This window comes from Adiantum capillus-veneris, chromosome 15 (genome assembly GCF_014529385.1).
Source record: "Adiantum capillus-veneris isolate H3 chromosome 15, ASM1452938v2, whole genome shotgun sequence".
NCBI classification, from domain to species: Eukaryota; Viridiplantae; Streptophyta; class Polypodiopsida; order Polypodiales; family Pteridaceae; genus Adiantum; species Adiantum capillus-veneris.
In genome coordinates this window covers 10,759,479-11,047,836 of record NC_140945.1, presented here as the reverse complement: position 1 = coordinate 11,047,836, position 288,358 = coordinate 10,759,479, and the positions used below count along the sequence as shown (strand labels likewise).

General features: G+C 42.6%; 1 protein-coding gene and 2 pseudogenes across 3 annotated transcripts; 2 read left to right on the top strand and 1 right to left on the bottom strand.

The window, feature by feature from the left end:
- Positions 1 to 44,900: 44,900 nt before the first annotated feature.
- Positions 44,901 to 45,944, top strand: LOC147440266 (uncharacterized; annotated as a pseudogene).
- An 87,807-nt stretch (positions 45,945 to 133,751) lies between these two features.
- Positions 133,752 to 240,325, top strand: CJD1 (Chloroplast J-like domain 1). 3 transcript variants are annotated; one of them, XM_086530048.1, is made up of 10 exons: positions 133,752 to 134,035; positions 173,519 to 173,609; positions 173,763 to 173,867; positions 212,441 to 212,518; positions 238,051 to 238,106; positions 238,935 to 238,992; positions 239,214 to 239,339; positions 239,473 to 239,571; positions 239,735 to 239,806; positions 239,892 to 240,325. In XM_086530048.1, the coding sequence occupies exons 1-10, from the start codon at positions 133,947 to 133,949 to the stop codon at positions 239,952 to 239,954; spliced, it is 837 nt and encodes a 278-aa protein (XP_086386174.1). In that variant the 5' UTR covers positions 133,752 to 133,946; the 3' UTR covers positions 239,955 to 240,325. The 3 variants fall into 3 exon arrangements, with proteins under 3 accessions (XP_086386174.1, XP_086386175.1, XP_086386176.1); XM_086530049.1 differs by having other exon boundaries at positions 133,755 to 134,035; positions 173,552 to 173,609; XM_086530050.1 differs by lacking the exons at positions 133,752 to 134,035; positions 173,519 to 173,609 and having other exon boundaries at positions 173,776 to 173,871.
- On the bottom strand, positions 201,638 to 203,643 carry LOC147440265 (uncharacterized; annotated as a pseudogene).
- Positions 240,326 to 288,358: the final 48,033 nt, after the last annotated feature.

Here is a 288,358-nt window from a genome sequence, read left to right as displayed (position 1 = left end):
GCATTGCTTCAACTTCTTTGGACTCCTCAACCAGCTGTAGGGTTAGGTTATCCCTTTCCCTCTCTGCATCTATCAATGATTTGTTGAGTTGCTTACACTCCTCTTCGACTCCTTGCATTCTTTGGGCTGCTGCCTGATTTTCTTTTTCCATTTCCTGGCATCTTTGCAATGCCTTTGCCAGACTGGCCTGTAGCTCCGCTTCTCTCTCTTTCTGCCTTTGACTTTGTCTTTGTAAAGAGTCTACTTCCAGCTTTATCTTCACTTTAGTGGCCTTGAGAGTTGCCATCTCACTTTCTGAGGCCATGGACTGCGCTCTTAACCCGGTTAACTTTGTCATCACCACATCCCAATCGTTGGAGGGCGGGTGCAGGTCCACTCTATCTATGGCCATCTCCTTTAGTTCTACTAACCTGATGCTTTGCATTTTCTCCTTAGGCCCTGTGCTTTCCAAGTCGAATGCGATTGTGGCAGCCTCTTGTTTTGTGTATCCTGCAGCTAGCAGGTCCAAAAATGTGATGTATGCTTCATGTGGCTTTGGCTTCTCACTCTTGGGTTTAACCTCTTCCCTCTCCTGGCTTTGTTCTTTCTTGGACTCTTCCTGGCCTTCGTGTTTGTCTTCCTTCTCTTTATCTTCTTGTGGAGGACTGCGAGGAGGTGGTGAGGGCGATGGGTTGGACTTAGGGCTGGCCGGTAGAGATGTAGGCTTTTTCTTTAAATCTCGGTCTGCCTTTGTCTTCCTTTCTCTCTCTTGGCCCTCCTGCTCGTCTAGCAGTTTCTGTCGTGCTTGCTCCACTTCCTCTTCTGTAAAAGGTACATGTGGAATATTTTCTGATGTGGCATCAAGAATCTCAAAATTTTTAATGTAATCTTCGAATCTGTCCCTTTGCACCCTTCGGGATGATCCCGACATTGCTTCTAGAGACGGCTTCCAAAGTTCACTCAAATCGCCTTTAAGGGCCCTTTCTGCTCTGAAGCTCTCCATCAGCCGCTCTAGTCTTGCCGCTTTTTGTGACTTTGTCTCTTTTTCCGGCACTTGGACAAATTCTTTCTTTCCCTTCTTTTGCTCTGGCTTCTCTTCTTGAACAGGCTCTAGCCGTCTTTTCAACCTTGTGGCAACCCTTGGTGCTTTGGGTTGTTCCTCCTCCTTGTCTTCTTTGAGCCTCAGTCAGTCATTCTTTGATGGGGGGTCAGGCCATCTTCCTTTTGCATGCAATGCCCCATAAATCACCTTAGTGATTAGTTCTCCTACCACAATATATGTGGGCTTCTTGTTACCCATCTTCACTAGGTTGTCATGTATATATGCTACATAATTGATTAGCTTTGGAGTGCTCTTCATCATTGCCCAAGTGAATGTCGTGGAAATTGCTCCTGGCGGCATTCTGTACTTTTGTGGCCGCTTCGTACACATATGGAAGTATTGGTTGTACAACTGACTCATGATTGCCACTTTTGGGTTGAAAATATCTTCAAAAGTGTAGTTACTTTTCTTCTTAGTGTACACCTTGACATAATCCCTTCTTTTAGTTACACTATCCCCCTTGTTGGAGAGGTCTAGTGCATCTGCTACAACTTTCTCGGTGATGACTATTTCTGTCTCTGGCATGCTGCCTTGCAGATCTGTAACTTTGGCCACGCCATTCTCTTTGATGGTTGTCACAAACTCCCACACTCTTTTTATGTCAATTCCGGCAGGTACAGCTTCAAAATAGTTGTGGAGATCAATCTTCTCCAAGTACCCGGCCATCTTGCTTCTTACGAACTCATTGAGTTCCCGCGGTAGCATTGGTAGCTCGATCACATTCCCTTCAGTGTCTTTGAACACTTCTTGGTAGATCTTTAGGACGTTGGACTCTAGCAGATCTTCTTAGATCCATGTGCTGGTGGGCTTTAGTGTTCCTTCTGGTATGATGAAGGGCTCCACTTCTTCTAGGTAATCCTTAATGGTCATTCTTTCCTTCTTTGCCGGTGACTTCGCGGCTGCCATAGATCCTGTTGCACTCAGTAGTCCGAAGTTAGCGTTTTTTCCATCTTAGCTGAGAAACTGAGTTTTAACTATCCAAATGACTTGAAAATTGAAAATAAAGCTTAAAAGGAACTCTTGAAACTGTGCATGTGCTCATAGTGTAATTCTGGCCAAAATTTTCCATTTAGACATCCTACGCGTAGGATGTCTTTTTCATCAGAACTGGGTGATACTTGACATGCTGGTAGTTCTTGGCCTATGGAACATGGCTATGTGCTTGGATATGGATTTGGGCATCAAAAAGTGGATTTTTTTGGACTGATTCAGGCTTTAGGTCACAAATTGGATAGAAAGTCCATAACAGGTAGCAAGTGATGTCCAAATGGGTTGAAAATTGTTATATGGGCTCATTGCACCATGGTATTGGCTCCCATGATGTCACTCTTTGCACAGAAGGTCTAAATTATGATGAAGACATCCTGCGCGTATGATGTCTATTTCATCAAAATGGCATGGGATTTGTTCTATGGGTAGTCCTTGGCCTATGGAACATGGCCATGCTCTTGGATTTTGATTTGGACAAGAATTGATGCTTGTAAGAGCCTGTGTAGTGTTTTTGGGCTCCAAAAGTGTATCTTGAAGGTGTTGGGATAAAAAATGATTAGAATGGCTTCAAAATTGGTATATGAGCTCTTGAAGATGATGTGATTAGATCTGGAATGGACAAACATCCTCTGCAGGCCAAAAATGTCAAATAGACATCCTACGCGTAGGATGTCTACTTCACCAAATTTTGCAGGTGAGTACACAGATGGATTGGTTATGTGCTTGTGAACGTGTTGTGCAAGTTTCATGTGATTTGGACAACATTTGGTAGGTCTATGGCCCATTATTGCCTCTATGCCCTAACTTTGCGTTTTTTCATGTATATGAGGTCAATGTTGGCCCAAATGGGATGAAGCTTGGTGGCTAGCATATAAAGGCTATTTAGAAAATGTGTATGATGAAAAAAGTTGGGATCTGTGCCCAGAAATCCCCTTGAGACATCCTACGCGTAGGATGTCTCCTGATGATTTTTTTCATGGAATGTGCCACTATGCTTGCCCTTAGTCCCCTTGAGTCCCTTTTAAGCCTAATTTCAACAAAAAAGTCAAATGGATAGAAAGTAACTCCCTGTGTGGACTTCAGAGCCTTCGAGCCATTTTTTGACTTTTGAAGTGCTTTTCGGCGATGAAATTTCTTGATATTGGTATTCATAGCTTCCCAATCCCTTGGGGATCCTTGCCATATGGTTTTTGTCGACTTTGGCTTCACCGGAGCTCCTTTTGGCAATTTGTCGCTCTAGAAGCACCCGTGGTTGCGTTTACATATCTTCGATGATTTGTGGTGGTCTACCACCATAGGAATTGGTTGTTGTGGTATAGGAAAGCCGCTCGTGAAGTTTGGTGGCAAACGGACATGCGGTTTGGCCGCGAGAGCTATTTGACGCTTTGTGTGTCTGATGCCGTTTCTGAAGTTTAGTGCCGCTTCGGGTCACTTTTTGGTCATGTGGGACACATAGACTTGTCGTGCATGTCGAGATGCTCCTACCCATGAATTTTGGTAGCATTTGGGCGCCTTTTCGCCGATTTCCCATTTGGTGGCCTCTTGCAGGATTCTAGGAATTAGGGTTTTTTCCGGTGGTTTTCTACTGCCTTTGGACATCCAAGATTGGTCTCCTATGCTAGTGTAAGCTGCCAATGAAGTCTCGTTGCTTTTGGGTTAGCCATTAGGTGGCTGCTTCTACTTGTAGGTCTCTATCGCCCGCTTTGTGTGTGAACCCTACGCTAGTTTTCACGACAACACGACAAACATGCGCGAAACGCTCAAGGTGGTGAGCCTACCTCTCATGTCTGAAGCCCATCGGATAGTCGTGTGCGTCGTAGAAGCTGCTGGAAGCTCCGCTCGCTCTAGGTGGCAGAAGCTCTCTCTCAAATGTCAATAGTGAAAATGAGCTAAAAATGAGGTGAAAATTTCTTATAATGGAGGTCCCCGAACCATTTTTCATGAAATTTGACATGTGCTCCCAACTTCTTGCGAGATGCGGTTTAGGCTCAAAAATTTCTTGATTTGGACTCCATTTGCTCTGTTTACCAGAAATTTGGCATTTCGGTCAAAACCTGGCTAAAACACGCTTTCTGCTCTAGTCTCATAATTGCACCCCCACTGTACCATAGGTTGTTCTATAGTCACTGATCATCCCCATATATTTTTTTTTCATTACAACCATTTTTCACCTGCTTTTTGTATTTCTGAAGTTTTTCTGCCGAAAATTAGCAAAACTAAAAGGAAAATAGCAAATCAAATCCAGAAAATCCCCAAAAATCATGATAAATCACAAACATCACCGCCAAACATTATATACACTCACATGCAATTTTTATGGCCGGATTTCTCCGTTTTACCAATATTTTGCCCAAAAATTGGCTATTTCTACTTATATACACACACCTAGGGGCTTGATTTGGCGTTTGGCCCCATATACCTATAGATTCATGCTGTATAAGGGCATATGTACTTGGGTTAGTCCGGAAAGTTTCGCAATCAAACAACAACCCTTAAAATAGTCAAAAATCATGCCCTTTTTTGCTTTTTCTGCCATTGAGCCCGCATTTGAGAATGCCTCCCCCCCTCCTAGCCGGAGTCCTCCCGGACGACAAGTTATTGCCGCGGGGTATGTGCCGTGCATGGGTTGAAAAAATTGTGCTAATGCTTGACCGTTTACTATGGCCCTATACAATGCATACTCGGTCAATGCATGGAAAAATTAATGTTGTGCAAGAGAAGGGTATAAGCAAGAGAAGGGTATAAGCAAGATGCTTATTGGCATTCGCCGTTGAGGTTTCCTGTTTGTTGTTGATTTGTTTGGCAGAGTTTCTTTGGCAGCAAGAGTTGTAACTCCACCGCTCTTTGTTTGATCGTCGTGTTCTCAAAAGCCCCTTGTTTTGCTGCTACTGTTGATATAGCCGTAGTTGTTTCTGTGGAGAGGATTGGCTTGGCCGGAATGGCCGTGGACCATATTTCTTTTGCTTTCCATGGATAGCTTGTTTTTGCCGGTTTGTGTAGGTGTTTTGCTACTTCCTTTGTTTCCACTGTGTTGTTGCGGATTGGTATCCACATAAGTCGGTTGTCCTTTTTCAACTGCAGTTGTCTACCTTCCGTTGTTGCTTGTACTGAAGGGAGTTCCTTTTGCTTTTGTTTCGGTATCCAAATGTGAGTAACATTTGGGTTATTGCTTAGCCTTTTCTTTGGGATCCATATCTGTTTTATGCCCTTGGTTTTTGGTTGAACTATCTGCTTCGGTTGAATTCTTTCGTTGCATTGTTTTTGGTTTGCCATGGCATTTTTATCCTTCCGCATCCATACTTGTTTCCCTCATTTAGGTAACCTAGATCTTTGCACTGCAATCAGTGACTTCATATGTATGTAGTTAGCATGGTTGGATTTACCTGTTTGTTAACCTTGGGTATCATGTTGTTCTTTAGTGACACTCGTGCTTTTGGCTCTTTTTCCTGTGATTGCATTGCTGGCACAACTGATTAGTCCGGTATTGCTGAGCAAAGGCTATTACCTGTTGTTCTTGTGCATGCTGAATTTTGACTGCATTTGCGTTCCAATCTATCTGCACATTGTACTCTTTTTGCCAAGGTTGTCCCAACAACATTGGGTGTTGTGTGCATTCATCCTCGACTACATAAAATTTTTGTGGGTAAATATATTGATATACTTGTACATGCAATATAGTCCAGCCCAATGTTTTCAACGAGTGTGATGTACTACTTTCCAGCATTTGAGGAGTAGGATGAAGTTGACCTGTGGATTTGAGTTGTTGGTATAATCTGTAAGAGATTAAATTTGCTTGAGCTCCAGAATCAAGCAATGCCGTCGATTCAACTTTATTGCTCCCTACTTTGACTGCAATTATGGGCTCCAATGTGTCTTCATCCAACGTCGTTAGTCGAATGGCATTGATTCGCAATGGTGCTTCACCCTGTTGTTGTTGTCGTAGAAGTCTTCGTTTTGCAATGCGTTCTTTGGCTTCTGCTTGAGCTTCTTCTCGTACTCTCTGTTTCTCCTTCATTCGTTGTTTTCCTTGATGATTTGTTGAAGAATCTCCTGTGTGAGTGGTAATGATATTTCTTCAATCGACATCCACTAATCCAATTGGGCATTTCTTCACCTGCTAATGTAGCAAGCTGGAAAGCTCCGCTTTGTGATAGATCACTAATCACAAAGGGTCCCATCCCTCGCTTTTTAAGTTTCTTGGCATGTTGCTTCAAAGTATAAACAAGTACATAATCACCTGTTTTGATTCTTTAGTGCGCACATGCTTGTCAAAAAAACTCTTTTTGTCTTCTCTTTTTAGCATAGATTGAAGCTACAGCTCTCAAGCGGAGTTCATCTAGATTTTCAAGATCATCTATTCTTGAAGAGAGCTCATGCCCTGTCCATTCTAAGTGTTTCGCTACTCGTAGAGTTGGAATTAAAAACTCTATGGGTAGTATAGCATTTAGGCCAAACAACATGTTGTACGGTGTTGCTCCTATCGATGTTTTGTAAGCTACCCTGTACGCCCATAGTGTTGAGTGTAGCTGCTGATCCCAATCTATTCTTGACTTTGACACAATTTTAGTGAGAACCGTGCATAGTGGTTTATTTGTGGCCTCGGCTTGTCCATTTGCCTGTGGATGGTATTGAGCAGATTTCCTATGTATGACCATAAATTCCTCTAGCAGATATTCAATGACTTCATTAAGAAAATGTGTCCCATGATCACTGACAATTTCTATTGGTAAACCGTATCGTACAAAAACATTCTCATATAAAAATTGTGTAGTGGTCCATGCATCTGCTTTTTGCGTTGCCTTGGCTTCCGCCCATTTTGTGAGATAGTCCATAGCCACAATGATATATTGGGTATGGGTCCGATATGCAGGGGGTGAAATAGGTCCCACAAAATCAATTCCCCATTTTGCAAATGCCCTTGCTCCCATCATTGGCCGTAGTGGCATCTCATCTCTCTTTATTGGCACCTTTGTTCATTGACAAGCGTCACAACGCTTTACAAACTCGTCAGCATCCATATGCAATGTAGGCCACCATATTCCTGTTAAGACAATTTTTGTCGTCTTATTGCCCGAAAAATGGCCTCCACTTATTCCGCTATGTGCATGTTCTAGAATCAGCAGTTATTCGCTTTCACTTGCACAGATTCTAAGTTGATTGTCCTTTCCTCGCTTATAGAGTTGGTTCCCAATTAACTAAAAGTCGCGAGCTTCCAGCTCTATAGCTTTTTTCCGTGCTCTTGTTATGTTCTCAAGAAATGTCCTGGTGGTTAAGAAATCAATGATATATTGACTCCATGCAGGTGCAATGTTTACCTGAAACAATGTCGCGTGATCCACTGGTCGTTTAGCACTACATATAGTATAATTGGTAACATAAGAATGTGTGTCCGCATACATAGTTGGCCAATAAACCCCTAACTGTTTCAGTCTCTGGTGTGTTTTCATTGTTGAACAATGAAATGCACAATCCTGGACATGTGCTTCTTCAAGGTAACACTCAAATTCTTTCGGATTTATACATAATCGTAGGATTTAGTCCGATCCTAGATGATACAGTTGTCCTACTATCAACTGGAAGTTTTTTGTTTATCGAATTGTTTGTTGTTTGGATTTGTATTCCGTATTATCAAACCTACTTCCATAGGAAAGGATGTTAACAATTTCTTGAGACCATTTGGGTATCATTTCAATATTGAAAAGATATGCATCCGGTATGTCATCATCTACTCCTTCAAGAGCTTCTCCGTTGTGTATCCTTGAAAGATGGTCCGCTCGTAGATGGGTTTTACCCTTTTTGACCACCACTATGAAATCAAATTCTAGCAATATAATAAACCAGCGTACAATTCTCCCTGTATTGCATGGTTTATTTACCAGATACAAAAGAGCTTGATGATCTGTAAAGAACACAAATTTGTTTGCGAGCAAATAATGCCGACATTTCTTCACAGTATAAATCATTCCTAACCCTTCTCGTTCGGTGGTTGTGTAGTTCTTTTCCACACTGTTTAACTCTCGGCTTGCATAACAGACTGGAAAATCCATTGTTCCGTCTCCAGGTTGAGCCAGAATACTACCGATTGCATATGCAGAAGCATCAATGTGAACATGGAATATCTTTTTCCAATCTGGTGCTTTAAGTACAGGTGTTGATATAAGGTTTTCCTTCAGCTTTTGGAATGAAGTTTCACACTCCTCGGTCCAATCGAAATTGACTAACAAACGATACAGAGGTTGTGCGATGACCGCATACATGTATATGAATCTTCGATAATATCCATAGTGTCCCATGAAAGATTGCACTTGTTTCGAATTAGTGGGCCTGGGTAGGTATACTATGAATTTTATTTTGTCTAGGTCAGTGGTTATGCCATTTCTTGAGACAATGTGTCCTAAGATGCGTCCTTGCTTAACCATAAAGATAAATTTTTCGGGTTAAGAGAGATTCGATATGTCCTGTATTTTCCAAAGACCTTTTGCAAATGGTCAATATGTTCCTCTCGTAGTAGAGAGTGTACACAAAGATCATCCATGTATATTTCTAAGAATATTCTCAGGTATTCTTTGAACGCGTGCGTCATTAACCTTTGGAAGGTAGCTGGGGCATTAGTTAAGCCAAACGGCATGACTCGATACACATAAATTCTCCATTCTGTGGCAAACGCTGTTTTGTGTTGATCCTCCCTTGCAATTGCCAGTTGATTGTATCCTGAAAACCCGTCCACAAACGAATAAATCGGTTTTTCGGCTACCCGCTCAAGTACATGTTTTGTGATTGGCAAGGGATAATTATCCCTTATGGTGGCTGCATTTACCTTTTTGAGGTTTACACACACTCGCAGTTTTCCGTTCTTTTTGGGAACTACCACAATGGGTGACACCCAATCTGTATGTTCAATTTCATAGATGAATTCATCTTCCATCAGCTTGTCAATCTCCTCTTTGATTTGTTAAGCAAATGTGTCATTATATGTATAAGGACGTTGTTTGCTAGGTTTTGCATCCGATTTCAAAGGAATTGTATGTTGGCATATCGATGGATCAACTCTTTTGAGGTCTTTATAGGACCATGCAAACACATCTTTATATTTCTTGAGAAGTCGTGTTAGCCGTTCTTCTTCTTCAGGCTCTAAATCGTTTGCTATATAGACCGTATGAGGCTTTTCACCCGGTTCCGCGAGGTCTATCCTTTTTGCATTTTTAGGTCCATCGTAAGATTCTTGGTTGGTTCTTTCCCTGACTGGTGGTGTCATGATGATTTTTCTGTCCTGGATGGTAAGTTTCCAATAGTGTGATGGTACATTCATGTTTCCCTTTTCTGACTCCCCTTTACCATCACTATCTTCTTCAGTAGTCCATATCTCACGTAAAGACCGTTTCAGTTCTTGGTATTTCTGTTTACTCTCCAGTTTGGTCCACTCTTGGACTTTTGTTGTTTCTTTGTTTGATTTTTGAGATTTTTGTGATTTTGTTTCTGTTTTAGCTTTTGTTACTTGTCTTATTTACTCTCATGTTCCTTCCCTTCGAACTTTTGAGAATATCCCTGATATTTGATCTTTTACACAATCCTCTGCTTTTACAAGCATCAGATAGTGAGTTTTACCTTTTATCCTAGGCATCATGCTCTCTCTCTCTCTTTAGTTCCTGCTCGTTTTCTCCTATAGCGTTCTTGGCGTCTAGGGTGCTGATTAGCAAAATCATAGAACTTGATGTTCTCTGTTTTGTCCCCATGCTCAATTGAGTTGTCTGAACACTCATTATCTGCATCGTTATTTACTTCTAGATGTTCAGAGGAGTTATAAAACTCTTCTCCTTCATGTGGTTCTATCGTCTCATCTCTTCCTGGTAAAATGCTTACCATGTAGTAGGGTAGCACATCATAGCCATCCTTATCGCAAAATTTTGTTGTTGGACTATCTGTAATGGTACAGACATCCAATGTTTCTAGTATGTGTTCCCATTCTAGAGGTTCCAAGGCATCTTCAGGAAAAGGTTCCGGAATATACTCCTTGTCCTCAATTTCTCTTTTTAAGACGCATTCCTCCCTTCTTAAGCTTCCACAATGTGAAGCTCCGCACATCCATAGCTCTTTTTGTTGCCCTAACCATGCTGGGAGTTCCGATCCTGCTATACCTGAATCAAACTCTTCCACAGATGTTTGGTTCACATCTTTGTAACTATGTTCTTTTAGGTGTATTTTAGTTGTTGTCTTGCCATGTCTGAGGTATATGTGGTCGTAACCCCAATCTTGGACCATCTTCAATTGTCGCATGAATGGTCTTCCCAAGATGATCTCATAATTGTTCTTTTTGTCGAAATCGACTATTGCAAATGTATGCTCATACTCAATTCCACACGAAGTGACAATCACTTTTTCTAAGAGTCCTAGAGGCTTCTCCATGAATCCATCTGTCAATTGCAATTTTATTCTAGTAGCTCTTAAAGCTGGTTTTTCCCATTTTTTCCAGATTTCCTTGGTGGCAATAGCAACTCCCACTCCACTGTCAAGAATAGCTTTGGAAACTATTCCTTGGAATTCTACTGGTAGCGTGGTGTTTTCATACTCGATTCCACACGAAGTGACAATCACTTTTTCTAAGAGTCGTAGAGGCTTCTCCATGAATCCATCTGCCAATTGCAATTTCATTCTGGTAGCTCTTAAAGCTGGTTTTTCCTATTTTTTTCAGATTTCCTTGGTGGCGATAGCAACTCCCACTCCACTGTCAAGAATAGCTTTGGAAACCATTCCTTGGAATTCTATTGGTAGCGTGGTGTTTCCATCTTCTCCCTCGTAATACTCTCCAACCTTGTTTAATGGTACTGGCCTAGTGTTTAGTTGAGGCGTGCCCAACTCTCTGATCCCTTCATGTAGCCTCAAGGTGGGGTCTTTCACTCAAAATTTTTCTAGGCATTTACCTACTGTGGTCCACATGTTTGGTCGTAACCTTAGGAGTTCGGCTAATGTGATTGTGCATGCCACCGGGGTGGACAATAACTCAATCAATCCTTGTGAATCCATCACTTTGTTAGAAGAAAGTCTTTGAGATGGGATTGTTCTCACTTTAGACTTGGCTTCATACTCTCCTAGGTAAGAGGGTAAAGTTTTCAGCGAGTTTGGTTGGCTGTGCCCCGAACTAATTGATCCCTGGTCTCCCCCTTGTGAATGTATCTCAAAGCCTCAAATTCATCAATAGGAGGTAAGATCACATTCTTCTCTTTTTTCGTGCTATTCATGTGGCTACTCATCCTATTATCCTCGTTGGCCTCACGGATTTGCTTCCACAGATCGTCTAGACCGTTACAGTCCTTACCCATTTCTGTCAATGTTTTAGGCTGGAACCCGTCACTTGCCTCATCTATTGTATTTGGTACTATGATAGGTTCTCCCCTGGACTCATAAGCATTCGCGATTCTTTACTTTGTCTCTACTTGTCCCTCTAAAGTTGGTTTGACAGGGATTGGTGCTGATACTTCATGCCAATTTGCAGGTTTATCAAGCGGGTTTTCTATCAAACATTGAGTTGTTTCAATCATCCTTCTACACATTTCCAACCTCTGTTGTTCTATTTCAGCATATGGATAAGTCATCCATCTTTGCTCTTGGGTTTGGTTCTTTTTTAGTCTGGCTTCATAAGCTTTTAGAAGCGCATCCAACTGCTCATTTACCTTGTCTGCCAGTACAGATCCTCCTGATCCTGCACTTTTGGGTTCTGCTATTTCCTTGGGTGCTATGGTTGCCGTGGTGTGTGAACTTAAGCTAGCTAGATCCTCTAACCGCTCTAATCTATCCTTTGTATGTTTTAACTCCTCGGATAGAGTTGTTTGCTCTCGTTCTTTCTTGGCTTTCATACGCGCCTTTCTAGCTTTCCAAGTGCTTCTCTGATTTTTTGTTTCTGAACTTTGGGCATTGGTTTTTGGCTCTTCCATTATGGGTTCGTTCGTCATTCTTTAAGCTTGGGCTCGTGTCACCGCCTGAATAGGTATGATTGTTTCATTTTCTGAACCTCCACTGGAAGGCACTGCTTCCAGCATATTCAAAGTGGTTTTTGCTCCTTTGCTTGGGTTTTTAGGGCAATCGGGAATCAGATGAGTAACTCCACACTTGGTGCAATATGCGTTGACTCTAATGATTTCATCATGAGGATAGTCTCTTAGCCAATGGTCTCCACCACATTTGTAGCAGGGTCCCTTGGTTTGTTGAGGTGCTCCTTGAGCTCCCCTTTGTTGGTATGCATGTCTTTGTCCGCCCATGCTTCCATTTGCTATGAACAACAATGTTCGTTCATCTAAGCTATATCTTCCTTCTCCTGCTGCCTGTGCAACTGTTGGTGGTCCTGTACTTCCTATCATGCTCCATGGTTCTGGTGTCGAGGGTTCTTCCGGTGGATAATAGGTAGCGTTTTTCGCATATCCATTGGGATCTTCATAATATGCATGCATAGGCACCAAAGCCTTTTCCTCTGATTCGGTTACGGTTGGTGTGTATCTCATACCGACTGGTCGTAATCCTGGTAGGGGTGGTTGTTGCCCCAACACCGGTTGTGGTTTTCTACACCTACATGTCCTAGTAGGTTGCCTGCTTGATACCTAGGCATGGGTGGAACTTGAGAAGACGCTACCTGAGCTTGGGGAGCGTAAGGTCTCTCTCTCACATATCCCTTGTTATAATAACATTCCTCTGTCCCATGGTTTGTCCATTTTTGTTCAATAGCACACCACTTGGGCTGTTTAGCATGGGGTTTGGCGTAGAAGTTAATCTTTTTTAGCACTTCATCTACAAGCAGCTCTTGGTTTACAGCTACTTCTCCTTTTGGTGCTGACTTAGAAGACTTGCTTCCACTTTGTTGTGAAGATGAATCGTCGTCAAGGTCCTTGAACTCCCCCTCTTTGTAGACCGCACAATTGTCCACAAGGAAAAGAGCCTCCTTGGTCAACTCATTCAACGTCGTGCTCCTCTTCATATGTAAGTCTTTCTGGAGATCCGCATTCCTTAGTCCTTGGATGAATATAAGCATAAGTCTGAACTAAGTTGGCAGTTCTTTCACATGACAGAACTTAACATATCTTTTTAGTCTTAGGGCTGCCTTTCGTACAGATTCCCCATCTTTCTGTTTGAATTTATGGATTTGTGAGACGGTATTATGAGCTATCCCCCTTTGTGAGAATTCCTTTATAAACTCGTCAAACACTTCTTCCATAGACTCAAAGTCTCTACTCTCTACAGAGTCAAACCAAGTAGCAGCGTCATCCTCTAGGGTTAGTCCAAACCCTGCAAATTGGGTAGGAAAGTCTAACACCTCTTTGGCTTTAATTACACGCACAAAGGCTGCTACATGATCTCTTGGGTCTCTGTTTCATGTGTATTTCTTGTTTACCCATTTTTGTACTTGAGAAGGTCTAATTGTACGATGGTCTACAAACCTCATCATTGGATCTCCACGTCCTAATCGATATACCTCCTCAAGTCTTCTGTAGTAGGCTGGTTCCTCTCCCAGTGGTGCTCCTAAGCCATAATTTCCAACAGTTCTCGCCAGAGATGGTTCATCTCTTCGAGCTCGTTCCATGGGTGGTCTTCCAGGCTCTGTTGACCCGTCTTTGGCTTACTATCTCCTTGATACCTTGAATAGAGTGGTGGTTCTTGCAAATCCCTTAGCCCTCGTGCGGCTTGATAACCATCTCGATTTTGGTCTTGTTCCAATGTTGCACTCTCTCGAAGACATTCCTGCAATGATGGCTGAGTTGTTGGTTGGTTTTGATTGTTGAACGTCTGCGGTCGGGTAGAATGTTAGGTGGCATCATAATCTTCTGAAAAGGGATTTGTCGACTTGCTGGGGCTGTAGGTGGCTCTTGGCACTTCGTCTGGGGTATATGTTGATGCTCCTGGAACTGTTGCCTTTTCTACCTCCTCTGGTATAATACGTTGGTATTCTCGCCCGTACTTGTCAACAAAAACTATATCCTTCCCCATAGCAGTTTCATAAGAGAATAAGTAAATAACCTTGTCTTTGCTCAATTCGTTTAAGTATGGTTCTTTGCTGCGAAAGTAAGCGACTATACCCTCACTCTCATGCTTGTAGATTCCCACGTTCTCATTATAAGTTGGAACCCTGGTTGTTTTCTTATCATACATAAAAATAGCTCCAAGCCGATCAATGTTTGGTGGCGGTTATTGAGCTTCTGAAACCATTTTCCCTTTCGCCACATTATCTCCATATATGATGTAATCTTCAGGGTTACTGACTATCAGATAGTGGTTCCCCTTTTCGTCTCGGAATCTTTCTCCATCATCATAGACTCCAATTATCTCCAATCTCTGTGCCGATCTCTCTTCGATACAAATGCACTTGCGTCCTCGATAGTCAGAATAGACTAGGGCTCCCCTCGAGTTTATTCCCTCTAAGAAGATCACAATGAGCTTGGAATCAATCAAAGGATTTAGGGAGGTGCTTCCTCCTGGCATTGGTCCGTCATAGGTGAAACCTCCTGGCTGTTGACTACCCATCATGAAGAAAGATTTTTCTGACGAAGTATCAGTATCACTACCTTCCTCAATAATCGGTGCTAGTGGATCTAGCATTGCCTGAATTACACTCTCCTCGGTGGACACTAAGCTACCTTGGTCACCCACCACCTTTTGGTCTCTAAAAATGTATCTTCCTGATCTTTAATTCATCAAACTTATCAATGCAATTTACCACAAATACAACCACTCACCTGGAAAAGGATCAGTCTCCGCACAACTTCTTGCTTTGCTGCTGAATATACTTGTACACAAGCGTTTAATTTCGGCAAACAATCGAATCAAAGCATTTATCTGCTAGAGGTTATCTTAGTAATGATCGGTATAAATGGAGAGTTAATCTCAACCACTACTGTATTTTATACACTGCTGATGTTTTGGATTAGGTCTGCTAATCTGGAATTGTACTTCCCTCGGATGTTGGTCAATTTACGTGAGAAAGTTTGAATTTAGTCTTTGCTACGTCAAGTGGACAAACAAGGTCCAAATTCACTTCTGAAAGAAGTTCTGGAACCCTTAAGCCAAATGGAATCTCACTGTCTAAGCCTAGTCAAATTTTATCTTCCATATGCCCCAATAGACATACTACACGTAGGATGTCTCCTGCTTTGTTTTGCCTCGATTTTGCACTATGGATTCCCCTTGATGTGCTGAGTCAACAGTTGTTTTTACTTTTTGATTTAGACACCTATAAGCTGGTCAATGGATCAGAAATATGTTCCGACAGCCTGTTGTTGCTGATCTTGATCAGTCTAATCAACTCCAATTTGGACCAAAATTGACTAGGAGGCTTGCCTAAGGCTATACAACACCTTGTTATGCCCACAGTCAGTTTCTAGCTTCAATTTCTTGCATTAGACATCCTACGCGTAGGATGTCTTTTTCATCAGAATGGCTTCAAATTCAAAACCTAGGCTCCTCTTGAGTTTCTGATCACTTTGGTATGCTCAAATATGGATTTGGAGTGAAAAATCACACAGAAGACATCCTACGCGTAGGATATCTTTTTGGCCTGTTTGACCCTAGACTTGACCCACAGCTTCCCTTGATGTCAGCAACCCAGTGGTATGCTTGGATTTTGGTTTGGATTTCAAAAGTCCACAATTTTAATTGTTCTTGCCTTTTTCAGTCAAAAGTGCTAAAGTCCGCTTTAAACCCAAATTTTCTCACCCAAATGAGATGAAACCCCTCTCAGTCACTCAATATTTCATGCAAGTCATGCTCATGCAACCATCATATGGTTTTGGTCTTAAAATAATGCTTTGGCACAATTTGGGTAGGATGTCTGGCAATTTCAGTCTATCTGGCCTTATCCTGTCAAGATATGGTCAAATTTTCACTTTCCAGTTGAAAATAGGGTAAACCCCACCTTCTGAACACACTGGTCAACTCAAAATCCCAAAATTCCCACCAGATTAGCCTGTAGACATCCTACGCGTAGGATGTCTTCTGGCTTGAAATTAAATTTTTTCCTGACAGAAATGCTCCTGATGCTCTGCAGCTTTATCAGAAACACTCACAGTAACTTTTGGACTTCACTTCAGCTTTCAAACACACTTTTGCATCTTTTTGCGTCTTTTACAAACTTGTGATGAATTTACCGAGCAAGTATACATGCATGAAGTGCTCTAGATCCTGAATCATGATGTCCTACTTACTCTACTCCTACTCATCATGTGAAATGGTGATAATGGTGTTTTGGTTTCTTTCTAGCCTCTCAAGACTCTCAAGCTCCCCTCTCACCTATTCTACCACTCCAACTCCTACTCAAGAACTCAACTAATACCTAAAACTATCTTAGTCTACCTAAACCTACCTAAGTCTTAGGATCTAGGCCAGACACACGCTCCCTAAACTACCTCTAAGACCTAGAGAGTCCTCCACCCTCTGATCCTATCTAAATGCAAAACAAGACTCTTGGCAAGCCAGAAATCCCTATCCTCAAGGACTAGTCTCGATCACCTACCTAAGGTTTTCGTCCTCGGCAATGGCGCCAATGTTGGACGGATATGCCGCGATAGACGTCAGCACAGCAAGAACTCACCTAATAAGATTTGTCAGCTAATCATGAAGCTCGACCCACAGGCGCGTGGAAGCAAGTATAAGGTGTCAACCTACACTCGATCGACTCCTAACTAACTCCTACAGAGGTCTCTACCCAATGTCTAAGTCACAGCCTTCAAGAGTGCATAAGAGGAAACTTCCTACAACGCTTTCTAGAGCCTAACACCCATCAAACAATCTCAAAACACCACAGAACTTGAAGGAGACCCTACTCACTCCAATAGGTCGCTCTCCCTAAGGTCTATGAACCAAAACTCCAACCCAAAACACCTGGTGCAAAATCACGTAGGATGTCTGGCCGAAATTTGCAAGTCTCCGTTTCCAAAATCTAAAGTGCCCAATGTGTAGCTCTACTCAATGTGAACGCGTGGATATGCTGCAATGCAAAATAGAACAACGTATGCTTGCAAAACCGGACAGTACTCACACAATGTAAGTATTGGTACGTAGCTCTCGTCGCGAGCAACATGTTGCACTTCTCCGCACTCGATTCCGACACAATACGCTCACTCACAGACAGTATATTTTTCAAAATGACAAAAGGTTTTTCATTAAGGTCAAAAAGTGGTATATATACCTTACAATTCTCAAACCCTAAACTTCCAAATTAACCAACTACTCAATCTAACTACCAAAACTCGGATACAATCTGGAAACTTCTATTAAGCCCCAATATTGACAAGGTGAAAAATCGGGTTTCCTCAATAAATGAATAATTACAAAAAATGATAATCTTTCGAGTAGTCAGTTTCCGTGGGGTGTGTCCAGCTTCTAACACATAGGATCAATCATTGTGGATGTGCCACATGGAATATCCTGCAGCTCATACGTACCCGCATTTGTGTTGGGGAGCTCTAGCTTTCTGAAATCACTATACATAGCACCCTATGTCCCAAAGTCCATAGGATGCATATATAGCTCACCATAAAACACGAATAGATAGTACCGTGTGTCATAAATCCAATAGATCTATATATACTCAGCTAGAAACATCAACATATAGCATCATATGGCCATTGGTCTGTAGGATGCTCATATACTCATCATGAAACACCTACATATAGGGCCCTATGGACCTAAGGTCATAGGATGTATATATATAATCATATAAAAACACCTACATATAGCATCCTATGGACCTAATGCCATAGGATGTATACATACTCATCATGAGACACCTATCATTAATCAATTACATACATTTCCCTATGGCATTGAGGCCATAGAATGTATACTTACTATACACAAAACACTTGCATAAAACATCATATGGGCTAAAGGCCATAGGACGTATATATACTCAACACAAGACACCTACATAAAGCATCTTATGGTCCTATGGCCATAGGATGTTGTATACCCATCATGGAACAACTACTGATAGTGCCCTATGGCCTTGAGGCCATAGAATATATATATATATATATATATATATATATATATATATATATATATATATATATATATATATATATATATATATATATATATATATATATATATATATATATATATATATATATATATATATATCCATCATGAAATAACTACATATAGTGCCCTATGGCCTTGAGGCTATAGGATGTATATATACTTGTCATGACACAACCCATGTAGTGTCAGAAACATCGTAAGACCATATGATGTATATTTATTCAACAAAAAGCACCTACATAAAGCATCATATGACCCTAAGTCAAAAGGATGTACACATACTCATTATTATACACCTACATGTTTCCTCATGAACCACCTACATATAGAATCATATGGCCCTGAGTCCATAGGATGTATACAAACTCATTGTGAAACACCTACTTATAGTACCCTATGGCCTTAAGTCCATAGGATGTATACATACTCATATAGCATCTTATGTCCCTAAGGACATAGGATGTATACATACTCATCATGAACCACCTACACATACACATTATGAAACAACTACTTATAGCATCCTATGGTCATAAGGCCACAGGATGCTATATACCCATCCTGAGACAACTACATATAGTGCCCTATGGCCTTAAGGCCATAGATGTATACATACTCATCGTGAAACAACTACATATAGCATCCTATGGCCCTAAGGCCACAAGATGTTATATATCCATCATGAGACATCTACATATAGTGCCCTATGGCCCTCAGCCATAGGATGTATATTTACTTGGCACAAAACACCTGCATAAAACATCATATGGACTAAAGTCCATATGATTTATATATACTCAACACAAAACACCTACATAAAGCATCTTATGGCCCTAAGGCCATAGGACGTATGCATACTCATCGTGAACCACTTACATATAGAATCCTATGACCTAAGATGTGTGCATATGCATCATGAAACACCTACATATAGCACCCTATGTCCCTAAGGCCACAAGATGTTTTATACCCATCATGAAACAACTACATATAGTGCCCTATGGCCCTCAAGCCATAGGATGTATATTTACTCAACACAAAACACCTGCATAAAACATCATACGGACTAAAGGCTATATGATTTATATTTATTCAACACAAAACACCTACATAAATAATCTTATGGACCTAAGGCCATAGGATGAATATGTACTCTCATGAACCACCTGCATATAGCATCTTGTGGCCCTAAGTCCATAGGATTCTATCTACCCATCATGAAACAACCACATATAGTGCCCTATGTACATATATTCATCATGAAACACCTACATATATACTCACAATGAATTGACTTTGTGATGGTTTTCTTAACAAATATCTGATGAAACCTTCTTGCAGGTATGGATTTTAATCAAGGTGATAGAATATGCATGTTTTGCCCTTGGGAGTGTATGTGAGACAAACCCAAATGCATATTGCTCAAGCATGCTTATTGGGGAAGGCAATGTATCGGTGTCAGTTGATTTGTGTTTTCAAAAGAAATCACTCATTCCATTCCCAACAATGGATGCATTGACAGTGGGAGATGCCTTTCACAGTATTGTGAAATGGAGTATTGGGTTGCTACAACATATGAATGAGATACAGTACGAAGGGGTTTCTATGTTTGAGACTCACAAAGGAATGGGAGCAGTGAAGGCACAATCTGATGGAATGAGCTATAAGGAGGTTTGGAAGGATAAAAGGGTTCAACTTTGGGATGAAAGCAAAACACATGTAGTAGCCAAAGGGGTTGTCATGTATGTGTGTCCATTTGATTCCGTAAACTTTGGTAAGCTAGGTGAAGATAACATCGGTATTGGTATTGAAACATCGTATTCTTGTGAGGCTACTATTTTTGCACAATCTGATGTATGCAGCATCAATCTAGTTTGTTGGCCTATCAAGGGAGTGACAACTATGGATGGAAAATCGTTGTTACGATATGAGGATTTACATGCTAGTGATGCATTACAAGATACATGCATTGAATCGGCTTGTTTGGTAGAACCTATTTCAAAAAACAAAAATATTAATTTATAAATAGGAAGCCAAAAATGTCTGTGAACCCTTCTAAGAGATCCAATCAAGCATCCATATCATTTGTCCAACTTGTTGCAACCGTAGATTGTTGTTCTATGAGGTGTTGTCAATATGCCAATAGAGATAAGGTCATGGCTATGTGCAATGAATTTTGGGGACAAAGTTTGCAAAATAGAACCAACTAGGTGTATGATACAATGTTGACTGCTTGGCATGAGAACAAAACAACTACAAAGACTTTCTATGTATTTTCTTTTAAATGGCAATGAGGTCTATAGTAGAGCTTGGTACAAAATTCATCGCATTCCAAAAACTTTGTTTTATCATTACCGTGAACAATTTGAAAATGGGCTTTGACGCTCAGTGCATGGTAATGATGGTGTCATAAGAAAAGGAAGAGACCATATAGAAATGGGAAGGGCATTGATGTGCTCTTTTGTAGATGAAAACTCAGAGATAATGTCACAATAGAGTAGAACTATGGAAGATGGTACCAGGGAAACCTTGCTTGCAATACCAAACACGTACAAGCAAATAGACATCTTACATGATGTCAATAAAACACTCAAGAGTATGAGTCTCAAGCCAATGTCTAGCACTACATTCAATAGAATTTGGAATACAGAGTTTGCTAATGTGACCTTGTCAAAAACAAGCGATTTCTCCAAATGTGTTGTGTGTAGTCAGATAAAGTCTCAACTAGAGTCAACAAAGGATGATGAGCTAATTTCACGTTTGAAGGATGAACGTAGAATTCACATGATGCAACAACAAAGTTGTAGAAGTGTGTACTACACCTAGTGTAAGTTCTCGCAAATGCAAAAGGATAAGTATTTATGCATTATACATGATAAAATGGACCAAAAAAATACTTCAATACATAGATTCTGAGTCAACTTGAAAGACTATGCAAATACATATCAGTTGCTTGTAAGTATCATTAACAGGTATGATAACACATGGGCATGTTCATGGGATGTATGGTCATTTCTCGTTGAATGGTCTATGGCCTTCATATCCGAATGCTACAATTGATTCCCTTGCATTATGCTTACAGAATTTGGAAAGAACATAAAACCATGGCTAGGAGATTTATGCCACACAGCAATGTAACATTGTTCAATGCATTGAATTCAAGGATAGCTCTAGACCACCAAAATAGAATGACAAAAGAGCATGAGAGAAATGCATCAGCAGCAGTAACACCACCGTTGGCTATTGAAGGATGTAATGAATAGATTGCTAACTTGCAATCAGCCTCCTCTCAATGTGTTGTGAATACCATGTCCACTCTTGTGTTTCAAAAATTGCCTGAGAATCTTTTGCTATAGCTAGATAATTGTGCAAGAGAGAATAAGAATTGATATTTATTTGCATACTTATCCTTGCTAGTAGCAAAAGGTGTTTTCAAAACCGTGCATTTGGGATTCTTAATGGTGGGTCATACACATGAGGACATAAATGCAATATTTAGCAAGTTCTCAGAGTGATTGCAGACAAGAATGACATACACTTTTCCACATTTGATGGAACATTTTCAAAAATGTGAAAGCTCAGCTCCAACACCATTTCTGATGATGCAAATTCCTGACTTCAAATCCTTTGTTAAAGGGAACATGTGTGATGGACTAGATGCTCTTGTTGGACACTCTAAGCCAAACATCATTTGTAAGAAGTAGCTAGTCTAGTTGTAGAAGTCGGGGTGCAATGACACTTTCAGATTGTAATTACCGAGCCATTTGACCCCTCAAACTCTATTTTAGGTTTAACCTAAGGTGACCTTAGTATATAAGGTACCTAGGTCATTTTGTAAAGAGAATTTTTATTATAATCAAGTTTTAAGCTGTCTTCTACTATGTGTGAGAGAGGAAGAGAGAGAGTGTGAGCTTCATCCTAGCACTACTCCCCACTCGCTCAACACATTGGAGAACCGACAACACCTTTGTGCTAGCCTCAACAAGAGCTACGGGACAACGCCAAGCATTTCTTGTGAAACTGAGTGAATGCGCTCACGCATCTACCAGCTATTTGTGGCTGTAAGTATATCAAATGATGTCTAATTTTTTCTACCTGCAAGTAGTCCTTAGAATTGTGGTGACATAAGCTACGCATAGGTACTCATAGATTTCAGTTTCAGGCACTTTCAAAATACTGCTATGTCTTTATACGCGTTTTTTGCCGATGGGCTTAGAGCTAGGGTTTTGAGTGTAAAGGCTTAGGAACACATGTATCCTAGTGAGGAGATGGTGTTCCATAAGTTTCATAAAATTCTGACACGATTTCATGAGTTTCCTTCCGTTTGTGTGTATGTGGGTAGGTGGTGTAGTTGAGAGCAGTGAGACTCTAGGTTGTGGTTTAGTTGGCCTTCCAGAGTGTTGTATCTGTAGTATGGTCTCAACATGACAAGATAAAGAGATTTCCTCTGTGTGCCTATCGTGTCATCTGTGTCCTCAATTGACATTATGTTGATCTAGGTTGTCTTGCATGCACTTTTTAGGTGGTGTGATTCGAACCCGCAACATTGGCACCGCTGCCAGGGATACAAGAACTTAAGTAGGTATTCCTACTAACACTCGTGTGATGGTTGCTTTCTTTAGTTTCGGCTAAAGAAAGCATTTTTCTTAAGTGGATCCGGAAGAGGTTATTCGGAGATCAAGTGGATAGCCAGGAAGCGTGTGTCTTACCGAGGGTCTGCGACTAGGTAGATGTAGTTAGGATTTGTAGATTAGAGTAGTTGTTGGTGGTTGAGTGATTTTTGAGGTGATAAAAGTGTTTGCTAGTCTGTGTGTGGCATTGAAGCGTTTTTCTACTCATAGATGCAGAACCCCATATGATTTGTAGGAGTAGCTTTAGGAAAGTGATCTGATTCTAATCTAGATCTATCCATCATCATTGATTTATTTGTTGAAGTGCTTATTTGCATTTAGAATCTCTGAAAAGATTCCTTTTAAGGAAAAATGCAATAAACAACTTTCATGTTGATAATTTTTCATGACTGATTGATGTTGTGTATATAAGAGGGCATGTGAAAGGGTTCTGTGAAGAAAAACTATAATTCTATAAACTAGGACATTATACGCATATAATGTCTCAAAGGGCATCTGGAGACCAAAACTAAAAAATCTAACTGCACCAGTGTGTTCAGAAGGGGGGTTTTACCCTAAGTATACATTGAAACTAGAGTTTTTGACCAACTCTTGACACCCAAAAGACAAAAGACGGAGTGTCTGACATGGAAAAAAGAGAAACTTGAGATTCCGGGCATATTTTTGCATGAAAATTGGTAGAAGTGCTTGGAATATAGTGCTAGAGACTTGGGGATGCTTGTGAATGAATTCTGACAAAAAATTCATCAGTAGACATCATACGTGTATGATGTCTCAAGACTGATTTTGGCAAGAATTTTGAACTTTTGACATTATATGCATCTCCTACATGTTGTGTTGAGTACATATACCAAATTTCATGTCATTTGGACATATACATTGAGAGTTAAGGGGATTTTACTCTTTCAGGGGATCTCCTTGTCAAAAGTGGTGATTTTGAGCAATTTTGACATCCAAAATTTGTTGTGAGCACATATTCTTGATCTACACACTAAGCGGCAGCTCTAATAGAAACGGAACTAAAATATGAGCAGAAGACTTTATATGTGTATAATGTCTTAGAGGCCAGATATGGGGTCAAAAGTTATGTCTGAGTGAACTCTTGTGCTCAAGAGCATTTAGGGAGAATAGGCCAAAAATCATCAAATTTGGATCACTTTTGGACTTGCAAAGACCATAAAATGCATCTAGGCAAGTGAATGCTTGTATTGGCCATAATTTGCTCAAAAAGTGTCAAAATTCAATTACGAAACTTGTTGTGAGTTGCCACTATAGAGAGGAACCTCTGGAGTGAAACTCACTTCATTCTAACAAGTTGGACTTTATACGCGTATAATGTCTAAAGGGCACTTTTAGAGACCAAAATTGACATCTGAGCTTACCAAGGTGTTTAGCACAACAAGACAAGATTACTCACCAAATTTTGTCCAATTCTGAGCACATAGACATCATACGCGTATGATGTCTCAAGGCTAAATTTGAAAGTCAAATTTCACTTTTGACCACATAGGGGGTTGGGAAATGATGTGTTAAGCTTGCTTGCAAAATTTCAACTCATTTGGACACATACTTTTGCATTTAAAGAGAATTTTGCTGATACAAGACTGTAAAGGTGAAAAAGTGGTGATTTTGAGCAATTTTGACATCCAAAATTTGATGTAATCACATATTCTTGTTGTATGAATCAAGGAGTACCTTGGGTAGAAATCTAAGTGAATTCTGAGCAAAAAGAGTTTTATACGTGTATAATGTCTTAGGAGCCAGATGTTGGTCAAATCAGACATTTGAGAGACATTTGAGTATATCTCAATGTCCTAGAGCATAAAAGAAGTCCCTAACCAAAATTTCATAGAATTTGTAGCTCATTTGGGCTTGCAAAGAGGAAAAGACAGAAAATAGCACATCCAGGCTTGTATTGATCTTAACTTGCTCAAAAAATGTCCAAATTGAATTCTGGAACTTGTTGAGAGTTGCTTGAGTGATAAGGAATCAATGGAACAAAAGTCACCTCTTTTTGTCACAAAAGACATTATACACGTATAATATCTCAAGTGTCAAAATAAAGGTCAAATTCACAAACTGGAACTTGCAGTGAGTAGAGGACATCAAGGAGAGCTCACATACCAAATTTTGTCGAATTCTAAACACATAGACATTATATGTGTATAATGTCTCAAGTGCCAAATTAGAGGTCAAAAGCTACATCTGAGCTCACAGATGTGTTTGCCAGCATAAAGTAAGCCTAGTGACCAAGTTTCAACAAATTTGGGTCACATTTGGTCAAATACAAGAAAAAATTCTTGATCTTGAAACTGTTTTGAGTGTTGTTTCAAGTGCAGTTCACCAAAACTGCTCTAACTTTTGATAGACAACTCCAAATTGAGTCAAGTATAGCTAGGAGAAAAGCTTGCGGGCAATAGGACACACCTAGCTTGTGGGCTTGGTTTTAGAGCTGAATTTTTCCAAGTTTCCTAAATCCAAACTTTAAGGGTACCCAGAACTAGTTTCCAGATACCAAAAGAGTCACAAATTCCTTAATTCTGAGAGACCTGATCAAGGGCAAAAAGAGATAAGTTTCACTAAGCCAAGGTGGGCTTGTTAAGGACTATCTTGAGAGTATTGAGTGGGTCTAACATTAAGAAAGCTAAGATCATCAGATGGAAAGCCACTCTACCAATCCTTTTGTATATATGACCAAAGGTATGGCAAGCCAAGCTAAAAGTGCTGAAATGCCAATCTATCCGCATTTTGACACAAACCCACACAATGCACTAGAAAGAGGTGGACATTTGTTCAATGAAGGACCACAAATATCTCCACCAAGCACGATTATTCCAAAAGAGAGCCACCTGGATTCCCTTCTAGAGCGACAACGAGAGATGAAATGATCACAGAGATGGAAGACATGCCTCCTCAAGTGAATTTGCCTAATGGACCATGGCTGTACCCAGATGCAACCATAGAACATGACTTTTATAGAGGTAGAATTACGGCAAGAACATGACCATATGTACCATCACCAGCCCCTATAACTTACTCCTATCCAAATCAGAGCAGAACCTTGAGAAGATATGATATTGAGAGTGACACATCTTCTCAAAGGAGTGATTCACCAAGAATCCAACCCACATTAAAGCCAAAGGTATCTAGTGAGAAAATGAAGCTTATGGAAGGATTAGCTCAGAGACTTGCTCCTCTAGTCAAATCTGACTTCCAAGAACCTCTATGGTGCGAAATTGAGAGAAGATGGACAAACCATACAATGGAAGGGTGTTACTATAATTAGAGCTATGTACAACCTATTCTAGTAGCATGTACTCCACCTAGAGATTATATGGGGAATGTGCCAGGTCCAGTAGGAGTTTCAAGGCCACAGCTTTAGGACAATAACCTCCACTTCTAGGTGCTAGAATGCCTATAGGCATGAGATACATGCCGATGATGGAAGCATCTAACAAACAAGAGCTAGTACCAAATGCAACATATTATAACAATGAAAGTAGGTACTTTCCTTCAAAGCAACAAAAGATGAGAGAAACACATGGCATGGTGAGGCCAATACAACCTCCACCTCCTACATTTCCACCTAAAGAAAGAAGATACGAGATGGACAAAAGGACATTGCAGTTCATTGCTAATAGAGGCTTAGCAAGGTCAGAGCCTGCTTACAGCCTAGAGGAATTGCAAGAAGAGGCTCCTCAACTAGATTGTCACAAAAGCAGTGACAACCACTTGGTCAAACAATGTCCTCAAATGAAGATCACCCAAGTGAATGCCTATTGTCTTGATTGTGGTGTCATTCACTTGATCCCCAACTGTCCAAAAAATCCAAACCAAATCAGAAAGATCATGAAAAATGTCTCAGGAATTGTTCAGCTACCTAGTAGCTCAGAAAGTGAAAACATCGTACCATTTAAAGTCGTTACAAGAGCACAAGCTCAAAAGGAAGCTAATAAGAACCTAGAGACGAAGAAAACAGAAACTGAGGTGAGTCTAGAGACAAGTGATTCAAAGACAGATACACCTAGTCAAAAAACCAAGAGCAAACGGAACAACTGGAAAGCTAGAAAGGCTAGGATGAAAGCACGTAGGGAACAAGAGCATAAATCCCTAGCTGAAAAGCTTACCCAAGCTGAAAAGAAGATAAGACGACGTGAGGAAAGGGTTGCACCTTGTCTTACACAGACAATTCAACCTCTAGAAGAACCATCCACAGATGAGAAACCAAAAAGTGCTAGTTCAAGAGGATCAGTGTTGGTAGAAAAGGTTAATGAGCCATTAGAAGCCCTCCTCAAATCCTATGAAACAAGGTTCAAAAACAACCAAACCCAAGAACAAAGGTGGATGACAAATCCATATGCGGAACTAGAAAAGGACACGCTTGAAATGTGCCAAAAAAATGATTCAAAAAGCCAGAGATGTACTAGAACTGCAAGTTGGAAAACCTGAGGGTGTGAATCCTGTCCCACCTACACCAACAGTCCCACCAAACCACGAATGAAAAGAGATAGATTCCAATCATGAGTACGGACAAAAGATGAAGGACCCCGCATTAGAGCCAAGGGAAGTATTGAATACCATGGAAAAATCTTCCGAGGGATTTCACATAGCTATACCCGGCAACTATAAAGAAATAGATGGTCTTGACAAATTGTGGAAACCAGTTAGAGAGGCCAATGAAGCAAGTGGGCTAAGCAGACAAGTAAACCAAACGGACGATGGAAGAGGAGTATTTCCTCCACCAATAGAGGAAATTGAGGTTGGATCTCAAATGAATCTAGAAGTGGAATCGTATTGGGGAGACAAAGGATTTGTACAATTTATGGACAGTCAACCCCATTCATTAAGAACACTGCCATACTATACGAGAGAGTACGAGGCCAAGTTAGAGGTTGTTGCAACCCATCATAGAGACTATCTCCCAATAAGGTCATAGATTTGAAAGAGCTGATAGACATTTTGTCGACACCAATCAGTTGTACGATAACGTCAGTCGAGTTGCTCAAAATACGATCAAACATGTGGGCTACTATGGAAAAATGCCTAGAGAAATTTGGTGTTAAAAAACCAATGAATCAGATCGAGGAAGGGATCAAAGAGCTTGAAAGTCCTTAGCTAAACACTCGGCCAGAACCACTAAACAAGGTACGTAAGTACTATGAGGGAGAAGATGGGAACACCGCTCTTTTGGTGGAATTCGAAGGTGTAAAAACCATGGCAATCCTTGATAGTGGAGCCGATGTTTCCATCGCAACAAAAGAGGTCTGGAAAACATGGGGAAAACCAGTAGTGAGGGATACAAGGATGAAGCTGGAGCTTGCTCACGGACATAGAGAAAGGCCCATGGGACTGTTAGAAAAAGTAGTTGTTACTTCTTGTGGAATTGAATACGAGCAAACCTTTGCTATTGTTGACTTTGGCAAGAAAAAAAATATGACTTCATTCTAGGAAGACCATTCATGAGACAACTGAAAGTGGTCCAAGATTGGGGATATGACCATATCTACCTGAGACATATGAAAACCACGACAAGGATAAACTTGAAGGACCATAGTTACAGGGATGTGATGAGAACATCTATGGAGGAGTTTGATTCCGCTACTGTAGCAGGATTAGAACTTCTAACATGGTTGGGTAAGCCTAAAGAACTGTGGATGTGTGGAGCTTCGCAATGCGGAAGCTTAATGCGAGAGGAAGGCATCCTAGAAAGGGCAATTGAAGATACAAAGTACATCCTAGAACCCTTTCCTGAGGAAGAATTAGAGACACTTGAATGGGAACACATCTTGGCTACTTTTGGTGTGTGCGCTATTCAAATCGATCCAACAACAAAGTTTTGTGATGAGAATGGCTATGATGTCGTTCCTTACTTTACAATGAGTGTGATCCAAGAAAATGAAGGCAAAGAAGAAGACGAGTTCTACGACTCTGTAGAACAATTGGAGCTTCAAGAAGATGTAAACAACAAAAATCCGGACAACCCAGCATGTGACATGAATAACACTTTAACAAATGCATGGTTTTATGATTGTCCATATCAAAGACCCAAGAAACAATGTCATTGCTACAAGAATAAAGTGCATCAAAAGTGGATTCCAAAATCCTCGATGGAAATGTAACTGCAACAAGAATCCTCATGTGTGGCTCCATATATGAAGAAAAGACTCAACCTAAAATCACACAGCCATGTCAACGAGCTACCAACGCTCTAATCAAGTGGATACCAAAGTCATCCCAAAAACAACAACCCAAGAGCAAACGGACAGTAACTTTCCATAACCAGTCAAACCACAAAGGCAAAGTGCTAGAATGCAACCTTGTTGAGAATAGCAGTGATAGTAATGATTCTTATGACATTCCCTACCAGGAACTTAGGTCATCATTATCACTAGCAACTTCAAAAACAACCAAAGAAGGCCAAAAGAAAATAATGAGTCAGAACCAAAAAGTTCAACAAATCTGGATACCAAAGAGCCAGATTGGCCAAAAGCAGGTATGGATCAAGAAGATGGAGATCTTTGATCAAAAATCACAAGATCCAATGCCAGTAGAAAAACAGTCGAAGCCTGCAAGAACATCTCAAAAAATCCCAAAGTCGCAATCTTCCACAACTTAGATTTGGGTTTCAAAGAAGTTGATTCAAGCACAAAGAGGTCAGGAATTCATTTGGATTCCAAAACAGTTAGAGCATCAACTCTCAAAGTCTAAATCTCGTCCTCAACCAAGAGTACAAGAGCTAAAGCAAAGACCGCTGAAGACTCACACAAAGACAAGGTGGATCCCAAATAAGTCTCTTCAAACACAAACAAAGCAAGGAGAAGTATGGGTTCCCAAACAAGCAGCATCAATGAAACAACCAATAATCACAAATAAGTGAGTCCCAAAGGTGTCCAATAAAACTATTGTCATTGCACCACCGCTTGAATTCTTTCAATTCCCCCTACGGTTACAATACAATTAGCAGAGAACCCACTCTAAGGAACAATGCCAAATACGACAACCAACCATAAGGCAATACTTCCAAAGAAGCATCAAACAGATAAGTAAGCCTTCAAAACAGCTCTACAACCTTCGATCAAGCAAATGACACAGGAGCTTCAAAGAACATCACATTCCTTAGAATAGGAAGCTTCGCTAGCAAATGCCAATAAGCAAATTTCTTATACCCACATCTTGCACAACATAAGTCTTTTCCATGCATTGAGTGTGTATGCATAATTGGGCACAGTTTTTTATTGCCCAAGCACAACGCATACCCTTGGTGATACCCTGTCGCCAAGGAGGACTCCAAATAGGGGGGGGGGGGGGGGGGGGGGGGGGGGGGGGGGGGGGGGGTGGAGGCATTCTAAATGCGGACCTAGTATTATGAATATTAGAGGGCAATGTTTTGTGAATTGCATTGAATTCTTGCGTTTGTTTGAGACATTTTTGACAAAATTCAGAGTATATGCCCTCATAATAGTGTTACAAGAGGATTACGGGGACAAACAACAACCATAATCCAGATGAAGAAAAGACTAAAGAGATGTTGAGCAGTACAAAGAGAAGCAGATACAGAAAAATGATGATACTTCACGAGGGGGGGATATTTCTAGACGAACACTTTTTGGTGAGCGCTTTTTAGGAATCAGGTGAGCAGATTCCTAAAAAGATTCTCTCTTCCTCTTTGTGGACTATCTCTATCTCTCTCTTTGAGAGAACGATAGAGAGAGAGAGAGAGAGTGCCACATAGAGAGAGAGAGAGAGAGAGAGTTGAGACACAGTCAAAGATATGGAAGCTAGACAAATTGTTTCAAAGACAATATAGACAAGGGTACTTAAAACAAGAACTCTCCTTAATAATAAAAAAGTTACATTTTATTAAACTTGCATTACATAAACAAGAAGTGTTCATCTTCTGGAAGGCCCGGTTTTAGTAGTTGATGTGCTCCCTTCAATTGGCATATTAAGATTCACCACGTTGCTTAGCTGCTGCCTCATTTCCTCCTCTGTGTGATGAGCCCAATCTTCTTCCAGCAAGAGAAAGCTAATTGTCCCATCTCGTTCAAATTGATTAAGCTCCGTATATTGAGTTCCTTGCGGCATTGATAGAGGCGATACACGTTGATGGTTGCCTTGAGAGCCTGACGAAACCAGTCGGCTCCATACAATGCCTCTCCGTTTGGAATGGCTTCCATGGCATCCCACGCAGACTTTATTTACTCTCAAGATCGTCGGACATCGTGAAAGAAGGAGAGGTGTGCTAGGAAGCTAGTGGACGCTTTCACAAAAATAACTCAAGCTATGGCAATTTATAGCCACTGTGGTAATATTATATTATTTTATACACGATTTGACACATAAACAACCAGTACTCAAATATGAAAAAAAGTTGCAAATGAATGTATCCAAATGTGACCATCCTAAGATAAAATTAGAAAGTAGTACAATTGTTTAGATAAAGCATACTAAGAAAAAGTGAGCATTGTCAAATGCTATGCATCCATGCCTGGATGATCGACTCAGTGTCCTAAAGATATCAACATCTGCCAGGATTGGTTGTTTGATGGATAAACATGTTCTCATTTTGGCTTAGCCCTAGCACACGCAGATAAATAAAATACAAATGTTTACATGCAAGATATGGTTTTTGCTTTGACACCTGTTCCATGAAGTCCGGGCATGTGCACGATGGCTGGTTGCTTGTCATCACACTGAAATTTAAAAAATTCATAAATTGATGTTGGAATTTGAAGATTTTGACACCACCAATGCGTCCTAAATGTTCAAAAAACTTAAAAACACCTATCTGCTTCCCTCAATCTAACACCCAGAGAGGAAGAAATTGCCAAAAAAAACCCCTAAAAAGGGGATTTTGGATCAAGGCGCGTGGGGGACCGTTTGGAGAATTCTAGATGACTACGCGTCGTGATTCAACTTTTTTATTTTTTGCCTCACGGCACTCGGAGGGCCTTTTGGAATTTTCCAGTTGCCCCCCCGCGTGCCGTGAAGCAAAATCTTCTTTTTAGGGGTATTTTGACAATTTCTCCCTCTCTGGCTATCAGATTGAGGCAAGTAGATAGACGTTTTTTAAGTTTTTGGTCATTTTGGACGCATAGGCGGTATCAAAAACTTCAAATTCTAACACCAACTGATAATTTTGTGATTTTTTTAAATTTCAATGATGACAAAATCTATATTGAATGAGCGTCGTGTACTTCTGAAAACGACACACGCATTGAATGAAAAAGTGACCATTTTTCAAGGATTTTTGAAAAGTTAGGTTCACTTTTCAGAGTGTTCAGCTTTCCTTTTGGACGTATGCAACAAGTGTAAGTATATTTTAAGAACATTTTCTAGAGAGAGAAATAGAATTTCTTAGAAGGCCCTCCAAATGACTCCGAAATCTCCTAATGGGGTATGTAGAAACCATGCAAGAACAAGAAACATAACTCAGAAGTCAGGATAAACCATCAACTCAGAAGCTCTTCAAACAAGTAAGAAACCCTTGAGACACAAATTAGGATCTAACTAAAAGATTAAAAATTGAGGATGAGTGAGTGGGCAGGTGAATGACACTGTGTGTGTGTGTGTGTGTGTGTGTGTGTGTGTGTGTGTGTGTGTGTGTGTGTGTGTGTGTGTGTGTGTGGAGTTGACATAAAACATTGTAGAAGCTCCTCACATAAGGAACTTTGTTCTGGAGATATCAAAAAAGTAGCATTAATTTACACACACCAAAACACAGAGAGAAGGTCCTCGCGGACCGTGGGTATGGAGAATTCAAGAAGTAAAACTTTTGGCACAAAGTCATAGATAGAGAGAGAGAGAGAGAGAGAGAGAGAGAGAGAGAGAGGAGAGAGAGAGAGAAAGAGAGAGAGAGAGAGAGAGGAATATATATATATTTATTTATGTATATTTATATATATATATATATTTATATATATATATATATATATATATATATATATATAATATATATATATATATATATTTTTATATGTATATATATATATATCACATACAAACACACACATATATATACACGTATATATATACATATATATATATATATATATATATATATATATATATTATATATATATATATTGATAGCCATTTTTCGGCTCTCCGTAATTGCCATAGTGGGTTACCCCACCCTACCAAAATCACCTAAACACTGTGGCTATTCTTACCTTTTCATTGTACATAGGCGTGTGTGAGTTAGGGGCTTTTCCCATATCTTCTTAAAACCCTCAGCTAGCTAGTCACTGGGTTAGTTGAGCCAAAAAAATAAATAAAACCAAAAAAATGAAATATATATGGCCTATTTGTGTGTAAATATTGCATTGTATATATGGCCTGAATATAGGATTTTTTTATAATTATTTTGATATTTTATTCAAATATTTATACCTAGGTGTGTGTTTTATTAAACTTATGTATGTCTTCTTTCATCCTCTTGCACCATAAGTGTATTTTTTGCCAATGTTTACATACTCTAACCTCATATTTTTTCTTTTATACAAACCACCCCCACATTTTCACCCTCACCCTCGTGAAAACAAAAAAATTGATTTCTACTTTCTTAGTCATGTTTATTATATTATTTTCATTTACTTGCATAACTTTTTCTCTTTCACCCAAAATAATACAAAGAGGGACCATATCATATGATTCCAATATCTTTCCATATCCATAATTCCTCCATATTTTTATTATTATTTTTACTCATTATTCTAACACCATGTGCTTATTGAGCTAAAATCCATGAATAGTCCATACACTAGTCCCACCATTTATATATTGCTTTATTCACCAATAATCCTCCTCCATGCATGTGTAAAGGGCAACTTGGATGCTTTGTATTATGATATGATAAAGGAGTGGCTCACTCTTGGATACATTGTACAAATTCAACAAAGGACCCCGGGGGCCACTAAAAGACTTTTGCAGGCATTAAAAACAGGCTTTTTGGTGAGATTTTTGGCACCCATCTCCACTCCGAATTTGGAGCGGTGGTCAAAAGAGAAAATATGGAACAAAAGCTGAATAATCACCTCAAAAACTTTGGTGATTTTTGGAGCAACCACCGGTGAGCTATGATTTTTTGAGTGGACCCCAGTCTGCCCAATTTTCTCACAAGTAGCCCTTAGTCTTCTCTCACCTCTTTCCACACTTCTACACACACACACACTCCTCCCTCTCCTTCCCACTCCCAAACCTGTAACTCCCATGTCCTAATTCACCCTCTTCACCATTGCCACTTCTCTCACACCTCCATAGCCTTCATCCTCCATTTCTACACCCCTAGGTGCTCCCCTTTCTCTCTACATATATGTCCATATTACCATACTCTCTTCAGCTTTGTAAAGAACTTCAAAAAATCAGCAAAAATCCAAGGTTAACCTCTGCAAGTGAAGGCTTTTATCATGAATTTTCCAAGGTTTGAGGATAACATATCTTCATCGACATGCGCTACTTCGCCATGCTGATCGCTTCTTCTTCCGGTGCTGTAAAGAGGTGAATGTCAACTTCTCCAAAGCTTCAACCTCTCTTTACAATCTCATCCCTTCTCTAAATTTTCTCATCATATATCTCACCATTTGGTGAATGATTTTGTAAATATTTTGTAGTGATAATTACTAACCACTAACCTTATTGTAAAATGCAACCCCTACTAGAGTAGGCACTCCCAAATTATTCACTCAATCCCTCTCTCCATTCATCCTCAATAATTCTCTTCCCTTGAGCCCACATCCATGTGATTCAAAGGACAAGAGAGACCCACCCTCATTTAAAAAAATAAAAATATGCATAATCTTTGATTTCTTCAAATAAACTTGATTAGGTCTAATCCTAATCGGGGCTTCTAAAACCTATAAATAGAGCCCTTCTCTCCCTTGTAAATTATCACATGATCACACTACACCACACCATTCTCAACATAACACACCACTCTTCAAGCCTAGTTGTGTAGAGTGTGTGCATTGTGAGTGCTCTATTCCATCACTACACATAGGTGCATGGAGAAGCTTGAAGTTAGTTATGCCATCTAGAGGAGTGGAGTGATACCATACTCTACATCACACTTGTAGCCTACTCTTGTCCAATAAATAAGATTCATAGTTTTGGATGCAATTGTATGCTGCAACTACGACTCTTCTCTCCAAATTCACTTGATAAGTTGGCTCATCAGGTGGTTGAAGGTATATTGTCCTTGAAGTTTGTTGTGCCATTTCATGCTTGGGTGTTTGAGGGCTTGTTGAATTGTTTGCCTAAAAGGTCAATTGTAAAAGGGTGCTCGGTGAGATGGCTCCCGTGACCCTAAGACAATTTTTGTATTGGCAACAAAGTCAAGTTTTGTGTTGTCTCTCTATTTCTCATCAAGCTTTGTGTGCATCTAGTCTTTAAGGCTAAAACTGAGTTGCTCAATTTGATTTGTGCTCTTTACCTCTCTCTGGCATGGTAAATGTTTGTGTTTGGTGTGTGTGGCTATTTTGCATTCCCCTCTCTTTGTGCGTTTGAGTACAAGGAGATATCACGTGCGTCCTAGTTCGCATCTACAAACTAGGTGGTGCCCCTTTTCTTGTTTGGTTTCTGGTTGTGGGTTTGTTTTTGTTATCTCTCATTGTGCTTGCCCCAGCCCCATTTGAGCAGCACGGGAGCCTCGAAGGGTGTTTAGAGGCCGCTCTTCTTGTTGCCCGCCCCGGACCGCTTCAAATTGGTGCCCCCACTGAGGAATGACTTTGTGCTTATTGTTGTTGTATTGCATGAATGCTTGAATTTTAGCATAATCAAGTAGATTATATGAATCATGAAAACTTGTATGACCGAGTTTAATTTCAAGGCAACAAAAATTGATCTAGAATATGGTTTGGATTAGCATAACATAAGAAAGGAAAAAAACATTTTCACATAAGAGTCTAGAATTCATGTTGAAAGACCTTTCAAAACTTTGTGTAGTTAGTTGATGTCATGAGAGAAAATGATTGTTTGGAACAAATCTTTGTGTGGTTCTAGCATTGAGAGACTATGACACGCTATACCTTTGATGATATCCCAATCTTCTTCGGAAATCTAGAAGAAGATGTTGATGATTTTCTTGCTGATTTTAGAATGGTTTGTCATATCCTTGGTAAAAGGGATGACATTGAAAAAGGGGATTTTCTATTGCTATGCCTTAGAGGCAACGCTGAGAAATGGTTTTGGAGTATGTCTTCTCAGATTGAAGATGGATATACCCAAATTTCCAAATCTTTGAAGACCAGATTCTCTAAATTTCCAACAACAGAGACAGCATGGGCTTTATTAGGGAAACTTCAACAACATGGTGAAGACTACTATGCTTATGAGGATTTTTTTTCTCGTCAATGGGGAGGATGTGGGTTTAGCTCTACATTTGCAGATTATGTAAAAATGGAGCAATTTATTTCGGGTTTGTCTCCTTTCCTAAAGACTAAGGTTACTTGTAGTGGACCCTCTACCTTTGAAGAAGCGGTCACTATTGCCCGAAGGAAGTTTCACAAGTACTTCTACATCAAAAATGGTTTCCATCATGCTGGAAGAACCAACCATCATGAAAGTGTTTCTATCAAGAAGTCATCGCCTTTGCCCTACTTGTCTCCTTCTACTCCGACAAATGTTGAAGAAGTTACTTACATGCCAACTGATTATTCAAGTGCTAAAGTGTGTGGCCAAGATTCAAATGTGGAATCTCTTTCTTCTACCTTTATCACAAGCATGCAAAAATCAACACAAGATATCTCAAATGGCATTGATGATTCAAAAATGGATACATCCAACCTTTTGGCGGAGGATCAATTTCTAGTCCGAGCAGACGAAGCTTGTGTGCAACATGACTCTATGGAGAATGAATACCTTGAAGGTAACCTTGATCTTATGGAATGTTCTGAGAGTGTATCTTGTCTAAAAGAAGAGAGTGAAGAAGAAGATGAAATCATAGGTGGGGAGATCATGGACCACATTGATCATAAAGAGATGATTGTGTACATGGAATGCCAACTCCAAAACAAAGTAGAAGAGTGTGAGTTGAATCCATGTGAGGATAATCTTCAAGAAGTTTTTGAGGATGTTGAAAAGCATTGGTATGACCCATGTATGTTAAGCATGGAGGAACCTATCATATAAGAAGCCAAAATTTTCACAAAATCAAACAGTAATCCGTCAACCTTTAAGGTGGTACAATGTGAGGAGATACAACCTTGCCAAAGGGGGGGCTTAGAAGGGGATGAAGAACATGGGAGAGTAGTAAAAAATAAAATCATAAAAGGAAACTATCACAAGGGTATCATTCTCTCCAATGGTGTTTTAGTGGGTGGATCTTCATTCATGGGACAATCTCTTAGCAAGAAAATCCAAGCTTTTAAAGCCCCAATCATCTTCACATTGGGTTTCACCTCTTCAAAGTCAACTTCTCCTCTCTTCACATATACCTTTCATCAGGGGCACCATACCTTCTTAAGTGAGGACGACATGAATACTTGGTGATGAACGAATTTTTCCAAACCTTCTTCATTTCGTTCTTTGGTGTATGGAGGTCGCACATTGTGATGCTTCTGGTCTTCATCCTCAGTACCAAAATCTGTTCTCTTCCAATGTGTTGGAAGCAATAGAAACCTTCATCTATTATCTACTTATGTGGTAAACTATTTGCAATATCTTCCAATAGCAGCTGGAAGCATGGATCAAGCTTTCCTAAATCATGAAGGTCATAGAATTTTTGACTTGATGAGCCTACCCAGGTTGAATGAATTTTATGAGCTACAGTTCAGGAATTTGCTCATACAAGCTCTTGAAGATCGTAGTAGATACATCAACTTTACACAAGAGGAAGAGCAACCAATCTTTTATATCACATTCATAGTGATAGATGCAATGATAGAAAACAATAAAATCTACAAGTTTCTTCAACCAATATCAGTAAGTGTTTCCATACCATACATCTCTCTTTCGGAAAGATATTTCAAGATCTTTGATCCTGGGGGGTGCTTATTTAAACTTTCTCAATGGAGGAGGTTTACTCAGTCACTTCATTACATCCTGCTATTGGCTCTGAGAACCTTTCATATCACACAAGGTTTTTTAATCATACAACAAAGGTTCTTCAAAGATGAGAGCAGACAAAGACAGACGTTACACAATCTACATGTTGTATGATCGGATAGATGGTACATGAATGTACCATTATCTAAGGGGGGGCTATTGATAGCCGTTTTTCGGCTCTCCATAATTGCCATAGTGAGTTACCCCACCATACCAAAATCACCTCAGCATTGTGGCTATTCTTACCTTTTCATTGTACATAGGCGTGTGTGAGCTAGGGGCTTTTCCCATATCTTCTTCAAACCCTCAGCTAGCTAGTCACTGGGCTAGTTGAGCCAAAAAAATAAATAAAATCAAAAAAATAAAATATATTATGGCCTATTTGTGTGTAAATATTGCATTGTATATATGGCCTGAATATAGTATTTTTTTATAATTATTTTGATATTTTATTTAAATATTTATACTTAGGTGTGTGTTTTATTAAACTTATGTATGCCTTCTTTCATCCTCTTGCACCACAAGTGTATTTTTTGCCAATGTTTACATACTCTAACCTCATATTTTTTCTTTTATACAAACCACCCCCACATTTTCACCCTCACCCTCGTGAAAACAAAAAAATTGATTTCTACTTTCTTAGTCATGTTTATTATATTATTTTCATTTACTTGCATACCTTTTCCTCTTTCACCCAAAATAATACAAAGAGGGACCATATCAAATGATTCCAATATCTTTCCATATCCATAATTCCTCCATATTTTTATTATTACTATTACTCATTATTCTAACACCATGCGCTTATTGAGCTAAAATCCATGAATAGTCCATACACTAGTCCCACCATGTATATATTTCTTTATTCACCAATAATCCTCCTCCATGCATGTGTAAAGGGCAACTTGGATGCTTTGTATTATGATATGACAAAGGAGGGGCTCACTCTTGGATACATTGTACAAATTCAACAAAGGAGGGGGCCACTAAAAGACTTTTGCAGGCATTAAAAACAGGCTTTTTGGTGAGATTTTTGGCACCCATTTCCACTCCGAATTTGGAGTGGTGGTCAAAAGAGAAAATATGGAACAAAAGCTGAATAATCACCTCAAAAACTTTGGTGATTTTTGGAGCAACCACCGGTGAGCTATGATTTTCTGAGTGGACCCTAGTCTGCCCACTTTTCTCACAAGTAGCCCTTAGTCTTCTCTCACCTCTTTCCACACTTCTACACACACACACACTCCTCCCTCTCCTTCCCACTCCCAAATCTGCAACTCCCATGTCCTAATTCACCCTCTTCACCATTGCCACTTCTCTCACACCTCCATAGCCTTCATCCTCCATTTCTACACCCCTAGGTGCTCCCCTTTCTCTCGACATATATGTCCATATTACCATACTCTCTTCAGCTTTGTAAAGAACTTCAAAAAATCAGAAAAAATCCAAGGTTAACCTCTGCAAATGAAGGCTTTTATCATGAATTTTCCAAGGTTTGAGGATAACATATCTTCATCGACACGCGCTACTTCGCCATGTTGTTCGCTTCTTCTTTGGGTGTTGTAAAGAGGTGAATGTCAACTTCTCCATAGCTTCAACCTCTCTTTACAAGCTCATCCCTTCTCTAACTTTTCTCATCATATATCTCACCATTTGGTGAATGATTTTGTAAATATTTTGTAGTGATAATTACTAACTACTAACCACTAACCTTATTGTAAAATGCACCCCCTACTAGAGTAGGCACTCCCAAATTATTCACTCAATCCCTCTCTCTCCTTTCATCCTCAATAATTCTCTTCCCTTGAGCCCATATCCATGTGACTCAAAGGACAAGACCCACCCTCATTTAAAAAAATAAAAATATGCATAATCTTTTATTTCTTCAAATAAACTTGATTAGGTCTAATCCTAATCGGGGTTTCTAAAACCTATAAATAGAGCCCTTCTCTCCCTTGTAAATTATCACCTGATCACACTACACCACACCATTCTCAACATAGCACACCACTCTTCAAGCCTAGTTGTGTAGAGTGTGTGCATTGTGAGTGCTCTATTCCATCACTACACATAGGTGCATGGAGAAGCTTGAAGTTAGTTATGCCATCTAGAGGAGTGGAGTGATACCATACTCTACATCACACTTGTAGCCTACTCTTGTCCAATAAATAAGATTCATAGTTTTGGGTGCAATTGTATGCTGCAACTACGACTCTTCTCTCCAAATTGACTTGATAAGTTGGCTCATCAGGTGGTTGAAGGTATATTGCCCTTGAAGTTTGTTGTGCCATTTCATGCTTGGTGGTTTGAGGGCTTGTTGAATTGTTTGCCTAAAAGGTCAATTGTAAGAGGGTGCTCAGTGAGAGGGCTCCCGTGACCCTAAGACAATTTGTGTATTGGCAACAAGGTCAAGTTTTGTGTTGTCTCTCTATTTCTCATCAAGCTTTGTGTGCATCTAGTCTTTAAGGCTAAGACTAAATTGCTCAAGTTGATTTGTGCTCTTTACCTCTCTCTGGCGTGGTAAATGTTTGTGTTTGGTGTGTGTGGCTATCTTGCATTCCCCTCTCTTTGTGCGTTTGAGTACAAGGAGATATCACGTGCGTCCTAGTTCGCATCTACAACTAGGTGGTGCCCCTTTTCTTGTTTGGTTTCTGGTTGTGGGTTGTTGTCTCTGATTGTGCTTGCCCCAGCCCCATTTGAGCAGCACGGGAGCCTCGAAGGGTATTTAGAGGCCGCTCTTCTTGTTGCCCGCCCCAGACTGCTTCAATATATATATATATATATATATATATATATATATATATATATATATATATATATATATATAGAGAGAGAGAGAGAGAGAGAGAGAGAGAGAAAGAGAGAGATTAAGAAAAAAAGCTCTCTCTGTAAAGCTCACTTCAAAAACTAATTTTGGAGTAAAGCGAGATTTTTTAAAAAATTGGTTGGTTGAGCAAAAAACTGAAAAAAGCTCCCTCCATTCCCATCCCGCTCTTCTATTAGCTCCTGTTGTAGTAACTTGACATCATTATCTTCTAAACCATTTAGCCATCTAAAGGTTGTTATGCTTGGTTGTCGCCCATGAGCAGTTGATGCCTGATGCTTCTTCAAGATGTTTATCCACTACTCATAGATTTAATCATTATACATGACCATGTGTGCTTCGTTGTTGACAAATGTATATTTTTGAACATGATGTTTTCCACATTTACAAAGGCATTCAAAATAATGAAAAGAAAATTAACTTTATTTCAAGGCATATTTGTAACAAAAAAGAGTATAGGAAAGTGGAACTTACATCTTAGGGTGCTCGACTTGGATGACCGATAGGAACTCCTGACTTGGGTTTTGTTGGTTTAGAATATGCAATCCATTGACTACATCCATGCTTCAAGACCTCCACATAAGGTTGGTGCTTCATTGTTGTTATTCTCTCCATGTTCTCCATTTTGGATATTTGAACAGGGTGTAAGCATGTTAACGTGTTACTAAAAATGTTTTCCGGGACAATGCTAGGTAGTAGTGCTTGTTAGCACATGTTGAAAAGCTTAGACAATGTCCATTTTCAAATAAAAATGTCCAAAAACAATTTTTATCCGTTCATCTTTTTTGGTTACTAAAGTCTTGGGGTCATGGAATTGCTCAGCTCTCTCTCTCTCTCTCTCTCTCTCTCTCTCTCTCTCTCTCTCTCTCTCTCTCTCTCTCTCTCTCTCTCTCTCTCTCTCTCCCCTCTCTCTAGCAAGCATTTTGAACCAGGATTGCACTGTCCAAGATGATGATCTATCCAAGCTCTCTCTCTCTCTCTCTCTCTCTCTCTCTCTCTCTCTCTCTCTCTCTCTCTCTCTCTCTCTCTCTCTCTCTCTCTCTCTCTCTCTCTCTCTCTCTCTCTCAGGCATTTTGAACCAGGATTGCACTGTCCAAGATGATGAGTGTTAGAAGCTGGACACACCCTACGGAAAATGACTGCTCGACAAATTATTATTTCTTGTAATTATTCATTTACTGAGAAAACCTGACATTTCACCTTTGTAAATATTGGGGCTTACAGAATTTTCCAGATTGTATCCCAGTTTTGACACTTAGATTGAGTAGATGGTTAAATTAGAACATTAAGGTTTGAGAATTGTAAGGTATTTATACCACTTTTTGACCTTAATGAAAAAACTTTTTGTCATTTTAAAAATTTTGAAGTCTGTGAGTGAGCGTACTGTGTCCGAGAGAGAATGAGAGCTTCATCTTGACGCTACGCGCGCACCGGTGGTCGAAATCGAGTGCGGAGAAGTGCAACGTGTTGCCCCGACGAGAGCTACGCGCCACTACCTACATTGTGCACGTACGGTCCGCTTTTGCGAGCTCCATCTACGAGCTTCATCTTGTGATTTGGTGAGCATACGTTGTCCGATTTTGCATTTTCAGCATATCCACGTGTTTGCATTGATAGAGCTACACATTAGGCGCTTTAGTTTTCGGAAACGACGACCTGCAAATTTCGGCTAGACATCCTACGTGATTTTGCACCAGGTGTTTTGGGTTGGGATTTTGGTTTGTAGACCTTAGGGAGAGCGACCTATTGGTGTTAGTAGGGTCTCCTTCAAGTTCTGTGGTGTTTTGAGATTTTTTTATGGGACTTCGGCTCTAGAAAGCGTTGTAGGAATTTTTCTCTTATGCACTCCTGAAGGATGTAGCTTAGACATTGGGTAGAGACCTCTTAGGAGTCGGTCGAGTGTAGGTTGACACTCTATGCTTGCTTCCATGCGCCTGCAGGTCGAGCTTCGTCCTCAGCTGACAAATCTTGTTAGGTGAGTTCTCACTGTGCTCACGTCCGTCGCGGCGTATCCGTTCAACATTGGCGTCGCTGCCAGGGACGAAAACCCTAGGTAGGTGACCGAGACTAGTCCTTGAGGATAGGGATTCTTTGGCTTGCCAAGATTCTCGTTTTACATTTAGATAGGATCAGAGGGTGGAGGACTCTCTAGGTCTTAGAGGGAGTCTAGGGACCGTGTGTCTCCCTAGATCCTTCGACTTAGGTAGACTTAGGTAGTTTTAGTTGAGTTGTGGAGTAGAGAGTAGGAGTTGGAGTGGTAGAAGCGGTGAGAGGAGAGCTTGGGAGTACGGAGATGTCGGGAAGCAACCAAAACACCATTATCACCATTTCACATGATGAGTAGGAGTAGAGTAAGTAGGACATCATGATTCAGGATCTAGAGTACTTCATGCATGTATACTTGCTTGTTAGATTCATCACAAAGTTGTAAAAGACGCAAAAGTGTGTTTGAAAGTTGAAGTGAAGTCCAAAAGTTGATGTGAATGTTTCTGATAGAGCTGCAGAGCATCAGGAGCATTTCTGTCAAGAAAAAATTTAATTTTAAGCCAGGATACATCCTACGCGTAGGATGTCTACAGGCTAATCTGGTGGGAATTTTGGAATTTTGAGTTGACCAGTATATCCAGAAGGTAGGTTTTCACCTGGAAAGTGGAAATTTGACCATATCTTGACAGGATAAGGCTAAATAGACATAAATTTCCAGACATCCTACCCAAATTGTGTCAAGGAATTATTTAAGACCAAAACCATAGGATGGCTGCATGAGCATGATCTGCATGATATATTGAGTGACTGTGAGACGTTTCATCTCATTTGGGTGAGAAAATTGGGTTCTAAGCAGACTTTAGCACTTTTTGATTGAAAAAGGCTAGGACAGCTAAAATTGGGGACTTTTGAAATCCAAATCAAAATTTAAGCATACCACTGGGTTGTTGAAATCAAGAGGAAGCTATGGATCAAGTCTGGGATCAAACAGACCACAAAGACAACCTACGCGTAGGATGTCATCTGTGTGGTTTTGCACTCCAAACTCAATTTTGAGCATACCAAAATGATCAGCACCTCAAGAGGAGTCTATGTTGTGCATTTGAAGCCATTATAAGCAAAAAGACATGCTACGTGTAGAATGTCTAAAGCAAGAAATTCAAGCCAAAAGCTGACTGTAGGCATAGCAGGGTGTTGTATAGCCTAAGCAAGCCTCCTAGTCAATTTTGGTCAAAATTAGAGTTGATTGGACTGATCAAGACCAACATCAGGTTGTCGGAACAAATTTCTGATCCATTGACTAGCTTATAGGTGTCCAATCAAAAAGTAAAAACAAATGTGGACTCAGCACATCAAGGGGAATCCATAGTGCAAAAATCCAAGCAAAACAGAGCAGGAGACATCCTACGCGTAGGATGACTACTGGGGCTTAGTGAAGAGAAAATTTGATTGAGCTTATGCAGTGAGGTTCCATTTGACTTAAGGGTTCCAGAACTTCTTTCAAAAGTGAATTTGGACCTGGTTTGACCTTTTGACGGAGCAAAGACTGAATTCAGACTTTTCATGTAAATTGACCAACACCCGAGGGAAGTACATTTCCAGATTAGTAGAACTAATCCACAACACCAGAAGTGTATAAAATACAGTAGTGGTTGAGGTTAACTCTCCAGTTATACCAATCATTACTAAAATCACCTCTAGCGTTAGATGCTTTGATTCGATTGCCGAAATTAAACGCTTGTGTACAAGTATATTCAGCATCAAAGCAAGAAGTTGTGCGGAGACTGACCCTTTGCCAGGTGAGTGGTTGGATTTGTAATAAATTGCATTGCTAAATTTGATGAATTTAAGATCAAGAAGATACATTTTTAGAGACCAAAAGGTGGTAGGTGACCAAGGTAGCTTAGTGTCCACCGAGGAGAGTGTAACTCAGGCAAGGCTAGATCCACTAGCACCGATTATTGAGGAGGGTAGTGATACTGACACTTCATCAAAAAAATCATTCTTCATGATGGGTAGTCAACAGCCAGGAGGTTTGACCTATGACAGACCAATGCCAGGAGAAAGCACCTCCCTAAATCCTTTGAATGATTCCAAGTTCACTGTGATCTTCTTAGAAGGAACAAACTCGAGGAGAGCCCCAGTTTATTCTGACTATCGAGGACGCAAGTGTATTTGTATTGAAGAAAGGCCGGCTCAGAGACTGGAGATAATTCGAGTCTATGATGATGGAGATAGATTTCGAGACGAAAAGGGGAACCACTATCTGATAGTTAGTAACCCTGAAGATTACAACAGATATGGAGATAACGTGGCGAAGGGGAAAATGGTTTCAAAAACTCAAGAACCGCCTCCAAACATTGATCGACCTGGAGCAATTTTTATGTATGATAAGAAAACAACCAGGGTCATAACCTATAATGAGAATGTGGGAATTTACAAGCATGAGAGCGAGGGAATAGTCTCTTACTTTCGTTGCAAAGGACCCTATCCAAACGAGTTAAGCAAAGACAAGGTTCTTTACTTATTCTCTTATGAAATTGCTATGGGGAAGGATATCATTTTTTTTTATAAGTACGAGCGAGAATACCAACGTATTCTCCCAGAGGAGGTAGAAAAGGCAACAGTTCCAGGAGCATCAACATATGCCCCCGATGAAGTGCCAAGAGCCACCTACACCCCTAGCAAGTCGACAAATCCCTTTTCAAAGGAGTATGACGCGACCTCACATTCTACCCAACCATAGACATTCAACAACAAAAACGAACCAACAACCCAGCCATCATTGCAGGCATGGCTTCGACAGACTGCAACATTAGAACAAGACCGAAACCGAGATGGTTATGAAGCCGCACGAGGGCTAAGGGATTTACAAGAACCACCACTCTATTCACGGTATCAAGGAGAGCGTAAGCCAAAAACTCAAGGGTCAACAGAGCTTGGAAGACCACCCATAGAACAAGTTCGAAGAGATGAACCATCTCTTGCAAGAACTCTTAGAAATTATGGCTTAGGAGCACCACTGGGAGAGGAACCCGGCCACTACCGAAGGCCAGAGGAGGTATATAGATTGGGACGAGGAGATCCAATGATGAGATTTGTAGACCATCGTAGAATTAGACCTTCTCAAGTGCAAAAATGGGTAAACAAGAAATACACCGGAAACAGGGATCCGAGAGATCATGTAGCAGCCTTTGTGCGTGTAATTAGAGCTGAAGAGGTGTTAGACTTCCCTACCCAATTTGCACTGTTTGGACTAACTCTAGAGGGTGACGTTGCTACTTGGTTCGATTGTGTGAAGCGTAGAGACTTTGAGTCTATGGAGGAGGTGTTTGACGAGTTATCGAGGAATTCTCACAAAGGCGGATAGCTCATAATACAGTCTCACAAATCCATAAATTCAAACAGAAAGATGGGGAGTCTATGCGAAAGGCAGCCCTACGACTAAAAAGATATGTTAAGTTCTGCCCTGTGGAAGAACTGCCAATTCAGTCCAGACTTATGATTATATTTATCCAAGGACTAAGGAATGCAGATCTCGAGGAGGACTTATATATGAAGAGGAGCACGAAGTTAAATGAGTTAACTAAGGAGGCTCTTTACCTTGTAGACAATTGTGCGGTCTACAAAGAGGGTGAGTTCAAGGATCTTGACGACGATTCATCCTCACAACAAAGTGGAAGCAAGTCTTCTAAGACAGCACCGAAAGGAGAAGTAGTTGTAAACTAGGAGCAGCTTGTACTGGAAGTGCTAAAAAAGATTAACTTGTATGTCAAACCCCAAGTGGTGTGCTATTGAACAAAAATGGACAAACCATGGGACGGAGGAATTCTATTATAACAAGGGATATGTGAGAGAGAGACCTTACGCTCCCCAAGCTCAGGTGGCATCTCCTCAAATTCCAGCGATGCCTAGGTATCAAGCAGGCAACCTACCAGGACCTGTAGGTGTAGAAAGACCACAACCAGTGTTGGGGCAACAACCACCCCTACCAGGATTATGACCAATCGGCATAAGATACACACCAACAGTCATCGAATCAGAAGCGAAGGCTTTGGTGCCTATGCATGCATATTATGAAGATCCCAATGGATATGCTGCAAATCTTGTCTATTATCCACTGGAAGAACCCTCAACACCAGAACCATGGAGCATGATAGGAGGTGCAGAACCACCAACAGCTGCGCAGGCAGCGGGAGAAGGAAGATATAGCTTGGATGAACGAACATTGTTATTCATAGCCAACGGAGGCATGGGCGGGCAGAGACATGCATACCAACAAAGAGGAGCTCAAGGAGTACCTCAACAACTTAAAGGACCTTGCTACAAGTGTGGCAGAGACCATTGGCTAAGAGACTGTCCTCATGATGAAATCATTAGAGTCAACACATATTGCACCGAGTGTGGAGTTCCTCATTTGATTCCTGATTGCCCTAAGAATCCGAGCAAAGGAGCAAAAACTACCTTGAACATGCTGCAAGCAGTGCCTTCCAGTGGAGGGTCATAAAACGAAACAATAATACCTATTCAAGCAGTGACGCGAGCCCAAGCTCAAAGAATGACGAACAAACCTATAATTGAAGAGCCAAAAACCGATGCCCAAAGTTCAGAAACAAAAAATTAGAGAAGCACTTGGAAAGTTAGAAAGGCGCGTATGAAAGCCAGGAGAGAACGAGAGCAAACGGCTCTATCCGAGGAGTTAAAACACACAAAGGATAGATTAGAGCGGTTAGAGGACCTAGCTAGCCTAAGCGCACACACTACGGCAACCATAGCACCCAAGGAAATAGCAGAACCCAAAAGTGCAGGATCAAGAGGATCAATACTGGAAGACAAGGTAAATGAGCAGTTAGATGCAATTTTAAAAGCTTACGAAGCCAGACTCAAAAGAACCAAACCCAAGAGCAAAGATGGATGACTTATCCATATGCTAAAATAGAAAAATAGAGGTTGGAAATGTGTAGAAATATGATTGAAACAGCTCAATCTTTGATAGAAAACCCGCTTGGTAAACCTGCAAATTGGCATGAAGTACCGGCTCCCACCCCTATCAAACCAACTTTAGAGAAACAAGTAGAAACGAAGGAAAGACTCACGAATGCCTTTGAGTCTAGGGGAGAACCTATCATAGCGCCAAACACAACAGATGAGACAAGTGACGGGTTCCAGCCTAAAACATTGGTAGAAATGGGTAAGGACTGTAACGGTCTAGATGATCTGTGGAAGAAAATCCGTGAGGCCAACGAAGCTAACAGGGTGAGTTACCACATGAACATCACGAGAAAAGAGAAAAATGAAATCTTACCTCCTATTAAAGAATTTGAGGCAAGATCACAAATGAACTTTGATATACATTCACAAGAGGGAGACCAAGGATCAATTAGTTCGCAGCACATCCAACCAGACTCGTTGAAAACTCTACCCTCTTACCTAGGAGAGTATGAAACCAAGTCTGAGGTGAGAGCAATCCCATCTCAAAGACTTTCTTCTAACAAAGTGATGGATTCACAAGGGTTGATTGAGTTATTGTCCACACCGGTGGCATGCACAATCACATTAGCCAAACTCCTAAGGTTACGACCAAACATGTGGACCACAGTAGGCAAATGCCTAGAAAAATTTGGAGTGAAGGACCCCACCTCGAAGCTTCAAGAAGGGATCAGAGAATTGAACAGTTCTCAACTAAACACTAGGCCAGTACCTTTAAACAAGGTTGGAGAGTATTGTGAGGGAGAAGATGGAAACACCATGCTACCAGTAGAATTCCAAGGAGTAGTTTCCAAAGCTATTCTTGACAATGGAGCAGGAGTCGCTATCGCCACCAAGGATATCTGAAAAAAAGGGAAAAACCAGCTTTGAGAGCTACCAGAATGAAATTGCAATTGGCAGATGGGTGTATGGAAAAGCCTCTAGGACTCTTAGAAAAAGTGATTGTCACCTCATGCGGAATCGAGTATGAGCACACATTTGCAATAGTCGATTTCGACAAAAAGAACAATTACGAGATCATCTTGGGAAGACCATTAATGAGAAAATTAAAGATGGTCCAGGATTGGGGTTACGACCACATATACCTCAGACATGGCGAGACAACAACCAAAATACACCTAAAAGACCATAGTTACAAGGATGTGAACCAGACACCAATGGAAGAGTTTGATTCAGCTACATTAGCAGGGTCGGAACTCCTAGCATGGTTAGGTCAACAAAAAAAGCTATGGATGTGCGGAGCTTCACATTGTGGGAGCTTTAAAAAAGAGGAATGCATCTTAGAAAGAGCGATTGGGGACAAGGATTATATTCTGGAACCTTTTCCTAAAATTGCCTTAGAACCTCTGGAATGGGAACACATACTAGCAACATTGGATGTCTGTACCATTACAGATAGTCCAACAACAAAATTTTGCAATAAGGATGGCTATTATGTGCTACCAATTACATGGTAAGCCCTATACCAGGAGGAGATGAGATGGTAGAACCACCAGAACAAGAAGAGTTTTATAACTCGGCTGAGCACCTGGAGGTAAATAACGATGCAGATTATGAGTGTTCAGACAGCTCAAGTGAGCATGGGGAGAAAACAGAGAATATCAAGTTTTATGATTTTTCTAATCATCACCCTAGACGCCAGGAACGCTATAGGAGAAAACGAGCAGGAAACAAAGCGAGAGAGAACCTGATGCCCAGGATCAAAGATAAAACTCACTATCTAATCCTTGTCAAAGCAGAGTATTGTGTAAAAGATCAAATATCAGGAAGATTCTCAAAAGCTCGAAGGGAAAGAACGCGAGAGGAAATAAGACAAGTACGGAAAGCTGAAACAGAAACGTAATCACAAAATCTCAAAAATAAAAAAAAAGAAACAACAAAAGACCCAGAGTGGACCAAACTGGAGCGTAAACAGAAATACCAAAAACTAAAACGGTCTTTACGAGAGGTATGGACTACTGAGGAGATAGTGATGGTAAGGGGGAGTCATAAAAAGGAAACATGAATGTACCATCACACTATCGGAAATTCACCATCCAGGATAGAAAAATCATAATGACACCACCAGTCAGGGAAAGAACAAACTAGGAATCTTACGATGGGCCAGAAAATGCAAAAAGGATAGCCCTCGCTGAACCAGGTGAGAAGCCTCAGCCGGTCTATATCGCAACCGATTTAGAGCCTGAAGAAGAAGAACTGCTAACACAACTTCTCAAGAAGTATAAAGATGTTTTTGCATGGTCCTACAAAGACCTCAAAGGAGTTGATCCATCGATATGCCAACATACAATTCCTTTGAAATCAGATGCCAAACTTAGCAAACAGCGTCCTTATACATATAATGACACATTTGCTAAACGAATCAAAGAGGAGATTTCCAAGCTAATGGATGTTGAATTCATCTATGAAATCAAACATACAGATTGGGTGTCACCCATTGTGGTTGTCCCCAAAAAGAACGGAAAACTGCGAGTGTGTAAACCTCAAGAAGATAAATGCAGCCACCATAAGGGACAATTATCCCTTACCGATCATAGAACATGTACTTGAGAGGGTGGCCGGGAAACGGGCTTATTCCTTTCTAGATGGGTTTTCAGGATACAACCCACTGGCAATTGCAATAGAGGATCAACATAAAACAATGTTTGCCACAGAATGGGGAATTTATGCGTATCGAGTTATGCCTTTTGGCTTAACTAATGCCCCATCTACTTTTCAAAGGATAATGACGCATGCGTTCAAAGAATACGTGAGAATATTCTTAGAAATATACCTGGATGATCTTTGTGTACACTCTCTTCTACGAGAGGAACATATTGATCATTTGCAAAAGGTATTTGAAAAATGCAGAACATATCGAATTTGTCTTAACCCGAAAAAGTGCATTTTCATGGTTAGGCAAGGCTGCATCTTAGGACACATTGTCTCAAGAAATGGCATAACCACAAATCTAGACAAAATGAAAGTCATAGTAGACCTTCCCAAGCCTACTAATGTGAAACAAGTGCAATCCTTTATGGGACACTGCGGATATTATCGAAGATTCATATATATGTATGCAGTCATCGCACAACCTCTGTATCGTTTGTTAGTCAATTTTGATTGGACTGAGGAGTGTGAAACTTCATTCCAAAAGCTGAAGGAAAACCTTGTATCCGCACCTGTACTTAAAGCACCGGATTGGAAAAAGATATTCCATGTTCACATTGATGCATCTGCATATGCAATCAGGAGTATTCTGGCTCAACTTGGAGACGGAACAATGGATTTTCCAATTTGTTATGCAAGCCGACAGTTAAATAGTGCGGAAAGGAAATACACAACCACCGAAAGAGAGGGGTTAGGAATGATTTATGCTGTAAAGAAATTTCGGTATTATTTGCTCGCAAACAAGTTTGTGTTCTTCACAGATCATCAAGCTCTTTTGTATCTGGTTAATAAACCATGCAATACTGGGAGAATTGTACGATGGTTTATTATATTGCTAGAGTTTGATTTCACAGTGGTGGTTAAAAAGGGTAAAACTCATCTACGGGCGGATCATCTTTCAAGGCTACACAACCGGGAAGCTCTTGAAGGAGTAGATGATGACATACCAGATGCTTATCTTTTCAATATTGAAATGATACCCAAATGGTCTCAGGAAATTATTAGCATTCTTTCCTTTGGAGATAGGTTTGATAACACGGAAGACAGATCCAAACAACAAGCAATTCGACAAACAAAAAACTTCCAGTTGATTCCAGGACGGCTGTATCATCTAGGATCAGACCAGATTCTACAATTATGTATAAATCTAAAGGAATTCGAGTGTTATCTTGAAGAAGCACATGTCCAGGATTGTGCATTTCATTATTCAACAGTGAAAACACACCAGAGACTGAAACAATTGGGGTTTATTGGCCAACTATGTACGCGGACACACATGCTTATGTTAACAATTGTACTATATGTAGTGCCAAACGACCAGTGGATCACGCGACATTGTTTCAGGTAAACATTGCACCTGCATGGAGTCAATATATCATTGATTTCTTAACCACAAGGAAGTTTCCTGAAAACATAACAAGAGCACGGAAAAGGGCTATAGAGCTGGAGGCTCGCGACTATAATTTAATTGGGAACCAACTCTATAAGAGAGGAAAGGACAATCAACTTAGAATCTGTGCAAGTGAAAGTGAATACCTGCTGATTCTAGAACACGCACATGGAGGAATAAGTGGAGGCCATTATTCAGGCGATAAGACGGCAAAAATTGTCTTAACCGCAGGAATATGTTGGCCTAATTGCATATGGATGCTGACAACGCATGTCAGCCCACCAAGGTGCCGATAAAGAGAGATGAGATACCACTATGGCCAATGATGGGAGCAAGGGCATTTGCAAAATGGGGCATTGATTTTGTGGGACCTATTTCACCCCCTGCGTATCGCACCCATACCCAATATATCATTGTGGCTATGGACTATCTCACGAAATGGGCGGAAGCCAAGGCAACACAAAAAGCAGATGCACGAACCACTGCACAATTTTTGTATGAGAATGTTTTTGTATGATACGGTTTACCAATAGAAATTGTCAGTGATCGAGGAACACATTTTCTTAATGAAGTCATTGAATATCTGCTAGAGGAATTCATGGTTATACATAGAAAATCTGCTCCATATCATCCACAGGCAAATGGACAAGCTGAGGCCACAAATAAAACACTATGCACGGTTCTCACTAAAATTGTATCAGAGTCAAGAACAGATTGGGATCAGCAGGTACACTCAACACTATGGGCATACAGGGTACCTTACAAAACATCGATAGGAACGACATCGTACAACATGGTGTTTGGCCTAAATGCTATATTACCCATAGAGTTTTTAATTCCAACTCTATGAGTAGCGAAACGCTTAGAATGGACAGGGCATGAGCTCTCTTCAAGAATAGATGATCTTGAAAAGCTAGATGAACTTCGCTTGAGAGTTGTAGCTTCAATCTATGCTAAAAAGAGAAGACAAAAGGAGTTTTTTGAAAAGCATGTGTGCACGAAAGAGTTCAAAACAGGTGATTATGTACTTTTTTATACCTTGAAGCAACATGCCAAGAAACTTAAAAAGCGAGGGATGGGACCCTTTGTGATTAGTGACCTATCACAAAACGGAGCTGTCAAGATTGCTACATTAGCAGGAGAAGAAATGCCAAATTGGATTAGTGGGTGTCGATTAAAGAAATATCATTTACCACTAACACAGGATATGCTTCAACAAATCCATCAAGAAGAATAGAGGGTACGAGAAGAAGCCCAAGCAGAAGCAAAAGAACGCATTGCAAAAAGAAGGCTTCTACAACAACAACAATAATGTGGATCACCATTGCGAATAAATGCTATTTGACTAGTGAATTTTGATGAAGACATAGTGGAGCCAATAATTGCAGTCAAAATGGGTAGCAATCCAGTTGAATCGACGGCATTTCTTGATTCTGGAGCTCAAGCAAATTTGATCTCTTACAGATTATACAAACAGCTCAAGCCCACAGGTCAACTTCATCCTACTCCACAAGTGCTGGAAAGTAGTACATCACATTCACTAAAAACATTGGGCTGGACTATATTGCATGTACAATTACATCAATATATTTACCCACACAAATTTTATGTGGTCGAGGATGAAAGCACACAACACCCCATGTTGTTGGGACAACCTTGGCAAAAAGAGTACAATGTGCAGATAGATTGGAATGCGAATGCAGTAAAAATTCAGCATGCACAAGAACAACAGGAGGTAGCCTTTGCTCAGCAACCCCGGAATAATCAGCTGCCAGCAATGCAATCACTAGATAAAGAGCCAAAAGGAAGGGTGCCACTAAAGAACAACATGATACCCATGGTAAACAAACAAGTAACTGCCAACATTGTTCACTACAAGTATAAAAAGTCACCGACCGCAGTGAAGAGATCAGAGTTAGCAACACGAGAACAACAAGTATGGGTGCGGAAGGATAGAAGTGACATGGCAGACAAACCACAATACAACAGAAGAATTCAATAGAAATAGATAGTTCAACCAAAAACCAAGGGAATAAAACAGATATGGATCCTAAAGAAAATGCTTAGCAACAACTCAAATACGACTCGCATCTGGATCCCGAAACAGAAGCAAAAGGAACTCCCTTCAGTACGAGCAACATCGGAAGGCAGACAACTGCATATGAAACAAACAAACCGACTTATGTGGATGCCCATCAGCAACAAAACAATGACAACTGTGGAAGTAGCAATAAATCTACAAAAACCGGCAAGGCAAAGCTACACATGGAAAGCAAAAGAGACAAGGTCTATGGCCAATTCCGCTACGAAAATTCTCTCCAAGGAGACAACTATGGCCATATCAACAGTAGCGGCAAAGCAAGCGTCTTTCGCAAGAAAGACAATCAAACAAAGAGTAGTAGAGTTACAAATTTTACTTGCAAAGAAAACAGGAAACCTCAATGGCGAATGCCAATAAGCATCTTACTTATACCCTTCTCTTGCATAACATTAATTTTTCCATGCATTGACCGAGTATGCATTATATAGACCCACATTACACGGCCAAGCATTAGCATAATTTTTTCAACCCATGCACGCCACATACACCGAGGCGATACCTTGTCGTCCGGGAGGACTCCAACTAGGAGGGAGGGAGGCATTCTCAAATGCGGACCCAATGGCAGAAAGATCAAAAAAGGGCATGTTTTTTGACTATTTTTAAGGGTTGTTGTTTGATTGTGAAATTTTCTGGACTAACCCAAGTACATATGCCCTTATACAGCATGAATCTACAAGTATATGGGGCCAAACGCCAAATCAAGCCCCAAGTGTGTGTATATAAGTAAAAATAGCCATTTTTCTGGTAAAATATTGGTAAAACGGAAAAAACCGGCCATAAAAATTGCATGTGAGTGTATATAATGTTTTGCGGTGATGTTTTTGATTTATTATGATTTTTGGGGATTTTTTGGGTTTAATTTGCTATTTTCCTTCTAATTTTACTAATTTTTGGCAGAAAAACTTCAAAAATACAAAAAGCAGGTGGAAAATGATCGTAATGAAAAAAAAAATATGGGGATGATCAGTGACTGTAGGACAACCTATGGTACAATGGGGGTGCAATTATGAGACTGGAGCGGAAAGCGTGTTTTGGTCAGATTTTGACCGAAACGTCAAATTTCTCGGAAACTGGGCAAATGGAGTCCAAATCAAGAAATTTTTGAGCCTAAACCCCATCTCACAAGAAGTTGGGAGCACATGTCAAATTTCATGAAAAGTGGTTCGGGGACCCCCATTATAAGAATTTTTCACTTCATTTTAAGTTCATTTCCACTATTGACTTTTGAGAGAGAGCTTCTGCCACCTAGAGCGAACGGAACTTCCAGTAGCTTCTACAACGCGCACGACTACCCGCCAACGGGCTCCAGACATGAGAGGTAGGCTCACCACCTTGAGCTTTTCGCGCATGTTTGTGATTTTGTCGCGAAAACTAGCGTAGGGTTCACACAAAAAGCGGGCAGTAGAGACCTACAAGTAGAAGTGGCCACCTAACGGCTAACCCAAAAGCAATGAGACTTAATTGGCAGCTTACCCTAGCATAGGAGACCAGTCTTGGATGCCAAAGGCAGTAGAAAACCATCGGGAAAAACCCTAATTCCTAAAGCCCCGCAAGAGGCCACCAAATGGGAAATCGGCGGAGAGGCGCCTAAATGCTACCAAAATTCATGGGTAGGAGCATCTTGACATGCTCGACAAGTCTATGTAGCCCACATGACCAAAAGGTGACCCGAAGCGGCACTAAACTTCAGAAACGGCATCAGAGACACAAATTGTCAAATAGCTCTCGCAGCCAAACCGCATGTCCGTTTGCCACCAAACTTCACGAGCGGCTTTCCTAGACCATCAACAACCAAGTTCTACGGTGGTATAGCACCACAAGTCATCAAAGACATGTAAACGCAACCACGGGTGCTTCTAGAGCGACAAATTGCCAAACGGAGCTTCGGTGAAGCCAAAGTCAACAAAAACCATACGGCAAGGATCCCCAAGGGATCGGGAAGCTATGGAGACCAACAGCAAGAAATTTCATCGCCGAACAGCACTCCAAAAGTCAGAAAACGGCTCGGAGGCTTTGAAATCCACACGGGGAGTTTTTTTCTATCTATTTGACTTTTTTGTTGAAATAAGGCTTAAAAGGGACTGAGGGGGACTAAGGGCAGGCACCAGTAGCATCTTCAGTAAAAATTTCATCAAGAGACATCCTACGCATAGGATGTCTCAAGGCCATTTCTGGGCACAAACCCGAACATTTCTCATTGCACAAAGTTTCTAGATAGCCTTTACATGCTAGCCACCAAGTTTCATCACATTTGGACAAAAATTGACCTCATAGGCATGAAAAAACTCAAAGTTAGGGCCTAGAGGAAATAATGGGCCATAGACCTGCCAAAACTTGTCCAGATCACATGAAACTTGCACAATACATTCATGAGCACATTGCCAACCAATCTGTGTGGTCACCTGCAAAAAATGATGAAGTAGACATCCTACGTGTAGGATGTCTAAATGACATTTTTGGCCCACAGATGATGTTTTTCAATTCCAGATCTATTCATATCACCTTTAAGAGCTCATATATCAACTTTCAAGCCATTCTAATCATTTTTGACCCCCAACACCTCCAAGATACACTTTTTGAGCCCAAAAACACTACACATGGTCTTACCAACACCAATTCTTGTCCAAATCAAAATCCAAGAGCATGGCCATAGTCCACAGGCCAAGAGCTACCTACTGAACAAATCTCAAGCTATTTTCATGAAAAAGACATCCTACGCGTAGGATGTCTCTAGCTCTAATTTGACCTTCTGTGCAAAAAATGACATCATGGGAGCCATTACCATGGTGCAAGGAGCCCATATATCAATTTTCAACCCATTTGGATATCATTTGCCACCTGTTGTGGACATCCTACCCAATTTGTGAGCCTAAAAGCCTGAATCTGCCCAAAAATGCACTTTTGGATGCCCAAACCCAATTCCAATCACATAGCCATGTTGCACAGGCCAAGGAACACCAGCATGTCAAGTTTCACCAAAAACTGATGAAAAAGACATCCTACGCGTAGGATGTCTAAATGATAAATTTTGGCCAGAATTATACTGTGAGCACATGCAGGGTATCCCAAGTTTCTTTTAAGTTTTATTTTCAATTTTCAAGTCATTGGATAGTTAAAACTTAGTTTTCCAGCTGATATGGAAAAAACGCTAACTTCGGACTACTGAGTGCAACAGGATCTATGGCAGTCACAAAATCATCGACAAAGAAGAAGAGGATGACCATAAAAGACTATTTGGAAGAGGTGGAGCCGTTTGTCATCCCAGAAGGTACTCTGAAGCCAACCAGCACATGGATTCAAGAGGACTTGCTAGAGTCTAATGATCTGAAGATCTACCAAAGCGTGTTCAAAGACACTGAAGGAAATGTAATAGAGCTACCCATGCTACCGCGGGAGCTCAATGAGTTTGTCAAAAGCAAGATGGCAGAGTACTTGGAGAAAATAGATCTCCATAACTATTTTGAAGCTGTGCCAGCTGGAATTGACATAAAAAGAGTATGGGAATTTATGACTACAATCAAAGAAGATGGAGTGGCCAGACTTACGGATCTGCAGGGCAAGCCGGACACTGTGATTGTAATCACAGAGAGAGTGGTGGCAGCCGCACTAGACCTCGCCAACAAAGGGGATAGTGTGACAAAGCACCAAGATGAAGTCAAGGTGTACACAGAAAAGAAGAGCAACTACACCTTTGAAGACATTGCAAACCCTAAAGTGCCAATCATGAGCCAGCTTTACAACCAGTATTTCCACATGTGTACAAAGAGGCCACCGAAGTACCGAATGCCGCCTGGAGCAATTGCCACAACCTTCACCTGTGCAATGCAGAAGAGCAAGCCGAAGGTGATCAACTATGCTGCTTATATCCATGACAATCTGGTGAAGATGGGCAACAAGAACCCCACCTACATTGTGCCGGGTGAGGTGATCACGAAAGTGGTTTATGGGGCATTGCACGTTAAGGGAAGATGGCCTGACCTCCATCACATAATGACTGGCTAAGGCTCAAGGAAGATAAAGAGGATGAGCCGCCCAAAGCACCCAGGGTAGAAACACGTTTGAAGTGCCGGTTAGAGACCATGCAAGAGGAGCAGCCAGAGTTGAAGAAGGGAAAGAAGGAATTTGTACAAGTGCCGGTCAAAGAGACAAAATCACAGAAAGCGGCACGGCTAGAGCGGCTAATGGAAAGCTTCAGAGCCAGAAGAGCCCTCAAGGGAGATTTGAGCGAATTATGGAAGCTGTCCCTGGAAGCCATGTCGGGATCATCCCGAAGGGTGCACAGAGACAGATTTGAAGATTATATTAAGAATTTTGAGATCCTGGATGCTACAGCAGAAAACATCCCTAACATCCCATTTACAGAAGAAGAAGTGGATGAAGTACGACGCAAACTGCTAGAAGAGCAGGAAGGCCAGGAAAGAGAGCGGAAGACCAAGGTGGACTGGGACTTCAAGAAGAAGCCACCAACTCCACCGTCAAGCCCGGAGTTCAGCCCACCGCCATCACCACCTCCTTGTAGCCCTCCCCAAACCCAACAAAAGGAGGAGGAACAAGAAGATTTTCAGCAAGAAAAGAGCCAAGAGCAAGAGCAGCAAGAAGAAGATGAACAGAAAGAAGAAAAGATGGATCCAGAGGAAAGAAGGTTTAGCACCTTTCAAGATCTACTAGCTGCGGGATATTCAAGGGAAGAGGTAGCCACAGTCGCATTTGACTTGGCAATCAAAGGGCCCAAAGAACAGATGCGGAGCCTGCGGTTAGTGGATCGAAAAGAGATGGCCACTGATACAGTGGACCTGTAGCCACCCACCAATGATTGGGATGTGGTGATGACCAAGCTAACCGGGCTCAGGGCACAATCAATGGCCACAAAAAGTGAGATGGCTAATCTCAAAGCCAATGAAGTTCTGATCAAATCTAAAGTTGACTCTCTCCAAAAACAAAGCCAAGGCCATATAGAGAGAGAAGCAGAGCTACAAGCCAGTCTGGCAAAGGCATTGCAAAGATGCCAGGAGATGGAAAGAGAAAATCAGGCAGGCAGCTCAAAGACTGCAAGGAGCTAAGGACGAATACAGAAAACTCAGCAAGTCATTGACAAATGCAAAAAGGGAAAGGGACAACCTAACCCTACAACTTGCTGAAGAATCCAAGGAAGTGGAAGCCATGTGGAATGCCAAAGAGAAGGCAGAGATAGAGCAGGAGGCTAGCCAGGATGAGGTCATTGAGCTCAAAGACCAGATTAAAGTTAAAGATCAAACCATCCAACGGCTACGGGCATCTCCTGCCAGAGTCAGAGTTCCTAGCTCGACTCACACCACTTCATAGAGTCAGCTTTATGAAGAACAAATGAAAGAGCTCCAAAAGGAGTTAACCTTAGAGAAAAAGCAGAGGCTGATGATGGCCGAGGGGTCAGTGGTCATGCAAACCTGCATGGAAGAAGAGCACAAGGCAATGCAGAATGAGCTAGAAACCATCAAGAGAAAGCTTGAGGAGGCAGAGAAGATAAATGCCGATTTGAACGACCTCCTTGTGAATATGGGAGAGCAAGCTGAAGCAGAAAAGAAGAAATTCCAAATGCAAATAGAAGAGCTGAGACGCCAGCAGCAGAAAGAAGAGCAGTTCAACGTTGGGCCAACAGCCATGGAAGGAATAGACTTAGAGAATGTGGCAAATCCTGTGGACACACCCATGCAAGAGGAAATCCTTGTAGGACCCTCTCAAGAGCCACAAGATCTGACACAAGAAGAAGAAGAGAACCTGCGAAAGGCCATAGAAGCAAAAATCAGAGGCATGGCCAAAGAAGCCTTGGAATGGGAGCAGAGGGTCTTTAAATCGATGACTATTCAGAAGATAGACGCCAGCAACCTTCGACGTGAATGGCTACAGCCCTCTCTCTCATATCCTCTGCTAAAGTACGAAGCTTCCACAATCAACAAAAGAATCAGAGAGGAGCCAACAATGCCACTGTACAAAGAAGACATCTCCAAGCCTGAAGGGGTAAAGTTGATAGTCGAATCTCAACCCAGGTGGAGAAAGGCATGGTTGACAAGGTATCCACAGTATCTAATCCATCTGGTAGAGGCACCAAAAGTCATCAGAGATAACCTAAGTTTCTGTCCTCTACCAAGGATGCGGACATGGAAGACCCATGAGCTATTGCAAAGAAGCCAACCTACTTGGCTAAATTACCCGAAGCTGCTAGGTTTGAAGGCAGGTGAGAGAATAAGTGTTCAATACATGGTGAAAACCCTAACGGGCGCCATCAAATTGTTCACTGGCTCGCCTGACCTATCTTGCATTATGATGAGAAAGATTTGCAAAACACTTTTGGCAGTCTTCGAGACGTTCAAACAAGGCCAGGCGACAGACAGTATCTTCTTCTTTCAAGATACATACAGATGTGCATACGATCTGTCTCATCAGCCTTCCAAGGAGGTGATACATGCATTGTATCAAAGGATCATGTTTTTGCCATCCTATCATCTCCAGGCCTTTGAAGAAGCTTTCTACACCAGCTTCTTCACAATCAGCACTGACATATCCGGCCCGACACTACTGGCTCAACATGCAAGATATGAGTCACTGCTCAAGATGAGAGAAAGCCTAAGATGAAGAAGCAGCTCAACAGCCATGTCAGGGACGACATGAGCAAGGAGGGGGGGAGTGTTAGAATCTGGACACACCGTACGGAAAATGACTGCTCGGCAGATTATTATTTTTTGTAATTATTCATTTATTGAGAAAACCCGACATTTCACCTTTGTAAATATTGGGGCTTACAGAAGTTTCTAGATTGTATCCCAGTTTTGACACTTAGATTGAGTAGATGGTTAAATTAGAACATTAGGGTTTGAGAATTGTAAGGTATTTATACCACTTTTTGACCTTAATGAAAAAACCTTTTGTCATTTTAAAAAGTTTGAAGTCTGTGAGTGAGCGTACTGTGTAAGAGAGAGAGTGAGAGCTTCATCTTGACGCTACGCGCGCACCAGTGGTCGAAATCGAGTGCGGAGAAGTGCAACGTGTTGCCCCCGACGAGAGCTACGCGCCAATACCTACATTGTGCGCGTACGGTCCGGTTTTGCGAGCTCCATCTACGAGCTTCATATGGTGATTCGGTGAGCATACGTTGTCCGATTTTGCATTTCAGCATATCCACGCGTTCGCATTGAGTAGAGCTACACATTAGGCACTTTAGTTTTTGGAAACAACCTGCAAATTTTGGCCAGACATCCTACGTGATTTTGCACCAGGTGTTTTGGGTTAGGATTTTGATTCATAGACCTTAGGGAGAGCGACCTATTGGTGTTAGTAGGGTCTCCTTCAAGTTCTGTGGTATTTCGAGATTGTTTGATAAGAATTCGGCTCTAGAAAGCGTTGTAGGAAGTTTCCTCTTATACACTCTTGAAGGCTGTAGCTTAGACATTAGGTAGAGACCTCTCTAGGAATTAGTTAGGAGTCGGTCGAGTGTAGGTTGACACCCTATGCTTGCTTCCACGCGCATGTGGGTCGAGCTTCGTCCTTAGCTGACAAATCTTGTTAGGTGAGTTCTCATTGTGCTAACGTTCGTCGCGGCGTATCCATCCAACAATGAGCTATCCAAGCTCTCTCTCTCTCTCTCTCTCTCTCTCTCTCTCTCTCTCTCTCTCTCTCTCTCTCTCTCTCTCTCTCTCTCTCTCTCTCTCTCTCTCTCTCTCTCTCTCTCTCTCTCTCTCTAGCAGACATTCTAAACCAGGACTACGATGTCCAAGCCAATGAGCTATCCAAGCTAAGATCTGTGTGTGTGTGTGAGTGTGCGCGTGCAGCCATAAGGTCGTTTTTCTCTCCCTCTCTCTCAACCCGTCGAACCCAATCCCTACCCTCTGCTCGTCGATACCTTTTAACAGACTTACACAAAACATGGCTTATTGCCTCCAAAAAATTTAAATCAGCATAAGCCCTCGATCTCACATACCACTATGTGCCCAAAAAAGTTTCTTAGCTCAATGTTGTCCTTTGGCACCCCTACTGCATGCAAGAGGTTTCTTGTGGTGGCAGAGGCACCAAGGAAGGACCCCGCCGCCCGCCAAGAAGCACGAATCACAACCCGTGAGGTTCATATTCAAGAACTCATCGAGGAGAATGAAAGACTCAAAGAACGTCTATGCAAGCTTGAAGATGTGAAGGAAGTAGAGAGCCAAGCTTTGCTTGAAAAAGCACACGTAGTCGAAGCCTCACTCACCAAAAATGTCATGGTAGAGCAGAAAGAATCACATGAAGAAACACATAAGAAGATTGACACCAAGATACAGGCGGCCCTACAAGAATGCTGGGTACAAGAATCTCTTGGCCTCAAGGTCAGGATTGGGGGCTACACTCACCGTGGTGTACCACGGAGGACACCCTCGAGGAAGCAATCATCAAACTCAATAACATTCTTCAACCTATCTACATCAAGCGTGAAACTGTTACATGGATCAACGATACACATAGACATGTGCCACCCTGAGCGTTGCATACTCACTTTCAAGGACAAAGATGAGCGCCTGAACCTGCTATGTCAATCTCGACTTCTCAAGGGAAAAAAGATTTGGATTGACGAAGAATTGACCATGAACAACTCAAGAGTAAAGCGAGCAAGCACTAGAAGATGCATGAAGCACGTAAGCAAGGCAAATGGACAGTCTAACGGGGTGGCAAAGTGATCATCCAGGAGTTTCCAAAACCCCAAACTGGCTCTCCCCTCAGTCGACCCTCCTTAGGTTTTTGTTTTCTCTTTTTCTCTACTCTACCCTCTTGATGGACCCTCGGTCCTTAACTGATATGTATCAGCCCTCACTGAGAAGAAATTTTTGTAATGTGTTTTTGGTCCCATGGGTCATATATGACCTCTGTGGATGATAATTCAATCTCTCCGATCTCTCTCTCTCTCTCTCTCTCTCTCTCTCTCTCTCTCTCTCTCTCTCTCTCTCTCTCTCTCTCTCTCTCTCTCTCTCTCTCTCTCTCTCTCTCGTTGGCCTTGACCTACCCTCCTATCTGTTTTTTCCCTTCTCCTCCTGTCTCCATAGAGATATGGAGAACAAAAAAACAATATTTTCACTAGCTCCAATGTTGGATATGCAGAGAACGTGTTCAATGTTGGTGAGTAAATTGCCAATGTTAACTTATGATGCAGGCATATATGACATTTAAGTGATTTCAAGTGATTAATACTTTATGTTTGTTTGCAGTCCTCAAGAGAAACTTGCAGAAAGGATCCATTAGAGGTGACAAATCACAACTCCCAAGAGCCATCTCTTTTTGTGATTAGGATATAAGAGAGAGAAAGAAAGAGGAAATAGAGGGAGCACAAATAAATGCAGGGTGAACGAGGACATCATGCCCTCAATGATGAGGAGAAAAATAAAATCTTCTCTGAGATTGTGATAGCTTTCAAGAGTAGGACTGAAGGTTTTGAGACAGAAGTAAAACGCAAAATCTGGATCTAGTTGCTAAACATCCTGTTGTTCAGGCAATCCAGGAACATTCCTTAGTGGAGGAGACTGTTGTACAGAGCTCAATTCTCTCCAATGTCCGTAACACATTCAAGCAACCGGGTTTTAATGAGGAGTTGTTTTTTAGGAATGCAGCATTGCAGATGATTTTGAATTCAAAGGATAACATGCCTATTGCAAAAATCTCAAGGGTCCTTAAAGTCAATTGTCGCTCCTTGCACAAAACAAAATTATGGGATGAAGCCTGTTATCAATGGTGGATTATTTTCATTGGTTGCATGTCACAAGCAACACCGTCATAGCCCTATCACGGATGAAATCAAGGAATTGGTCCACACATTTTGGAGAGAGGAGACTCATGTATCCCCCAACAAGAAGGATGCTTGTCAAAAGAGAATGGGGAGGAAAAGCTACATAACACACCATGTGCACCTCCTAGATGAGCCTCAGGTGTCCAAGCCAATTGACATGCCATTTAACTTTGGTATTCTATGCATTGTATCTCTAGTGCATAATAACTTCTATCATCTGATAAGTATCATACTATTCTATAGTCTAATAATGGTATCCACATTCTGCATGCTGGTTAGCATACTATGCAAGCAAGTCAGCACATAGTCTATGCTAGTTAGTACCTACCTAGTATGCTTATTAGCGTACTAGTTAGCACACTGAGGATGCTTGTGAACACACTGTGTATGATAGAGCTTTACCATGTCAAGTATGACACTTGGCATACTCACCATGCTAATTAACATACCTAGTTAGCACACATGCTATTTAGTTTAACATACCTCATATGCTAGCTGCCACTTATTATGCTAGTTAGCATACTAGTATGCTAGCTGCCATTGATTATTCTAGCTAGCATACTCATTAAGATAGGAAGCATATTGAGTATGCTAGTAAACACATTATGTCTACTAGTTAGCATTTCTAATATGCTAACTAGCAATTAACACAATGTGTATGCTACTTAGCATACTTACCATGCTAAATAACATACCTAGTTAGCACGCATGATCTTTAGTTTAGCATACCTCACATGCTAGTTAGCATACATAGTATGCTAATAAACATAATGTGTCTGCTAGTTAGCATTTCTAATATGCTAACTAACAATTAACATAATGTGTATGCTACTTAGCATACTCACCATGCTAAATAACATACCTAGTTAGCACACATGCTCTTCAGTTTAGCATACCTCATATGCTAGTTGGTAGTGAGTATGAGTATGCTAGTTAGCATACCTAGTGTGCTAGTAAACACAATGTGTGTGCATTTCTAATATGTTAACTAGCAAAATTAACACAATGTGTATGCTACTTAGCATTCTCACCATGCTAATTAACATACCTAGTTAGCAAATATGATATTCATTTTAGCATACATCATATGCTAGTTGGCATTGAGTATGCTAGTTAAATTCTAACTAGCAATGTGTATGCTACTTAGCATACTCACCATGGTAATTAACATACCTAGCTAGCACACATGCTATTCAATTTAGCATACCTCATATACAAGCCAGCTCTGAGTATGCTAGTTAACATACTTAGTATCCTAAGCACAATGTATCTGCTAGTTAGCATTTCTTATATGCTAACTAGAATAATGAGTGGGGATGGAGGCTAGCACCCTCTATGCTAGTTAGCATACATAATATACTAATTAGTATACTAGTATTCTAGCTAACAAACTGTATGCTAGTGAGCATTCCCGGTATGCTAATTAGCATACCCAGTTTTCTCATTAGCATATTGGGAATGCAAGCTAACACACTTTGTATGCTAGTGATCATTCAAAGATGCTCACTAGCATATTGAGTGTGCTTGTTAACATACCTGGAATGCTACTTAGCATTCTGGGTATACTGGTCAAAGTACTGTATATGCTAGTTAGTACACCTATATGCTAGTTAGCATACCTGGTATGCTAGTTAGCATAGTTTGTATGCTAGTAACTTTTCTTGTTAACACATTGTTAGCATATTGAGTGTGCCACTTAACACACTAATTTTTTTTGAAGAGCATGCTGGATGTACTGGTTGGAATTCTATATATCGTAGCTAGCATTCTGGGAGCATAAGTTGATCATTTATGGATATTGTAGGTTGAGTTGTTTTACAAGCTATAAGAGAAGCATCTAGATTGCAAGATTGGCATGAGAATGTTTGAGATGTTGAAGCCATTCTTTTGTAGATTATGCTACCTCTTGGTATGCTAGACATTATGATAGTTAAGCTAACATGTATATAGGGTATGCTCTAGTTGTGCTAATTAGTATATTGGGTATGCTAGTGAGCATAAAAAATATGCTAATTAGCATACTAGTTAGCACTCCAAGTATTCTACTTAGCATACAAAGTATGCTAATTAGCTACTAGTTAGTGGTCCAAGTATGCTAATATCATATCAGTATACTTGCAAGCATGCTTGGATGGCACACCAGATATGCTAGCTAGTATGTACAATATGCTAACTAGCATACCCAATATATTAGTTAGCATACCTAGTATGCTAGCTAACATGCTAGTTAGCATACCAAGTCTACTAGTTAGCATGCTAATTAGCATATCGAGTATGCTAGCTACCATACCTAAATCATGCTAGGTTGTGACACCAAATATGCTAGACAGTATGTTCAATATGCTAGCTAACATACCCAATATGCTATGTAGCATACTACTACTATTCTCTAAATGCTTATTATAGCTATATGTATGCTAGTTAGCATTAGTTGGCACACCAGATATGCTAGTTAGTATGTTCAATATGCTAACTAGCATACCTTGTATTCTATGTAGCATACTTCTACTCTGCTCAGAATTTTTATTATAATTATATGTATGCTAGCTATCATACCTTGTATGTTAGTTAGCATACACAATATGCTAGCTAACATGCTAGTTATCATACCCAATATTCTAGTTATTATACCCAATATGCTAGTTAGCATATCCAAGATGGTAGCTAGCATATCCAATATGCTAGCACATAGAAACCCCAATTTGCTCACAAAAGAATCAAATACCACAAAAGTTGTTTCTTAACAACTCAAATCTAAGTGAGAACAGCTTTGGACATTGAAATAGTGATCCTGATCCCTCATGATATTACAACATCAAATGACTTGACATAGTTATGAATTTTACAAAGAGTGTGATGTTGCTAACTCCATAAAGTTGCATTACAAAAGAATACACGTAAGGACATTCTATTGTTGAGCCTTTTTGTTGTGCCCAAGGTGCTTGTATTTACGCTTCACTCGTTCTTGCTCCTGCTCAGCCTCTTCTTTCTACATTTTCTTCTCCAATCTTTCCCTGTCTACCCTTTCCCTCTCATGCCGCTCAGCTTCTAGGTCAGCCTCCCCTTTTTTTTATGGAGCTCATCCTTCCACGTGGATTCATCTGTGGCTCTTATTTTTGTTTCTATTTTGTTAATGACTGCATTAGAAAATGAGTCAGGGCCACTATCAAACACGTATTCAAGTGTATAGTTAGCATGATCCTCTAATTGCATCCATAAAAAGAGTCAATCAATCAAAGTGCATCCCAGAAATTGTTGTCACTGCTCAACAATTTGGTGCTCTAACCTGGGACTAATAAGACAAGTTCCTTCATCGTTTTGGCACACTTTGTATGTACTATCATCAATGTTAATAGTGTTTTTGGGCCCAAAATCCGGACTATTCTTCCAAAAGAGCTTTAAATTCTTGAATAACACATGCTTATCCCTAATCTTCCACTTTGGGCTAGTGCAATGGTACTGTGAAAAACACCTGCCAACCTTGACTTCTGCTCTTTGAATACACTATCTAGAATTGCATTCACCTTACCCGGCATGCTGGTGCTCCATATAAAAACATGGAGGCACCAATCCAAAAATATGTGGCTATCTTTGTAACAAAACACTATCCATAATTTTGTACTTAACCATTTCCTCTACATATGCAGGGGGATTTCTGCCATACTGACCCTCTTACAACACTGACCAGTAGGACATTCAAATCAAGTGTGACAGCCCGCTTATCGTCTTCCAGAAGCTTCGGCACCCATATTGGGTTTGATACAGGATACCACTCGGCATATATAACCTCCCTAGAGGGATGAACATAAATCAAGTACTCCTTAATTATCGAGGGTCGTAGACCGTAGTGGTTTAGTTGCCTCTCAATCTCAAGTTTTTCTCTTTTAAGTTGTAGCCTTGGAAATTTTCCTTTTCGTAGCTTTTTGCATTCAAGGGCAAAATTTAAATCATGTAGGTCAACTAACACACCTGATTCTCTTCCCCTACAACAACACAATGCAGGTATCAAATGAGAAAGCATAAAGGACATGAAAAATATATTGGACAGTTGCGCACTTATATTTACTCCAAAAAGACCTTCTTCATTATAAATTTTCAAACAGTTACATGATGCCACAAGAGGTGTAGTAAGCTACATGTGAGGGTATTATCATAATGATGACATGAATGGGCACACTCAGTAAGGGCATAACAATTACTGGCACACTATCTTGCTAGCATTACAGATTTTGGGCAGGGCAAATTAGGTTCAACAAAGTTTCTTGCAAGCTTGTGAGTGGGGGGACTTTCTTTTTACCTTTGGTGCTTTGTGTTATGTCCTCCACAATCCTCTTAGGGCAGAAAACTTGTCCATTGCAGCCTCTCTTGGTATCGCTTTAGCGCCAGCTTTCCTCTTCAACTTTGCAATTTTCACAAAACTCCCTAGAGGGCTGTTGTCACCAATGTCTTGCACATTGCCTAGGCTGTTAGCCCTCACTATTTCCTTTGAAGCACTACCCACTGTTTTCTCTGAGGTGCTCATTGTTTGAAATGCAGCAAGCTTAGCATCTCGATGAAAAACCATGACAAATTCATCCTCCTCCTCTGATGGTTGAGTGTCTACAACACCGCCAAGATTCTTCGCATGCTGTGCTACAACATCCACCCCTTCATTCATGTTGTCCTGCTCATCCAGCTCCTCAATAGAGGGCTTGTCTTGTTCAATATTTTCTTTGCCAAGTTTATTGTCACATGCGTGGTCTATCAAAAGGCTTTGATAGACCTTCAAAAAAGGTACCTTTTATTAAATCCTTTGAGATCACCCAAAATGCTAAAAACTACTTAAGTGCAAGAAAAACAAATTATTTCAAAGAATATATATATGCTAACTAGCCTAGAGAGTATGCTAATGAGCATTATTAGCAATGAAGATGCTAAACATACTAGTGATTGTTAGTACTATGTATCGTAGGTATTTATTTAGTAAATGAAATCCAAAAACCAATATCCTAGTTATCATACTAATTCTGCTAGTTAGCATATTAAGTACGCTTGTTGAGTATGTAATTATCATACATGGCATCCTCGTAAGTATAAAAATGTGCTAGCTAACATACTCAATTTGAGCTTGTCCATTTGCTTGTGGATAATAAGGCGTGGACTTATGGTGGGCTATCCTGAAGTTTGTCGTGAGTTCCTTTATCACTCCATTTATAAAATGAGTACCATTGTCACTAACAATCTCAAAGGGACAAACAAATTGCATAATAATGTTCTCAAAGAGAAACTTGATAGTAGTTGACCTTGCATCAACCTTGCGTGTCACCTTGGCTTCCACCCACTTTGTCACATAGTTAGTGGCAACAATAATATATCAAGATTGAGCGTTACAAGTTGTCGAACTAATTGGGCCTACAAAGTCTAGAGTCTATTTTTCAAATGGTTGAGTCACTTTAACTGGATGTAAGGTCATGTTATCCTTTTGTTGTGTGATCTTGTAACGTTGGGATTCATCACACCCTTTTGCAAAAAGTGATGCATCCTTGAATAAGGTGGGCCACCAATAGCCTGATTGCAATACCTTTCTAGCAGTTAGCTCTCCTGAGAAATGTCCTCCGGCTATACCCATGTGGGCTTCTTGCAATATGTATAAGTACTCATCTTCACGAGCAAAACTTCTAGTAATATCATCCTTCCCTAGTTTGTAGAGAGTTCTTGCAATTAGAGAATAAGGTTCACATTCTTTTAACAATTTTTGAACTACATCTGTACGAAGCTCCTTGGGTGGAAAACCATTAACTAGAAAGTTCAAAATCTTCTCAGTATCGAGCGAGCAATTCATCATCAATTCCAGTAGGGGCTTCACCATTGGGTATGCAAGATAAATGATCCACCATGACATGTCTTTTATTAAGTCTCACCACAACGGTAAAATCAAACTCAAGAAAAATTAACAACCATCATGTAATTCTTACTGTGGAATAAGATTTATTTACTAGATACAACAGTGCTTGATGATCAACATAGAAAACAAACTATTTGGCAAGAAGGTAGTAGCGAAATTTCTTTACTGCATAAATCATAGCTAAACCTTACCACTCTGTAGTGGTGTAGTTCCTCTCAGCATCATTTAATTGATGACTTGCAAAGCTAATGGGGTAGTCCAATTTATGTTCTCCTGGTTGAGCTAGAACACATCCAATAGCAAAGTTCGATGCATCAACATGAACATGGAAAATTACATTCCAATCGGGTACTAGTAGAATGGGAGCAGTGGAACTCAATAAGAAGCTTTTACAAAGGGCGAGCTATCTCGGCAAAGTTTAAAATAAACCGCTTGCAATAACCAACATAGCCCATGAACCTTTGAACTCCTTTATAGTTTGTAGGTGGTAAAATCAACAATGGCTTTAATTTTTCTCTCATCTGTGGAAATCCCATTTTTGGACACTATATGCCCTAAAATGACTCCATGTTTAACCCAAAATTGGCATTTGAAAGGGTTTAAGGAGATGCGATACAATCTGTGTAACATTTAATGGCCTAGTAACTTGTGTGTAGCAAAAAATAGCATGAACATAGTGAGCATTTCATTAGAATAGATTCCTAATGAGCATAACAAGAGTGCTTGGCTGGAGAGAGCAACAAAAAGCATAACACCTAGTTGGATAGGCATGAACAATACTTCAAAAGAGAGAGAAATGAATCTATTGACAACAGTCGAGGACCGGATTTACATGGAGCCGGTACCCTCTCCAAAAGGCTTTGTATTATAGGTTTCCCCCATCAAGAGAGACATTTTACAATACAATTCTTTGTGTTCCGTCAATAACTAGCTAGTGCAATGAAGATGGAAGCTTCAAGCACTAAGCAAAACACTTATAAACCACAACATCAATTTCCTCACGGTCTCAAACCCAAGACCTCACACACCTTCGAAGATGGTGAGAGCTAGCCGGTTATGAGAGTAGATTGAGAAGAAGGAGTAGTCTTATGAGAAAGATGTACATCTCCTCACATAATCACTCATATTAGCATAGCATAGCCTGAGTAACTATCAATAAGAGGAGATGAGCATGCATTGAATCTTGGCTCTTGGTTGGAGTTGCATCACAAAGCCAAGAGTTGTTGGTGTAGGCCTCCCTTCTCACAAGCTTGGAGTAGTTGTTGATAAGCTTTTCATTAAAGCTTGAGAAGGAGAGAGAGAGAGAGAGAGAGAGAGAGAGAGAGAGAGAGAGAGACTCTTCTTGCTTCACACATGAGTTAGTGTGAGTGTGTATGGAATAATGCCTTTGAAAAATCAGCCCCCTCTCTCTCTTGGTCAACCCCTCTTGCTATTTCCTCTTGTTGGCTTCCCATTGGACCCCTCCAGGCTTAGCCAATAGAATTTAAGGAGCATATGTGATAGTCTTCTAACATGTGTCCCCCTTTCCCCTTTTGTGAGAGCTTTAGGTGATTAATTAATGCAACTAAACTCTCATTGGACCCCTTTGTCTCTTGGCCAATAGGAATCAGGCAAGCCATTGGGTTGTTGAATGCTCATTGGACCCCTTGGGAGACTATCCAATAGTCTTCTAGAGAGCTTAATTCTAATTGGTTCTTTTATTAAGTGTTTTTAAATGAATTAAATTGGATTTACTCTAGCCTAATTCTCATTGGTCCACCTCCATGGCCATCCAATAGGATTTGAGTGCACCTTGTGGGTATCTGGGCTAGGGAGTTGACATGTGTCCCTCATTCCCTTCGTGTAAAGGAAGCTTATGAATGTGTGTGTGTGTTTCTCTCTTATCACCTACTTCCAGGGCTCGCCCCCTCCTATGTAGGAATTAAGAAGACTTTTTTGTACTCACAAAGCATCCAAATTTCTTAAGCTTGACCATTGGACACAACCTTTGATATTTGGAACCTTAGCATTTTGGAAGTCTTAATGGGCTAAACCTTAGGGTCTTTCAAGCCCATTGTTGCACATTGCTCTTTTACAGATGGCCCCCCTTTTGATCCCTATTTTCCCTCCTTTGGATCCCTACTATGGTCGGTCTGCCAACTTAACCAATATTCTAGCTTTTCTCCCCTGGTACTTCCCCACATTAAATGATCAGTTTAACATGAGAAAATCATTTAGGAGAATTAGATACTAGTTATTATGACATTACCTCTCTCTTGAAATCATAGTCGTCCTCGACTATGGGGTAGAGAAGATAAATCCTATTCATTAGTCCTTTTTCTAGCGGGTAGAGGATCCCTATGTTACCCTATGACATCATTCCAAAAGGGATGACAAATCCATTTGGCGCTTGAGAGCCTAAGCTACCGCAAGCATGCCTACACATTAGTCCTATCAATCTTCCATAGTAGAGTGACAAGCTCTACTTGGTGTTCGGGAGGCGTCGTCTCCGCAAACTTGATCTAAGCATGCATTCTACCTAACATTTGTGCACAATAAAGAAAAAGAGAGTCTTATAAGACAAAAACTTTGTTCATTTTATACATTTGTACATTTACTTACTCTAGGGAAGCATTGTAAGCATTGACAAGGTTTAGGTTATCCTTTAATTGTATGCCTTGCATCCATCTAGCATCTTCAAAAGGATAATTATTAAACTCAATAAAATATCATCGAATAGTCTTACCGCCTCTTAATACCTTGTCTTCATGTCAGAGAATGGACTCGGGTTGCAACACCTCTTCTTGGTCCTCGATCTCCGGTGGGTCTTCAATAGTTTTCCTTGAGGTGGCTCTCCTTTGTAAGGCTTTAGGAGGCTCACATGGAAAGCATTGTGTATTAGCCAATGGCTAGGCAACTTGAGTTGATAGGCCATCTCATTGATTGGCCTAAGAATCTGGAAGGGACCATAGTACCTTTTTGCTAACTTAGCATAGTACTTTTGGTGTCATGTAGGATTCTTGCCCGTCGTGTGCCTTAATTGAGCCTTGGGAAATTTTAGTAAGATGCAATCATTTGCTTTAAAGGCTTGGGCTCTTCTGTGCTTATCAGCAGCAACCTTATGCCTTTGCTGTGAGATAGAGATAGCATCCTTAATCTTTTGGAAATATTCTTGTAGGTCTCGGCTATACTCATCTGCAGCAAAGATCTTCCTGTGTACCTTAAGTAGCAGGGGACTTTTAGATCTTCCCTCAATTACCTTCAAAGGCGCTTTTCCCGTGGAAGTATGTACAATGTTATTGTAGGCATACTCCACTAAGGGTAAGTACTCCTCCCATTGGGACCTTTAGGCTTTTAGTAGATCAAGAATTGTTAGGTTAGCTATTTCACTTTGGCCATGTGTTTGTGGGTGATAGGCCAAAGAGAAGTTTAGCCTTGTCCCTAAATTCTCAAAGAGACTCTTCCAAAAATTACTGGTCATTCTAGGATCTCTATCCGACACTATGGACATTGGCAAGTCATGGTACTTGAAAATTGTGAAATGAAGAGGGTTGCCATTTGATTGGCTTTGATAGTCTTTTTGACATGTATAAAATGAGCTTGTTTACTGAACCTATCTACTATCGTCCATATTCTCATGTTTCCATGGATAGACTTAGGCAATCCAAAGATAAAATCCATGAATATGCTCTCCCATGGTGAATTAGGGATTGGCAAAGGTTGAAGCAATCCATGTTGCTTCCCTCTATCAAACTTTGTCATTTGGTATAGCACACATTTAGAAACATACTCTTGTATGTTTGCTTTCATGGTAGGCCAATAGAAATATGTTTCAATCCCTTTTAGGGTAGACTGAATCCCTCTATGCCCCACATAAGGAGGAGCATGAGATTCATACATTATTTTCACATAGTGAGTTAGTAACACATAGTCTATTGCCATAGAGAAGATAACCATCTTGTAAAGTAAATGGTTCCACTTTCTTCCCTAGTGCAAGGATTGAAATCACATCTCTAAAATCGGGATCAATAGCATACTCATCTATTATAGAAGATAGATCATTGTGAGTTGCTATGGAAACCCCATTCACTCTGGGCCGTCTTGAGAGTGCATCGGCTACTTGATTATGCTTGCCAGCAATGTGAGCAATATGAAAATGAAATTGTAAAAGGAAATTTTCCCACCTCATTTGTTTGTCAAAGAGCTTGGTCTGCATCATGAAGTACTTAAGACTTTGGTGATTCGTTCACAGAATGAAAGGAGTCCACAATAAATAGTGCTTCCATGAGTCTAAGGCATGTAGAACTGCGCGGAGTTCCTTTTCATATATACCTAGACCTTGCTCAACAAGGTCGAGCTTTCGACTTTCATAGGCTATGGCGTGCCCTTCTTGGAGCAAGACATCTCCAAGGCAATCACCACAAGCGTCACATTGGACCTCAAATGGCTTTGAGAGATCCGGTAGTGTAATCACAAGTTGAGAGATAAGCTTTTCTTTTAAGGTTTTTGAAAGCATTGTTCTCCTTGGCCGACCATGTATACCTAACGTTTTTCTTTGCTAGATCATGTAATGGTCCCGCGATTTGTGAGAACTTTTCTATGAAGCGTCTATAGTATGCACACATACCTATAAAGCTTCTTAGTTCATGAAGATTCCTTCGTTTAGGCCATCCTTTTATTACCTCTAACTTTGATGGATCCATTTGGATGTCATCTTGAGAGATAATGTGACCTAAATATTGAAACTCTTGTAAGAAAAACTCACTTTTCATTTGATTAACATAAAGTTTATTCTCTCTTAAGACTTGAAATATTACTTGAAGGTGTTGCTTCTGTTCATCTAGTGAATTAGAGTAGATGATAATATAATCAAAGAACACTCCAGTAAAGGTTCGGTGAGGCCTGAATAGCTTGTCCATCAAGCAGTTGAATGTGGTTGGCGCATTGGTCAAGCCAAAAGGCATGATAATGTATTAGCAAAGACCAAACGTAGTGTGAAATGTGGTCTTTACAATGTCTTGATCAACTATCCTTATTTGATGATAGCCAGTTTTTAGGTCAATCCTACTAAAGTAGGTGGACCCTTGTAGCTTATCAAATACCCGTGGAACGGGAAACCTACTTTTGATAGTGATCCTATTTAGTTGACACATATATCATATGTGTTGTCTTTCTTTTGCACTAGTAACACGGGTGAGCAAAATGGAGATGAGCTAGGCCTAACCATGCCCTTCTCAACTGACTCATGCACTTGCCGCATTATCTCCTCTTGTTGAGCTTGAGCAACTCTGTAAGGAGGTTTATTAGGTGGTGAACTTCCTGGAAGAAGTTCAATTTCATGGTCGTCATTGCCTTGTTTAGGAGGTAGTTCACAAGGAATGTAGTCAATAAAGACATCTTGAAACCCGTTGAGAAAATTGGATAACTCTAATTCCTTGTGGTTGTTTATATTTTCTTTTGCTAAAGCATTAGGTTCATTTTGAGAATCTTTAACAAAACTCATGTACACAAAAATAGATCTCTTTATTGACTTATTGAAAGCTTGCGTATGTACAATGGGTATGGTGTTACCCATTTCCTTAGCATCTATGTACATATCTTTTTCCCTATACTTAAATTTTCCTTTTAGGGAATTTAACATTGGCAGCCATGCAATCAAACCATGGTGCTCCTAGGATTATATCCTTGTGCTTGAGAGGAGAGATAAAGAAGTCCTCTTTGTCCACATAGCTTTGGACATGGAGCCTCAATTTCCCGATTAAGGGAGGTGACTGAAGCTTCTTGCCCCTTGAAAGCACCATTTGAAGGTAGGACATCTCCCATCTCATAGGCTTGGATGCCTAGCTTGGTGGACAACTTTGTGGATATGAAATTGTGAGTAGAACCAGGGTCAAAGAGAATAAAAGCATCATGTTCTCTTACCTTTCCCCAAGCATGGCATAGAGGAGATCCTTTGTGGTGAGCTTCCTCTTCTTGGATTTCGACCAAGGTAGCTCTAGGAGATTCATGGTGGGTGTTCTTTTGGGGACAAGCACGGTACACATGCCCTTGCTCGCCGCACTTGAAACAGTGGTTATCCTTGCGATAACGCTCAAGCTCTTCAGGAGAGAGTTTATTTTTGCCTTTGTAAACTCCCTTCTCCTTAGCTTTGTTGCTATTGGAATTGCCCTTATGAGACTTTTGGACAATTTCCTTCCCCTTAGGCTTGTTGGAACCCTTGTTTTCTGTGGGCTTAAGATTTCTCTTAGCCCCTGTTTGGAAATTGATTCAAGAAGCCACCATAGTATGGTGTATAACCGCGGATACGGTGCATGGCCTTTGGGAGTTGACATACTCCGCCATTTCTTCAGTTAAGTCCGCACAAAATTGCTTTTTTGCTCTCCAAAATCCATCTTTTTGAAAACGGCTTGGAGATGTAAGTCCCAAACCTTGTCTACATATTTATGAATGGATTTGTAGGGAGAGAGCTTCAAGCTTCACCATTCGGTGAGTACTTTGTCTTCGGCATCGGTGGCCAAAAACTACTTCATAATGGAAGCTCTTAAAGCTTTCCATGTTTGTGGAGCTTCATCGTTGGCTCGTAGGCTAGACCACCATTGCCTGTCGGACTTTTGAAAGTGCATGGCTACATGGTGTAGCTTAGAGGACTCCATGAAGCCGTCATCTCCAAACGCCGCATCGAATTGTTGGATAAAGGCCAAGACTTTGTGTGTAGCACCAAAGGTGCCATCGTAGGTAAGGAAAGAGATGCTCTTTCCTCCCTCTTTGAACTTCTTGAGCTTGGATGACCTCTTCCATGTGGCATAGGATTTCCTATGGCCTCTTCTTTTTTATGGTTCAAAGGTTGCACCATCGCTTTCTTCAGAAGATGAAGAATTTGAGGAAGATGGAGAAGAGGGTGACCTCTTTCTCGCCTTTTTCTTGCCTTGGTTCTCTTTGTCCGCACCATCACTTTCTTCATAAGAGGAAGAGGATGAAGAAGATGGAGAAAAGGGTGACCTCTTTCTTGCCTTTTTCTTCTCTTGCTATTTGTCATCCCTCTTTGAATCTGGTGTGGAGAAATGTGCAATGGTCTTCTCTATTTAGGAGGTGATGGAGAGCATTTAGCCCACTGTCTTTGTGGAGCCATCTCCGCTGAGGTGGCAGGAGACGCTTTTTTCTTGCTCCTTTGGTGAGAGCTCTTGACTTCTCCTTTGAGAAGGAGATGCATCATCAAGAAGAAAATTTTTGAGCCCTTTGTGTGGATCCTCTTCTTCTTCCCAAATCAGAGAGAGGCCTCTTTTGGAAGTCTCTCAAGGAGGCTTCCTAGGTACTCTCTCGTCATAGTGGGGAGCTTGGAGAATCCCATGAGCACGAAGTTGCCGTTGCACTTCACTTTGGAGGGATGGATTGCCCATGGCTTGTTGAAGCCCGGAAACAAGGTACTTAACAAGCATAGGGGCATCATTAGTAGCCTGCTCATTAGCAAAATCAAAGCTATCAACATTAATTTCACTCTCTTTACTATTGTCAGCCATTTTAACAACTTTTAGGTGTAAACTTATTTTAGGTGTACTTTGGCACTTCAAACCCTAGTTGCTACTCCTCTTTACCCCTTTATAAAATCACTCAAGCTTCTGTACCCGTGGCTCGAATATCATTAATTGCAAGGAATAGAAGAGAGGGTCTTTCAACACCAAAATAGCACCGGCTCCCTGTCAAGCTTCTAATAGCTCAATAGTGGTGAAGCCATAGGCAAGCCCCATACGACTCCATTATTAAGACCATAGCTCTCGATGGTGATGCCTTGTATCTGCACGAAGGCAGGCACACTGCAAGGCTGAAAAATTCCTATTCTACTTACTCAATTGCAATTAATAATAACAACCATTTATAGCTAGCTTGAGGACCTCCCTTCTTGAGCAAGAAAAGAGAAACCTTGTGCTCTAATACTAATGTAACATTTAATGGCCCAGTAACTTGTGTGTAGCGGAAAATAGCATGAACATAGTGAGCATTTCATTAGAATAGATTTCTAATGAGCATAACAAGAGTGCTTGGCTGGAGAGAGCAATAAAAAGCATAACACCTAGTTAGATAGGCATGAACAATACTTCAAAAGAGAGAGAAATTAAGCTATTGACAACAATTGAGGACCAAATTTACATGGAGCCGGTCCCCCCTCCAAAAGACTTTGTACTAAAGGTTTCCCCCATCAAGAGAGACATTTTACAATACAATTATTTGTGTTCCTTTAATAACTAGCTAGTGCAATGAAGATGGAAGCTTCAAGCACTAAGAAAAACACATATAAAACACAACATCAATTTCCTCACGGTCTCAGACCCAGACCTCACACACCTTCAAAGATGGTGAGAGCTAGCGGGGTATGAGAGTAGATTGAGAGGAAGGAGGAGTAGTCTTACAAGTAGGTGATAAGATTTCCATGAAATCTTGAGAAGGGGAGAGAGAGAGAGAGAGAGAGAGAGAGAGAGAGAGAGAGAGAGAGAGAGAGAGAGAGAGAGAGAGAGAGAGCCTTCTTGCTTCACACATGAGCTATTGTGAGTGTGTGGAATAATGCCTTTGAAAAATCAGCCCCCTCTCTCTCTTGGTCGCGACCCCTCTTGCTATTTCCTCTTGCTGGCTTCCATAGTCTTCTGACATGTGTCCCCCTTTCCCCTTTTGTGAGAGCTTTAGGTAATTAATTAATGCAACTAAACTCTCATTGGACCCTTTTGTCCCTTGGACAATAGGAATCAGGCAAGCCATTGGGCTGTTGAATGCTCATTGGACCCCTTGGGAGACTGTGCAATAGTCTTCTAGAGAGCTTAATTCTTATTGGTTCTTGTATTAAGTGTTTTTAAATGAAATAAATTGGATTTACTTTAGCCTAATTCTCATTGGTCCACCTCCATGGCCATCCAATAGGATTTGGGTGCACCTTGTGGGCATCTGGGCTAGGGAGCTGACATGTGTCCCTTATTCCCTTCGTGTAAAGGAAGCTTGTGAATGTGTGTGTGTGTTTCTCTCTCATCACCTACTTCCAGGGCTCACCCCCTCCTGTGTGGGAATTAAGAAGACTTTTTTGTACACACACAAAGCATCCAAATTTCCTAAGCTTGACCATTGGACACAACCTTTGATTTTTGGAACCTTAGCATTTTGGAAGTCTTAATGGGCTGAACCTTAGGATCTTTAAATCCCATTGTTGCACATTGCTCGTTTGCAGATGGCCCCCCTTTTGGATCCCTATTTTTCCTCCTTTGGATCCCTACTGTGGCCGGTCTGTCAGATTAACCAATATTCTAGCCTTTTCTCCCCTGATACTTCCCTACATTAATGATCAGTTTAACATGAGAAAATCATTTAGGAGAATTAGATATTAGTCATTATGACAGTCTGTACTTATCAAACACTTTTCGTAAACATGATAGATTGAAAATAGGTTTGGACTCCTCACCTGGGTCTACTAACTCTATTTCCTTAACTATTTTTGGACCACATAGACTCCATTGATTCCATCGATAGGTTTTCTTTGGACCTTTGTATACACAACCTTACGTTCCTCTGTGGTGTAGGATTTGAAATGATGAAGTGCAGGGTGTAATTATGTGGGGTCTTGTTGCTCGTGGATCGTGATTCGTCATTTACTTCCTTTTGTTGTTGAGCTAACTCTTGATTTTCTTGTCTCCTTACAGTACGGCTCAATTTTGGCTTCTCTGTAGTCTCTAATTGTGCGATGTCAATGGGTTGTGGACTACACCACATGACGCTTTGAAGGTATTCACCCCAATTATCTACCTACATACAATGAGCATCTTATGCCCCTATATAATCATTCCATTCTGAGGTAGATTTCTTTTCATTTATTCTAGCACGCACATTTGCTTGATATCATTGCCTCATATATCTTTCACTCTTCTTGTCTAATTTTTTATTATGGCCGATCTCCAATGAAGAGTCACTAGATGAATCACTACTCGTGTCTTCTTCTCTCTCGGAAAAATTATCATCTAGGGTACCCCTGGACCCTGAATGGTTTGTCCCCACATTTGCACCAAGGTTTAACTCAAATTATTCATCTTCAAAGTCAACTCCAATTGATGATTCTAACTCCAAATTGTGTGGGCTATAGTCTTGTGAGACGCTATTGGTTCCAATGTCAATCAAGCCTTCATTTGGTAGGTCATCAAAGGCTATATGCATTGCTTCTATCATATTTAAAGGTACGAGTAGTGGCATTTCATCCCCCTCAGGTGTTACCCAAGTCCTCCCCCTATTTCCCCAAGTGTCTATGGTTGCTGCTAGCTGGACCCAATCCACATTGTCAGACTCATTCATCCCAGGTAGAACATCCATATAAGGGGAATCTTCCCCAACATCAATGTCCATTTCACACGTGTGTCAATACTACAATGGGGCCGAGTGAACTGTGGTGTTAGATTTATGATCAATTATAAATTTTTCTCCTAGAGGATGTGCTCGACCAATTACAAGATCAACTTGAATGACAGAGTCTTGGAACTGCAAATAGACATGGTTTTTAGACCATTCATGCACCACTTTTGCTTCCCTCATAAAAGGATGTCCTAAGATCATCTCAGATGACATAGTGTGCTTGGAAAAATCCATAACAAATGAAGTAGGGAATTTACTGGTACTATGCAGACCATAGCAAGTTGAGCACCATTTTTGCTCCCTTCTTGGATACATATGATTGTTTTGTGGAGCACGATTGTCTCTAAGACTTTCTTGAATGGCCTTGGTGAGATCTGCTAAATTCATCTCGTGTATGTTTGGCTCTTTAGCAATAGGCTTGATGGTCATTGGATCATGCCTCGATGCTTGCGAGCTAGTAGATTTAGGCTCAATAGATACGCTTTCTCCTTGAATCTAAAAGTTGTCCTCCAATTGGATCGCATTGGTGGTGACTGCTTCCCAAGTGGTGGTTCCTTTAATGACTAGGCCATTGTATATATACTCATGTTGTAATCCCCTAATGAATCTATCGAGCAACTGGTTATTATTGAAGCGCTCATTTGGATTACAATGAGAATTCAAATGGTTCAAGTGACTAATAAAGTCTCTCACGGACTCTCCTTCCTCTCATTGGGCTTTCTAGAGCAGAGATGCTATGCCCCAAAGTACTCCCTCTTGTATGTAATCTTTCAGAAACAGTCTCCTAAGAGTAGGGTAAATCGTTTTCTCTTCCATTTTTAGGGTTCTATACCAATCCCCAGCCTTTCCACTTAAGGTCATGCTTAAAGCATTACTCTTATGCAGGTCATTGTGTTCTACTAGGGAATCGCATATTTGTTCAAATACTTCGATATGCTTTCTCACATGACCGCCTCCACTAAATTTTTGTGTGAGCTTGGCTATTTGTATTGCCTTACTTCTAGGCTATCTATCAGGCATGTTACACATATTTTCAGCAATGGATCAACCACCCAATAGCTTGAGCAAATGTTGTCAAGTCACCTAAGTGAGCAAGTATAGTGGGGACATGCGCTCTTGGGGCTGCATGTGGAATAGAGATTGGCATTGGGCTTGGCGTATAGATAGCCCTTGGGTTCCAAGTTGGGTACGATGTTGTGCCATGTGGTGGCCCAAAGTTCATATGTGTGGCCCTAGGCATAGCAGACGTGGGAAGTGACATGCTAATGCTAGCTGGAATGGTTTCGTCAGAATAAGAGCTTGGATGTTGTGGTTGTGGAGCATAGATTATTGAAACAATGGGAGGAGTAGGAGCTATATGAGTACAAGGACCTATAGGTGCATATGATTGATACACACTTGTAGGTACTGTTGCAGGCATTGGGCTACCATGTAGCGGTGCTTTACTAAAAAATGAGGTCCATGGCGTGTTTTTGGTCATGCCCATGACTAGGGTAGCCATGGTAGCCATGGTGTCATCAAGGGAGAGATGAGCTAAACTTGGAAAGGTAAAGATATCACTTGTGGGCTCAGATTGTACTGAGACCCCTGGCAAAATAACATATGGAGGATCCATCGGGCTTAACGAGGGAGTCTCCATTTGTGATAAAGTTGGTTGCCTAGCCTTCTCTGTATCCAAGAATCTCATGAGACCCGTCGAAGGCATGTGGATCCCCTTGTTCCGCCTCTCCAGCTCAATAACCCTATGGATGATATCACAAACTCTTTGTTGTTGATCCTCTACACTAGTAGCACCCGTTGTGGATTGTAGGACATCTAACCAACCCACATGATATGTATGACCTGTGTATTGGTTGGTTAAAGTCTCCGTTTGTAGTTCATCCTCCCAATTTTTTTTTAGAAATGCTCCATCTAGGATTGAGGTGCTAGGGGTGTCCTTTGAACTAGATGCAATGTGGCTCTCTATGGGTTACCCTTAATGGTCGCTAATTCAGGAGCACTCGATTGCTCAACTAGCATGGATGTTGACATAGGGTCCTTTGCCTTAAGCTCTCTCCTTGCTTTGCCTTGTGTAAGCTCTAGATTTCCTTTTCCCTCGTTGCAAAGATATATCTCTCAACCTCTTTCACTTCGGCAAGGCATCTACCATCAGGTAATATAACATCGGAGGAGAATAGCTCTGAAGAGTTAGGTGGTGCAGTGAATGGAGTATTCACATGCACACTCTCCGGGAGAATGGGTTCTAGGTTGGTCATGAATGAATAATTTACTTCCCCACCCCCTTCATTCACATCGCTAGCTCCATGTTCAGAGCGAGTGGCTCCACTAAATGTCTCCTTCAAGCAGCTAAGCACGCGGTTCGGAATGTGGGCCCATGGTATGCATGTCTTGGCTTGAACTATCAGGATTAGGCATTGAGTAACCTTCCATGATGTCATAGTCAGAGGAAGAGTCACTAGACGCAATATGTGGGTCTTGAGTGGTACTACCTTGGGTTCCCGCTGAGGGTCTAGAGCTTAAGGTGGAGGAATAAGGAGTGCCCGCATAAACGAAGACGCTCTCTATGTAATCATCCTATAACACACGACCAGAGTATAGGTGATTGTGGCCTCAACACTCTAGAAGCATTGGTGAGTGCCCGTGAAGGCCGCTCACCTAGGTTTTTAGGTGTTAATAACCCAAAATTTTTGTTATTTTTTGGTCATTTTCTCTAACCAAGCCACAAAATATGGCTTGTGATAACTCAAAACGAACCTCTTGGCTAGAGGGAATGCCATGCTTTACAGCCCCCAATTCGGTTACTACGTAAATCCCTCGGAATCCTAAAAATAGTCTTTTCCTAGGTGGGAAGAGGGCTAGAATTAATAAGTTCAAAGGGTGAGTGTGAAGGGGATGGTGGAGGACTTGAGAAACTTGTCCCACATGCCCTCCCTTCACTTGAGGTCCTAGTCTTTATATATAATGTAGTGTATATAGTATATCATAAGATTAAGGACTGAGGCCTGGGCCTCGAGCTCGGGCTCAGGGCTCAGAAGAATGATCCCGATCACGATCCTTCCTTTTAAGATAAGGTTTTTTTAATTTTGTTTTTGTTTTTGTACCGAGATCACACACACACACAACAACAAAAACTCTGTGTAGCTTTGTCTAACCTCCTTACAACTAACACAGCTAGTTAACACTAATTACCTCTACTCACACATTATCTAACACAATACATTGCACACTCACAGTACAGTCAACCTTCTCACTATATACTCTACTTCTCACCGTCTACACTAACTAACAGATCTACTAACACCTGCACATTACAAATCTTAGCAAATCTAACAAAAATTCTACACATTTCAACACTAACAGATTCTAACAAACCTGCTAAACCTATGCATTACAACCACTGAGAAGATCTACACAAACTCAGACAAAAGCTGAAAACATATGGAAGAAAGGCTTCTAGAGGTAGCACTAAGTGCTCTTGAAGCTTAATGCAAGGCAGTCCCCGACAACGGCGCCAAAAATGTGCGCTTTATCGCACGTGCCAAAGGCTGGGAACTTGCATGTGCACTTTGTGCAAGCCTTAAAAGGCTGCAAGCACACAACTAGACAATCCTAGCAAGCACAAAGAAACAATGGTGTGTCACTCACCGCTCAATGCTTCCATCGTGAAGGATCTTGTGCTACGAAGGAGAAGGAGCTACCGCCGATGCCGCACTCAACCGCCTCGCCGCCGTCGCCGATGCCGTCGTAATGCTCAATTACTCTCTCTCTCTCTCTCTCTCTCTCTCTCTCTCTCTCTCTCTCTCTCAAGCATTCACACACACATACACATACACACGCGAGCACACGAAGGAGAAGGATACAAAGATGGAGCAAGAGCACTTCTTAGCTTGCACCTCAAAGAATGAGGTTTTTTAGGTCAAATGGACCTTTCATAAGAGTTTGACCCATTCACACATGGGCACCCATAGTGGCCAATCGTTGCAAAACTACTGTAAAATTAAGATAAGTGGTGCGCCTCTCATCGGCGTCACCTACACACCTATTGGACCAACAAACCCGGTCCATGACTCAATCAAATAAATAATAAGACATTCGATTAAGGTGATAGGTTGTCCGTGAGGGTTCACACTAAGGGCTGAGATTCCCTCATGGATTACGGTTGTGATTTTATGGTGGAAGCCGGTGTGGCTCGTGGTTTTTTTTTTGGATATGGTTATGCTGTCAAAATGCTGCCAAAACTTTGGCATCCATGCTATGTTCTAAAGTGGTTATGTAGGATTGGTTGTACCTCACCCGAGTTGGATAGAGTGCTCACCCAAGTGAAGTGATTGGATTATGGTTTATGGTTTTGGGATTAGATCATGAAGAGGTCTGGATGGTTTATGGTAGATGTGTAAGGGTAGAGACCCTATACAGTCTAACTGATTGGAAAATATTGTTTGTGCATATGTGTTGAGCCAGCAGAGGATCACACCCACATTTTTGCTCACACTCATCATTTTTGTAACCATTGATTGTAATAAATGTCTTTCCGACATTGATTTTGAATTGAGCCATTCATTAAGTAACGGGACTCCATTGAGTTTCCAGCTTGTAATCCCGAAGTAATTTCACTTGCTGATGTAATTAGTTAGAGATGTTCTCACCTCCAAGGCTGAGGTATATAAGCCAAAGTTTTGTAACCTAAAAGGGGAGATTCAGTTTATTAATCAAAGTGAGTTTTTGAGCGCCGTGACTGTCTGAGAGAGAGTGAGAGAGAGAGAGAGAGAGTCTTATCTACTTGCTACGCGAGCTACGGAGCCGCCATTGGAGAAGCGACACCGCCATTGAGACCAAAACAGAAATTTTGACTTTACCAAAGTGTTCAAAAGGGGGGTTATACCCTAATTTCAACTTAAAACAAGAGCATTAACACTCGAAGAAACCCAAAAAGACAAGTCGGAGCCCAAGAAACGCAAAGAATAGGAAATTTTGGATTCAGATCTTGTTTTTACATTCAAACCTGACAAAAACACTTGAAACTCAATTATAAACATTGGAGAAGGCTTAAAACCAAAAATAGTCAAAATCTGGGACAAAAGACATCATACGCGTATAATGTCTTTTAGCACATCCACTGCTTATTTTTGATATCTGACCTGATAAGATTGTTACAAACACTGTAGAAAGCATAAATATCAAGTCTTGACCCAAATTGATGAAAAAGACATCATACGCGTATGATGTCTTTGACCTAATTTTGGACATATTTTGATACTTTGCCAACACAGATCCATTGTAATAGCTGTCTAGAGGTTATATTTCAAGTTTCATCCCATTTGGATCACAATTGACCCAAAACAAGTCAAAAGCGGAAAATTGCCAAGAAAAGCCTAAATTAGCCATAACTTGCTCAAACAGAGTTCAAACTGAATTTTGTGAGTGGACAGAGCATAAGGGGGCTACTGAGAGTGAGCATAACCAAAATAGTCTAAATCTGTGAAAAAAGACATCATACGCGTATAATGTCCTTTTCAGCATAACTGCAGCAAAATTCTCACTTGATGAAACAGAAGTTGTCCAACTGACAAGATTAAACAATTGACCAAGTATCAATCAGTTTGGATCAATTCTGACCACAAAAACTTGGGAACACAAATTGCCGAGACGGAGAAGTTAAAGTCCTCTAGGGGAATTGATGAATTTGAGATCGGACAGGAATCTCCAGAATAACCAACCAAAACAAGGGGAACAAGCAAGTGTCATATCAACCGAGGGAAGTGTAAACCAAAGTTGGGTGCAACCATTAGAGCCGATCTTTGAAGGAAGTGTTTCTGATACTTCTTCGGAGAGATCTTACGAGATTTTCACCGAACACTTGGAACACTTGAACCTGAACAACAGAGAAAATATGGCAGCAGGATCATCAAACCCTTCTGCCACAATGAAGCTATTGTTCATAAAATACCAGTACGACAATGAGCAAGGTGCCAGGATCTACAAAGATGGAATGGACCGCTATTGTGTAAAGATAGAGGAGAGACCTAGTGAGTTCAAGGACTTAGTGCCTGTGAGCTATAGCGGAGATAGATATCTAGATGACGAGGGTACCATGTACTTGGTAGTCCTAAACCCTAACATTGTGGACAAGTGGGGATTGATGGGCACCAAAGCCAAAGTAGATGAAGAACTCGAGGAGAAAGCACCAATAATGAACTTCCCTGATGCGAGGTTAAGAAGAGAGAATGAAACTACAAGGATCAACACTGATAACATCTATGTGGGGCTATACAAATATAATAATGGGGAGCAAGATCTCTATTATAGATGTGAAGAACCCTACACCGGAGAGTTGACAGAACAAAAAAGACTTTATGTCTTTACCTACACAGAGGGATCGGAAGTGAAAATTGCCGCTTACGACAAGTATGGGAGGCAATACTCAACCATGGGCAAGAAATAATTAGAAGGATATACATACTTTGGGGGACCACTACATTAGTATTATGTTACTTCTAGCTCACAAAGACCAGCACCAACAAATGGAGGGCAAAACCCAATGACGACAGGAGGACAAAGAACTCAGGCTGCTGACTCTTTCAGTCAACCTCAGTACTCGAAGCCCGGACCAATGGGATCATTACATTCCAGAGAGTCAATGGATACGAATCGAGGTAGTGCAGTTCCAATCCCCACATATACCACTCCAGGTCCAAGGTTCGAAGCGGAACCATCACATTTACCTCCTAGTACTAGATTCAGGGCAGGGGAACCGACAAGGGTAACCCATGAAGTCCATGATGCTAGAGAAAGCTTTAGCCGGGACACAGGAGCAATGAGATTGGTAGCAGACCATAGACGTATGAGACCATCTCAAGTAGCGAAGTGTATGCCAAAGAAGTATGGTGGTTCAGGAGATCCGTATGCACATGTGTCACTCTTTAAGCAAGTCTTAAGAGCTGAGCAGATAACAGATTTCCATACACAATACGAGGGATTTGGTCTTACTCTAGAAGGTACGGCATTGACATGGTTTCAACCACTGAACATAGGGGGATTCCATGACATTGACCATTTGCTAAGAGAGTTTGCTGAGGAATTCTCAAAACGAGGGATTAAGCACAATACGGTCTCACAAATATATGCTTTTAAACAGAGAGAACACGAAAAAGTGAAGGAAGCTTCACTTCGCTTCAAACAATACATTGAGAGATGTCCAGTACGTGAACGACCACAAGATGACAAACTATCTGTTTTCTTTATTGAGGGACTGAGAAACGACACTCTCAAGAAGGACTTTCACTTGAAAGCTTGTACAAGTTTCGAGCAAGTAACGAGAGAAGCATTGTACTTAGTGGATAATTGTACGGTTTATGGAGAGGTGTCAGCGGATACAGATTTTGCATCCAGTAGCTCCTCCTCCGTAGCGAGCGAGACTACCACTAAAAAGAATGTTCAAACAACAACCATGCCAAATGTAGAGCAAATGATAGAAGATGCTCTAAAAAGGATGGCACCATACCAAAAACCATTGCCAAAAACACTGAAATGGTGTGCTATTGAACAAAAATGGACAAACCATCCAACAGAGGAGTGCTATTACAACAAAGGTTATGTAAGGGAGCGTCAGTATGCACCTCCTGCTCAATTAGCACCACCTCAAGTACATCCAGTACCTCGATACCCAACGAGAAATGTACCAGGACCTATGGGGATAGAAAGACCGCAACCGGTATTGGGACAACAACCACCTTTACCAGGAGCAAGACCAGTGGGCATTAGATATGCACCAACCTTAGAGAATCAGGAAGAACAAGCCTTAGTGCCTGTTCAAGCCTATTATGAAGAATCTGGTGCACACATGTCTCCAACTGTGTATTACCCACCAGAAGAACCCAAACAACCAGAACTATGGGGCATGATTGGGAATGTTGGAACACCAACAGTTACAAGTGCTTCTGATGAAGAGAGATACAATTTGGACGCAAGAACATTGATGTTCATAGCTCATGGAGGGTTAACAGGACAAAGACCATCCTATCCACAAAGGACGAATCAAATGGGACCAAGACCAGCACTAGGACCCTGTTACAAGTGTGGAGGTGACCAATTGATGAATGTTTGTCCACATACGGAAATCATTAGAATTAACGCTTATTGCACTGAGTGTGGGGTTACTCACTTCATTGAGGATTGTTCAAAGAATCCAAACAAAGTGCAAAAGACGACATTGAATATGCTAGAAACTATTCCTACCAGCAGTGGGTCTGAAAATGAAACTCTGATACCAACGCAAGTTGTTACTAGAGCTCAAGCTAAGAAAACCACTAGAGAACCTGAGAATGGAAAGTTAGCGACTGAAATGGTTAGTCAAGGACCGCGGAGTCAGAAAAACACATGGAAAGCTAGAAAAGCACGCATGAAGTTGAGAAAAGAACGTGAAGACGCTATTCTAGCTGAGGAACTAAAGCGAACTAAAGATAGATTAGAAAAACTTGAGAGTCAAAACGGGAAACGAGAGATGAGCCCGGAAAGAACGAAACAAAAGAGTATCAAAGAAACAACGAGCTTAAGCTCAGGGGGTCAGTGCTAGTCGACAAAGTACACGAACCATTGGACGCACTGATGAAGCTTACGAAGCTAGGTTAAAGAACAACCAAACACAAGAACAGAGGTGGATGACATACCCAAACGCGGAATTGGAAAAGCAGAGACTTGAAATGTGCCAGAGAATGATCGAGACTGCACAAGCCTTATTAGAACCACCAAAAGAAACAATGAATTGTGGAACGAAAACCCAATTCAGCAAGAGACTATCGTTTCACGGGTAGCTGAAAAGACTCCCAGTGCACAAAAGCCTGAAAATACACACAAGGATGACCGCATAGTGTTGAACACAACCGATCAGGAGATAGAGAGTTTTCATCCAGTCATACAGAGGTTTTACGGAAGAGATGAGGATTACAATGAATTTTGGAAACAAGTGAGAGAGGCAAACTTTGCAAACGAGCTAAGTTGCCAAGCTAATCAGACAAATTGGGAAAAGGACATCAGGAATCCTCCCATAGTGGAATTTGAGGCAGGATCTCAAGTGGACTTGGATCTGCAATCTTACTGGGGAGATGAGGGCTCTGTTAGAACAATGGAGAGCAAACCTCACTCACTGAATACCTTACCTTCATACTTAGGAGAGTATGAAGCAAAATCCGAGACTAGAGCACTTCCCTCACGAAGAATTTCATCAGAAAAAGTAATGGACTCGCAAGGATTGATAGAGATCTTGTCAACACCAGTGACATGCACTATCACTCTAGCTGAGCTTTTGAGGCTAAGACCACATATGTGGACCACTGTAGGAAAATGCTTGGAGAAATTCGGGATAAAAGACCCAACATCGAGACTACAAGAGGGTATACAAGAGCTGAGTAAACCACAAAAGAACGCTAAGCCTGTACCCTTAAACAAGGTCGGAGAGTATTGCGAAGGTGAAGAGGGGAATACAACCTTACCAGTTGAATTCCAAGGAGTGAACACAATGGCAATACTAGACAGCGGAGCTGGGGTAGCCATTGCTACAAAAGAAATCTGGAAAAAATGGGGGAAACCACCAATAAGGAAGACTAGGTTGAAACTCCAATTAGCAGATGGACACATGGAGAAACCTATGGGGTTATTAGAGAAAGTCGTAGTGACTTCTTGCGGCATTGAATACGAACATACTTTTGCTATTGTCGATTTTGGCAAGGAGAATAACTATGATATCATATTGGGAAGACCATTCATGAGACAGTTGAAAATGGTCCAAGATTGGGGCTACGATCACATATACCTGAGAAATATGGAAACCACTACACGTGTGAACCTGAAAGACCATAGCTACAAAGATGTGAACCGAACACCGGTGGAGGAGTTTGATTCAGCTACTTTGGCGGGATCCGAATTTCCAGCTTGGTTAGGTAAACCCAAGGAGTTATGGATGTGTGGAGCTTCGAAATGTGGAAGTCTGAAACGAGAAGAATGTGTTTTAGAAAGGGCTATCGAAGACAAAACTTATATAGGAGAACCCTTTCCAGAGGACACACATTCTAGCAACCCTAGATGTTTGTGCAATTCCGGATGGTCCCACAACGAAATTGCGACAAGGACGGGTACGACGTGGTTCCGTACTTCATGCTGAGAACTATACTCAAAAAAGAAACTGAAAAGAACGATACACTGGAAAAGAAAAATGAAGAAGAGGTGTTTCACGACATTCCCGATCATCCAGAGTGGGGAAATGAAGCAGACAACGAGTCAACGGACAATTCAAGCGGAAACGAAGAAACTATAACGGATGTCCGATTTTATGATTTCCCAAACCAAACTAAACAACGCCAGAAAAGCTATAGAGCAAAGAGAAAAACAAAGGGGGTTAGAACCAATCCGATGCCTAGAATAAGAGGAAAAAATCAATTCCTAATGCTAGTAAAGGCGGAAGATTGTGTTAAGGACAAGGTTTCTGGAAGAATGAGAGGCAATGATCAAAAGAGCTTACGAAAAAACAAAAGAGGCTCAAGAAATCGAGTTCAAAGGAATGGAACGAAAACTGAAACTGAAAAATCAGAAAAGAACAAGCGCAACAGAGAACACACGGAGTCCAAGCTAGAACGTAGAAACAAGTACAGAGAGCTCAAGAAAACTCTGAAAGAAGTTTGGACGACAGAAATTGAGAGTGGAGAGGACGAAAACGCCAAAATCAAGGAAAACATGGATGTTCCCTCTCACTATAGGAAATTCACAATAGAGGATAGGAAGGTGGTATTAACCCAACCTATTCGAGAGAGAAGGGAGAACGAATCTTATGACGGACCGGAGGATGCAAAAAAAGTTGATTTAGCAGCTCCAGGTGAGACACCTAGACCGGTGTACATAGCCACAGATTTGTCTCCAGGCGAGGAAGAGAGACTTTTGAGTCTTCTCAGAGAGTATAGGGATGTGTTTGCATGGTCTTATAAGGACTTAAAGGGAGTTGACCCATCGATATGCCAACACACAATCCCACTAAAACAAGACGCAAAGCCTAGCAGACAGAGACCATACACATATAATGATACATTTGCTAAGCGAATCAAAGAAGAGATAGATAAGCTAATGGAAGCTGAATTCATATACGAGATTGAACACACCGATTGGGTATCTCCGATTGTGGTAGTACCCAAGAAGAACGGAAAACTCCGAGTGTGTGTCAACTTAAAGAAAGTGAATGCTGCAACAATCAGGGACAATTATCCCCTGCCGATAACTGATCATGTTCTAGAGCGTGTATCAGGGAAAACAGCATACTCTTTTCTTGATGGTTTTTCAGGATATAACCAGCTAGCCATAGCACTGGAAGATCAACATAAAACAGCTTTTGCAACGGAGTGGGGAATTTATGCTTATCGGGTTATGCCTTTTGGTCTAACCAATGCTCCCGCAACCTTCCAGAGGCTGATGACGCATGCTTTCAAAGAATACTTAAGGTTGTTTCTAGAAATATACATGGATGACTTATGTGTACATTCTCTTCTGAGAGATGAGCATCTAGAACACCTAAGAAAAGTATTTGAGAAATGTAGGACATATCGCATTTGTCTCAATCCTGAGAAATGTGTGTTTATGGTCCGACAGGGCAGAATTCTGGGACATATTGTCTCACAAAACGGAATATCCACGGATTTAGAGAAGATAAAAGTTATAGTGGATATGCCTAGACCAACCAATGCGAAACAAGTACAGAGCTTTATGGGACATTGCGGATATTATAGACGATTCATTTACATGTACGCTATAATAGGCCAACCACTTTACAGGCTAATAGTGAACTTTGAATGGACAGAGGAGTGTGAGGAATCGTTCAAGAAATTGAAAGAGGCACTCATTACTGCTCCAGTCTTGAAATCACCAGATTGGGAGAAGATATTCCATGTGCATATAGATGCTTCGGCATATGCAATAGGATGCATTCTGGCTCAGCCAGAAGAAGGAAACATGGATTTTCCTATCTGTTACGCCAGTCGACAGCTCAACAATGCAGAGAAGAATTACACCACAACAGAGCGAGAAGGATTAGGAATGATATATGCTGTGAAGAAATTTCGGCATTATCTTCTAGCCAACAAGTTTGTGTTTTTTACGGATCACCAAGCCTTGCTCTACCTAGTGAATAAACCATGCAATACCGGGAGAATAGTGAGATGGTTCATTATCTTACTGGAATTCGACTTCACGGTAGTAGTAAAGAAAGGAAAAACACATCTTAGAGCTGATCATCTTTCGCGATTGACGAATGGAGAAGACCCTATAGGAGTAGATGACGACATGCCAGACGCGTACTTGTTCAACATAGAAATGATACCGAAGTGGTCTCAAAATGTCGTTAACCTATTAACCTATGGAGGAGAGTTCGATAGAAGAGAATACAACCAGAAACATATTGCTATTCAGCAATCCAAGAATCTTCAATTGGTTGCAGGAAGGTTGTATCAATTGGAAATGATCATGTTTTACGACTATGCATCAATCCTGAGGAATATAATATATATCTGCGCGAAGCACATGTTCAGGAATGTGCATTTCATTGTTCAAGAAGGAACACATATAGGAATTTGTTACAATTGGGAGTCTATTGGCCAGGAATGAAAGAAAGCGTACATGAATATGTCACTGTATGTATTGTATGTTCATCAAAACCGCCAGCAGAGTATTCGACATTATATCAGATAATGATCGCTCCGAATGGAGTCAGTATATTGTTGAATATCTCACAAATAGAACTTTCCCAGAAGGAACGTCAAAAGCTCGTCAGAAATCTGTAGAGACAGAAGCTAGAGATTACGCTTTAATAGGAGATCAACTCTATAAGAGAGGTAAAGACAACCAGCTTAGGATTTGCGCATCAGAGTCTGAGTATGTGATAATCCTAGAGCAAGCTCATGGAGGAGTAGGTGGAGGCCATTTCTCAGGTGATAAGACAGCAAAACTTGTCTTAGCCGCAGGAATATGGTGGCCAACATTACATATGGACGCTGAGGAATACGTTAAACGGTGTGATGACTGTCAGCGGACCAAAGTACCACTTAAAAGAGATGATATGCCGCTTAGACCAATGATGGGGGCAAGAGCTTTTGCAAAATGGGGGATTGATTATGTCGGACCCATTTCACCTCCTGCATATAAGACTCATGCACAATACATCGTTGTGGCTACAGACTATCTAACAAAGTGGGTCGAAGCAAAGGCAACTCAAAAAGCAGATGCCAGGACCACGGCACAATTTCTATATGAATACGTCTTTGTACGATATGGATTGCCAATAGAAATTGTGAGTGATCGAGGCACACATTTTATAAATGAAGTGATAGAGATCCTTCTAGATGAATTCATGGTAATCCATAGGAAATCAGCCCCGTATCATCCACAAGCAAACGGACAAGCTGAAGCAACAAACAAAACCATATGCACGGTCCTCACGAAGATTGTATCTGAGTCGAGAACTGACTGGGACCAGAAGTTGCATTCAACATTATGGGCATATAGGGTAGCATATAAAACATCAATAGGAACGACCCCATATAACATGGTTTTTGGGCTAAATGCTATCTTACCAATAGAATTCTTGATTTCAACCTTAAGGGTGGCTAAGGATCTAGAGTGGACAGGGCACGAGCTTTCTGATAGAATAGATGACCTGGAAAAGCTAGACGAGCTTCGCCTAAAAGCAGTAGCTTCTATCTACGCTCAAAAAAGGCGACAAAAGGAATTTTTTGATAAGCATGTGCGGACTAAAGAGTTTAAGGTTGGGGACTATGTCCTAGTTTACACTCTGAAACAGCATGCTAAGAAGCTTAAAAAGCGAGGGATGGGACCTCTGGTGATTAAAGATCTATCACCAAGTGGAGCCGTCAAGCTTGCTACATTAGACGGAGAAGAAATGCCCAATTGGATTAGTGGATGCAGAGTGAAAAAGTATCTTTTGCCGCTAACCCAAGACATGCTTCTCAAAATACATCAAGAAAAGCTGCGTGTCCAGAAAAAGAAAAAGATTTGGAGGAAGCGCAAGCCGAGGCGAAGGAAAGAATGGAGAAAAGAAGACTACTACGTCAGAAACGGCGCAATGAAGGAGAAATACGAATAAACGCAGTCAGTATAACAGAAATGGATAATGACAAAGAAGAACCCATCATTGAATGCAAAGTAGGAACCAACCAAATCAAAGCCAGAGCACTATTGGATTCAGGAGCTCAAACTAACCTACTTTCACTCAGTTTGTATAGACAATTGACAAATGACACTAAACTACAAACTGCCAAGCAAGAGTTAAAGAGTTACTCTGAGAATTCAATCAAAACTGTCGGATGCACAGTTTTACATATACAGATTAACCAGTATGTGTATCCTCATATGTTTTACGTGGTTGAAGACCAAGCTACACAACATCCATTATTGCTAGGACAACCATGGCAGAAGCAATACAATGCAATGATTGACGGGAGTTCTAAATCGGTGCTTATCAAATACGAAGGTGAAAGTCAATCAGTTAAGTTCACCAAAGGAGAAGAGCCAACTCCAAAGGACGAATCCAAAGACAAAGGTAAACAACAACCAAAGAAAAAGAAGAAGCAATGGCAACCAAAAGTTTCTATACAACTGGATTGCTCTTCGACGAGGAATTCTCAACAGTGGATAAGGAAGACAAGCAATAATATAACAGCTCAACCTTGGGAAAAAACGGAGTCAAAGTTGGTATGGAGACCAAAAAAGGTTGTGCTAAAGAACACAAAGGTGGAAAACAGAGTCTTCAATACCAGACAACAGAGTCTTCAATACCAGACAACAGAGTGATTCCAGACAATCAAGGACAGTGAAACAGATCTGGATTCCAAAGAAGTTCATGACGGCACAAAGCTATAGCAAGCAAATTTGGATCCCAAAGATTTGTAAACAGGAACTCCCTTCAGTACAATCAACGGAAACTCCTAGGTATTTCAAGTCGAGGAAATCAACACAAAGAACAAAGCAGGTTTGGGTCGCAAGAGTTTGTGGCAAGCACAAGTGAAGCGGAAGCAGATTTGGATTGTAAAAAAGAACAACAAAGTAAAGAAGAATCCATCTACTGATTCTACTACCGAAGTGCCAAAACCAACCCAAAACCCGACCACCAATCCTTCAATCAAACAAAGAGCAGCTTTATTGGAAAGACTGTTGTATCATCGCTCTACAATTGCATTGGGAACTTATGACCAAAACGACTACAATGCTTCGCCCACAGACACTTCATAGTCGTCCAGGAGGACTCAGACTAGGAGGGAGGGAGGTATACAGGTATACAGGAGCTACAAAGCAGCTACAAGCGACAAAAACAAAGAAAAACAAAAATTATTTACAAGGGCAGTGTCTTACATGATTTTGCAATTTTTATGTTTGATTGCGGATATTGATAATATTTATGCCCTTATATACCTTGTTTTGCAACAAGAAGAGATCAAATGATGAATTTGGGTCTCTAGACGTATAAATATCACTAAATAAGAGTGTGTTTGGAGCTAAAAAGTGGAAAAAAGTGGTAATCCAAGTCCAGAAATCACAAATAAGTGTATATTCATATACACAGGGTTACCAGCTATTTATTGTGTATGTTTGGAATTTTTTGGCTTCAATTTGCTATTTTTCTTTATTTTTTATGATTTTGTTAATAAAAATAAAAGAAAAATAAAAAAGCAGGTGAAACGAGATCAGAAAAAAGAAAAGAATAGATGGTGATGATCTTAATGACAAGGGCAACCCATGATAAAAATTGAGTACAATTCGGAAAAAGTTGCGGGAAGCCCGAAATGACAGAATTTTGGCAAAGTGGACAGATTTCTCAAAAACAGGTCAAACGGAGTCCAAATTGAGAAATTTCAAATCCTAAAGTGCATTTCACGACAAGATAGGAGCACATGTCAAATTTGGTAACAAGTGATCTGGGAAGTCCGAAGTTAAGTATTTTTCACTTCACTTTCAAGTTCATTTCCACTATTACCTTCTTGGAGAGAGCAACGAGCACACAGGAGCATCCAACCTTCTACAGCCTTCTACGACTGCTACGAGAGCTCAGAGGACACCAGACATGAGAGGTAGACTCGTTGCCATAAGCTTTTGATGCTTATCATTAACTTTTGTCGCGAAAACTGACCAAAACCAAGAAACAAGAGCAGACGGGGAATGGGGAAGAACGCTAGGTAGGGGCACAACCGCCTAACCAAACCTTGCAAGAACTTAGAGGTGGGTTACCATAACATAGAAGATGGGTTTCTAACACTCAAAGCTCGAGAAAGAACGACTTGAAAAACCCTAGGTCAACAGAGCCTGCAAGAGGCAAACAGGAAAAAGTTGTCGAAACGACACAAAACTTCTCAGGAAGCTTAACAACATCGAGGGCAATGCAACCATGGAGTATCTCCGGGTTTGGATCACCAAAAGTAGGTCGGAACAACCGATTCGGCTGCGGACACACAAAGCGTCATTTTGGCATAACGGCTAAAATTGACGACCAAATGACATGAAACTTCACAAGCAGCTTCAAATATACATGGATGACTTATGTTTGCAAGCAAAACCCAAAAGAAAGCTGATTCACTTACCGATGGTGAAAAAGACGCTTTCGGGCAACCAAATGGAGAAAGATGGAGAACGGGGAGCCAAAGTCAAGTTCAACCAAATAGGTGGCTTCACAACATATCCAATGAGCTGGAAATGCAACTCTCGAGAAGAAAAGTTGAAGAAATTCAACTCCAAGGCAAAAAGACGACTTCGGAGACTGAAATGCCTATAAGGGGGCTTTTTAGCTAAACTGATGACTTTTTAAGTTGAAAACTAGTTAGCAGGGCTTAGGGCACTAGCACAAAGCATTCTTTGCACAAAAAGACCAACATTTCAAGAAAAGACATCATACGCGTATGATGTCTCACAGCATGATTTTCACATCCATTTCAACATTTGAGTGCATAGCCTCATTCCACATGTTAATCACATCCTATGAACCAAGTATCATGAGAATTGGAGTTAGAAAACCCAAGGAAACCAAAAAGACGCAAAGTAGGCCATAAAATTGATTTTTGGTCCTAATTTTGTCAAAATAACTCCAAACTCATTGAAACTTTGTAGGATTGTTGATTAACACATCTATAAGCTATCTGGAACCAAAAAGCACCATTTTGACACAAAAGACATCATACGCGTATGATGTCTATTTGCACTTACAGAGCCAAAACTGCTCATTTGTCATCATACATCCATTATATATATCTAATACATGCTACATATGAAGTTTGGAACCATTTGGTCAAGTGGATCACCCCATTAGCCCAATTGAGGGAAAATCCTTCATCCAAAGCCTATTTTAGCCCAAATTCAACATACTCAAGTCCAAACCAAGATTTGAGTAGGGACAGTCCTTCACTAGTACATGGGGAGTCCACAGAACCAATCCCATGAAAAATTGATGAAAAAGACATCATACGCGTATGATGTCTCCAGAGCCATTTTTAGCCCAAAATCTATCCAAAATTCATAAATCCACTGAATAAGCCTATCTAAAGCCAAATCCAAGCTTATAGAGAAATTTGGTCCAAAAATACACTAAAAGACATCATACGCGTATGATGTCTCACTATGTGATTTGGCACCTCAGGGCTTCAACCACCAAACAGAAGTGATCTACATGCCATTTGAAAGTGAACCACCAAGTTTTATCCAATTTGGATCATAAAATCCAATTCCCTTTCAAAATTTTGCCAAGAGCCGGAACTGGACTAAATTGGCCAAAACTTGACCAAATGGTATCCAAACTCAAATCCAAGCATATGATAATCATGTATACACTATCAGCTACAAGCACAACCAATATGAAGTCATTTTGACACAAAAGACATCATACGCGTATGATGTCTCCAGCATGATTTTGAGCCCAGTTTGCATATTTTTTTCACCTACCCTGCATCCTTAGGCCCTGAATAGCTCATGTTTCAATTTTCAAGTCATTTGAATAGTTAAAAGCTTCATTTCGGCTTTCAGTACTAAAAAGACGCTAACTTCTGAACTTGGAGTTACAGGATCCATGGATTCCGCCAAGTCATCAGCAACAAAGAGAAAAAGACCGACAATCAAAGATGCTCTTGCAGAAGCAGAACCCTTTGACATTCCAGCAGAAACCCTCAAGCCAACCAAAACTTGGGTGGAGGAAGCAGTTTTGGAGAAAGAGGGAAGAAAGATCTACCAGGGGACTTTCAGAGATCCTCAAGGGCAAGCGGTGGATATACCGATGATCCCACAAGAATTGGTGGATTATAGCAGGTCAGAGAACATCAGCAGGTACCTGGAAAGGGCAGACTTTCACAGATTCTTCACCTCGAGACCATCAGGTGTAGATACAAGAAGAGTGTATGAGTTGGCAACCTCCATTCAGAAGGATGGGAAAGCCACATTGACAGCAATAGATGGAGAGAAAGTAGAGGTACAGATCACTCCACAGCTCATTGCAGATGCATTGAAGGTGCACAACAAAGGGAGCTCTGTCAGGGAAAGAAGGGAGGCTATAGAGGTTTATGGGTCCAAGAAACAGAATGCAACTTATGGAGATATGGCAGACCAAAGAGCGGCAACCCTTTGCCGACTGTACAACCAATTTCTCCATATTTGCAGTAAAAGACCGCAAAAGTATACGACACCGCCCCATGCCATTGCAACTACCATCACATGGGCATTGAAGAGCAATATGCCAAAAGAGGTGAATTAGGCTCAACACATCCACGAGCAAGTAATTGCCATGCACAACGAGAAGCCAAAGTATATAGGAGGAGCTGAAGACTTTCTGACAAGAATAGCTTATGAGGCTATTGGAGCCAGAGATCAATGGCCAAAGGTTCCCTCCCAGAATGAGTGGCTTAGAGAAGCCGATGAGGAGGAAGAACAGCCTGAAGTATCCAAGAGGGCGTCCACAAGAGCACGTAGGAAACTAGAAATAGTTTCAGAACCTGAAGAGAATGTGGATGAGCCGCTTATGAAGAAAGCAAAGAAGAAGGTTGCTCCCAAGCAAACCAAAAGTCAGAAAGCGGCAAGAATGGAAAGACTGGTGGAGCAGTTTAGAGCGGAAAGAGCTCTAAAGGGGGACTTTGAAGAAAAGTGGGTGCCAGACCCCACTAAAGTCGGAACTAGCTCAGCCAGGCCACATGTTGATCAATATGATCAATATATTAGAGCTTATGAGGAGTCAGAGGCTATACTGGAGCAGCAACCTGTCGAGCCATACACTGAAGAGGAAGTACAGCTTTTAAAAGCTGAGCTGAAAAAGGACGACAAGGGGAAGAAGAAAGTAAATGAGTCTACTGAACCTCAAGAGAAAGACGGGCAAGCAAACAAAGGGAAAGCCAAGATGACTGAGGACAATCAGCCCTCCTTTACTGATGTACCAAGCCCGAAGAAGACGGAAATCATTGTGGAAGAGACCACAGTAGAGATGGACACGGCTGGAAAGGAAAAGCCGGAGGCCGGGACCAAGGAAAAGGAGATAGATCCAATTCAGCAAAAGAAAAACGATTATGAGGATCTGGTAGCGATAGGGTACACTGAAGAAGAGGCCCTTGAGGCAGTCTATGGGATCCACCTACAAAAACAAGATGATCGGAGAGGGACAGAGGAAAAAATAAAGACTACAAAAGAGAGTGAAGAGAAACTGGACGAGCAGAACGTACTAGAAGAGCCGAAGCCAGTGGAGGTGGTGGCAGAAAAAGCTTTAGAGTTGACAGATGAAGATGAAAAAGACATGCACATGGTGCATGAACTGCTCAACAAGATCAAAGAAAGATCCAAGGCAAAGGAAGTGGAGATTGAGACAGCCAAACAAAGGGAAGCCGAGTTGCAGAGGAAATTAGAGAATGCTATGACTGAATCTGAAAGTCATAAAGCATCACTCTATGACGTGGAAAACGAGAGAGACGGCTTGATACTCCAGCTAGCCGAGGCTTCAAGAGAGGTAACAAGTGCACAGGAAGCAAAGGAGAGGATAGAAGATGAGTTGGAGGCGGCTAAAGATGAGCTCATTGAGCTAAGGGAAAGAGTCGAGCTCCAAGAAAGAACAATCACTAGACTCAGGACTACCCCTAGAGCTAGCAGAGCAGGAACCGAACAAGAGGGAGCTCTTGTACCGGCTATGGAAGACCAGGTCCGAAGCTTACAAAGAGAGCTAAGATTAGAGCAAGTGCAAAGGTTGCACATTGCGGAGCGATCATTGGCAGCAGAGGAGAGGCTCACTTTAGAAAATCAAACACTAAGAACAGAGAAAGAGACCCTCCGCAAACAGCTCCAAGATCTACAAGAGCAACAAAGAAGAGAGACAGAGACACCACAAGAAGAATCAGGTGGAGCAGCCATAGAGCTACCAGAAACTGGAGAGGCAACCACAATTGAAGATCCAGCCCCACTTCACGAGGTGGCCTCGACTTCAGGAATCTCTGAAGAAGAAGAAGAACAAAGGCTCCATGACCAAATAGCAAAGTCAACAGAGGAGAGTGCCAAGGCGGAAATGGAATGGGAGAGGAGACTCCTAATCTCCATTAGACTTCAGGGATTAGACACAAAAGTGCTCCATGAAGAGTGGATGCAACCCAACCTGCCTTTCCCTTTGATGAAGTTTGAAGTGATAAAAACGAAAAAGAGAATAGAGGAGGAGCAGTATGTCGCTCTTTACGAAGGTGACATCACAAAAGAGGAACAATCAAAGAAGATTGTAGATTTGCAGCCTAGATGGAGGAAAGGTTGGCTGAACAAATACCCAGCCTATCTCATCTACTTGGTAGAGGCACCAAAGGAGATTCGGGAGGATGCAACCTTCTGCCCGGTGCCAAGGGTCAGCAGCTGGAAAGAGCATGGCAGGATTGCAGAAAAGAAGCCAAATTGGCTTAATTACCCCAGGATGCCAGGACCAAAGGCAGGAGAGAGAATAGGTAAAGCCTACATGGTGAAAACCCTAACGGGCACCATCAAGCTCTTTACTGGCTCTCCTGACCTTTCGTGTCAGATGCTCAAGAAAATTTGTAGGACTCTCTTAGCTTGCATTGAAGTGTTCGCGCCAGATAAAGCCACGACCTCGAGTCTACTATCGACGGCCGACACAGTGACTGATATGATATATGATCTTTCATTGCAGCCTTCTCCAAAAGTGTTCCACCTCCTATACCAAAGGATTATGTTTTTGCCTAGCTTCCACATGCAAACATTCGAAGAAGCTTTCTACACCGGCTTTTTCACCCACGAAAGCAAAATATTCGGCCCAACCTTGACCATCGGCAACCTACGATACGAATCACATTTGCAGATGCTCAAGACGACAGGACTTTATTGACCAAGCATAAAAGTCATGTCAGGGACGACATGAACGCGGAGGGGGGGAGTGTTGAGCCAGCAGAGGATCACACCCACATTTTTGCTCACACTCATCATTTTTGTAACCATTGATTGTAATAAATGTCTTTCCGACATTGATTTTGAATTGAGCCATTCATTAAGTAACGGGACTCCATTGAGTTTCCAGCTTGTAATCCCGAAGTAATTTCACTTGCTGATGTAATTAGTTAGAGATGTTCTCACCTCCAAGGCTGAGGTATATAAGCCAAAGTTTTGTAACCTAAAAGGGGGGATTCAGTTTATTAATCAAAGTGAGTTTTTGAGCGCCGTGACTGTGTCTGAAAGAGAGTGAGAGAGAGAGAGAGTCTTATCTACTTGCTACGCGAGCTACGGAGCCGCCATTGGAGAAGCGACACCGCCATTGTGTTAGCAACGGCGAGAGCTAGGCACAGATACCAAGAGTGCGCGCTATCGGCTTCTATGTGTGGTAAGTTCCTACGAGCTTCGGTGTGAGTTTTCTTCCAACTTGTGTGTCGGAATGGAGTGTGCAGCATACCTATAGAACCACAACGAGTAGAGCTACGCATTAGTACCATCGGAGTCAAGTTTCGGTCACCTGTATTTTTCGGCCTGTCTTCATACGTGTTTACCGCACGGAGTGATTATAGGTTGATTTTGCAGTTCAAGTCTTTAAGGTGTTGTTCTTACCTAGTGTATAGACTTCCCCTTGAGTTTGAGATCGATTCAATGATTCTAGATCCTGTTTCGTATAGCATTCTTCGTAGTAAGGATTTCAGTCACTTGCGTATTTTAGAACTTAGATTTGATTTCCTTAGTAGTGATTGTCATTAGAAGGTCGAGTAGGTGATTTGACACCCACCTAGTTGTTTCCATGCGCCTGCGGGTCAAGCTCCGTCCTCGTCTGACAAATTCTGTTGTTGGTTGAGTTCTCGCTATTTAGCTTCCGCTAGCGGCGTAACCGCCTTAACAATATGGAAAGTGCTATTGTGATTGGAATCACGTGTTATGTTTCTCATGGCAGCTTTGCTACTACAAGACTAGGATCTCCTACATTGCTTAGCCTTAGACAAAAGAGTCGTTGACCTGAGGCTTTGTTGGATCGGGGGTGTGCCTAGGTCTTCTTTCTTTTTCTTAGTCTCATCTACATGGTTAGTGCATTGGGGGTTGAATGACATACACGGCTAATGTGTCGGGGATTTTGCCTTGGCTTTGCCTAAACACCCGGTGATGGGCATCAAAGAGGCGTGGTGCCTAAACTGGTATGGTTGGTGTTGATACCTTACCACCTATTGGTACTTGGGATCCTTTCAAAGCTTGGGTTCATGGAGGGAGGCAAAGCGTCCTCAGCTTATGTCTGGCTCAGGTAGGTTGGAGGTGTTCTTGCTCGCTCCCGGAGAAGTGAAATTCTCTCTATCCGTAGTAGAGCAAAAGTGGATGGGTGGACCGGTCGATCCCTACACACGGTCCGGTGCTCTGCTAGTTGTTTGTCATAAACTTTTTGATGTTATGGTATACCCAGATTTTGTCATTTAATTAATGGATGGTGCTTGTTTTATTTAGATGGGACCTTTAAAGATTCTCTGTTGTCATTCTCTCATGTCTTTGTTCACTCTATTTCATCCCCCACTATACAATCTCTCTCTCTATCTCTCTATCTCTATCTATCTCTCTCTCTCTCTCTCTCTCTCTCTCTCTCTCTCTCTCTCTCTCTCTCTCTCTCTCTCTCAGACATGGCACATAGTAAACGCAAAGATTGATTTATTAAAAAGTCTCCTTAGGGTTACAAAACTTTGGGTTATATGCATTCCTCTTTAGAGGCACATTCCCATCAACAATAATCTCTTAGATCTATCATAATTAGATATTACAAAAAATAAGTGTTACTCTAGTCAACAAGCAACCCTCCGGTTCTGGCAAATGTTCAGTGCAGACCGAGTAGCAGAGATTATAGATAACTTGAAGGGGATCCCTTAGTTCTTCTCTTTGCACAATCTCATCCTCTGAAGCTACAAACCTAGCACTTTCATACCACTTGTGAGGTGAAATCAATGGCTTTTTGGATCGACATAGCTTGGAGAGAGTGAGCATGCAAGAGAGAGAAGAGAAGGTACATGACCAATAGAAAGAAAAAGAGAGAGATACAATTTTGGTCTACATGAGCCTTTTGAATAGGCTTTACAATGATAATAAAAGGTTCACACACATATTGGCCACCCAAGTTGGGCTTATCCTCAGTACTGATGATTGTCTTATCGATTAGCTCATCAACTAGAAGAATATAAATCTCATATTTCAAGGGATATCTTCAACCATAACATCATTAAAACAGAACGATTGTCCGTACAAAGACTCCTTTTGTATGGCTCCATTTCTTCATTCGTCACCCTAAAATATGTGGTGTAGTTTGTAGCATTTTCCATGGCCCCTATATGTACTAATGCCCTTTTGTGATGACCTATTGAAGAGACAACATGAATTCTTGCATCCATGCCTTCTTGTGTGGAATCAAGAAGGGTAATGCTTTTCGTTATTATTGGATTTTGTTGCATTAGCTATTTGTGTTTTAGAATTTGAAGTCGTGCTCCCTCTTGAGCTTGTTCCAATAAATGTTGCTTCTTGAGCTTCCATGCTTTGGTTGCATGTGTTAAGTATGGAGCCTGATTTACCCCTTGTAATTTTTTGTATTAAAAACGCACAATTGTAAGGCCCCCTTTATGAGGAGAAGCCATCGTCCGTGAAGAAAAATCACTCGCTGGAAACCAAAATTTTCACGCCCAATCTCGAGCCCAAGCTCGAGATTGGCTTCGCCGAAATATCCCTTTTTGCCATAATATTATGGTTGGACGGCCGGCCGAAAAGTGGTCGGAAAATGATCGACCAATTGACCGGTTGGTCGGTGACCGAATTCAATTGCCAGTGGCCAAATTCAAAAGTGGACTTCTCTTCTCAAGGACAGGCACACATTGGCAGATTGGAGGGTCCGATTTGGACTTATCTACACAAGGGCGGCTACACATGGCTGCTTCTCATGAGAGAGGACAATCCTTTTGGCCTATAAAAGGAGGCCATTTCTACACACATTTCATAGTGTGAAGTTGATGCAACAAGGTGGGTGTGAGGTGGTGAGAGTGAAGCAAGGTGGGAGCTCCAAAAGGGAATAATCCCTTTGTAACCTACTTCTTGTTTTGAAGTACTAAAGCCATTGAGTGGCTGCTTTCCCGTGGACATAGCCCACATTGGGTGAACCACGTATTGGCGTGTGTACTCTCTGTGTACTCTCTCTCTCTCTCACTCTATAATATCTTGTGTGTGAAAATTATCTCTCTCCATTAAGTAATCTACTCAATTATCTACTTAGCTATGTCATATTTCTTAACAAACTGGTATCAAAGCAAGGTTTGCTCGTAGCTAAATTATCTCAAGGAAAGGATTCCTTGAATTGAGTGGGAGTAATGGCGGAGGAAGGGAAGCTCAAGATCGAGAAGTTCAACGGAAAAAACTACCAACATTGGAAGATGCAGATTGAAGACTATCTCTACCAGAAGGACCTCTATTTGCCACTAGGCGGTCTTGCAAAGAAGCTCCACAACGATGGAAGATGAAGCATGGATTGTCCTTGATCGAAAGGCACTGAGAACAATCCGGTTAAGCTTGGCGTCAATGGTGGCCTTCAACATTTTGGAGATGAATACCACGAAGGACTTGATGAAGACTTCTACAAGAAACCATCGGCATCCACTAAGGTGTTTCTCATGAAGCGCTTGTTCAATTTAAAGATGGCATAGAATGGTTCAGTTGCAAAACACCTAAATGACTTTAACACCAACATAAGTCAACTTTGATCGGTGAAAATAAATTTCGATGATGAAGTGCGAGCTCTCCTTATACTATCGTCTCTATCGGATAGTTGGGACAGCTTTGTGATGGCTGTAAGTAATTTTATTTATGGCCCAAATACTCTTAAGTTTGATGATGTTGTGGGTGTTCTCCTAAGCGAGGAAATGCAAAGGAGAAGCACAGGAGAATCATCAAGTGTTGCACTATCAGTGAAAACAAGTGAAAGGCCTAAGGAGAGGTTCAAAAACCAAAAGGGTTGTGATCGCTCAAGACGGAGCAAGTCATGCACAAAGTCTGTTCTTGAATGTTGGAACTGCGGTAAGAAGGGCCACGTCAAGAAGGATTGCTGGTCCAAGAAGAAGGAGTCGGAGTCTCAAGACAACAAGCCAACATCAGAGGCCAATGTGGCAGGTAAAGTAGAGCAAGATGCTCTAATTCTCTCATTAGACAATGTGTCTAATTCCTGGATAGTAGATTCCGGGGCTTCATTCCATGCAACACCACACAAGCAACATTTCCAAGATTACACCAAAGGTAATTTTGTGTACGTATACTTGGGAGATGATGAATCTTGTGAAGTTGTGTTCGGCAAAGGTAGAGTTTGTGTAAAGATGTTGGGAATATTCCTTATCTTTGCAAAAAATTGATCTCTGTAGGACAATTGGATGATGAAGGTCACAACATTGCATTCGAAATCAAATGGTGGAAGATCTCAAAGGGATCTTTGGTGGTTGCCAAAGGAGAAAAGGTTGGTACACTTTACTTGTGTATGGTTAGCACGCAACCTTCAGCTTGTGCAACAACTACAGAAGTTGACAGTGCGGAGTGGCACTACCGGCTTGGGCATATGAGTGCCAAAGGAAAAAGGAATAATCCTTCAAACAAAGAAGCTTCTACCAAGTTTGAAAGAAATGCACTTAGAGTTCTGTGAAGATTGTGTTTATCGTAAACAAAAGAGGGTAAAATTTCAAAAATCAATAAATGAAAGAAAATATAAAAAACTTAAGTTGGTTCATCTGATGTTTGGGGTCTTGCAAGTACACCATCACTTGGTGGCTCATTGTAATATGGAACATCCATAGACAGTGCGACTAGGAAAACATGTTTATGTAATGAAGAATAAATCCGATGTGCTTTTCATATTTCAAAGGTGGAAAGCCTTTGTGGAGAATGAAACGGGTACTAAGAATGCCTCAGATTTGAGAATGGAGGCAAATATTGCAGTCAAGCTTTTGAAGGCTTTTGTGCTAGCAATGGCATTTGGAGGCAAAAGACAACCCCAAGGACACCTCAACAAAATGGGATTTTAGAAAGGATGAATAGGACAATCATGGAGCAAGCACGAAGCATGCGGCTACATGGAGGCCTACTGCTTGAGCTTTGGGCGGAAGTTGTAAGTACGTCTATGTACTTAATCAACCGATCACCCTCAACGGCATTGGATGGGGGAGTTCCAGAAGAGGCATGGACAGGTAAACCGGTGAACTATTCATTTCTCAAAGTGTTTGGGTGCGAGGCTTTCATGCACATAGATAGAAGCCTAAGGTCAAAGCTAGATGCAAAGTCCAAAAAGTGTTTCTTCATTGGCTATGGAGAAGGTGATTGGGTATCGCCTATGGAATCCTGAAGATGGTAAAATCTTTAGGAGTAGGGATGTAATTTTTAATGAGCAAAATATGTACAAAGATTACTTGGAAAGAAAACAAACAAAAGAACCAGGTGATGAGTACATGGAGCTTGAGGACGGTGAAGACTCAAGGACACCAAACGGTGACAATGTGCAACGATGCCAACCAAATGAGGAGCCTCAACCTATTCCCCGAAGATCTACAAGAGCAAGTAGGCCTCCAGAAAGGTTCGCTCCTTCCTTCAACCCTCTCTTGATCTCAGATTCTGGAGAGCCGGAATCATACAAAGAAGCTATGCAACACAAATCAAAATTTTACCACCATAACCCATTAGGGGTTCCATCCCACCCAGTGTAGCCCCAAAATAGGCATTATTTAAGTGAAATATATAGCAAAGATGATAGCAGTAAGAGGTAATATAGTTGTTTTAGGAAATAAACAAAAAGATAAGTACTAATGTGTGTGTTTGTGTGTACCTGCCCTATCCCAGGCACCAAAAACAATGGGCCTACTACCTTATTAGAGATATGAGATTATCATGGTTAAAGTGTAACCCAGGCTAGTCATTCTAAGAGAGTGACAGTCTAATTTTATAAATTATGTCACATCTTTTGAAACCATTAAGGCAATACTTGTGTATAAGTAACTTAATATCTTCCCAAGCAAAGAGGTAGTTGGAGGAGGAGTATATAATTAGGTAAAGCAAACTGATACAAGTGCTAAGAGCCGCTTTGTGGGGTCTATTACGGATCCTTTTTATGAATTCAATATGTGGGAGGTTCAGAAGGTCTCTTTTCCAAGAAAACCTTTGGTCATACTCTCCTACACAAGGTACATGAAGAGAAATAGAAAAGTTAAGGAATTGTACAGAAGTGCAAAAAAATCTATTGGATGTAGTGAACCCTTGTGCAAAAGTTGGTTCAATTTTTAAGCAGTGAGGATATATATGATTGATCTTTCTTGAGAAAGACGTATTGTTGAGGCTTAGTATGTCATCCATATACCTATAAGTATGTCTAAATAGTGAAAGTTTATCATATTTATCACCCATGGCTTTGAGAAACCATTTGTATTCGAAAAAGGCTAAGTATATATTACACATAAGACGAGATCTAGAGAAGCCCATGGAGATGTCTAGGCTTTGGTTAAAGCAATGTCCTCCAAAGAGAATGGTGTAGTTATCAAGTAACCATGATATGTTTAAACATACTTCTCTTCATCGAAGTGTAAGGGGTGGGATGAGTGTGTTTTTTTTATCCATCTAGGTTTCCTGGATAGAGAAATGCATAAGAAACCCTTCTTCCTAGCATTAATAAAAGCTAGTTTGATAACCTGATACAGGACATCCTTAAGATCTAGATCCCCTTCTAAGGGAATATTCTCATAGCATTTAGTAATATATGTTGTAAAAAGATGAAAAATCTGTTTAGGGAGGTTAAGAGTAACCTCTGTAGAGTTTTTTGTTATCCAGAAGGGGTTGTAGTGTATCTTTAAAAATTTATAGCATATTTTTCGTTTGGAAGTGCAACTAATTCCAATTCTGCTAGTATAAGGTCAAGACAAAGGGTAATGTCTTTGGTAACATCCATAAAGATGCTATTTGAGGCATCGGATATGCATCTGAATTTATGTTAATGAATTTTATAGGTGGGAAAAAGTACTAGAAGTTTAGTATCCTGAAGAGAATAACCCAAATTTCCTAAGTGTCTTGAGATATCATTGGTAACCTCCTGTAGGGATGTGTTAAGTATTGTGAAATCCTTCCCAGATACTCGAGAATGTGCTGCTCTCCAAGCTAGGTTTTTGCAAATCAAAGTGGGACAATTAGGGCTTTTATCCAGTCCTACTATGAACCAATTTTTTGAAAGTTTCTGAAATTCAAGAGCCAGTTGTGGTGTAATCCAAGAGCCATATGTAGACAACCAGAAAGTTAGACAGCTCAGCCCAGAAGAGGAAAAAAGGGCAAGCTCTTGCTGATATTGTACAGAGAGTATAGGTAGTTGGGCTATGCACTGGGAGATCGTATTAACACCATCTTTGGAATCCTAGTCCAAGGTAGCCAAAAAGTTGACCCAATCATTAAGAGATAACATGTGCAAGATAGACAGCTTTTTGTATGTGGTAAGAGCCGAATCATATATTAGTTAAGAAGCATCCAGGTTGCCAATACATCCGAGGACAAGAGATGTTACCACAGAGAGGGGTTCATAAGATAATTCCAAGCCTTGCCAGAGAGCAAGGGTCTACAATATACAAAATTGTTAGTAAAGCTATGACTACTTATGGTCATAAGGAACACAACATTTGGCCTTTCTTGCCAAGAAAGGTCGAGTTCTAATTGTTAAGGCATTTTTTGGAGTATGGTCTTTCAGGTAAAACTTAATCTGCTCTAGAATCTTTGTATGATTCTCTGGGTTGTATTTTACTCTTATGCTAGTTGTCATTCTAAAGTGTTTGTGATCCTGAAAGGAAATATATAAGCATAAATATAATTAGTGCAGTCCTTAAACCGGCAAAGTCAAAGACTATAATAGCCGTGAGCAGGTAACCAAAAAATTAGTCTATGAGGAACCGCCTAACACCAACCAACCAATCAAGGGATTATAGATTGTGGGTCCAACTTAGAACTAAGATTCAAAACTAGTTTCTAAAGCCAGTGTCCTGGTTTATCCAAAGAGAATGGAAAAACCTTATGTATAGGACGTGTGTGTAGCTATTTTAACTTAAATAATAAGACATAATTGAACTTTAACATTCAAAAGACAATTGGCTTCAAAGAGAGAGTAATGATAAATACAAAAACAACTCAGTCTTAGAATTATCTTTGTACAAAGCTTATAAGAATGAAGCTTCATTCCAGTATACAGATATCAGAAGTACTTCCCCAACAGTAGGTGTAAGTGTAATCACGTGTAGACAATTGCTTTAAGCCAAAAAACTTCCGAGATAAGATAGATTCCTTACCTGCTACATTAGTCTTGGATGTGTTTTACAGGTATCAATGGCAGGTGTTATCCATGTCAATCTTACAACTTTTTTAACTTAAAACCATTGTCCAAAGTGCTCGTCTATTCCAAATTTTATGTAAAAATGTTTTATTATCCCAAATATTATAATTTTTTATTATCCTCATCATCATAATAGCATACATATTATTATGATCAGAAGGCCACTACCCTTTCTGATCCAAGTGTCTTAACCCCTATAACAACTCATCAGTCATTTGAGTATTACTTTTCCAGATTTGTAAAGCTCCACTTCCTCTGCTTTTTAAGTATATGAAGCCATAAAGTAACCAAAACAAAAAAACTTTAGATATCTAGAAAATTCCATTAATAGTTTAAGAGTATCAAACTCATCTCTTTTATCATGACAAATTCTGAATAATATATGCCCATTAGGGTTTATGGAATCCAACCTACCTTAGCTTGTATGCCAAATGGGAAGAAAAAATACACGAATTTCATTCCTCTTAGTTTCTAAAAATTATTGTGCCTTACTAATTAGCATACAAAGTGGCAACCCCCCTAGTATAAACACGGTATCAGCCACATCGACGGTCGAGCCACGAAGCATAAAGAACAGTCGCCCTTTGGGGCTAGTCTCATAGATTATACCCTAACTTGTTAATGCCAAAAGGTGTAATGTGACACCCCATCAAAACAACGTATACAGGCAATGTAGAGCTTTATTGGCAGAATTCTATCAAAAACGCAGTAATAACAAGCATCATAATGCATCATAGTTGCCGACATAAAGCAGGTTTTATCATAAAATTGTTAACATATGGGTCTTTAACATATTAAACCAAGGAGTAATACATTTTTACCACCATGACTTATTAGCCATAGAAACTACATGATATGGTACTCAATTCTGGGAGAGTGAGTTTAACACGCCTCTGCATGACCTGTATCATGTCAGAGGAAACAACACTATGTAGACAACTAGTACCATCAAAAAATCCAAAACAATATGCTTTTGGGGCAAAACCCCCCATCCCCCATTTTTTTAATGAGCAGTATGCGTTCGCGGTAGGACATCTCATCACTTTATGAATCACTAGATTAATGTTTTAATAGGACAGGCGACATCCTTTGTAAAGAAAACCAATCAACACCCATACCCCCAAACCTAAGGTGCCACCTCATTATTATTTTTAAACAATGGACTGCTTAAGCAAATCTCTCAGAACCGAAAACAGCTGCGCGCGGTATCAATAAACCATAGCCTAACCATACCAAGTGTTATACCATTCAACCATTTAATGCCACTTATTGTCAAGCTTAGCCACCCACATAGTGGGCCTCACCAGGCTAAGCCACAAGGTATACCTACCTATAAGCACGGGTGCTTATATATCCTTTAGACCAATATGTACAAAGGAGAGAAAATCAAAATACCAAGCCAGTATACAGTAACCGACCTGTGTAGGTTGCGTTGCAAGCTCCATAATCGGCACAGCAGAGAGTGAATACACACAGTCCACACTTTTAGGTTTACACAAATCAAACACACACAAGGCTAAGTGAGAGGCGGAATGCGCCCTCAGCTCTTTAAATAGAAGAAGGTAGATTACGATCACTCATGGCGTGCGAGCCACAAGGTATACCTACATGTAAGCACGAGTTCTTATATCACCTTTAGATCCCGGGGCGGTCACTTTTTAGAATGTGTATGATATCACGTGAGTTAACCGGAGAGGATTATTAAAAGACCAAAATGTATAAAAATGTATACATACAGAGGGGGGTGGGGGTTTTTTAAATAGGCTCACAGTGTAAGTATAGTATGTATATTGGGGTATTATTAATTACCTCTTGAACGCACGTGATATAGGGGTCTTTTGATAACTGCCCCGGGCTTTAGATCAATATATACAAAGGAGATAAAACCAAAACATCAAGGCCAATATACAGTAATTGACTTGTGTAGGTTGCATTGCAATCTCCATAATCGGCACAGTAGAGAGTGAATACACACAGTCTACACTTTTAGGTTTACACAAATAAAACACACACAAGGCTAAGTGAGAGGCGGAATGCACCCTCACCTCTTTAAATAGAAGAAGGTAGATCACGATCACTCATGGCGTGTAGAAAGAAGTATCCACATCATACCAAGCATTGAGTATGCCAAGTGTCATTCCTACTAGGGAAACAAAACGCAGTCGCCTCTGATGAGGTCCTGTTCTGTAGAGCAGACAGCCCGCGCGCCATTAGCATGATGGGGTAAGTGAGGCACAGTTGTAGAGTAAAAGTTAAACCAAGTTAAAAGCTGCAAGCTAAAAAACTGCCCACGTTTGTGGTTTTGCCATCATAACCCATTAGGGGTTCCATCTCACCCAGTGTAGCCCCAAAATAGGCATTATTTTTAAGTTATAGCTTAAGTGAAAATATATGGCAAAGATGATAGCAGTAAGGGGTAGTATAGTTGTTTTAGAAAATAAACAGAAAAGATAAGTACTAATGTGTGTGTGTGTGTGTGTGTGTGTGTGTGTGTGTGTGTGTGTGTGTGTGCGCGTGAGAGAGAGAGAGAGAGAGAGAGAGAGAGAGAAGAAGAAGAAGAAGAGGAAAAGAGAAAAGAAGATTTAATGTCATAAGAACAATCACAAGAGACCTCAAAGTTCTAGCCAAAGAAGAGAAGAGAGCAAAGAAGAAGCAGAGAAAGTTATAACAATAAGTAAGAGAGAGGTAGACAAAGAGATAGCCTCAACAATAGTGAACACATGCCATCACTACCTTGGAGTAATGGGATTAAAGATTCAAAATTGAAAAGAGAGTTATGGATTAGATCTCAAGTTAAGCAATAATCTTGTAAATGGGGCAAAGGTAACTTGCAATTGAATTTTTGAGCTATTTAACAGAAAGAAAATCATTTATCATGGTCAACTCGGTGTGTTGAAATTGTGAGGTCAACTCCCCTCTTGAGGAACGCAACTATGATTCTCATAGGGTACTCCAAGAAAGCTCTCATGATGCTCAAGATGTAAGCCACTACACCCTATGCTGGCTTTTGTTGTACACAAGCTGTCGCATACTACATGTTTCCCAACTTATGCAAACCCTAATCCATCTCTCAGTATCAAAATATATACTATGTCATCTTGAGTGCATTCTTGCATTCTAACTTGTGTCATGTAGAGGACTCTATCTCTGGAGCCTCTCCCTCCTCTCTTCCCTCACTCACCATTGCTCTGGCATGAGGAGTTGGTAGTTATTTCAAAAACAAAAATCACCCTTGTAGGGCTTAAGCAATAGAAGATATGAAAATATTTGGGGCTTGTGGTTCTAACAAATTTCTGGTTGCATATTAGCTCGATTGTTGTAGGCACCTTATTTTGCTAGCACTTAGTCACAATGTCTACATCCACACATTGGATTCAAAATGCTGAAGTTTATGATTGCATGAAAAAGAAAGTAAAAGATGATGTCTGAATAGCCTGTATAAATGTGAACTATTTTGGATAACCCTTGCATATTCACATAGCTTCTTTAGTGTAGAAGAGAGTTGAAGCTAGATTAATATCCAAAAGTCCAGTTCTCCTTCAATAGCCAACTCAAACATCTGTGACTTTACCTTGAAAGTTTGTGAATTTATCCCAAAAACATTCAAAGAGGGTTGGTCATATAGCCAACATTAACAAAGATTGCCTTGACTCTTATTTTTCTATTCCAAGCTATTACCATATACATGTGGTAGTGATGTGTGTGAACACACTAGGACCGCCGGGGCATTTTTTCCCTCTTTAGGAGGTTTTTTCCCCCATGCATTGTATATACGCCCATCACTCTAGGGCTATCTATCTTTCCATTGCACACTAAGTAACACACTCTCTATTGTGTGCCTTGAGCTTCCTTCGTCTTCTCCAAGCTGTGTGTGTTTCTCTGCAACCCTAATTTCGACAATTGGTATCAGAGCAGGTCACGTCCTCCCGGGCTTAGTCGCCAGCTGCTCTAGCACACGTGCTCCAGCACACGCCTGCTCACTTTCTCCGCTTTCAATGAGCTTTGGCAAGCGTTTGCAGGTTGACAAAATTTTTGGGAATGCTCATAGAGCTCAGTCTGCTCAGAATTTTGATTTGGGCTCATTTCGGCCTCCGTTTCCACTACAGACAGTACTGCACAGGCTATTTCATCATTTTGTGCAAAATTTCTGACAGTGCCGTTTTTTGCATAACAGGTGCCTTATAGTCTTCTACGGTTTGTGCTATATAGCACAGGTTGTTCCCGCTCTGTTTCTCCTATTTTCGGGCAATTTTCACATCAGGTGCAGCATTTACCATGGCTGACAACAACAACACAGATGTGTTCAAGATGTTTTCTGCTGAGGAAAGGTTGGATAGGGACAACTACCCTATGTGGGCTTATATGATGCAACATGTTCTTGTGTCAAAGGGTGTCTAGAACATTGTGCAGGGCATTGATGTACGTCCTGGTTCTGAGGATATAGGCGATGTTGAGGATGTTGCAGTTCTTGCTGCAAGGATTGCAGTTGTTAGAGTTGTTTTGCCTATGGCAGAACAAGCTCATTGGGATGTTAAGGATGCGCAGGCTCATGGATTGATTGCGTTGTCTGTGAAGCGCACCATTGTTCCTCACATTCGTTGAGCAAAATCTGCAAAACAGGCTTGGGATATTCTAGCAGGCCTTTATGCAAGCCGCAATGAGGCTAAAATTGCTTTGCTGCATAAAGAGCTGGAGTCGAAGATTATGCATGAGGAAGATGATATGGACACTTTCCTTGCTAGTGTCAAGGATATCAATGAGCAGCTTATTTCTGCAGGTGAAGTCATTTCAGACAGTTCCCTTGTGCAGACTGTTCTTGATGCCTTGCCAGATTCCTACCAGACTTTTGCTAGTACTTGGAGACTTATGACCCAAGGAAATCCTGAAGTTGTCAATTTTGATGCATTATGCACATTGCTATTGCAAGAGTCACTTTCCAGAAAAAATAGGACTAGGTAGCGTGCAGTTGAACATGCTTTTATTGCTTCTCAAAGAAAGGGTGGTAACAGTAATGCAGCCACTTCTTATGGTTCTGCTACGAGTGGCAAAAATTATGTTCCTAATGCTTCTGCTGGCAGCACTTCGTCTGGCAATTCTGGTGATAAGGGCAAAAAGAAGATGCGTTGCCATTATTGTAAAGCCAATGATCACTTGATCAAGTCGTGTCCTAAGTTGAAGGCCAAAGAGGCTAAGAAGAAAGAGGGTGGTTCCACTGCAAATGCTGGTTCCACTACAAATGCAGCCATTGTTGAGTCTTCTGTGAAAGGAGACTGTAATGCTGCTGTTGATGCAGAATGGGCTTTTAGCGTAGAGTGCACTTACAATCCTGTTGTCCATGATGCATGCTTGTCAGTTGCTGCAAATTCACATGTGTGGTATTTTGACAGTGGTGCTACAAAGCACATTACCTCACATCGTGAATTGTTTACCTCTCTCGAGTCAGTCCCTCATGGGAATTCAGTCACTTGTGCCAACAACACCTCTTATCCAGTTCAAGGAGTTGGAAAGATTGTGCTCACTGCTGCTTATGGCAGTTCCTTCACACTTGTTGATGCACTTTATGTACCTGGGATCAAGAAGAATCTCTTGTCTGTATCCGCACTTGCTAGACTTGGACTTGTAGTCAAATTTGATGGCAGATGTACAGTTCATGATCTCAGTTTTGGTGAAGAAATTGTTGCATCTGGCCTTTTGTGCCGTGGGCTGTATAAGCTCACTTTGTATGACAAGTGTGGACAAAATTTTGCAAATGCTGTTGCAGATTCAAGGGCTATTTCAGATGCAAAACTTTGGCATGCACGTTTTGGTCATCTGAATTTTGCCAGTTTGCTGCGTTTGCAGAAATCTGATATGGTTGCTTCTTTGCCGCCTCTTGAAGCACCTGTCAAACATGTTTGTGAAGGCTGTATTTTGGGTAAGATGCAGCGTTCTAAATTTCCAAAGGATGGTTCAGTTCGGACCACATGCAGGTTGCAGCTTGTGCATAGTGATGTATATGGGCCCATGCAAACTCCATCCTTGGGCAATTACCTGTACTTCATGACTTTCATTGCTGATTACTCTAGACATGCATGGGTATTTCCGCTTAAAGCGAAGTCCGAAGTTTTTATGTGCTTCAAACAATTTCTGGCTATGGCTGAACATGTCTCGAAATGTACTATGGGCACCCTTCGTTCCGATCGAGGGGGGGAGTATATGTCTCATGAATTTAATGCATTTCTGGCTAGTCGTGGGATAAAACACCAATGTACAGTGCCTTATACACCTCAGCAAAATGGTGTTGCTGAGAGGAAAAACAGGTCACTGACGAAAATGGCACGATATATGGTCAAAAGTCAAGCTTTGCCGCATTCTTTTTGGCTTGAGGCCATTATGTGTGCCACTTATGTACTTAACAGGTGTCCTACGAAAGCTTTGCAGTCTATTACTCCATATGAAGCATGGCATGATAGAAAACCTTCTATTGAGCACATGCGTGTTTTTGGCTGTTTGGCATATGCTTTGGTGCCACAAGTGCAACGCAGAAAATTGGATGGTAAGGCTGTCAAATGTATTTTTGTTGGTTATAGTGCTGAAAGAAAAGGTTACATGTTGTATCATCCACAAACAAAACGTATTCTGGTTTCTCATGATGTAGTGTTTGTGGAAGATTCTGTTCAGCCCTTGCTGTCATGTACTAGAGACAGTAATGTAAGCTCACAGGACATTTATGACACTTTGTTGCCTCTTTTCAGCGGTGGAAATATGAATGTAAGTTCCAATGAGGCAAATGTACAGCCTATGGGGGTTTCTAAAAATATTTTAGATCAGCCTATTATTGATGCAGATGTACAGGATGTACTTGATGAGGAAAGGACTGAAAATGAGCAGGCTAGAGGTATGCCAAAATGGCTGGTGCACGCTTTGCGTGACAGTAAATTGGATGCACCTTTGTCTAGTCATACTCGTTCAGGCTCTCATGCATCTTATGCATCAGATTGTTATGCTTTGGCTGTGTCTAGTTTACATGATGTTGAGGAGCCTCTGTCTTTTGATGAAGCACAGAATTCAAAAAATTGGATGGCTGCCATGCAATGAGAATATGATGCACTTATAGAAAATGACACATGGACTTTATGTGATTTGCCTCCTGGCAAAAAGGCCATTGGTACTAAGTGGGTTTACAAGTTGAAACGCAAGCCGGATGGTGAGATCGATTGCCATAAGGCTCGACTAGTTGCAAAGGGTTATGCACAGCAAAAAGGCATAGATTATGAAGAGACTTTTTCTCCCACTTGTCGTATGAGTACTGTGCGTTTTCTATGTGCATTGGCGGCTCATTTTGGTTGGGATGTACATCAATCAAACATTGTTACTGCTTTCTTGAATGGTGACATATTTGAGGAAGTTTATGTAACGCAGTCTCGCGGTTTTGTCATAAAAGGACAAGAGGACAAAGTGTTCAAATGTAACAAGGCTTTGTATGGGTTGAAGCAATCTCCTCGTGCTTGGTATGAGAAATTGTAACAGTCCAACAGAAAGCACATTGTATGTAAAGTGTGAGGGTGATGTACTTCTCATTGTGGTTCTTTATGTAGATGATTTGCTGATCACTGGACCAAATGAGAGACATATTGCTGAATTTAAGGCTAATTTGAATGCTACTTTCAAGATGAAAGATTTGGGGTTGTTGCATCATTACTTGGGTATACAGTTTAAGCAGTGTGATGGTGGTATTGCCTTGTGTCAAAGAAGTTACATAGAGACATTGCTATGTAAGTTTGGACTTGAGGATTGCAAACCTATTGCCACTCCCATGGAAACAGGTTTGAAGTTGAGTCTACATGATGTTGGCGATCCTGCTGATGTCACTCTTTATCAAACTGATGTTGGCTGCCTCATTTATGTATGCAACACGAGGCCGGATATTCAGTTTGTAGTATCACAGGTCAGCAGATTTATGCATAGCCCAGGGTCTAAGCATTGGCAGGCTATCAAGAGGATTTTCCGCTACCTTAGTGGCACTTTACATCTTGGCTTGTTTTATCCCAAGGGGGGATCATTGCCACCAAACTTACATGCTTTTTCAGACTCAGATTGGGCTGGTTGTTTTGACACGAGAGTGTCCACAAGTGGGTTTTGTTTCATGCTTGGCATTTCATGTATATCATGGTTGAGCAAGAAGCAACCTACTGTGGCCACTTCGAGTTGTGAGGCTGAGTACAGGGCAATCTTCACAGCTACGGTTGAGTGTGTATGGCTCAGACGCCTTATGGCTGATTTGGGTGTTGGACAGGACACTGCCAACACTATCTACACTGACAGTCAAAGCGCATTGGTAGTTGCGAGGAACCCAGTTTTTCATGCTCGCACAAAGCACATTGAGGTGCATTACCACTATGTCAGGGAGAGGCTCTCAGCAGAAGAGATCAGCTTGGCTTATGTGCCAACACAGGATAACATTGCAGATCTTTTCACAAAGGCATTGTCTCGTGAGAAGCTTGAAGCTTTCCACAAAGCTTTGGGCTTACTCCCCTTTGTGGACTGATCCTGTCCTCAGGGCATGGCACTTCCCTTTACTCATGTGCCAGCTCTCGTTCACCGCATCACTCTAGGGGGGATTTGTTACCATATACATGCGGTAGTGATGTGTGTCAACACACTAGGACCGCCGGGGCATTTTTTCCCTCTTTAGGAGGTTTTTTCCCCCGTGCATTGTATATACGCCCATCACTCTAGGGATATCTATCTTTCCATTGCACACTAAGTAACACACTCTCTATTGTGTGCCTTGAGCTTCCTTCGTCTTCTCCAAGCTGTGTGTGTTTCTCTGCAACCCTAATTCCAACACAAGCAATTCCATGAAGCTCTTATGAAACTTAATATTTGCAACCTCTTATAAAAACTTAATCTACACAAAAATCTGCACAACAAGTGTTTATTCAATTTCTATCATTTTCAAAAGTAATAGCTGCTAGGTTTGCAATGGACCATCCCAGTTTCAAAGTTGAACTCACCAATTCAAACCGGAGGATTTTCCATCCTTGAAGGTAGATTTGCACTATCGCGTAAAAGGGGCATAGATTTTGTGGGACCCATACAACTTTCAGCATATAGAATCTATGCTCAATGTATCATTATAGCCCTAGATTATCTAATGAAATGGGATGAGGAAAAGGCCACTTGGAAGAATGATGCTAGGACTATGGCTTTATTCTTGTATGAGTATGTATTTACGCGTTAAAGCTTAGCAATAGAAATAGTTAGTGACCGGAATACACATTTTTTTGAATGAAGTGATTGAATAAACACTTTCTAAACAAGTTCATGATCATTCATAACAAATATTCCCTCTATCACCCGCAAACAAGTGGCCAAGATGAACACACAAACAAGATCTTAAGCTCGATCCTACAAAGATCATCACTTTAGGAAGAATGCAATGGGAAACGCAACTACATTTGTTATTATGGGCTTATAGAGTGGCATACAAAACTCTCTTGAACACTACTTCATTCAACTTTATTCTATAGACTTGATGCTAAATTCATCAAAGAGCACCTCAATAAGGGCCGTTTGGGGGGGGGGAGGCGTTTTAAACGTGGACCCAAGCTGGATGAGGATATTTATATGGGCAATGTCTTTTGGAGCTAAAATAACAAAAAAATTCTATTTGAATTTTTCCTCCATTTTCATCTATGCTAGTAAGACTGACTTCATTACAAAGATATGGAGACAAATGACATATATAAGACCTAGCTAGGTGTGTGCAAATATGTAAATAGTTTCTACCTTTTTTTTTTGACCTAAATAGCACAAAAATGGAGCAATCCACCAAAAACTATAGTTTTATATTGATTTTATGTTAGTTTGTAAAGTAAGGTTAGAAATCAATAATAAATGGCTACAAGTGCCTAATCAAAATCTGAGCATACATGGTGGATCTTGACAACAAAGTGGACATGTGCAAAACAATGCATGGAATTTGGAAGACCTTAACAAAAATCATATTTGTCCACGGAGACCTACAATTGTAGAATCTGGGCATACTCATACAAGAATAAACCCGCTTGGAAGAATGATGCTAGCTAGGACTACGACTTTATTCTTGCATGAGCATGTATGAGTATGACAACAAGACCTACAATTGTAGAATTTGGGCTATAAATTTTGAGTTTTTTGGGGAGTACATGATTTAATATGGCCAATGGGTAAGCCAAAACTAGTTTTTCTCAAGCATGATTGCCTTATTGTGAAAATGGTGTGCATTCAAAAAGAAAAGTGGTGTTGTACATTTCACCTCATATTATAGCTTAGGCTCCGTTGAGATTGCTCACAGGCACCACCTGCAACCAAAGCTATTGAAGAGTAGAGCAACCCATACTCTATTTAAGTTAAATTTGATAAAGCATAAACATTGAATCAATTGTGGTAGTGTACACAAGCTTGTAGGGTATCTTAGTGAGAGATACTAAGATCGATGCGTGTCTGCTTCTTATGCCATCAATATATGCAAAAAAAAATTGTTCAATGTTGTAGAGGCCACCAAACATTGTTTGGTGGATCCAAAAAAGTGGAAACCTTTCTTTTGGCAAATGAGTTGATGCCCCTATTGGCCCCACATCTATGTCCATTACGGTTGTCAACACAATCTAAAGCTTTTATCATTGCTGATTTTGAAGACTTTGTAGCATCTCTCCTTGAAGCTTTTCTTGGAAGCTCTATGATCTTGCCACACAATTAGATTTTAAGGTTAATTTAACCATGTCTGAGGAGAAAAATTGTAGATAAAAACGCAAAGAGATGCATTTCGTGCATTGGGATGCTTGTGCCTAGCAAAAAATAGGAAAAAGCATTTGGACAAGTGTCCTCCTTTCCCCCTTTGAGAGAAATATCTTAATTATTGAATCGAATCTAAATTCTCATTGGATTCAGGCACATTATGAGGGCAATATTTCTAGGGGCCTGACGTGTGGCCTTAATGCCTCTTGAGTCTTGGGCTTGCCTTGAGTGTGTGTGTGAGTGTTCTCTCTTATGCCCCTACCTTTAGGGCTCATCTTTGACTTGAACACCTCAAGCACCTTGGTCATCAAGCACAACAAGCACCTGGAGCACCTTATCCATTAAGCATGACAAGCACCTCAAGCACCTAGTCATCAAGCACGACAAGCACCTTAGTCATCAAACATGACAAGCACCTCAAGCTTGCCTAAGGTCTAAAGTACCTAATGGTCCTAGGTCTAAGGACTTTTAACACTAACCTTTGGAGGCTTTAATGAAGCTAACCCTAAGGTCTTTCAAGCTTCATTAGATGCACATTGCTCATTGATAGATTATCTCCTTTTGGACCCCTATTGAGATGTAACAGTCTCTCCTCTTGGTCCCCTATTGAGATAAGTCTAGAAGCACTTATTGCACATTGCTCTTTGGTAGACCATTTCCTTTTGGACCTCTATTGCGATGCAACCATCTCTCCTTTTGGTCCCTTGCTGAGATAGGTCTAGAAGCACATATCTATATCCTAACTCTTGTTCCCCTTTTATCTTCCTATATTAAATGATCAGTTTAATATGAGAAAATCATTTGGTAAAGTTAAATATTAGATTTTATGACAGGTTACAGGCAATCACATGCTTTACGATTTTTTTGCAAATTTTTGTAGGCAAGTTTCTTGTGGGATGTGTTTTGAGGTTGTTTGCTCACTACTTGCATATATGGTTATGTGCTTCACACTCGATTGAGCTGTTTGTCCCAAAGTGTATGCCTGCAGTTTGTAGATTGTGGAGTTGTTTTATGCATACACAAGCATCGGGTTTGATGCGCTTAATCATGGTTTTCATGATTGTGTAGTGGTCGAGTGTTCTCTCACTTTGTTGCCAGTTTGACACGGTCTATGGGTGATATTTTCCTTGAGTTTTTGCTTGGTTTACACGAGAGACTTTGCCACTTTTCTCCCAAGATTTCTCGCCATAGATTTGGTTTCTTGGCATCCAATTAGCAGACATGTGTGACAGTTGAGAATCGACAGTGATGACTCAAGGGAGACGGCAATCTCGTAGTTGCCGATACTTGCGTTGTTGGCATTGTGGTCACACAAGGCACATCATACATCGCTGCTTTAGACATATGAGACATCAATAGATATCTACGCATAATGTAGATGAGTTTTTGACACATGCTAGAGCGATGGCTTCATACGCCAATGATGGTGATGTCATGTTTCTCTTTAGCGTTCCTCCTCCTTATTTGTCTTCTAGAGGTGACACACCTTCCTATTGGTTGCTAGATGAGGATGCATTTTTCCACGTCACATCGCATCATGAGTGGTTTAACACTTTCTCTAGCGGGAGATCTGATTGTGTGCATTTGGCTGATGGTTCAATGTTTGGCATTACAGGTGCAAGAGATGTTTGTTTGTCATTGCCCAGTGGTACATCCTATATGCTGCGACATGTGCGCTATGTTCCTTAGGTGAGATAGAACTTGATCCAGTGAGAGAGTTAGCATATGTGGGTGTCAGATACTGCTTAGAGAGGAGTCTTTCTAGATGCATTGCGGCTCATTAGTGATTGCTAGAGGATTACTCTATGACATATGTGTTATGTTCCTCGACTAAGATAGAGCTTGATCTTAATGAGACTACAGATTGTGGGTGTCAGATACTGCTTAGAGAGGAGTCTTTCCAAATGAATTTTGGTTCATGAGTGAATGCCAGAGGAGCCTGTAGTGGCTTGGTATATCCTATTCATGTATTTGAGGTACGAGACAATATGGTCTTTGTTTTGTTGCTGGCATGCTTTGAGCGAGAGACCAGACGTGTCTCCTTCGTGGGAGAGCTCCACCACACTCATAAGATAGAGCATTTAGCTCTCCAGGACGTGCCGATGGACTCTATAGAGATAGAGGTACAGCCGCAGTGCTTTACTGAGACACAACAGGTGTTGTCAGAGTCTATGCAAGCAGAGGTAGAGCGGGTCCTCTCCCGAGAGACACAAACAGAGATGACAGACATGGAGTTCTTTGATATGCTCATGCTAGAGGCTAATGAGTTGATTCTAGGACACACAGTTCTACCTATGGGTGAGAGGGATGTAGCCATCTCAGTGTCAACGATGACACATCCATACATAATGAATAGTCTTGATGATGTAGTACATGCGGATAACGCAGGGGGAGAACAAACAAATTTGCGCAAATTTTGTCAGTGCTCGAGCATTTCATGTATGACCTACTGGTGTTGAGGCCCGAGCTAGTAGTTGTAGTGGGAGCATTTGTAGTAGGGATTCTCAGTCGTACGGTGCTTGATTTTCCTTTAAGAGAGAGTCTATTGGGGTAAAGGCGTTGTGCCTTTTTCTCGAGTCGGATGTTCAGTGTGTCCGGCCCCCACTAACCTTATTCTTGTACATATGCAGAGAATAAGGGGCAGCTCATATAAAGACTTGCTCCACCCACACGACACCTTGCACTCTCTCCATTGCACACACACATTCCACGCACTGCACTCTTCAGTCCCCTCTTCCTTTTTTACTCTCTCTCTCTCTCTCTCTCTCTCTCTCTCTCTCTCTCTCTCTCTCTCTCTCTCTCTCTCTCTCTCTCTCTCTCTCGCGCGCGCGCGGGCGCACACACACACACACACACACACACAACAACAACAACTTCCATGAAGCAAGTGTGAGCTACTTTGGACACGTGGCCTAGCTAAACTTGGTAAAGAGGGATTATAGTCTACCAAATAAGGAAGGGTAATCTAACTTTAGTATTTTAATTTCCCACGAACTCGAGAAGTAAGTGTGAGCTACTTTGGACATGTGGCCTAGCCAGAATTGGTAAAGAGGGATTAGGGTCTACAAATAAGGAAGGGTTGATCTAACCTTAGGCTTTTAATTTTCCCTATCATTAATTCAAAACTATAGACTTACCTTTGAATTTATTGGCTTGGGTGCAAGACCTTTGCACTATCCTTTGGAGGCTTTATGAAGCGAACTCAGGAAGCAAGTGTGAGCTACTTTGGACATGTGGCCTAGCCAGAATTGGTAAAGAGGGACTAGAGTCTACCAAATAAGGAAGGGTTGATCTAACCTTAGGCTTTTAATTTTCACTATCATTAATTAAAAACCATAGACTTACCATTAAATTTATTGGCTCAGGTGCAAGACCTTTGCACTATCCTTTTAAGGCTTTATGAAGAGAACTCGGGATAGATCCTACCTACTAATTTAGAAGTTGTTAAATTAGGAGGGACTTTGGTAAAGGCTAAACTCACCCTTGGTCTTTAGGACTTACCTCCTGTGCAAAACCTTAGCACAGTGCTTTGGAGGTACCACAAAACTAGTTCCCAAACTTGCTAAATATAAACTAACTTTGGTAAGTTTCAATTTTACCTTAAGGCTTCCCAGGATTCGTACTTGGAGTCTAATGAGTAATTTTAATTACTTGAAATTAATGCAACTAGTTTCTATTAATGAAATTAATGCAACTAGTTTCTATTTTTAGACTCGTATAATTGCTCTACGTAATCTCCTTTGTCATGTGCCTTTGATCAAGGCTTCTTGGGATAGATTCATCTTTCCTTGATGTGTACCTTTGATTGAGATAACTAAACAACAATCATCTATGCTCTTTTATAGACCTCTTTCCTTCGGTCCTCCCACACCTTTGACCGAGCTGGTCTATAAGCACTTTAATCAACATCACTTGTTCTCTTTTATTTTTCCCCGACTTAAATGACCAAATTAAGATGGAAAATACCTTTAGAAAGGTAGAAGCTAATTTTGATGAAATTTGTTTTTATGGATGCAGTTGAAAGTCTTGTCCTTGCTTAAAGATGTATGGGTTTGCTACAACCAGACCTTGAAGATGAAGTCTTAGTTCATCCACAGACTTGCTCTTGTCCTGATGAAAATAATAATTCGAGATATTCTTAATTTTGACTAAATTCTACAAAAGAATATTTGAATAAAAAATCATTTTTGTACAAATATTGTCTTAGTCTCTAGAGTCGCCGGTCACTTGAACACGGTGTTCTTTTGTGCCTATGTAATCTATTTTAAACAGCAACACACACAAAAGCTAAATGCAAGGTCCTCTCAAGCAACTAGGTAATTTGTGCAAAGGTTGAAAGCTCTTAGGTGGATGGGACAAAGACCCTTGATGGGGTTCCTATTCACAGTGGTTGTAGTCCCTTGACTTGACTAGCTTCAAGATATATGAACTTCAATTTCACTTCCTTTTTTAGAATATTATCGAAACTTGATGTCATTTTTCAAGGAAAGACTACATTTATACGGACAACCTAGCGGGTTACAACGTTCATAAAAACATGGTTTAATACTAGCTCACAAAGCCTTAAAACTCCTACTGCAATACAATTTTCACAAAAATATTGTCTACTCTTGGCTCGTAAGCCCGTAAAACTCCTATTGGAGCATAGATCATATAACCTTTGTTTCATCTTATACATGTTTTTGGAGCAACCATGAAATGCTCTCACAAAGATTGTTATCAAAGATAACCACTAGCCTGATATTAGGCTTTACTTACATGCTCACCACATTGATGAGGTAGTGGGCCTATACTCAATGGACCTACTACCTCATTGAGTTTGGTGCATGGTAAGGGTGGGTGCGCGCGCGCACACACACACACATTTTCTTGTACATTTGGTTGTCATTCCCTTTTAGTTTTTTCATATCAAACTCTTAAGGTTTGTACTAAATAGGATAGTAGTTTATCTAATTATGTTTAAGTGCTAACATGGATAACATGATAGGCTCTTTGACTCCTATAATAAGTATCCAAATCTAACAAAATATGTTATCTTGTTTATATGGATACAAGTTAAAGTCCTATCCTTGCTTAAAGAGAGAAGTCGAAATAATTATGGCTTGTCGTTGTCTTATGCTTCCACATGTAAGAAGAGCATGCCATTTGCAAAGCTAGGGGAGAAGAGGGTAAGGATGGCTAGTTGAAAGACTTCCTTTTGATACAAAAGTGTCTTGGCCCTCTCAACTAGGTATGTCTATTAGTACACCATTATTCTTAGTAATGGAAAACTTGTGAGTCGTAGTAGATAACTCTTTTACATACACACTTACTACAAGAACACCTTCTCAACAGGCTGACTTCGTATCAGCATCCACATCATCTTACTGCTCCACAAAAACTTGATCATCTACATGGCTTTGCACACTTTCTTCATCTACTTCCAATTCCTCAACATGCAACTTGATTGCACTCTGCTACCTTCTCATGCAAACACTTCACAAGAACATGCTTTATCTCTTCAAGCTGCTTTGGAAACCTGGCATCTGCTAGCTCTTTTGCACACAGGTTCTCTTCGACAAGGGGCTTATCTTTTGTGCATATTTTGATCCGACCCCTTTTCCAAATGTTTTTTGTCCCTATCTTGAGCTTTTCCCTACTATAGCCAATGAATTCAACATCTTCGTTGATCCTCTCTATGACCAAGGTCGTAACCTTGATGCATTTGCCTCATTTTCCTCCTCTTGTTCAACTTCATTTATGCACGCTTTCTATGCATCTGAATTTGAGTACTTGTACTCACATGTGTGGCGTGTCCTCTCTTGAACATCTTTTTGGCATATATATCCTAGGTGTTCCACTCTTTGTCTACATCTAGCTACCATATGTATTGTTCTATTGAAAACAAGAAAGTAAAAGTGTGTGCATTATGAGACCAAGGCTTTGCATGCTTTCTAGTTAACTCCATGTGTGTGTGTGCTTGTTAAGAGAGTTATGTGTAGTATGAATGGTAAAAAGAATGCATATGTATGTGTGCATATGTGTCTGTGGTTGAGAGGGATAGAGGAGAAGAGGTAAGAGATTGACCCTTCCATGGCTTCTTTCTTTGATATTCTACTCTTCCATTAGGGCTTCTTCTCTATTACCATTATTAGAGAGCTCTCTCACTCTTGTGAGATGCCTTCAAGCCGTAGCTGTGGGTTGCCTAATTCCTTGGATTGCCAATTTAAGGATAATGTTGATCTTATGGTGTTAAGTAGGCTATGATTGCACAATTTTGTTGTACAATATATATAGCTTGTTTGATTTAGCAAAATCATCATAGAAGCTCGAGGGGTCCACTTGTACACGTGTAAACACGGCACTTGAGTTCAATAGAAGTGCCTATTTAGCCCCATTTTTGCACATTTTTAACATACAAAAGAGTATTGATCATAGGGTAGATACACAAATAGAATAGGAAAAGGGAAATCCATATTTATGAGCGATTTATAGATTTGGGGTTTTAAAATTAGGCCTTGAATGCACATGATATACCTGAAGTTGCAACCCCCGAGTTTCACTAAATGTAAATTTTCTAAAGAGAAAATAATCATCTGGTAGATCTTTTATACAAAATAAATATCTTCTATAGAGAAAATAAACCATTTAGTAACCAGGCTTTTATATATATATATATATATATATATATATATATATATATATATATATATATATATATATATATATATATATATATATATATATATATATATATATATATATATATATAGCCCCATCTAAAAATAAGTCTCTATTAAGAGATATGATTCTCATGTCTTCCCAAGTGCTATGGCTAACATAACATTTTTGAAATATGAATCAGTACCATATTCATGATCATTGTAGTAAGCTACGAGTATATCATTATCGTGTGGTCTTTGTGATAGTGCATTGAGTACTCGATTGTACTTGCCTAGTATGCGAGCTATATGAAAATTAGATTGCAAAAGAAAAATTTCTCACCTCTTCTTTTCGTTGTTGACTTGGTTTAGATCATAAAGTACTTGAGACTCTAATGGTTCATCTGTACAATGAAGGGCGATTTAAGAAGATAGTGCTCTTATGTGACCAAGGCTTGTAAGGTAGCTAAAAGCTCTTTTTTTGAGTTTTTGATTTAGAGGGCAGTGTCTAAGCCTTTCACGCATTTTGATTTTTGAAAAATGGGCAAATGTGTTTTGGGATAGACAAGGGCGTGTGATATTGGTTCACTATAATGAATGTAATGTTGTAATTATGTGAGGACACCTTCTCCATGCGTAAGGAACTTACAAATGCAAAAATTTCATGTGCTGCCCAAATGAAATATGACAAACAAACCATGTGTGTGAAAACCTTCTTGAATTTTGACACCTTAGTGTATTTGATGATCTTAGATGGTCATACATAACTATATCTTCTTTCAACATATTAAACTGTATGTGAGAAAGAATTACTTTAAGAGTTCAAACTAGATGTGGACAACAATAAGAGAAAACACCACAAACTCCCACTAGCAACATTTTAAAATGCCAAGAGTAGAGAAACAAAGGTATGACATCGCCAGCTAGGGGGAGAAGTTCTTTACGGGTGCTCTTCACACACCGTCTTGCTCCACCAAGTCTCTTATTCCATGTCAAATTCGATGATGCAAAAGCGTAGAGACCAAGAGGAGAGAGAGAGAGAGAGAGAGAGAGAGAGAGAGAGAGAGAGAGAGAGAGTCATGAACCAATCAACCTTGGCAATGAATAATTGATACTTGTACAATGGGGGCAATGAGTTGCATATATACCCATCTAAGTAAACTTCCCTACCCAGACTTTGACACATAAGTAAAATAAATACCTAAAAACCAAAATAAATAATGGGATCACATTGGGCAGTTCACTTAAGGGCATAACTTCAACAAGTAAATCATGTTTTCATCTCCATGATTACTAGCAACTTGATCCAATGGATGTAAGGTTCATATTTTGTGTGTGTGTGTGTGTGTGGAAATCATGTTATTTCCATTATTACTAAATGATTTTCTCCAATGGACATAAGGTTCATACCTGCTCTCTCTTCCCTATATTGGGTAACTTAAGATCAAAGTGATATCATCACAGGCCTCATCACCAAGTATGTGTCCCCAACATCAGCCCAAAAGTGTCTATCATCAATAAGCACTTTCATGGATTGAACCTTTGTTTTTACTCGTTTTGGTTGCTCTGCTTCCCACTCATAGAAGCCAACACAAACAAATGTCTCCAAAACAACATTTTTATTTTGCAAAAGACTCTCCACAGTGTAGAAGTTAGTGCAAAATTTGGTTTCACATGGAAGCTTCAATATTGTGGACATACGTTGCCAATACATGTCTGGCACACGTCGTCTCTTCAAAATAAACTTCACCACCTTCCTTGCTTGATCCATAATGATTTTGAACCAATCAATGTTGTCTTTCTTATACCAATCCTGCAACACAAGATTCAATCTATGTGCATTGCAACCAAACATGTACAAGCTAGGAAAGCGCTCCTCCAAGAGACGACCCGCTGCTTTGCAATTTTTGGCATTGTCGATTATCACTTGTACTACATTTTGGACACCAACTTGATGAATTGTTTTTGTGATTATATCGGCTATATAGCTCCGTGACTTTATCTCACCCGAGCTATCAACCGATTTAATAAAGCACTCCCCTCGAGGATTGAATAGCATCACATTAATCAACGGCCTACGTTGGACATTTGACCATCCATCACTGACTATAGTGCATCCTTTTTTATTAATTGATTTCAAGATCAATTTATTAACTTCTTTTTGGGTGTCGACAAAGCATTTGTCCAAGACTGTTGTGCGCATTTGATGATATAATGGAGGGGAAAAACCAGCCCCATACTCACCGATCTTCTTCCATGCATGCTTCCATGACTTTCATGTGACCATCAACATAGAACCGCTTGTAAAATAGATGGCTTGTGCAAGAGCAGATTGTGCCTCTTCAAGAGTAGTTGCTCGAAAGCTTTTCTCTAGACTTACTTGCCTCATTCTATGCATTTCAAATTGGTACTCAGGCGATCCATCTTGAGTGCTAGCTCTTTGTGTGTGTGTGTGTGTGTGTGTGTGTGTGTGTGTGTGTGTGTGTTGGTTGGTTGGTATGGGGGGTGCACCACTATTTTGTATGCCTTGTGTTGGACAGCACTGCCTTGGTGCTCTGAAGCATAACGGCTTGGAGTCGATCGGGAGTCGGTATTATAGGTTACCTTGCATTGGTTACACCTCCTAACAACTCTCTCAAGCGTTTCGTAGCACTCTCATGACCTACACCATTACATCTGACTCCATTAGACATATAGTTGTTCCATTCCCTGATCCAAGGAAGCGTTCCCTAATATGAGGTGCACCTCTTGATTTTTATTTGCCACATAATTTGCAACATGAATCTATAAATGATCTTACGTTCTCAATAAATTGCCACTTAGGCCCTGGCACCTTACCACCGATGGCCTTGCGCTTACCTTTATTGGAAGCTCCATTGTTTGATACTTCACCACCAGTTGATGAGTGACTAGAAGTAGCTGCATTGATGTTTTGAGAGCAAGCATTGGCGTCCATGACAAGGTCACAAGCCACCTATACATTCATACAATCATAAAAATATTAAGTTTTTGAAAAACAGAATTTAATTGAACAATTGTCACTAATAAAGTAAAATAATATACATATAAACATAAAGCAAAAACAAGTGAAAATTCGATTTCAGCAATAGAAATGGGCAGACAAGTGTGCCGGTGTAGTGATCAGGAGCACTCCATTCCAACCATAGAAATGAGCCCCATGCACTTGCACCATCTAACCCTTCACAATGATGCTCCCTATCCAAACATGTTTCCATACGGATAGACACCAGGGAAAGGTAACTAAACCTAACAAACAACTACGTCGTGCAGTGATAAGAAGCGTTCCATTCCATCCATAGAAATGAGCTCCAAACACTTGCACCATCTAAACCCTTCATGAGGATGCTCACTACCCAAACCTATTTTCAAGCGGATAGACACCCAGGGGAGGTAACTAAACGTGATGGACAAGTACGTCGGTGTAATGATAAGGAGCGCTCCATTCCAACTATATAAATGAACTCCAAGCACTAGCACCACCTAACCCCTTCACGAGGATGCTTGCAATCCAAACCTATTTCTAGGCGGATAGACACCCAAGGTGGGTAACTATACGTAACAAAACAATACATAGGTGTACTGATAAGGAGCACTCCATTCCAACCATATAAATGAGCCCCAAGCACTTGCACCACCTAAACCCTCCGCAAGAATGCTCCCTACCCAAACCTAATTCTAGACGGATAGACACCCAAGGGGAAGTAAATTGTAATTGTTCGTGATGTTTAAAAATATAGGAGTCAAAGCTACCTAAATGAAAACCAACACCTCAACTAAGCCAAAAAGTGTGCCAAAATGGACGTGCAAGGACGGGACATCGTTTATATAGCCACCTCCAAAAATGGGGAGCAAGAGGAGGATATAACCGAGCTTGCCGGGCATGACAGCTTGCCCATCGGGCTAGACAGAATGCCCGTCGAGCTAACAGGAAAGGCCGGTTCTAGCAGGTGCTTGTGAATTTGATGTTATTAACACTCTCATGGAGTGTTAATAACATTAGTTATTACCACTTCACACTTCACGTGAAGATGTGAATGAAATCCCTAAAAATGACACATGGACTTTATGTGATTTGCCTCTTGGCAAAAAGGCCATTGGTACAAAGTGGGTTACAAGTTGAAATGCAACCCTGATGGTGAGATTGATTGTTATAAGGCTCGACTTGTTGCGAAGGATTATGCACAACAGAAAGGCATAGACTATGAAGAGACTTTTGCTCCCACTTGTCCTATAACTACTTGTGACACGAGCCGAGTTACAAACAAAGTAAAACCATAGTGATTGCAAGCCCATCGAGAAGTGTTAAAAAAAAATCAGTTGAAAACCCACTTATTCACGAAAGACTGTAAAAAGAAATTGTCCATAGTGATCTACAAGAATTATCAATCCACACACTGTGCAAATAGAAATTTGAAATGTCTATTCTAGTTCAGTGGTGGAAGGATCTAACTCCACAATTTTTGGATGTGGCTCAATCAATGATGCTTCCTGTAATGCGCGATCCACCTCCTCAACAAGTTTTCTATCTCGCTCTTGAATCTCTCCCAGTCTCGTTGGGCTTGCATTTCAAGAACAGAGCGCAGTTTGTTGGAGAACTCCTCGTTGCTCTCAAATATTGTCATCATTCGGCCCATCTAGCTCTCCAGTAAAGCCATTGCCCCATACTCACCTCTGTATTGTATGACAACGTTGTTCTCATGTGTATATTGGGCAAGCGGTTGCCAAAGAAACCAATGCCCAGGTTCCATACCTCCTGCACAACAAATGACAGTCAAAGACAATAGAGAAACTTTAATCTAAATAGAGGCCATAGGGGAGGGAGATGTAGAGCAAGGTAATGCAAGGGCAAAGGGAGAGAGGTGGGAGGCACGAGAAGGCAACGGTAAAGGCCATAGGGGAGGGAGATGTAGGGATGGGGTGAGAGTATGGGTGATCAAAGTGAGGAGGTGGGTAGAAGAATGCAGCAGTAGAGGTGGTAGGGAAGGGAGGGGCGTGGTGAGATAAGGGGAGGTAGGAGAGAGGGGGTAGGTGGGAGAAGGTAGTGGTAGAGGTGGTAGGGGAGGGAGAGAGGGAGATGTAGGGGCAGTAGGGACAAGATGAGAGTAGGGGCGGCAAGAGATGGGGTAGGCGAGAGAAGGCAGCAATAGAGGAGGTAGGGGAAGGAGAGAGGGAGGCAGTAGAGGGAGATATAGGGGCGGTAGGGACAGGGTGAGAGTAGGGGAAATAGGAGGTAGGAGATAGAGGGTAGACATTAGAGAGTGGGAGTGAATAGGAGTGAGGGAGCAAGGGGCCAGGAGTGAGGGGTAGGGAGTAGTAATGAGGAGGTAGTGGGCAGGGATGCAATGTGTGCTTGTGTGCGTGTTTTTGTGTGTGGTCTAAGTCCTCATTCATAGTGGATTGTTGTCACACTAAAGTTATGATTGCCGTTACATTCTAGTCCACATGGCCTGCTAGGTGACTATTATGTAACCGTAGTCCATCATGGAAGATGACATGAGGTTAAAAAAAAGAGACATTGTGACAAACACCCTCAGAGACCTTTAAAAGATAGAGGAAGAAGCACATATTTGCAAAAATGTGTGCGACGAAGGCCTTCAAAAAGAAAGGTTTTGCAAGTGAGGGTAGTTAGGGATGCTACAACAAAGGGTGGTGGCAGCTAGGGCACCCACAATAAGCAAAGTCACAAACATTAACTTAGAGGTTGAGCATGTAGGATAGTGTGGAGAGGGGCGTGTCGCCTTGGCACACCGGCACAATTGGCATCACTAGGGAGCCATAGAGAAAAAAACTCGAGAAGCGGAGCGTGTTACAAGGTGGCAAGACTAGGTGTCATATGGCACATGCAATAGTCATTGCAGCTTGGATTGCAGCAAATGACAATGACAATGACGAATAACAATCGTCAGGGCAACAAACTTAGGGAATCATAGGCCGAGCAGTAGTCCTACGGCAACATGCAATTACAATTACTGCAGTTGAGTCCATGCAGCGGCTGCCTACTCTCTCATGCAACAACCTGTTCTCCCTCACCTATGAACCACACAATCAACCACCCCAACCGACGCCAACAATTTATATATATATATATATATGTATGTATGTATATAATAAAAAATTTTCACTGCAGTTTGACGGTTGTGGAGTCAGCGCCAATTGTATATCTCTCTCCCTCTTACGCTCTCTCATCTTTGCATCACCAAGCATGCACATTGGCATAGTGGCATTCGATTGATTTCCTCCCCCCCCGCCCCGCTCTGCACAAAAAGAATGGCCAACTATAGGTCCCTCATGGACCCCCCTCAACACTATCTCACACGGGCATGGGCAGGAGAGGATCAATGGCCAAGCCTTTTTCGGGGAGCGCGGGCATCGTGGGCCGTTGATCTCGCGGCCCCCCCCGAATTTACCAGTTTGTTTGAATTTACTAAAGCTGACCCTTCTCCCAATGCTTTCATGGAGCACGCACAAGTGAGGTGGTTAAGGTGATAGGCTTGCAAAGGTGGCGTCTAGGGTTCAAGTCCGGCGGATGAGAGAGGGATGAGGGCGCTTGAGTTTACCCGTTTTCCCGAATTCACACAAACCGCATTGGGCGGCTCATATTTGCACCTTGCACCTGATCCCCGAATTGGGTGTGGGCCATTGATCCCCTCGTGCCCATGCCCCTGTGAGATAGTGAGGAGGGAGGACCTCTAGCATACACATACAATAATAACATAGCAAGAATAGTCACACTGGCCTGCAGAAGATGACGAAGAGTGTGCCCCCCTATCAAGCTTAATCGCAGGCTCCTAAGACTTCCCGAGTCCTTATATACGAGCCTTCTAAAATTTTAGATACGGGAACCCCAACACACCCCCCCCCCCCTCGGGTTTTATCCAAGCGAGAAAGGTTTAGGAAGTATACTGCCTGCCGTTGCAGGAAACCATGGCATTATTAGCTTCACCCCTCGTCTGCTTCATTACCAATGGTTCCGCTAGCTCTAATTTTTTGCGCCGAGCTCGCCCACTGCCAAGGTATGGACCTCATTTTTGTGTGTGTGTGTGTGAGAGAGAGAGAGAGAGAGAGAGAGAGAGAGAGAGAGAGAGAGAGAGAGAGAGAGAGAATGCCTGAAGCTACGCTATGCAAGAGTGTTGCAGTTTGACTTGAGGTTCTTTCTTTTTGAAGTGGCGCTTGCCACCAATAGGGCTGCAATGAATACAAGTTGTGCTCTTTTTTTGTTTTGTATCGATCTTTTCGGTTGGAATGATTCGTCCTCCTTGGTTGATTCCACTGACAGGCAGGATTCCAACATGATTTCTTTGGCTATTCCAGCCAAAATCATCTCATTGGAGACAACAAGAGAGTGGTGAAGGAGAAAAGCATAATTCTCTACCCTGATGCACTGGCCCCTAAGTCATGCCCCCCCATTGTTGTCAGTCCCTCTCCTGATCCATCTTGCACACACGACACGACACAAGCCATACTCACACATAAACAAGCGAAGAAAGTGGACATCAGGCGCACCTCCTAGCCATAGGGCCAATATAGGCTCACCCTTGAGCCTTGAATCCTTAGCCAATAGGCTAACTTGTGCCACAAGGGCTGCTGTCCCATACCACCAAGCCCACATCAATAGGGGTGTGGGGGTACAGCTACCAAGGGCCTAGAGTGTGGTGATCAGACAAGATGCCTCACAAATGAGAACATAGTCCCATTTATAGGACTCACCTAAGAAGTGACCATGCTCAAACTTAGCCGGACAGAGCTTAGGCACACATCCTTCAGGAAGTGCTATCCTCAACAATATCCTTGGTTATAAAACCGGAAAAATGCGTTAGTGATTCCCAAGTAGCACTCGACTTTGGTCGATGCTTCCACTTGATCAAATAGGCAAGAAGCCTTGCATTTGAAACTTTAATCAAGAACCAATTCAAGTTCAAGTGGAATGTAACGAGTGGTTTCCTTTTAACTCGGGATTTCCTCCAAAGGAATGACCTATTCATCGTGTCCTTCTTGACGTGACTAACATGGAACATGGGATGGATAGTAATGTCGGAAAATAGTTCCAGTTTGTAGGAGACATCACTAATCTTCTTGATAATTTGAAATGCTCCACAATATCGAGAAGATAATTTTGAGCATTGACCAATGTAGATTGATTCAAAATCTTTTGGTATCTTCAGGTACACCCACATACCCGAGCAGAGGTCATGAGGGTGTTGATGGTTGTTAGCATAAAAGTTAGCCTGAAGTTGGGTGCTTCGCTTAGCGATCATGAGCCATTACTCTCTGAGCTACGCAATCCCTCTTGCTCTTGTCACCAAAGCGAGGATCTATCAAGCAACACCCGTTGAGAGAAGCATAGAAGGCATATGAGATTTGAGTCAATGAAAGAGCATTCACCTTTGCGATTTTACTAAGGGCACCTACTAAGGGCATCACCCATTGCATTGGTAGTGCCTTTGCGGTAGCGTGTCTCGAAATTGAACTCCTGTTTGAGTTCTTGGGCCACCTTGCCTTGCGACCTTGAAGACCAGGTTGATCATAGAGATTTCAATGAATTGTCGTCAGTCCATACCACGAAGCGGACACGATAGAAGTAATGATGCCAAATTTTCAAAGCATTGATAACTGCTAGCAGTCTCTTCTCCTCTGTGGAGTAATGGGATTGTGTGAGCTTGTGACCTTCAAATGCTATAGGTCGACCATCTTTATGGAGATCAAATATTATGGCATAATCGTTGGCATCCGTTTCCACCACAAAGGGCTTGTTTGGATCCGCTATCTACAACCTCGATGCATATGTGACTAGTGTCACAAGACGGGCACCACGTGCCAATAGAAAAGAATAGACTGAACAGACTTTTAGCACTTCAATAACAAATGAACTAAGAGAGAGAGAGATGACACGCGACACGGAGTGACGGAATTCCACCCCAAAGAGTATTGGCCCCAAATCTTGGCGCCCCTTTCGGTATTTCTTTTTATTGCATCAACTCAGTACAAGCCGGTACTCGAGACTCTGCATCTTCTCCAGGAATCATGCCATAGAACGAGCCCTTAGCACATATTTAAAGGCCCTTGGCTTATGAAAAGCAGTTTACATGAAAAGCCTTCAAACTCAAAAGCTTCTAGTCCAAAAGCAATGCCAAAAAGCTGCCAACGTAAATCATGGAATTCCGTATAGTAGTCAGCACAAAACGCGAAAATCCGTACAGTCTGCCACATCATCATGTCAGCGCAATTTTTGGATTTTCCGTATAACTGCCACGTCATCAGCTACTACGCAATTCTTTCTCTGTGTGTGTGGGTCTTGCTTTATTTTAATCCTTTATGTCACTTGGGGCCCCATCGGACGGGGTCCCCATAAGTTGGTAGGACTTCTTCTTCTATTACTTGTTCTTCTTAGGGTTTAGGCCCCTCGGTCGACATCTACAAGTTGGCCCCATTCTTCAGGGCTTGACACGTCAGCAATCTGTGACAACTAGTTGCTTCAATGTTTGAAAGCATTGATCGAGCTCATTGGTCCACGTTATAAATGGACTAATACTACGTTCTTGCTTCTAACTTCCTTTAGCAAACAATTAAAGGGTTTAACAATCTTGCCTTAGTCCTTGATAAAAGTTTGAAAAATCGGTGAAATCGAGAAAAGATTTCATTTGCCGTATGGCTCGTAAAATAGGCCCTTCTAGGACGACTCGTACCTTTTCGGGATCAATTGGGATGCCATCTGCCGAGGTGACATGACCGAGGCATAAACGTGCAAATTTTTTTTTTTTTTTTTTTTTAGAGAGAGAGAGAGAGAGAGAGAGAGAGAGAGAGAGAGAGAGAACGCTGGTATGTGGAAGAGGGGGCGATCAACCCCCCATGACTACCAGAAAAGAGACCTGTACAATGATTAGATGATGATTGAATGTGGGTGCCCCCCCTGGCCCCATATATAGGTGCCCAAGGGGAGGTAGGGCAATGCCAGATAAAACCCCGCGACCCAGCTTGAAAAAAATAGGAATATAGAGGGCACCCGGACAAGGTGGACAGCCAACCTAGAAGTGGGCGGCCTGACAATGTAGCCTATATGCATATGCAAAGGGTGGCCAGCCCGGAGGCACAGTAGCCATACATTACATCAGCTGATCTATACCATGGAGTCTAAAGGCAACAAACAGTTGAGACATGACTCTTGATACGAGCTAGGCATCTCACTTGTGTGAATTTCTTGCTCTCTCTATAGCACTACGAGTGTCTACTGCATCACAATTTTGGGGTACGACCCAGCGGGTGCTTACTAAATCACCCCATACACATTGAGGATCACAATTTGATCTTTTATACTTTCAAGGAAAGAATTCCGCAATCTACCACGCGGTAGCGGAAAAAAATCAACTTTTTAAGTTGATTCTCATCATTCTGTACACGGTTAACTAGGTTGGTTACCGTTACCTGCTAGTTGCGCAGTTCTACAAAGGGTCTTACCAAGGCGTTTGACTACGTAGCTTCTACCCAACGGGTTTGGATTGTGAAGGCAACACCCAGGGTTTCTAGTGCAATGTTGCTTGTTTTTTCACACGTGGACGACGTGTTCCTCTGTATTTGAATACGGGTAAGTGAACATTCAGTTCAATCTCCAGGTACACATCTATTGATTTGATGATATTCCAGTTTTTAGTATGCATTGCTTGGTTTTTTCAAGTCGTTTAAATACGCTTGAATATTTCAGGGCCATGCCAAGGGCATGTCAAAGCAAGTATTTTGGGCCATAGTGTCCAATGTACATTATGTTGTTATGAATCCACTTGTAGGATTCGCTTTGGCACATGTTGTCACATGGGATACAACATGGTCTAGGGACTCAAGGAGTTCGGTTTAGCCAATGTGGAGCAATGAATGAGGGTCCCTCTCACTCTTGTCGCAGAGTGTTTAGAGTTACCTCCACACACAAGTACATTCGTACTTGACGGATGTTCTTTTTTTATACATCGTTACATGAGACTATTCCACATGTGGAGAATATGAGTCTCTGGATTCATGCCCTAGACCTGTGAAGCAGCTGAGTGGTGTAAGTCACCCCCTCTCAGCACCGGATACTCAACAACGCATGAAGTGTCACAAGAAGTGCACCAAGTGCCAATAGAAAAGAACAGACTGAACAAACTTTTAGCACTTCAATAACAATTGAACTGAGAGAGAGAGAGAGACGACACGCGACACGGAGTGGCAAAATTCCACCCCAGAGAGTATTGGCCCCAAACCTTGGCGCCCCTTTCGGTATTTCTTTATATTGCATCAACACAGTACAAGCCGGTACTCCAATCTCTGCACCTTCTCCAAGAAGCATGCGAGAGAATGAGCCCTTAGCACATATTTAAAGGCCCTTGGCCTATGAAAAGCACTTTACATGAAAAGCCTTCAAACTCAAAAGATTCTGGTCCAAAAGCATGCCAAAAAGCTGCCAATGTAAATCACGGAATTCTGTACAACTGCTAGCGCAAAACGCGGAAATCCGTACGACTTGCCACGTCAGCACTGTCTGCGTGATTTTCGAAAACTGCCATGTCATCAGCTGCGAGTCCTGCTTTATCTTAATTCTTTATGTCACTTGGGGCCCCATCGAACGGGGTCCCATAAGTTGGTAGGACTTCTTCTGTTACTTGTTCTTCTTAGGGTTTAGCTCCTCGGCCGGCATCTGTAAGTTGGCTCCATTCTTCAGGGCTTTGACACGTCAGCAGTTTGACACCCCCCCTTCTTGAAAGAAAGTAATTGTCCGCAATTACAGCATATCTGCAAAACAACTCAGGTTAGCTCAAAAATTTTCCGAGTTTGCTATTTTATTTTTGTCAAGGAGTTGGCTTCTCCTTTCGACTCTTTTGATCAAGGATTTGGCTTCTCGTTTCGTCTAGTTCGGAACTCTTGATATGCTAGCGTAGCAAAATTAGCCATCACACCCAGATCGCACTGATCTTCCACAGGTGTCTTGATGCACTAAAATTACATACCTACGTAATCTCATCCAGTTAGGAATATTCAGTTAATCTCATCCAGTTAGGAATATTCAGTTAATCTCATCCAGTTAGGAATATTCAGTAGTTGGCTCGTCACAATGCAACACAAATGCTTACATATGCGTGTTACAAGACACAACAAACAGTGCCGCTGAGCACTCCCCTGAGACAAACGGTCTGCGGTATAAAGCTACTCAATGTCTACCTCGTCACTCCCCCCGCAAATAACCTAAAAAGGTCCGGGCCATGAGCTCAAAGGACTGTAGAACCAAACGCTCCCCAGACCGCAATCTGCGCCGCTTGGAGGGTCAAGCATACAACCAAATGCTCCCGAGACATCGGCCTGCGTCGTTCCGAGGTTTTCTAGCATACAATGAAATGCTCCCCAGACATCGGCTTGCGTCGTTTCGAGGTTTTCAAACATACAACGAAACGCTCCCCAGGCATCGGCTTGCGTCGTTCCAAGGTTCAAACAATACCAAAACAGTATTTCTCACTTCTCCACCCGGGAGTAAAATCACCAATCATTGAAACGAGTATTTAAAACCAAAGTCAAACAATTCAAATCGGCACCAAGACAGGTTTAAAACAAATAGCATCCATTTCAAACAAATTTCAAACAATACTTTCTCAAACAATGTTCAAAAGTATCTAACTTAAAAACAACTAGAGAGGTAATTTAGGGCTTTGTTCGGACAACCGAACTTTGAGGACAATTGGCTTGCCCTTCTGCATCACGGTGATGGTTCGGTTCTGGAGCTGGAGAGTTGCATCATTCTTGTCGTGCCAGGGCATGCCCAAGAAAACGTTGCAATTGCCCAACTTCATAATGTGGAAATCGACTGTTCCATGATAATCTTGTATAGCCTAACAGACTTGGACACTCCAAGTCAGGAATCAATCGCGACAGCACCAAATAACCACTTCAAAACAATTCACAGATCACAATAGATTTGCATTGGCCCGATGGAGTTCCGTGCCTAGAGATATTGGCCCCAAAGACTGGCGCCCCTTTCGGTATTTCTTTTTGTATTAATCAGTTCAAAGTACAAGAGAGTGGCTCGGGTTTCACTCTCAGACTCTGTGTCCAGGTGCTCTGAGAAGTGAGGCCCTCACCACCAATTTAAAGGTTATAAGGGATGCCCAAAGCAGAGCCCCAAAAGCTTGAAAGCAAAAGCAAATTCTCTCTCTCTCTCTCTCTCTCTCTCTCTCTCTCTCTCTCTCTCTCTCTCTCTCTCTCTCTCTCGCAATGAGAGTTAAAATAAAGCAATTCAACTCTTTCTCTCATCAAAAATCCTTGCGTAGCAAAAAGTTAGGATTTGCGTCGCTCACTAATTTTAAAAAAAAAAAATAAAAAAATCGCCTCCGCGATTTTCAAAAATTAGGGTTTTTGGCAGAAATTAGGGTTTCTACTGTCCGTAGCCACGTCATCACTTTGTGACATACCCCCCTTTTGAAAGCTTTGTAATCGACCGCAATTACGCCTGTGCAAAATCATCAAAAGCCATAAACCATCTTAGCAGACACTGACTGTTAGTACCTACGTACTAGGAACACACATCTAGCACATGTACAAAATCGACAGTCACATCACAGGAAATCACCATACATCACAGGACATCACATGACATTCAACATTCATTCGGATCTTAGAGCATGATTTATTGGCACTGTAGCTAGCAATCACATCTAGGTCCAATCGGGACCTCATCGATGTCCGATTGACTAACCCCTATTGCAACCATGTCTATTCGAGATCAATCAGACCAAAATGCTCCAGTCATTTCGTCTATCAGTTCCTGCACTCAAAAGAAGTCAAGAACAAATCAGTATCTTCATCAGGAATTCCATTTCATAAAGTCATCCAGCAGAATACTGTCAGCTCTCAGTATCCCTGAAGCTCAAAGAGACATCAGTGACTTTAGTATCAAAATCAAGGCATCTGTTGGCAAAGGAGCGGAGTAACTCCCCTCTTGTGCATCCCACTGCGCCAGATCTTCGGCCAAGCTGAATTTCTTGGTTCCGTTTGGAGTAGACTATGCTAAACCAAAACATCGAGGTAAAGTTTCATAATCCGAGGAGTATCTGCTAGGTCCTCCTCCTCCATCCACTTCGCATCAAATGCAGGAAAGTTCTTGAACTTAACCAAGAACCGCCTTCGGACTTTACCTTTCTTCGTATCCTTATGTGCCAAATCTGTTGAGGAACAAGGATCTCCTCGTTTTCATCCACTTAGGGTTGCTCATTAGGCTTCCCATCATCAGACACATCACCTTTAAAAGGTTTCAAGAGACTCACATGGAATGCATGGTGAATCCTCCAAGTATCTGGCAGTGTCAATCGGAAGAAGACATCATTTATCTTTTCAGTGATCTGGAAAGGTCCGTAGTATCGCATACTAAGCTTTGGAAAAAGCCTCTCCTTTCCCTTTTTCTTTCGTAGGCGTGCCTTCTCAAAACGTAAGAGCACCCAATCATCCTCCTTCAATTTCATGTCGCGACGATGGCGATCCGTTGCCTTTTTCTGTCGTTCTTGAGACTTCTACAAAGTCTCGCGAACCTTGGCAAAAGCCATATCCAAATCTCGCGAATATTCATCCGCTTCAAATATCTAATCTTTCGTGCTCAGGAAGGATTGAACCTTCGCAGCACTTTCAACAATCTCAAATGGCGTCTTCCTCGTCGAAGAGTGTATCTTGTTATTGTAGGCAGATTCCACCAAAGGTAAGTTCTTTTCCCATTGAGTCTTCTGATCCCAGATACAAGACTTCAATAAATCTAAAATCACTGAATTGGCAATCTCACATTGCCCGTCAATCTGCAAGTGGAACGATGACGAGAACTGCAACCGCGTGCCAATGTTCTCCCAAATTGCCTTCCAAACAAACTCATAAATCTGGGGTCTTTGTCGGAGACAATCGTCTCAGACGTGCCATGTAATCGGAAAATCATCGTGATCATTCTGTGTTCTCCGGAGATCAAAACTGAAATCCATTTCAATATTTTCCCCAGGGGCGGGTGGGTATGGGTAAAGGAACTTGACCTTCTGGCATACTGCGCACAAACTCTTCCACATCCTTTTTGAGTCTCGGCCAAAAGAAGTATCTCTTTACCCCTTCATGGTGGTAGCAATGCCACGGTGACCCGTAAAAGGTGGACAATGGCATTCAGTCATAACCTTTTCCCGCAACGGTTGTGTAACGCACAACATAGTCTTTCTCATCAAGTAGCCTTCTCGAAGGGAGTATCCAGCTACTGTCTCCCCATCCCGTATCCGTGTGAAAATATCTGCAAAATCTGTATCTGTGGCATACTGATCGACCATATCCTCGAAGCTCCTATGATGTATCGCGGAAATAGTGAGAACCAACGGCTTCTGAGACAAAGCATCTGCCACCACATTCTTCTGTCCCTGCACATGGACAATTTGGAAGTGAAACTGTGACAAGATGTTCGCCCACCGCATCTGCTTTTCCGAAAGCTGCTTCTGTGACAAGAAGTAGCGCAAACTCTGATGGTCTGTAAAGACAATAAAATCCGCTCCGAGTAGGTAATGCCGCCACTGAGTAAGAGCATGGATAACCACCAAAAGCTCTTTCTTATAAATCTGTGCTGTCATCTCCGGCCTAGAGAACAATCGGCTCTCGTAAGCAATGACATGGCCTTCTTGCATCAAGACCGCACCCAGACTACGACCATAAGCATCACAAAATGCTTCAAATGACTTCTGCAAGTCCGGCAAAGTCAAATCTAGTCCTGTAGTCAATTTCTCTTTCAATGTCTGAAAGGTAGTCACCTCTGTGGATCCCCACGAGAAACGGACTCTTTTCTGTATCAAGAATATGCAAAGGGGAAGCAACCTTTGCATGTTCTTTTCTGTATCAAGAACATGCAAACGGACTCTTTTCTGTATCAAGAACATGCAAAGGGGAAGCAACCTTTGCAAACTTTCGAATGAACCGCCTGTAGTACGAACACAGTCCCAAGAAGCTTTCAACTTCATGGACATTCTTCAAATCAGGCCAATCACGGATAGTGTCTATCTTGGCCGGATCCATTTGCACTCATGTTGCTGAGACAAAGTATCCCAAAAAAGTTTATCTCTGAAGCAGATGATCTCTGTGTTCTACCTCATTCTTGGAGAGAACAATGATATCATCAAAGAAAGTGCCAACAAATAGCCTGTACTCTCGAAAAATCCTGTCCATCATCCGGTTAAATGTCGTAGGAGCATTGATTAAGCCAAAAGGCATCACCAAAAACTCAAATAACCCAAAAGTCGTCCGAAAGACTGTCTTATAGACGTCTTCCGGCGCGATTCAGATCTGATGATATCCACTCTTCAGGTCAATCCTGCTACAGCACGAGGATCCCTGTAACCTGTCGAGTAGATCATCGATCCTAGGAATCGGAAATCTGTTCTTGATGGTGATTTTGTTGAGAGCTCTATAATCGATGCACATTCTCCAAGGTCCGTCTTTCTTCAAATCCAACAACAGTGGAGAGCAATACGATGAATTACTATGTTGGACAAGACCCTTTTCCAAGAGGTCTTTCACTTGGTTCATAATCTTTTTCAGTCTGTACTCGTCTCACACGGTAAGGTGGCCGGTTCGATGGTGTGCTTCAAGGTATCAGATCAATGGTATGATCTTTAGGCCCTCTGAAAAACAATCGGCTCCCAAAAGAATGAGTGAAGAAACTGAAATTTATCAAGTACAATCTCTAAGCCCTTTATTTATGAAAGTCGCTTTCTCGGCCCGGTAGTCAACCACGGCGTAGTTCTTGTGGTACCAAGGGATCCTGAGTAGAACGTCACTCGCGTGCCCTGAACACCCTTGTCATTGCAAACGAAGTTTGCCAATGCTCGGTGTAATGGCAACATCCCATCCGGGTGCCAGTCGAACTACCTCCGCCTGTGGCGTCAGTCTGTCGGGCATAATTCCAAATCGAGCCGCCAATTCCAAGTGAAAAGAAGTTGGCCTTGGCTCCTTCAAAAGAGCTTCCTGATCCTTCACTTTGCCCCAAAAGCGGCAAAGTTTGTACTTTCATTCATTAGATTCGGTGCAGGTCCCACACCATGTGGTACCAGTTCTGCTTTTCTATCTGCCTTTTCTGCCACGTTTCTCAGCTGCTCTCGAACTCTCAGGCCTGCCGTCGTCTTTATCATTTTGTTCTTTCTGTGCCTTTTAGGGCACTTCGTGGAGATATGTCCATGTTCCCCGCATCCAAAGCACTTCCCCTCTGTGATGAAGCGAGCTCTCTCCTCAGGAGTAAGCTTGAGTCGTGCATCCTTTTTCTCTGGGTTGCTCTTTTTCTTTCTACTTTCATTCCCAGAAGTCTGTTCGGCTCGTTGTGTCATGGTCTCATCTGTGGGGTAGGTCAGACTGCTAGAGTGAATGGCAAAGCCCCGCTTCGCATGACTCATCAACTCCTGAATAGAAGCTGACTTCTGTTCCAAGCAGTGATCTCGGATCTCTGTAGGTAGACCCAAGGTGAACCGCTCAATCTGTTCTCTGAACGAGATCTTCTTGAATGAAGAGGCGGGTAGAAAAGAGCTCCAGAATCTTTCACAGTAAGCATTGATTGTATCTTTCTTGGTCATCCGAAGATGGTTCCAAGCACCTCGTATATCTCGTTCATATTCTTGTGTCAACCAAGAAGAAATAAAAAGCTTCTTAAATTTCAGCCATTTAATTGGCGCAGTCTTGTTTTAAAGAAGCGGGACCACCAAGGACGAGCATTCCCCTTTAAGTAAGAGGTAGCTCTCCGAATCTTGGAGTGCTCTGAATAGCGTCCTCCTGCGAAAGCGATGTCAAACTGCTGTATAAAAGACAAAGCCTTCGAAGCATCTGAGTATCCTGAAAAAGTATCAAACTTGATCGAGTGGCCACCTTCCTTAAACTCTCGGACTTTCTTGCTTTTATAATCGAGAAAGTCATACTGGTTGGCTATGTAAAAATTCTTCTTGTTCGCATAGAAGTTTCCTCATCAGAATCTGAGCTGTCTATAGACGACTCCTTAGTAGAACTGTCAGTCTTTGGGCGAGATTTAGCCTTCTTTGCCTTTTTCTTGCCCTTTCCGAAGCTTTGTTTCTTGCTTCGCTTTTTACCTTTTCTGTCTTCTTCGATCAAATCTGAAGAGCTAGAAGAACTATCAGAAGAAGAAGAAGAAGAAGAAGAAGAACTGGGTACTCCTTAAATCAAGCACGCTTTTTCTGTTTCTTTGCCTTATCAAAAGTTGACTGACGACCCAAATATCCCGGGAAGTCAGTGCTTTTCTTCTGCTTTTTGCCGTGCTTTTTGGCTTCTTTTGCACGTCAAAAAGCTGGGCGATCCGTGCATCAACCACCTCTTCTAATTCCTTCTCTGAATATTTCTTGTGAGCAGAAGGTTTCTTGAGAGTGGGTTTCGGGGGTGGTGTAGTGGTTTTCTGCCACCACTGCTCATGCACTTCCTGAAAAGAAGTCTCGCTGATATATTTTGCCAATCTCGGATCCTTCGCAAAACTGAGCATCATCTTTGTTGCATCGCCGATCAATGGCGACGCTCCATCTCTCGCCGCTCCGCCTGAGTAGGCCAAGGCGGGCCATACTCCGCGGGAATCTTCGTTGTGATCCCTGCCCGCATCTCCAGATGCAGAGGGAGTCGATTGATCCTTGCATGAAGCCATAGGTGCCGCGGAAAAAAAGATTGGGGATCGGATTTCCCGTAGAAGAGAAATCGGCCGTGCTCTGATACCACTCAACGGACTTGGATACTCCAAGTCAAGAATCAATCGCGACAGCACCAAATAATCACTTCAAAACGATTCACAGATCACAATAGAATTGCACCGGCCCGGCGGAGTTCCGTGCCTAGAGATATTGGCCCCAAAGACTGGCGCCCCTTTCGGTATTTCTTTTTGTATTAATCAGTTCAAAGTACAAGAGAGTGGCTAGGGTTTCACTCTCAGACTCTGCGTCCAGATGCTCTGAGAAGTGAGGCCCTCACCACCAATTTAAAGGTTACAAGGGATGCCAAAAAGCAGAGCCCCAAAAGCTTGAAAGCAAAAGCACATTCTCTCTCTCTCTCTCAATGAGAGTTAAAATAAAGCAATTCAACTCTTTCTCTCATCCAAAATCCTTGCGTAGCAAAAAGCTAGGATTTGCGTCGCGCATTAAATCGCCTCCGCGATTTTCAAAAATTAGGGTTTTTGACAGAAATTAGGGTTTGCAGGAATTTTAGGGTTTTTGGTAGAAATTAGGGTTTCTGCTGTCCGTAGCCACGTCATCACTTTGTGACATATAGTCACTGGAAGTGCACCAATGAGCGGTACCACTTTCTGAGTTTGCCTCGTGGCTAGCTCAGCTTCAATTCCTCCACCCTCTGCATTATAATCAAAGTGTATCTGCTTCAAGAATTTTGGATGGATGAAGTTCTCCATAGCTCTGGGGTCAAAGAAAATAAGGGCTTTCAAGCCGTTGACTGTTCCATAAGCTCTGCATAATTCATTAAAACTCTCGAGGTGTATACCATAAATATCGGGTACTAGTCCAATAACAGGTCTAGCCTTCTTGGCTGGAGGTGGCCCCGGGGATTTGTCTGACATGGGAGCAGAAGGTTGCACTGAGGATGTTGAGGCTAGCGCAGGACATGTATTGAACGTATGCCCTGTTTGGAAACATTCGAAGTATCGGCCTTCTTGTAACAAGGCGTCTGGTTGACGTTGTGTCAGACGAGGCCGTTGAGGTTGGTTTTCATGGGATTCCCGAGAATTTGTTCGTTGTTGTCGGGAGTTCTGGTTAGTGGCCAGAGGTTCTTCTGTGGTAAACTCCAACTTTCCTTTCTTGAGCTTGTAGCTGACCGCAGCATAGTCCATAAGCTCTTGCATGGTAGAACAATATTCCTGCAATGGTGACGGTAGTCCAATGGTGTAGCGCTCGCACTGGTCCTCCAAGGAAATGAACTTAAAGAAGGACACCGGAAGGTACATGTCGAGAATCCTTTGGTTATAGTCGTCCATGGTTTCGGTGGCAAGCATTTTCAAGTTGCCCCACTTCGCCAAAATCCGGACTTCAAAGATCGAAGTCATGTAACTACGTGCAAAAACTGTCTTGAAAGCTTGCCATGTCCTTGGAGCATGCGGTTGTGTCGCGATTGAACTCCACCATTGCATAGCATTATCTTTAAGAAATCCCATTGCTCGAGAAATCTGTATAGTTCCCCAAAGCATAGATGTTGTCGAATTGCTGTAGGAACTGCAATGCTTTCTTGCGATCTTTCACCTCGGAAAAAGTGAAAAATTTGAGTGTCATGCCGCCATCTTTGAAATCTTTGGGTTGGTTAGGCGCATATCCCGGGTATGGATAATAAGGGTATCCATATGGGCTCCAACCATTGTAGCCTAGTGGCGGCGGCGGTGGAGGTGGGGGCAATGGCGACTGCACTGGATCAGGGTCATATGGTTGCACCATATTCCTGAAGACTCCCCTGTTCGGAACAAACGGCTGAGAAGGTTGCCGGTTGGAAGCTCTTGTACTTTCTAATGCTGGAGGAGGAGGTACCACCTGGGGCATCCGAGGGGGTAACATGTAGTTCAAAAATTGTTGAAAACTTTGCAGCATCGGAAGATTCAGCTGAGGATGCCGCGAAAGAATGTCGTGAAGCTCGTTGAGTAGAAATTGCAAATATTTTGCTGAATCCATGAATTCTATGTCTTGGGCTCTTTATGGCTTATGCTTTGTAAGACAGAGCGATGAAGACGGGAGCGCGCCCGATGCGCGATGAAGTAAGGGTAGGAGTGCCTAATAAGTGCGGGTTCGGGATCCGAAGATACTTCAAGTAAAAATTCCAATAGCTCTGTTTGCTCTTTTGTAGGACCGGTGTGCTTTCAGAAAAGCACATGCCTGGTGCTCTGATACCACTGTCACAAGACGGGCACCACATGCCAATAGAAAAGAACAGACTGAACAAACTTTTAGCACTTCAATAACAACTCAATTGAGAGAGAGACGACACGCGACACGGAGTGGCATAATTCCACCCCAGAGAGTATTGGCCCCAAACCTTGGCGCCCCTTTTTTCATCCGAGTTACAACTAGTTGATATTGTGCTAATTCTTTCTATCTTTTGTGGTGCGTATGCCCTATCAACTACCTCATTTTTGTGCTAATTTTTTCGATTTAATGCTTCTTTTAGTGCTAGGCTTCATTATGACCGAGTCCTGCCCTTGATCTTCGGAGTCATGACAGAAACTCACTACGTTGAACTTTGTGTTGATGTATGCTCATGTGTGTGTGCGTGTGGGGTGTGTTGTGTTGGGGAGCATATGTTAGTACCTAGTTCTACACCCACTATTGGGCACTGACGACGTTAGTGGGGATGTCGTGGTATTTAGTCAATACTATGCATGATGGAGCTGATGGTTATATTGTCTTGTGGGTGACTACCATGGGTCTATACCTTGCACTTTCCTTCAAGGGTGAATCTGGGCTTATCCTGGATTCATCTAGGTATATATATTTCTTTATATTGCATCAACACAGTACAAGCCGGTACTCCAGTCTCTGCACCTTCTCCAGGAAGCATGCCAGAGAATGAGACCTTAGCACACATTTAAAGGCCCTTGGCCTATGAAAAGCAGTTTACATGAAAAGCCTTCAAACTCAAAAGCTTCTGGTCCAAAAGCAATGCCAAAAAGCTGCCTGTGTAAATCACGGAATTTCGTACAACTGCCAACGCAAAATGCGGAAATCCGTACGGCCTGCCACGTTAGCATTGTCCGCGTGATTTCCAAAAACTGCCACGTCATCAGCTGCGGGTCCTGCTTTATTTTAATTCTTTATGTCACTTGGGGCCCCATCGGATGGGGTCCCCATAAGTTGGTAGGACTTCTTCTTCTGTTACTTGTTCTTCTTAGGATCTGGCAGGTCTGCAAAAAACACCGGCAGGTCTGCAGAAAACGCTGGCTGATCTGATCTTCTTGGGAGGAGAGCCTGATGTGGAAGAAGCGCCGGTCCCATGGAGAGCTTGAAGCTGCTGTCACAAAGTGATGACGTGGCGGATAGCAGAAACCCTAATTTCTGCCAAAAACCCTGATTTCCGGAAATCGCGGAGGTTGATTTTTATTTATTTATTTATTTTTTGAATGATGAGCGACGCGAATTTCGCTTTTGAAAAGAATGCTATTTTTTAACAAAAAAAAAGGAGAACTTGAGAGAGAAGAGCTCTTGAACTCTTATGCTTTTTATTTTAAAAGCTTTTGGGGCTTTGCTTTTGGGAATCCCTTGTACCTTTAAATATGTGGAGAGGGCTTCACTTCTCAGAGCATCTGGACGCAGAGTCTGAGAGTGAAACCCTAGCCACACTCTTGTACTTTGATCTGATTAATATAAAAAGAGATACCGAAAGGGGCGCCAGTCTTTGGGGCCAATATCTCTAGGCATGGAACTCGGCCGGGCCAGTGCAAATCTATTGTGATATGTGAATTGTTTTGAAGTGGTTATTTGGTGCTGTCGCGGTCGATTCTTGACTTGGAGTGTCCAAGTCTGTTACAGTGGTATCAGAGCACGACCGATTTCTCTTCTACGGGAAATCCGATCCCCGAATTTTTTTCCACGGCACCTATGGCTTCAGGCAATGATCAGTCGACTCCCTCTGCATCTAGAGATGCGGGCAGGGATCACAACAAAGATTCCGGCAGAGAGTATGGCCCGCCTTGGCCTACTTAGGCGGAGCGGCGAGAGATGGAGCCTCGCCAGTTGATCGGCGATGCAACAAAGATGATGCTCAATTTGGCCAAGGACCCGAAGATGGCAAAATATATGAACCAGACCTCTTTGGAAGAGGTACAGATGGAGTGGCAGAGAACCACAACACCACTCCCGAAACCCGCTCTCAAGAAACCTTCTGTCTCCAAGAAAATATACGGAGAAGGAACTGGAGAACGTGGTTGATGCACGGATTGCTCAGCTTTTTGACGCGCAAAAGAAAGCCAAAAAGCACGGCAAAAAGCAGAAGAAACGCACTGACTTTCCAGGTTATTTGGGTCATTAGTCGACTTTTGACAAGGCAAAGAAATAGAAGAAGCGTGTTCGATTGGAAGGAGTACCCAGTTCTTCTTCTTCCTCTTCTTCTGATAGTTCTTCTAGCTCCTCGGATTCGAGCGAAGAAGACAGAAAAGGTAAAAAGCAAAGCAAGAAACAAAGCTTCGGAAAGGGCAAGAAAAAGGCAAAGAAGGCTACATCTCGCCCAGAGACTGACAGTTCTACTGAGGATCGTCTACAGACAGCTCAGATTCCGATGACGGGAACTTTTATGCGAACAAGAAGAATTTTTACAAAGCCAACCAGTATGACTGTCTCGAAGATAAAAGCAAGAAAGTCCGAGAGTTTAAGGAAGGTGGCCACTCGATCAAGTTTGATACTTTCTCAGGATACTCAGATGCTTCGAAGGCTTTGTCTTTTATACAGCAGTTTGACATCGCTTTCGGGGGAGGACGCTATTCAGAGCACTCCAAGATCCGGAGAGCTGCCTCTTATTTTAAGGGGAATGCTCGCACTTGGTGGTCCACGCTTCTATTAAGCAAGACTGTGCCAGTTACATGGTTGAAATTTAAGAAGCTTTTTATTTCTTCTTGGTTGACGCAAGAATATGAACGAGATGTACGAGTTGCTTGGAACCATCTTCGGATGACCAAGAAAGATACAATCAATGCTTATTGTGAAAGATTCTGGATCTCTTTTCTACCCGCCTCTTCATTCAAGAAGATCTCGTTCAGAGAACAGATTGAGCGGTTTACCTTGGGTCTACCTACAGAGATCCGAGATCACTGCTTGGAACAGAAGTCAGCTTCTATTCAGGAGTTGATGAGTCATGCGAAGCGGGGCTTTGCCATTCACTCTGGCAGTCTGACCTACCCCACAGATGAGGCCATGACACAACGAGCCGAACAGACTTCTGGGAATGAAAGTAGAAAGAAAAAAGAGCAACCCAGAGAAAAATGATGCACGACCCAAGCTTACTCCTGAGGAGAGAGCTCGCTTCATCAGAGAGGGGAAGTGCTTTGGATGCGGGGAAGAGGGACATATCTCCGCGAAGTGCCCTAATAAGGCACAGAAAGAACAGAATGATAAAGACGATGACAGGTCTGAGAGTTCGAGAGCAGCTAAGGAATGTGGCAGAAAAGGCAGATAGAAAAGCAGAACTGGTACCACATGGCATGGGACCTGCATCGAATCTAATGAATGAAAGTACAAACTTTGCCGCTTTTGGGGCAAAGTGAAGGATCAGGAAGCTCTTTTGAAGGAGCCAAGGCCAACTTCTTTTCACTTGGAAATGGCGGCTCGATTTGGAAATTACGCTCGACAGACTGACGCCATAGGCGGAGGTAGTTCTCGACTGGCACCCGGATGGGATGTTGCTATTACACCGAGCATTGGCAAACTTTGTTTGCAATGACAGGGGTGTTCAGGGCACACGAGTGACGTTCTACTCAGGATCTCTTGGTACCACAAGAACTACGCCGTGGTTGACTACTGGGCCGAGAAAGCGACTTTGATAAATGAAGGGCTTAGAGATTGTACTTGATGAACTTCAGTTTCTTACTCATTCTTTTGGGAGAGAACTGAACGATGGATAAAGAACGCCAAGATTTTTCTCCACACTCATGCCGATTGCTTTTCAGAGGGCCTGAGGATCAAACCATTGATTTGATACTTGGAAGCACGCCACCGAATCGGCCACCTTACCGTGGAGCCGAGTACAGAATGAAAAGATTATGAACCCAGTGAAAGACCTCTTGGAAAAAGGGTCTTGTCCAACCTAGTACTTCACCGTATTTCTCTTCAGTGTTGTTGGTTTTGAAGAAAGACGGATCTTGGAGAATGTGCATCGATTATAGCACTCTCAACGAAATCACCATCAAGAACAGATTTCCGATTCCTAGGATCGATGATATACTCGACAGGTTACAGGGATTCTCGTGCTTTAGCAGGATTGACTTGAAGAGTGGATATCATTAGATCAGGATAGCGCCAGGAGATGTCTACAAGACAGCTTTTCGGACGACTTTTGGGTTATTTGAGTTTTTGGTGATGCCTTTTGGCTTAACCAATGCTCCTGCGACATTTAACCGGATGATGGACAAGATTTTTTGAGAGTAGAGGCTATTTGTTGGCACTTTCTTTGACGACATCATTGTTTTCTCCAAGAATGAGGCAGAACACAGAGATCATCTGCTTCAAGTCTTTCAGGCATTACGAGATCACACGTTAGTGATTAATGCAAAGAAAAGTGAATTTTTCGTACCAAAGATACACTTTTTGGGACACATTGTGTCAGCGGCAGGAGTGCAAATGGACCCGGCCAAGATAGAGACTATCCGTGATTGGCCCGATTTGAGGAATGTCCATGAAGTTAGAAGCTTCTTGGGACTGTGTTCGTACTACAGGCAGTTCATACGAAAGTCTGAAGAGGTTGCTTCCCCTTTGCATACCTTGACACAGAAAGGAGTACCTTTTTCGTGGGGACCCACAGAGGTGACTGCCTTTCGGACATTGAAAGAGAAATTGACTACGGGACCGATTTTGACTTTGCCGGACTTGCAGAAGTCATTTGAAGTATATTGTGATGCTTGTGGTCGTAGTCTGGGTGCGGTCTTGATGCAAGAAGGCCATGTCATAGCTTACGAGAGCCGTTTGTTCTCTAGGCCGGAGATGATAGCACAGATCTATGAGAAAGAGCTTTTGGCGGTTATCCATGCTCTTACTGAGTGGCGGCATTACCTACTCGGAGCGGATTTTATTGTCTTTATAGACCTCAGAGTTTGCGCTACTTCTTGTCACAGAAGCAGCTTCCAGAAAAGCAGATGCGGTGGGCGAACATCTTGTCACAATTCCACTTCCAGATTGTCCATGTGCAGGGACAGAAGAATGTGGTGGGAGATGCTTTGTCTCGGAAACCGTTGGTTCTGGCTGTTTCCACGATACATCATAGGAGCTTCGAGGATATGGTCGATCAGTATGCCACAGATACAGATTTTGCAGATATTTTCACACGGAAACGGGATGGGGAGACAGTAGCTGGATACTCCCTTTGGGAAGGCTACTTGATGAAAAAGACTATGTTGTGCGTTACACAGCCGTTGAGGGATAAGGTTATGACTGAATGCCACTGTCCACCTTTTATGGGTCACCGTGGCATTGCTACCACCATGAAGGGGATAGAGAGATACTTCTTTGGGCCGAGACTCAAAAAGGAGATTGGCCTTTACCCATACCCACCCACCCCTGGGAAAGTATTGCAATGGATTTCATTTTTGATCTCTCGAGAACACAGAATGATCACGATGATTTTCCGATTACATGGTACGTCTGAGACGATTGTCTCCGACAGAGACCCCAGATTTATGAGTTTGTTTTGGAAGCCAATTTGGGAGAACATTGGCACGCAGTTGCAGTTCTCGTCATCGTTCCACTTGCAGACTGACGGGCAATTTGAGATTGCCAATTCAGTGATTTTAGATTTATTGAAGTCTTGTATCTGGGATCAGAAGACTCAATGGGAAAAGAACTTACCTTTGGTGGAATTTGCCTACAATAACACGATACTCTCTTCGACGGGGAAGACGCCATGTGAGATTGTTGAAAGTGCTGCGAAGGTTCCATCCTTCCTGAGCACGAAAGATTAGATATTTGAAGCGGATGAATATTCGCGAGATTTGGAGACGGCTTTTGCCAAGGTTCTTGAGACTTTGCAGGAGTCTCAAGAACGACAGAAAAAGGCAACGGAGCGCCATCCTCGCGACTTGAAATTGAAGGAGGATGATTGGGTGCTCCTATGTTTTGAGAAGGCACGCCTACGAAAGAAAAAGGGAAAGGAGAGGCTTTTTCCAAAGCTTAGTATGTGATACTACGGACCTTTCCAGATCACTGAAAAGATAAATGATGTCTCCTTCCGATTGAAACTGCCAGATACTTGGAGGATTCACAATGCATTGCATGTGAGTCTCTTGAAACCTGTTAAGGGTGATGTGTCTGATGATGGGGAGCCTGATGAGCAACCCGAAGTGGAAGAAAATGAGGAGATCCTTGTTCTTGAACAGATTTTGGCACATAATGATATGAAGAAAGGTAAAGTCCGAAGGCGGTTCTTGGTTTAGTTCAAGAACTTTCCTGCATTTGATGCGAAGTGGATGGAGGAGGAGGACCTAGCAGATACTCCTCGGATTATGAAACTTTACCTCGATGTTTTGGTTTAGCATAGTCTACTCCAAACGGAACCCAGAAACTCAGCTTGGCCGAAGATCTGGTGCAGTGGGATGCACAAGAGGGGATTTACTCCACTCCTTTGTCAACAGATGCCTCGATTTTGATACTAAAGTCACTGATGTCTCTTTGAGCTTCAGGGATACTGAGAACTGACAGTATTCTGCTGGATGACTTTATGAAATGGAATTCTTGATAATGATACTGATTTGTTCTTGACTTCTTGTGAGTGCAGGAACTGATAGACGAAATGACTGCAGCATTTTGGTCTGATTGATCTCGAATAGACATGGTTGCAATAGGGGTTAGTCAATCTGACATCGATGAGATCCCGATTGGACCTAGATGTGATTGCTAGCTACATTGCCGATAAATCATGGTCTAAGATCCGAATGAATGTTGAATGTCCTGTGATGTCTGGTGATGTACTGTGATGTCGTGTGATGTGACTGTCGATTTTGTACATGTGCTAGATGTGTGTTCCTAGTACGTAGGTACTAACAGTCAGTGTCTGCTAAGACGGTTTATGGCTTTTGTCGGTTTTGCGGGCGTAATCACGGTCGATTACAATCATTTCAAGAGGGAGGTATGTCACCAAGTGATGACGTGGCGGACAACAAAAACCCTAATTTCTGCCAGAAACCCTAAAATTCTTGCAAACCCAAATTTCTGCCAAAAACCCTAATTTTCGGAAATCGCGGGGGTTGATTTTTTTTTTTGAATGATGAGCGACGCGAATTTCGCTTTTGAAGAGAATGCTTTTTTTTAACAAAAAAAAAGGAGAACTTGAGAGAGAAGAGCTTTTGAACTCTTATGCTTTTTATTTTAAAAGCTTTTGGGGCTCTGCTTTTTGGCATCCCTTGTACCTTTAAATATGTGGAGAGGGCTTCACTTCTCAGAGCATCTGGACGCAGAGTCTGAGAGTGAAACCCTAGCCACACTCTTGTACTTTGATCTGATTAATATAAAAAGAAATACCGAAAGGGGCGCCAGTCTTGGGGGCCAATATCTCTAGGCACGGAACTCCGCCGGGCTAGTGCAAATCTATTGTGATCTGTGAATTGTTTTGAAGTGGTTATTTGGTGCTGTCGTGGTTGATTCTTGACTTGGAGTGTCCAAGTCTGTTACAGTTGCTGATACCATGAGAGAGAGAGAGAGAGAGAGAGAGAGAGAGAGAGAGAGAGAGAGAGAGAGAGAGAGAGAGAGAGAGAGAGAGAGAGAGAGAGAGAGAGAGAGAGAGAGAGAGAGAGAAAACGCTGGTATGTGGAAGAGGGGGCGATGAATCCCTCATGACTACCAGAACAAGAGGCCCGTACAATGATCAGATTATGACTGAATGTGGGTGCCCCCCCTGCCCCTATATATAGGTCCCCAAGGGGAGGTAGGGCAATGCCATATAAAACCCCATGAGCCAGCATGAAAAAATTAGGAATATAGAGGGCGCCCGGACAAGGTGGGTAGCCAACCGAGAAGTGGGCGGTCCGATAATGCAGCCTATATGCATATGCAAAGGGTGGCCAGCCCGGAGGCACACTAGCCGTACATGCATGCCCTAGACTTGTGAAGCAGCAGAGTGGTGTAAGTCTAACAAATAAAAGCCTTCGCAAGATAGGCTTGTAGTTGCCTAGCTATCTCGTCCATAGTTACTGGGGAACGGGTTCCGTAGACCCTGGAACGCCGGAACGTCGTTTCCCTCCCCCCTGGCCAAGCCGGAGCATCTCGGAACGTTTTGCCGTTCCGGGTGACCACCTAATACCGGAACGGCTCCAGAATAGCCTCGGAACGGCCAGCTCTCAAAAATGGGGAGAAATAGACAGTTTTTTGCAAATTTGTAGTGAACATTAGGTGTTTTTTTAAGTGTGCAAGGACTCAAAAATTAAAATGCACCCCCTCACACCCATTCCCTTCTCAAGCAGTATTTGGGTGTTTTTTATGCCTCCCGTTCCGCACCGTTCCTGTTCCGGACCCCTTGCTATTCCCCCGTTCCTCGGGGGTCCCCGTCGTCGTTCCTGTTCCGCATTCCGGGTAACTCTGATCTCGTCTTCCTCTTTTGGGTCAAACTGATAAGGTTGATGAGAGACGGGATGGCTATCGAGGAAAGGTCTATCAGGCCCAGGGGATGATGGAAGCCCAATAGGTAAATTTGATGAAAATATGCGAGCAAACTCTTGTAAAACAGAATCTAAATATCTTTTTACAGTAGTATCATGATAAGACAAAGACACATCATGCTTAGACAAATGTCATCTACATTTGAAGGACAATGAAAAGAAAATTAACATTGGAGTCCTTGACAAAGTAGATTGAGACTTCAACATTAGGATCATGACACCATGTATATGCATCTATCGAATGACAAAGGAAAGAAAAATTAACATTGGAGTCCTTGACAGAGTAGATCGAGACTTCAACATTAGGCTCATGACACCATGTATATGTATCTATTATTGAAATAAGGTTACATCAGAGGACCACATGATACACACTATCAAGCTCAAAAAATATAGAATGAGATGCATAATGTAGTGATAGAGAAGCTGACTTGCTATAGAACTACGACATGCCTAGTGTCACGTGCCCATCTAACCGTATGTGCATGTGGACAAGCTAACTTCTACCTCTAGGGCTTAGGACAACCTAGGAGTGTTCTAGCTCCTTTGTGAGGCTATACACAGGATGTGCATGTCTAGGCACTTTAGTGTAGTTGCATACCCTCTGACTACACATGAGCACAACGAGTGTCTGCTAGGTGTAGGCATTGGGGAGTGTTCGCATAGTGTAGCATCAGTATCCTTGCCTAGATAGTTATTGCATACGAAGCGCATACGAAGCACCCCTTATCAACGATGCTTAATTATTAATAAGTGACATGCTCGATTAGAAGTCGTGGGGTTTTTATTAAGCCTTGCCCGACCCAACATTGCATTACCTATAAAGGTGACCCCCAAGGTCTCCATTTTCATAATCAGACGTTAGTACATCAACACCCCTCATGGAGGCAGAGAAACCCTCTCGCATTTTTAGCTAGCAGCCACCTTGGTATTTCCATATGCACCATCAGCGTTTTGCATTGAGCATTATGTAACAGATTTAGACACCCCAAGTCGGGAATTTGGCAAGACACATGAGAGAATCACTTAAAACACTTAACAAACTTTATCACAGTTAAATAGAGTTGACACGGCCCGACGTAGTTCCGTGCCCAAAGGTATTGGCTTCAAAGTCTGGCGTCCCTTTCGGTATTTATTTTTATATTAATGCTTGAGCAAAGTACAAAGTCCAAGGGTCCTCTCTGCTCAATTGCTCGTTAGTAAGTCTGAGTCCAAGAGGCCCTCTCAATACATATTTGAAGGCCCCAAGGGCTCTCAAAAGCAGTACAAGAAAAAGCTTCAAACTCAAAATCTTTTGGCCCAAAAGTTGTTAGCGAAAAACGCAAAAATCCGTACGTCGCCACGTTAGCACTTGTCAGCGCATTTTGCGGCGTCCGTACAGCTTGCCACATCAACGTAAAATGCGTGGTATTGTATTGTTCTACCACGTCAGCATTTTTGGGACTGCCATGTTAGCATTTCTGAGACTGCAACGTCATCAGTTTGTGACATATCCCCCTTTTGAAAGAATTGTAATCCCCCTCGATTACACCTGCAAGATCAAACATAAGCCATAATCTAGTTCAACAAACACTGACTCTAAGTACCGACACACTAGATGACATAAATCCAACACTTGCACCAAGACGACAATGATTGAAAATTCACATCACATTAAAGTCATATTACATAAAATCCATCGAGATCTAGGACCATAATTCCTGGCAACGTGTTTAGCAATCGCATCTAGATCCAGAGTGGACCTCACTGATGTCGGATTAACTAATTCTTATTGCGATCATGTCCATAGAATCTCAAGACCGAAATGCTGCAGTCATTTCGTCTTTCAAACCTGCACCTCAAACACAATCTCATGAGTGAGCACAAAAATCAGATTCATTTTCGGAAAGTTCAGTTTCAAAGTTCTTCATTCCTTGAACATGCAGTTCACAAATCACACACTTAATTCATACTGAACACACTGTTTCAATCATTCAGTCTAGTCATCTTATCCGTCCAGAATTCTTGATTGCACCTAGATCCCTGTGTAGCCATCTCATCCCTTGGGAACTCTTGATGCGCTCACCACAATATCCAGTCATCTCATTGATGTGGGAATCTTGATGTACTAGAATCATTGATCATCATCATTCATTCAAATTTCAAACAAAATTCATGATTCTTATCTTGAATCGTGATCGGGTTCATTCGCTTCCGATTGCTTTCATATGCAAATTCCTCACCATCTCATCCTCGATTTCACGTACAAAACATGCAAAATTTCATAGGAGATTTCTCACCTCGTTGCAAAAGAGTGGATGTCCAGCTCCATGCTCCCAATGTTTACAAATGTGAGCTCCTCGCTCCTATTATCTGCTATCCGTACACAAGTAACAAGATCTTCCAAAAACATTAATTCCACACATGCTGAAGTTTTTCTGCAAAAACTGTCACCAGCGTGTGACTACTATCTATCCTTTTTGTTGATTTCTTTCTTATTATCTATTTACTTTCACTTTTTGGAAACACCCCTTGGGAAATCTAACTGCCCTGCATTGCATAGCTAGTGTGGAACTGTCCAGAGGGAGTCCAGGCCTGAGGGCAAGAGAGCACTAAGGTTGGACAAGGACTATGGTTAGCCAAGTGGGGTCATTGACTAGCCAAAGTGGAATCCTTTGCTACAGAGGCTACATTTCAGTTTTGGATGTGGCCGCAGTGTACAAAGAGGGTCGGATGACCTAGAAAGATACAATGGCAGCATCTCCTAAAATTTAAGGAACTGCTATTTTGGGACCTGAAAATGTGTTGGCGTCATTACCTCCGGAATGACAAAGGGAACATTTTCTTACTCTGCCGTGAAGTCAACTGGGCAACCGGTTGGGATATTTTTAGGCGGCAACCCCGAAACGGGAAAATGCTTGTAAAAGTGCCAAGTGGCACCTTCTGGTGCACTTGCCTTATGCAACAAGAAGTGGCGCTGAATTTGAAGAGGAGAGAGCCTCATTTTCAGATTTTGTCACAGGTTAAGAGCTATGGAGTGCTTGCTTTCCCTCTTATGCACAGTGCGGTGCCAGGAGTGATGCCCTGCACGCTACGCACTGCCCTCTCTCTCCCCTTTGGCAGTATGTTATGCCCCTCTAGTGGGCTCTTCATTTGACCAATGTACAGTTGTGTGGGTTCATGCGCGATTGCCGAGGCAAGAGCCTCTTGCACAGGTACTGGATTAGCTAGCGGCTAATCCCCCCGCAGGTACAGGTGAATTCGGAGAGGTTTCACGCCAGAAATCTCGTCCGATTCAAAGGGCAAGTAGCCCTACAGGTGCGGGAGCTCGAGGACTTGCTAGGGATGCGACCGGCACGCGAAATGGAGCCCGAAACAGTGAATTACAGCCTGCTGTGTATTTTTGCAGGTTTAGGGTTTTGGCCCTAAACGGACCCTAATACCCCCAGGAGGTTCGGGGACGCAAGGGGACCGCTGTACAGGCGATCTGGCGTATTTTCAGGGCTGAAAACAGAGAATTCAGCGTGCTGCAGATTCTCGCCAGGTTTTGCAAAGTGCCCGTATGCGTCGGGAAAGTCAGTCAATGCGTGGGAATACTGACCGTGAAGGGTTCTAGTACAGTTATGTTGCCGAAATCGGGCTGGAACAGTGGAAATTCAGCCGAGTTTGTGCGGGGCAGCTTGTAGGAACCACAGCGTTTATTCCCTCTTTTGAACAATAAAGAAATACCGAAAGGGGCGCCTAAGTTAGGGGCCAATCTGGTGTCTGTCTACTCATACAGGTGCAATCTAGCAGCCTGTATCCCTCTCCCCTTTGTTGTGTCTTGAAAGTACAGGTAAAATAGACGACTAATAATGGGTGAAAGCTAAATCAAGGTTTAAGGTAAAGTCTACCGCCCTTTTTGGATCAAACAGGCCGGTTACATGGTTCCATCGACGGGATTAAATCACTTTTTTCCATAGAAGTGAGCCTTGGTCAGTTTTGGGCTTGAAGACACAGGGGATCATAGACCAGACACAGGGAATTGCAATTATGGTTGACAGACCAGATGATGTGACTGAAGAGGTTTCCTCTTCACAGAGTCAACACACACATGAAGTGGGTGAGTCCTCAAGACCACCACAGACTGATGATGATATATTCAGGACCCAGTTGGCTACTGCTTTGGCTATGTTCACACAAGTAATGCAGAACCCAAGGTTTTTAGCCTTTCTGCAACCTCCTGTTCCGTCTCAGCAAGTTGGGTCACTGGATCATATTCAAAAGCCTGTTAAGGCTCGAGCACAGGTGATTCATACCGCACAGTCAATGGAAACACCTGTACACTTGACGGAGAACATGCAGTCTCCACAACGTATGCCTAAGGTGCAAGAACAGGTGGCTGAGATGCCAGTTTTTCAAGCTGTACCAATTCAGCCCGCCACCTTTCAACAACCTATAGCTGGTTCTAATGGGCAGGGAAGCAACTTACAGGCTATGCAACAGGTCTTCCCACCACCTTCAGTACACCCTGGCTATTTTGGAGGTGGATCGGTATTCCAGAGCATGGCTGGTCATGCACCTGGAAATCAGTTTTATACGCCAGGAACAGTGTTTGGGGGTGCTCAAACGATGATGCCTAACCCCATGTACAGTGTCATGGGTATGCAACCAGGGTTTCAAAGCACTCAGGGACAATTTGGGATGCCACAAGCAAATTTTGGTATGGCTAGAATTACAAATCAGCAGCCAAATATGGCATTTCCAGGTCAAGTTAATAGCGGCCAAGGAACACAGATGAACCCTATTAGTGTTCCCATGTTTCAGTCACTTCCATATGACAATTTAACGCCGCTGGAGAGGCCAACTCCGTACAAAGAAGGTGGCAAAGGAGTGTCATTCACGACCTTTACAGGGTTTGATGACAGGAAGAAGGCTCTTTCATTCCTCCAGCAGTTTGACAAGGCCTATGCAGGGGGAAACTTTACAGAGGCTTCAAAGGTCCGCAAGGCAACCACTTTCTTGACAGGGAATGCGGGACAATGGTGGACAACTTTATTGCTTCAAGGGCAAGCTCCGTCCACATGGATTTACTTCAAGCAGATTTTTGCAGCAGCATGGTTATCTGATGATTTCGAAGCAGATGTCATGACAGAATGGCACCAGCTTAATGCTGCCACTTGCAGAAATCTGGATGATTACAATCGGAAGTTTTGGAAAGCTCTACTTCCAGTAACTTCCTATAGGTTTGTGCCATTGACAGAACAGATTGAAAAATACTGTTGTGGCCTACCTAAAGGATTGAGAAAGTACTGTACGAAGACAAAAGTCACTACTTTGACGCAGCTCATCGAGGTAGCAAACACTGGCAATGGTTTGCTCAAGGGAGAAGATTGTGAATTTAACACTGGCGTCAAGGCAGGATCAGGCAAGAAAAATTCAGCCAAGAAGCACGTTCCCAATGAGGCTCCTAAAGGGACTCAGGAGTCGGCCAACACAGGGAAAGACAAAGCTACGGCTGAATCAGAAAAAGGACCAGCAAAGAAATGGAAAAGACGTTTTCCTCGCAAGGCAGAAGAGCAAAAGAAGGTCCTGAGGACAGAGAACAAATGCTTTATATGTGAGCAGCCTGGCCACATTGCTTACAATTGTCCTACAAAGAAAAGGCCAGCTGATTCTGAAGACAAGGAAGACAAGAAAGGAAAGAAGCCCATGGCTGGTCTAGTGCCAGATATGGTGGGCGACAAGCCAAATTCAGATGCAAGTGAGCTTTGCAGAGCATGGGGAAAGGTTAGGGATCAAACAGTGCTTATCTTCTTTGATCCAGGTGCCAAAGCCAACTTCATTTCCCCAGAATTGGCTTCAAAGTTGGGAATCAGACCTGAAGAGATGGGGTATACAGCAGAGGCAGGTTTGGCATGTCCTGGCCATACAGAGGCTGTGACACCCATCATTGGAAAGTTGCGTCTACATATCCAGTCCTATGTAGATGCTGAAGAATTTTACATCATGCCACTGGACGGATGTGATGTGTTGTTAGGTATTCCTTGGTTATTTCGTGTACAGGGAATCATGGATGCCTACAACAAAAAGATCACTGTACAGAGCAGGGGAAAGACTCACATTCTGGATGTAAAGCTTAAAGGGGAGTCTATTCCTACTGTATCAGCTTCTGCTATTACTTCTGTAATGAAAAAGCATCTTTCTGCGTACTTGGTTTTTGCACGTGAAGTGTCAGATTGTGATGAATCAAATTTATCTGTGCTAGATAAAGAAAGGTCAATGTTTTTACAACAGTATAGTGACTGTTTTTCCGATTCATTACCGTCTCAATTACCGCCAGAGAGACCCGAGGACCATGCGATAGATTTGGTGCCAGGCTGTAGCCCACCAAATAAGCCTCCGTACAGGGTTAGTGCGGCTCAGCAGAAAGAGATAATGGGCCAAGTACAGGAGTTGTTAGAAAAGGGGCTGATTCAGCCCAGTTCATCTCCATTCTGTTCTCCAGTGTTGTTGGTGCAGAAAAAGGATGGCTCATGGCGTATGTGCATCGACTACCGTGCACTGAACAAGAATACCATCAAGAATAGGTTCCCTATACCTAGAATTGATGATATTATGGACAAATTAGAAGGAGCAGCTATGTTTAGCAGGATAGATCTAAAGAGTGGGTATCATCAGATCCGCATTAGATCAGAGGATGTGCACAAGACTGCTTTTAGAACAACGTTTGGCCTTTACGAATTTTTAGTGATGCCCTTTGGTCTCACAAATGCTCCTGCTACGTTTAATAGGATGATGGACAGAATTTTCCGTCCACACTAGCAGTTTGTTGGTACATTCTTTGATGACATGATAGTCTATTCAAAGAATGAAGAGGCGCATAGGCATCACTTGGCCATTGTGTTCAAAGAGCTACGCAGTCATAGGTTGCTCATCAATGCAAAGAAAAGTGAGTTTTTTCTGGAAGAGATTCACTTTCTGGGACACATTGTCTCAAAGGATGGTGTCAGAATGGATCCTGCAAAAGTTGAAGCGATCAAGTCATGGCCAAATTTGAAGACGATGCATGATGTCCGAAGCTTTTTGGGACTATGCTCCTATTACAGAAGGTTTATCCGAAATTTCGCTGAGATTGCTTCACCTTTACATGCTCTTCAAAAGAAGGCAGTCACCTTCAGATGGACACAGAAAGAGATTTCAGCTTTTAATCTCTTAAAGGAAAAGATGACTTCAGATCCAGTCATTGTGTTGCCAGATCTTAGGAAGTCATTTGTGGTCCAGTGCGACGCCTGCGGTAGTAGCATTGGTGCTGTGCTAATGCAAGATGGCAGGGTAGTAGCCTATGAGAGCAGAATTTTGCAAGGGCCAGAGATGACCATGCAGGTCTATGAGAAAGAGTTACTGGCTGTGATTCATGCGCTCTTAAGTTGGAAACACTACCTGCTAGGTGCAGATTTCGTTGTCCAAACGGATCATTAGACCTTGCGATACTTCTTGACACAAACAAAGTTATCTGAAAAGCATATGCGATGGGCAAATATTTTGTCCATGTTCCATTTTCAGATTGTGCATGTGGAAGGCAAGAAGAACGTTGTGGCTGATGCCTTGTCAAGGAAGCCACGAATTTCAGCTGTGTCGATTCCTTATCATCATGAACTTGATGATATGAGAGAACAGTATGCAAATGATGAAGATTTTGCAAGGGTCTTCGAGCAACTAATGGATGGACAACGTCATGAACACTATCTTCTTATAGACGGGTTCATGATGATGCATGGCAGATTGTGTGTCACAAAGCCATTGCGACGCAAAGTTATGGAAGAGAGTCATGTCCCACCGTATGCAGGGCATCGTGGTATCGATGCTACAGTTAAAGCGGTTGAGACATTCTTCTATTGGCCTACATTGAGAAGGGATGTGGATGCCTTTGTGCGAGAATGCCTAATATGCCAAAAGGTCAAGTTTGACAGGCAAAAGGCACCAGGGTTATTGCAACCACTACCTATTCCATATAAACCATGGGAAAGTATTGCTATGGATTTTATCTTTGATCTTCCAAGAACCCAGACAGGAAATGATGGTATTTGGACCATTATTTGCAGATTCAGCAAACAGGCTCATTTTATTCCTGTCAGGAAGAAGATAAAGCCAGATCAGATGGCACGCTTGTTTATGAGCAATATTTTCAAGTATCATGGCATGCCACAGTCGATTATTAGCGACCGTGATCCACGCATGACTAGTTTGTTCTGGAAAGGCTTGTTTGAGAATATGGGTACCACGCTCAAATTCTCTTCGTCATTTCATCCTCAAACAGATGGGCAGTCAGAAGAGGCAAATTCTACTGTCCTAGATCTGCTGAAGTGCTATGTGTCAGAGCATAAAGGAAAGTGGGAGCAGTATTTGCCATTGGTGGAGTATGCATACAATAATACAGTGCATTCATCAACTGGCAAGGCACCTTTTGAGATAGTTGAAGGTGGCAAGAAAGTTCCTCCCATACTGCATACAAAGGACAAGATATTTGAAGCAGATAAGTATGTTCAAGACATGGATGAAATGTACAAGAAGGTCAAAGTGGCCTTAGAAAGGACTCAGGCAAAGCAAAAGAAAGCAGCTGATCGTCACCGTCGTGAAGTGGTATATTCACTTGGTGATTGGGTGCTTCTACGGTTTGAAAAGGCAAGGTTAAAGAAGATGAAGGGCAAGGAAAGACTCTTTCCAAAGCTCAGCATGCGTTACTATGGGCCTTTTCAAGTATGCGACATAATCAGTGATGTTGCATATAGGCTGAAATTGCCTGACAGTTGGAAGATTCACAATGCGTTTCATGTGAGTCTTCTCAGACCCTACGTGGGTGATGTGCCAGAAGATATACCAGCTGAAGATCAGCCGGAAGTCGAGGAACTTGACGAGATCTTGGTCCCTGAACAGATTTTGGCACACAAAGAAAGGAAAGTGAAAGGCAAGGTTGCTAGGCGTTACTTGGTAAAGTTCACAAACTATCCACCAATGGATGCTAAGTGGATGGAAGAAGGTGAACTTGCAGAGTCACCAACTGTGTTATCACTTTACCTGGAAGCCTTCGATTTGCAACCTACCTTGACCCCTTGAGTTTCAAAGCTAAATGGATTGTCAGTGTGACAATGGCTTTTGAAACAAATGATGTACATGGTATTTAAAATGAGCTCAAATCAAATACCTGTTACATGAATGTTAGAGCTGTACAGATTATCAGTTTGGCAATTGCTCTTATGGAATGTCCAAAAGTTTGGTTAGTGCTATAGAAGTGAGTATTTCTTGTCAGTTTGTCAAGGATACAGTGATTGCTTCTATTGAAGAGTACATGTGTAACTGCATTCTTAAACTGTCGGTTTGGGTATGCTCGAAAGTGTTACGGGATCCAACGTGTACTATAAGACAGTGGCAAAATGTGCAGCTACCATTTTGTCATTGGAAAGTTAGTGACTCAAAGCAATGGCAGAGTGCGAAGCTACCACTATGTCATTGGGACAGGGTTCACACGCAGGCAATACATGAGTCGACGAGGTGTTGAATACACCAGGGTTGACAATGAGCATGTATGTGTCGTATATGTGTCGACAGGTGTTGAATACATCAGTGTTGACAGTAAGCATGTACGACATAGATGCAAACGAGGACGTTTGAGATTTCAGGAGGGGGTATGTCACCAGCGTGTGACTACTATCTATCCTTTTTGTTGATTTCTTTCTTATTATCTATTTACTTTCACTTTTTGGAAACACCCCTCGGGAAATCTAACTGCCCTGCATTGCATAGCTAGTGTGGAACTGTCCAGAGGGAGTCCAGGCCTGAGGGCAAGAGAGCACTAAGGTTGGACAAGGACTATGGTTAGCCAAGTGGGGTCATTGACTAGCCAAAGTGGAATCCTTTGCTACAGAGGCTACATTTCAGTTTTGGATGTGGCCGCAGTGTACAAAGAGGGTCGGATGACCTAGAAAGATACAATGGCAGCATCTCCTAAAATTTAGGGAACTGCTATTTTGGGACCTGAAAATGTGTTGGCGTCATTACCTCCGGAATGACAAAGGGAACATTTTCTTACTCTGCCGTGAAGTCAACTGGGCAACCGGTTGGGATATTTTTAGGCGGCAACCCCGAAACGGGAAAATGCTTGTAAAAGTGCCAAGTGGCACCTTCTGGTGCACTTGCCTTATGCAACAAGAAGTGGCGCTGAATTTGAAGAGGAGAGAGCCTCATTTTCAGATTTTGTCACAGGTTAAGAGCTATGGAGTGCTTGCTTTCCCTCTTATGCACAGTGCGGTGCCAGGAGTGATGCCCTGCACGCTACGCACTGCCCTCTCTCTCCCCTTTGGCAGTATGTTATGCCCCTCTAGTGGGCTCTTCATTTGACCAATGTACAGTTGTGTGGGTTCATGCGCGATTGCCGAGGCAAGAGCCTCTTGCACAGGTACTGGATTAGCTAGCGGCTAATCCCCCCGCAGGTACAGGTGAATTCGGAGAGGTTTCACGCCAGAAATCTCGTTCGATTCAAAGGGCAAGTAGCCCTACAGGTGCGGGAGCTCGAGGACTTGCTAGGGATGCGACCGGCACGCGAAATGGAGCCCGAAACAGTGAATTACAGCCTGCTGTGTATTTTTGCAGGTTTAGGGTTTTGGCCCTAAACGGACCCTAATACCCCCAGGAGGTTCGGGGACGCAAGGGGACCGCTGTACAGGCGATCTGGCGTATTTTCAGGGCTGAAAACAGAGAATTCAGCGTGCTGCAGATTCTCGCCAGGTTTTGCAAAGTGCCCGTATGCGTCGGGAAAGTCAGTCAATGCGTGGGAATACTGACCGTGAAGGGTTCTAGTACAGTTATGTTGCCGAAATCGGGCTGGAACAGTGGAAATTCAGCCGAGTTTGTGCGGGGCAGCTTGTAGGAACCACAGCGTTTATTCCCTCTTTTGAACAATAAAGAAATACCGAAAGGGGTGCCTAAGTTAGGGGCCAATCTGGTGTCTGTCTACTCATACAGGTGCAATCTAGCAGCCTGTATCCCTCTCCCCTTTGTTGTGTCTTGAAAGTACAGGTAAAATAGACGACTAATAATGGGTGAAAGCTAAATCAAGGTTTAAGGTAAAGTCTACCGCCCTTTTTGGATCAAACAAGCCGGTTACAAAAACCCTAATTTTCAAAGTAGTTGGATATAAAATTTGTTCGTGTCAATGCATAGAGCTTGTTGAGAGGATCAACTTTGCCTTCAGTCGTATATCCAAATTCTCAACCGTCGAAGAGATTTAAAAAAAAAGTCTTTGCAACACAGAAAAGCGTCAAAAAGCATGTTTTTAGAGCTTTTTAGGGCAAAAGCGAACTCCTCTTCCTCTTGCAAGTGATCTTGAATTCCTTATGGCTTATGCCTTGTAAGACAAAGCGATGAAGACGGGAGCATGCCCGATGCGCGATGGAGTAAGGGTGGGAGTGGCTAATAAGTCCGAGGTCGAGATATCCAGGGTCGGGAGTCGGGACATGAAGATTCTTCAATAGAATTTCTAGTGAACTTTGGAAGCGCCAAACTGCTCTGTCTGCTCTTTGGTAGGACTCGTATGCTTTAAGAAGAGCACATGCCTGAAGCTCTGATACCACTGCAACAAACTTGGACACCCCAAGTCGGGAATCTGGCATGACACACGAGAGAATCACTTAAAACACTTCACAAACTTTATCACAGTTAAATAGAGTCAACACGGCCCGGCGTAGTTCCGTGCCCAAAGGTATTGACCCCAAAGTTTGGTGTCCCTCTTGGTATTTATTTTTATATTAATGCTTGAGCAAAGTACAAAGTCCGAGGGTCCTCTCTGCTCAGCTGCTCGTTAGCAAGTCTGAGTTGAGGAGGCCCTCTCAATACATATTTAAAGGCCCCAAGGGCTCTCAAAAGCAGTACAAGAAAAAGCTTCAAACTCAAAATCTTCTGGCCCAAAAGCTTCAGTAAAAAACGCAAAAATCCGTACGTTACCACGTTAGCACGTGTCAGTGCATTTTGCGTCGTCCATACAGCCTGCCCAATGCCACATCAACGTAAAATGTGGGGTTCCGTACTGTTTTGGCGAACATTTTCGGGACTGCCACATCATTAGTTTGTGACACATTCAACCATCCTCTAGCGCCAACAATTCAGCATCAGGTCAGCATTAGCATAGCGTGTTTGCCGTAGATCAACATTTGTAGTTTTCAGCCCTCAGATCGATCAACAGGACCAGTGTTTTTCAGTTTTCAGCCATTTTCATCATCATTATGAGTACCCTCAACATTGGCTATAGTAGATCAACCCATTACCTCGTTGCAGTTGCAGCAGTTACCATAGCGTTTTGCATTTTCAGCCCTTAGCCCTTGTAGATCCAAACATCTACCGCAAGATCCCATCAACATCTCCGCATCTAGGACCATTATATCGGCATTTATGCAACCTAAAGCAAATACCTCTCTAGTGATAGAGAGGGAGGCCCTTGGGAGGGGCGTTTGGGACCCCATCCAGTGTTATGTCTTCTTTCGCTCTCTATCACTCATAGAACCTTCACTCAGTCTATCTCTCTCTTAACCCTTTGGTCTATTGCACATCTCTCTCATGAAATAAAAGGAATCTTGAGTACGCACTGAGCACTCGCCGTGAGTTATCACCATAAATCTCTTCTACTATACGTTACATTGGTGTGAGAGCTCTTTGGCAGCGTTAAGTATCATCACTCAAGAATAGAATTTAAAGAATTACTTTTTTTTTTTTGCTTGTTTGAAATTGCGCGTAACCTAAGACCACTTGGGCATGTGGATATCTCTAATCTGTGCTTTTGAAGAGCGGTAGGTAGCCTAGAAAAGAAGGCCTGGTCTAGCCTCCCCTCCGTCCTCTTTTCCACTCATTGTGAGTGGACCTTGCACATTGCGGCAGACCTATCCTTTAAGCGGGATTGCAACTAGTATCAAGTATCCATGTATCCCAAGTACTCCAAGGACGTGAGGTGGGAAAAAGCAACCTTCGTGTGAGCGCAAGGGGTGTACCCACAGAAAGCAGTTGAGCTTGGGTAAGAGAAAAGTACCCAAGAACCCCAAGTACCCACGTACCCAAGTATCCCAATATTTAGTGCATGGTCATCACCAGAGGCGGAATGGATACTTTACATGAAGGTGATGATGAAAATGAAGGTGGAGACGAAGTCCCTACACCAACAGGGCCGGTTCCGGCCTCTCTTCCATCCCCATCTTCACCACGGATTGCACGAGGCTCTATGGAGGCTTTGATGAAATCCATGATAGAGATGATGCTACAACAAGAGGCTTAATGGGCCGTAGTTGAAAGGGAGCGCAAACTCAATGAATAGCTGCTGAAGAAAAGAGGACAACTATGGAGCTAGAGTGTGAGACATAGAGAGACCTCCGCATGCAAGAGTTTGTGGTTCAAGTTCACTCTTCGAAGGGCGAGCCACCCAAAGAGGCCAGTGAGTCATTAGGTAGACTGGTAGAGACGACTGCTCCAACAATCCAGCACTGAAAGTTGACTTTCAATAAGTATGATGGTAATGCATTTCTGATTTACTTTTGGTTGCATCAATTTAACGCTTTCTTTGCTACTACCAAGAAAACCAGTAACAAAAAAGTTTTGACGGCCACTATGTATTTGTCGAGTGATGCCATTAATTGGTATCAAGCCTAACATGAGGCGCTTCTTGGTGTGCATCTTTAGCATGCGGCAGATGGTGAGCCATTGTAAGCAGACATGCAGACTTCACATTGTGAAGTTTTCGTCCGAGTTACGACCATTTGATATTGTATCTTTTGTGGTGCGTATGCCCTATCAACTACCTCATTTTTGTGCTAGTTTTTTCGATTTAATGCTTCTTTAGTGCTAGGCTTCATTATGGCTGACTCTGCCCTTGATCTTCGGAGTCATGACAGAAACTCAGTACGCTGAACTTTGTGTTGATATATGCTCATGTGTGTGTGCGTGTGGTGTGTGTTGTGCTTCGGAGCATATGTTAGTACCTAGTTCTACACCCACTATTGGGCACTGGCGACGTTAGTGGGGATGTCGTGGTATTCAGTCAATACTATGCATGATGGAGCTGATGGTTATATTGTCTTGTGGGTGACTACCATGGGTCTATACCTTGCACTTTCCTTAAGGGTGAATCTGGGCTTATCCTGGATTCATCTAGGTATATTTTTTAGTCGTATAGCGGACATGCAGACTTCACATTGTGAAGTTTTTGTCCGAGTTACGACCAGTTGATATTGTGCTAATTCTTTCTATCTATTGTGGTGCATATGCCCTATGAACTACCTCGTTTTTGTGCTATTTTTTCCGATTTAATGCTTCTATTAGTGCCCGGCTTCATTATGGCTGAGTCTGATCTTGATCTACGGAGTCATGACAAAAACTCAGTACGCTGAACTTTGTGTTGATGTATGCTCATGTGTGGGTGTGTGTGGTGTGTGTTGTGTTTGGGAGCATATGTTAGTACCCAGTTCTACACCCACTATTGGGCACTGACGACGTTAGTGGGGATGTCGTGGTATTTAGTCAATACTATGCATGACGGAGCTGATGGTTATATTGTCTTGTGGGTGACTACCATGGGTCTATGCCTTGCACTTTCCTTTAAGGGTGAATCTGGGCTTATCCTCGATTCATCTAGGTATATCTTCTTCTCGATCTTCCATTACACCTAGAGCACAAAACTCTTCACCTAACAATGATAATAAAGGAAAGGCCAAAATTTAGGGAACCCCTAAGTTGACACTTGATGAAAAATTGCTCAAGGAATAGTAGGAGGTTGGTTAAGTCTTGAAGAAATAACCGAGTCTGGAAAAGAAGGAAGATGTTTAAGTGTCACATTAAAGGTCACATGAAATACAGATTGCTCTAAGAAAGAACCCATATAACCACATCTTCTATTAGTGTCATAATTGAGCCAAGTGTGCACACCAAGTTTCTAATGATCTTATGAGTCTCTCATGAAGTGTTATGGTCATGTGAATGGTCAACGCATTGCGATTTTGTTCGATCGTGGAAGTATGGATAATGTGATTAGTGATTCTCTTGTGAAGAGCGCAAACTTAGAAGCTATTCCAAGGGATTCCATTGCGGTCTTTGAATATTCTCCCCGCATGCACTCTCTAATTATGCATGAATGTCCTGAAGTACAAGTCTCAGTTCAAGACTTAGGTTTTCGTCGTTAGTTTGTTGTGTCGGATAGATCTTTAAGGTCTCTTGGGATAGATTCCTATGACGTTAAAAAAATCTTCTTATTCTTCTCTGGATGTGATATGATTTTTGGCATTAAGTGGTTCTGTGAGATTGATCCACAAGTTAAGAGGTACGATTGCCTGATTTGAAGCTGTCGATGTAGTGAAGCACTTGAACTTTGATGTGGAGGTGCTACTGTGAGAGGTTTCTCCCTGCGCTAGCACTCCCAGATACAGCCGTTGTAGTCCCTTCACAAACCTGTAGATGTCCTCAAGCAATGCAATGGGAATGCGCAATACGTCATTTTGGTACGTTGGCGGCAATCTGAAAAGTTACAGCATTTGCAAAATGACTCTCGGTCTTCCAATGCCTTTGTCTTGGGGACGAGATCCTTGAATTCCTGCGAGTAGGCTTCCAAGGCCTTCTTTCCCATCTCAACTTGAACAGTTTTTTGTAGCATTTGAACTTGTCCACTTGCACGAAGCTAGTGTGAAAGACTGACTGAAAATCTGTCCAAGTCGTCCGTTGAGGTCGCAACCCTGCCCACCAGAATATGCACACATACTAAACATGCTCTCGAAAGATCTTGACCTTCATTCTATTGAACATTGCAAGAGCATGAGCGAGTCGTAACGGCATCACCAAAAACTTGTACAACCCAACGGACGTCCTGAACGCGGTCCTGTATACATCTGTAGGAGGGATCACGATCTGATGATAACCACTTTTGAGGCCGATTCCATTAAAACAAGTAGAACCCTGTACATCTGTAGGAGGGATCCTGATCTGATGATAACCATCGTTGAGGTCGATTCCATTAAAACAAGTAGAACCCTATAATCTTCGAGTATATCATTGACCGGGTATTGGCAACCCGTTCTTGATGGTAATCTTGTTAAGCGCCTTGTACTCTATGCACATCCTCCAAGATTCTTCTTTCTTTTGCACGAGTAGAATTAGTGAACAAAGAGATGAAGAACTTGGTTGGATCAAGGCTCCATTAAATCGTTACTTGGCTCAATATCTCCTCCTTTTGAGCTCTATTCACTTTGTATGGTGGTTGGTTCTGAGGGGTACTCCCTGGTGTCAAGTCAATGGTATGATCTTTGGCCGCTCTAGAGGTAAGTCGCCAGGTAAGCCTCTGAGAAAGAATTTGCACGAGACTGAATGAAACTAAGATGCTCTGACTGTAACTCTAACAAATTCACTCTTAGGTTCGACAAAGATCAAGTACAAAAAAAGATTTTAAACCATTAACTTTGAAATGGTCGAAGCCGATACAACAGGGAGTGATTCATCCTTAAGTTTCACATTCAAAACCACATCCTTGCCTTTGCTATCCTTCAACTAGAGCTTCCTAGTTTGAGAGACCACTCAAGCAATTCCGGCTTCAATGTGCCACCTATCTTTCAACTGGCCTGTCCATGAGCATCGAAATCAGTTTGCACGTGACCCTTGAATTGTGTAGCTGTGTGTATTAATCTAGGATACTCTCTTATCTTTGATGGAGTTGTTATTGAGAGTGTCACAAACGAGCATTTATTTCTTGGTAAGCAGTTCTGTAAATGCACTTGTTTTGATAAGTGTCATCTTTGCCTTCTGTAGTTGATCATTCACCTGTTTGAGGGCAGGAAGGTTTTACCTTAGGTGTCAGAGACGGTACTGTTTTCTAACTGTCAACAAGGCCCATTCTCTTTGTGGACAATTTTTCTTTTTGTGTTCGTGTTGCTGCTCCTGCAAAGCCAAGTATAAGCCTTGGACTTATTGAAGCATTCTGATGCTAGTGCCTGTAGGTGTCCAGTTCTGTTGTCAATGGAGTACAAATTGAAGCACTTTCATCATCCTCCACATGTGAAGACCAGCATACATAAATAGGCATTTGAATAAAAGCATAATATTCTGGAGATTAAGAATTTAGCTCACTTTAAATCCTAAGTCGGGTTTAAAATTTCTGAAAAATTCTTGCGTTCGTGAACTCCAGTCTCAGGCATTCCAGTTTGCCCATAAAATGCAGCTCAGCTAGCTTTTCTGAAGGTGGGCAAGCAGCAGAACCAAATGAAAATCCATACAAAGTAAGGTCTTTAGTGTCATTAATTTTGAGTGCCTTCTTCTGTTTGGTTGTTGTGTGCTTGTGTTATACAACTTGAGATTTGTGCTGTTTGTATCATGTGAAATTCCATTGACATGAATACACCTGAGAAATAATGTTTATTTCGGTTGAATAGGTTCTCGGGGTTAATCCGTTCGAAAGCTTCGACAAAGTGAAAGCTGCTTATGCAAAAAGGCAAAAAGATGCTGAGAAAAGAGGGGATGAGGCTACATTGTCTCGAGTAGGTACATGGTTTGTTCCTCCTCCAAGATATGGTTTCTGAGTTACTGAGAGTAGTATCATTTGGTTTGAGCATATTTAGCTATTTTTGCTTATTTTATTGATGTGCATGCAAAGTAATGCGTGTTCCAAGAGAAGCGAATTTGTCTGTTATGGGGTGAATGCTTGTAGAACTATTTTTATATGTGGTAGAAGAGGATTTACCTGTCCAATATGTGATGTTTGTTGTATGTTTCTTTTCTTTTATATTTTTCCGTTTTCATTTTGATTTAATTATAGTTTAGACTTACTACAGTATGCTTGTAGATAGACAGACCCCGGATACGTAACTTTGGAAATGATAGTTGGCTTTGTCAGTGGCCACCTGTTGGCCCAGCCACTATTTGGCCGAGAGGAGGAGCTAGCTTACTCATTTGTAACCTGTCTTTCGGAAACAATGGTATGGGCTTTACGTCCGTGGTTTTGGGCTGGAGAACTTTGGTTGGGATATTGTTGCACAATGGAGAGCGCAGCAAGCGTCTTCACAAAGATAATGTCCCTCAACGAGGCATTGTAACTAATCTTTGGCTTCCTTTGGTTTATATTAGCTTCAGGTTCTGAGAGGATTGTTGGAGCTGCCCTATTGTTTCATATTGACGTTATTCTGGCATGTTGCAGCTAGCTCTAGGCTGGCCACCCTTAGCATTTGGGTCGTCATTGCTAGATGGCATGCGCAACCTTTCTCGGTCACCTTCTTGCTGCAACCTTGTTTGTCCATGTGCTTGTGGGAGGGGCTTCACATTGTGCATGATGGGGTGGTTGGGGACTCTTGGGTGCTCCTTGACAGTGTGATGGGAAGCTACAAGTAACACCTCTCCCCCCTTGATTTTTCCATCTTCCATAATGTTGTCTTTTGCTTTGTAGCATCTATTGAGGAGGTAGTCGCCCTCCATGCTCGGAGCATTGGCTTTTTTTTAGACCTTTATGTCAACCTGAGATCGTTCTAGGATGGGCATAGTCCTCTATAGAGCATGCTCGTTGTTAGGATGCAACGGACATTGGTTTAGATAGAGATGACACATCGAGAGGTGATCCCAGAGCAGTTGGATAGAGGGATAGGATAGAGCATGAGGACCGGCAATTGGTGAAAGTTCAGGAGCAGCCTGAGTTGCCTCAGGTTAGGCCAGTTCAACAGGCTTTGGATCCCTTGGAGATACAGTTGTAGGTGCCTCTTATGGTAGTGACTATTGAGGGTGAGTCTCCTTAGTTTGCAGAGGAGTTTGACTATTCAGCAGGTTTTGCATCACCAATATATGTCCCATTATCTGAGATCTTACCTGCATAGTTCTTTGCGGTTGCTCCATCTAGATTTTCAGATGTCTCTTTGAGGAGTGGGCCGCTATATGTCGACATGTTTCTCCTGCAGTTGTCAAGAGAAATGCTAGAGTGGATGGGGATGATTTTGGAGGCACAGCCTAGGGGTTTCACAGTCCCTTGGCTTGTGTGAGTTGCTACACGAGGTTTTTACAACGGATGCTTTATATCAATCAGATGCAAAGCACTGGACAATGTGGTTTTTGCTACATCGCTTGAGGTGGACAGAGCTTTGGGCACATTTGTGTAGACTTACCACAAGCAAGATAGCTGCATTTCACTACCTGATTAGAATATCTTTATCTCTAATGTGTTATGGGATTTTTCCCCATGATCTCATTGTATATCTTTCAAGTTTTCCCCATATCTCTTGTATATGGACCTATGGTCGATTTTATGTAATGCAAAGGGTTAAAAGCCCCACTTTTCTCTATATATATACATACTTATGGATAGATAGATAGAATGGGCTCGTCAGACAGATCAACCAATAGCGTTCATGCTTCTTGATTTTGAGAAGGCTTATGATAGAGTAGATTGGGGTTTCTTGGAGGGCACTATTTAGAGGATGGGTTTCCCCTTGTAGTGGATCGAATGTGCATTTGCATTGTACCGTACTGCTTCTAGCGTTGTCAAGATTAGAGGCCACATTGGACGGCGCTTTCCTCTGTCACGTTTAGTCCGACAAGGATGTTCCCTGGCAGCCTACATCTTTTTGTTTTCTGTTGAGGCCATGTCTCATCTTGTGCAGCAGGACACCATAGTTGAGAGGTCTTTCTAAGTTTCTATTCCTTTGGCTGACTCGCCAGATCTGTTGGATCAGGAGTATGTAGATGACACTATGCTCTTTGTACGATACGACCCGCCCACGTTGAATAGTCTACGGGATGCTCTTGCTACTTTTTGCTTGGCCAGTGGTGCTCTCATAAATTGACACAATTGTTTTGGTTTTCTTGTAGGAGTGGATGATGTTTGTCAGTGGGGTGCACATGATAATTTCACTTGGGCTCTCGCCAACTTCATACATTGGAGGAACAACCTATCTGTCTTGTGAAGAGGAACCCTCTTCTTTGGTGTCATTCATTTTGTCAACCATAATGGAATTCCAAGTTTTTGTGCTTTGTGTCTTCGCCGAAAACCGACCAAGGCTCACTTTTTGAGAAAAAGTGATATTGACCCGGAGATGAAACCATGAAACCGGTGAGTAGTTCTCTAAAGGGCGGTAACTTTGGCTTTCACCTGATCTATACGTTGTTTAACTTCGCCTGTACTTCCCGACACAAAGTAACTTCATGAATAAATCTGTGACCGGAATTCACCACTTCAAAACACTGCTCCCAAGTAGACAACGACACCCTATAGGCCCCAAAGACTGGCGCCCCTTTCGGTAATTCTTTATTCTTATTGCAAATAAACGACCTGAACACTTTCACCTAACTCCCACCAAGCTGTCCAAACCTGTCAAGAGCTGTAATTGCAGGTTTTTGACCCGATTCCGGCAGCATAACGGCTCCAAAACCCTTGTAGGTCAAAAGTACATGTCTAGGCCACTTTTCCTTGCATTTTGAAGCTTTCTAATGAGCTCCAGGTCAATTTTAGCATGCTGTAATTCCCTGTTTTGGTCACTGTCAGGTGCCCAAAGCCTTGTATAAGCACCCCAAGGCTTTCCCGAGGCCCCCGGTGTTACCTGCAGTTTAGGTGCGTAACCCTAAACCTGCAATTAAACACAACAGGCTATACTTTTCTGTTTTGGATCGTTTTTGAGCAGAACCAACATGTCTATGCATGTCTCTGGAGCTCCCACACGCAATGAGACAGTTCCCCTTTGAATTGGGCGAGTTTTCACACAAGAAAACTCTCCGTTTTTGCAATCCTTCGCGATGGAACTATGCATACTTGTGGGGGAATAGCAATTAGCTATTGCGGTTCCTATATAGAAGGCCCTTGCCGTGCGTAAAACTCCCCAGAACTATACATGGTCATTTGGGAAGCCCAACTAGTGGGCCATTACCATATGTGCAAAGGGGAGAGAGAGATGTGCAAGAAGGCAAACTTTCCATTGATGCAGAGATCACTTGCACCCACTACTCACACAGACTTCAGTTCACAATGAGCTCCAAAATCACCCCCCACTCAAATTTGGACGCCCCCTCTTGAGATGAGACTTCTGGAGTGTGTGTGTTGGCTTGCAGAAGGCTCTCCTACTACCATGTGTCCACTTTACTCCTTTTGGTTTAATTCCTAGTACCCACCAACTTATGAAGTTCTGCCGAGGGGTCTAAACGACTTTCACTGAGCCTAGCCACCCTTTTACTACTTAGATTTCAGTGCCGATGGGCCCAACCATCTCGTGGTGACCGGGCCTTCATTGCTGTGGGTGAAATTCTCGGCCATTGGCTGTTTCGCACTAGCCATACAATGTCCAGTCATTTGTGACTTCAAAAAGAAATTTAATAAAATCAAGGGAAGGAAACCAATAAATAAAGTTAGTGATTGTCAGAACCTAGTGGTAGCGAGAGCTCGTAAGACACACAGACGTGTTTGCTCCGCTTAAAACGATCCAATACAGAGAATTACAGCGTGCTGTGTTTATTTACAGGTTTAGGGTTTCATACCTAAATTGCAAGATAACACAAGGGAAGCCTCGGAGAAGCCTTGGGGTGGTTATTCAGGAGTTTGGACACTTGTCTGTGTTTTAATAGAAAACTACAGCATGTTGAAATTTACTTACAACTCACAGGATAGCTTCTAAAATGCAAGGGAATGTAATATTTTAGCAATGGCCACATATATATGAAAATGATTTTTGTGTACACAGAATGAATATATGAATTTATGAATCTATTGGTACCAAACAATGATGAACAGGTAAATTTTCCAGCACAATGCACCAACTGGAAATTTATACGTGTTCGGATAGTGTGATAATTAGAATAGTAGCCGGATGCACTGTAGAATAGATCAGAACAAGCACATGAATAAGATGGTGTCCCCAGTTCGCTCAAAAAAGCTATAATTTAATAGTTTTTGCTAAGGCCGTCCATGAAGTGGCCGGCTAGACAGAGTGGAAATACAACCCGGCAGGAGCCGACAGACTGAGTCGAGAGAGATATGATATCGGTCGGCCGGGTTGATAATGCTTCAGATTGGCCAGAAAAATGGGATTTAATGCCCATTTATAAGTGCAAAGTTTAAAAACCTTATAAACTCATTGGTCGGCCAGTTTGAACGCGGCCAGAGGTAATAAACATTAAAAACTCAGCTGCGTGGAAACATTCTCTCTCTCTCTCTCTCTCTCTCTCCTCATGCAGTGTCAGGTGTCCAGTACACTCGCCTAGGCATAAAAAGGAGCTAGCACTACCTCTCTAGAGGAGTTTGTAGCAGTTTCCACCCACCCAGACTCTCCTCTTTGCGCTCTCCATTCAGCCCCCCCCCCCCCTCTCTCTCTCTCTCTCTCTCTCTCTCTCTCTCTCTCTCTCTCTCTCACACACACACACACACACACACACACACACAATTTCCTTACTCTGGGATCTGTGTAGGCCATGCAAAGGCTGTGAAGTCTATGGAAGGCAGCCATAAGAGCTTGTGTGCGTCCTTGCGGGGAAATGTCACATTCAAACAAGCGCAACACCGATTGCTCATGAAAATTTCAGCAATCTAACGGGTTTCAAAAGTAGAATTTAGCTAAGGAGAACTCGTGTGGGCATCTCCTACACGAGCAGATACCAGCAAAAGCCGCTCCTGCGCAGAAAATCTCATGCATTCTTATGCATTAGAATAGTATTTGGGATACGATCAGGGTATGCTGCTTCGGATTTATGTACTTGTAATTGTTTAAGAAGTAATAAGAAAAACTCCTTCAAAAGGGGGGTGGGGGGACCAGCCCATTTTTTGGTCCCTAGTGCTGTGCCCGTCTTCTGCGGCCTATTCTCTTTTTTTTTTGTGTGGAATCTCCTATGAAAAGCTAGACTAATTTTAAAAGTTATAAGTTCTTGCTTTTGTTTTTGGGACAGTGGTCTCAAAGCAAGGTCCTTTCGTTTCCTTTCTTAAGGGGAGACGGTCTCGTCATGGCAGGACAAGCAGAAGAGCTTGAGTGGCTCAGGCAATAGATGACAGAATTGCAAGCTGCTCTTGCTCAACCAGAAGTGGAGAAAGTGCTTAAGACTTTTGAAAAAGGGAAAGCAAAGATGGTGGAAGAGCCATCTCAGAATCCTCTAGTACCAACTTAGGGAATACCTTTGACTGGGGCCCTAACACGGCCTTAGAAGAACCTTGCAGTAGGAACCTCCTGACAACATGAAGAAGAAGAAGAAGAAATCCCTTCACTGGCTTACTCGCCAAATTACTCTATTGTGAAGAACCTGGACAATATCATTTTTTTCTCGAGAAAAAGCTCCTTCTATTAGCTAATGAAACTGCCTACAGGGCTACAACCACCTCTTCGAGAGGGCTACAACAACCATGAAGGGGAGACTCTCCCAATGAAAAAACAACATATGTACAATGGGGATAAATCAAGAAATGGGAGGAGGGAAAAGCCACACAGGTGGATGGTAGTGCCATCTGAGTACTCTCTGGACCATGGTGAAAAAAGGCCCACGACGCCAGAGTCGAAGGAACGCCTCTCTACGCTCCCACATGCGGTCGGAGCTTCCCTGGAGTCTCTCTAGCTGTCCTCTAAGAGTGTGGATCAGCTCTAGCCAAAGATCGCGAACAGTCTCTGCTGGTGTATAGGGCGAGCCTCAAAGATGCGGAAACAGCGGGCCCGCCAGATGAACCAGAGTGTCAGGCCACTGATGAGCTCCCAACACTCCTCTCTCTCACTGCACCACTCCTGTGGAGTAAGCTCTGTGGCAGCTGGAGTGTAGGCCGCCCCCCTGCATCACTATCATCCTGCTGGTGGAAGATAGCTCAAACTGAAGTGCCGGGCCTGTGAGAGTGGACCAAGCCGTTGCCCCCCAAGTGTACTGCCGAGCCGTGGAAAGAGCAGGCATCAGCCGAAGAACACGAAGCCACACTTGCTGTGCCAAAGGGCAGTCCCAAAGACAATGACGCTGACTCTCTACAAGGTGGCCACAAGCTGTACATGCGGCCGAGAGACCACTATGCACCAGCCAATTCCCAACTGCTGTAGCTCTGTGTGCGACCAGCCACTGAAACAAAGTGACTCGCCTCGGCTGTCTGGAGTCCCACAACCACTCCCAAAAAGCTGCCAAAACCTCAGTTGTGAGACCCTCTTCCTGCCAATGAGGTGCTGCAGCGGGGTGAGCCTCTCTTTGTGCTGCCAGTATGTGACGTCCCAGTCGAACAGTGTACTGAAAGAAAGGGACAACTAGGTGGTCTGCAGAAGAGAAAGGGTCCCTCCAGAGCCACTCACCAGGGTCCCACTGTACTCGTGCCAGCGGACAACACTCCTAGGCCCACAGCCTCCAATGTCCAGTCTCAAGAGCTGCTGGGTCAGGATCGATGACACAAGTCCTCCCACAGTTGCCCACCACTCGGATCCTCTGAAAGCAGCACTCTACCACCTGCGGGGCCTCTACTGCAACTCACTTCCCTCCAGTCGCGTGAAGGCTCCCATCCATCTAAGCGCTGCTGACGCGAGAGGCGTGAGCCACTCAGCTGGTACTACCTTTGAAATGTCCTAACACATGCTCTGCACCCCTCCCATGCCCTGTAGAGCTAAAAGCCCCGTAGCTCATTTGACAAGCCTGAAAACTGTAACCAGTAACCTAAAGAGCGTGCTGGACCCGCTGCCATGGAACCCCAGGAAACATGAGGCCGACTACCAACCAAGTGCCCTCTCTGAGTGCTAACCATGGGGTTCCAAACAAGTGGCTGTCGCAGGCGCTCCTCCGTGCAAGTAGGCTGGCGTTGCTCCAGGCCTCGCCGCAAGTGCTCCCAAGATCGAAGCAACCCCTCAACAAAGCGATCTCCAGTCTCCTGCTCAAACCAACTCGACGCATCTCTGTGAAGATCCATCTGGTCGAAGGTTGCTAGGGGCCTCCTGCCTGAGGCACCCTTGCACGAAGCCGCTGTAACAAGAGCTCCTTCCAGGGCTCCTCACTTGGAAGAAGACCTCGGACGATGAACTCCCAAGAAGGGCTCTGCTGTGCTGTGCTGGGTCAATGATCCAAGCCCTCCCTGTGAACAAGGAAGAGTGATGACCTGCCAAGCCACTTTGGCTCGGGCAGTCAAAGTGTCTCGCCTTGACCAAAGCAAATTCTTGATAAGCCGCTCTACCTGGCTGATACAAGAACTCTAGAAGATCCAGCAAGAAGTGATGTACCACATAGTAGCCAACAACACCTGGTTGGCCACTACATGTAAGGTGCAGCGGAATGAATGTTGTAGTTTCTCAAGATTAGTGATGTTTATTGCTCAAGGTTCCTTTTAGTTCTTAGGGAAAGAGAGAGCTTTCCGTCTGTAGAGTGCTGTGGTCATGAACAAAGTGAGTGGATATTGTGCGTGCAAATAAATGAGACTGAGAGAAGGAGAGAGAAGAGATACGGCACCGAGAGGTTTGTAAAACCCTCCTCCGAAGGCCCCACTCTCGTCGGCGAGAGTGGTCTATGTCTTGATTGCACAAAGGTGTACAACGCGTATGCAATGGACTATGCAACTTGGTCTATGCCGATGACGACGATGGTGAGGACGACGACGACGACGGCTGAAATCTGAGATCTTCTAATCGCTGAATTTCGGGACTGTTTCGGTGTTTGAAAATGACTGTTTTGGCTGCGTTTTCTTGGCTGAAAAATGAGGTTTCTTAGGGCTGAAAACTGATGGTCTTTACGGGCTGAATCTGCTACACTTTAGGTGAATAATGCTGGTCTTAATTTGCTGCTGAAATCCAAAAACGCCAGGGGCTGAAATTGGTCCTTCTCTCGCCGGGTTTCTGCAAATGCAAAAACGCTAGGCTGATCTGCTGTGTCGTGATGACGCCGGGGCTGATCTGCTGTGCACAAATCGCCAAGGCTGATCTGATGCAAAAACGCTAGGTCTTCTGTGGAGAAAACGCCAGAGTAGTCGCGGGGGTTGGTCTTGCTGAGAAGTTGCCTGTTGAGCAAGGTGCTCCTGCTGCCTCTTCTTCCATTTAGTGCTAACTTGGGTTTGCTTATATAGAAACTTAGCAAAATTGCCCTACCTACTTTTGTAGGAAAGTCACTTAAAAATAATAAGTGAAAATCCCAATAAATAGGAAAATAGGCTAAATGCACTGGAAAATTCCCCTAATTGATGCTAATGGATTTTGATGGGAATTCCGATGATCATGCTGTGTGCAACCGGAGGATATGCATCTATTGTAAGTGACTGGGCATGCACGGTCTACGAATAGACTCACAAAAGTGCCAGATCACTGCTAATCTAAACTGACTTGATTGACTGAACCTTGTTGTGGTGTAGCTTGTCCACGGACACATAGGGTTGGGATGTGTCACGTGACATCCCCTCCTTTTCAAAGTGAGGTACTGGTACCAAATTGTATGGCGTCGAGGGAGATCGCCAACAGCTTCCGGAATCCTGGAAGGGACTCTTCGCCGGCCCACTCTGATGTGTGGGTTGTGCGGTACTTGAACTTCATAAAGGTCTGCAAAGCTTGCTTCTTTGGGCCGCGCCGAAAGCGACTCAAAGTCTTCTGAATCTCCTTTCTTGCTTCAACTTCGTCTAGAGTCCTGCTTCTTTCGTCTTCAAGAATCTCCATGGCTGAAAATTCCTGAAACAATCTCCAACACAAAACTATGAACATACCCATTCCATGTAAAGTGAAGGAAAAAAAATTTGTCTTCTCTAAAGACTGTGTATACAATGTACATGAACATAGAGACGGAGTGACAACCCGTTCATCAAACACATGCAAACAATGCGCTCGAATCTTTTCTGTTTGATCGAAATCAATCAACTGTGGCAAATCACAATGGAAATGCCCATGCTTGGTGCTCATACTATCATGTGCTCGTTCAGAAACTGTGTCATGCCAAGGAAGAGACATGGACCGCGACTTCCTTACATACAAACTTTTCAGCTTTTCATGAACAATCCGCATACATTCATGCTCATCCATGATATAAATGTGCTCAACATACAATATGTCATGCCTAATAAAAGGGATCACATAACGATGCGAAACCTTCACGAATGAAACACTCGAACAATGCGTGCGTATCAATCATGCGAACATATAATACTTCCTGTGAGGGTTCTTTGGACCAAGGCTCGAGAGCCAAGATCGGTTCTTCCTGAGGGGGTTCTTTGGATCTAGGCTCGAGAGCCACGATCGGTTCTTCGTGATTGATCGAATCTACAACGAGGTTAGCTTCGCTAGAAAAAGCATCAACTAACACATCATCCTTGTGAACAATCACATCTTCTTCATGCAACTCATCATGCTTGTGAGAAATCACATCTGGATCATGCAAATCATCATGCTTGTCATTGTCATCCAAATCATTATGCAAATCATTGGCATCCAAATCATCATGCTTATCATTGTGCTTCAAATCATCATGCAAGTCATTGTCAATCAAATCATCATCATGCTTCACACAATCATGCAAATCCTGTGTATCATGCTTTGGAGAAGAAGAGACTGAGAGAGTCTCCTTTCCCCAAATCTCTTGCATCTGTGCCTGAACTTGAGAATAGAGTCGCCAAAACTCTTTGTTTTGTCGGTCGCTTTGTTCTTGTATTGCTTTTCTTTCTGCTTTGTCTTCTGCATGTCTGCGATCCATTTCTGCTTTTCTTTCTCCGTGTCTGCGTTCCATTTCTGCTTTTCTTTCTTTGCATTCATGATCAAATTCTGTCATTCTTTCTGCATTTCTTGCTTCGCGTTCTAACTTCCTTTCCATAAACATCTGGTTCAAAGCCTCCATAGGAGTTAGTGCAATCCTTGACGTAGATGGGGAAGGGGGAGGGTAGGAAAAACCTCCTGGTGGGGAAAATTCTTCTTCGCCTCTTTCATGCTCATCACCTCCAAGCGAAGTATCCATTCCCCTTCGAGTGATGACCATTCTGAAGTCGTGGGTTCTTAAGTTCACGAGGAACTTGGGTTCTTGGAGATCTTGGGTTCTTAAGTTCACGAGGAACTTGGGTTCTTGAGGTTCTTGAGGTCCTTGATTAGTGAGAATCTAGGGTTCTTGAGGTTTTCTTTCGCTTGCAAATCGCGTTGGAGAAGGATCTTCTCTTCACCCGAGTTCTACCCTTTTCTGCGGGCGCACCGCTTGGCGGCCTTGCGCTCACACCAAGGTTGCTTTTTCCCACTTCACGTCGATTGGCCGGCCGCTAAGTGCACAGTCCGCTCTCAATGAGTGAAAAGAGACACAAGGGGAGGCTGGACAAGCCCTTCTTTCTTGGGATTCCTGTCACTCTTCAACAAAACACGATTAGGAATCGCCACGCCCAAGTAAACTTGGGTTCGTGCGACCTCAACAAGCAAAAAAAATTCTTGTGGTTCTTGTGGTTCTTTCCTTGAGTAATGCAGAACACTTCCAAAGCTCTGATACCAATGTTAGGTGCAACGGAATGAATGTTGTATTTTCTCAAGATTAGTGATCTTTATTGCTCAAGGTTCCTTTTAGTTCTTAGGGAAAGAGAGAGCTTTCCGTCTGTAGAGTGCTGTGGTCACGAACAAAGTGAGTGGATATTGTGCGTGCAAATGAATGAGACTGAGAGGAGGAGAGAGAAGAGATACGACACCGAGAGGTTTGTAAAACCCTCCTCCGAAGGCCCCACTCTCGTCGGCGAGAGTGGTCTATGTCTTGATTGCACAAAGGTGTACAACGCGTATGCAATGGACTATGCAACTTGGTCTATGCCGATGACGACGATGGTGAGGACGACGACGACGACGGCTGAAATCTGAGATCTTCTAATCGCTGAATTTCGGGACTGTTTCGGTGTTTGAAAATGACTGTTTTGGCTGCGTTTTCTTGGCTGAAAAATGAGGTTTCTTAGGGCTGAAAACTGATGGTCTTTACGGGCTGAATCTGCTACACTTTAGGTGAATAATGCTGGTCTTAATTTGCTGCTGAAATCCAAAAACGCCAGGGGCTGAAATTGGTCCTTCTCTCGCTGGGTTCTGCAAATGCAAAAACGCTAGGCTGATCTGCTGTGTCGTGATGACGCCGGGGCTGATCTGCTGTGCACAAATCGCCAAGGCTGATCTGATGCAAAAACGCTAGGTCTTTTGTGGAGAAAACGCCAGAGTAGTCGCGGGGGTTGGTCTTGCTGAGAAGTTGCCTGTTGAGCAAGGTGCTCCTGCTGCCTCTTCTGCCATTTAGTGCTAACTTGGGTTTGCTTATATAGAAACTTAGCAAAATTGCCCTACCTACTTTTGTAGGAAAGTCACTTAAAAATAATAAGTGAAAATCCCAATAAATAGGAAAATAGGCTAAATGCACTGGAAAATTCCCCTAACTGATGCTAATGGAATTCTGATGGGAATTCCGATGATCATGCTGTGTGCAACCGGAGGATATGCATCTATGCTAAGTGACTGGGCATGCACGGTCTACGAATAGACTCACAAAAGTGCCAGAGCACTGCTAATCTAAACTGACTTGACTGACTGAACCTTGTTGTGGTGTAGCTTGTCCACGGACACATAGGGTTGGGATGTGTCACGTGACACTACAACTCTGCCAGCCAAAGACAGACGTGCGGAGCTCCAATGTGACAACTTCCTCCTGATGGATAGGAGGAGGGGAGCAATCTGCTGCTCGGGAGACAAGTCCAAACCAACCTGACAGCCCAAATACCGAACTGGAGTCCCTGGGGGAATCCACCTGAAACCCTCACCAGGCGTCCAGTCGGGAACAGGAGCACTACCAACCGAGAAAGCCACAGTCTTTCTCCAGTTAATCAATGCACTAGATGCACAACAAGAGCCTGCTCACACCTGTGAAGGTTGGCCTCTTGGCCATCTAAGTACAAGGCTGAGTCGTCAGCAAACTCAGCGTCCAGTAGCTCATCTCCCCGAATAGGGAGTGCTAAGTCCCGTAGACCAACCTGCTGCCACACCAAAAACCTGCTCATTGCCTCAGCATAGAACAAAAAGAGGAAGGGGGCAAGAGGACAGCCCTGTCTGACGGAACGTGTGAGCATGAACCGATCACCTCTGCCGCCAAGAGAACCTGACTGTGTGCCTGTTTGTACAAAGCTAACACCCCTCTGTTCCAAGCATCTGAGAAGCCCATCCTGTGTAGCGTGCCCTCTAGAAAGTCCCAATCAACTCTGTCGTATGCCTTCTCAAAATCGAGAAGAAGAATCACCAGGTCCTCACCATGGAGCCGCGCTAGGGCAGAAGCCTCCCAAAAAGTAAAGCTGTTGTCAAGGATACTGCGCTCCTTGACAAAACCTGTCTGAGTCCCATGTATAAGGCTCTCTAGAAGTGGCTGGATCCTCAAACTCAGAGCCTTGACAAGAATTTTGTAGGCTGAGTTGAGGATGGTGATGGGGCGCCACTGTCGAATCTCATCCAAGGAGCCACCCTCCTTGAGAATGAGGTAAATCAGACCCTCACTCATGCTGTCAGGCATCACTCCTGTGTGCAAGATGTACTGAAAAGCACTACAGAGATCTGGGCCAAGCAAGTCCCAGTACTCCAAGAAAAAACTGGGAGTCAATCCATCTGAGAGTCAATCCATCCTCAGCTGGACAGCTACCACGGGGGAGTGTTGAAACCCGCCTGTTCAATCCAAAAAGGGCGGTAGACTTTAGACCTAAACCTTATTTGCTTTCACCCATTTAATTTGTCGCCCACTTTACCTGTACTTTCAAGATACAACAAAGGGGAAAGGGATACAGGCTGCTAGATTGCACCTGTATGGTATGAGAAGACCGACACCAGTCTGGCCCCTAACTTAGGCGCCCCTTTCGGTATTTCTTTATTGTTTAAAAGAGGGAATAAACGCTGTGGTTCCTTACAAGCTGCCCTGTACAAGCTTGGCTGAATTTCAACTGTTCTGGCCTGATTTCGGCAGCATAACTGTACTAGAACCCTTCATGGTCAGTATTTCCACACATTAAATGACTTTCCCGATGCATACGGGCACTTTGCAAGACCTGGCGAGAATCTGCAGCACGCTGAATTCTCTGTTTTCAGCCCTGAAAATGCGCCAGATCACCTGTACAGCGGTCCCCTTGCGTCCCCAAACCTCCTGGGGGTATTAGGGTCCGTTTAGGGCCAAAACCCTAAACCTACAAAAATACACAGCAGGCTGTAATTTACTGTTTCGGGCTCGGTTTCGCATGCCGGTCGCATCCGTAGCAAGTCCTCGAGCTCCCGCACCTGTAGGGCTACTTGCCCTTTGAATCGGACGAGATTTCTGACGTGAAACCTCTCCGAATTCACCTGTACCTGTGGGGGATTAGCCGCTAGCTAATCCAGTACCTGTGCAAGAGGCTCTTGCCTCGGCAATCGCGCATGAACCCACACAACTGTACATTGGTCAAATGAAGAGCCCACTAGTGGGGCATAACATACTGCCATAAGGGAGAGAGAGGGCAGTGCGTAGCGTGCAGGGCATCACTCCTGGCACCGCACTGTGCATAAGAGGGAAAGCAAGCACTCCATAGCTCTTGCACCTGTTGCAATCCACCTGCAGCTGAAAATGGCGCCCTTTTTCTCTTGTAGACTCCCCTCAAAGTGGCAGAAATGCTCACAGAGTGACACCTCGCCCAGTTTCCGATTTTGGCCAACTTGGCTAAAAATATCTCAATTGGTGCGTCAGTTGACTCGATAGCAGAGCAATAAAATGTTCCTCTTGTCATTCCGGAGCTAATGACGCAAACACATTTTCGGGTCCCAAAATAGGAGTTCCCTAAATTTTAGGAGATGCTGCCATTGTATCTTTCTAGGTCATCTGACCCCCTTTGTACACTGCAGCCATACCCAGAACTGAAATGTAGCCTTTGTAGCAAAGGATTCCACTTTGGCTAGTCAATGACTCCACTTGGCTAACCATAGTCCTTGTCCAACCTTAGTGCTCTCTTGCCCTTAGGCCTGGACTCTCTTTGAACAGTTCCACACTAGCTATGCAATGCAGGGCAGTTAGATTTCCCGAGGGGTGTTTCCAAAAAGTGAAAGTAAATAGATAATAAGAAAGAAATCAACAAAAAGGATAGATAGTAGTCACACGCTGGTGACAAGTGCACTAAGAGCCGTGTGCAGCTCCTCAAGCTGAAGTGGCAGCTCAAGCCTCTGACGCATCTCCTCAGTCACAAGGCAAGGCATCTGTGCCCACACCTGCTCCCTGCAAGCATCTTGACGCTTTGACTGAGGCTTGCAGACAGTAACGTAGCAACTGCACGCATGTCCTTTGGCTCAGAAGCAACTGACTCGTCGGGCCTCCTCAATTGACTGACCTTGGCATGCGAATGCCGAGGTCTCACTGCCTCGAAGAAAGCACAAGTCACTCTGTCGCCCACCTGTGTCCACTGAGATGCCTGTCGATGGAAAGCAAACTCATGTCGCCGCTCCTCTATGCTAACAAGCTCCTAGCGAGCCTGCTGTAGTTACTCCTCGAACCAAGGACTATCTGGATGCTGCTCCTGCATCCTCTGCAACGAAGCAATGCCCCGACTGAGACGTTGCTCCTCCTCTCTCGCTGCAGCCAGGCAAGCCAAAGACTCCTGGAGAAAGAAACGACTAATCTGAGCTAGTCTTGAGGCCACTCTATCAGCAAGAGACTCCTGCATGTCCAAGCTCTCTGTCCAAAGAGCCTCAACTCTCTCTTTGAGTGCAGTCCAGCAAGACCCTCTCTGAGATGCGAAGCATCGTGCTCCCCCTCCTTTGCCTGTCTGCCACTGTGAGGATCACTGGTGCATGGTCCGAGAAGGAAGTCCCTGCTAGAATGCCAACTGTCCCACCCAAGTCACTGAAATGGTCACTAGTGTAGAAGCGATCTATCCGCGATAGATTCACTCCTCCCACTGTGCGGTCCGAATGAGAGAAGGCTAGGCTGTCTGGGGGCCTCACAAACTAGAGTGCTGCCACACATCCGATACCCTCAGAGCTATACAAAACCTCTACCAAGCTGCCAGCTCAACTCCATGCACAGTAGCATGGCTACCATTAATCCTGTCAGAAGGGTCCTTCAACATGTTGAAGTCCCCCCCTATGCACCAGTGTTCTGCCTGGGGCAGAGACTCAACTATCTATGACCAAAACTCTGCTCGTGCACTTGCCACATTGGGCGCATAGATGTTCAGGAAGCCCACAAGGCAACCCTGAACCTGCATAGTAATTCACTGAGCCTTGCCTGGCACAATAATCCCTCTGCCCACAATGGCATGCTGCAAAGAGTCTGCAATAGTTATACATACCGCACCCAGGATGCCTCCAGGTCCAAAAGCAGCTGACCAAAAAGTATCATATCGTCCACGCAAGAGTTGACCACAACGTCTAATGCGGCTCTCACACAAATGGTGTTCTTGTAGCATAAGGAGATCAATCTCTCCTCCCACAAGGCAGCGCTGAAGCTCCTAACGCAGTCGGCCCCGCTGACGTTGAAACTGGGGCCCACCAAGTCCCTGCACGTTCCATGAGACGATCCTCATGGGGAGCGAGAGAGAACAGATGCTGCCGAAACAGCTAAATGGGCTATCTTCGAGGTTGGCTTGGATGGGGAGTAATCCGCATCCGAGCGTCCTCTAGATAGGCGTGACTGCAACGAGTGCTTGGCCCAAGCCCAAGTAGAGCAAGCCGTACGTAAAGCAACCTCCTCTGTCCATGATTCCTCATGAATGTGTACATAGCATGGCAAGCACTGTGTATCGGCAAAGAAGTAAACCACAATGTGTCTACATCCTGCTGTATCTGGAGGGGTCACCGCAAACTTGGCCAATGGCCACAAAGTCTCAAGCATGTCTGTAACTCCTAGTTCTCCCATGTGGTGAGAGAACTCTAGGACGTGTGTGTGCAACCACCCAACACTGAGGTGAGAGTCCACTCAGTCTGGTCCCTGCCGCAGAGGGGAAAAGAGAAGCCAACCGCTTGAGTCCAAGGTCTCTGTCCCCCTAGCTGCAAGGAACAGAACATGGATTGTGAAGCAGGCTGCCTCATGGTCTGCTGAGGGGTCGCCGAGAAAACGAGTAAAGTCGTAGTCGAAGAAGTCCCATCGGCGTCGGATGTCGATGCTCGTCAGACCACGAGGGGTAGCTGCAAAGGGAGACGTCTGTACCTGTAGAGGGGGTCGCAAGAAAGGCTGTCCCTCTCTCGCCAAGTGACTCGTGGCAAAGGCGCTTGGCCAAGAGATCTCCTAGCAGCCGGAGATGGCCCTTGCCCCTTGGGTCGACTGTTGAACTGGAGCGGGAGGGAAGGGGGGGGGGGGGGGGGGGGGGGGGTGGGGGAGGGGCTGTCGAGGGTGAAGCTGAGGTGGGGGTGAGGGGGGGGGGGAAGAGGTGGAGAAGAAGGGCTGTGGGGAGCGGCAGGGGTAGAGGGGCGGGGGGAAGAGGCGGCGGGAGCAGGAGGCGGGGGAAGGATGATGAGGAGGGGGGGAACTTTGGGGGGGGAGGGGCTGTCGAGGGTGAAGCTGAGGTGGGGGCTGGAGCAGGGACCTCATCCTGCTCAAGAGGAGTGAAACAGTTCCCCGTGGGAACCCACTGCTGCTGGCCAGGCGCCTGAGGACCACTAAGTGCCAGGCTGTAGTTGTGGGCCCTGCCGTCGTCGACCTCTGACCTGCTGCCATCCCTCCTCCGCTGGAGCCCCAGGCTCAGAGGGTGGCTCTGCATGTGTGCGCTGTGTCTCTGTCTGTGGTTGCTGGCTAGCCCTTGCAGGCTGGGGCTGAGTCTGTCGTGTAGGTCGAGGCCTTCTCCGTGGACAGGCCTTCGCAAGATGGCCCATCTGTCGACAAATGAAGCACTGGTTCGGGAGGCCGGAATACTCCACGCTCTGTATAAACCAACCCCCACTCACCTGAGGCAGAAGAATGACCTTCGGGAGCGTGCGAGTGTCCCTAACCAGAACACGAACCGAGGGAATGCCAGCCGCCTTGGCAGCTACTGAGGCTTCCGTGTGAGGTGTCTCCAGGACAGTCCAATCGCTGAGCCTATCCTGGACAAAAGTGGTAGATACTCCCTTCGCAAACCAGGAAAGCAGACGGAGATGGGGATGCCTGCCTCCTTTACCAGAACATCCGAAGCAGGGTCAAAACCATGTTTCCACTCTCGAAAGTGGGCTCGAGTTGCTCGGATGGTCAATGGACTCATGGCGATGACCTTGGACGACATCTCGGAGGTCTCAAACTCGATCTGATAGTAGCCTTGTCCGAGTATGGACAATATCATTCTTGATGAGGAACTTGAGTTGCCTCCGGACAAGGCTGTAGATCAACCATCAAAAGCAAAAAAGCAAGACAAGGATCATAAAAAGAGCTAGCACACGATTTTGGTGGACAAGGATTTCAAAGCCATCTCCAAGAAGTGGTCTCGACACCACAAGAAGAAGACGTTCAAAGCTGGAGATGAAGATGTTAAATTCTAATGTTATAATGGAAAGAGGATCGATACAAAGGCTCTCGCTTTCATTTGACAATTCGAGGTGGTCTGTGTGGAAAATTTTCAGAGAGCTCAAAACTATGCCATGTTAACATGTATCTGAAAAATACGGCTAGCAACTGGTGGCTTACCACAATTATGGAGAAACGGAAACCCAAAGACTAGGAGGAGTTCAAAAATGAGTTTTATGCTTAGCTCCTTCCTCCCATTTTACCAATGATGTGAAGAAAGAATGGGATTGGTTCTCCCAAAGAGAGCATGAAGCTGTGTTTGACTACGTCGACAAATTTTGGGCAGTCCTTCTTGAAGTTAATTCTTTTATGAAAATTTCTGATGAAGAGAAGATGCACAAGTTTGAAGCTGGACTCCAGCAAGCACTTCAAAAAAGTATGAAGCTCTATCCCCGAAACGCTCTCTCCCCGAAACGCTCTTCAGTAACTTGCATTTGAAAGGAACTCCTTGTAAGTAGGAGTTTAGTGCCTTTCATGCAAAGCAGAAGGCTCTCACTATTGAGACAGAAACCTCCAGACGAAAGCGGCCTTCAGATCAGCCCAAAGGCCCAAAAAAGAAGCTAGAGGGTGCAAAGGAAAGCAAATTCCTCACTCCCTCAGTTAAAGGCGTACATGGAAGAGGGCAAATGTTTCTACTGTGGCGAGAAAGGCCACAAGAAACGAGATTGTCCACAACTTAAGAAATATTCTCCTCCTCTTGCATCAAATTTAGTACCAACCTCCAGACGAAAGCGGCCTTCAGATCAGCCCAAAGGCCCAAAAAAGAAGCTAGAGGGTGCAAAGAAAAGATTCCTCACTCCCTCTCAGTTAAAGGCGTACATGGAAGAGGGCAAATGTTTCTACTGTGGCAAGAAAGGCCACAAGAAACCAGATTGTCCACAACTTAAGAAATATTCTCCTCCTCTTGCATCAAATTTAGTACCTGATGTACAAGCCAACACGAGGAAGGAGAAAGGAAAAAGGACACTACTCAATGGGTGGGGCAGCTTGAATGGGCAAAGAGTATTGATCTTGTTTGATCCAAGCTTCGCCGGCAATTTATCTCATTGGATACGTCTGAATCTCTTGGGCTTACTCTCGAGAGATTGGAAATACCAATCAGTTTAGGATCACCCTTTGAAGGATTGACTACGAATTCTTCAGTGCAGGGGCATTTGAATGTGGAGTAGAGGTATGGAGAGAGCTTTTTATGGAGCTTTTTCTTGATTTTTACTTGCACTAGTAAAAATAAAAAAAAGCTTCCTAAAAAGCTCCCCGTGGAGAGAGCTCCTAAGCTCTCTCTCTCTCCCCCCCCCCCCCCCCCCCCCCCCCCCCCTTCTCTCTCTCTCATATATACACACACACACACACACACATACATATATGTCAAAAAATATATACTCTCTCTCTCTCTCTCTCATGCTTAAGTGAGCCCTAGGAGCATGAGCCCTAGCGCTCACTTGAGCATGAGCTTGAGAGAGAGAGAGAGAGAGAGAGAGAGAGAGAGAGAGAGAGAGAGAGAGAGAGAGAGAGAGTCGACACGGCTCGGGGTAGTTCCGAGCCTAGAAGACTGGCGCCCCTTTTGGTATTTCTTTATCATTAATCATTGCAAAGTACAACTCCTAAGGGACCTCTTCTCTCAGACTCTACGTCCAAATGATCTCGAGAGGGAGGCCCCAAGGGCTCTTATAAATTTACAAGAGATGCCAAAAGCAGAGCCCCAAAAGCAATCAAAAGCAGCCAGCGCTATTTGCGAAAATCCGTACATTGTGCCACGTCAGCACTGTCAGTGCAATTCACGGAATTCTGTATGTTCTGTCATGTTAGCAGCCAGCGCAATTTGCGGTGTCCGTACAGCTAGCAGCCAGTCCTCTTTTTAATGTTCTAGTGTCCTAGGGCCCCATCGGGCGGAACCCTATAAGTTGGAACACCTTATAAATTCTTGGGTCCATTTTAGTATGCCACGTCATCAATTTTTGACATTCCCCCCTCTTGAAAGAAAGGTAATCGCCCTCGATTATGCCTGCAAAATAGATAGAGGCCACAAACCAGTTTAGTAGACATTGACTCTAAGGACCGATGCATTAGACAACACACATCTAACACTTGCACAAAGATGACATAGTTAGTGCACATTCACATCAAATCAATTTTGATTCCAGATCTAAGACCATGATTCCGCGCAATGTATTTAGCAATCGCATCTAGATCATCCTGGATCTCTCTGATATCGGATTCAACTAATTCTTATTGCAATCATGTCCATAGATTCTCAAAGCCATGAGCATGTATTTAGCAATCGCATCTAGATCCATCCCGGATCTCACGGATGTCGGATTCAACTTATTCTTATTGCGATCATGTCATAGTGTCACGAGACCGAAATGCTGCTACCATTCCGTCTTGCAAACCTGCACTCAACACAATCACGTGAGTGAGCAGAGAAATCAAATTCATTCTTGGGAATTCCCATTTCGAAGTACTTCTTTCTTAAAGTCAACATCAGAATATTGTCAGCATAGCAGTATCCCTGAAGTCCAAAAGGAAATTAGTGACTCTATTCAATCCAGGTAATCTGTGACAAAGGAGCGGAGTAACTCCCCTCTCGTGCAGTCCCGTCTGCACTAGAGTCAACCCTGCTGATCCGTGGGAATTTTCGGAGTAGACATAGCTAAACCAAACATCCTTCTTCTGCACTAGGAGCACTGGGGAGCAAAAGGGTGAAGAACTAGGCTGAATCAGCCCCTTCTCTAATAACTCCTCAACCTGGCTCATAATCTCTTTTTGCTGTGCCGCACTAACCCTGTAGGGAGGTCTATTTGGTGGGCTACACCCTGGCACCAAATCTATCCGATGGTCCTCGGGTCTCTCTAGCGGCAATTGCGGCGGTAATGAATCAGAAAAACAGTCACTAAACTTTTGCAAAAATGTTGACCTTTCTTTACCTAAACAGATAAATTTGACTGATCACTATCTGAGACATCACGTGCAAAAATCACGTACACAGAAAGATGATTCTTTATTATAGAAGTGATAGCAGAAGCAGATACAATAGGAACTGACTCTCCTTTAAGCTTTACATCCAATATGTGAGTTTTGCCCCTATGCTCTACAGTGATCTTTTTGTTGTAGGCATCCAAGACTCCATGCACTCGGAACATCCACGGGATCCCCAACAAGGCGTCACAACCTTCCAGCGGCATGATGTAAAACTCTTCTGTGTCCACATACGACGGGGCGGTAGGCGTTGGCTTTCACCCGAAATTCTTTACTTTAGACACACACACAGAGCACTTTGCAAAGGCAACCTGCGACGGGAATTAACACTTAAGCGCACACACGGCTCGGAAGCTAGAATGCCCCAAGCAGACGTCGACAACCTGTAGGCCCGAAAATTGGCGTCCCTTTCGGTATTTCTTTATACTTTGAGAGGGTAAATTTACAAAGTAGAATCCTGGGAATCCTTTGTCTATATCCAACTAGATACCACTTGATTTGGCCAAATTTCGGCAGCATAACAACCCCAAAACTTGCGCGAAACCAATTCCCCTGTTGGAACTCACTTCCAGTGGCATAAACCCTCTGATTTCTGCCCAAAAACAGTAAATTCAGCACGTTGTATTTACTGGTTTTTGCCCTGTTTTCAGCCCCAAACAGTCCCTTAACTGTCCTCTGCCAGTGGGGCACTCTTCCCAATGGTTCTGGCGTCCGTATGGCTGAAAAACAGTCAATTTACAGCGCATGCACAACGTTGAAAACGCACCTGTACGGTGCGGTTATGACCCTCACCGGTGCTTGCTTTGGAGTAGCAGTTAGCTACCCCTGTTCCTGCTCAAGGAGGCTCTTGCCTCAGCACAAAAGCATGAAACCACACAGCTGTACATCAGTCAAATGAAGAGCCCTCTTGTGGGGCATCACATAATTGCATGTAGGGGAGAGAGAGCAGTGTATAGCGTGCAGGGCATCACTCCTAGCACCACACTGTACATGAGAGGAAAAGAAAGCACTCCATAGCTCTTAACCTGTGATAGGTTCTCAATGAAGCATCCCCCCAGCATAAATCGAGCGCCCCCTTTGCTACCCTTGACCTGTAATGCATCTGTGAACAAATAGATGCAAAAAGGGGAAGATTTCCATGGCTGCCAAAACCTGCGTATCGCTGAAAACGCAGCAAAACAGCCTTGTAAACACGCATTTGATGCCTTCCACTGCTGAAAATGAGCTCCTTGGTCCTAGATAAAGTCATGGGAAGCTCAAAAATGGAGAGAAATGGCTGAAAATCACAGTTATCAGCCTCCAAAACTGCTCCGAAAAGTCAGTTACGAGTTATGTTATCCCAAACTTGGTAAAATGGCCAAAAAGTGCCACTTGGCACTCATACATGCAATTTCCCGGCATTGGGCTTCCTGCTTAAAAATCTCTCAACTGGTGCATCAGTTGACTTTGCAGCAGAGTAATAAAATGTTCCCCTGGTCATACTGGAGGTGATGACGCGAACACATTTCGCGGCCGAAAATAGCAGTTTCCTAAATTTTAGGACATGATTCCGTTGGGCTCTCAATGGTCTTCTGACCATCTATCCTCTTTGGGACCGCATCCAAAAGTGCAATGTGGCCCAACTGCCAGATACTTTCTGTTGGTAGTCACACCTTGACTTTAGGCCTTTATTGAGTTCACTTCCTAGTATCCACCAACTTGCTAAGTGCGACGGGGGGACCTATATGATTTTGCTCTGAGCCTAGACATCCTCTTACCATACAAATTCAAGTGCCGACCACTACCCATCTGCGGGCGAAACTACCGTTCACTTTGGCCATACAATGTCCGACCGTTTGCTACTTCAAGAAGAGGGTCTCAAAAATAAAACAAAACCCATTGGAAAGAAACCAACAACTAAAGTTAGCAGTTGCCACGTCCTCGTGACATAGTTAACAGTTGCCACGTCCCTGTGACACCGGCTAGTTTGAATGCGGCCATAATTAATAAACAATAAAAACTCAGCTGTAGCATTTAAAAAACAGCAGACCAGCGTGGAAACATTTACTCTCTCTCTCTCTCTCTCTCTCTCTCTCTCTCTCTCCTCATGCAGCGCTAGGTGTCCATTACACTTGCCCAGGCATAAAAAAGAGCTAGTGCTACCTCTCTGGAAGAGTCTTCAACAGTTTCCACCCACGCAGAGACTCTCTCTCTCTCTCTCTCTCTCTCTCTCTCTCTCTCGATTTCCTTACTCTGGGAGCTATGTAGGCCGTGCAGAGGATGTGAAGTCTACGACGGGGGCAGAAGGTAGTCATAGTAGCTTGTGTGCGTCCCTGCGGGGAAAAGTCGCACTCAGACAATAGCAGCATTGACTGCTCATGAAAATTTCAGCATTCTAACGCGTTCCAAAAATAGAATTTAGCCAAGGGGAAGGCATCTCCTATGCGAGCAGATACCAACAGAAGCCGCTTCCACGCAGAAATTCTCAGTACAAAGCAGAGTTTGTCGATCACGGCTACATGTATGAAAAATTTCAGCCAATAGGCTTATGAATTTCATGCATTCCTATGCATCAGAATAGTATTTGGGATACGAATAGCGTATGCAGTTTCGGATTTATGTGCTTGTATTTGTTCAAGCAGTAATAAGAAAAATTCCTTCAAGGGGGGGGGGGACCAACCTATCATCTGGTCCCTAGTGTTGTATTTGTCTTATACGCCCTATTCTCTTTTTTTTTTGGTGTGGAATCTCCAATGAAAAGGTAGATTAATTTTAAAAGTTATAAGTTCATGCTCGCGTTTCTGTGAGACAGGGAATGTGTCCTAGGCGACTTTTGACCTATAGAGGTTTGGTGCCATTATGCTACCGAAATGGGGTCGAAAACCTGCAATTTCTACCCTTGACAGGTTTGGACAGCTTGGTGAGGGTTTGGTGTTAAAGTGTTTGAGTCGTTTGTTTGCAATTGAATAAAGAAATGCCAAAAGGGGCGTCGGTCTTTGGGGCCTATAGGGTGTTGGTCTTCGTGTGCGCAATGACATTCTAGTCGCTAGACGCATCTGGGCATCCTGAGTCATCACCATCAATCACTTTCGCTGCACATAACAGACACACACCACAAACCCACACCCATACACACATAAACCCACTATAACCGGCCAATACACAATAGAGGGCGGTACTAATTGAATTTACCTGTTAATTTCACACAGAGGATTGAGAAGAAGAGTACACAATGCGTATTCAAGGTTCCTTTTACTTCATAAGAGAGTTCCTTTTACTTCACATGAGAGATGTGCAATAGACTAGAGAGAGAGAGGAGAGTGATACTATGAGTGGAAGTTCTGTGAGTGACAGAGAGAGAAGGAAGATTACCACTGGATGGGGTCCCAAACCTCTCCAAGGCCTCCCCTCTCTATCGCTAAAGAGGTATTTTCTATACATTGCAAAAATGCTGATACAATGGTTGCTGATGGGGTCTTGCTATATATGCTTGGATCTGCGAGGCTAAGGGTTGAAAATGCGAAACGCTAGGGCTCATCTGACTTGGAACTGCAAACCGATGAGGTGATGGGCTGAAATGTGAAATCGTTGGCTGCTCTTGATGGCTGGAAATTGCGGGGTTGATCTGGACCAGAAAATGCTAGGGCTACTGATTTGCTGGCTGAATTTGATGCTATAATCTGAAAATGCTGAGGTTAGATGGCTAGGTCTGGGTGTGCTGAAGGGATAATGCCATGGTGGTGGTCCAGATGAGGGTACTGCTAGCAAAACGCTAGAGGGCTGATGAGGGTGCTGCTCATGGGTATTGATTTATGACATAATGATGACCTTGGAGGTCACCTTTATAGGGAATGCATGCTTGGTTGAGGAGTAATAATGAGGCCTAAAAACCTCACGACTTGCAACTGCTGGCCATAATTCCAATTATTAAAAAGTTAGTGAACCTATTAATAAGAGGAGACTCATGTGTAGATGCTACCTAGGCTTGGTACTAATGCAACTGTATGGGAACACTCCCCAGTGCCTATACCTAGCAGCCACTGGCTGCGCTCATGTGCAATCGGAGGTTATGCAACTTATCTAAAGTGCCTGGGCATGTAGGTCCTGCGTAGAGGCTCACAAGGGTGCAAGAACACTTCGTAGGCTGTCCTAAACTCTAGAAGTAGGAGTTAGCTTGTCCACATGCACATAATGTTAGTGTGTCATCATGCAACATGCCTTGCTTTTCATTTTCCTCGTGTTTTCTTGTTTTCTTCCTCGTATATGGGTTGGATGTGTGTGTGGGTATGTGCTTGTGTGCGAGTTTTGTTTGTAGTTTTTTTCCTACGGCTGTAGTGGGTTCTTCTCTGTGTTGTCTCCCTCCCGACGATGGTAGTTTGATGGGTTTGGTTGGGATGACAACCTCCACTCTTGCCTTTGAAGTGGTGGTTTGCTTTATATTGTTGCACTACTCCTTTTGTCAACCTCGTTGTTCATCCTCTGCTTGGTTGGAACTTGGATTTGACACTGACTTGCTGGATTCCTCTTGTAGTGGTGCCTTTAAGTGGCTACCGGGTGGTTGATCCATAGTCTTTAAGATCTCCTTCATAGCAATTCATTGGTGGGTGTTTTGGCTTTGCTGGTGTTTGTTCTATCGGCTTTCGACATCAATCTTTTAGGACTCCTCTTTTTAGTGGCTACCTGGTGGTTGATCCATAGTCTCGAAGATCTCCTTCATAGCAATTCCTTGGTGGGTGTTTTGGCTTTGCTGGTGTTTGCTCTATCGGCTTTTGACATCAACCTTTTAGGACTCCTTTTTCAGTTTTCCTATGTTTTGGCCTTTGGCCTTGTCATTGCCTACATGCATTTTATGTAATAGTTTTTACTTTCCATTGGGGTAGGCATCATTTTGGGCACTTCGCTCCAAGTGGTTTCAAGTAATAGAATTTCAGCTATACTTTTGGGTGTGTGAGTGTGTGTGTGTGTGAGAGAGAGAGAGAGAGAGAGAGAGAGAGAGAGAGAGAGAGAGGATCTTTTGGACGAGAAGAGGCTGTTTATGATGCCATACAGGAGCACACAAAGGCTGAGGTCAACTACTCTATGGATATCAGACAGTTTGTAGATTTGTTTGAGAGTCAATTTAGTGAGGCCTTTGGGAAGTTGGTTTGGTCAGAGAGATGTGCATCTTGGTACTCTCTTGTTGGCTTTTGAGGTGGACGACAATTTGGTCCCTCCGGTGCCTCTTATAGTATGGTTGTGCCATAGATCTACATATTTTTTTGGGGTATGTCATCGGGTAATGTTAGAGTGGTTGCGGATGATTTTGGAGGCACGGCCTAGGGGTTTCACAGTCCCTTGGATTTTGTGAGTTTCTAGAGGATGTTTTTACCACTTCTTTATATCAGTCGATACACAACATTGGACTTTGTGGTTTTCGCCACATTGCGTGAGGTGGACAGAGCTTTGGGCAGATTTGTATAGGCTTGATCACAATCGATATAGCTACATTTCACTAACGGATTAGAGTATCTTTATCCCTAGATGTATCCTGTGGTTTGTTTTGGGATTTTTCCCCATGATCTCATGGTATATTTTTTAGGGTTTTCCCATATTTCTTGCATATGGACCTATGGTCGATTGTACGTAATGCAAAGGGTCAAAGCCCCACTTTTATTGTGTGTGTGAGAGAGAGAGAGAGAGAGAGAGAGAGAGAGAGAGAGAGAGAGAGAGAGAGAGAGAGAGAGAGAAATGAAATGTTATATTAACGTCTTCAAAAGGCCAAAGTGACCTATGAGACCAGAAAGTTACAATGCGGTGTATCTGATACAAAGTCAGATTAACAAAATAAATTAAACTAGGATAACAAAATATAAATACTGTGGGATCCTAAACTAAGCAGTACAATGTGAAGACAATATGGGAGGGGAGTAGAGATCCATCTTCATCTGCACTCTGGACGACGAAAGAGTATGGCTTGAATCCTTTGCCATAGCCTCCTTCGAAATTGTGTAGCTCCTCTCCTCCCTCGGGGTCGTCTAGATCTCCCTAGCTCCAATGCTCGGTCTATGAGAATGCCAGTAGTGCGGGTAGACCTCTCCACTGTCGCTGGTTGCTCCTCTGTCTGTTCTTCTGGGTGTACAGTATCTAGTGTAAAGAAATCTGTGATCTGTCTCTGGGGATGTCTCTCTTCACCTCTCCTCAGTAAGGTTTCTCTATGCTTGTGTAACTCAAGTAGATAAAGCCCAAGACATCTTTGATCCTCATAACTCATGACCCTAGATAGAGGCCCAAAACCTTCTCTGAATAGACAGTGAAAACGACCTCGTATCTCATAGTACACTGTGCAATGACATATGTAATGTACTTCTGTCTCTGGCTCTAGATGGCATAAGCGGCATATTTTGTTATCTGCTGGTGTCCCCTTGAATCTGCCAGTCTCAATCTCAAGCTGATGTGAGGACGTGCGTATCTGGCCAATGGCACAATGCAAACCATGCGAGAGATGGGTGTCCATATAGCTAGGTCGAATCACAAACCCATCCCCCGTGAGGTGGAGAAGATGCTCTCTATAGAGAGCCATCTTTGTGCCCAACTCTTGTAACGGCTCTATCCATGTCCTCCTCGTGTCCAGCTGGATCAAATCTTGACCGATGAGTCTATTAATCTCTACCCGTGTCAGAGACCTCAAGGGTGCTTGAAGAGAGTATTGAAAAGGAGGCAACCTGTTCATGGTGAAGCCATGTGTCTGAAACCATGATGTCATCTGAGCATACCAGTGTATCCCCGTTAAGAGCTAATTGTCTGGAGGACTCTAGAGCCACCCTGGCATATCTGTCTTTGGTAGTATCCCATAGATTGTGTACAAAGGAGACTGATCTTGTGAGCGCCTCAATCTCCATAGGGGGGGCAGCTAATTCCGCTCAAATGATATCATGCGGTACAGAAACCTTGGCTCTAATCAGCCGAGAGATCATAAATACTAGGGGCTTCTCCATACGCCTCCACGCATCCTGGCCTATAGAAGGTCCCCAAACCTGCACCCCATATAACATAGTAGAGGCAACCAAAGTATCAAAGAGCCATAACTTTGTCCTAGGTTCCTGGAACTGAACCTGTGAACACATCCTCTCCATTCCTCCCAGAGCCACACCGGCTCTAGTTAGTCTAGTCTCTGCTGCTCTTCTCAAAGAAAATCTCGGCCTAGTGAAGACTACCCCCAGGTAAGTGTATGCATCTGTATACTCCACAATCTCCTGACCATTATTTTTTTTTCGAGAAAAAGATCCTTCTATTAGTTAATGAAAACTGCCCATAGGGCTTCAACCACCTCTGCAAGAGAGGGCTACAACAAGCATGATGGGGAGACTCTCCCAATGAAAAAACAGCATATATACAATGAGGCTAAATCAAGAGATGGGAGGAGGGAAGAGCCACACAGGTGGACAGTAGTGCCATCTGAGGACCCCCTGGACTATGGTGTAGAAAGGCCCAGGGTGCTAGAGTCGAAGGAAAGCCTCGCGGCGCTCCCGCATGCGGTCCGAGCTGCCCTGTAGTCCCTCAAGCTGTCCTCTGAGAGTATGGATCGGCTCTAGCCAAAAGTTACGAACAGTCTCTGCTGGTGGCACAGGGCGAGCCTCAAAGATGCGGAAACAGCGGGCCCGCTAGATGAACCAAAGTGTCAGGCCACTGATGAGCTCCCAACACTCCTCTCTCTCACTGCACCACTCCTGTGGAGTAAGCTTTGTAGCAGGTTGGAGTGTAGGCCGCCCCCCCTATATCACTATCATCCTGCTGGTGGAAGATAGCTCAAACTAAAGTGCCGGGCCCGTGAGGGTGGACCAAGCCTCTGCCCTCCAAGTGTACTGTCGAGCCGTGGAGAGAGCAGGCGTCAGCCGAAGAACTCGTAGCCACACCTGCTGGGCCGAGGGACAGTCCCAAAGACAGTGACGTTGACTCTCCACCAAATGGTCACAAGCTGCACATGTGGCCGAGAGACCACTATGCACTAGCCAGCTCCCTTCTGCTGTGGCTCTATGTGCGACCAGCCACCACTGAAACAAGGTGACTCGCCTCGGCTGTCTGGAGTCCCACAACCTCTCACAAAAGTCTTCCAAGAACTCGACTGTGAGACCCTCCTCCTGCCAATGACGTGCTGCAGCGGGGAGGGCCTCTCTCTGTGCTGCTAGTATATGACGTCCCAGTCGAACAGTGTACTGAAAGAACGGAACTCCTGGGTGGTCTGCAGAAGAGAAGGGGTCCCTCCATAGCCACTCACCAGGATCCCACTGTACTCGTGCTAGCGGACAACACTCCCAAGCCCAAAGCCTCTAGTGCCCTGTCTCAAGAACTGCTGGGTTAGGGTCTATGACGCAGGTCCTCCCACAGATGCCCACTACTCGGATCCTCTGAAAACAACACTCTGCTACCTGCGGGGCCTCTACTGCAACTCGTTGTAGTCGTCCCCCACCCTGAAGCTTGAAGAACAGGGTTGAGACAGACTCTGAGCAGGCCCTGACTGAAATGAGAACCTCTAGTCGTGTGAAGGCTCCCATCCACCGGGGTGCTACTGGCTCGAGAGGCGTGAGCCACTCAGCTGGAACTGACTCTGAGATGTCCTGACACATGCTTTGCACCCCTCTCATGCCCTGTAGTTGGAAACCCTGCACCCCCTCTGACAAACCTGTGTACTCTAGCCAGTCACCTAGAGAGCACGCTGGACCTGCTGCCATGGGACCCCAAGAAACATGAGGCTGACTACCAACCAAGTGGCCTCTCTGAGTGCTAACCATGGGGTTCCAGACGAGGGGCTGCCGTAGGCGCTCCTCCGTGCACGTCGGCTGTCTCTGCTCCAGGCCACGCCGTAAGAGCTCCAGATCGAAGCAAACTTACAGCGAAGCGGTCCTCCAGTCTCCTGCTCAAACCAACTCGGCGCAACTCTGTAAAGATCCATTTGGTCGAAGGTTGCCAAGGGCCTCTTGACTGAGGCACCCTGGCACGAAGCCTCTGCAGCAAGAACTCCTTCCAGGGCTCCTCTCCTGGAAGAAGTCCTCTGACTACGAACTTCCCAAGAAGGGCTCTGCTCTGCTGTGCTGGATCAATGATCCCAAGCCCTCCCTTAGAACAAGGAAGTGTGATGACCGACCAAGCCACCTTGGCTCGGGCAATCTGAGTGTCACGACCTGACCCAAGCTGCTAGCTCGACTCCATGCAGAGTAGCATGGCTGCCTCCAATCCTGTCAGAAGGGTCCTCCAACATGTTGAAGTCCCCTCCTACACACCAATGGTCGGCCTACGGAGGGGGAAGGAGAAACCAATTGTTGAGTCCAAGGCCTCTGTCCCCCTAGCGGCGAGAAACAAAGCATGGACCTTGAAGCAGGCTGCCTCGTGGTCTGCTGCGGAATCGCCGAGAAAGGGAGTGAACCCGTAGTCAAAGAAGTCCCAGCGGCGTCGGAGGTCAATGCTCGTTAGACCACGAGGGATAGCTGCAAGGGAGGATGTCTGAATCTGCAGAGGGGGCCGCAAGAAAGGCTGACCCTCTCTCGCTAGGCGACTCGTGGCAAAGGCGCTGCCAAGAGATCTCCTAGCCGCCGGAGAGGGACGAGTCTCTTGAGTCGACTGTGGAACTGGAGCAGGAGGGGAGGGAGAAGGAGCTGGGGGGAGCGGAGGAGAAGAGGAGCGGGGTGGGGCGACAGAGGTAGAGGGGCGAGGTAGAGAGGCGACGGGAGCAGAGGGCGGAGGGGGAGGATGAGGAGGAGGGGAACTCTGAAGGGGGAGCGGCTGTCGAGTGTGAAGCGGAGGCGGAGGCTGGCGTAGGGGACTCCTCCTGCTCAAGAGGACCAAAGCGGTTCCCGGTGGGAACCCACTGCTGCTGAGTAGGCACTTGAGGGCCACTCTGAGTGCCAGGCTGTCGCTGTGGCCCCTGGCGTCGTCGGCCACGGGCCTGCTGCCACCCCTCCTCCGCTGGAGCCCCAGGCTCGGAGGGTGGCTCTGAATCTGTGCGTTGTGCCGTTGACTGTGGCTGCGGCCCAGCCTTGGCAGGCTGGGGCTGAGGCTGAGGTGCAGGTCGTGGCCTCCTCCGTGGACAGGCATTCGCTAGGTGGCCCATCTGGAGAAGGTCTCGCAGCTCTCCTCTGCTAGGTCGGGTGCCGAGAATCTTGCAGATGACCGAAGTCGCCTGCAATCGCTCTACCTCTGCGGCAAGGCTCGCTTGCTATGTCGGCGAGAGAGCAAGTCGAATGGTGGGCTCAGCGGGGTCGGGCGAGGGGGCTTCTGGCGAGTCCCTGTGTGGCGAATCTGGAGCCTCCATCTGTGTCTACTGCTGTGTCGTAAGAAGAGGGCGACAGGTGGGTGTTGCAATCAGGCGCAGGAGGCACTGCCCCAAAAAAAGAAGCAGTGCCGAGGAGGCCGAAATGCAGGGGATGACGGGGAGAAATCGAGGCGGGCGGGAGGACGGGCCGGGGGGGGGGGGCAGCGGGTTGGGGAGGGTGGAGGCGCTGGCGGGCTAGCAGGGGGCGGCAGCGCGGGGCAGGCAGCGGCGGCTCAGGCTGGCAGGCAGCGTGGGGGTGGGCAGCGGGGCAGAAGGGCAGGGAGGGGAGGCAGCGGGCTGAGGTGAGGGGGGGGGGGGGGGGGGGGGGGGGGGGGGGGGGGGGGGGGGGGGGGGGGGGGTATATGGTTCTTGAGGTCATTGACCCCCTTACCTTATCTCCTAACCATATTTGAAAGTAGGTACTGATCTCCTGACCCATTGCGGTGTGGTGTTAAACACCATAACCTTTGTTTTACCTAGGTTGACACCCAGTCCAGTATCCTCTGCAAAACTGTGTAGTGCGTCCAAATCTTGTTGCATACCTTCTAGTGAGTCAGATATCAGTACAATATCATCAGCATAAAGCAACAATGGGATCCACGTCCCTGCCAGCTGGGCACCCCTGTCACCCTTTCTATCAATGTAATCAGACACCTCATCAACATACATACCAAATAGAGTAGGAGACAATGGGCAACCCTGTTTCACTCCAATAGTAGAGTGAACTAAATCAGATACCCCTTCTGGAGTGCGTACATGTCCCACCACTGATCTGTACAAAGCCATTATCCCCCAAATTACCTCTATGGGCACCCCCATCTCTTGCAGTCTGCGCATCAATCGAGCCCTTGGTACCATGTCAAATGCTTTGCGAAAATCCACAAAGCTACAATAGATCCGTCTCCCATGTGCTCTGCCCTCCTCAATGATGGCCCTGAGTGTCAGAATATGATCAAGAGTGGAGAAACCCCTCCTGAAGCCGGCCTGACCCTTTGCTCGTACACCCTCGCCCTCTGCCCAGCTACTCAAGTGTTGCTCCAGAATAGATGCATACAATTGTGCCAATGTGTGTCCAACCATAATAGTGCGGTAATTCCCAGGCTCTGTAGGGTGACCAGCCTTGAAGATGGGCACAATATTAGACAACTTCCAGGTCCCAGGTAATCCCTCACACATGGCACGATTGAACAACACTGCGAGAACCTGCATCAGCATATCCTTGGCATGTATAAAGTGCTCCGCTACTAGACTGTCATGATCATAGGCCCTTCGTACCATCTTAGGTGTAAAGAAAGTGCTCGTAGCTGGGCAAGGCTTGGTAGGGTCTGGAAGGGGTTCCTGTCCCGGAATCGTATATAATGATGTCGCATATTGGCCCCACACATCAGGTGAAGTAATCACTGGGGGAGGAGAGTGCTCATGAAAGAGTCGGCATGCCTCTCTTGAGTCCCTACTCAAGACATTTGATATAAGTCTCGCTCCAGCTGAGCTAGGTAAGCTCGCTTCTTCCGTCGCACAAGGCAACGGAAAGCAATCCGAGACTGTTTGTAAGTGATGACTCCTAATAGAAGATCCCTCTGAAGCTGGGCTCTCATCTCTCTGCATTCCTCATCATACCAGCTATTCTGGGGCATGCTAGAATGTCGTCTCTTACCCGGCTGAGTGTGTGGGTATGCCACTGATGCAGCCCCATGCAGTGTCTCAGTCAGTATATTGGTGCACTCCTCCACTGAGAGGCCTGTACCATTTGTGCCAGCTGTGCCTTCCAATAGACGGTCCCAGATCTCCTCTGTATAAACGAAATCAGTCTCTGGTGTAAATGTATAGCGGGTATGTGGCCTGCCTCCTTGTGTCTGGGTTGTACTATACTGAAATTTAACGGACAGTGTCAATAGAGCATGATCTATTGCTATGCCCACTGGCCTGGCTCCCACTGTGAAATCCTGAATGCAGGGGACAAAGCTTGGTTGTCTCATAACATAATCCACTGTATTGCCCCATGTCTGTGTGGAAAGCATGTGGAACCGGCTGCTTCGGGAAATCGCTGTAAGCCATTAAGTATGGCTAATCCATGTGTAGTCGTCATTTCCATGAGGTATCTTCCATACTCCGTCTGCTCTCTATCATCTGAGCATCTGTCCAGTCCCAGCTCACCCACATCCATCTCTCTGAGCATCTCATCTGAAGTGTCGTAGAAGACTGTCTGCGAGTTGCCCGTTCGGGCATTAAAATCCCCTAGGAGAATGATATCACCATCCCTAGAAAACTCCCATATGTCATCATCTAGAATAGAGAAAGGTGACTGGCCTCTGGATGCAGCGTACATGGATGTACTGGGAGGAAAGTAACATATGGCAATATATAGGAATCGACCTGTGTCAGCTCTCAGTCTCACCCACATATATCTAGCATGATCATCTCTTCGTACAATATGCAGTAATGGTTGTAGTTCCTCTCTAAATAGCACTGCTACTCCTCCTGAACCTCTGCTCCCATGCTGAGATCTCGCATTTGTCCTGCGAGCTCTCCCATCTGTAACCCATCACATGTGGCATTACCTGTCCAGGGGCTTGATGAGTCTCTGAGAAGAATACAATATCCTTGTCTTTGAAACTGTCCTCAAATGCACCCACGTCCTGCCTCATAGACCCATTACAATTCCAGGTAGCCATCTTCAGTGTGGTCCCATAGGTCTCGTATCGTCATGCAGTGCGTCGCTCTAAAATCACCACCCGTCCGTCTCTGTGAAAGGCTATCTTTCCCTTCTCCCTTGCCGCTGTAATCTCTGGCATTACCTCTCTCATGCATAGTTACCGGGGAACGCCCCCTAGCCCCCGTTCCGGCGTTCCGGGGGGCAGTTCCCTTCCCGAACGTTCCGGAACGTCCCGGTATGTCTGACGTTCCGGGTGGCCAATGCAAACCGGAACGGCCGTTCCGGAACGTTCCGAAACGCCCCCGGACCGTTCCGGAATGCCCCTGGAACGGCCAACGGCTACAAACAAATTTGGCAAAAATTGAAAAAATTGAAGTAAATGTTTGGGCTTCTTTTGAAAGTGTGCAAGGCCTCAAGGACTCATAAAATGCACCCCCCTCCCCCTTTCTCTTCACAAGCTAATCCTCAAGGCTCAAGCTCTCTCCCTCTCACTCTCAAGATCTCTCCCTCTCAAGACTCACTCTCTCAAGGCTCAAGGCTTCAAGCCTTCAAAACCTCTTCCTCTCCCTCCCACTCTCTCAAATCTCTCCCTCTCCATCTCTCTCTCTCTCTCTCTCTCTCTCTCTCTCTCTCTCTCTCTCTCTCTCTCTCTCTCTCTCTAGTCATAGCAAGGTTGAATGGTCTTCAAAACGAGTTTTTTGTGAGTATTAGAGTCAAAGCACTCTAATACTCCTTGTATTTAAACACAAGGAGCTAAAAATTGCACTATTTGGGTGTTTTTTATACCTCCCGTTCCACGACGTTCCCGTTCAGGACCCCTAGCCGTTCCCCCGTTCCGCGGGGATCCCGTTGCCGTTCCCGTTCCGCGTTCCGGGTAACTATGCTCTCATGTGTGCGAGCTGTGAGAGAGTCAGGTCATCCCCGAGGAAAATACCTGTCTTTTTAAGAGTAGGCCTCTTCCTCAAGAATTCCTTCTTCTCTTCCAACGAGTGGAAGCGTAGTATGAGAGCTCTCCCCTTTGAAGATTCTCCCGCGCCATCACTTTTCTTACCTACCCTCCATGCCTTTGTGTGCAAAGGTTTCTCCATCCCCATCATGGATGTAAGGCTTGTGACCTCTTTCTCCACATTATTTATGTCCTTGAGCCCGGTCACTGTCACATGCAGTGCTCGCATCCGCCTTCTTTGTTCCTCTTCGAGGGTCATGTTGATAAGCGTCAGTGTACAAGGAGTTTATTGACCTCTCCCTTTCTTGGCGACCTCCATCCATTTTTTGGCCTCGTCCGTCTTTTTCTGTGTCCTTGTTATCATCTCCGCCCATGAATATGTCTTTGCCACATTCAGTTTCTCTTCCTCTGTGATCATCCTTCCCTGTTCCTTGATTTCCTTGATTTCATCTATTACCGAGGGTTGAAATTCACCTTGCTCCAGCCCACTGCTTACTCTATCAGCAAGCTCCTGTTTAAGGGCTGAGACTTCATTTTTGAGTGCCCGTATCTCGGCATTTGGGTTATCCTGTTTGAGGGCTAAGACTTCTTCTTTGAGTGTCTGTATTTCTGCGTTAAGGCTCTCTTTCTCCTTCTTCCACTGTGCGCCTTCATTGAAGACCATCTGAAGGAGGTTGGCCTTCTCCTTCCACCATCCTTCATCTCTGTTTTCCACTCCTTCATTTCTCTCTCCATCTGCGCCATCCGCTTGTTCGTGAGCATGAAGGTTACCTTTGCTCGCGACTTGCAAACAGGCGAGACATTGACGGCTTCCGTGTCCTGTGCAGGGGAGATTGCTTCCATGTTTTGTCGTTCAAGAGATGTCTCGGGCTCACTTACCAGTTCGCACGTAGAATTTTCGCTTAATCCTGAGTGAATGATGTTGCTGCCTACACATGTGATGATGCCGCCCGTGCGCTCTTGCCGCCGTCTACACGTATGATTTCTCTGTCTGCATTGTTTTCGCCTCCGTATCTGACTGCCAGCTTTTGCTCCCTCTGCGTTTCTGCAGCCTTGGAGATGCGATTAAGCTGCTAGTCAGAAGGCGGTTAGAAGCCTGATCGCCTACGTATGAAGCTTCTGTTAGATCGCCCAATGACGCACGCAGCTGTGAAGAATAATGCGCGCCTACTGAGAAGAATGAGAGAGAGAGAGAGAGAGAGAGAGAGAGAGAGAGAGAGAGAGAGAGAGAGAGAGAGAGAGAGAGAGAGAGAGAGAGAGAGAGAGAGAGAGAGTTTGCTGATGACACTATGCTAATGTTGCGCTATTTGCTACCTGCTCTTGACGCCATGTGGGAGACCCTAGAGGTTTTTTGCATTGCCAGTGGTGCACGCATTAACTGGCATAAATCCTATGGGTTATTGGTTGGCAGTGATGACATACCTACTTGGGGGGTAGCTGATGGTTTCACATGGCTGCAGCTGGGTCAAACATGCAGATATCTGGGCTTTCAGGTTGGATTTGATGTTTCCTCACAGCAGCAGTTTGCACCCGTACTACAGTCTATTCGCAGGAAGCTATGCCATTGGTCTTCACATCATCTGTCGTTGGCTGGCCGTGCATTGGTCGCCAACCAGGTCATTCTGGCTACAGTATGGTATACGGCCTCTTGTTGGATGTTACATTCTGGTGTGATAGCTCAGCTCCGCCGACTAGTGCGGAACTTTTTATGGAGTGGCACAGATGGGACTACTGATACTCGTGCTCGATCGTTGGTCCACGATTATTCGTCCTAGGTCAGAGGGAGGCCTTGGCATTATTGATCCAGAGTTACAGAGCCGCGCCCTTCTTACCAAGCTTATTGTTCGGGGTCTTTTTCCCGGCCAAGAACCTTGGAAGATGCTTCTTCAGGCCGCTCTTTGCACAGTGACTCCACGACTCGGCACTAGAGATGGTCATACTTGGCATATAGGGTATCGTTTTCTCTTTACGGATGCCCCCTTGTCCACCACCACCCTCTCACCCTTCATCCGATCGCTCCTTCAGATTGGGGTTTCCATGCGACGGGCTATCATACGCTCACCTCCCTCATGTCGTGAGGAGATTGAGCGCCAGCCTCTCATTTGGAATGCTGCAGTTCTTGATTCTTCGGTTAATCCACCCCGTCAGCTTGGAGAGAGGACTCACATTAATTGGGCTGCTTGGGACACTGGCCCTGCTGCCTCTATGTGGTTGTTTCATGAGACACGTATGGTGGATGCAGATTTTGTGGCAGAACATTATGACATTGGTCGCGGGGTGACAGACAGATTGCTTGAGATTGATTCCGCCGTTCCTTCACAGTGGGATGCAATCATGCGAGGCACGGTTCAGGTGCCTCCCCATTGTGGCTGGGAAGGCCTCTTTGCTCAGAGCACTCTCTTATTAGTTCGTTTAGACACCATGCTGTTCACAGTTGATACTGACTACTCTCAGGGGATTCATGCTAGATTGACATATGATGCCACCTCTCCGCACCTTGTCTCCGCCGGCGCTCAATGGGAGGCCATATGAGTAGTTGGCTCCCGCGGGAAGCGTCGTTGTGTCGACCCCCGTTTCGCTTCCGCTGATGCTGCACTTTGGAGGCTTTGGGTGTGGGAGGGTCGTGCCCTATCTCAGCTTTATTGGGACCCAGGAGAGTGGCATTGGCCTCACTCTGACCCCACCGGTGCACCTGTATCATTCTTTGAGTACACTGTCAGGATTGGAAGGTTAGCATTGATGAGACAACAACCAGAGCAGCCCACTCGTATGTGTTTCTGGTTACATTCAGGCCTCTCCCATGCCTATCTGCAGCAGTTTTGGTCCGCCATGTGGGATTTACATGCGGCTCGTCGTATTTCTTTTTTCATGTGGATGATTGCACATGCACGACTTCCAGTTGGGACTTGGCTAGCTACTATGGGTCTGGATCCGTTATGTACTCGCTGTCCTTTGCGACTACTTGAGTCACCTGCACACTGTCTTTGGTCATGCTCAGCTTCCCATGTAGTGTGGCTTGCAGTTTGCTTTCTACTTAGCAGAGCACGTGTTCAGCATGGATTTCTCACTTGGGGATCTGTCTCATGGTTGATGCCGATGCCCGGCCCGCATCTTTTCTACGAGGGCTCAGACACAGATCCAGCCTTTATGCTTACCGCGACTGGTTATCGATGAGGGACTTTGGCTATACCACAGATTGCTTGGCAGGGGGATTCTCGGACACGTGATGAAGTTTTTTCAGTCATCACTAGTATTACCCTATGGAATGTTTGGAGAGCTCGTTGTCTTCACATTCCAAGTGCGGCTCCACAGCTCCTTCAGGATACCCTCACTGCCATTTGGCTGGACATCATTCACACCCTGATTGGTAGTGTGATTCTTCCTCAGGTATATCTCGAGCAGCCGAGGCTCGTCGATTTGCCTTCCTTCGGCGTTGGGCCCGATCCCCACTCTTCTTCACACTTACAGGTGGCTAGATTACGTGGCATTATGCCCCTCCTCGGTGGTTTCTCCTCCACTCATCACACCGACCACGATGAGATTGTTCTAGTCGAGTTGTCACTATAGTGGCTCTCCACCTTACATTCAGCTTGTACACCCCACGTGATAGGCTATTTTGGCATCCGTTGGGGACTATATTGTACTTAGTAATATACAGCCCTGACTTTTTCCAAAAGAAAGAGAGAGAGAGAGAGAGAGAGAGAGAGAGAGAGAGAGAGAGAGAGAGAGAGAGAGAGAGTGAGTTTTTCCAGATTGAGAGCGCCTATGACAAAATTATGATAGGCGATAGAGAGAGAGAGAGAGAGAGAGAGAGAGAGAGAGAGAGAGAGAGAGAGAGAGAGAGAGAGAGAGAGAGAGAGAGTTTTTCCAGATTGAGAGCGCCTATGACAAAATTATGATGGCGCAACTTGCAAATCGAAAGCAAGGTCTTACGTTTGGCTCCTTCCAGGTATGTAATATATTCGTTTTTTTTAGTTCTATGCAAATTTTCTTCATTTTGTGGCATTGCTTTTGCAAGGTTTTCTAAATCATGAATTGGTGAATGGTAAAGATTTAGAACCTATATGTGCTGGTTGAAGGTTTTGAGCAAAGTGATTGCACTCGGTAAAAGCGTGTATAATAGAGCGATTCTTTTGTATTGAGGTTCCCTCAGAATTACTTTTACATCTTCACACAACCAAAGCTTCAGTACGTTGGCATTTGTTTCAACCTTTTATGAGAATCTTTTATAACTTTTTGATGTATAAGAGTGTTGAAAAGGTGAGACCACTACTTTTACAGATGTCTACTTTTCTTCTTTCACACATTTTTCTACAAGAATGCATGACATCGAGTTTTGTTCGGGAGGGTATTTCATGAAGTTTAAATTTGGGCACATTTTCAGGCAGGCCAACGGGGTGATGTCTAAGTAAATGACTTTTACATCCTCTCTTCAGAAACATGTTTTTTTTGAACAGCCTTTATGTCTTCTCTTAAAGAAGAAACTTTTGTAGATTGGATTTATGTTTTCTAGCTTTTGTGAGACCAATATCTCTAGAAGTGTCTAGGACGTGCATGATAGTGAGCGTCACACTTGAGTTTTCTGCCGTGTTTTCAAAGCTTAAAATTTGGCCTTTATTTAGAGGCGATGTCGACATATTTTAAGTCGAAGAAAATCTCTTGATAGTCCAGCTCAAGGGGGCTCTTTTGTGGGACAATGTTGAGTGGCCTACATCATTGCAATATTAGCTCTTGTTGTCTTGGAGGGCAACGCACACATCTTTATGTGATGTCAAATGTATCGAGCATCCCTCATTAAAAGTGCAGGCACCAGTAACCCTTGAAATGTTGCAAGGGGGAGGGGGACATCGATTATGTATATTGCCTTTATAATTAAAGGAATTTCTAATGGCCAAGAAGCTTGAAGAGCATGACTATATTTATGTTATAATCTAATTTGAAGGAAGTAAGGTGTGTGAGAGTCTAGGGATTGGTTAAAGATTGTATGTTACTCTTCTAGTATTAATATACGATTGTGTATAGATTGCCATTTTGGTATGAATTTAATCCTTGGAAATCGAGCTTAAGAATAGTTAACAAGCACTCTGCAGATCGTGAAGAGCCAAGCTTAGATATCAAGAAGGATTAATGAAATCACTAATCCCTCTTTTGAGAAAAGTTAGTCACATTACCTGTATGTCAACAGCTGAAGAAATAGAAAAACACTTTTAATCAAGCTTCTACTTAGACACAAGTTTAACGAGACCGCTACATAGAGAGAAGCATTGGCCTTAGCACCAACAGGTCTTTTAATGATTTACAAGCGCAAAGTGCAAATACAAGGTTTCACTCAAATTTGTCAACGTATTGATTTGTCACTAAAAAGTTATTTGAAATCAGCATAGTTGAACCATAGGGTTGTTTTATAGGCTCTAAAAACACTAAGTCAAAACACTAGTTACCCGTGCCATGATGTATGCAGCAACAGTTTGGGCACGTGGACGTACAGCTTCATGGTGGAAACAGATTTAGAGGCCATAGGTCATCATGCTCTCTTACATCACCCGCAACAAACCGTCCATCCCACATGACATAATTAGAGCAGAGCTGGCCACACCGCCCATGCTCGTGGAGGCTCTTTTTCAGATAGTATGTTTTATCTAGAGAGTGAGGGAGCTACCGCAAGTGTCAAATGTAGTGGAATTGAGAGATAGGTAGAATTGAGAATTTACACTTCCATAATCCTTTGTTCTTACCTTCTTTCCTTGCATTATTGATGCAACTTTGCGTCATTGATTGTTCCTTTTAGTTACTTGAGAGAGAGAGAGAGCGCCCCCCCCCCCCCCCCCCCCCCCCCCCCCCCCCCCCCCCCCCCCCCAAAACAAAAAAAACACACACACACACACACACACCCCACTACTGATGTGGTATTTGCTTTAGATTGCGTAAATGGAAGGTAGACGATGCAAGATTCGACTCCACTCGAATGGATGATGTAGCCTTGGCAACTTTCAAGATGAAGCACCTTCGGGGCTGGTTTGGTGCACCTTTTGAATCTGACTCGATGTGGGTTGTAGATGGCCACCACGGGGTAGATCAGGGGCTGATAATTGATTTGCACTCTCGATGTGAGGGCTGAATGCTGGCTGCAAAAACACAGTAATCCGGCTTCGACGCAGATCTGAAAATGATTGTCAGTGGTGATGGGCAGCAACAAATGGAGATGGGCCGCAACAGATGGAGCTCTTGACCAAGGCAATGGGACACTCGGAGGATGAGGGTGTGTCACAAAGTGATGGCGTGGTGTGCCCAACTGGAAAGAACTGGCCAAGAGGACAGGGGGTTAAAGAACCCTGACAAATTGAACCTAGAAAGTGTGTCCGAGGGGCCTTAAACAGAGGGAGGGAGTTAATCCTAACCTCTACCAACTTATGGAGCATGGGCCGAGGGGCCTAAAACCTAAATGTCAAAAGCTTGAACTCTGGGCCTGTTTCCGTAAATTGCGCTAATAATGCTGACGTGGTAGTTGTACATAAATCCGTGATTTGCATTGACTGTTAACGTGGCACAATTGTACGGACTTCCATAAATTGCGTTGACTGGTAGTCCATTTAGCAACACGGCCTCCTGTCATCTCGAGAGAATCTCATCAATCGGGTAATTCTTCAGGTGTACTTGATCAATCTTTTCACGCACGTCACTCTGCAATTGACATTGCACTTCTCTCTATCAAGATTTCCCGCCGGAAATTTGCCAAAATCTCGAGAATATTTGAATTTTTTTCCAAATCTCTATTGGTTTCTTTTGTGTCCACGCAAAAATTCAGCTTTTCTTCATCTCCCCGGCGACCAACAGTCGAAGAGGTGCCATCTCTGTCAGACTCTGTGCGAGATGAAGAAAAGCTGTATGCTGCAAAAAGGATCGGATCCTTTGTAGAAGAAGAATCGTTTTGAGCTCAGATACCACTATTTCAAACTTGGACACTCCAAGCCAGAAATCAATAGCAACACACGAACAAAAACTACAAATTATTGAACTGAACTTGAATAGAGAGAGAGAAGGAGAGTCGACACAACACGGCGAAGTTCCAAGCCAAGACGCACTGGCCCCAAAGATTGGTGCCCCATTCGGTACTTCTTTATTATTGCTTCGCAAAGGTACAACTCCCAATAATCCAACTCTCTCCAAGACTCTGCGTCCAGATGCTCTCTGAGAAGTGGCCCTCTGGGCACTTATAAACTTACAAGGGTTGCCCAAAAGCAAAGCCCCAAAAAGCTTTAGTTTAAAAAGTATTCACACCAAAAGCATCTGTTCCAAAAGCGTTGCGCAAATCTGTTTTATTTTTTAAAATAAATTTTCTTTATTGAAATTAGGATATTTAAATGTGTACACTTGAACTGTAAAAGCTAGGAACTATAGATCTACTGGAATTGATAAAAACCATCAGGAACAAATAATTTTGATGTGTCATATGATGGGTGATATTAAGCATCGCGAAGGAGTTGTACCGTTAATTCAGTGGAAGAGAACGGGAAGTGGGTATTCTCGATGCATCACATTATGGGTGAGTGGAGATTTGGATAGGGAATATTTCATTGGTCTGGAGGAAATCCGAACTGGAAAAAGGAATACGCGTGGAGACGCAGGCACAAGAATAAAGATTTTGAGAAGCTTTTTCAAAAAAGCAAAATATTTTCAAGTGCTTTCTTGGAAAGCAAATGCTTTCCCGCGTGGAATCTATGTCTGCGTAGCATTTGTGCGTGAGAATTGCATCCAAGGACGCCTTGGAAGTGTGGTGTAGCATCGGTTTTCAACTCACTGAGTTTTTAATAGGTTCACATTTTTTATAAAGTGACCGGCCGCCCACCTGATAAGTGGCAGCCACTTAATAAAAAAAAGGGAGGCTTAATTTTAGAAAAAGAATCAGCCTTGCCTATATGGCTGAATTCAACAGCGATCTCTTTCTCTCTCCTCTCTCTAAACCAACGCCAACCTCTCTCTCTTCCCTCTGCTATTTCAGTGCAACCTCCTTGTTGCTATTGTTGGAGGAGGATTTGCACCAGCTATTCCTGCTGCCCTGTGTAGCCTATAAAATCAGGTAGTGCGACCTCTCTCTCCCCAGTTCTACCAGCGCTAGCACAAGGAGTCTACGCCGCCGAGAATTTGCAAGTGATCGCTTGAAGCCATCAAGCGAAGTTGCTTGTGTGTACTGGGAGCGACATGGAAAGCTTGTGAATATGCTGTACGAGTCATCGTTTCGTGTTTTGATTTTTGCAGGTACTCCCATCACGGAGGAGGAGCAAGAAGGCCTCAGCATACGCTCTGGGATTCCGGAAACAGAATCTGGAACGGTCTGCGGAGTTTCATACTTCGGATGCAGACGGAATTGAGAGTTCGCCTCTTGGACATTCTCGCACGGGAAGGAATCGACCATCGAGTCTAAGCTTAAAACGGAGGGGTTTCTCCAGTTCTTGTGCTCGTAAAAAGGTTCTTTTTAATGAACATTCTCGGGGGTGGGTGGGGGGGGGGGGGGGGGGGACCAACCAATCTTTTGATCCGGAATATTGTGTCGATCTTCTCCCTCGTGTTGAGAGTTTCCTTATTTTCAGCTTGTTGATTATTCGTGTGGTCTCTCGTTTGTGACAGATATCAAAGCTTGGTCGCTTCTCTTTTTGCAAAGGAGGATGAGTCTGAGAAGGAACAGGAAGAACCATGAAGAGATGGATGAACCGCTGAAGACGAATTTCAGCAAGTAAGAGTTCATCTCGAGGAATTGCAGTAGCTTCTCACGCTGCCGGCTGTCTATAAGGTTTTGGACGAAATCAAGAAGCCGCAAGGAACAGATGCTGATGGGCTTCAGGAAAATCCTATCAGTGGTAATAACTTGAAGGAGGAAAACACCGAAAGTGGTGTTGAAGCGCACAAGGGATCTCCGGATCGGAACAAGCGGCCTTCCAAGAGCAAGGGCCAAGAAAAAGAACTCTCTCTACTGAATGAAAGCAAGGATGTGTCTATCTTTTCTTCATCATACTCTATACTACTACTTCCATTTCTCATACTGTATCTAAACCTTCTTCAAAAAAGAGAACGCCTCTTACTTCCCAATGTAATACTAAAGAGAAGCCCAAGTTCAAGAAGGATATCCGCAAGCATCACTACAAGATGCGGGTTTTCAAGTCCGGTGACAAGGATGTCAAGTTTGACAGTTACACTTGATGGAGAGACATTTCCAAGGCACCGTCTTTCACCAGATAGTTTGAAGTTGCTTTTGCCAACAGAAACTTTATCGAAAAATCCAAGTTGCGTCTTGTTGGGATGTATCTTAAGGAGACGGCAAGCAATGGTGGCTAGCCAAGATTCTAGAAGGGACACAAGCTAGAACCTGGACTCAATTTAAATATGAATTTTATGAACAATTTCTTCTGCCAGACTTCAAGAAGGACATTTGGTAGGAATGGGACTGGCGAGATGGGATTGGCTCGCATAGAAGGAACATGAAAAATTCACAGCTTATGTTGACAAGTATTGGTTGGCTCTTTTGAAAGTTACACCTTTCATGAAGATTTTCGATGAGGAAAATATGTGGAAACTCGAAGCAGGCCTTCAACCTCTACTTCAAAGAGCATGAGTATCCCCACGATACCCTTCAGCGGATCATAATGTAGGCAATCATTGTCGAGGATCTACATTCCACTGGTACCTCCAGACTCATGGAACACAACACGTACCGTGTAAGGCAAAGAGCGGTCTATGATGATCATGGTGACCAAGGCAAAAAGCATTCCCCTGAGGACTCGGATCAACCTAAGAAGCCAAATGGTACCGACAAACGGCTCAAGTATCTTATGTTGAATCAAGTAAACCTTCAAAGAGCAAGGAAGGTGTTTCTACTGTGGTGAGAAAGGACACATGAAGATTGACTGCCTTGTTCGGCAATAACGGTAGGAGCAAGCATCTTCAAAGAAGAAACAATTGAAGAAGGAACCCGCTCCACTGAGCTCGAATTCTATTCTTGATGTTCAAGGGAATACGAAAACATAAAAGGGAAGCATCGGCTTCTAAAGGGTTGGGGATCTGTGACTGGTCACTTTTGGATCGGCATTCGAGGGGTTGACTACCAATGCAACTCCCGCGCAAGGACAACCTAATCTTCGGATTGGCAAGTACAAGGACCGTGAATCATTTTTGATGGCACCCATTGAGGGATGTGATATCATCTTGGGTATGCCATGGCACTACCATATGCAACCGGTCCCAGATTATGTGGAAAAGATCCTCGCTTTTGAGCATGAGGGCAAGGACATTAAATTTTTTGCTGATGCTAGGGGTTGGCTATTCCCTATTGTAAGCCATATCTCCATTAAAAAGTAAATAAAGAATTGCGTGTTCTGCTTACTTGATTTTTGCATGGGAAAAGGACAAAACTAACGAGAGTTCTCTCTAGTTTGGAAATTAAATGTTTTCAATTTATCCTCGATTCATCTAGGTATATTTTTTATTCGTATAGCGGACATGCAGATTTCACATCATGAAGTTTTCGTCCGAGTTACGAACAGTTGATATTGTGCTAATTCTTTCTATCTTTTGTGGTGCGTATGTCCTATCAACCACCTCATTTTTTAATTTTTGTGCTAATTTTTCAGACTTAATGCTTCCTTTAATGCTAGGCTTCATTATGGCCGAGTCTGCCCTTGATCTCCGGAGTCATGATAGAAACTCAGTACGTTGAACTTTTGTCGATGTATGCTCATTTGTGTGTGCGTGTGGTGTTGGGGAGCATATGTTAGTACCTAGTTCTACATCCACTATTGGGCAGTGAGGAACGTTAGTGGGGATCTTGTGGTATTTAGTCAATACGATGCATGATGGAGCTGATGGTTATATTGTCTTGTGGGTGACTACCATGGGGCTATACCTTGCACTTTCCTGTAAGGGTGAATCTGGGCTTACCCCGGATTCATCTAGGTATATTTTTTAGTCGTATAGTAGACATGCAAACTTCACATTGTGAATTTTTTGTGTGAGTTACGACCAATTGATATTGTGCTAATTCTTTCTATCTTTTGTGGTGCGTATGTCCTATCAACTATCTCATTTTTGTGCAATTTTTCCGACTTAATGCTTCCTTTAAGCTAGGCTTCATTATGGTTGAGTCTGCCCTTGATCTCTGGAGTCATGACAAAAACTGAGTACGTTGAACTTTGTGTCGATGTATGCTCTTGTGTGTGTGCGCGTGGTGTTGGGGAGCATATGTTAGTACCTAGTTCTACACCCACTATTGTGCACTGACGACGTTAGTGGGGATGCCATGGTATTTAGTCAATACTATGCATGATGGAGCTGATGGTTATATTGTCTTGTGGGTGACTACCATGGATCTATACCTTGCACTTTCCTTTAAGGGTGAATTTGGGCTTATCCTGGATTCATCTAGGTATATGTTTTTGATTTATTGAAAGGTATAAGGATTGTTTCACGGACAGTTTGCCGCGTCAGCAACTAGCATGAATTCCGGGTTGTCCGTACAATTGCCATGTCATCAGTTTTTATGCTATCTTTTGTGTGTGTGTGGGTCCAACTTTATTTATTGTCTATGTGTCACTTGGGCCCCATTGGACGAGGTCCCATAAGTTGGCGGAAACTCCTCTTTAGAAATAGGCCACTCGGCAAGACTTGCAAGTTGGTAAAACTTCTTCTTCTGATGTTGTTGCTTTTGCTACTTCTTCACTTAGGGTTTAGGCCCCTCGGCCGAGATTTGCAAGTCGGCTCCGTTCTTCAGTGGCTTGACCCGTCAACAGTTTGTGACATCCTAGAGAGGCACACAAAAAAGGATTTGAATTAGGTTTTCATGAGCCTTAAAAAGGCATTTACAAGGTGTTCACACACTAGGTGGTCGTCCAAGTTTGGACCCCAAGGGTTGACCCCAACATTGAACAATCACCCCCCTAAACCAAACTTGGCATAATCTTCGTCATATGCCCCCCTTGAAGTTCACTCACCCCTCTCATGATACTCAGAGTTCTAGGTTTACTCTCAACCACGAGTTTTTGGTATACTCGTAAACCGTGAGTTTTAGGTTTTTCTCACAATTAAGGGTTTTAGGTGTACCCATAACCTAGTGCTACCACAAACCACCTCTCCTCAAACAGAAAGGGTGTAGTTCAACGTAGCTACCAAACATGTGGAGTTTATGGTTTACTCCCAAACCATCGAGTTCTTGGTTAACTCTAGCTAACCTTGGGTTTAGGTTTACCCGATAACCTTGGGTTTAGGTTTACCCGATAACCTCATGAGAGATGCTTTACAGTCTCATTGGGAAGGTCTTACCGTCGACTACACTCACTTGTTGAGGCAGCGTCTAATCCCGTACAACATGGACTTTGACATAAAAGAATGATGTATTGAAACACAGGGAGGCAGATACAAACTTGTCGCTCAAGTGTCATTCAAACTTACATATTATGATTATCAAAACAAAGAAGTGTGGGACATTTGTGGGGCGTGGCCAAATTTCGTTTGGCATATATATCATGCATACATTTTTCGCCAAATAATATTTGCCTATTGCTGCTCAAGTGAACAACTGCTCAGATGAAAGGTCACTAAAAGACAAGGGAAAAAAAAGGAAGCTTTGATATTAAAAAAAAATCGACCTGGGCATCATTGCTGACGAAATTGGTGCAACCTATGGCAATGACGACAACGGTGTTGCTTGTGGTGATATCTGTGCCTGCTCTCGCTTGAACTCTTGACAGGATTGTGGATAGCAGGGGAGGATGCAGCTGTCGTGGCTTGCCTCAAGCACCGCCGAGAGAGCCTACAGGTCCTCACACGGTTTTTCGAAATGGCAGCTTGCTGCAATACCTTCATAGCCGATGTGCACAACAAAAGTAGAGGCCCTATACTTTCTCACTGATTTTGCTCAATAGGTGCTGCAATGGCCTGGCAGAACTCTAGCCTCCTGACTACTAGTGCTATTTTTATCATTGTCTTTTACTGTGTGGGCAACATCCACCAGCCGCGGCAGTTTTGGTCTTGCAAAGATTCTTTTCTTGCAATTGCATGCACAAAAGAGAGAGACTCCTCTTCTATGCCCAAAGCTGAAACCACAACTCTGATACTAGTTGGAGCTACTATGGAGGATGGAAGTGTTGGAGAGCCATAGACTACACAAAGAGAAGGATAAGGTAGCACGACAGAGAGGCACACAAAAGAGGATTTGCATTAGGTTTTCATGAGCTTTAAAAAGGCATTTACAAGGTGTTCACACACTAGGTGGCCGTCCAAGTTTGGGCTGACCCCAACATTGTAGCAGATAACCTCCTTCACGAAACCCTCTCTTTACAATTGCAGATTGCTCACTCCAGCTTCCTAGTCCGACTTCCTTTCCATGAGTTGAGATGGGGTGTTAAGAGTACAAGCATCTCTCCGGATTCGTCTAGTTGGTCCCAGTTTCTCCCAGGGACAGGTGTTAAAGAGTGAGGGCTGTTTTGTGGCTGTGCCCGGCCAGTGTGAGGTAGGTTTCTCATGACGGGTTGTGTCTAGCCGTGTTTAGCCTTGGGTTTTGGCTCAGTTCCATGGCCATTAGGCTCGTGCAGGGTTTGAGTATTTTTCCCACACCTGTCGGTATTTTGTTCCCTTTAGTGCAGAGGGCATCTGTTGTCCTTTCTACTTGTTCTCCTACATTTCTTAGGTCGTGAGGGCTGGCTGATATCTGACCGACCTGGTCTCTGTCATGTATATAGGCAGGGCAGGAGGGCTTGGGGGAGACAGTGTGTGTGCAGGCTTTGGGAGCACAGGGCGTCCCTAGGGGGCAGCCCTAGGAGGTGCAGAGGGCAGATGGGGCATGCAGCCCTAGCGTTTTTACCCATGCAGCTCAACGGTTTTTCTCCCTTTGCCAGAGGGCAGCATTCAGCCCCAACGTCTTTCATGGACAGAAGATGCAGTGCTCAGAGATCATCTCTACGGTGCAGTACCACCTTAGGGAAGCCTTTCACAGGCCTTGTGCCCATGCAGTAGCTGGTTTCCTCGACCGAGATCTAGATCCACATCTAGATCTAGCGAGAAGGAGATGCACCGGATCTATGCTCTTAGAGCATGTCGGAGGTGATGTCCATGTGGAGACCGTGTCAGTGGTCTCATGTGCAGGAGCAGTTGGCAGTGTCAGTAGCAGTCGCAGTTGTGTGCACCTCGGGTCTATCCATTCGGCATGTTAGTTCTATGCCGGACCACCCTTGGTCACTTGTATGAGCAGATTGTCATCAGCATAGAGAGCCTTGCCCAGATCTCTCTCTCTCTCTCTCTCTCTCTCTCATTCTTAGATGTCACGTCTCTTTCTACCTTAGTGATCTCTCTTCTCCACATGTTTGCCTTGTTCATGTGTTTGGCATTGCATGTGCTCTAGATTGGAGTTGAGGTACCTACCCGATCACGGGCCAGTTCTTGTCTTCATTGTATCTTCCGTTGCCACCTTTGACCATAGTTACCAGGAACGGGAATCCGGAACGGGGAACGCGGAACGGCAACTGCCATAAAACGCCATTCCCTGTTACAAGTACTCACGTTTGAAACACGGAACGGGGATTCGGAACGGGAACTTAGAACAGAAACGGGGAACGGAGACTTGAAAACGGCCATTCCCTGTTACTATGCCTTTGACACCACCATCCTTGAAATCTTTCGATTGGTTAGGCGTGTATCCCGAGTACAAATAATAAGGGTATCCATAAGGGCTCCAACCATTGTAGCTTGGTGGCGGTGGTGGTGGGCGCAATGGCGGTGGCAAAGGTGGTTGCATTGGATCAAAGTCAAGATGGCTGCACTATATTCCTGAAGACTCCCCTGATCGGAACAGACGGTTGGGAAGGTTGCTGGTTGGAAGCTCTCGTACTTTCTGGCGCCGTAAGAGGAGGTACCACATGGGGCATCAGAGGGGGTAACATGTAATTCAGAAACTGTCACAAAACGGGAGCGTACACGAGCACTTAGAAAATCTGAAAATTATAATTCTTTACAAACATGAGAGAAGGGAGAAGATCGACACAGTGTTGGGGACCAGAAGATGGGCTGGTCCCCCCCCGTTAAGAGTATTCTTTTATTCAGGGAGAATTCGTTTACAAGCACGAGAACCCGAGGAAACCTCTCCGTTCTGTAATCTTAGACCCGAAGGTCATGCTTTCCCGTAAAGGGCTTGGGCACAAGGCCGTTCCTTCCCGTAAGGGACTTAGGCGTGAAGCCGTACTTTCCCGTAAGGGACTTAGGTGTGAAGCCGTACTTTCCCGTAAGTGACTTAGGCGTGAAGCCGTACTTCCTGTGAAGGGCCTTCCCGTAAGACGGGAGATTCCTGCAAAACAAACCACACAAACACGCGACAACAATTCGTATGGCGAATCCACAATAGATACCTGTCGCTCTTGCGCGGGAAAAAGCGACTTCCATGCTTCGTAGTCTCGCGATCTCTTGCGGCAGAGTCTTCTCTTGCTGACGTTGGTACCCCCTTTGAGTGAGGGCATGTGGTGCTTTTATAGCTCCCTGGCCACGGCACGAATAGCTGCTCGCGTAGAGATCGCGGCCGTTTTTTTTTTTTTTTTTGCGTTGTTCTACCCAAAATAGGGAGAGAGAATTCGCTGGCTGGTTTTGTTGCTTTATCTTCTAAGTGGCTGTCCACTTATTAAGTGGGCGGCCGGCATATTTTAAAATTGGTCTGAACCTGCCCAAAAACTCAATAAAACCTTATAAGTTAAAACCAATGCATTTCACAACACTTCCCAGGCGTCCCTGGATGCAACCACATGCACGAATGCAATGCAAACATAGATTCCTCGCGGGAAAGCGTCTGCCTTCTCGCGATTGTTCTTGCTTTTCGTAAAAAGCTTCATTGAACCCATCTTTATTCTTGTGCTTGCGTTCTTACGCGTATTTTCTTACTCAGTTCGGATTTCTTCCTTAGCCTACGGGATGCTCCCTTACTGATGCACCCGTCACCCATCATGTGACGCATCAAGGGCACTCGTAACCCGGCCCTTTCCACCGAACGTACGGAAACTCCTTCGCGATGTTTACCGTCACCCATCAAATGACACATCAGAGTTGTCCGTTCCTGATGGCAGTTCCTGTAGCTACAATCTTTTAACAGTTCTTAGTGCACATAATAAAATATCCTAAAAAAAAAATTAATCATAAAAATAAGAAAATAGTCCAATTAGCAACAGAAACTGTTGAAAACTTTGCAGCATCGGGAGATTCTGTTGAGGATGCCGCCAAAGAATATCGCGAAGCTCGTTGAGGAGAAACTGCAAGTATGCTGCCAAATCCATGAACTCATATGAGTCTTGGGTTCTTTATGGCTTATGCCCTGTAAGACATAGCAATGAAGACGAGAGGGCGCCGAATGCACAATGGAGTAAGGGTGGGAGTGGCTAATAAGTCTTTACTAAAATTCCCAGCATAAAAATTCTTGCTCTGTTTGCACTTTGGTAGGACCGGTATGCTTTGAGAAAAGCGTATACATGAAGCTCTGATACCACTGTCACGAGATGGGCACCACGTGCCAACTGAAAAGAGCAGACTGAATAACTTTAAGCACTTCAATAACAACCGAACTGAAAGAGATGCATGATGTTGCTAAATTGGCTTTATCTGACAGAAAAATAATTCTAAATGATTTATTGGATTTATAAGTGAGAGGGTTTTCTCGCTTGGAACACCAAGGAAAAATAATTCTGAATTATTGGAATTTTAAGTGAGAGGGTTTTTCTCACTGGAGACATCCGAGTACAGAGTATTCCTAGTGCGTCATTCAAAGTAATGACTGGAGCACTGTGAATGGGAATATCTGTAAGTCCACGAGGAGCGGGTAGTTTTGATGCGTCACATCGGATGGGTGACAGGGAGCATCGGGAAGAAGTATCCGACCATCCAGGAACGGACATCTTTGATGCGTCATAGGATGGGTGACATAGAGCATCGTGAAGGAGATTGTATCGTAAGTTCGGTAGGAAAGGACTAGGTGATGGGTATTCTTGATGCGTCACAATGTGGGTGACGGGTGCATCGGAAAGGGGATATCCATAGTCAAGAGGAAATTCCAAACTGTGTTGAAATTGTGCACAAGGAAAAGCTAGCACTTGAATGAAGATATCTAGGTTCAAAGAAAACTTTGAGGAAAAACAGATGCTTTTTGAGAAAGCGGGGTTGCTTTTCGGGAAAGCAGATGCTTTTTCGTGAGGAAGTCTATGTCTGCATTGCAATTGTGCATGTGATTGCATCCAGGGACGCCTGGGAGTGCTGTGAATAGGACTAATAGTGTAAGATTATACGCAAGGACAGATACCTAGATTGATTTCTAGGAGGATTAATCTTCTTGGGATTGAGAAGGTGGAATTGAGTTAACAAATTCTCGGATGAAGAAACTTCCGATCTGTTGGAAAGACGCGAATAACGAGTTCTTACATGGTTCGTAAGTTTGATGATTGGTGAAGGATATCCTCGAGGTATTAGAGGACGGACATGAACCGGTAATGTAAATATTGAATTATTGAATTATTAAATTTTTTGAATTTTTGTTTAATTAAATTTCTAAGTTCTCTTTGAGAAAGGACTAGCTAAACTCACCATTGAGCAAGATTTGAAATTTTTCCGGTTTCTCTCTAGCAGTTCAGTTGGACCTCTACAGTTGAGGACAATTGTTTATAAGTGAGAGGGATGTTGCTAAATTGGCTTTATCTGACAGAAAAATAATTCTAAATGTGATTTATAAGTGAGAGGGTTTTCTCGCTTGGAACACCAAGGAAAAATAATCCTAAATGAATTATTGGAATTTTAAGTGAGAGGGTCTTTCTCACTGGAGACATCCGAGTACAGAGTATTCCTAGAGCATCATTCAAAGTAATGACGGGAGCATTGTGAACGGGAATATTTGTAAGTCCACCAGGAGCGGGTACTTCTAATGCGTCACATCGGATTGGTGACAGGGAGCATCGGGAAGAAGTATCCGACCATCTGGGAACGAATATCTCTCATGCGTCATAGGATGGGTGACATAGAGCATCGTGAAGGAGATTGTACCGTAAGCTCGGTAGGAAAGGACTAGGTGATGGGTAGCGTACCAATGTGGGTGACGGGTGCATCGGAAAGGGGATATCCATAGTCGAGAGGAAATTCCGAACTGTGTTGAAATTATGCACAAGGAAAAGCAAGCACTTGAATGAAGATATCCAGGGCGAGGAAACTTTGAGAAAAAACAGATGCTTTTTAAGAAAGCGAGATTGCTTTCCGGAAAGCAGATGCTTTCCCGCGAGGAAGTCTATGTCTGCATTGCAACTGTGTATGTGATTGCATCCAGGGACGCCTGGGAAGTGCTGTGAAAGCATTGTTTTTAACTTATAAGGTTTTATTGAGCTTTTGGACAGATTCGGACCATTTTTAGAGGTGACCGGCCGCCCACTTAATAAGTGGGCAGCCTATGATTAAATAAAGCAGCAAAAACCAGCCAGCGATTTCTCTCTCTTTTTTTGGCAAAGCAGTGGAAAAATAAAAAAATAAAAAATAAAAATAAAAACCGAAAAATGGCCGTGATCTCTACGCGAGCAGCCAATGCTCTGCTATCTTTTCCGTGGCCAGGGAGATATAAAAGCATCACACACCCTCTCCCAGAGAGAAGACCAACTTTCGCAAGGAGGAGATGCTATTGCAGATTTCAACCGCAAAGAAGACGTTGTTGGTGATGCCCATGGCTGCCCCAAGTGTACCCGATGTCGCCAGGACCCAGTGCGCGAGTTCCCTCGCCAAGAAGTGCCTACGGAGCGTGTTTCCATCGCGACAAGTTGCTATTTTTCTCTGTTTTCAGCCCATAAGCGTCGTAGACGGGGCTGATTTACGAGAAGGAACCCGAGAACACACCTCTTTTGTGTGTAGGATTGGAAGAGAGGATTTTCTATGTAGAGATCTCTTCTGGGGAATTGCTTTTCGAGAACTGAGTTGCGTTTCGAGCATCGAGACTTTGAAGGTAACGATTTTCATGTTATGAACTTTGAGTATTTGTTTGCAGGTGTACTTCCTCTTAGCGAGGGAGTAGGAGCAAAGGAAGGCACGAGCCTCTACAGGTGAAAAGCGCTTTGAGGAACTAGAGCCAGATTAGCCCAAGGGTTTCGTACCCAAGTTTGGGAAGTAGATCCACGGATCGGAGAGAGAGGTAGTTTCTCGAGTTGTGATCCGGAAGTTGAAATTCCCAAGTAAGGACTTCGTGTCCGCGAAAGCAGAGTTGTTCTGCGAGAAGAGGACTCTGGAAACAGAGTTATAAAAGAGTTGCAGGGATGCCATGCCTTGAGTCTCGAAGGTGAGATCCATAGGCGAGAACCTTGATTCTCGAGGATTTGGAATAAGGAACAGAAGTTCCTTGGAATAGGGTTTTGCCCTAGGAATAGAAAGCTGAGGCTTCCGGGAACCATCAAGTCTTATTCTAGAACGAACGTGGTAATATGTTCGGTTCAATTGCTTGTATAGACTTCTCCTCAGTAATAAAGATACTATTACGGGGCGGACCAGCCCATCTTCTGGTCCCCAGTATTGTGTCGATTTTCTCTCTCTCTCTCTCTCTCTCTATTTATTTCTCTCTATATCCTTTGGCTTCGGTATTAAGTGATTAATTCTATTTATGTGAGTATATTTTATATTGTTATGCGCTCCCGTTTGTGACACACGACACACGAGACATGGAGTGGTGGAGTTCCACCCCAAGAGAGCATTGGCCCCAAACCTTGGCGCCCCTCTTGGTATTTCTTTATATTGCTTGAACTCAATACAATGCCGGTACTCCATGCTCTGCACCTTCACCTAGAAGCGTGCCAGAGAATGAGCGCTTGGCTCATATTTAAAGGCCCTTGAGGCTTGGCCTCTCAAAAGCAGTTTACATGAAAAGCTAAACTCAAAAGCTGACGTTGAAAAGTTGCCCATGATAAATCATGAAAATCCGTACACTTGCCATGTCAGCATGCTGCAACGCAAATTGCGGAAATCCGTACAGTTTTCCACGTGAGCAGCCAGCGTGAATTTTGGGTTGATCGTACAGTTGCCAAGTCATCAGCTTTTACGCTATCTTGTGTGTGTGTGTGGCTCCAGCTTTATTTATTGTCTGTGTCACTTGGGCCCCATCGGACGGGGTCCCATTAGTAGGCGGAAACTCCTATTTAGAAATAGGCCACTTGGCAAGACTTTGCAAGTTGGTAAAACTTCTATTGCTGCTGCTTCTTCTTCTGCTACTTCTTCACTTAGGGTTTAGGCCCCTCGATCTGGATCTACAAGGCGGCTCCGTTCTTCAGTGGCTTGACACGTCAGCAATTTGTGACACCCTTACAAGGTAATTCTTGCTCAACAAGAGGGAATTTTGAAGCAAGTCAACAAGCTTTTGGAAAAAGGTCTAGTTTGACCGAGTACTTCGCCCTACTGCTCTCCAGTTTTACTGGTGCAGAAGAAAGATGGCACATTTCAAATGTGCATAGACCAATGATTTTTAAACAAGATCACCATCAAGAATCACTTTCCGATTCCTTGGATTGATGATATTCTCGATAGGTTACATTGTGCAAGCATCTTTAGTCGCATTGACTTGAAGAGCGGGGAGGATGTCCATAAGACTGCCTTTCGGACTACCTTTTGGACTATACGAATTTTTGGTAATGCCTTTCAACTTGACCAATGCTCCTTCCACATTCTATCGAATGATGAATCGAATTTTGAGCCCACACTGAGCTTCTACAAGAGTGTTCTTTGATTACATACTCGTCTTTTCGAAGACAGAGGAGGAACATCAGAAGCACTTAGATATAATGTTCAAGAACTACAAAAGCATGAGTTGCATGGCAATGCAAAGAAAAGTGAGTTCTTTCTCCATGAGTTCGTTCTCATGGAGATACACTATCTCGGCCATATACTATCTCACAACCAAGTGAGTATGGACCCAGCCAAGATCCAAGTGGAACAAGACTGGCCAACTCCCACTGCGGTACATGATGTACACAGCTTTTTGGGATTGTGTTCTTAATATCGGAGGTTTTGCTCATGTAGCAAGACCACTTCATGACGTAACAAGGAAGAAGATTCCCTTTCAATGGGGATTGAGACAACAAGGAGCATTTGATAGGCTCAAGTATTTATCAAGTCATGGTCCTATTTTGATAATGCTAGACTTTAGGAAACCATTCGAGATTCACTGCGATGCTTCAGGTGATTGCATTGGCGCGGTGCTCAACCAAGAAGCCCATGCGTTGGCTTATGAAAGTAGACGGCTTAAGGATAGAGAATTGCATGCCTCGGTCTACGAAAAGGAACTTATGGTTGTGATTCACGCCTTGTCTACTTGGAAGCATTATCTTCTAGGAGCAGATTTGGTGATCAAAACCGACCATTAGAGTTTGCGGTTTTCCCTTACGCAACGGAAACTATTTGAGAAGCGGATGAGATGGGCCAACTTTTTGTCCATGTTTCACTTCAAGATCCTTCATACGGTTGGAGTAAGAATGTGGTTGCGGATGCACTGTCTAGACGACCAAGGGTGAATGCAATTACATCTGTATATCACCAGGATTTGGAATCACTTCAAGAATTTTATGCGAATGAGCCAACCTTCTCCTCCATTTGGACCTCCATTTGGAGTAAGTTACATAACGGAGAGAACGAATATCCCTATTCCATTCGGGATGGTTACCTCCATCACCACCAGGCAATTTGCGTGGCGGTGCCATTGAGGAAGAATATTATGGATGAAGCACGTGCTTCGCCTTATGCGAGTAACCGGGGTATTCTTTCTACGACTTGAGCATTGGAAAGATATTTCTTTTGGCCAAGCCTTAAAGCAGGCATCGATCAGTATGCCAAGGAATGTTTGGTGTACCAAAAAGTCAAGTACGATCGGCATAAGACGCCTGGGTTACTCCAACCTTCAGTTTCTCTCGTGTGTGTTGCATTAGATCTTTGGCTTGGGGTGTCCAAGTCTAATACACGGAGCTTCGTCTTTCCATTTACAAGAAGGAACTCATGGTAGTGATACATGCTCTCTCAATTTGGAAGCATTACCTTCTCGGGGCAGATTTGATCAAAACAGATCATCAGAGTCTTCGATACTTTCTCTCCCAACGCAAGTTGTCTGAGAAACAGATGCGATGGGCGGATTTTCTCTCTATGTTTCACATCCAAATACTACACACTTCTTGAAATAAGAATATAGTTACTGACGCTCTTTCCCAATGGCCTCAAGTAAATGCTATAACGAGTGTACATAATTAGGAGTTAGAATCTCTACCCCAGATGTAGCCTGACGACTTAGACTTTTGCGAAATCTTGCAACGGCTACAAAGTGGTAATGAAAATTTTCCCTAGTCTATTAAGGATGGATATCTTTATTTTCACTAGGCTCTTTGTGTGGCTCGTCCACTTAGAACAAAAGTGATGGATGAAGCACATGCTTCTCCTTATGTAGAACATAGAGGTATAATGTCCACAAAGGCCTTAGAAAGATATTTGCACTGGCCCACACTATGAGCTAACATAGATAAATACGGTAGACTATGTACCTTGCCAGAAGGCTAAATATGATCACCATAAAACTCTTCGCTTACTTCAACCCCTACTAGTACCCCAAGCACCCTCGAAAAGTATTGCCATGGATTTTATTATGGATCTGCGATGAACTCGGAATGGAAATGATGCAATATGGACTATTATAGACAGATTCAATACGCAAGCTCATTTCATTCCAGTAAGAAAAACCATCAAAGCTGATCACATGCCAAAGACCTTTGTGGCGCAAATCTTTAAACATCATGGTATGCCCAAAATGATTATAAGTAATTGTGACCCGCAAATGACTAGTAACTTCTGGAGAGAACTTTTTACAAATCTAGGAACTAAGCTAAATTTTTTCCAGCTTATCTTCCTCCGAGAGATGGACAAAGCGAAATCGCTAACTCCACAGTCCTAGACATTATGAAGTGCTATGTCTCAGATAACCAAGGAGAATGGGAGAAGTATTTACCTCTCGTAGAATTTGCCTATAATAACACTGTACATTCCTCTGCAGGAAAAGCTTCTTTTGAGGTTATTTACGGCAAACCACATCTTCGCCCAATCCTTCTGACCAAGGCTAAGATATTTGCAGTTGATGAATTTGTTCGAGATTTAGATACCGCTTACACTCAAGTGAAACGGGTTATCCTTAGATCTCAAGAAAAGCATAAGAAAGAAGCAGATAGATATCATTAGAAATTCAAGCTAGTCCAAGGACACTTTGCTCTTCTAAAGTTTGACAATGTAGACTTATGAAACATGCTAATCAGAAAGAGAAAGTTGTAAAACTTTCCAACAGATATTATGGCCCCTTCAAGATTACAGCCTAGATGAACGAAGTCACATTTAGACCGGATCTTCTACAGACTTGGAAAATCCATAATGCTTTTCATGTGAGTCTTCTATGACCTTTCGTTGGCAAACCTCTTGCTGAACCAGTCACCAAAGATCCCCCTGAGGTAGATAAAACTGAAGAGATATGTCTTCAAGAACATATTATACACCATCAGGAGCGCCAACTAAAGTCTGGAAGGACTCATCATAAGTATTAGTGAAGTTTAGGAATTGCTCTCCCCTAGATGATGCTCAGTGGATGACAGAGAGAAATTGAAAGAGAGATTTTTTAGACATCCTGCATAAATATCATGAAGCCCTATAGCAGTTTAGAAGCCAGAGGGATGTAATATTTTTAGCTATTACTATAAATGATTTTTGTGCACACAGAACTAATTTATGAATTTATTGGTACTAAATAATCATTTGATAGACGGGTAAATTTTCTGATGCAATGTGCCATCTTGAATTTTATCAATGTTCGGATGCAATGCAGAACATGTCAGAATAATCACATGAATAAGATGGTGTCCCCTAGTTTTTTCATAAAGATACGATTTAACATTTTTGTTGTGGCCGGCCACTTACACAATATAAATATGTCCTGGCAGGAGCAGACAGACTGAGTTGTGAAAAGTGTAGAAGCAATAGAGTTAAATATGCCTCAGTGTGGCCAAAAATTGACAATTTATCACTCATTTTCAAAGCCTAAGGTTTAAAAACGTTTTAAATGAGTGGCATGGTCAATACAAAATGGGTTAGATTTAATAACATTAAAAATAAGACTTAAAATCAGCAAGTAGCATGAGAATTAGAAAGAGGGGGGTGTTGGAGTTTTTGCGAGCTCTCTTCTCTCACGTGGAGCACAATCTGGCAAGGAATCTCACATGCTTGGCTATATAGAGGGGTAGCGCTACCTGTTGCAATCTCTAACACACACACACACACACACACACACACACACACACACACACACACACACACACACACACACACACTAAAGTACTGGTCTATGCTTGCTTTAGTTCAAATATCTCCCCCCACTTCGGTTTTTTTCACCCCCTATTGGGACTATAGAGCTTTTTTTTGCTCTGCTTTACTTTCCTTGTAATGGGGCTAGGCCCTTGCATAATCGAAGCGTGAAAAATTTGGTATGATTATAAGGGATAGGCGGCCCTGTCTACTCTCTTCCACTGTCTAAGTATGGACTTCCCAGGCAATGGCAATCGCGGGCCGAAAGTGGGATTTGCACAGTAAGGGGTGGCTAGGCGCATTCATCCCCACCTCTCTGGAAACGTGCACACCTACGTATTTAAACAGAGGTGAGGACATACCTTGGCCCTCACTTAGCCTTGGATTAGGTTTTCTTCTCTCTCTGCTCTGTATCGTTACTGTCTGAACTTGTTGAAACGATGGAGCTTGCTGCTCAAACATCTCAGGTGCCTTGTTATACCCGCTTTAGCTTTTTTTCAGTAATGCACGGTTGGCTCCGAGTGAGAGCTGGTTGGTGTAAATACTATTATGTGACCTTGAAATACTGTGCCGGACATGTTCAGCTTGTACCTTGAGACCCTCTTATGCATAAAAAAAAGGGGGGAGGATGAGTTGCTATAGAAAACGTGGGCAGATTGTTGTTTAAAACTGGTTGTTGTACTAGCTCTTTTTCAAGCCATGGAAGGTTTATAGCTTCTGGTTGTTATGGCTCTATTTTCAGCCGCTGCAGGTTGAGCACTACTAGGTGTAAAATTGGTGCTTGTAAATAACCGGTTGTAATATTGGGGCTAAGCATAAGTCTATTGCAGGTGGTCGTACTTAAACTACTAAGGGTTGCTTGTTACATTTATTTAAAAATGATCTTCTTGAAAACAAACTACTGTGCAAGACTGGCTGGGGTCTTGAGACCTCGTGTTGGTAACTGTTTCTGTTAAAAACACTGGCATGGATTGAGGTTCCTCTTGCAAGTTGGTATGGGCTCTGTGCTTGCAGCTAAGGGTTGTTGATTTCACTCATAACCACTTGGCAGTTTGCCACTACAGGGGTTGCTCTAAATTGGCCGATAAGGACTGTGTGTTTTCAAAAAAACTGTGTTGAGCCATTGCATAGTTGGCTTGGGTCCTAACCTTGCTTTGCATATGGTGAAAGACCTCTGTCAAACATTGGCAAGGATTGAAAGTTTCTAGCAGGCTCTGTGCTAGCAGCGAAGGGTTATTTTTTTCAATAAAAGGTTATCTAACCCAGCTAATAAAATGTCGATACTAATGTGGTAGCTTATGGGTTGCCGTGGTCGTAACCTTTCTCTTGGATAGTCAATATTCAAGGGGGGAGAGAGCTTGACTGACAGGATTCGGAAACTGTTGGTTTTTTTTTATAAAACTGGTTGCCACACTTGGGCTTATCACTGTTGGGATTTCATAGCAAGTAAGGGGATGGAGTGGTTTTCAAGTAACCATGACAGTTGAAACCTTAAGCATCATACTCTAATCGGGCCGGATACTACAGTCCGTGATAACTTGGCATTCTGAAGGTAAGTATACAGCTGATACTTTCGGCTTTGGGAAAAAGCTATGGCTGGTAATCCATGAGTCTACTTAGTATAGATGAGTTTTTTTGATACTCTGTTGATTGGTTATACTGGTATTTTTTGTTGCAAAAAGGGAGATGATACATTAACCTCTTTTTTTACCATTGGGCATCTTAAACAGTTTAAGTTGTTCTTGACCTCTCGGTGTGTAAAAGAACACCAATGACACCTTGAAATTGCTTCTCAGGAAGGTAAGTATATAGTTACTATTGCAAAGCATAGCTACCAAGCAATGGCGTAAAAAATAGATCTCACTATGATTAAATTGATATATGGATTCTTGGTGGGCTTCACAGCTCAATAAAAAAGGTAGAAGGTAACACTCATCGTTTGATGTAATAAGTATATAAAAGACTGCTATCATACAAGTTCTAATGAATAACCTAGCTTGTCTAAAGTAAATAAAATCAATAAGATGGACATGGATAACAACTGATAGGGTCCATTGATACCTGTAAAACACATCCAAGGCTAACTGAATTGTTGTCTTGTTTGGATGGATGCAGGTAAGGACTCTATCCTATCTTGGAGGGTTTTCTTTTCTTTGGCTAGCAACCTTACTTAATGAAGCACTCATTGAAGAACGGGGAAGTTCTTTTACTATTGGTCTAACTGAAAGAGGATCTCTTTCTTACAATCATTGTACCTAAATAATTCTGATACTGAGTTATTTTTGTACATATCTGTCCATTGTTCCTCGGCCAACTGTTCTTTTGAATGTAAAAATTCAATTATGTCTTATTAGTTAAGATTTAAACAGCTACACACACACACACGCACGCGCGCGTGCGGAGAGCTCTCTGCAAGCGCTCAATCCCCCCCTCTCCCCCCCCCCCCCCCCCCCCCCCCCCCCCCCCCTCTCTCTCTCTCTCTCTCTCTCTCTCTCTCTCTCTCTCTCTCCGTCTCTCCTTCTCCAACGTTTTCTTGCTCACTGCTCCTACAAGAGTCATGCATAGGCTACAAAGCACGCGGCGAAGGTGACAGGTAGCCATAGAAGCTTGTGTGCATGGGGAATAGCCGCACTTAGAAAGCGCAATACCGGCCGCTTGTGCAGACTTATGCAACTATGACTTGCTGATCATGCATGTATTTGTAGAGGCTCACAAGGTACTAGGCTAGATCCCAAGCTAACTAAGGTTGGCACTGACCTGTAGCAGTAGCTTGTCCACTTGGCTCAATGCACACGTGACAGACGAAGATAGAGAACTAAGGTCATCCTCGAATGAACACGTTTCTTGGACTTATTATTGTAATAGACTTGGACACCCCAAGCCAAAGATCAAGAGCAACACACGAGCAGAAACTACGAATAATTGAGTTGAGCTTGAATAGAGATAGACAGGGAGAGAGAGGAGGAGAGTCGACATCGAGATGCTGTCTAAAGAGGGGCCCAAGGGGCTCTTATAAACAGTACAGGGGATGCCCAAAAGGAGAGCCCCAAAAGCTCTAGTCCAAATGCACTGGGTATCAAAAGCATTTACTCCCAAAAACATGCCAAAATTAGCAGGGCAAAATGTGGAATTCCATACAACTGTGCCACGTCAGCATATTAGCGTAAATTCTGGCAAAAACTGCCAAGGTTGTTCTCTTGCTCACGCAATGATGTATTTTAGAGGCTCAAGGCGACTCCTTAGCACTTGACGATCCATCAGAGTATGCACCAAATGATTGGGAAGAAGAAGAACTTAAGACTCCGCCACTTGTTTCTCTTTCTTGACTTTGAAATTGAGTGTCCCCTTTTTCTTGATCTATTTTACTTTGCTGGATTCTTCTCCTTTGAATCATTTTTGACTTCTCACCCTTCTCAAGTTTGGGAAGTTGTTCTCGAATGGAGCGGTTCTCCTCTTGAAGACTATGAAGAGCTTCTAGGATCGCAACATTTGTTTCTCCCATTTGTAAACAAAGATATGCTCAAGAAAACGTACACACAAGCAATCATCTATAGGCACTAGTAGTGTAGGGGTGCGGATCAAGCCAAAGCTCTGATATCACTATAAAAGCCCCATACAACTTAGGAGTGCTTATTTCATGATTCGACACTTGTGACAACTTGTACAAATAAACAAGAGAGACAAATGCACATAACACAAGAGGCAGATTGAGGGTTGAAGATGGCACATAACACAAAAAGTATTCTGCTCAATCCAAGTACCTTAGGATTGAACTCAGTTATAATTAACCCGGTAGTGAGTTAAAGAAACTCACAATTGTAGATCATGCAAAGATGTTATATGCTATGTGTGTACATGCATGAACATAAACCATACATAAGAGAAAATGTACCAACATATACATATACAAGGGGGAATTTCAGTCCATTTTGAAAGAGAAGGAAGTAGGGCGTTTTCTTGGTTGCATCCATGGCGAAGGGAAGGGCCTATAACTTCAAGAATAGGGCTGAATATTCAGATTTTTGGGTCTGCTGCAGTAAAAACAGCAAGGTAAAGAGAGAGGGAATGGGCTTCCTTCAAGAAAGAGGGAAGGGAGATGTAGTGGGGAATGGTAGGGGTGGTGTAGAGCTGCTTGGGATGATGTTGGGCAAAAACTTCAACAAGTGGAATGGTGCTCAAGTGAGGGGAAAGGGTTGTATTTGTAGGTGAACTGGCCTTAAAAAAATTTAAGGTCTCCTTTGAACTGTGGAACACCTCCTTTGAAATCTGTGAAGCCTCCTAACACCTCCTCCTAGAATCTTCTAGAAGCTTCTAGAACCTTCCTTCTTTGGAAAACTGTTAACAAAAAGAAATATCAATATGGGTATTGAATGAAAGCTTTTTCGTGTAGATCACAATTCTAGCTTCAAACATAAATTCAAGATGCTTGTGAAAACATGTGAGCATTCAAAGCAATCAGCCCACATATGCACTATGAGCAATCTTTCATGATCATGCCATCTATTGATTGTAATTATCGTTTCTGGTGGATCTAGCCAGCACTCCAAAGCATCAATCCTTCCTGTGTGCAAGTATGTCCCCGTTATGCATGAGCTACATGTCACAGGCGTCATTTCAAGTTATCTCGGTGGGAGTGTGCATTATCAATGTTCTAACCCAGTGCGTGGTCTACCTTAACCTGTGACCATTCATTGGTGGCCATCTTAAAATGCACTATTCTTCATATCTTGAATTCAAAGAGAAAACAATTTGAGACTTAACATTATAGAGAACACTTGAAAAAGGATGCAAAGATTTGTTTTCAATTTGACTTGTGACATATCTGCTTAAATTTACTTCAAACCTTATAGAGGCTGATGGCTTCTAGTCATGTGGTATGTACTATGGAGCTCTGTGTACATGGCATAGATGCCTAGGAGGATTTTCCTTGGGACTCGACCTTGCTGATTTATTATCATTACTGAACAGATTTTGAAACTTCTTCCCACAATTGACAGCCCTATACTCCATCTTGAGAAAAACGATTTGCAATACTTTTGAATGCTTGTAATTTGTAGATATAATATTTGCTTTTGTAGATTTCACTTTATTGTTTGTTTCCAGTTCAAGTGTTTGAAGTGTTTGCAATGCTTCCAGGTATCAAAAGACATAAAGTATGCTGACAAACAGCCAATTGTGCCATGGGGACCAAGGTCAGGAAAAATCGATCAGTGTTTTTTCTCTTACACCTGTTTTGTAACTAGATATTTTTAATGCGACCACCTTTTATTTACTGATTTTGCGGTAACTTATACCCAATTTTCTAGTTGATGTCTCTCAAATAAAATTCTGCTCATTTGGCATTGTAAGAAAATTTTGTATGTGTAGTTTGGGTAAACATCAATACAGAGACATTTGGGTTGTGTACATGTATACATAACGTGATACAGATTTGATAAAATATAGAGAGCATGCTTTACTTTGTTCGTGATAGAATGCATGTAAGTCTTGCATCATACCTACTTTACTTAATACATTCACACCAGTATTTCATGCCAATATGTGTGTGCAAACCTTGGTCACCATGAGACGTGTTTGGGTAGGAGGGTAGGAACTTTCAATTATCCTCTTTTAGTCAATAAATCATACATCTAAAGGGATACAAACATACAGAAGTTCAAGCAAGCCGTGTACACTCTCTCAAAACATAACATAGCTGAAACCAGAATTCATTGATGTGATTTTGAAGAGAGCAAGAAATAGCACTTTCTTGGTTTATTCAAAGCAGGAACGGGGAAGGGGAGAGGGAGGTACTCTAGAGGAGATTGATGAGAATTTCCTGTTCAGTTTTAGGTTACGTTCCTAGTAAGTCTCATTTCTGTTGAGTGTAGCACACAGCTTATCTCAAAACATACATTAGTCAGACTTGAATCAGAGATACTATTCTGTGTTTCTAGGGTTCTACTTTCCTTGTGATTGATGAATGTGCATGCACTTTTGGAGCTCACGTGCAAGCTGTTGAACTGGGGTCATTGTTTCAGGTATGCACCTTCGAGTAAGAGAGACATCCTCATCAATCTTGCAATTTCAGCAGTATTTGTAAGTCATTACAGCAGTTTGTTCATTTGGGTGTTGGAAAACATTGTAGTTTCATGAACTCAGCAGTGTTGATAGTCGTGGGAAACTCCTCACTATCGTCCAAGTAAATCTAGAATTTATCTGAATTCAGAACTTTGACCACCTTTTCATCAAGATTAATTGGCTTTCCTGGCAGTAAGAAACTCACTCTACCGACTTATTTTCTTTTCATGTCTGGATAGGGACTCTGGATTATAAGCACTCAGTCAGCTGACTGGAAGCCTTTTCAATTTCTCATATTTGGCTATATGTGGCGCGTGTTTGATAAGCTACAACATTATGAGAAAGCAGAGCCTTTCACTCCGAGTGTACTTATTTCTCTGTTTCTCTCTGATGGCTTGGTTTGGTTTGCAAATCGTATCGTTGCTTTGTGAAGCTCTTGGGTGCATATCTAGGGGAATTACTTTTACGTTTGCTTATGATGGCTATTGTTTGCATTAGGAAGAGGAAGATGGTGAAGGGAAGAGGACCAGCAAGGGCGGAAAGAGGCTGCTCCGAACACTCGGCCTAGTCTTCAGTTGTGTGGCTGTCTGCTCTTTGGTAATACTTCTCTCACTGTTACTGGTAAAATATTACTGTTGCTATAAAGTACCCAGTACTCTGGAGGCTCAATGAGGTCGGTGTGCCGATCTTTGACCAGCAGGGATATTTGTCAACCAACATTTATGCTTTATGAGGTTATAAGTTATATGAAATTTTGCAGGCATACACAGGAATCCTTAATGGCATTGAACTTCTAGGCCAGTACATTCCTCGTTTTCTCATAAATAGTCAAGTAAGCCTAATTAACGGGATATTATTTGCACAGTTTTTCATTTGGTTTTGCTATTTTATTCTCTTACATCTGTGTCCGTCTGCAGGAACTCATCGTAACAATTGCTACCTCTATATTGCTCTTTTTCGTGGGTTCATATTACAGATAGTGGTGATATATCTTTTTTCTTCACATCATACAAAAATAAGATTTCTAGGCTAGGGAGTACAGATGGACGCAAGGTCATAGGATGGGTAGCAGGGAGATGAGTGTGGCCTCGGTTGAATGCCTAGCTCTATAGTCTAGTAAAAATTGTGTCAGCTGTAGGTACCTTGGACATTTATATGCAAACAAATTTTGTAATGATAGTTGTTAGTCAAGTTATCGGCCATGTAATCTGATATGAGTTTTGAGTCACTGCAAGCACAGAAGTAAAAGCATGCATTCAATGCATGTGGATATTGACTGTCAACTAAAAACGTATTCATTTGATTGAGGATTTCTTATGAGATGAGGATAATATGAGTCACTCTATGGGCAGTGTGCAGAGTCTTTTCATGAGCTTACTTCCAAAGCTGATTGACCACTACAGTTTATTTGAAATTAATGTTATGTCATCGGCATTAGCTGGAAGCATTGTTGTCAGTTGGTGGGGATGCTTTCAAGAGTTATGCATAACTCGCGTCAATTGTGGCAAATCATAAAGGTTTGAAGATATAATGGAAAAGTTTCCATGTTTGTGTGCATGTTCTGTGTGGTTACCACAGAATAAGCCCAATGCAAAGTTTAATTATAATTATAGTCGAGCTGCTTACAGTTTACGGGCTCTCCGCAGTGTTTACAAGTGAGCTACTCGCACAACATGACAGCATTCAGTATAGTGTCTGTCCTCAGTGTTGGGAAGCTTAATTGTGCATGCAGAGCAGATTTATACTGCAGGGGGCCAATGGTCTATCTAAGTTGTCCGTTGGGAACTGTAGCTGTTTTTGCAGGGATGCTCATCGTGCATGCAAAGCAGATTTATTCTAGGGGGACCTATGTCGTCTGGATTACTGTCATTTTAAGCAGAGGGAAATACTAGTCACATTAGGTCACAAAACCACTGTGCAAGATGTCCATTGGGTGGTGGGTAAACACATCACAAAAGGGAAGAAAGTAATATGATAGGGCTGAAATATATTGTAGCATCTGATGGCACTTTTCCCACTTGCAGAAGGGACTTAGAACTTGTTTATGCTTGAAATGTACAGAATGTAAGGCATGCCATCATTTTCTATTCATTTGTTCAAGATATCTCCACATAATGCATTCTTTAGCAGCAAGAGGGCCCGGCATCTTGTGTCTCCACAGAGCTGTACATTTCCCTAGATCGGCACTGTCAATTGTGCCTTACCATGTGCTTCAAAGAATGAGCTGCTTATCCGAAGCTGGCGAAGTTGCACACTGCTGCTGTCGTGAAAAACCTGCACCCTCTTGACTTGTATGATTGATAGATGGACTTTTGTTTGTCAATAAAAATTATTGACTTAGTTAGAATAACCGAGGTTCCAGCGGTTCGTCTGCACATAGTGGTGCTGCCCATCCTTGAGGTCTTCAATCAATCGCTTATTAATAAGGCTGGCAAGGAGGTTAGCAAACAAATTCTAGCATAGCTTTGCTTCAAGCTCGACCTTGATTATCGTTTTTGGCGAGCCTTAATGGTAATTGTCCCTCTCTTTTGAATGTCGAAGGATGTGATATGCAGCAAAGGAAGTTAGATACATCCTTACCTTCTATGAGGTCAAATGTGCACTTGTAGGAAATAAAGCCTTCTTTGTCTCAGCTGCTAGATGTGAACTAAGCGGCTAGCAAGAATTGTGTAGGATATGAGTTGGAGGGGAGGGGGGGGGGGGGGGGGGGGGGGGGGGGGGGAGAGAAGTGGTGATTGGGGGCTAATACAACACAATGTGGGTGTCGGGTGGGAATATAATGGGTGAGAACTGATACAAGATGAGCACGATTTACAATCCTTAAAAGAGTTAAATCATAGGAGATCCATCATCGGTCGTTGGTGGATCTCATCAATCTCCTCCATGGTCAATCGACTGATCGGGTGTCGTGCATGTAGGGCCATAGTGATCCGAATCCTCTGATGCAGCCTCTGTTGATGTTGTGTAGTCCTCCATAGTCGTGGGCGTCTAGATGTCCCTAGCTTCATCGCTCGATTGACCATTGTGCCTCTGGTGTGATGAGAATGTGAGCTCTGTTGTGGTAGTTGCACCTCTGGTTCACTCTAAAGAAGTTTGTGATCCGTCTCTGAGATTGGCTAGCCTCTCCTCTCATCTGGGTAACTAGCTCTGCTCAAATAATGTCATGTGGTATTGATACCTTGGCTCTAATAAGCTGGCAGATCATAGAGACTTAGAGGCTTATCCATGTCTTCCCATCCATCAGTGTGGCATGACCTCCTGTGATGGTCCAATGAAGGCCCTTGTATTTGAACACCATAGAGCAATGCGAAAGCCACCAAAGTGTCAAAAAGCCAGAGCTTTGTCCGAGGCTCCTAAAGCTGAATCTGTGATCACCTCCTCTCCATCCACCTAATACTGCATGTGCTCTAGTCAGTCTAGTGTGCTGCTCTCCTTCATGAAAATGGTAGTCCACTAAAGACCACCCCAAGGTAAGTGTAAGCATCTATATACTTCACTCTCTCATGGCCGTATGTGAATGTGGGTGCTGATCTCTTGGTCCATTGTGGGGTGGTGTTAAACACCATAACCTTGGTTTTACCAAGGTTGACAGACAGACCATTGTAGTGACCAAACCTATGCAAAGCATCCAAGTGACATTGCATCCGCTACGGAGAGTCGGAGATCAACACAATATAATCACCATATAACAATAGTGGAGTCCATGTCCCTGCCAATTGTGCACCTTTATCACCCTCTCTCTCCTACTCTATTTGGTATATATGTGGATGAAATTTGTGGGGGGCGGGGAGAGAAGTGGTGATTGGGGGCTAATACAACACAATGTGGGTGTCGGGTGGGAATATAATGGGTGAGAACTGATACAAGATGAGCACGATTTACAATCCTTAAAAGAGTTAAATCATAGGAGATCCATCATCGGTCGTTGGTGGATCTCATCAATCTCCTCCATGGTCAATCGACTGATCGGGTGTCGTGCATGTAGGGCCATAGTGATCCGAATCCTCTGATGCAGCCTCTGTTGATGTTGTGTAGTCCTCCATAGTCGTGGGCGTCTAGATGTCCCTAGCTTCATCGCTCGATTGACCATTGTGCCTCTGGTGTGATGAGAATGTGAGCTCTGTTGTGGTAGTTGCACCTCTGGTTCACTCTAAAGAAGTTTGTGATCCGTCTCTGAGATTGGCTAGCCTCTCCTCTCATCTGGGTAACTAGCTCTGCTCAAATAATGTCATGTGGTATTGATACCTTGGCTCTAATAAGCTGGCAGATCATAGAGACTTAGAGGCTTATCCATGTCTTCCCATCCATCAGTGTGGCATGACCTCCTGTGATGGTCCAATGAAGGCCCTTGTATTTGAACACCATAGAGCAATGCGAAATCCACCAAAGTGTCAAAAAGCCAGAGCTTTGTCCGAGGCTCCTAAAGCTGAATCTGTGATCACCTCCTCTCCATCCACCTAATACTGCATGTGCTCTAGTCAGTCTAGTGTGCTGCTCTCCTTCATGAAAATGGTAGTCCACTAAAGACCACCCCAAGGTAAGTGTAAGCATCTATATACTTCACTCTCTCATGGCCGTATGTGAATGTGGGTGCTGATCTCTTGGTCCATTGTGGGGTGGTGTTAAACACCATAACCTTGGTTTTACCAAGGTTGACAGACAGACCATTGTAGTGACCAAACCTATGCAAAGCATCCAAGTGACATTGCATCCGCTACGGAGAGTCGGAGATCAACACAATATAATCACCATATAACAATAGTGGAGTCCATGTCCCTGCCAATTGTGCACCTTTATCACCCTCTCTCTCCTACTCTATTTGGTATATATGTGGATGAAATTTGTGGGGGGCGGGGAGAGAAGTGGTGATTGGGGGCTAATACAACACAATGTGGGTGTCGGGTGGGAATATAATGGGTGAGAACTGATACAAGATGAGCACGATTTACAATCCTTAAAAGAGTTAAATCATAGGAGATCCATCATCGGTCATTGGTGGATCTCATCAATCTCCTCCATGGTCAATCGACTGATCGGGTGTCGTGCATGTAGGGCCATAGTGATCCGAATCCTCTGATGCAGCCTCTGTTGATGTTGTGTAGTCCTCCATAGTCGTGGGCGTCTAGATGTCCCTAGCTTCATCGCTCGATTGACCATTGTGCCTCTGGTGTGATGAGAATGTGAGCTCTGTTGTGGTAGTTGCACCTCTGGTTGCCTAGTGTTCACTCTAAAGAAGTTTGTGATCCGTCTCTGAGATTGGCTAGCCTCTCCTCTCATCTGGGTAACTAGCTCTGCTCAAATAATGTCATGTGGTATTGATACCTTGGCTCTAATAAGCTGGCAGATCATAGAGACTTAGAGGCTGATCCATGTCTTCCCACCTTATTAGGAGCCTCGGACAAAGCTCTGGCTTTTTGACACTTTGGTGGCTTTCGCATTGCTCTATGGTGTTCAAATACAAGGGCCTTCATTGGACCATCACAGGAGGTCATGCCACACTGATGGATGGGAAGACATGGATAAGCCTCTAAGTCTCTATGATCTGCCAGCTTATTAGAGCCAAGGTATCAATACCACATGACATTATTTGAGCAGAGCTAGTTACCCAGATGAGAGGAGAGGCTAGCCAATCTCAGAGACGGATCACAAACTTCTTTAGAGTGAACCAGAGGTGCAACTACCACAACAGAGCTCACATTCTCATCACACCAGAGGCACAATGGTCAATCGAGCGATGAAGCTAGGGACATCTAGACGCCCACGACTATGGAGGACTACACAACATCAACAGAGGCTGCATCAGAGGATTCGGATCACTATGGCCCTACATGCACGACACCCGATCAATCGATTGACCATGGAGGAGATTGATGAGATCCACCAACGACCGATGATGGATCTCCTATGATTTAACTCTTTTAAGGATTGTAAATCGTGCTCATCTTGTATCAGTTCTCACCCATTATATTCCCACCCGACACCCACATTGTGTTGTATTAGCCCCCAATCACCACTTCTCTCCCCGCCCCCCACAAATTTCATCCACATATATACCAAATAGAGTAGGAGAGAGAGGGTGATAAAGGTGCACAATTGGCAGGGACATGGACTCCACTATTGTTATATGGTGATTATATTGTGTTGATCTCCGACTCTCCGTAGCGGATGCAATGTCACTTGGATGCTTTGCATAGGTTTGGTCACTACAATGGTCTGTCTGTCAACCTTGGTAAAACCAAGGTTATGGTGTTTAACACCACCCCACAATGGACCAAGAGATCAGCACCCACATTCACATACGGCCATGAGAGAGTGAAGTATATAGATGCTTACACTTACCTTGGGGTGGTCTTTAGTGGACTACCATTTTCATGAAGGAGAGCAGCACACTAGACTGACTAGAGCACATGCAGTATTAGGTGGATGGAGAGGAGGTGATCACAGATTCAGCTTTAGGAGCCTCGGACAAAGCTCTGGCTTTTTGACACTTTGGTGGCTTTCGCATTGCTCTATGGTGTTCAAATACAAGGGCCTTCATTGGACCATCACAGGAGGTCATGCCACACTGATGGATGGGAAGACATGGATAAGCCTCTAAGTCTCTATGATCTGCCAGCTTATTAGAGCCAAGGTATCAATACCACATGACATTATTTGAGCAGAGCTAGTTACCCAGATGAGAGGAGAGGCTAGCCAATCTCAGAGACGGATCACAAACTTCTTTAGAGTGAACCAGAGGTGCAACTACCACAACAGAGCTCACATTCTCATCACACCAGAGGCACAATGGTCAATCGAGCGATGAAGCTAGGGACATCTAGACGCCCACGACTATGGAGGACTACACAACATCAACAGAGGCTGCATCAGAGGATTCGGATCACTATGGCCCTACATGCACGACACCCGATCAGTCGATTGACCATGGAGGAGATTGATGAGATCCACCAACGACCGATGATGGATCTCCTATGATTTAACTCTTTTAAGGATTGTAAATCGTGCTCATCTTGTATCAGTTCTCACCCATTATATTCCCACCCGACACCCACACTGTGTTGTATTAGCCCCCAATCACCACTTCTCTCCCCGCCCCCCACAAATTTCATCCACATATATACCAAATAGAGTAGGAGAGAGAGGGTGATAAAGGTGCACAATTGGCAGGGACATGGACTCCACTATTGTTATATGGTGATTATATTGTGTTGATCTCCGACTCTCCGTAGCGGATGCAATGTCACTTGGATGCTTTGCATAGGTTTGGTCACTACAATGGTCTGTCTGTCAACCTTGGTAAAACCAAGGTTATGGTGTTTAACACCACCCCACAATGGACCAAGAGATCAGCACCCACATTCACATACGGCCATGAGAGAGTGAAGTATATAGATGCTTACACTTACCTTGGGGTGGTCTTTAGTGGACTACCATTTTCATGAAGGAGAGCAGCACACTAGACTGACTAGAGCACATGCAGTATTAGGTGGATGGAGAGGAGGTGATCACAGATTCAGCTTTAGGAGCCTCGGACAAAGCTCTGGCTTTTTGACACTTTGGTGGCTTTCGCATTGCTCTATGGTGTTCAAATACAAGGGCCTTCATTGGACCATCACAGGAGGTCATGCCACACTGATGGATGGGAAGACATGGATAAGCCTCTAAGTCTCTATGATCTGCCAGCTTATTAGAGCCAAGGTATCAATACCACATGACATTATTTGAGCAGAGCTAGTTACCCAGATGAGAGGAGAGGCTAGCCAATCTCAGAGACGGATCACAAACTTCTTTAGAGTGAACACTAGGCAACCAGAGGTGCAACTACCACAACAGAGCTCACATTCTCATCACACCAGAGGCACAATGGTCAATCGAGCGATGAAGTTAGGGACATCTAGACGCCCACGACTATGAAGCTAGGGACATCTAGACGCCCAGTATAGTCACAAATTTCATCCACATATATACCAAATAGAGTAGGAGTGAGCAGGCATGTCTCACCTCGATGATGGAGTGAACAAATGTAGATAACCCCTTTGGAGTGCATACATTCCCCACTACTGACCTGTATAATACAGTAATCCCTCAAATCAGCTCTGTGGGTACCCCATCTCCTGTAGTCTGCGCATCAACTTAGCTCTGTGCATTGTGTCAAATGCTTTGCGAAAGTTTACAAAGCTACAATAGATCTGTCTCCCATGTGATCTACCCTCCTTAATAATGGCTCTGAGTGTTAGAATGTGGTCAAGAGTAGAAAAACCAGTCTTGAACCCTACTTGCCCTGTGTGCCCATCTACTCACCTACTGCTTAAGAATGGATGCGTATGATCATGATAGTGCGATAATTCCCAAGCTCCATAGGGTCTCCTGACTACTTGAAGATAGGTACAATATAACTCCAAGTATCAAGCAAACTCTCATACATGGCACGATTGAACATCACTACTAGAAGCTCTGCAAGTAGATCCTTGGCATGTATAAAATGCTCAGCCACTAAGCCACCATGATCATATGCTCTCCTAGTCCTCATCCTATAAATGGCCTTCTTCACCATCTTAGCGGTGAAAACAGCACGTGTGTGGGCATGGCTCGGGGGGGGGGGGGGGGGGGGGGGGGGGGGGGGGTTGTCCAAGAACTGTGTACAAAGATGACGTATACTGCCCCAGGCCTCTATAAAAGTAATGGAAGGACGGGAGGAGTGCTCATGAAAGAGTTTCCATGCCTCACATGAGTCCTTACTTAAGAATAGTTGATATAGATCGTGCTCTAGTCGAGCCAAAAATACCCTCGTCTTTCGCCGCACTAGGCATCGGAAGGCAATGTGTGAATTGTCTATGAGTGAAGTCTCCCCAAAGCACCTCCCTCTGAAGTTTGGCTCTCGTCTCGTGTCACTCCCCATCATACCGATCATTTTGGGGCATGCTCCCAGAGCGTCGTCTTTGTTCAGGCTGGGTGTGTGGGTATGCCTTTGTTGTTGCATCATGCAATTTTTGTGTCACTATAGTAGTAAGCTCCTCCAAAGGTCTCTGTGGCTCCTCAATGCATAGGCAATTGTAGATCCCATCTATGTAGACAGAGTTCGTCTCCTGTGTATAGGTGTAGCGAGTAGGGCTTGCTATATGTGGTATGTGTGCTACACTTAACTGGAAAGAGATGGTCATCGACACGAGGGCATGATCTACTGACACAACAACATGTCCAGGTCCAACTGTGAGGTCCTAGATACTAGAGATAAAGCTCGACCGTGCCATGACATAATCCACTGTGCTGGCTCCATGTTTGTGTGGAAAGCATGTAAAACCTCTCACATCAGGAAATCTTTGTAGGCCATTCAAAATGGCCAATCCATGTGCAATCCCCATGTCTATCAAGTGTCGTCCATACTCAGTATGCTCCACATCTTGTGATATTCTAGATAGACCCATCTTTGCAACATCCAGCTCCCTCAACATCTCCTTTGAAGTATCATAAAATATTGTTCGGTGATGGGTAGTCCTAGCATTGAAGTCCCCTTTGATGATAATGTCACCATCCCTAGAGAACTCTTTTATGTCATCATCCAAAATAGAAAAGGGGGACTATCCTCTAGGTGGTGCATATATTGACGTACTCAGAGGAAAGTAGCAAATTGCAATGTAGAGGTATATGGCTGTCTCTGCCCTCAGTCTTACCCATATGTATTTAGCCTGCTCGTCCCTGCGGGCTATATGTATCAATGGTTGCAACTCCTCTCAGACTGTCACTCCCCGTGAGCCCCGTCCTTTGTTCTCTGATCGAGTTTCCTGTTTGCAAGATGTCTCCCAATTGTATCCGATGACTTGTGGCATAGATTGCCTAGGGGCCTGATGTATCTCAAAATAGAAGATGATGTCCCTCACAATGAAACTATCCTCAAAAGCACCCACATCAAGGCGGAGAGAGAGAGAGAGAGAGAGAGAGAGAGAGAGAGAGAGAGAGAGAGAGAGAGAGAGGGAGGGAGAGGAATACAAAAAGTATTTGTCCCCTATCAAAATGTTTGAATTGATTTTGACTTCAAACACCAAATCTCGAAGCTTAAAGGAAACAACATAAAAAATTTGGAGCAATTTTGATCAAAAAACTTGGCGGCCACTTCGACTTGCTAATCATCTGAACAAATTATGACATAAAGGTCTATTGGATGTCAATTTTCAAAAATTTTTGATCCGAGAGTACACTATGAGGCCTACTGAGCTCATGGGTATTGGACAGGGGGTGTCAAAAAAGTCCAGGTATGTATAGTCCCTTAGGCCATTTTCCCTCTCATTTGCATTCTAACCTTTAGAGAGAGAGCTCCGGGTTGTGGATTTTGGTGACCTTCCACACTCTCTTACGCACCGTTTGCCAGCTCTTACTCACTCTAGCCTTGAGGATCTAGAAGCGTTTTGATTATCACATTGCCGACCGTAAGTGCTGTAGGAGGCACGCCAACACATGACAATTTGGGAACTTTCGAGATTAAAAACACTACCGACCATACCAGACATCCAAATTGCACCAAAAATGAACCATGGACTCATCACTAGTTGGGGAACACATTGCTAAGCTCAAAAATGTAAAATATGTTAGAAAGGAGGACCTAGTATCTTCGACGCGCCGAAGAGGAAGGGGCCAAATCTAGACCAAATTTTACATATGTGTTGGAGCCATCATGTTGGGGAACTGTGGAGAATTAGGGGTGCATTGGAGTCCCAACCATCAATATAGGGCAAAATGACCATATCTTCACCGCAAAGTAACATTTTGCACCATAGTGCAGAATATTGATCCGTTTGGTCTCAAACTCAAAGGGGGCACTCTATATAATACATTGGACCTTCACCAACCTTCAGTGGGCACACAACTAATGGTTAGTGACTCCAATTCAAGATCGGCTCAAAAGAGGACTATTAACCTCATCAGGGAAAACACCAAGTGCAACAAACACAACCAAGGGCTTCAACCTTCATAACAAACAATAGAAGCTAGATGGAGTTAGGGCCTAAGTGACAATAAATTGTAAATTTTATCTTAAGCGCACCAAAGATGATCTGCTAGGTTGAAAGAATTTTTTGATTTTATTTTTCACATTAGCATGATCCCCTTACCCATCACAAAGCCTACATCAAACTGGTACACTTTTTTCAAGCATAAATACCGTTAGATGCACTTTACCGCATCAAGGAGACTAAAGGTGACCATAATTGACTTAGCATGTAAAGTGAGACCAAACTTCATCAGGCACCAAGAATCAACACTCCACAGCCTATCAAATTGACATAAGCACAAAATGGCCCAAAATCAGTCATCTATCTTAGGCGCGCCTAAGATAGAAATGATAATAGGAGGACCTGACTTGCCATTTATGGACACAAAAATGTTCAAAGGGGTGAGATAAAGCACCTTGACAAGTTTCATCAAGTTTGACACATCATAACTCCATCATTCATGAAAAGCTCTGAAAGCGATAAAGTGGACACAAATTTATCCATAACTCTCACCACAAGAGTCCAAAAGCTATCAAACTTTTTGCACATAACTTGCAACTCATACAATTCCTATGCATTCAATTTGGCACCAATTTGCATACACTTTACAAACATTTGCATCTTAGGCGTGCCTAAGATAAAGTTTGCTCTTTTTTGCCTTATTAGCTTTTCTACTTGGTTGGGACTTGCTGGAATTGGTATGATCAACAAATTTGGTGATCATTTGTCAAGTTCACTCTCATCTACTTCAGGAGCTCCAAAGAAGAAGACCATGCAAAAAAAGTTGGCTGACCTTCCACCATATCAGATAGAGGAAGACTCACTAAAAGAAGCAAATGTCACATGGCTTGCAAAGGAGCATCTAGAGAGTTAGCATGTCACTGTCTACCATGGCACCTTCAAAAGCGCACAAGGATCCATAGTGGAAGTCCAAATGTTGGCAAAGGAAGCTTAGGAACTTGCCAAAGAAAAGGCAGTTTCCTAGGCCACTTTGGGAGAAAATTGGCATCAAGGACTACATAGAGCTCGAGCCCTGCGGTGTGGACTACAAGAGGAATTATGAGCTGTTACGCAGCATTACAAAATAAGGGAGGGCAACCATTTCAGATTTGAATGACTCCTCCATAGAGGTAAACATCACGAGGATCAAGTTGCAGATGCTCTAAAGATGCAGAAAGGTGGAAAATCAATGAGAGACCGACAACTACCCACAATTGGCATCTTCACCAGTAAATCAACCTCATTCTTTGACCAAAGAAAAAAGAGATAGAGCGAGCACTTAGGCTCTATCACCAGCACTTTCATTTTACTGCAAAGCGACCTCCCAGATACACGGCTCCAAATCATGTCGTGGCTTCCACATTCACTCAGTCATCAAACAAAGAGAGAATGACTGAAGTGAACCATGCCCAATATGTTTACACAACCCTCACACATGTGAAAAATCCAGAAGTGCTAACATGGATAGCCTATCATGCTATCGGTCAAGCAGAGCATCTACCACATGCCTTGGAGTAGAATTTATGGCTACTAAACAAGAATGATGATGAGGAAGAAGTATAGACCAGAGGTGGCCACAAGACCGAGGAAGATTAGTCAATGTCCCAAGCCAAGAAACCGCTACCACAACAAAGGCCAGTGAAAGCGACAAAGAGGAAGAAGAAAGGGAGAACGAGGACACTCCTCTCGAAAGGAAGAAGAGAGAAAAAGGAGAAGCTAAAATAGAGGATGAAGAACCCAAAAAGTGGCCAAGACCTACAACACCAGTAGAGGAACCAACGCAAAAAGTAGAAAAAGTAGAGAAAGAAACGACAACTTTTGAGCTTGAGAGAGGACTTAAAGAGGACTATGAGGAGAAATGGAAACCATTCCCTAAGAGGTTCAAAGTTTGAACAAAAAAACCCATGTACAATATGAAAGGCAATCCTATGGAGGGTTTAGAACATCTCTATTAACGAGAAAAACGTCAAAGAGAGCAGGCAAAGGTAAAGAAAAAGATAAAACACCTCCTAGAGAGGACTCACCACCTGGACAAGTATACATTGAAGAAGCTCCACACTTCACTCCTCTAAGAGAGCAACCACAACCAGAGGAAAGTATTCCAAATGTTGAAAATGTAGAAGCACAAACCAAACCGCCCAAGGAGTCAGCAAGTGGATAAGCTGACGAAGCCCTCCAATTAGAGACTCCGGACACACAAACAGATCAGCCGGATGAACCAATCACAATCGAGGCTCTTGACACATCAAATAGGTCAACCTAAAGCAAGACACTCAAGAAACCTGGAAAGTCTGAATGACATAGATGAATATGCCCACTATGTGTATGATGTGGTGGAAAAAATGCGAGACGAGATCTATGCTCACCACCAACAACTCCACAATTTGTATCAGCGACTGCGACACTCAAATGATAGGCTCGACATGGCAAAAACTTGTAATGAAGCATAAAAAGAAGCCATGGAATTCAAAGAGAAGGAATTGGCCGAACTAACTGCAAAGTCCGCAGCAGACTTCTAAGCTCTCCAAACAAAGAATCAACAGCAAGAGCAATGGTTCAACGAAGCAACCACTGCTTTACAAGAGTCAACTTTCACAATGCAATAGCTACAAATCCAACTAAATATTGCAAATACTCATCTTGCACAGTCATAAGCTCCTTTAAAGCTGTGGAACAGAAAATTCCGAGACCTCGAAATGGAGCTAAAGCTAGGGAAAATGCAAAGAAGGGAACTCTCCATTGCTTTTATGCAATGGGAGGAGAGATACCAAAAATAAATTGAGCAGCTCAAAGATGAACTGAGCAAAGAACATGAGGCTGCCAAGGCACATGTAACCGCATTAGGGAAAAAAAAGTTGATTCCGCAATGGGAGATAAAGATTTTCTATAGTTGTTTATCGACTTTGAAGAAGATACCACTCAAGAGGGAAATCTCCCAGAGATTCCTCACAAAGAAGGTGGACCCTCAACTAAACCAAAAAGCCTAACTGCCTAGGAGGAAGCAGCATTAAAGAAGCGAGTCGAAGAAGAAAGAGAGACCATATGAAAAGAAGCGATGTATTGGTAAGAGAGGATCTTGCACTCGCTCAATGTCAATCATCTCACGTCGGGCAACACCAATGAAGCATGGCATCAACAGGCTCTCTCCTTCTTACTCATAAAGTTTGAAGTGTTCCACATAAAGGACATATTGCTCAAGGACTTCCACGAAAACCCAACAATGTTACATCCAAAATGGCGGGAGATCTAGCTAAGCATGCACCCCAGGTATCTCATCTTGTATACAAATGCGCCATCAAATATCAAGCAAGAGCCTGTGTAATGCTCTGTATTGAGAGTCAAAAGCTGGCAGCAACATTCAATCATCCAACAAAAGAGACCCACCTGGCTCAACTACCCTAGGTTCCCACCGCCACAAAATAACCCACCCACAAAGACTTATATGGTGGACACACTATCCTCGACCATTCAACTATTCAAAGGGATTCCAAACTTGGTATACATCATGCTAGTTAAGATTTATAAAATGCTTCTAACCTGCTTGCAGACTTTCCACCGCGCAGAGCAAACAAATGTAGCATGGATGTCATTCCTCGAAGGTAAAAAGGGATTGTGCTATGGTCTATTTGACCAACCTTCGAAGGAAGTGCTCCATGGATTTTATGGTCGGGTGATGTTTCTACCATCCTATTACATGAAAACTTTTGAAGAGGCGTTCTATACGGGCTTCTTCACTTACAGATCCAAAATTTTTGGCCCCGTCATCACGAACTTGAGAGCAAGGTTTGTTAGCTAATCAATAGACAAGAGAAAACGAACTCCGTCTCAAGTACCAACAAGGTCTTGAGCAGTGTGCAAAAAGGAATGAAGCGAGGAAGCCCGACCACTACTTAGCACCCTTAGTAGCTGTGTTTCCGAGACGACACAGGCAAGGAGGGGGGGGAATGTTAACCATTCAGCTAACAAGCTCAAAAAAAGAGAATTAAAGGGATACCACTCTGATTTTTTATCCCAATTGATTGTATTGAATCCTATTGTATTAATGAGAAATCCTGCAAAGTCCAAAAGCCGTTGTAATATTATTGATTGCCAATGAGTCTAAAGGGGCCAAGCGCTTCCAAGTTTGTAACTATATGCAGTTCTTGAGCCTTGTTATTGAGCCCAAATAGGTAGGAATCCATTCTTGAACCTTGGCTAGAGTATAAAAGCCAATTTTTGTAACTGTTGACCCAAGTTTTTGGATAATGAAGTGAGCATACACTGCATAAGTTTACTGTGAGTCTACTATTTCTTCAACTCTTCTTGTCTCTTGTATGGTTTTGCATTGCTATTCCAAGCATACCATGCGTTCGCAGGTGAAAGGTCATTACTTTAACGTAATTTTTTTGTGATAAAAGTGTGATTTTGTAGACGTAGCTGTCTACAAGTTGTTTTCGCTCCCTATGCACAATACACACACCAAAACTAGTTTTTGACCTTATGAATAGATAGAGAACATCTAGAGGAAGCCATAGAGTGCTTCAAACGTTGAAATTGACTAACTTAAAATATAGGCTGTTTATCTTATGTGCGATATTGTCCGAGCATTAGAAATGATATTTGAGTACATGAGTGTTAAGGATGCTCTGCTCATGCTAAGCATTACGTTTTGTTGCATTCGGAGTCTCGTAGCTACACAAATTTGTCAGGATAAGGTTGCGGTAAGGAAAGAAGCTTTTATTGTCTGACACACATTTGAGATCGAGTTAGGTAGAAACCACTTAGACTTGGGTTTTTCGAGAGATTAGCTGTCCCTTGTAGCTTCCTTGCACTAGTTGGGTTACCTACATCCCACGGATTGACAATTTTTATGTCTGTGGTTGTCGCTTTGCCAACTTCGAAATGGTGAGGCTTGGCAGCCAGCCGACAACCAATCTTCCTATGAAGGTGTGCAAAGAAAAATGTCTTTAGAAATGTTTGTGAAAATAACGACGAGACAACAAAGGGATTTTCTAGGAAATTAGAAAAATCCAAGGACAATTTAGGAATTTTTGAAAAAATAATAGGGGTGTTTTGGGTTTTTTTTTTGAAATTTGTGGGAAAATTCTATAAATTTTAATGGTAGGCTTGATGAAATTTTCAAGTGGAGAATTATATGAGCATGTTCTCAATATAGTAAGCTACACCACGAACCATCCACCGCTTATAAGGACCAACGCTGGAACAAAGTTGCTTTTTGCCCCAAGAAAGTTTACAAGTATGGACTAACATACACAACACTATCACGTGGATGCACACTCTAAAACAAGTAGATGATGAAATAAACCAATGATCAAATGCATCAAAATAGAATAGTTTTGCCAAAGAAATTAAGCAAACACACATTGTACATGTGCATATTTATATGCTTAATACTCGCTCCCTCTTGCTACCGTCATATTTTTTGCTACATAAATGGACATACTATGATTCATAGAAACATGCACAACTAACTTACAAAAATGCATCATGAACTACATCACAACAAACACTAGAGGATACAAAAAGTGTTTACGATAACACAACACAATGCATACATACAACACCCACTTGTCAAATAATACATACTACTTTCGGCCTAGAAAAAATACAAAATTTTTCAAATACATAAATACAACCATTCTTTGATCAACTTCAATGTATTGTATTGTGTAGGTTTGCCATCATTTTTGTGCTCAATCTTAGAGACTTCAACATAAATATGTTCAAACCAAGAAAGGAAAAATATTCCCTTCATGATATCATGCACAAACATGCATAAAAGCATAATAATCAACCACATATGGACAAATGCATCGTTAGTTAAACCCAATCTAATGGTTTGACCACACTTTTAGCCACACTTTTGTTGCACAACATATCTTATGAAAACAAAGTAGACTACAACCCACTAGCAGAAAATATTGTGGCTATTAAAATGAAAAAAGAAAATTGTGAATATCCATTTGTGGACAGTAAGGAAAGTGGACAACCATTTGTGGATAGCAAGAGAAACAAACAACTTCTTCAATTAGTAATGCCACATATACAATTCTACTAGCACGGAATAACAAAAAGTAGTAGAAGAAAAAAAGAGGGGCCCTTCCTCATGGGTAAGCACTCCTCTCCCTCTATAGAAAAATGTAATATTTTAATTCTTATGAAACGAAATATTAACATTTACTCTTCTTGCTTATTCGTATCTAAATGAGTAGAAGCAAAGGCAAAAAGACATGAAGACGGGCGGCCCTTCTTCCTTCCTCTTAAATAAGGCCACTTGATTCTTCCATACTTTGAACTACTCCATCTATGCACCAAGGAAGGTCATAAAGATCAGCTCTTCCCTTTCCCTCCACTCAATATCACAGTCTTTATCAACAACATTTACTTCAATAATAAGGCATCTTCAAGCCCCAACACAACAAAATTTTAAAAAAAGAAAATCATGAAAGCTTTCCAAATATTTTGGCAAATTTCTAGCAGGACAAACTTCATCAATTCTAGAAAATTGTTGACCTTAAGCATCCCTAGAAGGTTAAGGAACTTAATGATGTAACAAGGGGCTCGAACTATTAGGCAAAATAAAAAGATATTATTAAGTGACTTGAGCTAGCTACCCTTACAAGAAATAGGTATGCATATAGAGAGGATCATAAGATGTATTCTAATAAGAGACACAATACTAAACACGTCTACTCAAAAGCCACATGCTAATTTTTTGAGCATTGTAGTCATGCTAATTTTTTAATATGATGAAGAAATACCGCCACGAATGCCTATACAAGGGGTACTACTATATCAGAGAGGAACCTTTTTCCCTATCCTCCTCCTCCTCTCTCTCTCTCTCTCTCTCTCTCTCTCTCTCTCTCTGGCGTTCTGTCTGATTCTCTCTATCTCTATTATGATTTGTATAAGTATAATTTTCCTTGATATGGATTGCATATCACGTTCTTTGTAAGCTATGAGGTGAACACTTTCTCAATTGTACCTAGCATAAAATATTCTTATACCCTTCTTATGACAAAAAATATAAAATTTTACTTCTCATAAACAAAAAATACAAGAGCTACTCTTCTCTGCTTGATTATATCATGATAAGTGAAATTGATTAAGTGCTAATGGACCAAACGATCAAGGCTTGAGATAAAAGAGCAAGGATAATTGCTAACCATAGGTACATGTCAAAGAAGGATGAATGTATTCTGAGCAGCTTTGATCAAAGGTACCGGGCAAAGGGGATGATTGAGAGCAATTATAGGAGTCTAAAAACAGAAAGTGGTTGTGCTAAGCTCAAGTCATTAGAATAATTCCTTAGACTCCAAGTATGGTATGAGAAGCCTTAGGGTGAAATTCTAACTTGTTACAAATTATCTAGATTTAGCAGGTCTAAATTTAATTGGTTTTAGGAGCACCTTGGCGGCACCTCCAAAGCATTATGCTAAGGTTTTGCGCAGGAGGTGGAAGTTTTAAAGCTCAAAAAGGGTGACTTTTATTTTTACCAAAGATTATCCTGATTTAGTAGATCCTAAATTAGCAGGTAGGCTATAGCCTCGAGTCAACTTTCATAAGCCTCCAAGGTTTGTGCAAAGGTCTTGTACCCGAGCTAATCAATTAAAAGATAAGCTTATGAGTTTTATTAAATGAAAGAGAAAATATAAAGAGTAAGGTTAGATGAACCTTCCTCATTTTTAAAGTTGACTCTAGTCTTTGTTTATTAAGCTTAGCTAGGCCACATGTCTAAAGTAGCACACACTTGCTTTATGTAAACTTAACAAGTGTGTGTGGTGTGTGCACTTGCCAAGAAGAGTCCAAGAGAAGGGAGGGCAAGTCCTAGCATGCAAGCCAAGAGGGACAAGTGTTGGAGCATGCTTGAGTTGCATTAGGAGTTGTTCCCACCTCATAGGTCAAGTGCAAAGCATTTTAACTTAAGACTAGTTGCACACTTGCCTAGCTATATAAGAGAGGGTTCATTGGATTTTTTAGCTCTTCTTGATCCTCTCACATGCTCTCTCAAGTGTCTGGTTTTAAAGAGCAAGCTATCTCTCTCTCTGCTCAAGCTCTTGGCTATGGATGCAAATTCAAGCCAATGAAAGCTTCTTCTTCTTCTTCTTCATCTCTACTATTCTCTTATACTATGCTTGTGTTGGAGCATGCTTGAGTTGCATTAAGAGTTGTTCCCACCTCATAGGTCAAGTGCGAAGCATTTTAACTTAAGACTAGTTGCACACTTGCTTAGCTATATAAGAGAGGGCTCATTGGATTTTTTAGCTCTTCTTGATCCTCTCACATGCTCTCTCAAGTGCCCGATTTTGGAGAGCAAGCTCTCTCTCTCTCTCTCTCTCTCTCTCTCTCTCTCTCTCTCCTCAAGCTCTTGGCTATGGATGCAAATTCAAGCCAATGAAAGCTTCTTCTTCTTCATCATCTCTACTATTCTCTTATACTATGCTATGCTAAGAGCTTGACCATGAGCAAGCGTATTTGAAGAATCCATTCTCTTGCTTGAAAAATACCTTTTTTCAAGGAAGCAAAGAAAGCGGTCACTATCTTCGCCTTCTTCCTCCTCTTCCTCTTCCTCTTCCTCTTCATCATCATCACCATCTTCTGACTCGAAGGACATTGCTTGCCACCCAAGAGAGAGAAGAGAAGGGGTAAACGGAGGAGCTATGCGGCATAGAAGAGGTCACACGTAAGTTGAAGAAATTGAAAGAATAAGGAAAGAACATCAACTTTCTTAATTATGATGGAACCTTCGGAGAAACTAAGTACTGGCCTTTATTCAACAATTTGACGGACAACCTAGAAATATTATGCTTAGTTAGAAAAAAGATAATATGGTCCATTTCAAATTCTTAAGCCTATCAATGAAACAACTTACAAGTTAAGGTTACCAAGTACCTGGCTCATTCATAATGCCTTTCATGTGAACCTCTTGAAACCATATAAGGGCGAGCCACCCAAAGAACCAGTGATTGAAGAACCACCTGAGTTTGAGGGTCAAGAAGAGATTTTATAGTGCCAAAGAGCATTCTATGACATGAAGACAAGGTTTTATAAAGTGGTAAGACTATCGAACGATATCTTGTCAAATTTAAGAATTATCCTTTTAAAGATGCAAGGTGGATGCAAGAGATCCATCTAAAGGATAATGTAAACCTTGTAAATACTTACAATAACTCCTATCAAAGGTAAGAATCAAGTATGAACAAAGAATATTTTAGAAATTAATAAGTCTTTTAAATATTCATAAGTTTTTAGTGTATGCACACCATGCAAACTTGCGACAGCTTTGTCTCTCAAGTGTCTAGTAGACCTTGTGATTAGGGCTAAGTAAAGACATGCTTATGATAGTCAAGCCTTCCAAGCAACAATTAGAGTTAATCATCACTATGGAAAAACGTCGACGGGTAAAAAGGGATCCTCTACCCAAAGCAACAGAACTAGCTATGACTTTATTTTCTCTACCGCATAGTCGAGGACAACTATGATTTCAAGGGACGCATAATGTTATGAATATCAATTTCTAACCTTCTAAAAGTATTTTTTAAATTAAATTTTCCAATTAAATTCATGAAAAATAAAAAGAAAACAAGGTAAATTGATCAAGTGCTAATGGACCAATCGGTCAAGGCTTAGGATCAAAAGGGAAAAGTCTATAAAGGAGCAAGGCTGATTGCTAACTAGTTATCTCAATCATAGACACATGTCTAAATGAGATCTGCAGCTTTGCCATCTTCGGATGCGGTCTGGTACTTTGGTAGCCAATCGAGCTCTCCCCTCGGCCATTCCCTTGCCGAAATTGAGTGCTCCATTGCTATCCATCGTTGGCCTCGTCAAGATTTGCGTTTTCAACCCTTCGTTCCTCTCACATTAGGAGTGGAAGTCAGCCCGTGGTGGTCATCCGTCATTCCCACATCAAGGAGGATACAAGGCGCATCAAATCAGCCCCGAAGGTGCCTCTTTCAGAGGAGTTACTGGGGTGAGAGTCATCCCTTGAGTCAATAGAGTCTGCATTCAGTATACATTCCATTTATGCAGTCTAAAGCAAATACCATATCGGTAACGGGGGGGGGGGGGGCTTGAGAGGGTTGGTTGGGACCCCAGGGACCCCATCCGGGTGTCTTCTCTCTCTTTTTCTCTCCCTCTACACATCTCTATTGCGTTTTCAGTCCCTCTCTTCAGATGAAAGTAAAAAGAACCATCATTCAAGCATAAAGCATTCACCAACGCAAGGAAAGAAAGAAAGGATTTTGTAGAAGTGTAAAACTAGATCTTCACCATTTATATTCCGCTACACCTGACACTTAAAAACGGGCATTAAATCCCAGTTTTTTGACCAATTTGGTATATTATTAACCCAAATGATTTCATGTCTCTTCTGACTCAATCTTTCGCCTCCCGTTGGATCGTATTTTCACTATGTCCCAACCGACCACTTTGTAGGCGACCAGTTGAAGAAATGGAGCCAAAGCAGATCATTCTGCACCGCTTTCTACGCGGCCCAAAGAAGCAAGCATTGCAAACCTTCTTGAAGTTCAAGTATCGTGGGACCCATGCAGCAGAGTGGGCTGACGAAGAGTTGTTGGTGGACTATATGGAAGCCATACAGCTTGGTACCAATACCTCACCTCGAAAAGGGGGGAATTTCACGTGCACTTCTAACCCTATGTGCATGTGGACAAGCCGTAACTCCTATTCCTAGGGTTTAGGATAGCCTAGGAAGTGTTCATGCAACCTTGTGAACCTGCACATAGGACGCGCATGTCTTGGCACTTAGAGTAGATGTATACTCTCTGATTGCACAACGCATTAGCACTAGCATCAAGCATAAGCATTTTCATTGCACATAACCTTTATTCTCAAACTGTGCGTGAACCACCTCTTGTAGGCGTTTTATTAATTAAGTGACTTTTTAACTTTCTGGTCGTGGGAGAATCTAGAAGGCTGCTTGACCCAAAGTTTTCCACCTATATAACCTTGGGTGCTAGAGAAAAGAAGAAGAACCAAGGAGCAAAAGCACCAAGTAGACCCGCAATACCCAATCATCCTTGGCATTTTCTCAAACAATACCAACATTTTTGCATCACCATTTTCAGTAACAGCAACGTTTTCCTTTGGCATCTTGCCATAGTACCACAATGGATCAGTCTTACCCTTGTTGTAGTCGCCATTCGCACTTAGCCAGTAGTCCACTTAGCCAGTAGCCGCCATTCGCACTTAGCCAGTAGTCCACTTAGCCAGTAGTCGCCATTCGCACTTAGCCAGTATTCCACTTAGTATTTTTTAGTTTTCAACCGGCGTCATTACCGATGACAACAGATCAGCCCATAGGCTCATCGCACTTGTAGAAGTCCATCAACATACCTAGTGTTTTCAAATTTCAGCCCGTTAGCCTCGACATCATCGTCGTCGTCGTCATCAACACCATCATCGTCGTCGGCACCGTCGTTGTCAAGCATCACAACATTTAGAACCATTGTACTAGACTTTGTGCAATCTAAAGAAAATACCTCTCTAGCAATAGAGAGGGGGACCCTTGGAGGGGGTTTGGAACCCCATCTATTGTCGTCTCTCTCTCTCTCTCTCTCATCACTTTCTCTCATAGTTTCCACTCTCCTTTGTTTAGGTAATTGCACAATATCTCATTAAGTCAAGGAAGGCTCTCCCTTCCCTTCAGTAAAAGGAACCTTGAGCACACACTGATCACTCATCCTGAGCAGACACACATAATCATTCACTTCTGCTACACATTACAATGAATCTCTGTATCACGTAGTCTTCTACTTGTGTGGCCTTCTTGGCTGCACTTGAGCGGCTGAAAATTCGTGCCCCTTGTAGCTTGTTTAAGATATCATTGATTCGAGAGTCAAAAATCTATTCATAATTGTAATATATTTAGAGAACGTTAATCAATTTACATTCAAAATGTACCGTCTTTCTTCTAAACAAGCAAGACTCGTGAACAATAAGAAGAAGTGGAAGGTCAAACAAGACCATTCTCAAGAAGTTCTTTTACTTGTTTAAGGATTACTTCTTGTAAGAGACTAGCTCGGTAAGGTGGCTAATTTGGGGGTGAAAAACCTGAAATTGGATCAATAAGATGATCTTTCAATTTTTTTGGAGGTAATTCATCTAAAAGAGTGTTAGTAAAACAATCCTTGTACTAACTAAGAGAAGTTAGCTGATCTTTATCTAAATTCGACATGACATTTTCAGCACTCATTTTTGTCTTTGACAAAAATCAAGCAGAAAGACGCTTCCTTATTTCTCTTTTAACAGTGATGTGATTGACAGTAGGAATAGGCCTATCACTAGCACTTGCATCTACATCATACTATTGTCCTTTAAAAGAAAAGGATAGTTTCTTATTTATATAATGCAGAAGTAAATGAATTTCGTAATACCAAGGCATTCTCAAAATAACATTGCATCCTTGTATTGGAGCAGCTACAAAAGACTCGATCTAAGTACTTTCTAATATTTAAATTCAAATGCGCTTGCAGAGGAGTGGAATTTCTAGTCAACCCTTCAAAGAATGATCCTGAAGTGATTGGAGTTCCCACTCTCTCGGGAGTAAGTCCAAGAGATTCTAAGGTATCCTATGAGATGAAGTTGTCGATGAAGCCTCGATCAAACAAGATCAATACTCTTTGCCCATTCAAGCTGCCCCACCCTTTGAGGAGCTGCCTTTTTCCTTTCTCCTTCCCGGTGTTGGCTTGTACTTCAGCTACTGCATTTGATGCAGGAGGAGGAGAATCTTTCTTAAGCTGTGGGAAATCTGGTTTCTTGTGGCCTTTCTCGCCCAAATAAAAACATTTTTTCTCTTCCATGTAACCCTTCAACTGAGAGGGAGTGAGGAGTTTGCTTTTCTTTTCTCCCTCTGGCTTCTTTTTTGGGCCTTTGAGCTGATCTAAAGGCTGCTTTGGTGTGGTGGTTTCTACCTCTATAGTGAGAGCTTTCTATTTTATATCAAAGGTACTAAACTCTTGCTTTCAAGGAGTTCCTTCCAAATGCAAGTTTTCAGCTATGAGGACGGACCACATCATAATTTGTAGAGTGTTTTGTGGGTACAACGTCATACTCTTTTGAAGTACTAGTTGGGGTCCATCTTCAAACTTGAGCATCTTCTCTTCATTAGAAACTTTTATTAGGGAGTAACTTTAAGGAGGATCGCCCAAAATTTATCGACGTAGTCAAACATAGCTTCATGCTCTCTTTGAAAGAGACAATCCCATTCTTTCTTCACATCATTGGCAAAGTAGGAGGGGAGGAACTGAGCATAAAACTCCTTTTTGAACTCCTCCCAGTCTTTAGAATTGTGATTTTTCATAATTGTGGTAAGCCACCAGTTGCTAGCCGTATATTTCAGATACATGCTAACATGGTGTAGTTTTGAGCGTGCTGAGAAATTACCTTTTGCAAAGGCACCTCAAATTGTCGAATAAAAGAGAGAGCCTTCATATCAATCCTCTTTCCATTATAACATTAAAATTTAGCATCTTCATCTCTAGCTTTGAACATCTTCTTCTTCTTCTTGTGGTGTTCGTACTGCTTCTGGGAGATGGAACCCTTGTCCACCGGAATTCTATGTCGACTCTTTCAATGATCCTTGTCTTGCTTTTCTGATTTTGGTGATTGATCTTTAGCCTTGTCTAGGGGCATCTCAAGTTTTTCATCAGGAATGATATTATCTAGGTTCTTCATGAAAGAGTAATTTGGCGAGTAATTTGATGGAAGGGATTTCTTCTTCTATGTGTTGTCGAGAGGTTTCTGCTGTAGGATCCCTCTAAGGCCGGAAAGTGGTCGGAAAACAACCAGTCGGTTGGCCGGTGGCCGGTAGTAAATGGCCGATGGCCGGTGGTCGGAAGTCAATGGCCGGTGGCCGGTGGTTGGAAGTCAATGGCCGGTGGCCGAATTCAAAAGCGGACTTGTCTTCTCAAGGGCGGCCACACATAGAGTGCTCCGCCATCAATCTATCATGATCATATGCTCTCCTTGTCCTCATCTTGTCAATGGCTTCCTTTACCATCTCAACGATAAAGAAAGTGCATGTCTGTGAGCATGGCTCCAGAGGGTTGGGTAGAGATTGCTGCCCTGGAACTGTGTAAAGAGATGCTGCATATGCGCCCCAAATCTTGGTGGATGTGATAGTTAGTGGGGGGGAACGCTCATGGAAAAATCTCCATGCCTCGCTTGAGTCTTGGCTCAGGAATAGCTGGTACAACTCCTCCTCTAACCGATCAAGATAAGTATTCTTCTTCCATCGCACTAGGTGCCGGAAGGCTATCCATGATTGTCTATGAGTAATGGATCCCGGAAGCACCTCTCTCTAAAGTGTAGCTCTCGTCTCTCCACTCCTTATCATACCAACTGTTCTGGGGCATACTCCTAGAACGCCGGGTGTGTGGGTATGCCTCTATTGTTGCATCATGTAAAGTCTTTGTCAAGATCTGGGTAAGCTCCTCTAATGGGTGTCTTGACTCCTCTGTGGCTAGGCGTTTGTATACTACCCATTTGCCTTCTTTATCCTTCCTTTTGACACTTCCACTAACTGATTGGTTCGGTTCTTTAGTTGCAAAGGGGTGAGTTCATCCAAGATCTATAAATTGGTGTCTTGTGTAGTGATTTTGTTTACTTCACCGTAGCTATCTTTTCCTCCATAGTCTCATAGTGTAATGCTGCTTGTTTCCCTTTAATTGAAATATACGTTGAGACCCCCAGGTCCACAAAAGGTATTGTTTTTGCTAGCTTCAAGGAAGGTTCACAACAGGCGACGTCACAGTTTTTGCAAGCGTTGGTAGCGTATAAGGAGCACGCATTTCAGCATCTTGGTTCACACAACATGGAGTCACCAGGTTGCGGATGGTGCCAGTGCATGGAAGAAAAGAGGGCATTTGCCCCCGATCCCCCCCCCCCCCCCCCCCCACCAATATCACTTCCACCCCTCCACGTCGCCTGGCAGCATCCTAGGTGGCCATTACCCTTCAATTATTCCAAAAGCTCATAACGTTAAACAAAAAAACAAACCAAACCCCCCCCAAAAAAAAAAAGTTAAATATATTGTCTTCCAATTTATGAACTGTCAACATCAGACAGAAAAGGAGATTTTTTCCTTTGTACCTTAAAGCCTTTACATTGGCCACCTTGGGAGGAGCAAAAAAAGTGGGTTATTTCATTTTATAGTGTCACTTTTTTTTGTCCATTCTTTGCTAGTGTCTTTGCAAATTGTATGCCATGCACTAATGGAAAATTTTATGGCGTTCGGGCAAACGAGTCAAGCAAACAGTAGTGGTTGACAACACCTCATTAACGTGAGGTTCGCTTATGTGAATCACACATCCATGCAAAAAATGAAATATTGTGTGCACGTCTTTAACCTTTTTTTGTGAATGCAATGTAGGTACAATGGACCCCAACGCAAATCAATTTTTTGATTCTCAATGAGACGATGACCCTTTGGAATGTGGTTGTAGAGAAACTATATTCATCAACATCTTCAACTTAAATGTTTGTAGTAAACGCATTCAATTTAATTAAATTGTTTTGCTATGGTTTGTACTATGGTTTATTGATGCAATTAGTAGACTTGGCTTCCTTTCATTCTTTGTTCCACCATCACCCAATGTTAACACGGCACGATAGAAGAAAATAGACTCACTTTTTTGTTCCACCATCTTATGTGAACAAATGGGTGGTGGAAGTGTGCATTCTGAAACTCTTCCACTTAGAAAAGCACTTTTTGGGGTGTTTCTTTTACCTCCTCGATGTGAACCCATCGTCAGCTTCCATGTAGTTGTTTTCGGCTGTGGCGGAGGGGGACTGCTCACGCGCGAGAGGAAAGGGGGAGCGCAGAGAGAGAGAGAGAGAGAGAGAGAGAGAGAGAGAGAGAGAGAGAGAGACTTTTTTGACACAAAAAACTGATGAAAGATGGAAAGGATCATAGTAGGATGAATGGCTTCTGTTGTTGTATTAAAAGCACAAATCATTCAAGAAGTAGTCTTGACAGTTGGTACCATTATGTTTTTTTTAAAGGAATGTGGAATTGATTAAAGTAAATGGAAAATAAGGAAATACATTGTCCTCAAGGAGGCTGAGGACAGCAGGCCCAGATACCGGTATGTTATTGTGTCATTTTTTTTCATGGCAACTCGACAGCTTATGATCCCAAATTTCTATGAGTCAAGTCAACGAAAGCTGTGGAAAAGATGGCCAAGGTTTTGTGCATCAAGCAAAGCAAAAGCTCACACTCTTTGATGCATGTGCAACACATAGCTTACATGTAATCACTATTAGAGATTGTGTATTTTTTGTTATACACCAACTAAATGTGTAGTTCATTTGGGTCTAATCAAGAGATCACATTGCAGTTATGTTTGTTTTATCGTGTAGAAGCGGACTGAATAATAAAAGAATGCTTAAGTCATGGATAAACTATGAGTAGAGGGGCAAAAAGGATGCCCATGCTTCTGAAGTAAATAGTGAGCATCATGAAGCAAAACTTTGATTAGGGAGGGCATTCTTAATCAAGATTTGCCTCTTTCCTCTAGGACAGTCTAGAGCACAGCTTGACTTTGAGTGTTTTAAGGTTGGAAGCCTACGATTGACTTTGAGTAATGAAGGGACAATTGCCAGTTATTATATGGCTCTCTTATTTGGATTGTTTGCATCCTTGTTAATAGATTTTCTTGCATGTTTGGTATATTCGTCACAGGTTTTTAGGCTGTGCACAAAGGGTTTATAAAAGTGAAACTATTTTTTTGGGATTAACATGTCTTTTTGATATTCTTGCAAAAATCTGTAGGCTATGCTACATTTTCCTAGGTAACTCTCTGATGGTAAGACTTGAAGCTTCTAAGCATAGTGCTTTCCACAAATCGAGCATGTGGTCAAGTTGACTACGAGGTGTGGGAGGTTAACAGAGTATTATCTTGGAGGATAATGTGTAGCTTTGACTTTCAAAAAACTTGTTGTATTTAGATTAGATCGCCAAATAATTTCACATTGTCACTGGATCCATAGTGATTGCTTAAAGATATTGCTTGACATTTAGCTTGAATTAAGCTCGTAATTAAACAGTGAGTGGTGAGACTAGCTTGCTTTTATTGCTACCATTGAACATTGTTGTGAAGGTTTTAAATTTGGTTGCCATGATTAGGTTCCCACCATTTAGGAAATATGAATAACCTTGCAAAACATTAAAAATGCAAAAGTGAAGGGTGATGATGTAGGAGATGAAAAGCCTTGGGGTATTACTAAGTTAAAAGACTTTATGTTCTCTATATAAACATGTTTGCTATCTACATGATTCATTTCTTTCTCTTTGTAGTTTCTTTCTCCTTAAAATTTCAATGCAAAAGAGTGTAGGCCTATGAAATTTATTTTTTGGAAGCCATTAGGAATACCATTTTTTAACTTTGGTTGCCATGACAGTGTAGTATTGCGAATCAAAATTGATCGTGTATGCATGCCTTAAGAAATTTGGGTAGGAGAATGGAAGCAAGTCAAACTCTTTCTTGCTCAAATTCAGCCTCATGATAACCACAATCGTCCGCAAAGATGCATATAAGAACAATATCGACCTCATTTTCTTGCACATATGAAGAGTGATCCATATAATCCATACAAAAACCATTAGTTACCAAATAGGAAATTTTGTGCCAAGCTTAAGTGTTTGTTTTAGGCCACAAGTACTTTCAAGCTTAGGATGTCTCTTAACCTCTTATCCTTTTTTTTTTTTAATGTATACACCTCCTCTTGCAAGTCACCATGCAAGAATGTAATTTTCACATCCATTTGATGTAAACACAACCTTTTTGTTGCAACCATTGCAATATTGACATGCATTGTTCCCAACATAGCTACACAACTAAAAGTCTCCTTGGTCAATGCTATAAGTCTATACATAACCTTTGTCTACCAGCCTAGCCTTGTACTTCTACATACATCCACAAAATCAATAAATTACATAAGTCGCATCAAATTGTGGAGCCTACTTTTACATGTGAATTGAAAAGTATATCTTAGAAAACGGCTTTAGGTTAGTTGTTGTTAACATCCTCTCCCTCTTAGCTCATGTCATCTCGGACATGACAATGTGGATTTGTAAGCGGATTGTCTGGCTTGTAAGTGAGATGCATATGGCGGATCTTCTCATCATCACACAATCTAGATTTGGAACCCCTTGTAGAATCTTTTCCATACTATCGAGACTTTTTGGTTTAAGTTGTTGCTATTCCATATTTTTACTTTGGTATCAATGGGTATTCTAGCCATGTAGAAATATTTTCTTGCATGAGTAGAAAAGTGTACCATATTCTATAGTGTGGTAACGGACATAAGGTGGGATCTTTTCTGATCTCTTTTGGAGCTCTTGTGAAGTGTATCTCCCACACCTTGGATGCTTTTGTATCCAATTTTACCTCCATTCAAGCTCATCATTAGTAATCATCTTTCTGTAATGCTTGAAGTGAAACACTCATGTCTAAGTAGAGGGAACGATAAGCCTTGCTTATGAAAATCCTTTAAATTTATTTTGGCTTGAGCTTGCAGATATTCATGTTATGTAGTAATGTTTTTCTCCCATTCCAAGGCATTTGCAAATACTCCGTCTTGTTCTATACCTATTGCCTTGGTTCTATGTTCACCAATGCTTGACATGCAAAAGGATTAAGGATAAGAGAGTTAAACTTCCCGGTAAGATTCAACCACTTGACGTTTCCCAAATGAAGTGGGAGTGTATAAGCATGGACTTTGTCATTGGATTACCTATGGTAAAAGGAGGTATAATTCACTTATGGTAGTTGTTGACCTACTCACGAAGGTTGCACATCTCATTCTCGTCAAGACAACCTTTACCGCCTCAAGCATTGCATGACTATATGTTAAAGAGATTTTTAGATTGCATGGATTTCCGAAATGGATTGTAAGCGATCGAGATGTGAAGTTGAAACTTTTGGACCTCACTCTTCAAGGTGTTGGGGTATAAAGCCCAATGTGGTCGCCCAGGTAAGTGGGCGGGCCGCCAGGTATGTACACACATTCTTTTGTAAAAACCTAATAAGAACTCACTATGCTCTACACATTACAGTAGAGCGAGTTCACCATATCGTCGTGCTCTTCTTCTCGCACTCTCTCTCGCGTCGCACTTCCGCTCGTACTCCTTCAACTGGTATCAGAGCTCAGATCGAGGCTCGGGACAGCACTGCAGGAGGCTAGAGTCACCAACTCAGATTGGAGTGAAATTCGACAAGCGAAGACACGGCCCCAAATCTTGTGGGAGAGTCCGTACGGCTTGGTGTGCACATAATTTCATTCTGAGGTCATCTCGGCCACCGTTCGGCTTCGACAAAGGTCTACGCAGGCCATTTTCGACTACGTGGTCTCGACGGGTGCAGATCCGACTCTGCAAATTTGGGGTTTTTCGGCCTACGACTGCAGGTGCTGAGGATATCGACACTCCCAGAGTGTTGATTTGTGGCTGTCTACACATCGAAGGACGGCTCACAGTTCTTGGAGGCGTGTCACATACGACATGGGCGCATCTACACACAGACTGTAGGCGACATCCACTAGTTCATCAGGTAGCTTGTGTTTGCTGCTTGATATTCTAGATTTCATCCTGACATTGCAGGTACTTCCACATGGGATGTATTGTCAGAGATGATGTATGTCTGTTGAGGGTTTGCTGGCTGTGAGTCACGCAGCAAACAACCGCCGCAGCGGTTACAGCATACAGTGGGAAATTTGTGGATGTATGACTTTGTGGGAAGTCTATGTACTGTCAGATTTACTGCAGCCTTTGTTGAGGGTCGAGTGAGGTTTTATTGAGCTGGGGGATTCTCGAATGTTGAGATCCTTTCGGTGATACAGGTCTTGGAGCGATCCCTCGAGCACCCTTAGATAGGCAGCTAGGATGTATTGACTGTGAGTTAGACAGTTGGGATTGCATCTTTGCTTTACTGCCGTTGAGGCATTGTCGCAGTCTATGCTTACAGGACAGTGACAGGACAGTACAGGTGTAGGACAGGTTTACCCGCAGCTTACAGTGTCAGAGAGACAGTGTTTTTTGAGCTGTTTTTTGGTCTGTTTTTGAGTACACCAGAGCCATTTTACAAAGGAGACTCTGTCGAAATTTATGCAGAATCTGAAGCTTTCTTGGTTCATTTGACAGGTTGATATTGGTTCAGAGGTCAGTTTACAGGGGAAACTCTGCCGAATTTTTCCCAGGAAAGTAAACTACTGTGAAGCGTAGCTATGGCTGGATCATAGGACACTGCTCTTTACAATATCAAGAAGCTGGATGGAACCAATTTCCCATTGTGGAAGAAGCAGATTTGGCACGTGTTGGTACAAAAGAAGCAGATAAAACCTATAAACCTCAAGGGGATAAAACCAGAAGATATGGACGAAGATGAATGGAGCGAAATGGATGAATTGGCACTTTCTACCATTATGCTGACTTTGGCAGAAAGCGTTTACTTCAATGTAGCAGACGAGATGTCGGCTTATCAAGCATGGTTAAAGCTGAGTGATCTTTATGAGAAGCAGAGTGCAGCTTCACAGGTATACTAGCTTAAGAAGCTTGTTGACTTGAAGATGAAAGAAGGGACACCTATGTCCAATCATCTGAATGAATTCAACACAATCTATAGTCAGTTGTCAGCTCAAGGTGTCAAGTTCGATGAACCTATTAGAGCTATGTTCCTGTTGATCACATTTCCGGAAAGTTGGGACACTTTTCGCACAGCTTTGAGTAATTCTGCACCTCCAGATGGTTTGAACATAGTAGGTGTAGAAGGAAGTCTGCTTACTGAAGAAACCAATAGAAAGACAATGGACAAAGGCAAAGGAACAACCTCAGTTGGCAGGGGAAGGACCAAAGAAAAGTACAAAGGTGGAAAGAGGAATCAGTCTCGTAGCAAGTCCCGCAGTGCTAAAGGCAAGAGTGACATAGAATGCTACCATTGTGGCAAGAAGGGTCACATGAAAAAAGATTGTAGAGAATGAAAAGCAGAAAAAGGCAAAGAGAAAGCTGAAGACCATGGTGAGAAGAACAAGTCCTCAGTGAAGATTCAAGAAATAAATGTGACAAACACTGTTGCAGAGGATGACAGTCTAGTGTCAGGAGACATCTACTTCTTGAAGAATACAATGGACTCAACTCTTCTTACAGCATTTGATGGAAATGCACTGAGTGACTGGATTATAGACTCAAGGGCATCACTTCATGTGTCTCCAAACAAGGAGTGGTTTACCTCTTATGTGACCACTAAAGATCATGTTCGGCTAGGCAATGGGCAGACAGGTGAGATCTTAGGTGTTGGAGATGTTCAATTGAAGTTTCAGAATGGCTCTTCTTTCACGCTGAAGAATGTGAGACATGTTCCCGCAATTACAAAGAGCTTGATCAGCACAGGTTTACTTGATGATGCTGGCTACGTCACCACTTTTGGACAGAACATGTGGAAGATATCCAAGGGTTCTATGACAGTAGCACATGGAGTAAAGTCTGAGGACTTTACATGATTTATGTATCAAATGTCTATAAAAATGTAATCAATGTAACCGAGCAGCCGAACGTTTCTTTGTGGCATAGCCGGTTAGGACATATGTCCAAGAAGGGAATGGAAATCTTGTCTCGTTCTGGTTATTTGCCTGGCTTTTCATTTAATGATTTTGAATTCTGTGAACATTGTCTGTATGGTAAGCAAACACAGCAGCCACATAAGCATAGAAGCAGTAAAAGAGATACACAGTTGGCACTTGTTCATAGTGATTTGTGTGGACCTATGCCTAACCTATCTCTAGGGGGAGCTTCTTACTTTATGACATTTATAGATGATTACTCGAGGAAAGTATGGGTTTACTTTCTCAAGCACAAGGATGAAGCGTTTAGTGTTTTCAAAATGTTTGTGACACTTGTGAAGAATCAGAGTGGCAAGAAGCTTAAATGCTTACGCACTGACAATGGTGGAGAGTATGTTTCAAAGGCTTTCAGGACTTTTGTGAGTCAAAAGGTATAAAACGTGAACTTACTGCTCCTTACAATCCTCCTCAAAATGGTGTTGCTGAGAGGATGAATAGGACCATAGAAGAGAAGGTCAGAAGTATGTTGTCTAATGCACAGCTGCCAAATGGGTTTTGGGCTGAAGCTGTATCAACAGCTGTTCATCTTGTAAATAGATCTCCTAGCAAGGTTTTGCCGAAGGATTCAGTGCCAAAGATGGTATGGTCAGGCAAAATGCCCTCATACAAGCATCTCAGAGTCTTTGGCTGTGAGGCATATACTCACGTTCCAAAGGAATTTAGGAACAAAATTGAGCCAAAGAGTAGAAAGTGCATCTTTCTAGGCTATGGTAATTCTGGTGAGATGGGGTACAGACTTTGGGATCCCGAATCCAGAAAGGTTGTCTGCAGCAATGATGTTCACTTTAATGAATCCAAATATCATTCTAAACCAGAGAGGGTTGAGGAGATTAGAAGAGTTGTCTTCCAAGAAGATGGACCTGCACGTGCAAGACATAATGTCAGGGCTCAAGAGGAGCAAGGACAGGATAGAGTGGAACCACAGGTTGTGGTTGAGCCTGAGCCACCTATTATGCGTAGATCTGGACGTATCACGCGACCTCCTGATAGGTTTGTTCCATCTATGAACTATGTCATGTTGACTGATTGCAATGAGCCTTCATGTTACAAGAAAGCAGTGCAAATGAAGGACTCCAGGAATTGGCAATGGGCCATGCAGTCAGAGATGACAGCTCTGCATAAAAACAAGACATGGAAGGTATTTAAATTACCACAGGGCAAAAAGGCTCTACCTTGTAAATGGGTTTACAGGTATAAGATCACCGCTCATGATAGTCAGCCAAAGTACAAAGCAAGGCTGTTGCCAAGGGCTTTAAGCAAGAACAAGGCATTGACTTTGATGAAGTCTTCTCTCGGGTGGTCAAGATGACTACATTGAGATGCTTTCTTGCATTGGTTGCCATATTAGATTTGGTGTTGCACCAAATAGATGTCAAGACAGCGTTCTTGCATGGTGATTTAGATGTGGAAATTTACATGCAGCAGCCAGAAGGGTTTGTTGAGAAAGGCAAGGAAGATTGGGTATGCCAGTTGTTAAAGAGTCTTTATGGCTTAAAACAATCACCGAGGGCATGGTACCATAAATTCCACAAGTTTATGCTTTCTCAAGGCTACAAACGTAGTGAGTTCGATCACTGTCTATATACAAAGAAGGCTAAGGATGGCAGTTGGCTGATCCTTATTTTGTATGTGGATGACATGTTGATTGCTGGCAAGCACTTGGAAGAAATTTCAGCTTTGAAGTCAAAGATGGCAAAATCGTTTGACATGAAAGACATGGGTGAGGCAAGTCATATACTTGGTATGCGCATTGAGAGAGACAGATCAAAGAAGTTGATTTGGTTATCTCAAATAGAGTATATTGACAAGGTTTTGCAACATTTCAATATGGAGAAGGGAAAGGCATTGAGTGTTCCATTGCCACCATATGTGAAACTTAGCAAACAAGATTGTCATGTGTCTAAGGAAGAACAGGCTGAAATGGATAAGATTCCATATGCATCTGCAGTGGGTAGTTTGATGTATGCAATGATTGCTACTCGCCCAAACATTGCATTTGCAGTGGGAGTAGTAAGTCGATACATGTCAAACCCAGGCAAGAAACATTGGGAGGCAGTGAAAGGAATATTGAGATACCTGAAAGCTACAAAGAGTATGCGTATATGATATGGGAGTCAGGAGCTAAGTGTAAAGGGTTTTACAGACTCAGATTATGCAGGTGACTTAGACAACTGAAGGTCTACGCCAGGGTATGTCTTTACATTTGCTGGTGGAGCAGTATCATGGCGTTCTAAATTACAAGATTGTGTTACTCAGTCTACTACAGAGGAGTCTACTACAGAGGCTGAATATGTTGCAGCATCAGAGGCATGCAAAGAATCAATTTGGCTTAATCGACTAGTAACAGATTTGGGAATCAAAGAAGAGATGCCGGTGTTATATTGTGATAGTCAAAGTGCTATACAATTGGCTCGCAATCCAGTTTATCACTCAAAGACAAAGCATGTGGATGTGAAGTATCATTTCATCAGGGAAATGCTTGAGGATAAGCAACTTCAGCTTGTCAAAGTTCACACCACAGAAAATCCTGCTGATCTACTTACAAAAGGACTTCCCTCAGAGAGCTTTGCGCATTTTCGCAAGTAGTTAGGTGTAGGGTAGTACATCACTTCTCTACATCTCTTGCATATTAGCTTGTATAGTAGCTTCTCTCACACTTGAAGTACCACATTGGACTTTAAGTGGGAGGTTGTTGGGGTATAAAGCCCAATGTGGTCGCCCAGGTAAGTCGGCGGGCCGCCAAGTATGTACACATATTCTTTTGTAAAAACCTAATAAGAACTCACTATGCTCTACACATTACAGTAGAGCGAGTTCACCATATCGTCGTGCTCTTCTTCTCGCACTCTCTCTCGCGTCACACTTCCGCTCGTACTCCTTCACAAGGAAATTGGAACATAATTAAACTTTAGTACTTTATACCATCCTCAATCAGATGGAAAAACAAAGCAGTCAACCGAGTCATCAAAGATATTCTTAGAGCTTATTGTAGTAGGGAACCTAAGCGATGGATTCAATTTTTACCTCTAGTGGAGTATGCTTACAATGCTTCACATCATCAAAGCATTGGTATGACCCCATTTTGTGCCTTGTATGATCAAGAATGTGTCTACCCATTCAATTTTTTAAATCCTACTATAAGAGTTGAAGCGTCTAAAAAGATGCTTGAAGAAATGAAAACCAAGACAAAAGCTATCCAAAGAGATATTCAAGCAGCTCAAGATTGCCAAAATCAGTATGAGGATGGTAAGATATCCAAAAGAAGATTCAAAGAAGGTAATAAGGTTTTTCTTCGAATTCACCCAAAGAGAAGTAGCTTATCACTTGGAAAGTACAAAAATCTTAGCCCATGTTATTGTGGTCCTTACAAAGTGATCAAGTGTATAGGAACCCAAACTTACAACCTGAAGTTACTAGCTCACATAAAAGTCCAAAATGTTCATGTAAGCTTATTAAAACCCTACATTCCTAGCGATGATCGACTCCTCAATGATGAACAAATTGTCATGCCTACTCAAAACATCTTGGAGCTCTAACCCTCTAGAATTTTGGAGTCTCAAGAGAAGAATCTTTGAAATAGAATTCTTAGAGGACACCTTGTTCAGTGGCAGGACTATCCTGAAGAAGATACAACATGGGAAGATGAAGCCAACTTAGAGAAGGATTGCCCTTAGTTTTTCTCAAGATGAGGACATCTCGAATCCCTAAGTTAGGGAGATTGTAACATACCCAAGATTTGTCAATAAAAACTATTTTAGTCACTTTGCAAAAGTTTTTGAGGTTCACATTTTTGTTAAGTTATAGAGAGTTTTAACGGAACAATCGGATCAAAATTTGGACTCCGGAACTATGAGTTATGACCTTTACTCACTAAGGAACAATAGGTTGCTATGGGAAATTTAGACCTTAAGACTACTTTTAAGGATAAGAGTTGACCCTTAAGAAAGAAAGAGAAACTTTTGGCTAAGTTTTAGGAAAGAAGGAGTATTTTTTAGGAAAGAAAGAGTGATTTTAGAAAAGGAGTGTTTTTAGAAAAGAAAAAGTATTTTTTAGAGAAGTCAAGATTAGAGCTTATTTTCTTGTTTTTCTCAAATTAGACAAGCTTCTCCTAAAATTAGAGGCTCAAAATCGTGCATCAAGATACATGCATACAAAAGAAAAAGCTGCCAATGCGTGCAAACTTTTCTTCTTACTTTTTGCTATTCTTAGCACTCTCTCTTGGCCTTGAGAGCCTATATAGAGACTCCTCTCCCCTCACTTTCAACACACACTCAAAAGTTCTCAGAAGTGGAAGCTCTCTTACCTTCATGCGGGAGTTATCTTCTCTCTCTCACCCTTCTCTTCCTTAACCACTTTCCCTCAAACTCTCACCTTCAAACCATCTCCATCTCCAACTCCAACTCCTTCTCTATCACCGTCGTGCTGTCTCTCGGATTCTAGAGTTCTCTTTCTTTCTCTCCCTCTTTTCTATCTCTATACGATGGCCTCAAAGTGAGTGACACAAAGATCAAAGACGCTCCTACCGTTTTGGCTCCGAAGAAGGTACAAAGGAAGATATCAACTACTCCAATCATAGCTCAAGCAAAGGTATTAGCCTGTGGAAGAAGTAAAAGCTGATCAATCTCCAACATAGGAGGTAGTCGAATGGGTTGCTAATCCGATAAGATGAATTTATAATTTTGCATTGTTATACATACTAACCCGATAAGTCAATCCTAGGAATTCCCTTGAACTGTCCAAGAAACATGATTATGTAACAAGAAACAAGCATATGGTTTTGTAGAGTAGTGAAAGAACTGCTTGATAAATTGTCAGTGTTTGATATATAGAGCTAGTTGATCGCGTTTGAAGAATATTTTAAAGAAAACAATTGCTAAGGAAATATCTTATGGAACTTGCGATTAGCGAGATGATCCCATGGTTAGCGGGAAATAATTTGAGGTTATCAGCTTTCTTTTTGTCCATTGCGATTAGCAAGATGCGTTGCAATTAGCAAGATGCCCCCTTGCAATCTAGTGATTGGAAAAGTTTGTGCATTTTGCAGTTAGCGAATAAGTAAATCCTTTGCAAAGGCTCTATTGGTTAGACAGAGAAAGTTCGCCTGTATCGGCAAACTCGTACGAAAATTGGATAATTGTTTTTGTTAAAATATAGGATTGTTTTCATTAGACAATTTTTGAGAAAGAATGTTTTTGGTGATGTTTGAAGGGCTATATGAAAGAACCTATGCCCGGAATTAATAAAGGAACCGTGTTTGTACATGTAAAACAATGTGGTAGTAATTAGAAAACAAAAAGAACAGATGAGTGCGGTGTGCAAAGTGGGAGACTAGTATCCAAATGGATCTATGTCTACAAATGGGTGGAGCCAATTAGTGGGGTACTTTTTACAAGACTACTAGTTAGTTTAGAATAAGTCACATATCACATTTAGAACTTATGAATGGTGGTCATGCCTCTTCAACGTGGGGAAAAAGGTGTTGTTTATAGATTCTAAATATGTCAATGGGATTTTATTTTTATGATAGAAAATAGCTCCCATTAGAGTTCTTAGATTTATCGACCTGGCTTGTGGTGTATGACCCTTACAACCATGATAACGATGGATAGAGGATTTCCTCTCTTCTGTTGCTCATATCCTTGATTCATGGAATTGGAGTAAGGTGTCCTCAATAAAACTTTGAGAATAAAGAAAGGCTATTTATCAAGTCGCTCCAATATTTCAAGTTGGGGATCTCACAATCAAGAGTTCATACTCTGAGTCTGACAACAACTCTCAGGGAGATTTTGGTTTTGAAACACTGCATGCTCAAGAATCTCAACCAAAGACATCATAAGCACAAGACACCCAAGTAGAAATCAAGGATCAAAGAAGTTTTCCAAAGCCACAAAATCCTCCTGTGGTAATTGAACAAATACAATGACCAGTGCCTATACCCAATACTTTAGTGTGTCAAAATAGCGTGGTCATCCTATCCCAACCACTATTTTAAGTAGCTAACATGGAACACACAATGGATAATAATATTGAGGGGTAGATATAGTTTGTAAAAGACATCATTAATCCCATCTCAATCTATCCATGTAAATCTCTCTCCTTACTTTTCTTAGGTAGCATCTCTCTCTCTCTCTCTCTCTCTCTCTCTCTCTCTCTCTCTCTCTCTCTCTCTCTCTCTCTCTCTCTCTCTCTCTCTCTCTCGTACCCCACTATCTCTCATCTTTGTGCATTACCCAGGGGTGGATATGGAATGAGCCTTTTTTTCCTCTTTTCCACCCATGCACTACTTGTGCTACCCCACCAAAACCACCCAGCATCCTCCTCCACCCTCTCCTCCTTCTCCCTCTCCCCCTCTTGCTACATGCCCCTTTCACTCTCCCTCTCCCCTTGCCTTTCTTTTTCCCTCTCAAATTCCTCATTGCTTTCCTCTCTCTCTCTCTCTCTCTCTCTCTCTCTCTCTCGCAAGAAAAGGGTCTATATTCTATGTACATAAGGGACGTCTATAGATGCTCAATGGCCTATCATCCAAAGGAAGTACAAAAGGAGAGTAACAATTTGCAAGTTATGTAAACATCAAGGTGGTATGTACAATGAGTGTAAAATGAACCAATGTGGAGGTACATAATGCCACATGATATGGCCATGATCCTGACAAAAAGAATTAACGACCTCACCCATGTGTAAGGAGAGATGCATCAACATTTCTCCACTACCCTAGAGGAGCCAACTGAACAATTTCACCGACTCCAAAGAGTTTGGAGCAATGGAGTCCAAATGGCAATAAAAATACTGAATGTAGGGGAAGATTGTGAGCTTAGAATGTGGGCATATCAAGCCTTCCACATGATCCAAAGCATGATGCTACATATCATAGTGAGAATCATGTCTTGTTGGCAAAAAATCCAAGTAGTGACCTGCATATGAGATCATCTGTGGAGTGTATATATCCTTCATATATATCCTCTCTCTCTCTCTCTATGTGCATGTGTTTTACTCTCTGTAATTATCCTCTTTCTTTCTGTGTGTGTTACTCTCTATCCTTTGTCTTTGAACGTCTATTAATCTTTGTATATATCTACTTTCTCTCTCTCTCTCTCTCTCTCTCTCTCTCTCTCTCTCTCTATATATATATATATATATATATATATATATATATATATATATATATATATATATATCTATATATATATATATAGAACGAGCTAGTCACTTCTAACAATTATAGGTAACTAGTTACCACATCAAATTATTCTTTAGATAGCGCAAGAATTAGACAGAAACTAAGAATTTAAAAATGCAAGAACAATGACTAAAAATGAGATTGGAACTAGAATAATCATATGCTAGATATAGTACAATTGGCATCACATGAAGTTACAAGAGAGTGTAATGATTTCTAAGAGCAACTATTTAACATTACAACATTTTTCTCTAGACTATGGAATGACAACCTTGATTCTCTTGACAAATTGAGTAATGGGTTCTATTTAAAGGTACTCGGATTGGACCCTGATTGTAGAAAATATAGTTATTGTGGTAATTACCACTGGTAATTTCCTTATCCAACTAGCTATCTTGATGATGGATAATACATCCCCCCCCCCCCTTTCAAAATTTTGGCGTATTCCAAAATTCCAAATATCATTATAATCTCTTGTATTCCACCAAGTAATACATTCTAAACTAATTGAATACCAATCTTTTACATTATATTCAAGAAGTCACACAACATTATGTTTGCTAGATTTTTCTACTATCTCAATGTCATATATAGCTAAAAAGTATTGCCAAAAACCTTGCTAGTCGATAGCTTTAGCTGCATTTAGAAGTATTTCAAGGATATGAGAGAGAGAGAGAGAGAGAGAGAGAGAGAGAGAGAGAGAGAGAGAGAACAATTTTTTTAATGAACTTTTTAGTATGCACTAGTTTGTGTTTGTAATTGTGTGTGTGTGTGTGTGGAGAGAGAGAGAGAGAGAAATAGAGAGAGAGAGAGAGAGAGAGAGAGAGAGAGAGAGAGAGAGAGAGAGAGAGAGAGAGAGAGAGAGAGAGGCAATTAGTGAGAAAAAGATGTGGAGTTAGGAGAGGGAGAGAGAGCAGGAGAGTGGAAGACAATGAATAGGGAGGATAAGAGGGGATATGTGGAGGTGGTTGAGAAGGAGAGGGTGTCAAACGAGGAGAAGAGAAGGAGAGTGTAGACGAGAAGAGTGGGTGGCATTACCAAGGAGGGTTGCAATAGTGGTGCACTAGTGGGCCCTCTTCCCAAAAAAAAAAGCTTGCTCCAAAGCTCGCTCTGACAAGCTTGCTCCCTGTTCGTGTGTTGCCATTGATTTCTTTCTTGATGTGTTCAACCTATAGCAATATAGATGAGACTTGGAAGCAATTATTATATCATGCCTTGTCATGTGCCTCTTCTTGTTTTGGGTTTGAGACAGTGATGACCATTCCTTTGGTGCTTGGCCATCCATTACATTTTTGCAAATGCATTTGTCTTTGATTCAATAGTCATTTTGTCGTATGGAGAAGATTGAGCAACAATCATTGATTTGGAATACTAATGTGATAGATTAAGAGGGTCATCAGATTGGAGAGATGACCCACATTGCTTGGGTTAGGGGCAAGAAAATGGTTTGGTAGCATCTTTATATGCATGTTTAAGGGCCTCAATAGATACAAATATAATTGGAGCTATATAGGACCCATAGAGGGTTTACTATGTGTATACTACTATTCATGCTAATTGGCATGATATCGTTGGGGGATAGCTTGCTCTATCATCTCATTAGGGGTGGTTTTCTATAGTTTTTTCCAGCTGCTTGTTGTTTGTCAAGGGACTCTTGTTTTGAAGGTTCATAGACTGGCCATCATGGTTATCACAAGAGACTACACTTCAAGGTGAGGTTCCCCTCGATCAACGTGTGGATATTAATTGATTGCCTATTTCGATAGTGGGTTCCTTAGAAAGATGCTCTTGTGATCGATTTTACAACCCAAAGGAGGCATTGCAAGAGAAAGCATGGATTTGGGATGGATGTTGTTTAGTCTAGGTTCTTGGTGCGTGGAAGTGGCTGATAGGAAGCCATTGTGTTTCTTGGACTACACTATTGCAACTGGGAGACACGTCATGTTGAGGGCGTATCATACTCCCCACTAGCCACATCAATTAGAGGTTTGGTTAGACCAGTGTATTTCTCCTATTGAGGGCATAACACCCTCCTCACTAGCCACATCAATCAAAGGTTTGTTTAGACCAACGGCCACATCATGTTGATGGCATAGCACCCTCCTCACTGGCCACATAAATCAAAGGTTCGATTAGACCAACCGATGTCTATTTGCTTTTTGGCTACGATCTTCATCATGCATCTTGAGTCTCATAGCTAGCCGATGGATATGCTACTTCATGTGGATGATTGCACATGCAAGATTACCTATAGGCACTTAGGCTAGGTGCACTAGCCATGACCTAAAACATGTCAGCAATGCACCTTACATCAAGAGCATTGTTTTTGGGTTTGCCCTTATGCACAACCGGTTTCAAATGCACTATGTTGTTTTCTTGAACTGTGCAATCATGCACTCCCAAGCATCTGTGGTTGTCACAAATGAGAGTGCACACAAATAATTAATAGGCTAAAAATAAATAGAATATTGCAGAGACAAAAGGGAGACGATCGACACAATATTGGGGATCAAAAGATGGGTTGGTTCCCCCTTAAAGAGAATGTTTATTAACAAGGAGAATCTTTTGCAACACAGTAAACCCCTCCTTTCTAGATCTCAAACACGATGGTAGTTTCCTTCTTGTTTGAGAATTCAAGAGAAAATCTTTCAGCTCAATGTTCCTCCATGGATTTGCAAACCATCTCAAATTTTGTTTAAGCTAAAACCTCCTTACTGTGTACCTTCAAAACACAAACACGGTAGCAAACACTGGTAGAACTCATACATGAATCATCACATGTTGTTCTTTGCATGGAAAACAACCTCCAATTGCAAACTTATTGAGTGAACCTGTGGTGTCATCGTGGTAGATTTTATTCCAAAGCTATTATAAAGAGGGTAGCTATGGCACCTTGCTTTTTTGGAGGAGGTGAGTTGGAATAGGGCTGCTCACTATTGGTGCTAGAGAGAGAGAGAGAGAGAGAAAGAGAGAGAGAGAGAGAGAGAGAGAGAGAGAGAGAGAGAGAGAGAGAGAGAGAGAGAGAGAGAGAGAGAGAGAGAGAGAGAGAGAGAGAGAGAGAGAGAGAGAGAGAGAGATTATGTGATTTCTTCTATAAATAGCTAGAAGAATGGGACACCAAGTTTTTGGGTGAATTTTGGCAGATGATAGTCCACTTTTTAAGTGGGTGTCCGTCAAATTTTTAAAAATGTATGAACCCATTCAAAACTTAATTAGAAAAATATGAGTTGAAAGCCATGCTTATACAAGCACCCCACATGTGTCCGTGGATGCCATCTCATGCACAGATGCAATGCAGACATAGACTCCTTTGCAAGAAACCATTTGCTTCTCTAGAAAGCACTAAAAAAGAAACCTACTTTTTGGAAAGCATAGATCTACATTTCTTCAAAGTTTGTCAAGACCCATCTTGTTTTGTGTGCTGTCATCTTACGGCTAACTCACACTCAATTTAGATTTCCTCCTCGTACCATGGAATATTGTGTAACCGATGTCTCGTCACCAATCTTGTGATGCATCATGACTATCCATTACTTGATCTCTCTCACCGAGCTTACCGAACAACTCCTTAGCAATGCTTTTTTTAACCCATCATTTTTCATCTTGAATTTGGATTAACCAATCCTCCCACAACTTTCCACCACCAAAAAATGATGAATGATGCTTGTTCCTAGTGGCTTTGTTAATCTTGTAGATCTACAATTCCCAACTTACATGTTCCCATGTGCACAAATTTTAAGGAAAGTAGCCAATTTAGCAACATCCCTCTAGCTTTTGAAATTTTCCTCAATTGTAGTGCTTTGTACTTAACCACTTATAATCTCACTCAACGTGGAGTAGTTCTTAAACTTTACCCAAGGTTGTATAAATTTTTTGAATTTATTTCTCAAGACATTAAATTTGATTTGTACCATCAAGGTCATCCTGTTGGAAAAAGGGTTGCGAGAATGCACACACATCTTGGAGAAGATGAAGAAGGTCAAGGCACACAACAAAGGATATATTGCTTAGTGAAAAATAGAAAGATAATTTAGCCCTAGGGTGATGGGCCTATATACAATGCACAGGGAAAAAACTTCCAAGTGAAGAAAAAAATAAATGTGTTATCTTCGAGCATGAAAAATTGGGTTTCTTGCAATTGTCAATGTGCTCTGACTATCGGTGTAGATGATTTTGGCAGATCACAAGATGAGTAGGACAATGCCTATGGAAATTATCTTGAGCTTAATCAAGTGAAGTTATTATGGTAGAATGAGTTCATTTAATGTTGTTTCTTTTTGGGTTGAATGGAATATTTGACCGTGATTTGAATGGTTTCTTTGTGATTTTTATTTCGTATATGATTTGCAGAGTGGATTGTGGATGTCTAGTGTCCTGTCAAACACCCAAATTAGCCATAAGGTCCCTGAGCCATACACAGTCAACTATAGCTGTGAAGACTACCCTTTACTTAGCTTCATAACTAGAAGTGGCCACAATAGGTTGGGTCTTGTTCAACCATGATATGCATGAACTATCGAGCATGGAACAAAAACCACTTGTGGACACTTGTATGTCATAACAACCATCCCAATTTGAATCCAAAAAGGCATGTAGACCAAGAGGCAATGATCCCTTTTGGGATTAAAAAGTGAAAAATTTATAGTGCCACTCAAGCAGTGAAAGATCCTTTAACATCCTACCAATGCTTAGACCGTGGGCTATGCATAAATCTGTTGACATGTGAGACTAAAAATTGAATACCAAGCCTTGTATTGCATACATAAATAAGGAATCTAGTATGATAAAGAGTGATATCAGCAAGATCTCTAGCATCATGAACACTCAATTTCAAACCTATTTCCATTGGAGAAGCAACCCCCCCCCCCAACCCCCAATCTAAACAGAGGGTGCCCATAATACATTTAGAGACATTTTTCATCCATAACCAAAAATTTCGTGAAAGACATGAACACTTTGGACTTAGCTTGAAGAGGATATACCTATGCATGCCAAGAGTAATCATCGATTGCCATGAAGTACAATAAATTATCCAAGGATAGTTTGTATACGCCCACAAACATTACTATGCACAAGTTGCAACCTACATGTAGTGCTTACTGCACCATCCTTTGAAAACTTTGAATCTTGCACCTTATCCAAAATACAACCTTCACAAACATGCTTAGAAGTTGTTTCAATAGGTGATAAAGCAGCGACCACATCACGTTTATGCAAATGCAAGAAATTAGAAAAATTCAAATGCCCAAAACGTGCATGCCAAAGTTTGGCCTCTGAAACAACATATCCTCTTCTGAAGTATATCTCCCACCTTGGATGCTTTTGTATCCAATTTCTCCTCCATTTGGGCTCTTCATTAGAAATCATATTTTTGTTATGCTTGAAGTGTAACACTCATGTCTAAGCAAAGGGAATGGTAAGCCTTGGTTATGACATTCGATTTGTTTCGGTTTGAGTATGTAGATATTCATGTTGTGATATAAATATTTTCTTCCACTCCAAGGCTTTGTAAATACTCCATATGATATTGTAGTAGCTATTGCCTTGGTGATGTTTTCTTCCGTTTGAGTGGTATATCTTTTCTTTTTGATGACTTGGAAGTGCCCACATCAAATATCAAGGATTGATGCGTCTGTTAATGGTAATGCAGGGAGACCTCTTGCAACTAGATTGTCTTTCTCAACTAATTTCTTCTTTTATCTTTTGAACTTTAGAAATGAGAGCTTCCTTTTTACTACACATTTCATACTTTTGCTTTAGAAATCTTATTACTAGCTGTTCTGCCCTGAGCTCAAATTTTACTTGCTTATACTACTTAGTCTCTAGCTCTTTGTAGGCCACTTCCACAAATGAAACAATCCCTCTTGGATGTCTTGAGGACTTCCAATTACTGCACAAGCTCTCTTTAGTTTGTGGAATCTTAGTGTTCGTTTTTATTTTCTTACATTTGCAGTTGACAGCTTTGTAAAGTAGTCTAATTCAATCATTCTTAAAGCTTTTGGAGATGTACATTGTACTCATCTATCTTTGTTTGCATTTGCAGTTGACGGCTTTGCAAAGTAGTTTGGTTCAATCGTTCTTAAACCTTTTGAAGATTTACATCCTACTCATCTATATATGTTTGCATGTGTTCTCAATCGCTAGATTTGATTCATAAACTAAAGGGTGAACTCCATAACAATTGATTATCCAATAGTGTCAAATTAAGAAAAGGCTTTTTATGGATTCAAGCAAGCTCCCTATGCTTGGAATTCAAATAGGCTCCATATGCTTGAGATGACCATTTGTGCTTACTTAATTCCAAATGGATTTTGAAATAATTCAAATAAGAGTGGTTTGTATATCAAGCATACGAGTGATGTATTATGTTGATGACAAGTTGAGTAATGGACCAAACAAGGAACACATTGCTGATTTTAAGACTGATTTGAATTTCGCTTTAAGATGTAAGATTTGGGAATTTTAAAATAATTATTTGGGCATACAGTTTGAGCAGGTTGATGGAGCTATTGCTTTGTGTTAGACAAATCAAGCCATTGCTGCATAGATTCAGCCTTGAGGATTGCAAGCCTACTGATACTCTTAAGGATATATGTTTAAGGCTTAGTCTTCATGACTCTAGAGACTATTTTGATGCCACTCTCTTTTAGTGAGTTATTGTTGCTTAATTTTTATATTCCTTATGAGGCTAGATGTTTGGTATCTTGTGAGCACATTTATGTGTAGCTTGGGATCTATGAATTGAAAGAAAGTTAAGTGAATCTTTTTCTACTTGACTAGAACTATACAACTTGGTCTTTTGAATCCCAATGGCCAATCATTGTTGCCATATTTACATGCTTTTTTAGACCCAAATTAGGATGTTTTTAATGAAACATGAGTGTCCACTAGTGGTTTTTTTCATGGTCGATAGCTCATGCGTATCGGGTTGAGTATGAAGAAACCTAAAGTGGCCACTTCCAGCTATGAGGTTGGTGTATTCTCCTTATCTTGGTGGTTCCCTTTCCTTGCTTTGCATCTCCCTAATGGTGATGCTTGGCTTTTGGGGATTGTTCTCACCGTGAGTGTATCCTAAAGGCTTACCCCAACATGCTGCTCGATGTTCTCGAGAGAGACTTGATAATTCTACTTGGTATTATGGATCCCATGTAGTAGGGCTTGTAGAGACGTCACTTGTTCTTTGATGGTTTGCCTCACTTGGATTTTAAGAAAAAGTTGTGTGGTTAGGGTCTGGGTATCTAGGCCTTTGGCTTTGGGTACCCATTACTATTGAGTGCTATTGCCTAATTTTGAAGTTATGGGCACTTTGGTTGATGGGATAGTCGATGTAGGTGTTATTTTGGGGATCCAATCTGTTTTTAGCCTCCATGGTAGTTTTGGGCTTACAAAAACAAAAACTTTTTGATACCCACCTTAAAGTGGTTCTCATTGTAGTTTGGCCGAGAGTGTTTCTTGCTAGGGTTGGTAGTTCTAGTACTGGAGTGGCTGTATGGAGCTTTGAAGAGTTTTTCTAATCCATCTCCCTTGGACGAGGGTGTTGAGAAGTGGAAGCTTCATTATCATGCCCGCCATTTGAGGAATAGTGAGAGATGCTCGTAACCAATTAGTGGTGAGGTATTTGAGCTTAGTTTGGTGGGATTAAGGTTTGAGATTGAGACACTTTGACTATGCCTATGAGGTCTAGAAAGTAGCTTCATTGGTATCCCTTTTGATGTTGCATTAAGTAATGCACATCCAACCCTGGCCTAAGATAATAGTGTCTAGAAGGTTTGCATGAAAAAGTGTAGAGCTTGTGAATTGGTGCCTGATCATCTCAGCAGTGATTGAGCCCATTGTGGTTATTATCATATTATAAAAGCTTTGGAGGGTGATTCTTGTGGTGTGGTTTAAAGGTAGATCAAGTAGTTGTTGATAGGCTTCATTAGAAAGGATGTTTGCATCGGCTCTAGAGTTAAGCATTATAGTGATGTGATTTGCATTTACTTGTAGTTTAAGGAGAAGAGGTGGATCAAAATCTTCATCAAAGGGTATGCTTAAGTAGTTTACCTAAAATCAATGGAGTGTAGCTTTGAGAGCTCTTTCGTGCACCTCTTATTGTGCTTGTTACTTTAGCAAGGATTCACACTTCTTCTTATGTTTACCTGCATGGAATTGCTAGAGCATCTTGTCAGTTAATGACTCTTCATAACTTTTAATCATGGATTCATTTATAAAAGAATTTATGGGTGTACCATTAAGAGTTGCTAAAGCAAACAAGACTTCCAATGTTGATGTTGGCTAATGCACATGGGCCTTATCTCCTAGTAGTAAGTTTGTGTTTGTTCTTTCAAAGCAGATAGAGGAGAACCGAGTTTCTTTTTTTGAATTCCTAAGAACAAAGATTCCTGTTAAATTAAGATTTTCATATGTGTTTTTCCACATAGAGAGCATGGTATCATCTAGCTTCTCAAGATCATAGAGGCTATTAGAGACAACATGAGGGGTCTAATCCAATTGAACCTCTCCTTGCAAGGTAAGGAAAAGAAATTCTATAGAAAGACCAAAATTAAGTTCATAGACTACGACGTAGTTCCTATAGATGATTTGTAGGCAGTGCAATAGGTCCATAAGATGCTTGGTAGCTTTGTCACCTAAATTCCTTTGTCCCCCTCTACGGTCTCTGTGAGGGTTTCACGCATCAGTTTGTTGTTGTTTGGGCTTTCCCATTACATAGAAAATGGTAGGGTGCTGATTGGTTTTATGATACTTTCAAAAGAATCCTGGCCACCTCGTTGAGGAAATGCAAGCCTTGATCACTAAATACTTTCAAAAGAATCCTAAAGTGAGCCTTGATCACTGAAGATTTCAATGGGGATGCCAAAGCTCACAAAGATGTTTTGATAGAAAAATTTGGTTGTAGTATGAGTGTCATCTTTTCATTGCCTTTACCAATCTCATAAGGTAACCAGTAGCAACAATGATGCATTGATCTTTAGTGTTTTGGGATGGACGAAGGGGTCCTACAAAACCAATGCAAAGGCACGGTGCTAATGATAATGGTTAAGGGTTGCTCATCGTAAAAGGTTGGGATATGTGTCCTCTAGCAATTGCTGCATCAAGCTACATAGGCATTGGAATCCATGCATAGAGAGGGCCACCATAAGCCTTATTGTAAAAGTACCTTGGTAGTAACATAGATAGAGAAATGACCCACTCTATGGTCATCTTTAAAGACATGTAGATAGCACTTTTCAAGGACACACAATTTAATGTTGGAGCTAGGGCTAGAGCTAGGACCAATGTGGTAGAGTTTATCTCTTAGAGTGAGGTATTTCAAGATAGTGTCATGTTGTTGGCTTTAGATTGGTTTATGTTGTGTATTATCCTTGAGGTAAGAGCATATGTGTATTCCATGTTCAAGAAATCCATAGGGCGGTTAAGGTAGATTGATTACACACCATGGTGGTTCGGTATCGGATGCAATCATGTATGAAGGCTGCAACATCTTATTTCATAGTAGGCCATCACAACCCTTGGAATTTAAGCAACCTAGTCATTTGATCGGGGGCTAGGTGCTAACTACATGGAAGCAAGTGGGAACTAC

Coding starts and splice junctions, on each gene's coding strand:
- CJD1 (XM_086530048.1), top strand. CDS start 133,947: ATGGCATTATTAGCTTCACCCCTCGTCTGCTTCATTACCAATGGTTCC. Junction 134,036..173,518: donor CGAGCTCGCCCACTGCCAAG/GTATGGACCTCA, acceptor CGTGAACTCCAG/TCTCAGGCATTCCAGTTTGC. Junction 173,610..173,762: donor CAAATGAAAATCCATACAAA/GTAAGGTCTTTA, acceptor TCGGTTGAATAG/GTTCTCGGGGTTAATCCGTT.